Source organism: Elgaria multicarinata, chromosome 22 (assembly GCF_023053635.1).
Source record: "Elgaria multicarinata webbii isolate HBS135686 ecotype San Diego chromosome 22, rElgMul1.1.pri, whole genome shotgun sequence".
NCBI classification, from domain to species: domain Eukaryota; kingdom Metazoa; phylum Chordata; class Lepidosauria; order Squamata; family Anguidae; genus Elgaria; species Elgaria multicarinata.
The window spans coordinates 466,553-744,123 of NC_086192.1; the positions used below are offsets into that span (position 1 = coordinate 466,553).

Below are 277,571 nucleotides of genomic sequence, written 5' to 3' on the forward strand. Positions count from 1 at the left end.
CGGGCTTCTGCCCCCCACCCCGACGCACATGGCCCGTCTGACAGCAGCCGCGAGGGAAGCCGGGGAGCTTGGGGGCGCAGCGAGGTGGGGCGGAGTGCTGCCCTCCAAGGTCCAGCCTCGCTTTGCCCCTGGCAATGTTGGGCCTGGAGTCGCTGGCCAGGAGAGGGAGGGGCTTTGGGGGGCGCCCACCCCAGGAAGACCGCAGTTGTGGCCTTCGCCTGACGGCCAGGGCTGCTCTGGAGCACGCTGTGCTCGGGGCAGCCTGGCACCACCCAACCCTCCGCTACTTGCCCTCTTCTCTGCGCCTCCCCCAAGTCACCAAAGGGCCACACACACCCCAAGTTGCTCCCGCCGCCGGCGGCTCCTGTGGCACACGCGCAGGGCGACTCACCCTTCGGGCACAGGCCGAGGGCCCTCCTGGCGAGGCCCCGGCCCCTCCGGAACCCTGCGAAGCGAGCCCCCTCCCTCCATCTCTGGAAAGCCGGGCGTAGGCGGCAGCCCTTCGACTCCCATCAGACCTCCGCAGCACAGCCAAGGGCGAGGCATGATGGGAGCTGTAGACCCAAAGACCTGGCCACCAGTCGCCCGGCCCTGCGCCCCGAAGGAGCTGCCCAGCCGCCGCCTGGGAACAGCTCTGGGCCCCAAAGCCTCCGTGCTCCGCCCCCGCCCTCGAAGAAGAACCAGAGATCCGTTCCGGGGTTAAGTCAAAATAGGCCCAGCTGGGCCTTGAATCGCTCCCTGAGAGTTCTGGCTGGTCTGGCTAAAACCCAGCGGTGGGCCGCCAGCCTCCACTGGAGGAGCCCCCACCCGCCTTGGCAATGGGTGGTTAGGGCCTCGGGCCTCTGCGGGATCCGATTCTGGATGGACCACGGGCCTGAGCTCCTTGGCAAGCAGCAGCACAGCTGGACCACATCTGCCCCGCATTGCCTCCTGGCCCACCGGTGCCACCTGCAGGACAGGAGGTTTTATGCCCTTTTTAGTATATCGTATATCTTTCCCTCTGTGGGTGGGTGTTTGCGTTGGAGCACCCTGTGGGCTCGGAGCACCCTTGGTGTGTGGCCATCGGCGCCCCCTCCGGGACACAGCAAGCCCGACCACGGTTACCCCGGGACATCTCTGGCCTAGGCCCGTGCGAGGCTTTGCACAAGGCCCAGTCGAAAAAATCCCATGAAGACTGCGACGTGGGCCCGTCTCTGGCGCCCTGGCAGCAGCCCTGATCCTCCGCATCCTGATGCAAGACACCCGAGGCGCCCCCTCCTGGCCACAGCCAGCCTAGCCACCATGGTCCAAGGGGATTTCTTGCGCCTGGACGGTTGCAAAGCATCGCAGGTGGCCAGGCTCCGCTGGGTGCAAAGTGCAGCCGCCACCGCCTGTTCCTTCACTGGGACCGGGCACACGGAGCACCTCCCGCGAGTCCTTCCACAGCGAGTCCTTCCACAGGTGCTGGTTTTAGAAGCTCCAAACCTCATGGGACCAGGCCATCTAAGGGGCTTGTCTCTTATCCCCTCCCTGGACCTGACCAGGCTTTAAAACCGTGATTGGGGAGGGCCTCTCTGAGCCCACGCCCCCTTCACACGCACAAACCAGAATTAAGTCAGGCGGTGCCTGGAGAAAGGGGGAACTCCTGGCACCAGGAAAGAAAGCCTTACTCGCCCAGGCTGTTTACAGCTGCTAGTTTTGTGGTTTATACTGCATATATATCCCTGTTCCAGTTTTACTGTTGGATCGTTTCTCATTTTACTGCCTTTGTTATATTTTTATGTTTGTTTTCAACTTCTTGTAAGCTTTCCTCAGAGCTTCAGCTGAACAGCGGCTCATAAATCTCTTTAAACGAAAAAAAGAAATGTCTGGGTGGGTGTTAATATTATTATTATTATTATTATTATTATTATTATTATTATTATTATTACTACACATAACCTCTTCACTTCCTCAGGGTGGTCTCATGTAGCTTGACCACCAGAACTGGTCCCTGGACACACAGACCATTCTCTGTCAACTGACTCAAACCACTTTCCATCATGGACATCAGGAAAGGAGACCAGGCATTTTGTTTATTAAGAACATGAAGAAGCCCGACGCTACACAGGAGAGGCATGCCTCTATGAGAATTCGGAGTCCGCAGAGAGACGTCAGCCATCGGTTCCGGGGGCTCTTTTTAGCGAGGTGATGCAGGTTGCCTCTTCCGTAAACAAGGATGTCCGCTACAAACAGAGACAGTTACTCTGGGGCAAGGAGATCTGCGGGGGGGGGCATCTATGCATAGCAGCAGCAGCAGCAGCTGTGTATTAAAAATAAAAGAGAAAACAGAACCCTGCCCTAAGGCAACCCAGCTCCTGCGCAGGATTCTACGACTGAAGGAACGACGCAAACGCAGAAGAGGTGTCCTACCTGTCTGTCCATCGTAGATTCTGCTTGGGAGGAGCCAGGACTCCTGCAGGCTGCTGCTGGGGGGCTGGGGCCTGTCGCCACAGCCACAAGGGGCTGGGCCTTCTAGAGGTGGGGCAAGGGGCACCCTGCTGGGGGCTGAGACACCCCCTTGCTGGCACCCATGGGAGGGAGGGAGGGAGAGGGGTGGCCAGCTCCTTCACTGCAGCCCAGTCTCCAGCCCCAAACCCAGGCAGGAGTTCACGCAGGGGAGCCCTCTGAGCATTGAGCAGGGTGCTTGTCTCTCCAGGGTGCCTTAGGCCCCACAGCTATTCCGGAATGGCGGCCTGAGTATGTGTGTGCGTGCAGGGGGGCGGGGAGATGGGCTGCAGCAGGCGGCTCTGAGCCACCACACGGGGGCAGAGAGTGGGGTGAAGCCGCTCCTTCCCCGGATGGAGCCACAGCCTCTCCTGCAGGCACTCCCCATGCTCCTCCGTTGCTGGGGGGAGGGGCATTGCTGGGGGTGTTGTCGTTGGCTATGGGTAGCTGGACCAGCTGGAAACATTTTCATACGTGGGCTCCTGTCCCTCCTCGGAGGCAAGCCCTCCCGTTGCCGCCTCTGGCTGACTGAGACTTGGGCAGGACTCGGGGCTGCTGCTGCCGCCACTGTGCTCTCCGTCCTTCTCCTCCTCCTGCATGGGAGCTGGCAGGCCTTCCAGTAGGCCCTGGGCCTCTGCCTCCCCTGGGCCAGACTCAGGGGTCTCCAGGCCAGCCCGGTCCAGGGCCACCAGCCGCTTGCTGTCCTTCTGGGCGCCTGGCATCCTCCATGGTGGCTTCTGGAGGCCCTCTAGGCTTCTCCACTGCCAGGGCTCCTCCTTGGAGACTGGCTGGGCCCTCTGGAGGCTGCCCAGGCGGTGCAGGATGGCCTGCACGGGCCCCTCACTGCTTCCCCTTCCCGCCTTGCCCACCGTGACGTAGATGGTGGTGAGGCTGCTGGGCTGGTGGCTGTGGCCTTTGGTGGCTGCCTCCAGCACTTCCACCCTCTGGGCCACGTGCCGGGAGCTGGCCATGCGCTTCCTGCGGCCGGCGGGGGTGCTGCGTTCAAGGGCCCGGGGCCTGCCCCCCTCCTCCTCCTCCTGGGATCCAGCCTCCACATTCTCGTAGGAGCTGGCCAGTGTGTTGGGCAGGATCGACTCCTGCTCAGGGCCCAGGGTGTGCAGCTGGGGAGAGTCGCCTGCAGCTGAGCCCCGAGAGGCCTTTGGCTTCCGCGTGGGTGGGGTGAGGGCCTCTGCAGAGCTTCTGGGACTTTGGGGGCTGAACCGGGTCCCTTCTGCAAAGGACACCGAGGGCCGCTTGGTCTTGGCCATGCTGGAGGTGCGAGGGATGGCAAAGGGCTCCGGGTTCAAGGCTGACACCTCTGGCAGGAAGCCCATCTGAAGCTCTGTGTCGGGGGCTGAAAGAGAAGAGCATTGGGGGGGGGGGTTATACAGCCAGGCTCCCTGGGGTCTCCACCCCACTTTTCTATTCTAAGAAATAGGAAACAAGCCATCAACAAGTCCCAGAAAAACACTTCTAAAGCAAGGGGAGGAGGCTCCTGGTGGCCATCCAGGCCATTTGGCAGCCACCCCCCACCCCCATCAGCTCAAGGGAAGCAAAGCCTTCTAGTGCGGGGGCTTCATTTCGAGTCCTGGAGCTGATCGTCCGGCTAGCTGGGGGAGGAATTTGGGCCGCAAGGGGGCTCCGCAGGCCCTCCCCTCCCCACCTGTTAGGGGGGCAAACGGGGGGGCAGCCCTACCTTCACTGTCAGGGAGGGGGCAAGCCAGCCCCGCCTCCTCCTCCTCCTCATCCGTGTTGAAAGAGCTGTCAGAGGGCCAGGCGGCCGAAGGGGGCTCGATGAAGCTGGGGTTGAAGGGGATCTCAGCGTCGTGGTGGGAGACTGCCCGTCCCGCAGGTGGAAAAGGAAGAGGGGTCAGAATCAGAGCAATGCCGACTTCAAAGACCCCTAGCCTGGGTGGGGTGGGGGGCAATGCATGGCCCCAAGGGGTCTCCTGCCCCTCACTGTCCATCCCGCTCTCTGCTAGCCCACAGGCCTCCTGGGTGAAGAGACTAGGGTTGAGCGCATGCAACGCCTCCCCCCCCCGCTGGCCCACTCCTCACCTGTGATACCTGGGAATTTGTAGCCCCCCAAGGAGAAGCAAGGCAAGGCAGAACGGAGGTCGGCCAGTGTCCCCAACACACGGTGCTTCATCCGGGTGACTGAGTTCCCCTGCACCACAGCTGCCCTGGGGAGGCGAGAGCGAGAGGCGCCGGTCCCATGCCGGTCCCATGCAAGGCGCTCTGTGGCAGAGCAGGAGGCGGCGCAGCCCTTGCCTCCCCATCAAGCGCGTCCACTAAAGGACACAGCCCACATTTCCCTCCCAATGCCTGAGGGTGGCACCTGTCACCGGAGGCCCTGGGGGCAGTCCCCCTGCTGCTGCAGTAGCAGCAGCAGCAGCAGCAGCAGCAGCAGCCAAGGCACAGCAGGAGTAGCAGTGGGGTCAGGATGCTGGCCAGGAGGGCTTCCCGACGTGGGCTGCCTGGGGGAGACAGATATGTCAGGTGGAGCCGGGGTGGGAGGGGAAGCCCCCCTGCCCCCCCACCTCCCTCCCTCCACACTGCCTTCCCCACTCCCACCCCGGCATCTCCCAGGTGCCCAGACAAGCAACTCCTTAAACTAGCCCCAGAGCTGAGGAAGGGGGCAGCGGCAGTGGCAGCAGGATTAGCCCCAGTTCCTATAGGGGTGAGGAAGAGGGTGACTTACTCCACCGGCAGACCCCAGAGACAGGGTGGCACAGTGCCCCCATGCACCAGCAGGCCTCAGAGCAGTTGGGCCCGTGGAAACCCTCCGGGCAGGTCCGATTGCAGCTGCAAGGCAAGAGGGAGATGCAGAATGGGCCACGCTGCTGCTGCTGCCTCGTGGCCCGCCCCACCCCGTCCTGCTCCCATGGCTGCTGCACAAGTGCCCCGTACCTGGGCCCCCAGTACCCAGCTTGGCACTTGCAGGCCCCGGACGCCGGGTCGCAGCTCCCATTGAAGCAGTCCGGGCAGAGGAGTTGGCAGCCATCCCCAAAGAGCCCCGGGGGGCAGGTCAGCTCACACCTGCAGGGAAGGAAGCAGGCAAGGGTAGGGTGGGCGGGGGAATGTGCTGCATCCAAAAGGTTTGATCTCCGACATCTCCAGTCCCCCCAAAATGGGGGAGCAGCAGAGGAGAGAAGGCCCTGTGGCAGGGCAGCTTGCCAGGTTCCTATGGGGCAGGGTGGGGGTTCCTTTCAGGGGCTGGGGCCACCCCAGGTCCATGGGGCTTCCCCAGCTTTCTCAGCTGCTGGCAGGGGACCCATAGCTGCCCCCCCCCGTGTCGTCCCCACCTGGTCCCTCGGAGGCCGGCTTCACAGTCCCGGCATTCCCCGGTCTCTGGGCTACACGTCTCCCCGTGGCGGCAGCGAGGGCAGGGCTGGCTGCAGTTCTCCCCGTGGCGGCCGGGGGGGCAGGGCTGCTGGCAGTGGGTCCCACTCCAGCCTGGGGCACAGGCTGGGCAGGAGCCGTTCACTGGGGAGCAAGACGGCTGGTCCTTGCAGTGGCCGCAGCTGCATGAGCAGGGAGAGAAGAGAGGGAGGGCTGTGGGTCGCTGGGAGTAGGGCACGAGGGGGAGGCATGCAGCGCTGATGGCGACGCCTGGCCCACAAAATCTGTGGGGCAGACCCTTCTGCTGAGCCAACCAGGCACTGAAAATGAGGCAGGCTTTTTAGGGCCACAGAACTCTTCATCAGCCAGGGCTGCTCTTCAGCTCATCAGTCACAGGTTTAATAAGATGCTACAAGGAAGGGTCCCTGTTATGTCCCAAGCAACTCTCACCGAGTCCATCCATGTCAGTGGGGTGATTTGAAGGGCTGGCACTCATCCTGACCCCCAAGTGGAGTTCAAAAACTACAGACAGCTGTGTGGATCCAGTCCTAGCATTTTCCCCCTCCACCAGGAGCAGGACTTTGGTGAAGCCAATGGGACTTGCAGATCCTGGACCGCAAGGGATACCCTCTGCCACACAGCAGGGCAATGTATGGCTGCTGGGGGAAACCCATTTCTCTCCCCGCCCCCCCCCTCCCATGACTGCAAGGAGGGCAGCTCAGCTCGGAGGGGGCAGGGAAGTCAGGGGTGGGCAGCAGGGAAGCAGGTGTGATGTCAGAGTCCCTACTGATGTAAAGACTGTGCCAACGCTGCATCCCTGGGAGCCACTGACCCTAACCCAAAGGCCCGGAACGCCTAGCCTCTCTTGGGCCCTCGGTGCATTGCCCACCGCCGGCACGGAGGCAACGGTGAAGACCTAGGGGGCTTCTTGCCGTCACAGTGCCAGGGAGCCAGGTTATTGTTCTGAAGCCTCAGCCGCATGGGGGAAACCTGGAACATTGGGGCGAGGAGGGGGCTCAAAGGGGGGTGTCTTTACCTGTGTGCACAGTAAGGCCCGTACCGCCCAGCTGGGCAGGGCTCCGCGCAGCTCTCGCCTTGGTAGCCTGTGTGGCAACTGCAGCGTCCGTCCTGGGGGGCGCAGGTCCCGTGCAGGCAGCGGCAGGGGTTGTGGCAGGCCACCCCCCACAGTCCTGGCCCACACTCGCAGCGGCCGCTCTCCTGGGCACAGGGGGCACCATTGCAGCTGCAGGCAAAGGCGCAACGCTTGCCCCACCAACCGCGGTGGCAAGCGCACTGCCCCGTCCCCGGGTCGCAGCGGGAGCCAGCCAGGTTGCACAGGCACTGCCGCCGGCAGTCTGGAGCCCACCAGCCCACCCGGCAACGGCAGGCCCCAGTGAGGGGGTCACAGCTGCTGCTGCTGCTGCGGGGGTCGCATGGGCAGGCAAGCTGGCAGAGTGGCCCCCAGCGCCCGGGCAGGCAGCTGCACGCCCCGCTGGCCGGGTCACATGTCCCGTGGGGGTCGCAAAGGCACCTCTCCTTGCAGTCCGGACCCCAGAATTGGCCAGGGCAGCCTGCAAGGGAACAGAAGAATAGGGGGTGGAAGGCTGCAGGGGAGGGGGGAGGGGAGGGGGTCCCTCCCTCCTTTCCTAAAACTCCCTCAAAAGGAAACGAACCGCAGAAAGCTAAAGAGACATTGAGCCAGAAGTTAGAACGGAGCACACAGATGACCACAGGGCTCAAGAGGGGCAGTGGGTCCTGAGACACACACACACACACACCATATCCTTGAGCCACGCGATGGTGGAACACCTGCAGTTTAGCCCCCGGGCCTTTCTGCTTGTTCTGGGCCCCCACCCCCCAATGATACTCACGTCCGGTGCAATTGGCCCCAAAGAAACCCGGCTTGCAGCGGCAAATGCCAGGCCAGACACACACCTCGTCCGCACCGCAAGTGCCACCTCCCGTGCATGGCCCTGGGGGTGCAGAGACAGAAAGCAGTGAGTGGGGCCCTCCCCCCTGGGCCTCTGAGACCCCCAGAACCCCCCACCCAGCCAAGGGAAGAGCAGCCATGTCATCCCTTGTCTGCCCGGGGAGATGCAAAGCCAACCACAACCTCTACCCCAGGCAGGGGACCCAAAGACCGTGATGACCTGCACTTACCAGCTGGGTGTGCCTGGCCCTCCGGCCTCCAGCTGGAGCAACAGGGAAGGTCGGGGGGTTGACTGGCGGAGAGAGAGAGAGACCCCCACAAACACACAGTTAAGCTTGGCAGATTCCAAAGGCAGCCTGGCAGAGCCACAGTTTGAGGGCTCCATGCACCGGAGGGACACCCCCCACACACACACACCACCACCCTGTCCTGCTCTGCTGCTCACGGGAAACCGCTACCTCCCCAAGGTTTGCTTTTTGAGTCATCTCTTTTGTGGGAAGTGCCCCAAGGCATTTCACTTCTTAGCAAGAGTTTTCTGGACAAACTGATAGAGCAGCAAGGCAAACTGTGCAAGAGCTCAGCTGCAAGCTCAAAAGTAGAGGGCTCCACTGTGGCTTCACCCTTCATGTCACCAGAAAAGCAGTTTGGCTTCAGCCTCGACCAGAGCACAGGCAAGAACTGCCGCGGAGGCCAGTGTGAACAGCAGGAAGCTGAAAACACAATGCAAAGGTAGAGGCAGGGAGCACCAAAGGAGGCAGGAACAGACCCTCAAGTGTGATGCCCTCCTCGAGCGAGATCCTGCCCATCCTCAGAGCATGAATCCATCCCAGCACTGAGCGCCCCCCCGACTCATCCCCTCTGTTAGCTGGGTCACCATCACAGGCCACCCCAATGCTTCAGCCTCTTTCTTTATCCCAGTTCTCTATTTTGAAACCAAAAGGGATGGATCACCATGATCAGCTGCCATAAATACCCTCGACATTATATTCAGAAAGGGACTTAAAACAACCATAGAGCAGTCAATTCCGACCAGAAGGTGAATCATCGAACTCAGTACCATGATCCAGGAGGATAAAAAGGCAGGAGGACACCCACCGAAACCAAGGGCATGAAGTCCCATTGGCTTCAGTGAGCCTGCTTGAAGCACACCCTAACCTTTCCTTCAGGAGAGTGTTCCCGGTCAGCAGGGCCGTGGCAGAGAAGACCCCTGTCTCTTTGTGCTGTTTCGCCACCCTCGCTCCCTCCAACGGCACAGAGCAGGCGGGTGGACTCCATGACCTCCATGGTCCCTTCCAGCTCTGACGCCCTCTCCTTCTTAAGGCATCCTGCTTCCACCTTGTTTGGGGCTTTGCAGCTACCCTGGCCCAGCGGCTTTGCCTGCCGGAGGTCCCTGGTGCCATCGAAGCATCGCCAGTTAAAAAAAAAAAAAGATCCGGGAGAGGCCCTGCCTTGCCCAGGGAGAGCCCACGCTGCCGCAGACAAGCTCAGGCCAGAGGAACAAAGAGTCCAAGGCTACCGCAGGCCGCCTCTTAAAGCCGGAAATGCTTTCTCCCACAGACCCTCCACCAACCGACACGGGGACGCAGCTACCTGTTGGGCCTCCTGAGGGCCTCCGTGTCAGAGGAGCCGCGGCAGCCAAGAAGCAGCAGCAGAGGCAGGAGATCCATGGTCCCTGTGGGTCCCTGGTCAGGAGTGGCCCAGGCAGCAGCTGCCCGGCACTCTGTGGCCCGGCCTCTGGCGCTGGGCCGCCCCCGCTTCCTCCTTGGGTTTTCCTGAGGAAGTGCACAGGGACGGCAGGATGGAGGGCAGAATGCACATGGGTGAACGTGCCCCCCCAGCTATTTTTAGCCCAGGGGGGAATAGCCCCCGTGCTTCTGGGGAAGGCGTTTTGCATTGGGTGGGAAGAGGACCTGGTCCCCCCCCCTTCCTTGGGCTCATCATTCAGGCTTCCCCGGCCCACTCGCTATGCCCCCACCCCAAGCTGGCTTCTGCCCTCCCAGCTCCACGAGCAGTGGGTGGCCTCCCAACAGGGCGGGGGGGGTGCGTGCGTGTGCTGGATCCTGACTCATGCCTGGGAGCCTGGGAAAGGGTGTTTACAGTCCCTTTACGACAGGGGCCCCTCCAGATGTTTCACCCTACAACTGTCGCCAGCGGTGAGGGGTCACAGAGGCGGAGGCCAAAAGCTCTGCTCTCCCAAAGGTCTGGGGGCCACCGCCAGCTCCTGACGCCACGAACGGGCTCTGGGGCGGAGGTGAAGTGCTGCTCCTGTCGACGGAGCCTTTGAAGGAGCCACCGCCCAAAGGGAGAGGGACACCATCGTCCCCCTCAGGCTTCCTCTCTCCGCTGCTGCCGTGGGAGCTCCGCGTCAGCAAAGGCACAGGAAGTCGCTTTTTCCTGTCGGAGCGGAAGCACAATTCCAAGCATCCCTCTTGAAGGATCCGATGACGTCCAGTGAGAGCCCTTGGCCACCTTGATACCCAGCCAGCCACCCACCCACCAGGCCTTTCCAGGGGGCTCTACGCCTTGTAGCCGGGCTGGCTTTGGGTTCTGTTTCTGGGCAGTGCGTTGCTCGGGGCCTCTGGCCCCATCTCCCCAAAGCAGGGCTGTTCCCTGGCTACCTTGGGGAAACCAAGGCAGCTCAAGCAAAATAAAGCAGATGCAACTGGTGTTGCTGAACCTGGCTAGGAGGGCCACGGGTCGAGGCTCGTCAGGTGCATCCACGGCACCCGGTTCGATCTCTGGCTGGAAAAGCCCCACCTGGACCCCTGTCTGAGCCACTGCTGCCAGCCAGGACAGGCGAGAGGTAGGCTGCCGGGTTCCCCAGATATCTTGGCTTGACTCTCCCATGACCATTGGCCATGCTGGCTAGGGCTTATGGGAGTGATTGTCCAAAGCATCTAGAGGAAACCAGCTCGCCTATCCCCACAGCGCTAGTCCGATCAGCGGTCTTAATGCAGCCTAGGTTCTTCTTTGTTTCAAACAAGGAGGACTGGAACCTTACTTGATTTTCTGTGGAAGCTCAGTGGTGGAGCATGTGCTCTGCATGCAGAAGGGTCAATCCATGGGGGCAGCTCTTGTTGAAAAAAGGACCCGGCTGCAAGCCTTGGGCAACGGCTCTTTCTGTCCGAACCTCTGGTGGAGGCCACTGCCAGCTGGCCTCAGGTGGACAAATGGTCTGACCAGAGAGAAGGCTGTTCCCAGGTCCGTTGCTGGAAGCATCTGTAAGGATGGGGTTAATTCATACAAAGGCTGGCTTTTAGAATGTTAAAATGTATTTTTATTGTTATGATTTTAGGAGCAGAACAGATAAGCGCCAGCTGCATGGGGGCGTTCTGGCACATCCTGGAACCACTTGGGGCAAGGCCTATCGGCCTTGAGCGAAAATTAACATCTCTGGGAAGGTGTGAACGATCCTCGCAAGGGAGGGGGGAAGGAGCAGAACTATCTATAAAGAGTACATTTTGCAAGGGGCTTTTGTTCTGAGCTGGATGACCACATGGCTGGGTGAAGTATAGTTTGCAACTTAGTTATTTTAGTTTGCTTGGTCTGGGTGCCTACTCTGTATCTGCATGTTTTATCCATTGAATGCTAATCTTGTATTTCCTACCCTTATCCTCAATAAATTTGGGCCTAACCCTCCAGTTTTGGAGCCGTGTGTGTGTGTTCTTTGGATCTGTGCAAAATCCAGTGGGAAAGCCAGCTTTGCTGGGGCGTGCTTCCTTTACAGCATCCTCCTCTCTTACCCAAATGGGCCGAGGGCATGGCAGGTCCCGGGGCCTCTTGGGCTGCATGGAGGTCACGCAGCTTTACTTCCAGCACCACTACATCCAACACAGGGAGGATGTGGAGTGAGGCGGGGCGTTCGCGGCAGGAGAAGGTGTGCGTGAAAGGAGAACAGGCCCCAGAGGACAGGCTCTGTTTATTGCCGCCAACTGTGAGTTCTAGGGCTCCGGGCAGCTTAGAAACTCAACTTTCATTTTGTTCACAGATAAACGAAATCTCTAGTCCTCATGAAGTTGCGTCTGTGGGAAGTGTTCTGAAGGAAGTGTTTGGCCACTGATCAGAGGTGCGAAGGGGTGCGGGGTGCCGGAGGACCATGTGGTGGGCTTGTTCTCACAATGGCTGAATCGGCCCCCCGCCCCGGCCTTTGGAAGAAGCAGAAAAAAGCAAGCAGCGTTCAGCTGAACTTGGATTGATTTAATCGGCAGCTGTCTCCAAACGAAATGGATTTTATTCTATGTACAAAGCCAGAAATCAAGGGTGCATTTTACAAGCGCTTGGATCATCACCAGGACTCTCACAACACTTTGCATGACCGGAATCCACAAGTTCTTCCGCTTGGAGTCCATCCACAGGGACACCTCTCCATGCGTGTGGAGGTTCTGGGCTTCCACCAGCCGGTCAGATGCCAAGCTGCCTGTCATAAAGAGCTTCCAGTCCACTTTCAGGCATGTGGTCATCTGAAGAGACTCTTGCCCTGGGATTCTTCCCCCTCCTCTTGAGTTGCATCAGAGGCCTTGCTCTGGGTGGCAAATGTAGAGCCACTCATGGAAAACTCTCCACCCAGATACTAGCTACCATTTCAGTGCCAGGAAGTGCCACTTTTATTCTCCTGAGATATTGACAGAGTCTTCCGTCTCGCATACTTGTTTTACTTTTATTGCTGAGCTTACTGCTGTTTTAATTGCTTCTTATTTTTTAGCATTGTTTCAGTGTTAAAGGTAGGATTTTAATGTTTGGCATTTGGAGCTTCTGCAGAGAGGCAGCATGAAAGTTTCCCCTGTAAAGAGATTGCCAAAACGTGTACAATTCAATGGAGGAAGCAGCGGGCAGATTTTTATTTTTGACCATGTGCTACAGATGGAAGTCATCCGTTCACGGAGACACAAAACCCGCAGGAGATTTGGGACGATAAATCCACTTTCTTGCGTGGCCAGCCACCTGTTTAACAACCTGAGGCAAGGGCATTCAAAACGACATTTCGGTCCTCCATGCATCAAGAGCATAAAAGGGCTCAACGTAGCCCTTGAGAAATCCATCTAAGGTCATGGCTAGCAGGGCTTCTTCCAAGCCCTGCTAGCCATGGCTGGCTGGAATCCGTTCTCCGTGGTGCCCACGTCTTCTCCACATGGACAGCTGACTCTGCCACCCGCAGGACACATTCTGCAAAATTTAAAGAGGCCTCCTTTGCATCGGTTTATGTCAGGAGAATGTCCTGGCACATCCAGCATCTCCATCTGAGCCTGCTTCTAAGCGCTGGGGATCACATCCACACGCCCCCTAATAGCTCCTGTGCAGGCCGTGGCTTCAGGCGGGCACTTGACAGGATCCAGCCAATGCAGGCAAGGCGGGCCTTCAGCCTCCCCATGGGGGCTGCAGACTCCCCTGTCCAAGCCATATCGAGGAAGCCCGGGGTGAGTCAGCATGAGCTGGAGCTTTTTCTAGTAGCCAGGCGGGAAGCTTCTCCGAGAACCCTTAGCTCTGTACGGTCCGTCCAAACCGGGCTCTGTTGCCAATCCAAGCAGCAGGACCTGATTCAGGCAAGGGGTGAGGTTAAACTTGGGGGGCTAGACCCACGGGACAGTGGCCGCTCTTCCTCCTCCGGACATGTATCTTGCGGGTTAACGATCTCCCAGGCTCCAGAGTTGCCACCTGGTGAGCTGCTTTTGCTGTTTCTGCGATACCACAGGCCAAAACTAGAGAGAGATAGAGATAGAAATGGGGGTAATCACTTGTGTCAGAGGACAAGAACTTCCCCACAGAACATTTGCATGCAGAACAATTGCTCTGAAAGGCTTTTAATAGTCTTGTATTGCTGTCACAAATTATATTTTCAGCTTGCTGCTTTTAGCTTACATTGTGTGTGTTACTTGTGACAGCAATACAAGGAATACATGGGGCAGAGGCTGTGCCGCCAATAATGCGGCCAGGTTGCCCTGGGAGGTTTGGGCAAAAGGCGGGATACAAATAATAATAATAATAATAATAATAATAATAATAATAATAATAATAATAATAATAATAATAATAATAATAATAATAGGGCAGCAGCCATGGCCCATTGCCAGCCGGCAGAGAGGGGCCTGCACTTTCCCACAATGCAGAGACCCCCCCTTGACATAGAGAACCCCACCCTAAAGCGCTGCACTGCTTCTTCTGCCCCAAGGCAGGGAACCCCCCTCCCTTTCTGCATAACACAGCAACACCAGCCTGTTTAAGAGGACCTCCTTTGCTCCAGGGAGTCTCTAAGAACTGCAACAGGGGGCTCAAAACCCCATCCCTGGCCCCAGCTCCAAACGCCACTTCCCAGGTCTCCTCGTGGGAAGCCACTCCTGCAGAAGGAGCTATAAAACGCTTGAGTTTACAGCGGAGGAAAGAGGCCACCTTTAGAGCCACAGGCCTCTGGGTCCTCCTTGGCTCAGGCTGGTTAAACTGGAGGCTGGCTGCCAATCAAGCTGGTCCCTTTCTGGCTGCACAGGAAGCTCTGCCTCCCTCCTCCTCCTCCCTCTGCTGGCTTGGACCGGCTGGGTCCCGTTCCCGGTGCATGAACACACATTGCCTTTCTGAAAGGGGTGGGTTTATTCCCCCAAAGGCAGGCTGCCCTGCTCTCTGGCTCCAGGCACAGCAGCCAGCCCTCAGCACAACAGGCACCACAGACTCACAAGCTCTTGATTCGGGACTCGGGCAGGCAGCCGTCCACGCTGTCAGGGTCCCCTGTCAGCCACATCTCCTCCTCCTCCTCCTCCTCCTCCTCCTCCTCACTGGAACAAAGAAACAAGTGTCAGAAGCTGCCAGAGCAGATCAGCACCTGCGAGCAAAATGGGGTGGGTGGGGAGGAGGTTGAGCTGCCGGTGTGTGTGGACTCCATCTTGGCACGTGTGGACTCTGGCGTTGCAGCAGCAGAGTAAAACAAAAAATGTTTTCCAGTCCTTAGATTTTGCTTCAGTGTAAGGTTAGCTGCATTTGCACTCCATTTGTCTTGTGATTTTGCATGAGCGCCTGTGTTTCCACACCTTTCTCGGAGCCCTTCAATTGCTTCCCCCGCTCCAACTTATATAGGTTTACCATTTTCTTCTCTAGTTCATGGAGAATAGCGCATCAGGGCTTCTTTCAGAATGTAAAATTCTGTTTGGTGATGGAAGAGGAAAGAGGCCGGTCACTGAAGGGCCCAGGTTGTGCTGGGAAGGAGCCAGAGGTGGGATCCTGCCCCATTCTTGGCCTGAGCACCAAATGAAGCCTCCTTCACAAGAACAGTCTAACTGAACCTGTGCCCTCCGGATGTGTCAGGAGCTGCCCGTGAGTATTCAGAAGGGGCATAGAGAATTGTCTTGCGGGGTGGGGATGCTTCTGATCACGTGCAGAGTCGGGCCACTTCCTTTCCCTACTTGAAGGAGCGTGAATTTTACTTCCCCATCGTCCCACCCTCAAACGATCACAGTTCTGTTTGTGTTCTCAGCAGCAGCAGGCAGGCAGGCAGGGCTGGGGACATGAGGGTATGTGTGTGTGTCATGCGTAACGCTTGCCCCAGTCCAGATCTGGGAGGGCATGTAGAAAAGTAGCAGCTACAAAAAACCCTCCACTTTCTTTAAAAAAACAACACAACCCACAACAAGTTGGTGAGCATCTGGGGGTGGGGAGAGGTTCGTTAGTGGGTGATTTTGTAAGAATTCCTTGTAATGTTGCGTCTAAGAGACAGCTACAAATCAGAGGGTCCCAATTCAAATCTTACCTCTGTGATGGACTCAGTAAGAGCAACCTACCCACCTAACCCCACTCCAGTGCTGCGGCTGGGCTTTCTCCCAACACTGCCTCCTCCTGGGTCGGACACACACACACACACACACACACACACACACACTATTCTCAGGCCGCAAATGCTCCCACTTGACACCAACCAAGTCCCAAAGTCACTGCTGGGCGCAGAGACCTCCGGAGCCCCAGAGCCTCTGCAGACCCCCCACCCCCAATCCTGCTGGGAGCTGCTCAGGTCCCAGCTGTGATTTCCAGGCGGGCCAAAGACACCCAAGGGCCCCACCGGTCTCCTCACCTGCTCTCCGCCTCCTCCGCCGTCCCCAGCATCTTGGCCCGGATCTTCTTGCGTTGCTTCTTTATGGTGGATTTCACCGCATCAAGAAGGATTCTGGGGATCCGCTCATTGTTAAGCAGTTCCCTGGGGGGTGGCATGGAGGGGGGGAGAGAACAGCAGAATCTCGGGGGAGCACTGGAGGGAAGGAAGCCCCACCACCACCACCACAATATCTTGTGTGGCCACTCACCAGTCATCAGTCTAGGCCAGGGCTGGCCTGCCAACCTCCATTTTCATAGAATTCATAGAATAGCAGAGCTGGAAGGGGCCTACAAGGCCATCGAGTCCAACCCTCTGCTCAATGCAGGAATCTACCCTAAAGCATGCCTGACAGATGGTTGTCCAGCTGCCTCTTGAATGCCTCTAGTGTGGGAGAGTCCACAACCTCCCTAGGTAACTGATTCCATTGTCGTACTGCTCTGGCAGTCAGGAAGTTTTTCCTGATGTCCAGCTGGAATCTAGCTTCCTTTAACTTGAGCCCGTTATTCTGTGTCCTGCACTCTGGGAGGATCGAGAAGAGATCCTGGCCCTCCTCTGTGTGACAACCTTTTAAGGATTTGAAGAGTGCTATCATGTCTCCCCTCTTCTCCAGGCTCAACATGCCCAGTTCTTTCAGTCTCTCTTCATAGGGCTTTGTTTCTAGACCTCTGATCATCCTGGTTGCCCTCCTCTGAACACGCTCCAGCTTGTCTGCGTCCTTCTTGAATTGTGGAGCCCAGAACTGGACGCAATACTCTAGATGAGGCCTAACCAGGGCCAAATAGAGAGGAACAAGTACCTCACGTGATTTGGAAGCTATACTTCTATTAATGCAGCCCAAAATAGCATTTCCTTTTCTTGCAGCCATATCGCACTGTTGGCTCATATTCAGCTTGCGATCTACAACAATTCCAAGCTCCTTCTCGTTTGTAGTATTGCTGAGCCAAGTATCGCCATCTTGTAACTGTGCCTTTGGTTTCTATTTCCTAAATGTAGAACTTGGCATTTATCCCTATTAAATTTCATCCTGTTGTTTTCAGCCCAGCATTCCAGCCTATCAAGATCACCAGAGTATTAGCTATCCCACCCAATTTTGTGTCATCTGCAAATTTGATAAGTGTTCCCTGCACCTCCTCGTCCAAATCATTAATAAAAATGTTGAAGAGCACTGGGCCCAGGACTGAGCCCTGCAGTACCCCACTCATTGCCTCTCCCCAGTTTGAGAAGACTCCGTTGATAAGTACTCTTTGAGTCCAATTCTGTAGCCAACTGTGAATCCACCTAATAGTTGTTCCATCTAGCCCACTTTTAGCTAGTTAGTTAATCAGAATATCATGGGGCACTTTGTCAAAAGCTTTGCTGAAGTCAAGATATATGACGTCCACAGCATTCCCACAGTCCACAAGGGAGGTTACCCGATCAAAAAATGAGATCAAATTAGTCTGATAGGATTTGTTCCTGACAAATCCATGTTGGCTTCTAGTAATCACTGCATTGGTTTCAAGGTGTTTACAGATTGACTTCTTTATAATCTGCTCCATAATTTCCCCAGGGATGGATGTCAGACTGACTGGTCTGTAGTTCCCAGGTTCCTCCTTTTTGCCCTTTTTGAAGATAGGGACAAAGTTAGCCCTCCTCCAGTCATCCGGCACCTCAAACATCTTCCATGATTTTGCAAAGATAATAGACAAAGGTTCTGAGAGTTCTTCCGCTAGCTCCTTCATTACTCTAGGATGCAGTTCATTGGGCCCTGGAGATTTGAACTCATTCAAGGAAATTAGGTGTTCTTTGACCATTTGTTTATCAATCTCAAACTGCAATCCTGCCCCCTCAACTTCTGCTTCACTTTTTCCAAGGGGGTCATAGGGCTTTTGGGAGAAGACTGAGGCAATGTAAGAATTGAGCACTTCAGCCTTTTCTTTGTCATCTGTTATCAATTTGCCATCCTCGTTAAGCAGTTGAACCACCATTTCTTTCCTCTGTCTTTTACTACTCACATATCTGAAGAAAGCCTTTTTATTGCTTTTAGCATCCCTCACTAATCTCAGCTCATTCTGAGCTTTAGCCTTCCTGACGTCATTTCGGCACTTCTGTGCCACTCTTCTTTTGTAGCCTGGCCTTCCTTCCACTTCCTATATGTATCCCTTTTTGTTTTCAGGTCATCTCTAAGCTTTTTGTGGAGCCACATTGGTTTCTTCTGTTGTCTTCTATCTTTTCTCCTTGTTGGAATTGTTTGTAACTGTGCCTTTAAAATTTCCTTTTTAAATACTCCCACCCATCCTGCACTCCTTTTCTCATTAGGCTCACTTGCCACGGGACCTTACTTATCATAGTTCTGAGTTTATTAAAATCAGCTTTCCTAAAATCCGGAGTACGTGTATGGCTACACGCAACTTCTGTCTCCTTCATAATCAAGAATTCAAGTATGACGTGGTCACTTTCCCCCAGAGTTCCCGTAACTGCCACTTTATCCACTAAGTCATCCCTATTTTGGAGAAGCTCTGGATGCATGGGGGTGGGTGGGTTTGGCATTCCAGGGGCCAAAAATGCCGGCCTGTTTTAGCTTAAAACTCCTCCTACCAGTGACTAAGCCGGGTCCTGGTTATCAGACCCACAAGGAACCTGCGTCGCTTGGAGAAGCTGCCCAGCCTCAGCCCCAATATTTGGGAGGCCTGCTGATCACAGCTGAGGTGACCCATAGGGCGGCTGGCTCCCACCCCCCTCCACTGGGACTGACCGCTGGTAATAGGCCAGCTCCTCCTGCACCAAGAAGAGGTTGGTCTTCAGCTCGTTGCGCTCTTGCAGGACCTGCTGCAGCTCTTCCCGGGAGAAGGAGCTCCTTCCGGGCATCCTTTGGCTCAATGTGGGGGCAGCTGCCGCTGCTGCACCCTCCTGGGGAAAGGTGGGGAAAGACGAGATCTCAGGGCGGCTCTCCTATCCTGCCACTCCAAAGGCCCACACAGCCCCCAACTCCGGAGAACTCTCTAGACCGATGCGCGAGACAGGCAGAAGTTGGATCTGTGCCGGGGGAGGCCTGGTGCAGCATTCTGCAGAGTTCCTGATGGAGCACCCATCTCCCCCAGAGGGCTCATATATGCCACTGGGCCTGGCATATTTCAGGCAGGCCATGGTTGCCCACAAGGGCTAAAAACTCCTTGGCAGTTAATCAGAAAGAGAAAAGGCTTTCAGGATGCCAAGATTTGGGCAGGACAAGTAGGAGAGCTGGGGATGCCCCCCAGTCCAACCGGCCCCCGCAGGGAAGGGAGGCAAAGGACCTCACCCCCAGCCCAGCCCCTGGCCCGCCTCTCTTACCGCGACGCCCGCCTCAGAGGGCTCTGTCGCCCCCCCGGCCCTGCTCAGCCTCTCTGCCTCCTGACGGGCCTCCAGCACCAAGTTCTCCAGGTCTTCCTTCTTCTGCAGGGCGCTCCTGAGCTGCACCTGGGCAACGGCCAGCTTGCGACGGAGTTCTTCGTTCATGGACATGAAGCGGCTGAGCTGCTCCTGCAGCTGAGGAGCCAGACGCACAGCACCATGCTCAGCCGGGCAAGGCCAGGGAAGGGGCCCACACCTCTAGGGCACCCTGCCTCCTCTGCCCACCCTCCCAGCCCAGAGCCAGAGGGAGCCTCACCGCCTCCATGTCCCGGGACTTGCTGAGGATGTCGTGGGCCTGCGCACGGATCTCGTCCCGCTGCTTGTCCACCACTTCCTTGAGTCGCAGCATCAGCTCCCTCTCCTTGCACACGGTGCTGTCTGGATGCCACCAGGGAAGAGAGTGACTGAGTGAGCGTCCTTGAAGGGCAAGCTCCACCCCACGGCCTCCATGCCAACCCCCAGCAATGCATTAAAGCTTCAACGTTTAGTCGATCTTTCCGTTTGCTTAATATGTTATGGATTAAAGATGTGCTCCGAATCAAGCACTTCAAGTTTATTCATGAAAAAGTTTATGCAGTTCTCATTATCCGATTAAATGGACCTCATGATCCAACAACCAGGATTTCTTCAAAAAAGCAATGGCACTGGAGCATGTGATTTCAGTTTCTGGGAGTTTCAGTTTAATTGGTTCAGGGTTTAGCTCCGTTTCATTTCTGTTTATGGTTTTTAATTTGTGTTAGGTTTTTCCTTGGGTGGGGAGGTGGAGGGGGGGAACTCAACGGCAAAACCAAAATGTTTTATAATGTTGCAAGGCTGGAAGTGCAGAAAAGAGAGGATTAGTGGAACCGGATGTACTGCTGGCCTTAAAAGACCTGGAAAAGTTGCCAAGGCCTTTTCCTCTGCTCAGAAGATTGGCCGATTGCTTCAAATAGCCAGGGAGATACCTGAGAAGGGTCTGCCTCTCCCCAGCCCACCCCAGCCCAAGATGATGTGATCTGGGTGCCTGTGTAGAAGGAGAACAAGATGGCAGTTTGAGACTGAGGAAGACTCTGAGACAGCTGAATTGTTTTAAGCTGCCCACCCACCCGCCCTGGTTCAGCCTTTAGAACATTAAATAAATGCGGAGAGCTCTTTCCAAAGAGAAACACATCTGGGCAAGCACCTGTGGAACGTCCTATAAGGAAGGGGTTAAGTCATACATGGAATTGCTGTTTTTAAAAAGAAATGTAAAATGTCCTGTCATTGATTTTAGGAAGAGAGAGATAATCGCCAGCTGCCCGTGGGCGTTGGGCACCTCCTGGCTCCGCTTTGTCCAGGCCGAGTGTCCTTGAGAAATTAACATCCAAGAGAAGTGTGAAATACCCCACCGGGGTGTGTGTGTGTGTGTGTGTGTGTGTGTGTGTGAACCGGAGGGGGGGGGGAGAAAGAGTAGTTTAGTTACTATAAAGGGATACAAAATGCTGGGCCTTTTGTTCTGAGCTGGTGGATGTCTTGGCTGGGTAACGTATGTTAGTGAAACTATGTATTAGTTTGCTGGTGTAGGGGTTCAATGTATCTTTATGTATCAAGTTTTTAGTATGCTAATCCTGTATTGCCTTGCCTTTTTCCTGATTAATAAATCGGGCCTAAACCTCTAATTGGAGAGCTGTGTGCGTTATTCCGGGGATCTGTGCAAAATCCAGTGGAAGGCCAACTTGGCCGGGTTCTGTTTCCTTCACATGGTGGGCAGCGCTGGGATTCGACACAGATCTGGAGGAATAAAACGCTGGCAAGAGAAGGAGAGCAGGAGATAGAAATTGAACCCTAAACTAGCAAAGATTGAACCAGCCAGGATGTATCAGGATGAAGGGGTGGTATCCCCAGGTGAAGAGGAGTTTTCTCAGAGTCAAGGAGCGGAAGCTCCAGGAGTAGAAATAGTGGGGGGAAACCCTCAGGAAGGAGCAATGGGGGAGTCCAGTTCGTCCACCTTAGGGTGGGGAATGCAGGGGATACCCGGCTTCGAGGGTGGAACCCGGAGACGGTCTGCGGCGCGGCTGTGGAGACCAGAGGAGGAGGTGGAAAGAGCATGGTTCGAGAGTGAGCCCAGGATGTCTCTGCCGACGGTGTTGCTGGCGGGGGACACTCCAGGAGGGCTAGGTCCACGACGAGCAACGATGCCTCGGGAGGCAGGAGGGCCGGGTGAGGACGGCTGGAGGTTGCAGGGCCCACGGCCGCGAGGAGCTCCACCACCCCTGCCCCCTCGCCAGCCGGGTGAAGCTGGCGGAAACGGCCCAGGAACAGGGGATGGAGGAGAAACCGAGGAGCAGAGAGTCCGCCGAATGTATATGGACTGTATGGAGATGATGGCTCGACATCTGCAGCTGATGGAAAGAGGGGGAAACCCCGGGCCACGAATCCACAGGCGGGCGTTTCCAGTGTTCCAGGAGGGGGACGATGTGGGAACGTTCCTGGCCCTTTTCGAGGACATGTGTGACGAAATGGGGGTGCCGGTGGCCCAGAGAATGAGTCTGTTGCGGCCTCAAGTTACGGGGACGCTGCGAGAAATGATAGCCACCATCCCGCGGGAGCTGCGCCATAACTATCAGTACTTTAAAAACTTGGCGAAGGAACAGTTTGCCCTGACTGCCGAGCATTGTCGGCAAAAGTTCCGCCGTTTGTCCAAGAACCCAAAAGAGACTTTTGCAGCGTTCGCCACCCGGATGATGACGGCTATGGAGGCTTGGATGGATGCGGAAGGAGTGCGAGATCTGAAGGGGGCAAAAAACTTGGTGGCCAAGGAGCAGCTGTACCGGCAATTTCCAGAAAAGTTTGACGCGTGGGTGGGGGAGAAGAACCCCGGGACCGTGATGGAGGCCGCAAAGATGGCAGACCGGCTGCAGGCTTTCGAGCAGAAGGGAGCTGGAGGAGTACCAAAGACTCCGGAGAGGCGCCCCGGGGGAACAACACTAGAGAAGAAACCTGCGTGGCCAGGGAAGGAGCGGCGAGAGAAGAGCGGAGCGACTCCCGTGGGAGCCCCGGCGAGTGGAGGGTGCTTCTATTGCAAGGAGCCCGGGCACATGAAGAGAGAGTGCCCTAAGTTGGCAGCCAAGTCGCCAGCTGAGGGGGCCAAACCGCTGCGGTGGTTCGGATGGCGGCGGCTCCTGCAGCACCACCTTCTCCGGTGTCTAACTGGAGCGACGACAGTGGGGGTGAGACGGCTGACCTGGAGTGGGAGTACATGCGAGCCGAGTCGGCAGGAGTGGCCCAGGCGTCTGTGGAACCGGGGAGCCCCGGCCCGGCGAATGGGGTCCCCATGCGGCTGGTGACTCCGGCTCAGCTTCAATGGAGGCGACGGAAGTTTTGTGAGTGCATGGTGGTCAATGGGAGGATGGTTCGGGCTCAGAGGGATACCGGAGCGGATCTTAGCTCGGCCCACGTGGGATTGCTCAAACCCGGACAGAGTCTGGCGGGTCGAACCGTAAAGGTGACCCCCTACGGAGCACCTCCTTTTGAGGCCCCGCTGGCTCGAGTGAAGATTGAATATCACGTCTGGAAGGGGGAGCTAATTATCCTCACGCATACGGAAGGACCAGCCTTCCTTCTGGGCAACGACTTATGCTTTAAAGTTACCCAGTTAGGGGTGACTATCCGGGGAAGGCGGCCCGGCAGGAGAACGATCCCCGGGAGAAGGGGGATGATTTGACTCCAGGAGAAAGAGGGTTAGAAAGTAGGGAGGGGGAAGAGGAAGCTGCCCCGGAGTTCTTGAAGGAGGTGCAACAGGATCCCTCATTACAAGCGTGCCGTGAGGTGGCGGAGAACCCGGCTAAGGGAAGAGGGAAGGTGGGAAGGGCGGCGTTCGTATGGGAACGGGGAAGACTTTACCGCCGGTTCTCGCCTAAAGGAGGAGGAGGGGTGGAATGAAACAGTTGGTGGTGCCTAAGTCGGAAAGGGGAAAGGTGTTGGAATTCGCCCATGAATGGTTGTGGGGAGGACACTTGGGGATACGCCGCATGTTGGAAAGGGTAAGCCGAGATTTTTACTGGCCAGGGGTAGCCCAAGAGGTGAAGGATTTTTGTAACTCCTGCGAAACCTGTCAGCGGGTCGGGTTTCCCCGGGATCACCCCAAAGCCCCGCTGCATCCCTCCCTGATTACGGAAGTGCCCTTTGAAAAAATGGGAGTAGACATTTTGGGCCCCTTTAGTCCGGCAACTCGAGGGGGGAAGAAATATATTCTGACGCTCGTGGATTACACCACCCGGTATGTGGAGGTGGTGCCGCTTTCAGTCATTTCAGCCCCCCAAGTGGCTAAGGCCATGATGTCTATTTTTACGAGGATAGGGGTCCCCAAAACGTTGGTGCACGATCAGGGAGGGAACTTTATGTCATCCCTATTAAAGGAATTGTGGCGGTTGGCGGGGGTGCAGCAGTGCATAATGGCAGCGTATCACCATGAAGGGAATGGGCTGGTGGAACATTTTAACCAGACTTTGGGGGAAATGTTGAAGGCTTACGCAACCAAACATACGGCTGACTGGGATCAGGCCCTACCCTACCTTCTCTTTGCTGCCCGGGATGCGAAAATTGATAGCTTGGGGTTCTCAGCGAATGAGTTGGTTTTTTGAAGGGAGTTACGGGGCCCCTTAAAGCTGTTGCGGGAGGGGTGGGAAGGAAATGACCACCCTGCCCCGGTGTCGGTGACAGAGTATATGCAGAAATTACAGAACTTGCTAAGGGAAGTTGGAGAGGCCGCGCAGGAAAATTTGGAGCAGGCGCAGCAGACTCAGAAGAGGTGGTATGACAGGCAGGCTAGGCAATGGGTGTTTCAGGTGGGGGAGAAGGTTTTAGTGTTGAAGCCTATCAAGCCGGAGAAATTGGCAGTAAAATGGGAAGGACCCTTGGTGGTAGAGAAAAAGCTGAATGAAGTCAATTATTTGTTGCGGGACCTGGAGGGTCAGCGGCGGGCGAAAGTGTTCCATGTGAACATGATGAAGCCGTTCCGGGAGCGAGGAGTGCAGGTTAACCGGGGGGGGGGGGGAGGAGGCTGGACTGGATGTGTTAGCAAGCTACCGTAAAAGTGAGGGGCTGGAGGAGATTCAGGTCCCCGAGGAACTGAGTGAGTGGCAGAAAAAACAGCTGAGAGGATGTTTGCGGGAATTTAAGGAGTTCTCAGGACTGCCAGGGCAGACGTCGCTTGCTACCCATTCAGTTAACACCGGGAACCATCCTCCTATTCAATCCCCTCCTCACTGGTTAAACGGGAAGCAACTGGAGGTGGTGAATAAGGAAGTTGAGGAAATGCTGGCCATGGGCGTAATTAAAAAAAGCCAGAGCCCATGGTCTTCCCCTCTCGTGCTCGTGGCTAAAAAGAACGGATCCATACGTTTTTGCGTGGACTTTAGAAAGTTGAATAGCGTGACCACGGTGGAAGCTTACCCGATGCCGCGCACGGATGACTTGATTGAGACACTAGGGAAGGCGAAGTTTATTTCTACCTTAGATCTAACCAAGGGATATTGGCAGGTGCCATTGGATAGGGATGCAGCTGAGAAGTCAGCCTTTTCTACCCCTCGGGGGCATTACCAGTTCACAGTTCTGCCCTTCAGGCTTTCGTCAGCCCCGGGTTACTTTCAAAAACTTATGGACCGGGTTCTGGACGGTCTGGGGGCTTTTTCGTGTGTTTACTTGGATGATGTGGCCATGTTTAGTGACACGTGGGAACAGCACTTAGAACATTTAAGGCAGGTATTGGGGCGGCTGCGGGAAGCTGGCTTGACCGTGAAAGCTTCCAAGTGCCAGTTCGGGAGAGGGGAAGTGACCTACTTGGGTCATAAAGTGGGGCAGGGAGCGTTGAAGCCTATGGAGGCCAAGGTAGAGGCTATCCGACAATGGCCCGTACCCCAAACCAAGAGGCAAGTTCAGTCTTTTCTCGGATTGGCCGGCTATTACCGAAGGTTTGTCCCTAACTTTAGCCAGCTGGCCGCTCCCCTAACGGAGCTGTGCTGGAAAAGGCAGCTGGTTCGGGTGCGCTGGATGGAGGGGTGTCAGAGGGCCTTTGATGGGCTGAAGGATCGACTTAGGCAAGCCCCGGTGCTGCAGGCCCCTGACTTTGATTGCCCCTTCATAGTGCAGACCGATGCTTCTGAGGCAGGGCTGGGGGCAGTCTTGTTGCAGGAAGGTGAGGGGGGGCTGCCGCAGCCCGTAGCCTTTGTTAGTAAGAAACTGTTACCTCGGGAAAGAGCGTTGGCCACAATTGAAAAGGAATGTTTGGCTATAGTGTGGGCTGTGAGCAAGTTGAGACCCTATTTGTGGGGGAGGCCCTTTCAGCTTCAAACGGACCACTCGCCTCTCTGCTGGTTAGCGAGAGTAAAAAACACCAACCAAAAGCTGCTACGCTGGAGTCTGGCTCTCCAAGACTTTGATTTTACCATTTCCTATATTAAAGGCAAAGAGAATGTGGTGGCGGATGGATTGTCTCGAAGCTTCAGCCGAGGGGAAGAGGGGGTGCTGGGAGGGAATCAGACTGGGGGCCCACTAGGGCGCAAGACGAAAGGGGGGGTAAAAACCAAGTAATTTTAGTGGAGATGGCCTTTTCTAGAAAGGCCATCTTAATGGGGAAGGTGTAAGGAAGGGGTTAAGTCATACATGGAATTGCTGTTTTTAAAAAGAAATGTAAAATGTCCTGTCGTTGATTTTAGGAAGAGAGAGATAATCGCCAGCTGCCTGTGGGCGTTGGGCAACTCCTGGCTCCGCTTTGTCCAGGCCGAGTGTCCTTGAGAAATTAACATCTAAGAGAAGTGTGAAATACCTCACCGGGGGGGGGGGGGGGGGAACCGGAGGGTGGGGGGAGAAAGAGTAGTTTAGTTACTATAAAGGGATACAAAATGCTGGGCCTTTTGTTCTGAGCTGGCGGATGTCTTGGCTGGGTAACGTATGTTAGTGAAACTATGTATTAGTTTGCTGGTGTTGGGGTTCAATGTATCTTTATGTATCAAGTTTTTAGTATGCTAATCCTGTATTGCCTTGCCTTTTTCCTGATTAATAAATCGGGCCTAAACCTCTAATTGGAGAGCTGTGTGCATTATTCCGGGGATCTGTGCAAAATCCAGTGGAAGGCCAACTTGGCCGGGTTCTGTTTCCTTCACATGTCCCACCGCTCAAAGACGCAAGGTGAGGATGGAAAGGGAAAGTGTGGGATATAGCCTGCTCTGAAAAATTAACCTACCACCGCAGAGTCTCGTCGGGTCAACTTAGCTATGACCCATTCAATGAAATATGGTCTCCTTTTCTCAATTACATCAATGGTACAGATGTGGCATCCAACTCTGGTTTAACAGATCTTCCTCTGACCACAGTAAATTGAAGGAAACAAGCTCGGTTCGGCAACTACAGAAATCGTGTTTGTGTATTTATTAGAAACGCTGTCTGACTTGTAAGTTTTTATATATATTTTTAACTTTTTTAAAAACTGCTTTGTTAAATGGAGTTTAATAAATAAAATTAAAAAAACAAAAAAACAAACAAAAAAAAAAGACGCAAGGTGAGTGTATCAATCAGGTATTTTAAAAACAACCACAACAAAAAATCTTGTGGTTTATGCCAAAAATAAAGAAATGTGTCCGTCTTTAAGGAGGCACAAGCCTCTTTGTTGATTTTGCTGCAAGAGGCAAACACGGAGAGGCCTGGGGCAAGTATTTCTAGCAACACTTCCTCCCTGCTCAGGCAGAGCCCAAGGACATCTCCGTGCCATTCGCGACACACAGCTCACGCATGCAAGGCCTTTTCATGGGCTAGCTGGCCAACGCCCAGAGGCGTCGCGAAGGAGAAAGTGCTGCTGCCTCTGAGCTAGAAACACCACCCTCAGGGCAGTTCAGCGCCAGTTTTGCTTTCAGTTTAAGGCCTCAAGGACTTGCAAGCTCAGGGCAGGAAGGAAAGTAGCGCTCAGCCTCTCCTCTCCTTTCGAGGGGGGGAGTGTCGGGGGTCCGTCAGAAGCCATCCCAGCAGGCCTTTAGGAACGCCCTGAAAACTTTCTTATTTAATCTGCCCGTCCCCTGATGATACTTTCCTGGACTGTTCTGGCTAGTAGCTGCAAATGTGCTGCAGGCCACTACCATGTTGTTGCTGTTTTACTGTCTTATTGCTGTATTGGTCTATTTTATTGCTATAAACCACCTTGGAAAGGCTCCTGCCCTGAAATATGGTCTAGAAGTAATTTAAATAGACAACAAGCCGTCTAAAACCATGGCACAAGACAGAGCAGCTGTGTCACTCGCCAGCAATAGCTGCCCACAACCCTGGGGCAGCCACGTTCCACAAAACCCCAGTTACCTAATCAGCCAGAAAGGCGCCCGAGTGCCTGCAGCCCTCTGCTGGGGCCTCTGGATTATTTGACCTGGCCCATCTTGCTGAGAAAGGCCCTTTCAATCCAGCTCCTCAGCCCCAATTCTTTCTCCAGCTGGGCAAGCCAGACTTATGGAAGGAAGGGACAAAGCCAAAAAGAAACACAAGCCAAGCCAGAGAGTCTTGGAACTTTCCTGGGGCGGAAGGAGCAGCAGGCAGGCAGGCATGAGCCAAATCACTCCGCCTGGAGTGCCTTCACATCCTGACGAGGCAGGCGAGTGCCCACCCCAACCTGGAGATGCTGCAGGGCCTGGCAACGCCACGCAAGCCCCTCACTGGGCAGCCCAGCACAGACCCTCTCCGACCTCTCACCTTCCTGGGCCTGGCTGCTGGCCAGCCGGGCCACCAGCTCCCGATTCTCCTCTTCCAGCTGGGCCAGACAGCTCCGAAGGCGGCATTCTTGCTCCTGGACCTCAGCGAGTTGCTGCTCCAGGACCTGCAAGGAGGAGAAGAAAGAGGAGGGGATCAAACTGGGCGGGCACAAGGACCAGGCCGTGATGGTGGGGTGAGAGAAATAACTCTGGGAGGGGAGCTACAAATTCCGGGGGAAACGAGGTGGCCGGTGGGAAGAAGGAGGCAGCTTTGCCCTGCCCCCACCCCACCCCACCCCACCCCACCCCACCAGAGCAGCTGGGGCCCCTGGGGCAGCTGTAGAGGTAAAGAGAATGAGAGAAAGTTTGTAGCCCTCCCGGCTCTGAATAAAGGGCTGCTTTAAACAGAAACAGGGGCAGCTGCGCGCGCAGAGTTCCCGGCGCGCTTCTGAGCGCGTGCAGAGCGCGCGCGCTCTGGCCCTACGCTCTCTCGCACGTGCCTGATTAGCGCCTCGCGCCGGGGGCGGACCCGGCTCCCCGCCGGAGGCCGAGGCCGCCTCGGGCCGCTCCGTCCCGCCTCGGTCTCCTCTGGCCGCGGCGAGCGCTTCCAGCAATTCCAGGAGGCGCACCACCTGCGCCACCAGCCCGGCCACGGCGCCCGGCCCGAAGAGGCCCGAGAGCCGCTGCAGCTCCGAGCCCAACGTCCCCGCCAGGCGGTACACGGCCGCCGCCGCCGCCGCCGCTTCCATGAAGCCGCCTCGACGTGCGCGAAGGGAGCCGCCGCGCGCCCAGCTCGGCTCGCCCGAGCGCCTGGCAGCGCAGGCCGAGCAGGAGCAGGAGCAGGAGCCGAGGGCGCCCCGCCTCCCGCCGGCTCCTGCTCCTCCTCCTGGGCTCCGTGCCGACAGGGCGCCTGCGAGGCTGCAGCGGGCCGAGGGGCCCTTTGGACCGCGCCCCCGCGCAGAGGCCGCCGCCGCCGTCGCCGCCGCCTCCCAAGGCAGCGCCCTGCGCCTCGGGGCCCTCTTCGCGCTGAGCGGAGGCCTCGGCCCCGAGCGGCGAGGGGGGGCACGCGGGAGACCCGCCCCCCTCGGCCATGACGCCCCCGGCCGGCGGGGACCCCGGGCCGGGCCCTCACCCTGGCCGACCTCGCGGGGCTGCTGTGAGGATACCGTGGCGAGGAGGGGCGTGCAAGCCGCCTTGGGCACCTTGGAGGAAACGGCGCTGAATAACTGTCACAAGCCAGCGCCAAAGGGCCCGCGCCGCCGCGTCTCCCCCGGGGGACCTTGGACTCTCCGGGCCCTGCGCAGCCCAGGCGCTCGACCACGAAGAGGGGCAGCGAGCGAGCGGGCGGGCGGCGGCTGCACGAGGCCTCGAGAGAACGCTGCGCGCCTCCCTCGCTTTCCCCGGCAGAGGCGGCTCTGCGTTTCCTGGTGAAAGGCGCCCGCTTTCTGGCGTTCCGGCTTCTTCTTTTTAAAAAACGTTTGACAGATTCTGTTGTATAAAACCACCTGGGGCCTCTTTGCACCGAAAGGCGAGAGATAAAGGCAGCGTAAAACAAGAAAACCAATAAAATTGAATTAAGAGGGAGCAAAGATTCCCGGTTCCCCCCCCCCCCCGCAGGGAAATGCAATTAGGGGGCCCCTCTGGGCCAGCCATCAGGTTGGGGCCACGTAACCGATTGTGAAGAAACTGAGGTAAAAGCTTTAAGTGTTGTGTTTTATTTCAGCCCCTAAGGGTCCGGAGGGAGTAAAAGCAGGGTGGATAAAAATCAGTTTTTTAATTTTTTAAAAAAATAATCGGATTTTTAAAAATTTAAATTGGATTGTTTTGATTTAAATCGGATTGTTTTGATTTAAATTGATTTTTTTAATAAAATGCTTTTTGAGGAAAAATCTATCTAAAGATAGTTTTCTATTTAAGATACATTATAGTCCAAAGGTTATTCATAAGGATTAGTTTTTAATTATGTAGCATGAGGCTGTTTAAATTTTTTGGTAAATGAATTCCTTAATCCATTCACAATGTCATGCTCTTCCAGAGGTTTCTGTAAGACTATTTTTCTCCTTTCAATAAAGTACAGCAGAAAAGTTGTCCAAATATGAATGATTAACCTATTAAACTGGAGATAGTTCACCTCACAATAATTTCATAATTATCTATGATAATATAACCAAATCAGTATTTTTTTTGATATAACTGTAAAACTAATCTGAAAAGTTGCTATTCTAAAAATGAAACCATCTGGTTGTAAATATTAAGATTATACCAGCAAGAACGAGTCTTTGGTAACTCTAGTTGTGTAAAATATAGCAAGGAAGAGTGCACTTTTTGTGTGTGTGGGGGGGGAGTCACATGATTAAACTGAGTTTCTGAGAAGTGATTTAAATCAAATCCACCCTGAGTAACAATGACAGAAAAATGCCTGGTGGTCTTTACTGTCTTTTACCCTGGGGAGCATTATTTTAGATGGGGGGCGGTTGCTGGCAAGTGGGCCCTTACTGGAAAGGAAGCCAGCCGGGTTCTCTCTATTTATAGGGGAAGGGGGGATGGAAATTGGGACCATCTGACTGGGGAATAGCTGAACATTCTAAAGATGCCCATTGGCCGGAGGTTGACCAGAGAAAGGGTGGCGGCATGTTGGCCACCTTGAAGCTGATTGGCTAGAGGGTTTGGAGGGGAGTGAATATAAGCAGCTGTGGAGGAGGAGGAGAAGAAGGGTTTTCATGAGAGTCTGGGGAGCCAAGAGAAGACATCAGCCAGAAGTGTTGGGAACATGGGAGGCAGAAGCTGAAGGAGGGTGGCAAGAAGACTCAAGGAAAAGTCATCAGAGAAAAGAGCTGAGGAGCAGCTGGTGCTGGTGGAGGCTGAGTCCCCTTGGACCACACTGAACATTTCAGAAGCCTGAACTGACACCTTGTTCTGGTCTGGAGGTTGAGCTGCTGTCAGACCAAATGGAAGACTTCAAACAAAATATGGGGAACAGCACTGAAGGTGGAGCCTGAGCTGCTTACTAGACCAGACTGAAGACTTCCAGGGAAGCCTGAGGATCCAGGTGGAAGCCCAACCAAAAAGAAGACTTTCAAGCCCTTCATGTAAGGCCTGGGCACTCAGTGGGGTGGAGCGTGATATGGAAACTGGCTCAAGGATGGTTGTGGGTTGGAACTGGGGCTCTTATGAACTCCAACCAGAAAGAAGACTGCCTTTCAAGCCCTTCATGTTAGGCCTCAGAGCTCAGTGGGGTGGAGCTTGATTAGGGGCCCTGGCTCAAGGCTGGTTGGTGGCAAGAACTGGGGCTCCCAGCAACTGATTTGGTAGAAAATGTAACTGTGTAGAAACCCTGTTTTGAAAGTAACTGTGAAGGACTGTACCTTTAATTTTGCTAGGTGGTAGGATCTGTGGTCTATTGTTCAAACTGGCTGTGCCAGGCTTTGGTGGCTGCCAGCCAAGGCCAGCCCTGTCTAGAGCCAGCCCAACTCCCACCGGCACCTGGAGATTATCAGGGCGGTGGACAAACTAACAGGATTCAGCTGTGGGAAAAAGAAGTGGCTTGGCCCCCCTGGGAGGGGGGGTGGGCTATAGCCCAAAAAGGGCACTGGTTGGTCTATCTAAGTCATGGGACAGGGGGTCCCAAAAAGAGATTAAAAGCTCTAAGAAGAAGATCATCTTCCTCGAAGGTCAGGTCCATGGCAGCCATGGAGGCTGCCCGGAGTCAGAAGGTTTTTTATGTTTTAAGGTGTGTCGGTATTCTGGAGAAGGCCTGCTGACTTTCGGCTGGGTATGGGGGGGGGGTTGTATGAATGCTTCTTGGGGTAATGGCTTAGAGCTTTCCCTCACTTTCTTTCCTCACTCCTCCTTTTCCACATTCCCCCTTCCTATTTTAAAAGGGGCTGGTTTACGACCAAGGCCTTACATGTTAGTTTTAGTGATTGCAATAAAGTTGCTTTGGTCCCTAAATGTGTGTCTGTGGTTTATTCCCGTGAACATCTGGCTCGTCCAGGTTGTGGACAAGGCAAGGAGGTGGGTTACTTGGGAGTTCAGGACGTTTGGTCCAGGAGCCTACCTTGCAGGGTTGTCAGGTGGACCCTGACTTCCTTTACAGTAACAATGTCCTTATATCTTGTTTTCTTTTTAATGGAAATACTATATATCTTTACTTTTCTGTCTCATACTTAATAGGCAGTTATTTTAAGGGAAAGGGCAAAGGTTAAATAAAAGGGGTGTTGTTTAATGGTGGCAAGTGGGAGGGGAGGAAGAGTGGTGGGGCTATCATCCTCCACATTTGATGATAGGGGTGGGTTTGCCTGAGTGTACACACCCCCTCCCCCCAAAAACCCCCAGGTTTGCCACACAAGACACTACAAATCTCCCCATTTATACAAAACTTTATTCAACAGTTGTGAAGCTACTTTCTGACCATTCTGATGCAAGACACTATAATACAAACACACTTTATGTAAAAGCCTTGAAAGCGGCTCAACACGGAAGCTAAAAGGATAAAACGAAACCCAAAAAAGCCACACAAACGGGCGGAGGATGCTCCTCAGGCGGAGGCCGCAGCAGTCCCAGTGCTGCTGAATGCCCGCAGAGTCCAGTGTCTGACGGCCCACCTAGGCATAGAGGTCTTCCCGGTCAGCAGAGTACACCTCACCCTCCTGGAGGAGGGCAAAGTTGAGGAAGTGGGACGGGCGGTGGACCTCGTGGTAGAACTCTTTCGGGTTTGCCAGCTGCAGCTCGTATTTCATGTTCGGGTCATGACGCACACCTGAAATGAGGCGCAACCGGGTCAGCGCCGCCAGGAAACAGCTCCTACACCGAGCCTTCCCCAGCACCCCCCCTCCAGCTGTGTTAGATGGTCCAACACAGCGAGAGGGGGGTGCGCTGGGGAAGGCTGAACTACTGTCACTGCTAGGAACGGCTGGCAACAAATCTCATGGGTTGCAGCAGCCGATGCTCAAGCAGGAAGTAAAAATGGTTGTGTTCTTCTCCCCCACCCCCTTCCTTTTCTGAGCACCAGAATGGCCGCATCCTGCTTGGCAGGAAACAAGGGGGTGGGGAGGGGCAGGCCAGGCTCTCCTGGCATCCTCATTGCCTCTTCCAGCTCCCACCCACCCTGGGACAACATGCAAGTGACACAAAATCTTGGAGCCCCACCCCACAACACACAGGCAGGAAGGCGGGAACAGGAAATACACGAGTCTGGGCCAACACGGAGTGCTGGATCCAGACTCCATCGCAGTTACGAGCAGGCCCACTGGGATGTCAGTTCTTCACTATATTTCAATGGGACTACTTTAAGTCTGGATTTGACGCAGATTTCAATGGGAAGGCAGGCAGGCTTGACTGGAGAGAGGGCTGATGGGGAACGCCACAGGTCCATGAATCAGGGTGGGAGAGGGCTCCTGTGGGCCTAGGTGGAGGGGTGCCCTCCCCTCCCCTCCCTCCTACCACTCACCCATGAAATTGTAATTCCAGGAGCTCTGGGCCGGCACCATGAAGAAGCCCAAGAAGCGGTCGGAGAGCAGCATCTGGACCCTCTCGTAGTGGGAGGGCAGGTAGCCCTTGGGGTTGTTGCCTTTGTCCGTGTTCTGCCGGCCCCACTCGTAGCCGCTCGGGGTCAGCTTGTAGGCCGTCAAGGTGCAGGAGCCCGGGGTGAAACTGCATGAGAGGAAGAGGAAGGCGGCGGCACCACTGTGGTGAACCAAGGAGGAGACGATCACAGGCACACACACAAAGCAAAACTGTACCCCCAGCAGCCTCGTGGGTCGGAGTCCTCCCCCACAGCAGGGCTTCACAACCCCACACCAGCACCTGGACCAACCTGCAGGTAATGATGATGGTCTTCTCCCCATCCCAAGAGGGGTTCTCGGCCATGACTTTGGCGTGGGTGGTGACGTCTTGGGGAGACAGCTGCGGAGACTCATTGGGCTGCGTGTGAATCCATCCCAGGGGCTCCATTTCCTAAATTGGGGGTGGAAAGGGAGGGAAGCAGGTTACAGGCAGATCTCTCTGCAGGGCTTCCAGTGAGTTACTGTCAAGTCTGAGGCAGAGGTGGCAGAAGGGAAGAAGTGGGTGTCTCCTGGACTCAAGGAGGGCAGAAGTCCCACAACTGTGGGGTGTTGCAGAGCTTCACCCCACCACACACAAAGGGCAAGACAAGAGCTGAGCCCCATAGCTGGACGGCCCTTCTGCCCTCCCCTTCACAAAACCTAAAACAGACACCCACCCACCTGCAAAGGCTGCTTTCCTGGCGCATGTGGGGTGCCCCATGCTGACCTACCTTGAGGTACTCGTGCTGCGGCAGCTGTCCGGGGAGATGAACCGTCTGGTGGGTGCCCCACTGAGGCACCATCACAATGCAGCGGATCTCCTTCACCTGGGGGTTGTCTGGAGGGCTCACTCCGTACAGGTATCCTGCAATCTGGGGGAGGGGGGGAGAAGGCATGTCTACATCAGTGCGACACCTTGGCCGTGTGAGCCCACACCCCACAGGCGGTGCCCCCCGCTGCACATGCACACACAACGCTTTGCAAAACGAGGGACCTGAAACAGGGATAGGAGGTTGGGTTTAAGCTACATTCAGGAAGACACACGTGGTCAAAGAGATCCAAGGTGCAGCTAAGATGGGACAAAAGGCTGGAAAAAGCAGAGGGCAAAAGTTACCATTAAGAGGACAAAAAGAGGGCAAGGGAGCCTTTGCTGAACACTTTTGGAAACAATGGTGACCCTGCTGTGGGCGATCAGTTTTCAGAATGAAAATGTGCAACTGGAAGATGTGCATCAACTTTATAGCAAAGGAACAGCTCTAATTGTAATAATCTTTTGTCCTCTGATTATTTAATTGTTCTTTTTGGTCTTTATTCTACTCTGTTGTGGGCCAATTTTGTATTTTCTGTTATAGTTTTGCTCCCCAAGAATAAATCACCCAGCAATGAAGGTTTTAAAGGGTTTTTAAAACGGCAGCAGATGCAGAATGAAGGACTGGGGGGGGGGGGGGGAAATCGTGGAGGCGTGTGGAAACCAGGGTGGCCACAAGAGGTAGAGGGGGGGTCAGGGCAGGCAGCCCATCTCCCCACGCCCCGGAAGAACAGCGGCAAGCAGCACCTGAGCTCGCAGGTCTGAGATGCAGATGAACTTCTTCAGCACGTTCTTGGGGAGAATGTAGGTGTAGCCGGTCTCCTTGATGTCATCCGACGAGACGTAGATGTGGTTCGTCCGCAAGTGGAGGTTGGCAGCGGAGATGGCCCTGTGGGGGGAGGGGAGGCAAAGGGGGTAACTGGCCCTTCCAGGGGAAAGCCCTCCCTCCCCCTCCTTTCCTCCCTCCCTCCCCCCAGGCCGCTGCCCACCTGACTCGCCACTCCGTCTTGGAGGAGAAAGTCTGCGTCTCGTAGTTGCTGGTGGTGGAGGTGATGATCTCATCGCCGTGCTTGTTCACCGTCCGGGTCTGGGTGGCCGTCAGCTGCGACTGCTCCTTGGTCTGCTTCTCGATCTCGGCAATCTGCTGGCGCTGCTGCGAGGGGGCCGAGATCTCCATGCCCAGGATGATGTCGCGGATCTCCGACTGGGTCAGGGAAGCCACGTTCACGCTGGCAAGAAGGGGGTTGACAGAGAGAGAGAGAGAGAGATGTGAGGCAGAGCCGAGGGGCTGGAGGAGTCCAGGGGCATTTTCTGCCCCCAACCAGGATGGCCGCAGGACAACAGCATCTGTGGTGGGTGCCAGGAGGAGGAGGAGCAGTCCGGACATGCAGGCAGCTCCCCCCTCCCACAACTACCTACTTGTTTTTCTTGCCGTAGTCGGCCAAGATCAGGTCCTTGAGCTGCACCTCCACTTTGATCCACTCTTCGTCCGTCAGGGTGGGCCAGATGTGGTGGGGCTCCGTGATGGTGGTCTTGTCTGGCTTCAGGATGACCTTGGCCCGGTCGTTGTTCACGTGCAGGGCCCGGAGGATGAGGATCAGGCGAGAGAAGGCCTGCGGGGCGAGGGAGAGCTCTGAGCCTGGAAACCAGGCCTCCTGGCAGAAGGGGCACCCCCAAGGGGAACGGGCCTGGCTGGGGGGTGGGGGGAGGCCGCCACTCAGCCCACGGAGGGGCGGGTGGGCGGCAGGCAGCACCTCCCGAGTTCATGGGGCTGGCGTTGCTCACAGCAGGCCAAGAGGCGGAGTGGGGCCATGCCCTTACCGTGTAGGAGGAAATCGTCTTCAGCCAGTCGTCGTAAAGGTTGAAGAGGACCATCTGGGGCTCGGTGGCCTTCAGGATGAGGTCCCCGAACTTCTCCACTTTCAGGCAGGCCTGGAAGGGCAGCTGCAGCTCGGAGCCTTTGATCACGATGTTGGGGAAATCCAGCAAGTGCACCTGTGGGAAGGGGGGGAAGAGGCTGGCCTGTCAAGGTCCCCAGAGCGAGACAGCCGGCGCAGGAGCCGCTGCCCGCCTGCCCCCACCTCCCCCCAGCAGAGGGTGCTCCAGCTCCTCCTGGGCCCCAGGAAAGGCCTCGGTGCCCCCTCCTAGCCCACCTCCAGAGGGTCCAACATGCCCTTCCGGGTTACGATGATCTGCTTGGGCTGCTCCTCCACCGGCAGGGACCGGATCAGGGCTGCCACCTCCTCGGCCGTCTTCCACTTGGCCAGCTGGAGGAGACGGAGGAAGAGGTTCCGCGTGAGTGGAAAGGCCTGTCAGCCGCTCCAAGCCCCCCCCCCCCCATGCCAGGCCTGCGCCCCCCCCCTCTCAGCCCAAGCAGCAAGGGGAGCCGCTGGGCCCCTCACCTGGCCCAGCCGCTTCTGCCCCGCCCACACGGACGTGTGGATGATCTTCAGGAAGAGCTGCCCCGTCCGGGGGTTGAAGATGAAGATGGCCCCGTTGATGGGCTTCGTTGTCAAGTTCCCTTCGAACGTCTAGAACGAAAAAGAGCAGTGTTCACTGTATCACCGCCCTGCCGGTTTGGGGTGGCTGACAGCACAAGCGCACGTGAGAGAAAGGCCAGAGAGATAAACCCCCCTCGCCTGCCACGGCCCTCACCTTGTGAATGGTGACCCTGTACACGTTGGTGTCGTCCACGAACCAGATGATCTGGTTGGAGAAGAGCTCCCCGTAGTTCTGCGAGGACAGGTAGGGCTCCGTGGGCTCTGAGGAGTAGAGCTGCAGGCCCTTGCGGATCCGCTCCCGCAGCACGTACAGGGCGGGGTTGGCCTTCATGATCTTGGCCATGGCCTGCTGGATCAGCGGCTTACTCCCAGGGAACCAGTTCCCATAGGCACTGAGGAGGCAGAGAGAGGCACATCGGGCACGTGCAGCACCGGCACGGAAGTCAAGAGCCGGCCCTTGACAGCTGGACGTACACGCCCTCCTAGGCTCTTGAATAATTAACGTTGACTTTGACATATCCCCTTATCAGCTAAAATGCAGGACGTAATAATTTAAAGCAATAAGACCTGGAAGCCATAAACAATGGTAAATACATCCAAAATGGCTCCGCTAAAAAGGCCGGTGGGGGCATTCTTGAGGGAGAGGCAGCGCTTGCCACCCAGGGGACAGCCCCCGTCCGAACCAGGCCCCCACCACGACCACTATGCCCAGGGCCATGCCGCCGCATATGGCCTCCGCCTCCGGGAAGCCCCAGGCCAGCTCCCCCGCTGCCTCACCTGTGCAGGTTGTAGGCCAGGTCGATGGCGATGAGGACGCCAGTGGGCGAGGGGTAGATGCTCATGTTGTCGGTGGTGTAGTCCAGGAACTTGGCCCGGGCGTAGCGCTCAATGTCATGGGAGTCGTAGTCGCCCCAGCGCAGCTGAATGTCGATCCAGTACTTCTGGGTGGTGGTGCTGTCCATCACGTCCCTGAGAACGTTACTTTCTACTGTTAGTTTTACCCTACCCTGTGCCTGCTTACCCTACCCTGTACCTGTTTGCATTCTCTTCCCCTCCTTATTGTTTTACTATGATTTTATTAGATTGTAAGCCTATGCGGCAGGGTCTTGCTATTTACTGTTTTACTCTGTACAGCACCATGTACACTGATGGTGCTATATAAATAAATAAATAAATAAATAAATAATAATAATAATAAGCGTGCTGTAGGCAGGCAGGCAGGCGGGAAGAGGGCGGGCGCCTCGATCCTGGATCTGCTCCTTCCCTGCCCCCCACCGCCTGCACAGGAGCTGGGGGACATGGACATACTTGGAGTCAGCCAGCAGCGAGGGTCGGGACACGTTCCACTTGTAGGAGGCGAACAGGAGGATGTCCGCGCAGGAGGAGTTCATCTTGTACGACTTGCGAGGGTGGATCGTCTCCTTCTGCACCGTCTCGATCTCCAAGGCGTCCAGCTCTTGGTCAAACACCTGGGGAGAGACGGTGTAGCTGGAGCAGCGGGAGGCTGGGCGGCCCAACGGGGGGAGTATGGGGCGGCCTAAGAGCCTTTGGCAACATGGCTGGAGACAAACGGCTGGCGAGGCCCAAGCATCCCAAACGCAGCTCCTGGGCACCGGGCTCCCCCCCTCCCCCCTCCCCCCCCCCAGTGCTGCTCCAATTTCTGTCATTTTGAAACAGCAAGAGCAGCCAGCCAGCCCCCCTCCTGCTTGGGACCGTTGTCCCCTCCCTCACCTGACACAAGTCCATGACGATGCTCTCGTGGATCTTCTGCCACAAATGGGCCCGGAAGATCTGGATGAGGGAGATCTTCAGTGTGGGGATCTTGCCGTGCATGAAGATGCCTGTCAGGTCGAGCTGCACCTGGAAGCCCACGTACACCTGCACGAGGGAGGAAGGGAGGGAGGGCGGAGGGGTTAGCAGGTGCGTAGGAGGCACCAGAGAGGAAAGCAGCAGCGAAGGCACGAAGACCCTGCCAACAGTAAAGGAGCAGCTGGAGGCGGGAGGGAGGGAGGGAGGGAGGGAGGGGGACTCACGTTGGCCCTGTTGATGGTGGGAGACCACCAGAGGGTGAACCTTCGGTTGGGGATCTGGTTGAGCCCTGAGCGCTGGGCATTGGTCAGCTTCTTCCACTTCATGGACTCCTCAAAGCCACTGGCTTTTTCCCTGGAGCAGGATGACACGGGGACCGGTCAGGGCTGGAGCTGCGCGCAAGGCAAGGGTCTCCCCGCCCAGGCGCTCCATCCTTCGTACCAGAAGAGCCCTTCCCAGGTGGGGAAGTAGGTCCCCTTGAAGAGCGTGTGCTCCAGGATGCCCTCCACCCCGCCGAGTGCCTGGATCATGTCCGTGCGGTAGTTGTTCAGGTTCCACAGCTTTCCATCGTGCCGCTGGTGCGTCCACCAGAAGGGATTCTGCTTCAGGACCTGGGGGGGGGGGGGGGAAGCGAGTGAGAAGCCCTGCCGGAGGGAGGGAGGCAGTCGGGGCCGTGAGCTCCGTCCACACTGGCTGGGAAGGAAGGACGCAGACCTCCTACCTGGTACTGCTTGAAGTCCGTCCGGACTCGCCAGCCCTTGTCGTAGGCGAGGGTGTGCCGGTCCTTCTGGAAGAGGGTGTTGATGCGTGGAATCCCCCGGTCCCACGAGTCCTCCAGGTCCTCCAGGGTCAGGCGCCTATGAGGAGGAGGAGGAGGAGGGAGAGACCCGGTTGGCAGCTCCTGGCTGCACAGGCTGGGCCAGGAAGGAAGGAAGGAAGGAAGGAAGGGGTGCTTCCGCAGCCAGTGGGCCTGCCTCCCACCCTAGACGCACCTGTTCTGCGCAATGGCCTCCTGCCGCTTGAGTGCATACTCCGCCCACACGCGCTGCGAGTCGATGAACTCGCTCTCCCAGGGCTGGATGTAGCGGTACAGGTTGGGGATCAGCTGGTCCTCCTCGTGGCTCATCCCCGACCGGAAGTGCGTGATGCCCACATCTGTCTGCTTGGACCACCTGAGGGGGAAGGCACAGGGGGGTCAGGTGGAGGAGAGGCTGCCGTGGGGCGCTGGGCGTCCAGCTGGCTGCGCTCTCACCTGAGGTCGGACTGGGGGATGAGGACGTGGCCCATGGAGAGCATGCCCAACCCGCCCAGCTCCTTGGGTGTGTAGAAGACCACGGGCGGGAAGCGGCTCGGCATCTTGGAATTCAGGCCGATCTTGATGCGCGTCTGGATCTTGTTCTCGCACTTGACCAGCAGGTCCAGCAGCTCCTGGGTGTTCACCACGGCCTCCCGGAAGTAAGTCATCAGCCCGATCAGCGCCGTGTTCCACTTGTTCACGATCTGCAAGCAGAGACCAGAGAAGGAGACGCCTCAGCCGCTCCGCTCAGCTTGCCCACCGCTCTGCCCCCCATGAGCGAGTCCCAAGGGGCCAGATCCAGTCCTCGTGTGCTCCTTACCTTGGTGAAGGTGGTGGAGCCTGAGGCCATCAGGATCTGCCGGACCCGGTTGTGGAAGCGCTGCATGGACTCGTCGTCCACCCGCAGGAAACACTGGGCCGTGCGCTCCTTGGTCACCTGCAGCAGCAGCAGACGGACCGAGTCAGCCGCCCGCTCCGGTAGCCGACGCCCCCTGTCCCCCAGCCTAAGCCCTCCCCCGCACCTCATTCTGTAGGTTCCAGACGCCGTCTTTGTGGGTGAACTCCTCGTAGCTGGTGCGGCACTTGGGCAGGATGCGGCACTCAAAGCCACACATGTTGAAGAGCAGGTTGGGGTTGTCCTTGCTGTACACGGACACAAAGCTGTTCTCCCACTGCACTGTAGTGACTGAGCGGGGCAGGCGGTTCTTGATGTCCCAGAACACTGCGCGGCCCCTGGAAGAGAGAGGCGGTGGGGGGGCGTGAATCCAGCATCCCTGGGGGGCCCTGCCACCCCCCCACCGGCAGAAAGGCTGCCCCCCACCCACCCCAAGCCACTCACAAGTTGACGTCGTGCTTCATGAGGCGCATCCGCGCGTCCCGCGGCCAGCACTTCTTATTGTTGTAGCCCACAATGTTCTCGTTGTTGGGATCTGGGTGCTCCGTGAGGTAGCGCTGGATCAGGTCCCTCGCTTCATCAGCCGTGAACCTGGAGCAGTTACACAGAGAGGGAAAACTGAGCGTTTCAGGCCCCAAACGCCGCACGGAAGAATGGGAGCTCCCCAGCGGGCTCAGCCAGGTGACGGCAGGTGGGACGCACGTGCTGGTTGGATCCCGGTAAGGATTCAAGCCAGGCCAACGAGGGGGGACCTTGCCCAGCTGAGCGCCACAGGCAAAAAGCCACCAGCTTTGGGTGGCAGAATGAGCTTAAAGAGCAGGAAGCATTTCCTGAGACAAAACGAACTGAAGAAGGTGCAAAATCTTTGGAGGGGGGGGGGGAACTCTGCGGGAGACGCTCTAGTCATGGAGTTCTCAAGCAGCCCCCCCCCCCGGCTCCTCCCAGAGCCGCCTCGGCCACCCCCACCCCCCACCTGGCTTGTGGCAAAGCCCGCCCGAGGGCACCACAGCTCAGCACCTGAAGAAGATGTGGATGCGGTCAATGTATCTGCAGAAGAGGCGGATGGGGTGGGCCGCCTCTGTGGCGATGTCCTGGAAGCTGAGGAAGTCGTTGGGCATCTGCGGGGGTCCGGCCATCTCGCTGGCACGGTGGAGGCCCAGCACCAGCAGGTCCATCACCAGGCCGTAGTACTGGACGATGAAGGAGGCAAACTGCAGCCCCCGGATGATGCCGTAGGAGTTGGTGTGGTTCATGTCCTGGGGCGGGGCAGGGCAGGGCAGAGAGGGAGGGGGCAAGTCAGAGGCAGGGCCTTGAAGGAGCGCCACCATCAAGGAGCTGCCCCCCCCCATTCTGGAAGGGGCCGCCCCACGTGGATTGCACCCAGAAGGAGGCCGGCCAGGTAGGGCACCTTGTAGTTGATGACCACGTTGTTCTTGGCCGTCATATAGTCGGCGATGTTGTGGTCCACGATGAGGCGCAGCAGCCGGTTGAGCAGCGTCAGGTCAATCTTCTCGTACATCTTCTCGAAGCGCGACTCCAACATGACGTTGCACTCGCCCTCGCTGGTCTCCCACACGTCCTGCAAGTTGTTGATGCCTGGAGAGGAGAGCGCAAAGCGGCCCGGATCAGCCCCATCTCCGGCTTTCGGAGGAGAAGGAGGAGCCGGGGATCTCAGGGGCTGGTCCCTCCCACCCAACGGGAAGCAAGGAAGGGCCGGAGACCCTCTCCCAAGCAGGAAAGCCCTGCCCAGCACAGGGCCAGAGAAGGCTGCCCTCTACAGAGCCAGAGCCTTGGTCCATCCAGGCCAGTCACCTGCACTGACTGGCAGCGGCAAAGGCCAGCCAGGGTTTGGGGCAGGACCCCTTCCTTGTCCTCCCTGGAGATGCTGCCAGGGATGGAGCCAAGCAGGGGGTTGTTCTGCCCCTGAGCACGGGACGGCTGCCCAGCCTCAGCAGCAGAGAATGGCAGGAGGGAGGCTTTGCCCAGCCACGGCACAGCCCACCACCCCAGGACGCCCCACCTGCAGGCCCCTGGACCCACCTTGACACCACTTGTAAACCAGCAAGGGAGGGGGCTCCGTGTCGGCTGGCTTGATCCAGGGCGGGAAGAGGCGCCGCTTGTCCGCCTCATACCACAGGTACTGGTCCAGGTAGGCGTCCGTGATCTTCTCCAGAGGCTCCACGTCGTACACAGGCACCAGGTGGCTGTAGAGGTCCATGAACTCGATGCCCACCTGGCCAAGGAGGAGAATGCCCATGGCGGGGGTCACTCATGCTGCCGGGACCCCCACCCCTGGCTGCAAAGGCAGACCACAGCCAGAATCCTGCCAGCCCCCGGAGCCTCACCTCCTTGAAGGCTCGCTGGGTCAGCAGGTGTCGCTTGATGCGGGACAAGGCCTCGTGGGGGTTGTCGTAGGCCTGCTCGATCAGGCCCAGCTCCTCACGCTGAGACTGGTTCAGGCGGGACTTTACGCTGCAGGGAGGGAAGGACAACAGTGACAGGCAGGCCCCTCAACGGAGGAGGGTCTCCGAGCTCATCGGGGAGCGCAACGCCCCCATCCCGCCCCCCCCCCGTGCAGCCCCTCCTCGCAGGTTACCTGTAGGCCTCCTTCAGCCTCTCCAAGGCTAAGATGAGCAACTTGGTGTCATGCTTGTAGGACAGCGGTGGGAAGGGGATGGGCGAGAAGCGCCGGCTCTCCAGCCAGTGCACCGTGGTGGTGTAGACGGCCACCGCCTCCTCGGCTGTGATGTAGGGCCCGTCCTGCAGACAAGCCACAGGCCAGAGCGTCAGGTACGCTCCCCCAGGCCCAGCTGGGCCAGCCCAGGCGCACTCCCCTGGCCAGCGGACTCCCCCCACCCCCCCATGCCAGCCTCCTCACCTTCAGGTAGTTGTGCTGGCGCTCCTGCTCGGCCTTCAGGTAGAGACGGGTCAGGCGGCCTAGGTTCTTCTTGCAGACCGTCTTGTCCACCGTGGCGCCACGGCGGATGCGCTCCCGGTTGTAGTGGGCCGTGTTGGTCCACCAGTCGGCTTTCGCCTTCACGTACCTCAGGATCATGTTCTCGATGGGCGTGGGCAGCCCCGGCACCTGGCAGCAGGAAGAGGGGGAGAAGCGGGCCCGTCAGGAAGGAGGGAGGCGGCCTCCCACCCGAAGCCCTCCCTGGGACAGGGACTCGCCGGGCCTTGCCTTCCAGGGAATGTTGGCTTTCCAGCACCGCCAAGCTTCGCTGAGGTGCTGCAGGATGGTGCGGGCCTTGTTCTGCTTGATCCCCTCGGGCATCATGTCCAGGATGTCGTGCATCACAGCCGCCCGCAGCTCCAGGTCAAAGTGCGACTCTACCCGCTGCTTGGTCACCGTCTTGGCCACCCCCTTGGAGTGGCGGCCTGCGGAGGAAGCAAGGAACGGAGGACTGGTCAGTGAGGGGAGGCCACCAGAGCAGACTGCAGCTCGCCATGGGCCTTGCAGAGGGGCTGCTAATACACCCTAATGGCCTGCTCTTGAGGGCCGGGCAGCTCCTTAAATGCCAGGAGCAAGAATTCAGGGAACGTGGATGTCGAAGGCCGCTGCTGGGCCAGACCAAACACCGTTCCCATCAAGCTTAGCAGGGCCTTTTCGGTGGTAGAACCAGAACTGTGGAATGCCCCCTCGAGGGTGGTCCGCCGGGGTCCTTCCTTGGGGTTTCTGGCATCTATTGACGACGTTTACAAAACCCCCAGCAAGCTTTCAATGAGTGATAACCCGTGGCTTTAATCTGTTCAGGTTTGGTACTGCTGTTTTAGTTATTATGTATTATTTAGCTGTGTGCTGTTTCCTTGAAATTTTATTTATTGATTAATTAACGGTATTTGTCTACTACCCCAGAACCGGCCACCTCTGGGCTGCTGATCACATGTTGTTTGAAAGCCACTTTGGAAAAGCTCTCTTAGAAAAATGGGGTGCAAAGGAGTAAAGGATGAGATGTTCCCAGCTGGCCCAACGCCACAAAGGGGAAACTCCCAAGCCGACCGGCCTCCCCGCTGGTGCCGCGGAGGCAGGGCTGCTGCTAAGCCGGGAGGCTCTGCTCCTCGACACGGGCAACTGCAACGGAAGCGATGTTGGAAGGCGGAACAACAACTCCCCCTCCCCTCCCCGGCTCACCTTCGAACTGCCGGGCCAGGAGGTTGCCCAGCCAGCGCTCCAGCAGCGGCGTGATGCCCCGCATGAAGAACAGCCACACGCGCCAGCCGGCAGCCCAGAAGCCACAGCCGGGGCCTTTGCCCACCGGACCCTAGCGGGGGGGGGGGGGGAGAGAAGAACAGCCGCTCAGACCTGCCCGTCACCCACCCACCCACCCACCCTGGTCCCTGGCCTATGGCAGCTCCCTGCCGGACTCACGGTGTTGAAGCGGTAATAGATGAGATGCTTCAGGTCTTTGCACATCCGGATCTGCCTCATCAGCTTGTACTTGTACCGGTACATCCCTGTCAGCTGCCCAACATGGGCGAAGATGTACTGGAGGCCGTCGGAGAGCTGTGAGGGGGGGAGGGCCACATAGGACACCGGGTCCCTCCAAGCAACGCTCGCCCAGCCCAGCCCAGCCCGAAGTTCTGCCCACAGAGCCACGTACCTGGAAGGCATCCACATTCCCCAGCCGGTACTGGACGTGGCTGTCCACCACAAGTTTGGTCAGGCGCAGCACCTCCCGGCACAAATGAAAGGCGTTGCCGAACCGGGACTTCTTCCTCTCCTGCGAGGCAAAGGGGAGGCGCTGGGTGGAAGCCGCAGAGCAAACGAGGCGACTGCGGCCACACGGACAGGAGCCGGCGGCCAGCCCCACCCGCCCAGGACCCCCACCCCAAAGAGCATGGGGGCCACAGCACTGCCCCCCTGGCCGGCACCTGTGGCCGATCTCCACCCAGACAAGGACAGCATGTGGCCGAGGCTGCTCCTCACCTTGGTGGTGAGGGTCTTGACGGGCTTCAGGTTGAAGTTGTAGTCCAGGTGGAGGTAGTTGAGGTTCTTGCGGTGGATGAGCAGGTTGAGCATGTTGTAGCCCTGGCGGCACACCTGGAGGCCCACCTCCACCCAGTCCAGCTTGGTCGACTGGAAGAACTTGGTGGCCTTGAAGGAGCGGAAGAGGTACCTGGGGAGGGGGGCAGGGCAGGGGAGGGGGGCACTGGGTGAGCCCAGGGAGGGGGCTCTTTCTCCCTCCGCCCGTTCACCTGCCCACCCACCCTGCCAGCCCAATCTCTGTGACAGGAGCGGCCAGGGACCGATCCAGGGAGCCTTTGCAGGCGGGCGCAGGGGCTCTCTCTTGTTGAGCCATGGCCCCTCCCTGCGGAGCGAGGGGCAGGGCCTCACCTCTTCTTCTGGGCCTTTGGGGGCCTGTGCTTCAGGGCATTCAGGACGTAGTACTTGAGCAGCTTCTGGTACGAGACCCGCACTTTGACAGGCTGCCCCGCCGGGCAATGCTCTCGGTACCTGGGAGACAAGAGGGGGATGCAGGGAGCTCATCAGCATCACCATGGGGAGCAAGAGCAGATTCAAGGAGTACCCCAAACATTTGCAGCACAGGCTCCTAACGACACTTGGGAGGAGGCCAAAGGATGCTCCTCGCTCATTAAAGTGAGCGTGGAGGGGAGAGAGAGAGGGAGGCAGGCAGGCAGGGGCCTCTGCCAATTCCCAGGACACCCCAACCGCTGCCCTAGCCCAGGGTCCCTTTCCACCACTGCAAGGAACTGCAAGGAACAGTGAGAGCCCTGCTACTGGACTCCTCTGGGCCCGGATGCCCACAGCTGTTCACATCCAGCAGGGGACTGGGCACCATCAGCTCTGCCCAGGGCCTGCCCCCCCCCCACAGCTGGTTACCAGTTCTTGACGAGGGGGATGTCGAGGGCCCGGCGGGTGCGGCCCGAGCGCAGGTTGAAGGGCCGCGGTGCCCAGAGCAGGGCGATGCCATTGGCCGTGTTGTCGGTGTAGAGCGGCGTCTCCTTGAGGAAGGGCTCAACAAACTCCGGCAGCTCAAACTCCTCGTCGTCATCGGGGAGTGGCTCCTGGCTCTGGAAGGGGGCATAGGACAACATCAGCAGGGCCACCCCAGCCTCCAAAAGCAACACCCACCCACACCAAATACCTAAGGGTGACCCCATTACACCAGTTTTAAAATCTCTTCACTGGCTGCTAAATAGTTTCCGGGCAAAGTATAAAGTGTTGGTCATCACCTTTAATGCCCTACATGGTTTGGGTCCAGGCTACCTGCGGGATCGCCTTCTCTTGTACAATCTGCCCCGCACACTCAGGTCCTCTGGGAAGAATTTACTCCAGCCAACAAAAACTATTACCCAGAGGACCTTTTCTTCTGCCACTCCCAGTTTGTGGAATGGCTTGCCGGGAGAGATTCGTCAACTTAACAGTCTTCCAGAGTTTAAGAAAGCCATAAAGACTGATCTCTTCCAGCAGGCCTACCCAGCTGAATTTTAAGATGCCTTGTGCTGTTTTTAATGATGCACTGGTTTTAAACGTTTGAATTAGTGGTTTGTATTTTATGGTGGTTTTATTTGTGTTGTACCCCGCCTCGATCCAGAGGGAGAGGCGGGTAACAAATAAATATATTATTATTATTACTCTAGAGACTTCCTGAGTGGCCTCGGCTAAAAACATGAGTATGGGGGGTGGGGTTAGAGCATCTTTAGAGAGTTTTTTAAAAAAAATTCTAGCCCCCCTCTGCCAAACAGGTTATTCGCAGGATGAAATTTAATAGGGATCAATGCGAAGTTCTACTTTTAGGAAATAGAAACCAAAGGCACAGTTACAAGATGGGGGATACTTGGCTCAGCAATACTACACACGAGAAGGTGCTTGGAATTGTTGTAGACTGCAAGCTGAATAGGAGCCAACAGTGTGATATGGCTGCAAGAAAAAGAAATGCTATTTTGGGCTGCATTAATAGAAGTATAGCTTCCAAATCACGCGAGGTATTGGTTCCTCTCTATTTGGCCCTGGTTAGGCCTCATCTAGAGTATTGCATCCAGTTCTGGGCTCCACAATTCAAGAAGGACGCAGACAAGCTGGAGCGTGTTCAGAGGAGGGCAACCAGGATGATCAGGGGTCTGGAAACAAAGCCCTATGAAGAGAGACTGAAAGAACTGGGCATCTTTAGCCTGGACAAGAGAAGATTGAGGGGAGACATGATAGCACTCCTCAAATACTTGAAAGGTTGTCACACAGAGGAGGGCCAAGATCTCTTCTCGATCCTCCCAGAGTGCAGGACACGGAATAATGGGCTCAAGTTAAAGGAAGCCAGATTCCAGCTGGACATCAGGAAAAACTTCCTGGCTGTTAGAGCAGTACGACAATGGAACGCATGACCTAGGGAGGTGGTGGGCTCTCCCACACTAGAGGCCTTCAAGAGGCAGCTGGACAACCACCTGTCAGGGATGCTTTAGGGTGGATTCCTGCATTGAGCAGGGGGTTGGACTCGATGGCCTTGTAGGCCCCTTCCAACTCTGCTATTCTATGATTCTATGATCTTTTCTGGGAATTCACACTTTGTAATTAAAATCCTGTTCCATGTAATAAAAACATAAGAGCTGGATCAGACCAATGGTCTGCTTTGAATGTTAAGTTCTTGCTTCAAGACTGTTATCTTTTTGGAACAAAACCATTTATAAATAAAAAAAACCCACTGCTGCTTTGACAATACGTTACGTGATTGGTTATTCTGATTACATTCTAGGGACTTATTCTTAATGTATTTCCGTCCATTTTCATCTAGAAGCTGCCTTAGTAGTTCTTTGGAAACAAACGGTGGGATCAAAATTTTCTGAACACATCATAAAAATAAAGGCGCATCCATGAGCCTTTCAGCCAATGACCTTCACAGAGTGTCTGTGAGAAATGGGGTTGATGAGCGGGTCAAAGTAGAAAGCCGGCAGGTCCGGATCCTCAGTTTTGATGAAGACCACGTTTGGGGTGTGATACCTACAACAGAGGGCACGATGTTAAGCAGTGCTTCCCCCTCCCCTGCCATCTCCTCCATCCCAGCATCACACACACACCCCCCCCAGATTTATTATTCATTTATTTATTGCATTTCTATACCACCCAATAACTGAAGCTCTCTGGGCAGTTTACAAATCTCACCAGGTGAGGTGGACGTGGTGTGGGAGGTTGTTGTACAGGTAGGGGAAGGCAATCTTGTACTCCGTCCGGATGGGCTGCCGGATGATGATCTTGTTGATGTCGTTGAACTCGTTCCAGTCCTCGTCCCTGTTTGGGCCAGAGGGAGGAAGAGGGGGGTCAGCCGAGGGCCGGCAAGGGCCAGCCCACCCCACCCACGGAATATCTGGCAGCAGTCCCACAAGGGGCTGCTCACAGAGGCAGGAGATGCTTGCATCCCAACATGGAAGGCAGAGGACTCCTGGCTGGCCCTCTGCCCCCAAACCCCTCAATACACACTCAGAAAAGGGCCCCCCCAGGAGCCTTTAGAGAGGCCTGCCTCCCCCCAGCCTGATCTCCTGCTCATCCCTCTCGCTTACTGCAGGTTGATATCTCGGACCAGGGGCTCAAACTTGGGCCCCCCCGGGATGGCCATGTTGAGGGCTTTGGAGGTGAAGAAGGCCTTCAGGTCAAACAGATAGAAGTAGTTGTCATCCACGAGGTCTGTGAGCAGCTGGTTGGCCAGGCGGTAGAGCGTGGACATCATGGGCAGCGTGAACTGCCAGCGCTGGTAGGTGGAGCCGTTGACATACCTGCAGGCCAGGAGAGAATGGCCACTGGCTTGCAAGCAGAGTGGCAGCTGCACCAAGCCCGGAAGACAGGAGTGGGGAGGGGCCCTGGCTGCAGGCTTACTGCCTCAGGTACCCCCCCCCCTCAAACTGGTGTTTTCCGGACTTTGTGGACTCCACCTCCCATCAGCCCCAGGCAGCATGGCCAGTAAACCCGGGCCTTGTAATCCAAAAGATATGGAGGTCACCAAGTTGGGCAAGGCTGATCTCAGAATGATTTCAGGGCTGTAGACACATCCCAGGGCTGCAGCTGGAGCCCCGATCCCGGGGCACGACGGAGGGGGGCAACGTCTAGCTTCCACCCTCAGCCTTGCTCTGTATCCTGGCAGCAGGGCCTTCTCTGCGCAGGCTCTCCATGCCCTCTCCCACCCCTAAGCCCTGGGAGTGCCAGGAGGAGGCGGGCACCCACTTGCGGTTGTCTTTCAGGGGCTGGTGGTCATAGAACCAGTCCAGGACAGGAGCGTCCTCCTCGGTGTCCAGCTCCAGCTGGATGGCTTCTAAGGGCTCCACATCCAGGATGTTGTCGGCGTAGTCCAGGGGCGGCTCCTCATCGTCAAAGGGTGGGAAGCGCATGCGCTTGAAGTGCCGCCGGTCCCGCTTCTCCCGCCTCATCATGATCCACATGGACCTGGAGCCAAGCGCAGGAGGGGTCAGGTGCCGACGCCTCTCCCCTCCCTCCCAAGGCCCAAGCCCTGGGCGGCCTGGCCAGCAGCGCTCCTGTGCTTGCTCACTCACCCCCACTGAGCGATGTACACCGGCTCGATCACCCATGGGATCTCATTCACAAAGGAGATGGCGCCGGTGATGTGGTATAGGACGGGCACGTCGCGGATCTGCTCCCAGGGCATCGGCATGTTCTCCAGCAGCTTCAGGACCGCATGGGGCATGTACTTCAGGGCCCTAGAGGGGCGAGAGGAAGGAAGGCGGCCCAGTGACCGCAGGCCCCAAGGAGCTGGCCAGCCAGCCAGCCGGCCAGCGCCTCGCCCCAAGGCGGCCTTCCACTCCCCCTCCACTGGAGGAGCCTGAGCACAGGCAATGGTGGCAGCTAAGCACCAAGGCCCTTCACTCTTCCAGTGAACAGATGGTGGACTGAGAGGAAGGACTCCCAGGACTGACCCAGGCTGCAGATCCCCCAAACGTGCTTTCTCTGGCACTCACCCCAAGTAGACCCGCTTGTCGTGCCGGAACTTCCTGTTGGTCATGTCCCCGTGGTCACGGATGATCTTCCGCACGTGTTCGGGCGGCATGTCCTCCTTCTGGGCATCCACGAAGCCAAATTTCCTCTTCTCGGCGTAGCGCTTGGCCTGCAGCTGCTGCCATTTGCGGGCTGAAAGGAGACGGAGGGGCAGCCTGCATTGGAAGGCCTCTCCGGACAAGAACGAACCCCCCTTCCATCCTCCTCCTCCTCTGCCCCCCCCAATGCCCTTCTAGCACACCAGCTCCAAAGCCTCAGCAGGGAAAGAGACCTCAAGGCTCCCTGCCATGACGCAGCCATGGCTGTACCTTTCTCCTGCAGCTTTTCTTCAGACATGTAATCCGGCAGTGGGGTCAAGGGAGCAGGCATCGGGGGGCAGGGCCCCCGGAACGGGAACACACCTGCCATGGCAAAGGGTCAGGGCTGGGGAAAGAAAATCAGAGGCTGTGTGAATGAGGGGGGTCAAGCAGAGACGACAGCCAGCCTTCCAAGAGGAGGGAACCGCCCCCCCCCTTTCAGCCTCCCCACCAAAACACTTTCATCAGCGAGGGACGGAGGAAAATGAGGCACAAAAGCCACCGAAAAGCAGTTGGTGTCCATAAATGGGACATGTCTTTTGTGAACCGCCCAGAGAGCTCCGGCTATTGGGCGGTATAGAAATGTAATAAATAAATAAATGAATAAAATATTTGGCAAAAAAAGCACAGAGAAGAATCCCAGTAGTAGGATGGGATTTTGTGCCCTGTTTTGGGTCCCACGTTCTGGTTGAGACTAGTTTAAACCTAAGGATTTGAAGATGTTTTAATGTTGCATTGGTTGTACATGCTCTTTTAACAAGTTTTATGTATTATATTGTGTCTAGTGTTGCTCCCAACCTTGATCCAGAGGGAGAGGCGGGTAATAAATAAATAAACATTACACGACAGGCGAAGGTTGCACCTTTGCAGCACCTTGCAGAGAAACAGGCGGGGTGAAAATATTACATATGAACAGATGCGTCTGCGCGGCCTTTCCTTTGTGCCTAAACGGTGGGTTTTCTTTACATGTATTACACACATGCGCGCGCGCACACACACACACACACACACACGTGATGTATTTACTGGTTTTCCGACCTTTTGCAAAAGCCACCCTGAGGCTTGGGGGGCTTCAGCCTTCGGACGGTGCACAAAGACCCCCCCCAATAAACGGAAAGAAACCGCGTCCCCCCTCCGCCCTCCTGCCCCCTTCGGCGGCTTCTCACGGGGGTTGCCACGCGGTTGTCTCCACGCGAACCTTTCGCTCAGCGGAACCGAAGCGGCGCTACAGAAGGGAGCAAATTGGACGCGCTTCGTTTAACAACTGCTTCGGCGTTTGCGCCTTCGGGAACAGAGGGGGTGGGTGTCTTTTCCGCAATCCGGATCGCCGCGTGCGGACGGGTTAATCCGAATCAACCACTCCGGATTAAGGCGAAGAACCTGCCCGCCTCCTCTTCCCCCTGCCCCGTACCTGTTCCCCCCCCCCCCCAAGGCGGGAGGCGCCTGTCTCTCTCTCTCGCTCTCTGGCGCGCGCTCTCCGCTCCACTTCGCTTCCCAGGCGCGAAAGTCCCCTAATGATGGCCGCCGCCGCCACTCGGTATAAACGTCGCAGGCACTGCGCAGGCTCGGGCTCCCACTCCCACCCCGGAACCAGATGCGAAGAGGCGGGGGGAAAGGCTGCCCGCTAACCAATCAGCGGCCGGCTCCGAGGGACGGACAAGGACTGCAGCCGACTAGCGATGCCGTAAACTCACGTTCCTCCGCTGACCCGGAAGGTCTCGCAATGCTTCCGGGTATTCGCAGGAAAACAGATGGAGGGTGAATTTCCAGGTGTGGGTTGCGGCCTTTTATTAGCGTTGGCTTGTGTGGAGAGGGGCGGGGCTATGAAACCTAGACTGGACTACAACTCCCATCATCCACTAGCCAGTACAGCCGCTGCTGTTGCCATACACGTACTCTGGATTTTAGGAAAGCCGATTTTAATAAACTCAGAACCATGATAAGTAAGGTCCCATGGCAAGTGACCCTAATGAGAAAAGGAGTGCAGGATGGGTGGGAGTATTTTAAAAATGAAATTTTAAAGGCACAGTTACAAACAATTCCAATAAGGAGAAAAGACAGAAGACAACAGAAGAAACCAATGTGGCTCCACAAAAAGCTTAGAGATTACCTGAAAACAAAAAAGGATACATATAGGAAGTGGAAGGAAGGCCAGGCTACAAAAGAAGCGTACAGACAAGTGGCGCAGAAGTGCCGAAATGGCTTCAGGAAGGCTAAAGCTGAGAATGAGCTGAGATTAGCGAGGGATGCTAAAAGTAATAAAAAGGCTTTCTTCAGATATGTGAGTAGTGAAAGACAGAGGAAAAAAATGGTGGTTCAACGGCTTAATGGGGTTGGCAAATTGATAACAGATGACAAAGAAAAGGCTGAAGTGCTCAATTCCTACTTTGGCTCAGTCTTCTCCCAAAAGCGGGTCCATGACCTCCCTGGAAAAAGTGAAGCAGAAGTTGAGGAGGCAGGATTGCAGTTTGAGATTGATAAAGAAATAGTCAAGGACACCTAATTTTTTTGAATGAGTTCAAATCTCCAGGGCCCGATGAACTGCATCCTAGAGTAATGAAGGAGCTAGCAGAAGAACTCTCAGAACCACTGAGGATTAACTTTGCAAAATCATGGAAGACAGGTGAGGTGCCGGACGATTGGAGGAGGGCTAACGTTGTCCCTATCTTCAAAAAGGAGGAACCAGGGAACTACAGACCAGACCAGTCAGTCTGACATCCATCCCTGGGAAAATTCTGGAGCAGATTATAAAGAAGTCAATCTGTAAACACCTTGAAATCAATGCAGTGATTGCTAGAAGCCAACATGGATTTGTCAGGAACAAATCCTGTCAGACTAATTTGATCTCATTTTTTTGATTGGGGAGCCTCCCTTGTTGACTGTGGAAATGCTGTGGACATCATATATCTAGAATGTTGGCCTGAGTGGGTGGAGTTAGAATGTCTTGGGAGGGGGAGGAGTGATATATAAGGGAATGACTGAGGGGACTGTGAGAGACTTTTTAGGTACTCTTAGAGTCTTTAGTGCTCTCTGTGTTTAGAGTGCTTAAGTTCTTGGAAATTGGATTTTCAGTGTAGAGAGTGGTGTCTTTGGAGTGTGGTGTGCACAGAGTTGACGTATATTAATCAATACTGATAATAAAGAAAGTTCAAGAGTGATTGTGTGAGAAAAAGGAAAGCGTGTATGTGAATGAGTGAAAGGATTGTATGAAAGGTTTCAAAAAGGTTTTTAAATGGTTTATTTTAAACAAAGCTTGTGTACTTTTGGAAATTAATTTTGATTGTTTTGTTTTTAAACTACCACAAAAATCCCACATGTCTGTTTGGCATTTATCATCTAAAGTTTACTTATTTAACACCCACTCTGACAATCATTCACCTCAGCACATATAACTCAGAGTGTTTTATTTTATATATATTAAAATCCTTCTCCATTTAATCCCCTTTCTCCACATAGTTTGGAGGAAGGTGGTTTTTATCCCTTGCCTCAGGCGTATCAAGCGGTGGTGCTTGGCTTGAGCAGGGAGTAGCTGCGGCCGGGTCTGTTGTTCAGAGCCTGTGTCGTGGCAGTGCCCCATGATATTCCGATTAACAAACTAGCTAAAAGTGGGCTAGATGGAACAACTATTAGGTGGATTCAGTTGGCTACAGAATCGGACTCAAAGAGTGCTTATCAACGGTACCTTCTCAAACTGGGGGGAGGTAACGAGTGGGGTACAGCAGGGCTCAGTCCTGGGCCCAGTGCTCGTCAACATTTTTATTAATGATTTGGACGAGGAGGTGCAGAGAACGCTTATAAAATCTGCAGATGATACCAAATTGGGTGGGATAGCTAATACCCTGGAAGACAGAAACAAACTTCAAAGTGATCTTAATAGGCTGGAGTGCTGGGCTGAAAACAACAGAATTAAATTTAATAGGAATAAATGCCAAGTTCTACATCTAGGAAATAGAAACCAAATGTAGTTACAAGATGGGGGATACTTGGTTCAGCAATACAACAAACGAGAAGGATCTTGGAATTGTTGTAGATCACAAGCTGAATATGAGCCAACAGTGCGATATGGCTGCAAGAAAGGCAAATGTCCTGATGTCCATCTGTGACCAGTGGCTGGTTACCACAAGTGAGAAATGTGACTATGTTGTTTGTATGACTGAGTGTGGGTTTGAACGGTGAGTGAGTGCATAGGTGGTGTAGGTAAAGATGTTTTTGTGAAGCCGTGATGCAGGGACACATGGAGGGGGAGCCACTATTCCTGTGATTTGGGGCAGAAGGAGATATGGCAGGAGGAAGGGGTTGCAACATCAGCGTAGAACGGGTTTCAGGTGTCTTCACACTGTTCCCCTTCTACCCTCCTCCTCTAGTTCTCATGTACCTGGTAGCTCATCCACTGAGCCCTCCTTCCTTGTGGTGCTACTCTTTAATGCCAGGTCAGTCCGCAATAAGACCTCTCTTATTCATTATTTAATCCTGGATGAGAGGGCTGACCTGGCGTGCATTACTGAGACTTGGGTGGGTGAGCTGGGTGGGGTTGATCTGACTCAGCTCTGCCCATCTGGGTACTCAGTGCAGCACCAACATAGATTGGAGGGACGGGGTGGGGGAGTCGCCATGATTCATAGATGCAGCCAGGAAACCACTCCATCTTGGAGCAGGCCTTGAAGGTTTGCACCTGGTGTTGGGCCAGAGAGACAGATTAGGGATGCTGCTGGTATACCGCCCACCCTGCTGCACGGCATCCTCCCTGACTGAGCTGGCAGAGGCAGTCTCGAGTGTGGTGATGGAGGAACCCAGGACAGTGGTTCTGGGCGACTTCAACTTTCATGCTGAGGCTGTCTCTGGGGCTCCGGCTCGGGATTTTATGGCCTCCATGACAACCATGGGGCTGTCTCAGTTTGTCATTGGCCCAACACATGAAGCAGGGCATACCCTTGATTTGGTTTTTGCTCCAAGCTTTGAGATAGGCTTGATAGGCTGGAGTGCTGGGCTGAAAACAACAGGATGAAATTTAATAGGGATAAATGCCAAGTTCTACATTTAGGAAATAGAAACTAAAGGCACAGTTACAAGATGGGGGATACTTGGCTCAGCAATACTACAAACGAGAAGGAACTTGGAATTGTTGTAGATTGCAAGCTGAATATGAGCCAACAGTGCGATATGGCTGCAAGAAAGGCAAATGCTATTTTGGGCTGCATTAATAGAAGTATAGCTTCCAAATCACGTGAGGTACTGGTTCCTCTCTATTCGGCCCTGGTTAGGCCTCATCTAGAGTACTACGTGCAGTTCTGGGCTCCACAATTCAAGTAGGACGCAGACAAGCTGGAGCGTGTTCAGAGGAGGGCAACCAGGATGATCAGGGGTCTGGAAACAAAGCCCTATGAAGAGAGACTGAAAGAACTGGGCATGTTTAGCCTGGACAAGAGAAGATTGAGGGGAGACATGATAGCACTCTTCAAATACTTAAAAGGTTGTCACACAGAGGAGGGCCAGGATCTCTTCTCGATCCTCCCAGAGTGCAGGACACGGACTAACGGGCTCAAGTTAAAGGAAGCCAGATTCCAGCTGGACATCAGGAAAAACTTCCTGACTGTTAGAGCAGTGCGACAATGGAATCAGTTGCCTAGGGAGGTTGTGGGCTCTCCCACACTAGAGGCCTTCAAGAGGCAGCTGGACAAGCATCTGTCGGGGATGCTTTAGGGTGGATTCCTGCATTGAGCAGGGGGTTGGACTCGATGGCCTTGTAGGCCCCTTCCAACTCTGCTATTCTATGATTCTATGGGTAGTCTGAAGATTGTGGGGGTCCAAGTAACCCCATTGTCATGGTCGGACCATTTCTTGGTGATATTTGAACTTACGGCGTTACTACCCTCCTGCAAGGGTGAGGGACCCATTCGGATGGTCCGCCCCAGGAGACTGATGGAATCCAATGGATTTCTGAATGCTCTTGGGGATTTTCCAGTGGAGAGAGCTGGTGATCCAGCCGAGGCCCTAGCCTCACTGTGGAATGGTGAGATGCGGAGGGCCATCGACTTGATCGCACCTGAGTGCCCTCTCCAGTCCTGTAGAGCCCGCTCTGCTCCTTGGTATACGAAGGAGTTGCGGTCAATGAAACAGGCTGGACATCGGCTAGAGTGCAAATGGCACAAGGCTCGAAGTGAAGATGACCGAGCACACTGTAGAGCACATAATCGTGCCTATTGCGTGGCAGCGCGGGCAGCAAAGAAGGCTTGTTTTGCTGCCTCCATTGCATCCTCGAGTAGCCGTCCAGCGGAGCTCTTCCGGGTGGTCCGGGGGCTGCTAACAGCATCCCCAGCGAATGGGGCCCTGGCTCCGTCAAGGACCGCTGTGACCTTTTTGCATCACACTTTGAGGACAAGATCGCTTCTCTCCGCAGCGAGCTTGACGTTGTTTTTAGTGCAGCTCCAGTTGAGGTGTCCGATGCCACCATCTGCCCAATTTTGTGGGATCAGTTCATTATTGCGGCCTGATGATGTGGACAAGGTGCTTGCAGCAGTGCAACCAACCACTTGCCCTCTCGATCCCTGTCCCTCCTGGCTTATAAAAGCAAGCCGAGGGGGTCTGACTGGGTGGGTCCAGGGGGTGATAAATGCTTCTCTCTGGGAAGGGGTGGTCCCTGCTGTCCTTAAGGAGGCAGTAGTGCGACCACTCCTGAAGAAGCCCACCCTGGACCCGATGGTATTAGGCAACTACCACCCAGTTGCTAACACTCCTTTTTTAGGGAAGGTACTTGAGAGGGTTGTGGCGGAGCAACTGCAGGCGCTTTTGAAGGATACGGATTATCTAGATCCATTCCAGTCTGGGTTCCGATCTGGTTACGGGACTGAATCAGCCTTGGTCGCCCTGATGGATGACCTTTATCGAGAGAGGGACAGGGGGAATGCAACCCTGTTAATCCTGCTCGATCTCTCGGCGGCTTTTGATACCATCGACTATGGTATCCTCCTGGATCGACTCTGTGGGATGGGCATCGGAGGCACTGTTTTACAGTGGTTCCGGTCCTACCTACGGGGTCGTTTTCAGAGAGTAGCATTGGGTGACCAGTCCTCGGCCTCCTGGCAATTGAGCTATGGAGTGCCGCAGGGCACCATCTTGTCCCCAATGTTATTTAACATCTATATGAAGCCGTTGGGAGCGGTCATTAGGGGATTTGGAGCTAAATGCCATCAATACGCTGATGACACGCAGCTCTATCTACCTGTAACAACTGAATCAGGTGAGGCTGTGCAAGTCCTGGACCAGTGCCTAGACTCAGTAATGGGCTGGATGAGGGCCAATAAACTGAGACTGAATCCTGGCAAGACGGAAGCCCTGTGGGTGAGTGGTTCCCGAGTCCGGGAGACAGGCTCATTGCCTGTTCTGGATGGGGTTGCTCTGCCTCTGAAAGAACAGGTTCGTAGTTTGGGGGTACTCTTAGACCCATTTCTGTCGTTGGAGACTCAAGTAGCCGCCACGGCTCGGAGTGCCTTTTACCATCTTCGGTTGGTTTACCAACTATGACCTCTCCTGGACAGGGATAGCTTGGCCACGGGGGTACAGGCATTGGTAACCTCAAGATTGGATTACTGCAATGCGCTCTATGTGGGGCTGCCCTTGAAGCTGCTCTGGAAGCTGGAGCTAGTGCAGAATGCTGCAGCTCGGCTGTTGTCTGGAGCTGCCCCTTTCCAGCATGCAACTCCTCTGCTGAGGGAACTGCACTGGCTGCCTATTCGCTACCGGGCCAGGTTTAAGGTTCTCGTACTTGTGTACAAAGCCCTAAACAACTTGGGACCAGGATACCTGAGAGAGCGCCTTCTCCTTTACCAACCTGCCTGGTCACTGAGGTCATCTGAGGGCCTGCTCCTGGTGGTTCAGAGGAAGAGCCTTCAGCGTGGTGGCGCCCCTCCTGTGGAATTCCCTGTCTCTGGAGGTCAGACAGGCGCCAACCTTGTACTCCTTTCGGCGCCTCCTGAAAACATCTTTATTCCAAGAAGCCTTTCTTTAACATGCAGCCTTGGGTTTCTGTTTTTGCTTCTTTTTAAATTTTGTTTTAACTGTTTTATTCTGCTTTTTTTAATTTTACCTTGTACACCGCTCTGAAATTTTTCAATGGGGAGCGGTATATAAATATTCTAAATAAATAAATAAATAAATAAATGCTATTTTGGGCTGCATTAATAGAAGTATAGCTTCCAGATCATGTGAGGTACTGGTTCCTCTCTGTTCGGCCTCATCTAGAGTATTGCGTCCAGTTCTGGGCTCCACAATTCAAGAAGGACGCAGACAAGCTGGAGCGTGTTCAGAGGAGGGCAACCAGGATGATCAGGGGTCTGGAAACAAAGCCCTTTGAAGAGAGACTGAAAGAACTGGGCATGTTTAGCCTGGACAAGAGAAGATTGAGGGGAGACATGAGAGCACTCTTCAAATACTTAAAAGGTTGTCACACAGAGGAGGGCCAGGATCTCTTCTCGATCCTCCCAGAGTGCAGGACACGGACTAACGGGCTCAAGTTAAAGGAAGCCAGATTCCAGCTGGACATCAGGAAAAACTTCCTGACTGCCAGAGCAGTGCGACAATGGAATCAGTTGCCTAGGGAGGTTGTGGGCTCTCCCACACTAGAGGCCTTCAAGAGGCAGCTGGACAAGCATCTGTCGGGGATGCTTTAGGGTGGATTCCTGCATTGAGCAGGGGGTTGGACTCGATGGCCTTGTAGGCCCCTTCCAACTCTACTATTCTATGATTGGCCAGGCTAGTTGGGGATGATGGGAGTTGCGCTCCAAGACACCTAGGGAATAGCTGGCTCCACTCACTGGGTGGGCGGAAAGACCCCCCATCAGCCGTCCTGATAAAAAATATTGCCACGAAATGGCCTTTGTTATCCAGAAACATATTTTCTCCCATTCCTGGGATCCATTTTATGGGAACTGTCGCTTCGTTGGCCACATCAGATGTGTCCACCTATAAATCTGATTTGAGTCCTGGAGACTGTGGTAACTTGAACCGCATGCACCTGAGTGATACAGTGCTGTCCCAGCCTGCAGTGCTGTTTTCGGTGGTACCCTCCCACAGCACCCACATGGACGTGAAGCCCCCCTACCCGCTATATGGCAAGAGGGTCTTCCTTCCTGTCACGCCACATCAAGATAGGGCAAACCACCACCACCACCGCCATTCACTTTGCTTATTTTTATTATTGTTACTATGTGAAAACACTTCTAAGTATGTTTTGTTACAAAAACAGAGAAAATGTGTAAGTGCATTTTTCCTCCACAGCTACACAATACTGCAGGGACCCAGCTAGGCGTCAGGGAGGGCCACTTGGATCTTAGCAAGTTCAAGGCACCGTCTCTCAGCATCCAGAGCCATGGGGCTGTATGCTGTCATCAAACAGTTGTCCGGGCAGGGGGCTTAGCCCAGGGAGAGTGTTTGCTTCCAAGCAAACCCCTCTTCTGTCCGCCCGCCTGCGTACAGGAGGGGGCTCTAGGGGAGCCTGTGTGTGGGTGTCTTTCACCGTGGCAAGTTCACTGCCTAACCGGGTCCCGGAGGCAGCTTCTGAGTCCTCGCTTCCATGAGCCTGCCCAAGCACACGCAGCTCCTCTACACACACACTCACACACACGTGTGGCCGCCCAGGAAGAAATGCACCTAGAGAGTGTTAGTTACTGAAAAGTTTAGCTGAACAGCATGGAAGGCCAAACCACTGCAGGGCTCCTCAAGGAGTTGTATTCTGGAGCAAGACCAGCCAATCCTGCTTTTGAGAGCTGGCAGGAAAATGGCTGTATGGCCAGGAGAGAGCATTCATAGAATAGTAGAGTTGGAAGGGGGCTATAAGGCCATCGAGTCCATCCCCCTCGATGGCCGGGGCATCTGGGAAGAGAGCAAAAGCCCAGCTCCCTGCCGCTGGCTGAGGACTTCCTGGTCTTGTCAGGATCTAAGGGCTCCCCCATCCCTGGCCAGGGTTTGGAAGAGCGGGTGGGTCTGGCCTGAGAAAGACTCCCCTGTCTTGAGCCGTGCCGGCCAGGGCCAGAAGCAAAGGAGGTCTGTTGCGCGGAGCCCCAGGATGGCAATGAACTCCCCTCACCTCCCTCTCTGGACCTGGCTTCCTCAGAGCTGCATCCTTCAGAACTGTGGGGCCACCCTGGCATCCAGAAGGCACCGTTAGGCCGTGAGGCTCTCCAGGAAACCTGCCAGTCCTTTCCCCGGCCTCAGAGCGGCAGCTGTCTTTCCGTTACTCAGCTGGAGGGGCTAAAAGGCAGCCGCAGCTTGGAAGGGAGGCAATGCCAGCCCTGCTCCTCTCCTGCCCGGCCCTCTTCCTCCCTCCTTAGCTGCCATGAGCCAGCTCTGGGAGGCGAGCTGGGCAGCGTTACTTCGTCTTGTCATGGCGGCCGGAGGCGAGGAAGTCGCTGCAGAGCAGCCGGTAGAAGAGGATGATGTTCATGGGGGTCATAACCGCCATGCCCACCGTGCCCAAGGCGTAGGAGGCGGGTGGGATGTGCTCCCGGTTGAGCGCCAGCCAGCGGGTCATCCAGGCCAGGGTGGTGATGCGGAATACCACGTAGGTGCCCAGGTTGAGGAGGCTGGTGAGGCGGTAGGAAGCAGTGCGTGCCAAGCCGGCCATCAGCAGGATCGTCCGCAGGTGCAGGAAGATGGAGTTGATCTCCACCAGCAGAGCCACCATGGCGAAGCCCACGAAGCGGTGCACCAGGAAGGCAAAGCCGAAGCAGGCAATCACCTGGAAGAGGGGGGGCGGGGGGAAGGCATTAGCCGGGGTAGCTGGGGTGTCAGGCTGTTTGCCCAGGCAGAGAGAGCCTTCCCCCATTGTCGGCCACCTGGCCCTTTGAGCTGGAGCAGAGCAGGGCAATGGAGCCAGCAGCCGAATCGCTGAGCCCCGCAGCTGCTCCTCTCAAGTGGCCGAAAGCTGCCCTTTGAGCCCCACTGGCCAACTGACCCCTCCGCTGCTGGGCTCCTGCTCTTCCCTTGGGCAGGACTGGACCAGCCACCCCCTCTCTCTCTCCTGGGAGCACCCCAGGCCCTGCCCTGTATGCTCAACACCATTTCTCTACAACTGAGACCCCAGGAAGGGGCCTCGGACAAGGCCTGAACGTACAAGGTGAGAGTTCAGGCTGTGGCTAAGGAGGAGCGCTTGGGGTGGGTCAGGGCCCGGCCCCCAAGAAGGAGACGCACTACCTGGGGGGCTCTGAAGATCTCCAGTGGAACAGCTAAAAGGCAAGACCCAAACCTGTTGAAAAGATGCTTTTTAACATTTGCAAGCAAAACGAGTATCTCAACAGGTGCAGCTTTCCCCTTGCATGAAGTAACGACGGAGGCGGCATCACCTGTTGAATTTCAGCCTGTGCTGCAGCTGCTAAAGGCACAGGAGCCCTGCCCAAAGCCTCCACTGGCCAAGTGCCAGGAGGAGGAGGAGGAGGAGGAGGATGAAGAGGCAGGGAACTAAGCAACTGTGGTTAACTGACATCGCTGAAACCCTCTGCAGGTGCCCAAAGGAGGGGACGAAGGGCCAGCTGGCCACCAAGGCCCGTCTCTCTTCCACTGGGGACCAGGGCAGCCGTTGGGGAGGGGCGGTCTCACTCTTCCCAGTCGGCCCCGCTGCCCTCAGCTCAGACTGTAATGAGATTAGTGGCCCCCTGGGGATTAAGCTCTGGCTCTGCCAGAATTAGATGTATTATTTAAACGGCCTTTTGACCCATCTGGCAGCCATTTCTGAGGGTAGGTGGGAAGCCCACCCCTCCCTGGAGGGGCCTGGCTGGAGGCCGCTGGACATGGCCACTGGCCAGGGCGCTGCCCCCAACCCAGCCCAGGCAGGGGGCTGCTGCTGCTGCAGCTCCACCATAATCAGTGCTGAGGCAAGGGTGATTTGCATGTGCACAGAGGGACTCTTGCCTTCCTCTCCACCTTTACCTGTTGAGAGGCTGGTGCTAGGCACCGGGGCTTAGGATGGCTTGTGGCCTCCTTCCTCACCTGGCCTTCCTAGACATGCGCCATTTGGATCTCCTTCACGCTGCTTGAGAGCAGCAGGGGCAGCAACCTTGGCCAGTCACAGCAACAGGGCGGAGAGATGTGGCTGAACCCTGCCTGCTCTCCTGGCCTGTATCTAAGGCCAGGGGCCCAGGGCAAGCGGCCTGGCTTGTGGGCCACAGCTGCTTCCCCACCCTCCCCCGGCAGTGGCTGGAGAGGGGGCTTCGCCCAGAGGGCAACTGAGCTGGCAGGCGGCTGTTCCTGGAGCGGGGCCAAGCGGGGTGGAGCTGGCCCAGCCCAGGTCAGCACCTCTTTATGTAAGCTGTAAAGCCATCCTTATCAAACAGCCCCTGGGGGAAGCTCAGCCCCCCCCCCATCGTTGGGACTTGCTAGCAGCCCCCAGGAAAGGGGGAAGGGAGGCAGCTGCCTTGGCACACCTGCTCCTGCGTCCCCCCCTTTTAGCAGCAAGAGGGCTCTTGAGGTTACACACTTTGACCCACAGGACCTCCAGGCTGGCTCCCCCTTAATGCTGGATAGCCCGACCCCACTGCTACGAGGAGAGGCCCAGCAAGAACCGCAGAAGGCCACCGCCACGGTGCCCAGCAGCTGCTGCTGCTCCTCCTTCTCCCACCGCCCTTGTCTGGGCAAGTGAGCAAGCAGGTCACTGTGGGGGGCCTTCTTGGGGTGTGGCCCCATAGCCGTTGCCCCACCATGCTGACTCTCGACATCAGCCCTCCCCCTGGCCACAGGCTTCTGCCTCCTCTGGGGCCAGCCATGGAAGGGCCCCCCTTCCTTCTGCCTCGCCTCTCACCCCCAATCCCCTCTCTCCCATCAGCAACTCACCACAGAGTGATGGAAAAGCAGCTCCCAGCACTGGTGAAGCTTCTGGTGACACAGCATGTCAAAGAAGTCCTGCAGGAAATACCCTGGGGGTGGGGTGGGGGAGAAGAAGAGCAAGCACCCTTAGCAAGCACCCTTCTCCTGCCCACCCCTCTCAGCCAAACTCAAACACCCAGGTTGCACAGACGGTGGCCATGATCATTCCTGCCTCCATTTTCCAGAGCCTGGGGATCCCCCACCCGCCCAAGGCTCTCCCTTCCCGATGTGCAGTCATAAGAGCCTCCAAAGAGCCCTGGGCTGGATCAGACCGAGGGTCCCTCTAGACCAGCGCTCTGTTCACACGGGGGCAACCAGCTGCTGGCCAGGGACCCACAAGCAGGATGTGGTGCGCCAGGGGTCTCTGTCCCCAAGAGGCTTCCTCGAGAGCAGCCTGCCGGCCTGTCCGCTGCCCCCGCAGGGCCTCCCCCGCCCTCCCCTAGAAAAGCGGCCCATTCTCTCCTGGCCTCAGGCAGCAGCCCCTGACCTCCGCAGGCCAGCCTCACAGCTGAAGAGGGTTTGCAGCTTGCTTTCTAAAGAGAAAAGTCCTGGGGCTCAAGCCAGCCTGGACAGTGCACCCCTGTGGCTCAGGAGAGGCCATCTGAACATGCTCAGAGGCACCCTCTTCTGTATTACTGCTTCACATGCTGTGGTTGGGATTTCAGCTCAGAGACTTGTACGCTTCTTTTAGACCATTGTTACGCGTCTTAGTTTTTAAATTCTGCCTTTGATTTGACTTCTTTGTAAACTGCTTTGGACACTGAAGTGGGGGGGGGGGCTATAAATTCATTTAGATCAATGAAAAAGAAAGCTAAAGGAGGAATCCCAGCCCTGCTTCTGTGGGCGATGGGATATAATGTGGGAGTGATCATTTACTGGGAAGTTCTCTTCCATGAGCCTGGCTGGGGTGAATGGGAGCCACACAAGAGCAGGAGCCTCCCTGGACTTTGGTGCCAGTTCCCAGCTAGGGACAAGAACAAGAGGAAAGAGCCCAACTGAAAAGCAAGGTCCGTCTTTCTGCCAGGAGGCGGCGGTGGCGGCAGGCCAGGGTCTTTTTCCAGAGCCTCCTTCCTTTCCATCTCCCTGTGGCTTGGAGGAGAACCTTTTTACCCCTCACCTGAGCAGCCACCCTCCTGGGCTCTGCACCTCCCCGCCTGTCTCCAAGGGGTGCTTCAGAAGAGACCTGTGACATCTGGAAGGCTGACACGGCCTGCGTGGTCCCACCCCCACCCCTGAGATCATCCGACAGGCGGCACTTTGAGCCCCTTGATGCTCAGTGGGAAAAGAGGCTCAGGCACCCTCCAAATCCATCCCTAAACTAAGGGCCTCTGCCCAGTCGGCCTTTAGGACGCCACGGGGGAGGGGGGGACACTTGGTTGCCCCCCCTCCTTGCCGGCAGCTGCCTTGCTGGAGGAGCCTCTCCCAGATCAGGGCCATCCCGCAACTCTGATTTGGGGCGAAGCATTCCAGGGCGGCTGTGGGGGCAAACGGGGAGGGTCTTCTGGCGTTTGCTCCACTGGCCAGAAGCGGTGGCTCCTCAGGAGCGGGTGTGCGTGTTCTTGTGCCCTGCTCAGAAGAATCTGCTGCGGGGGACAGATAAGAATAGACCCAATTGTCTGCCCTCCCCCGGTTACGTGTTGTGCCAGGGACACGCGAGAGGCGCCGCCTGGAGATAACCCGGCACCGGCTGCCTCCTTTTCCTTCGCCCCCCCCCCCCGTGGTTTCTGCTGAGCGGGGCGCTCCTTTGGGATGGGGGGCGGTGTCTGCACAGAGTAGCCTGGCCAAGCATCCGCTTAAGGGGAGAGGGGTCCGGCCGTGCCATCCAACTGGGCCCCCTCTTTCTACCACCTCTGGCGGGTGGCCCGGCTGGGGGCCCAGGTAACCCCCTCCTTCTCCCCCGTCCCAGAGCCCCAGCCGGCCCTCGTCCCGCCTCCGGGGAAGAGCGAGGCCGCGCTGAGATCAGCCCCCGGAGCTGCTTCCCTTCCCGGTGCTCAGCCTTCAAACGCGCCAAGTGCGGGAAACGCGCCTCTGAGCACGTGCAGAGCGCCCTCCTTCCCCAGCGCCCCCTTCTCTGGACAAGGGAGCATCGGCCGAGGGAGGCAGGCGGGCGGTCCCAGGCCAAGACCTCAGGGCGTGGGCGGCCACTCACCAAGGGAGACGCCGAGCAGGCGGTGGGCGGCGGGCCAGTGCGCGCCCAGCAGGTCCTCGGCCATCCGCGGGGTGAAGCAGAACCTGCGGCGGAAGGGGGGAGGAGGAGGAGGAGGGGGCGCGGTGAGCCCCGGCGGCGGCACCCCCGACGCCCGGCCCGGCCCGGCCCGCCCCGCCCCGTCCCGCCACGCACCCGAGCAGCGCCCCGGAGCCGCTGAGCAGGCTGTGCGCGAACGAGGTCCAGATGTTGCGCCACTTCCAGCGGTTGCGCTGCGCCGAGGGCGGCGGCGGCGCCAGGCGCTCCACGCCGGCGTTGAGCAGCTGGAAGGCGCCCACCGAGCCCCCCAGCACCAGCAGGTCCATCCCGGCGCGGCCGACCTCGCCCTGCCCTGCCCCGAGCCGGCTCCCGCTGCGCGTTGCTCCAGCGAGTCGACCCCGCCGCCGCCAGGCCAGAGCGGCCCCCGGGCGCGCTCGCCATTGGCCCGCTGGTCTCCAGGGCGACGGGACGGGACACGCCCTGCGTGTGGGGAGGGGGGCGCCTCCCGCTGGGCAGCACCTTGGCCGCGCCCTGCTGCCCATCGGCCCGCGGGAGCCTCCCCGAGGCGCGGTCGTCGTCCCTGCCCTCCAAGCGCCCCCCTTACCGGAGAGCAGGGGCTGCGGGACGTGTCCTACCCCAGCCCCGGGGCAGGCAGAGGGCGCGTGACTCCCGCGTCGAGGGAAGGCGCAGGCAGTCCCCGAAAGCGGGGGGACAGTGCCCGCCTGGCGTCCACCCGCGGCGGCAGTGAACTGGGGCCCGTCCCGGGTGGCCTTCTAGCTCCTTGGGGTCTTACTCCTTCACCCCTGCAGCTGGTAGTAGCGTGGCAGTGACGCTGAGGCTGGGCGCGAACACGGGGCGAGGGGGTGGGCCAGAACCTAGGCCTTTCCCTCCCGCCCAAGCCCTGCAACTCCCAGCAGCCCCCACCCAGCCAGCGTGCCCCCAGGTGGGGAGGGTGGCTCTAAGCGCCCCCGGCCCCTGCGCCCCCTTGGGCTGGCCCAAACCCAAGCGGAGCAAGCCAAGCCACACCTACGCCATCTGGGCAGGCTAGCTGGGCCTAGCAGAGCCGGCCTGTGGGGAAGGTGGTTCGGCCCTCACCTTGTGCTCTGGGGCTGCCTCCGCTCTCCCATTCATCAGCCATGGCCCTGACCTCACGCCAGGTTCTGGCATGCCAAGGGCAGCCAGGGCTGAGCCACTTCTCTGGGTCCAGGGGTCAATTTCCCCCCAACCCACTACACATTCAGTGGTACCCAAGAAATAGGCCAGGGGGCATCCTTGTTGAGGGCTGCCCCCCCCCCCACTTGCCAAGGCGCAGAGGACTGGGCCAAGACGACCAAGGGGCAGCATGTACAGCCAGCCCCACGCTCTCCACCTCTGGGCAGCTGTGCACCGCCACGTCCCTCCTTGTGCCAAACCGCCCAGTCTTGCTCTCCTGTTTTGTTGGTTGTGACGAAACTGGCAGGCCTGGTGTCGCACCCATCCCCCAGGCCGGCCGGCTGCCTCCGTGCACCAGGGCAGACTCCGCATTGCTCAGGAGCCAGAGATCCCTTTTGGCCGCTGCTGCTTTGCTGGCCTGCTGGAGTGGGAGGAGGCAGAGTTGCCAGGAGACCAAACTGCATGCTGGGGATGTTGTACAGTGCTGGAGGCCAAGCAGAGTGGGCCTGGCTGTGCGTTGGGTGCAGGAGGTGGGGATAAACTGGTTTCCAGTTCTGCGAGGCAGGCTGGCTGGCTCACACCCACTGCTGCTGCTGGAGAGCGAGAGCGAGCTGCAGCCTCACCTGAGCAACAGGGGATCCCGGCCTGCTCCTGAGAGCTGGTGAGTGTTTGCCCTTTGTGGCCTGGCACAGCCATTGCCGTCTTTCTGTGTGCAAAGAAGGGAGCAGGTGCCCTGTTACATCTGCCTGCTTCTGGTTTTCACTGCAGAGGGGGGACACCTGAACTCAGGAGCAGAATGCCTGCACTGGCAGCAGAAGGGCCCCGGGGCTGCCCCTGAAGCACATTCCAGGCCCATCTGAAGCCGCCTCTGGTCCGTCTAGCCCGGTAGTGTTGACACGGATTGGCAGCAGCCAGGGCTCTCCAGAGTTCCAGGCAGGATCCTTTCCTAGCCCTGCCCGGAGAGGCTGCACAGGGGGCCTGAACCTGCAGCCTTCTCCATGCCAACCAGGAGCTGTAGCACTGAGTTAAGGCCCTACCCTAAATCCAGAGTCAGTGCCCAGCTGCAGGATGGGCTTTACTTGAAGGCAGAAGAGCAGAGCTGCAGATACATGCTTTGAGGTCCCTTCAGTGGCCCCAGGTTGGCACAAGGGACTCTTGATGCTCGAAGTTAAGGGCAGATTTTAAAGGAAGAAAGCAGCAGGCTGAACTCACTTTGCTCATGCTGGTCTCCTGCCTTGTGCAGCCCACCCCCACCCCACCCCTCAGTCAAAGCTATGGGTTACGTGCTAATTAAACAGCAGCCCAGGCTTGATCATCTCCCAGAGGCCTGGGAGATGAAAAAGCGTTTTGATGCCTTCATCAAATGTGAGGCAGGAGGCAGTTCAGGATCTGGGCAAATTGCAGTGGCGTCAGTTTTATCCTGCCCTTTTTGCCCAAAGGCCACCAAGACGGTGGCACAACCAATGTAAAAGGAAAGCATTTTAAATTCTCAATGAAAGCATTACCAGGGCAATCCTATGATCACCAGGAGAGTCTCCCAGGGCCCATAGGAGAGGTCAGAAGTCCTGTCTGAAGTAAGAGACTGCTCCGGTATCAGAGGAGATCCAATCACAGATCCCTCCTCCTTCTCCCCACAGAATGATCCATGCTCCTCTCACCTCTCTTGGAGAGGAGGAGGATCAGGCGTGTGTGTGCCACTCCATGTCAATTCCCAGGAAACAGGCGCAAGACTGCACACATGTGCGCCCATCAGGTTGCCCTTTAACTTTGGCAAATAGCATGGCTGGGAAAAAGTGATCTAATGGGGCACACACAGGGGGCTTCTTGAAAACAGAGTGCTTTTTTAGTAAACACACAAGGATCAAAATATACAGGAATTGCTCTATGCTTGCCCCATGATATTCTGATTAACAAACTAGCTAAAAGTGGGCTAGATGGAACAACTATTAGGTGGATTCACAGTTGGCTACAGAATCGGACTCAAAGAGTACTTATCAATGGAACCTTCTCAAACTGGGGAGAGGCAATGAGTGGGGTACCGCAGGGCTCAGTCCTGGGCCCAGTGCTCTTCAACATCTTTATTAATGATTTGGACGAGGAGGTTCAGGGAACGCTGATCAAATTTGCAGATGACACAAAATTGGGTGGGATAGCTAATACCCTGGAAGACAGAAACAAACTTCAAAGTGATCTTGATAGGCTGGAGTGCTGGGCTGAAAACAACAGAATGAAATTTAATAGGGATAAATGCCAAGTTCTACATTTAGGAAATAGAAACCAAAGGCACTGTTACAAGATGGGGGATACTTGGCTCAGCAATGCTACAAACGAGAAGGAGCTTGGAATGGTTGTAGATCGTAAGCTGAATAGGAGCCAACAGTGCGATAGGGCTGCAAGAAAGGGAAATGCTATTTTGGGCTGCATTAATAGAAATATAGCTTCCAAATCACGTGAGGTACTGGTTCCTCTCTATTCAGCCCTGGTCAGGCCTCATCTAGAGTATTGCGTCCAGTTCTGGGCTCCACAATTCAAGAAGGACGCAGACAAGCTGGAGCGTGTTCAGAGGAGGGCAACCAGGATGATCAGGGGTCTGGAAACAAAGCCCTATGAAGAGAGACTGAAAGAACTGGGTATGTTGAGCCTGGAGAAGAGAAGATTGAGGGGAGACATGATAGCACTCTTCAAATACTTAAAAGGTTGTCACACAGAGGAGGGCCAGGATCTCTTCTCGATCCTCCTAGATTGCAGGACACGGAATAATGGGCTCAAGGTAAAGGAAGCCAGATTCCAGCTGGACATCAGGAAAAACTTCCTGACTGTTAGAGCAGTACGACAATGGAATCAGTTGCCTAGGGAGGTTGTGAGCTCTCCCACGCTAGAGGCCTTCAAGAGGCATCTGGACAAGCATCTGTCGGGGATGCTTTAGGGTGGATTCCTGCATTGAGCAGGGGGTTGGACTCGATGGCCTTGTAGGACTCTTCCAGCTCTGCTATTCTATGATTCTATAAAAAGGCACCCCCATTTGCAACGTGATGATTGTGCCCAAGTCTTAATCAAAAGAATTTAATGAAATGCAGTTTGAGTTGGGTGCTTGTGCTGGATGTGGGTGTGACTTAATTCTGCTTGGCTAATCACCCCATCACGGCTCCAAGGCCCGGACCTACTCTGTCTTTGGACAGGGCGTCTTAAAGTGAAAACACCGGTGGTTGCCAAATGCTCCTGGCGGGGTTGTGCCTTGCCCTTCTGCCAAGCAGCTTGCTAAGAGTGGTGTGAACAGAGCAGGCCAGGCCTTGCACGGGGAGGAAGCCAACCCCTTCCGCTGTACCCTCAACAACGCAGGGGAGGTATCTGGACAGGCCCTGGAGCCAGGGAAGACTTGGGTGTGCTGCTTTCGTCCTGAGAGGACTTGGGAAATGCTGGAGCCCTCTGGCCCAAACGAAGGGGAGCACCTTAAACCTACAGCACCCTTGGAAATAAAATGGAAAAGCCAGGCTAACAAGCGAGGTCTCAGTGGTTGCTGTGGATAGAGAGAGAGCGCCTTCCACAGCTTGGGAGCCCCACTGGAGGAAGCCCCACTAGTGAGCAACGGGGCAGATGGAAACAGCCGGGCCGACTCATAACAAAAGCGGTGGCATGGCCAGGCCCGAAGCCCCAGGTCGGGAAGGGCTGCTGACTTGCCAGGGTTTACAAGTAGTGGCAAGTAAAGATGAACCCCGGAGGTGAGGCGGGTCCTGGAGAGGGAACAGCACCGCAAACTCTTGGCTGAGTTAATTTCTGCTGTTGGGTGGCTGATTCAGCTGACGCTCCACTCTAAGGGATGCCACTTCTGGCAGGACACTGGAGCCCTTTGGAGAGGAAGTTGCACTTGGAGAGGCACCGGGGCGACGTGCAGCTGTGCCAAAAAGTGCTCCCACGGCTGTCCCCAGCTTGCGCGGTGCTCTCAAAGGGCTGGATTGCAGGTGCCCTCTTTATTCCTAGGAAGGGCTGCATTCCACGGCTGACTTCCCCCTGACCTGCCTCACTCTGGGCCATCTGGCATAACAGGGACACGGCACCTCCCCCCACTCCATTGGCTAAGCAGATTTGGGGAGGAGATGGGCAAAGGGCTCTGGACAGCAGCGTTTGTGTCTTGCGAAGGGCTCCAAGTCTTTTTAGAAGAGGGAATTTTCCCAATTGCATCTTCTCCTGTCACAGTGCTGAGAAAAGCATCGACCCCCCTCCATAGAACAGGCCTAGTTGTTCCAGGGCCTGGGCTGCTGCCCACCCCCTTCTCTCGCCCCTTGGGCTTCAGCCTTGCCATTTCAAGGCTGAAGCCCAAGGGGACGGACGGACTGGGGCTCTTCTGGCCTTCAGAGACTTAGAGGGAGGCAAAATGGCCCTGCAGCCGAGGCCCGGCCTTGCTTGTGCTTCGGAGATGCACTCACTGGGACTCTGGGGCTGCAGAGGGCCTCACTTGAGGGCGGGGTGGAGTAGGACACCCAAGATCTCCCTCTGACCACCTGGTCTCTTCTGGGCCTCAGCCAGGAAGCATGGAAGGAGGAGACACTACTGTGACGCAGCAGGTCTGCCAGGAAGATGAGATCCGTGATGGAGAGTGAGTCCTGGGCTTGGGGGGGGGGGGGAATTTGAGGGCAGGCGTTCACCACCACCCCTGCTCCTCTGTGCGTGGGTCCAGCCCAGGATTCTGTTCCCCCAGAGGCCCAAGGGAAGCCCCTGGCCCCTGCCTGGGGGGCTGCTTGGCTTCCAGCCCTCCCCCTTCTGAGGATGAAAGCAGCCTGGCTTTGGCCAAGGGAAGTGCCCTCACTTCAGGGCTGGAGGAAGCCCCTCCTTCCCACGCCTTGGACCGACCATGCGGCTACCAGTTCGGTGTCCCTGATGGCTCCTTATCACTTTGACAAGGAAGTGGAGCCACGCACTAGCTGGATTTGTGCAAAGTGATGGGTCTGAGTTCAGCTCAACCCTTATGCAACCTTTTCCAGCCAGGACTTCTAGTGACTCAGATTTAGCACAGCTGCGCAGTTTTCTTTTTCACAAGTCCCATCTCCTTGCAAGCCAAGCAGGAGATGGCAAATAGGGCAGAAGGCAGCCACTGGGCACTTTATGACACGGCCCTGGGCTCTGAATGAACGTGAAGACAGAGGGAGCTGCTTTTATGGTGGGGTGGGGAGGGGTCTTCCAAAACTGGGTGAGGGGGCCCTAGACTTACCAGGCACCAGCTGGTCCCTTCCTGCCCCCGTGAATGTTGCATCGCCAGCCCTTCCATGGATCTCCAAGCACTGGGTTCTTTGGAGGGTGTCTGGGTGTCCTGCTGGGGAGTGGGTGCTTCTGGAGGGCCAGCTGCCTGTCTCTCTTTTTGGTTGCAGGATGCGGGAGGTGGAGGTGGCCGGCTACCCACTGCTCCTGTTGCGGGACGGCCTCCAGTTCCAAGCCGTGGGGAGTCACTGCCCGCACGCCGGAGCACCGCTCTGCAAAGGTACGGCCCTGCAATGGGCGGGCAAGGCTCACACACACCCCTGCTCCGGGCAGAGGTGAAGTCCAGTGAAGCAGGAACCACCAAAGCCCAGGGACAGGCGGTGGCCCTGGAGACCTCGGCCGAGGGCTGGTGTGTGCAAGGCCCCGGCCCCTGCAGGGGAGAGGAACGAAGCTGCCCTGAGATCCCGGTCTGAAGGCTGCCTCTGCAGCTGATCCCTTGCAAAGCAAGCTGCTCTCGGCTTCATTCCCGCCCCCTTGTAAATGGGGGCCCACAGTGATCCCTCAAGGTCTGGGGGGAGGGAGCTTCCAGGGGCCTGTAAATTCAAAAATGCCCAGGAAGGGCGTGACAAGGAGCTCGTGGAAGAAGAGCCAGCACTCGATGTGCAACCAGTGCGCTCTGTCTCCCTGCCTGTCTCCCCCCCCCCCCCCACCAACGTCCGTCTCCCCTTTGGAATCCCAGGGTATTTTGCTCGGGGCCGGCTGCGCTGCCCTTGGCATGGCGCATGCTTCAGCACCAGGACGGGAGACATTGAGGAATACCCCACACTGGACTGCCTGCCAGCGTTCGAGGTAAGCACAACCCTGGAGCTGTCCCTTCACCTCTCCGAGATACGTGCTTCCTTGCTGGAGGCCACACCCACCCACCCAGGAAAAAAGTGTCTCCTGCAGCAGCTGGGCCAATTTGGGGACCGGGTTGTGCTGGGTGGTCAAATAGTGCTGCAATTTTGTGTACCACCCAGAGAGCTTCAGCTATTGGGCGGTATAAAAATGCAATAAATAAGGGCTTGGGGCCCTGCTCCCCACCCATGCCCTCCACATGCCATTGCCTTTGATTGCCTGGACTCAAGTGTTGCCTTCTTGCAGGTGACGGTGGAAGGTGGGCAGGTGTATGTCACTGCAAAGCTGAAGGTACGGAACCCCCCACCCCACGCACACAGTTCCCCTTAGCTGCCTCTGGAGGCCTCCTATGCTGAAGGGCTCCTGTTTCTCCCCCATCTCTCATGGCAGGACCTGGAAAGCAGCCACCGTGTGGCGCCGATGAGCAAGCGCTCCCGGCTCAACCGCCAGACAGTGCTTCTCCTGGGGGCAGGTGAGTGGGTGCCCCCACCGCTTCGGGGGCCGAGCAGGAATGGGGCGGTGTGGGGGCTCACAGGCTGCCGCTTTCCCTCCTAGGCCCAGCGTCACTCACTTGTGCCGAAACCCTTCGCCAGGAGGGCTTCACAGGCCGTGTCATCATGGTCACGATGGAGAAGCACCTGCCCTACGACAAGACCAAGCTGAGCAAGGTCTGTACCAGAGGTGGGGCCCAACACCCCACTCCCGAAATCCACTGGGACTCACATGCACCCGCTGCCAAATTAGGCGCCATAATTAAAAAACACAGTGGTTTCTTGTTAAAACAAGCAAAATCTGCTCCCTGGATACCTGTTTCCAAGGGGAGTTGTGGTTGCAGGCTGCATCCAGCTCAGGGGCGTTATGTTGCTGACCTGCCTGTACATCCAATTTCTGCTGTTTGGGTAGAAGTGGCATGCCTTCGGTGGGCCTGGTGGCACCTACCCACTCACAAGGGAGGCCTCAGAAAGCTCAGGGTTTGCAGAAGTAACACCCACAGGAACTGACTGACTGAGAGGGGGATGGAATGGAGCTGCCTGGGGAAAGGGCCTGGCTGGCTGAATCGCTCAGCAGGAAGGCCAGCTTGTTAAATTATATTCCAGAGATCCCCAGGGGTTTCATGATGGCCCCCTCCCTTTGCAACTATTGGGGGTGGGGGGGCACATGACCTGGTTAATATGGGAGGGGGAGGATGCTGTGCCTTTCATTAAGAATCCTCCACCATTTACCTCCCTAGATCTGAACACGGTCTTATACTTCTCTGGTGGCAATTGCTGCTGGGCTAAAAAATCATAGGGCCCATAGCAGTTGGAAGGGACCCCAGAGATCATATAGCCCACCCCGTCCTATGCAGGCTCTCCCACACAGGATGCAGCTGTAGCCTCCTTGGGAGACACCCATCCAGCCTCTGCGCCAAGACCTCTTGGCCTGCCCTGCCTCGTTGCCGCTTTGCTCCGAGCATAACTGGTCTCCCTGGGTGTCAGGAATGCCTCTTCCTTTGCCGCTCGCAGGAGATGGATGCTGCGGCAGAGAGCCTGTACCTGCGCCCCCAGTGCTTCTTGGATGCAGTCAACATCGAAGTCTGGACACAGAAAGAGGTGTGCTGGGTCGGGGGGGGGGGCAGGAAGCCTCGCTCTTGACTGCCCAGATCTGGGGGTCATCACTCCAACCTCTGGCTTGGGGAAGGGGGGTCCCAAACCGATCAGGGGGGGCAGGCAGGACACCCCACCGTCATCTCCCTCCTCCTCTTGGCCCAAGGGCTGGAAATGAGGCCGTCCAGGGCTGATCCAGCTGTGCAGGCTGCAGCAAAAGTCCCTGGCAGGGCGGAGGTCTGGCCGTCGCCTTTCTTCCCTTCTCCCCACTGGGTGCGGGATGCACCCAGAATAGGTCCCGTCTCTGTCCCCAGGTGGTTTCAGTGAATCCTGCAGCCAAAACAGTGACCTTCCGTGATGGAACCCACCAGGCCTACGACCAGCTGCTCATTGCCACTGGCAGCTGGTAAGCAGCTCAAGAAAATGAAGGGCCCCCCCCACTTGCCCAGGAGAGGGCTGGCAGGATCCCCTCCTCAGTAAAACAGGAGCAACCCTTCCTCCACCCAGGCAGAGGATTGAGGGCCGTGGAGCAGGGGGGAGAGCTCCAGGGTGCTGGGGTCTGGCAGGATGAGGCCTTGCCTGCAAAGGACGTCTGCTGCCGGAGGCAGCCATTTTGCCTTGCCCCAAGGTCCAGAAGACCCTCCCCTCCCCAGGCCAGCCCTCAGCCCCGCCCTCCCTCTCCCCCAGTCCTCAGCAGCTCCAGTGCCCAGGGGCCAGCCTGCAGAACGTGTGCGTCCTGCTCACCCCCGAAGACGCCAACCGGATCCTGCAGCTGTCGATTGGCAAGAGGGTGGTGATTGTAGGGGCCTCCTTCATCGGTATGGAAACGAATGGCCTCTGCAAGCGGGAGGGGGGGCAGGCAGCTAAGTGCCTCCCTCCTGGCAGGAAGGTGGTGTGGGGGCTAAGCGTTGGGCACCAGGGAGGGCCTGTCTCTTGTGTGAAACCATCCCAGGGAGGGGCTGGAGTGTGTGCCAGGGGATCCCTCCCTCGGCACCTGCTCCTGGCCAGAGCTCTGCTCCTCCTGTCCCCTTCTCTCTGCACAGGCATGGAGGTGGCCGCCACCCTCTCTGACAAAGCAGCCAGCGTCCACATGGTGGAAAGGGAAGCCGTGCCATACCATTCCTCTCTGGGGGACCAGGTTGGTGGCGTGGCCATGAAGGTGAGGAGCCCAGACCTTTGAAGAGGGGCCTGGGTTGGGAAATGGATGACCCCCCATCTTGCCCAGGGACATCCCACAGACCGCGTCAGTCACACCCAGCCTTCATGCCATTGTGCAGCGCTGTGGCTTTCTCTGCTCCGCTCCTGGGGAGGGGGCATGCCCCTCCAAGGCAGGTAGGCCAGAGGAAAGAAGGGGCCCTTACTCAAACCCTTCCCACCCCCTTCCTCTCCCCAGATGCTCCAGGCTCAGGGAGTCCAGTTCCACCTGAAGATGGAGGTGGCTGAGCTGCAAGGAGATGAACACGGGAAGGTCCGTGAGTCTGTGGTGCAGAGCCCCAATTCTCTGCCTCCGTTGCTGGGCTGCTGCTGCTGCTGCTGTCCCAGCTGCATGCAGGGCAACAAGGCACTGTGCCTCTATGCCATGCAGCCTAGTGTGAACAGGGGAAACCCGTGAAAGGGGACAGGGCAGTGGAAGGGCAGCCCAGGCCTGAAGGCCCCCGCTTTCTCCTTCCAGGTTACACGGGTTGTCCTAGGCACTGGGCACCAGATCCCGGCAGACGTGGTGGTGGTGGGAATCGGTGAGCAGCTGGGCTTGGGGGGGGGGCAGCAGAGAAGACCCCCGGGGTCGAGGCGTTGCACCTTCAATGCCAGCCTCTCGTAGCTTGAAGCTCTGCCTGCCAGTAACACCGCCCTTAGAGTGGGACATCAGTCTTTTCAGAACAGGAGAAAAAATGCACCCAAGTCGTGCAAAGGGTGGGCAGCTGTTGCAGCCAGCTTTGCACCTCTGCCATGGAAGAAGGACAGCACCCCTTCACAGTCGTGTTAAGAAAAACAACATCTGTCCTAGTGCAAGCCCTTTATTTGGGCCAAGCGAAAGGTGACCCCAAAACATGCAAGCTTTCGAGTACTCCAGGCCTCTTCAGGCGGGATATTGCAAAATTGAATGGGGAGAGTAACAACCATCCACTGCTGCTCTCAGCCTGGGCAGCATTTTCCTTCCGCCTCCCCTCAGTGAACAAGGACGCCTTGTTCCCCACTGGGGCGAAAAGCCAGCATTCCCGGGTCTGGCCACGTGGGGTTGCCACTGAGCCAGGCACCAGCCACGGAAGCCTTGCAGAGCCAAAATGAGGATGACGATGCAGGACTCGCTGCTTAGGGCAGCCGTGTCCAGTCCAGTGTGCTGGATGGCGATTCATCGGGTGGTGGCCAGGCCAGGTCAGGTCATGAGCTGTACCATCACGGTGGCCAATCTGTGTCGACGAGACTGAGCAGAAGGCAGCTTCTGACCGGTCTCCTCCTCTCCCCCCCCCAGGAGTCGTCCCAAACTCCCGCTTCCTCCAGGGGAGCCCCATCACGCTGGACCGCAGTGGTGCCATCCCAGTGGACCTGGTAGGTGGCACAGTGAGGGGAGTGGCGCTGGACACCCACCCCTGTCCCCCTCTGACCGGCCTCTTTTTTCCTCCCCCAGTTCATGCGGACCAAGAGCCCCTCTGTCTTCGCTGCTGGGGATGTGGCGTCCTTTCCTGTGGCGCTGCTCGGGGGAAGGAGTGCCACCATTTGTCACTGGCAGATTGCCCAGGCCCACGGTAGCCACCGCCACCTTCGCTCTAGGCTGGGCCAAGGGTTGCTCTGTGCTCAGCACTTGGGGGAGGGTGGACTCTGCTCCACTCTGCACATGAGCAACACACTTCGGGGATCCGGAATTCGCTGTCTGGAGACATAGCAGCAGCAGCTTTTATAGTTTAGGCTGCCGTCCTCTGCATGTTCAGACAGAAGGAAGTCCAACAACTCCCAGCATTGTCCGGCCAGCCATGGCTACAATAAGTCCTACAACGCCGTGGCTGGTGGGGGCACTCCTAAAACGACTGCCCTGATGCTCATTTCCCAGAAGGCCAACAGTTGGGCAAAAAGTAACTTGCCTGAGAAGCGGGAGTCCGAGGCAGGGGTGGTGGTGTATGAGCTCCACAGTGCAGCCCCCTTCCTCAGAACCAGTCAGCTTCCCAGTTAACACTGATTGGAAAAAAAAATCTTAAGAGTACGAAATTCAGGGAATGTCAGGGAGCGAAGAGGGGTAGGCACCAGGAGGGGTGTCTGTGGACCCCTGGGTGCTGCAACGGAGACCCCAGACTCTCGGCGATCAGGGAGACGGAAAAGCCCAGCGGCCCAGGGTGCCCTGTTCCCTGCACATCAGCCGCGGCCTCTGCCACCACTGCGTGCCACCCGTGCCCTATCCCCCACCAGGTCACGCAGCTGCCTTGAACATCCTGCTGAAGCAAAAGAAACTGCACACGGTCCCGTTCTTCTGGACAAAGTTGAAAGCAAAGAGCATCCGATACGCAGGTAAGGAAGGGTCAGAGGGGATCAGGTCCTTCCAGCCCTCCCCCTGCCTCAGAGGGGCACAGGGGAAGAACTACCCAGCTCAGCGCTGCCTTCCCTGGGGGGAGGGCCAGCCGGCCGGACATCCTGGGGTGCCAACCTCCACCCCGCCCAGCCATGCTTGTTGCTGCTCCTGCACTGGAGCCTGATGTCATGCTTCCTGCTCTCGCCTCTCAGGCTGTGGCACTGGCTACACGGAAACCGTGCTGAAGGGGGATCTGGACCAGGAGAGGTTCCTCTTCTTTTACGTGAAGTGAGTCAAGGGCGTTGCTCAGGGGGCGGGGGCGCAGCCAGGCCCAGCGGTGGAGCGAGAAGCCCCTGGCACGGAGGGGGCTGCTTCTGCACAGAGCCCACGCTGCCTTGGGGGGCCAGGGGTTTGCCACAGAACAACCCCCCAGCTGTACACAATAGGACAGGGGCAGGCAGGGTGGATTGGGTCACAGAGAAGCTTAGGAGAACTGTGCATGATCAGGCCCAAGGTGGCCTCTTCAGCCCTGCCCTCTGTTCCCAGGGCAGCCAATCAGACACCACAAGGAGGACGGGCAGCCAACCCCAGCACCGCTAGCCCAACCACACGCCCAGGTTCAGCTCTAGGTCCCTGCAGCTCAAAGGGGATCGGGGGTGTGTGTGTGCCCCAGAACCTGGAGAGACGCCGATGCTCAGAATGGGCAGGATGGCCGAGGGGTCCAACCCCTGTGGTCGGCGTCCTCTGTGCCCATCACAGCACTGCAGGGCACAGCACCACGCCACCGCCCCCCCCCCCCGGTTCCACCCCCCCAACCGTCTCTCCCCCCTGCACAGGGCCGGCATGGTGACGGCAGTCGCGAGCCTGAACTTTGACCCCATGGTGTCCATGGTGGCCGAGATCCTGGACTCTGGGAGAACCATCACCAAGCAGGAGGCTGAGTAAGTCCCTCTCCCGGGGAGTGGGCTGTTGTCAGCCCCACCGAAACACCTGGGTGGTATGCTCCAGACGCGATTGCTGCTCCGTGTGTGACCCCAGCCCCATGGTTCCCTTTCAGAGCGATGGAGGTGAAAGAGCAGCAGAAGGCCTAAGCACCCACCTCCCTGCCGAGGGCACAGTGCTCACCAGAATCGCAGCTGGGGAGCAACAGGGACCACCCCCACCCCTCCACCTTGCTGAAATAAACCAGGGTGAAGCGGACTGGGCCAGGGCGTCTTCTTTTCCTGACACTGCCACAGACTTTGATGCAGAGGAGTGGAAAAGAGCAGGGATCTGCTGAACTTGCCTGGCAAGGGGGCGGGTTTACTCAGAGGCGAGGCTCTGCCCGAGGGAGGCAGCCGGCCGAGTTTCTGGGTTTGCCTCCGAGGGTGGCCTTGACTCTTCGGTGCAGGAATGCAGGTCTTAAGATCGCCTCCAAACCTTACTTCAGGGACTGCGTTGTACAAGCGAAGGCCTTCCTCTGCAGGGACAGACGAAGGGCTTGGGGAAACCCGGCCGAATTAAGGCCTCAGCTCCTGACATCTTACGCCAAAACGAAAGCAAAGATACCCGAAACTCTTGCTTGTCTGCTTCCCCCCAAATTCAGGATTTCACAAGCAAATTCTAATTTGGGAGACTTGATTCTTGTGTGTTGGCCCCCCACCCCCGCCTCCCCCTACTTTGGGCTTAGAGCACCCCCATGGAGAGGAAGGGGGGGTGGATTTTCCAGCTGTGAATCTCCACTTCTGGGACGGAGCAGAGCTGTCCCACTCTTTGCCAGCAGAGGGTGCTCTTGGCCCAGCTGTGGCTTTGTCCCTGGCTATATTCTGCTCACCTTGTGCACTTCAAGCCCCGGTTGCCTCCCTAATTTAGCAAAGGTCGCCTGGGGACAGGGCACAGAGAAAGGGCTCCGTGGACCCCCCACCCGGGCCTTCCCCCCAATGTCGTTGCTACTCCCAGGGACCAGACATGGCTCCTCCCCCTGCCAGCCACCCCAGTGCATTGGGAGTCCGGGCTGAGCCTGCCCCACATCCCCCAAGTAGGTCTGGGAACAAGCCCTGGAGAGCCTGTCAGTGCAGACAGAAGGCTGAGCTAGAAGGTCCAGGGCTACGGCTTGAATCAGAACTTGATTCAGAACGAGGAGAACCAGAAACTTGTTTTTAAGAGCAGGCCCGTAGAAGGCAGTCCCTTATGGTAAAGCTGTAATTTGTGCAATTAAACTTAGGATACCTACGGAGGAAGAGGATGTCTCTTCTGGTCATCTTTCCTCCTCCTCTGCCCCCAACTTCTGTTATCAAGGAAGGTTTGACGTAGAGTAACCGTATTAGGCTAGAGCTGACAAGAGACCTCCTCATTGGGGTGGGTGGGGGTGGGGCTCCACCAGTGGGGATCTAAAGCAGCAGCCCCAAACCTGAGGCCTTCCAGCTATGGACTACAACACCCAGCTGCCCCAGGTGGGGGTAGCACTGGGGGACAGCCATGCCGGCAAGGTCAGTCCAGGATTTGTGCCCTCCAAGCCTCAGGTGGCCTGGGGTTCATGGGAAGCAGCCTTGGCTTCAGCCCTTGGGCTTCGTAGGGCAGCAGCCATTCCCAGCTCCAGTTCAGCCATCTCCCACTCCCCCTGGGCTCACAGCCCCCTTCCTGTCCTGGTGAATGCATCCAAGGCAGGAGGCCAGACCCCTATCTGTGTGTGGGGGGGGGTCCCAAAATGTGGTGCCATTTGGATGCCCGCTTCCCACCCTCCTCACCCCAGAGCACTGCAAAGAATCCCCTAACAGATCACAAGTCCTCACCAAGACCTCTTTCCTAGGGGTGCTGCTTAAACCCACCCCAAAATGCTCCCAGGTTCATCTTGAAGGAGACAGGCGCCCCAAGAGAGCTGAAAGCCACGCCACAGACATAAGGAGGCCTACTCCGGAGGATGTGGGGTACAGCTACAGCACAAGTGGCTCTTGCAACTACGCCCAGGTAGCCTACTCCCAGGCGATGCTACAGGGGCTGGAAATGCCCCTCGACCCCAGAAGAAGTGAAACGAAGAGGTGTCCAACTTACCCGCTGCACCGAGAGTCCAGGCTGGTCCTCCGGGGGTCCGAGGGCCGCCCTCCCGGGGCAGAGAAGCAGCTACGACCAACAGTTCTTCAACTGGCAGCTTTAGCTGCTCTAGGGGACGTAAAGCATGCCACTGAAGAACTGCTGCGGGGTAGCCAAGGGCCGGGCCAGGAGCGCCACCAGCGGGCTAGGGAGAAAGGGAGGCAGCAGGGTTAGGAGCCAGCACAGCCCCACCCCAAAGCAGGCAGCCCCTTCCACACACACACATATTCCAGAGGCCTCCCCTATGGGCACGTGGCTGGCCGCCGAGGGGGAAGGCCCTCCCACCCGCCCCATCTGAGCGCCAAGGGTGGACAGGCCGGCCTGAGTCAGCTTCTGCCAGGGCGAGCCCAACGCCTGCACCCCCCACCCCACCCCTGCAAATGCTGAAGCAACTGGCAGTTTCCGACAGAGAGCGCGCCGTGAGTCATCTGGCTGGATGGCAGGAAGGCGGACTGGGGCTATGGCCTCCCCCCACAGCAGCACCGGTTGGACGCCTGCCTGACCCCGGCCCCTCAGCAGCTGCGCCCCGGCCCCTCCCTCCACACGTGCCCCGCCTCTCTGCCTTTCTCGCCCAGCCTGCAATGCCGGGTGGGGGCAGGAGCGCCTCCTCCGGGGCGGCGGCCCCCTTTTCAAATGCGGGGGAGGGTCGCGCCCCGCTCCGGTGCCTGCACTTACCCCGCCGCAGGCTGCGACGTGTAGCGCATTCCACGCGCGCCTGCTCCGGATGCTCCGCATTCCTGCCCCTCCGGCGGCGCTGAACTTCGGCCCCCAAGGGGGGGGCGGGGGGGCGGTCCGGGGCGCTCCACCCCTCGCTGCCTCCCCCCGGGACTCCCAGGCATGGCTCAGCCACAGTGGCCGGCTGCGGCCCTGACTCAGGGGGTGGGGGGGAACTGCCCTGCCCTGCCTTCCCTTGACGCTCAGCCGGGCTCCCGCAGGGCAGCCAGGCAAAACTTTCCGGGTTGGGGGGGGGGGGTTCCCAGGCCGCCGCCGGCAGTCTTCCCCGGGGGGGGAGCGTGCCAAAGTGCCTGGGAAGAGGCGGTGCGGGGGGGGCCTCCGCCGGGGAGCCAGAGCGCTTTTTGGGGCGGGGGGACGTCTCCAAGACCAGTCAACGGGCGCGAGAAGGAGGAACGAGGCAAACAGGTCCGACTCCCGGGCCAGAAGGGGGCCAGCGCGTCGACAACGCCTCCCACCCCAGGAGCTGCGTTCTTGCGGAAGCCTCTACCTCCCCCCCCGACGCCGACGCCCCCACGCACTGAGGTCGGCCGGTTGGCCAAGGGAAGGTGACCTCGGCGGGGTTGGCGGGGCGGGTGCCACCCACTTGAAACCCTATAACCGGCCTCTGGTTGCATAAGCGGCGCCGGACTCCGCTCCCCCCCGCATGGGCAGCGCCAGCGGTGGCGCCGCTTTGGCTCGGGCCCCGCGTCCCCACGGCAGAAGAGCCCCGCGTGGCACCGCTGGAAGCGGGATAGCGACTCCGCGAAGGGGTGACCCCGGGGAGGGAGGGGCGGCTGGGCACCCCACCCCCCGGGAAGACCCCCCTGGGCTGCTGCCGCCTCCCCGTGGTCAGGAGGATCCCGCCGGGTCCAGGGGAAGGAGCCCCAAGGGGCCCCTCAATTTGGGGTAGGGACCACTGGGGAGGCTTCCCCGTCTTCTCTCCCCCCGCCGCTCCTACCTACCTCCGCCTGCCGCCCTCCGAGCCGAACTCACCGGCTCCGGCTGCCTCTGATCAGCTGGCGGCCTCGCCTGCCGCCCAATCACCGCCCAGCCGCGCCGCCCTCCGATTGGCAAGGGGTCCAGCCAATCCGCCGTGCGCAGGGCCCGCCCCCTGCCTCATTCAGCGCCCTGGGCTCAGGCAAAGCCGGCGGTGATTGACAGCGAGCCCGAACCTCAATGGAGGACTCTGCCCCGCCCACGTGCAGGGGGCTGCTGGGAAGTGTAGTTCTGGGCGCCCCCCCTTCTGCGCCCTCCCGGCATGCGCAGCGCCACTGTGAGTTGGCATTTTCTTGGGAGTGAAGTCGAGGCGTGAGGAAGACCCCGGAAGGGGCTAAGGCGCCCCTACGCACGGGCGCAGGAGGCCCTCCTCCAAATAGGGGGGGCACAACCCAACACCCCCAATAAAGTCAGGCACACCCACCCATCCCTGGAAGAAAAGAGGGAGCAGATGCCATAATCCTTGCTTGCGTTGCTTCAGCGGCTCCCAGCATTCTGGATATTGTGCATTATGGGGGGTGGGGAGAGAACTCGCAAGGAAGAGACCCCCTTCCCAATTTCCTCTACGCCCTCCCGGCCCTTTGCGCGCACTGCCGCTTTAAGAGTTTCAGCTCCGTGACGCAGACAAGATTCCGAGAAGTTGCGGCGAAGTACGGGAGCCAATCGGAAGTGGACGTGGTGCTGCGCCGCGCGCCAATCCGAGCGCGCCGCGGGGGCGTGGCCAGGGGAACTCAGCTGAACCCGGTGACTTGGCATTGCTAGCCAGGCGGACGATGACTGCGCAGATTGCTTAAAGCGCCACTCACGCCCCCCGCCCGCCCCCAGAGGAGGGCGCAGGAGTGCCCAAGAGCATGTGCGGAGGGCTTGCCAGGGCAGCCGCGGCGTCTCTGTCTGTCTGTCTGTCTGTCTGCCTGCCGCCCGCCAGCCTGCCTTCCCTCCCTCCCTCGCGCCAGCCCCTCGGGAAGCCGGCGGCAGGGGCGCCCGCTCGCCCGGGGAACTCTGGGCGCGCGCCTGCAGCCCAGGAAAAAAAGGGAGATCGAGCGCGCCGCTGCAGCGGGGAGAACCTGTCTAGACGAGGCGGTGCGGCAGAGACGCTTCTGATGGGGCTTTCGGTGCGCTTCTTCCCCAGGAGCAAACAAGAGCTGGAGGGGAAATGAATAATAGTAACAGTAGTAATAATAAAGACTGAGCACTGCGTGGCGCTCCCGGGCCTCGAGTCCTGTGCCAGGGCTCGTCCTTTGGCCCCGATCCCCGCCCACGCAGCGCTCCCAGAGGGCGCACAACTGCCCGGGAAAGCACATCCCCATGGGGGGGGGGCTGCTGCCTCTTTCCTGTCCCCCCCCCGGCCCATTTCCCCCCCCCACACACCGACAAGCTTCTGTCCCTTTAAGAAAGTTTGGTTGCCCTTCGGCCCTACTCGCAGCTGATGGATGCAAAGCAGCAACAGGGCCCTCCGGGGGCCAATCAACGGTTTCCACATCCCGCCCACGTGACTCCCGAGGCGCCGCAGCAGCAGTGAGGGGGAAGGGCCCACGTGTACACGCCCCCCCCGCTCTTAAAAGAGCCGCCCCGCCAGAAAAGACCCGAGGTGGCGGGGAGGGGCGGCATGTCAAGGGCGGCGCCTGCAAAAGGCCCCAAAGCCTCACCCAATCACCAGCCCCTCGATGTAAAAAACCACACAAATAATTTAAAAAGTGTACGTTGCTTTTAAAAAGCCTGCAAGACAGGTGAATTCCCTCCCTGCATTTTGGCAGCAGCACCGCCCCCACCCCCGCGAATATTTTGGCTGGCTACGGGGCTGCAGGCAGCAGCTGATGCAGCCCCTGAAGAGCTACAGTCTGTCGGAGGAGGCAAGGCTGGATGGATGGATGGACGGACTGGGAGCCCCTTGGTGGTCGATTTTAGACAGCCACCTCGCAGACACGTTGGACTGCAAGTCTCACTGTCTATTGGTTCAGGTTGTTCTTACACACCGCCTCACCCCATCCCCAGGCCTGCCTCATCTGATAGGTTTTAGATGGAGATGATGTGGAGTGAACATGGGACGAAGTTGCCCCAAACCTGTGGAACCCAAAGGGCAGCTAGCCGTGCCTCCTCCGCCAAGGCCACACTCTCCCTCATGGTCTGTGGTAGCTGATGCACACCAGGTGCTGTACAGGAGTTTCAAGGCTGGAGCAAGGCCTGCCTCCAGGGTGGCAATCTAATTAAGAAATGTAGGGGAGCAGGTGGAGAGCAGCATTGAGAAAGGCTGGTCAGGTACGACCCAGGAAAGCTGAACAGAGAGACTTCAGCTGGAAGAGGTGCTTGCAGGGCCCAGGGGAAGAGCATGCCAGGTGGCCCACGGAGTGAGACTGGGAACCCCCCTTGCCCGCCCTCTTTGCTCGCCAAAAGGCACACTTGGGAAGCCTGGGCTGCGTTCCTTACAGCCAGGAGTGTATTTTTCAGGAGGGTGGCGCAGCCATCCATGTCCCCCTGGTGCCGGAAGACCTCCTGCTCTGGCCCGTGGTGGTGTGGCGGTTGGCCGTGTGTCCCAGCAGGAGGCCGCCTGCCTTGTAACCAGACTCCCTGGGAGAGACAAGAGGCTCTTGTGACATTTGGGGGCACTGGGGAGGGGGAGTCTTTGAAAAGGGCATGGCAAGGAAGCGGCTGGACGTGTGATGAAGCACTGACTCATCGCAGCCACGCAGGAGCGGCCAAAGTCTGCCTCCCTTGGAGGAGCCAGGCAGCAGTGGCTCATGGCCATGGCTTGCCGCCTTCTCCTCTAGAGGGAAGGGAACGCTTTGCATGCGCAGCAAACCCACAGTGCCCTTCAGCAGCAGCCTGCTCCTCCCACCACTCCATTTCCATCCGCCCCTTGGGTTGTCCCAGGACTTCAGAACGGTTCCACCAAGACCCCTCTCTGGGGCCTGCAGGGCCGAGCCAGGCACTAGAAAGCCAACCGCGCAGCCGCACATGAGCCAACGCAATTGGAATGTCAGCTATTCACTACCACCCTTCTGGCAGCGAACGGGCCTGGAAAAGCCTGCAGCATTACAAGGCCCCCCCAGCCTCCAATGAGCCAGTGAAATGCCTGCCGGGGCCACGCAGGAGAAGGGGGAGGCCCGGTCGGTCAGGAGCCGGCACTGTCGTTTGGGGGCCAGCCAGCCGGGGACAGGCAGCCCCCATGGCCAGGACAAGGTGTCCAGGAAGGCCTCTTCTAGGAAGGAACGTCTGGCTTGATGCTGGCTCAGGAAGGGCAGAGCAGAGCCTCTCTGGGCGGGCGGGCGGGGGGGGGGAGCTGGTTCTCCAGCCAGATCTGGCTGACATGCCGTCACTGTGCCAGTGCTGGTGAGAGGGCCGCCCCAGGGAGCCCGAAGGAGGGAGGCCGGCTGCAGCCCTTGCGCTCGGGCCCTCCGCCCACCAAGGACGTGCCTCGGATGCCGCCTCCTTTTCCAGACATTCCTGGATGAGTCACAGAAGGAGGAGACGGTCTGGTTTCCAGGCAGGGAAGTGCTCTGTTGCCACCAGGGCTCAGAACCAGCCCTTGGGCCTTGGCTGGCCTGAAAGCACTGAAATCCACCACCCCCTCCAACACACAGTGATTCCAGCTTGGGGAGGGGGCCGGTGAAGATCCGCTGACCAGTGATCAGAACAGGGCTCCCTGGAGAGCAGTGGCCCATACCATACAGTTGGTGAAGACGCTGCCTGACGCCTGGCCAGGAGAGGCAGGACGCCCTGGTCTGACCGGCTGGCTGGGTTTGCTGCTGCTGCTGGGGATCCGAGCCCACATCACAGGGCCAAGCAGCAGGCTTTCCCTTGAAGAGCAACTCATTTACCACCTGTGCTCTAAGCTTGGCACTCTCTCTCTTAGGGCTGTTCAGGGTTTTCAAAGGAAAAACGAGCCCTCTCCTCCTCTATGGCAAAACACACAACCCCCTCTTTGGTGCTGGCTGGGAGGCTGCTAGCACTGAGTGACGGCCAAAGGCCTCGGCAGCTTCCCTGCCCAGAACTGCTGAGCACCACCACCACCCGCCCCCGGGGAAAGGGCATCACCCAGCCGTGACCGCTCTGCCATGGTGGATGCTGGATCCCTTTAAGAGCAGCTGCCTCGTCAGCTCGGCTTTTCAGATTCCAGCCGACAGGCCCAGGTGGCTTTGACGTTGCTCTGACCTCAGCACTCTGCCAGATGAATGCAGCTCCTGTCGCTCCAGCCCTGGGGACTAGAAATAACTGGAGCCAGGCTATCTATAGGCCCCTGCTCCGGGCACTGGGCTAGGCCTTACGTAACTCACATTTGCTGCCACCAGCAAAGGCCGGGCACCCAGCCAGGCCTGCCTGCCTGACCCAAGGGGAGGCGCTGAGACTGCACCCACGAGCAGCTGCTCTCCTCCTTCAGCCGGGCACATACTGTGGGCAAAGCCCCTTCGTCCGCCTTCCACGTGCAACGCTCAGTTAAGACTGTTGCCACAACCCTATGAAGAAGGCTCCTCTTGTTCCCATTTCCCAGATTTGGAACTGAGGCTGAGTGAGCACAGCTCACTCCAGGCTACTCAAGAGGTCTGTAGCAGAGCATGGGAGCAGGCTTCTTGCCAGTTTGTTCCAACATGGTGCTTTCTCTCCCCCTTTCTCTTGCACACCTGTCCCATGCCTGTCCCATTCACAAGAGCTGTATTCATCCCTCGATACTCTTGCCTCTCCAACCAGGTCCCCAACTGACCCAAAAAAGACCCAGCTGGCCTCTTCCTGGGCATGAGCAAGACCTGGAAATGAGATGACTAGCTGCTCTATTCATCGCCAGAGCAAGCAGATCACAGAGAGAAAATGTGGGTCCTGCTGCTCCAGAGGGAAAGGACCCCAAACAAGGGGTTCAAATAACAAGAAAGGAGGTTTTGACTAAATGTGAGCAAGAACTGCGTGACGGTGGGACAGGTGGCCACGGAAGGTGGCGGGCTCTCCTTCAGCAAGACTTCTTTAAGGGGGGGCTGTTGGGCCCACCAGGGATCCTGCAGATGTAGACCCCTGCCTCTGCAGAGAGTTGGACAGGTGGCCTTTGAGGCCCTGTCCACTTCTATGGGTCTCCTGTGACAGGAACAACCAAAGGGGAGGGGGGATGCTGGAAAGCTGCTCTCGACCCTTCTGCCTCCGCCTCCGCCTCCTCCCTGTGCTGTCTGAACTTAGGAAGCTCCTCGGGACAGAGACCTTATCACATGCCACACCCATTGATGACCCTGCACAGAAGTGCTTTGATAGAAGAATCATTTTGCAAGCTATGGTTGTAATATTTGTGCACTGTCTTCTGCATGGTCAGTGGGACGAGGGTAGAAGTCTTAGAAATTAAAGCAAAACCAGATTCCTTTCTCCTCTTGAGATGGACTCAGCCGCTGCCACTGAACTCTGCATAGAAGCTACTTTCCCGATTCATCTTTATGGGGGTGCCATCTGGTGGCCACAGTTGGATGCTGCAGCACCAATGGATTTATTGTATTTATTTATTAATACTGCTTCTCATTAGCAAAACTCCCAAAGCAGTTTACAACAACACCATTAAACAAAACAATCCGATAAAAGCACAAGAATGCAATATCAGAGCGCTCAAAACAAATCATGGCTAGGGGAAATAAAATTCCTTTTATGAATAAATACATAGATTCGCGTGGGGAACGCAAGCCCCTCACATAGATAAGTCGCAAAGCCTTCTATTATTATTTATTTATTTATTTATATAGCACCATCAATGTACATGGTGCTGTACAGAGTAAAACAGTAAATAGCAAGACCCTGCCGCATAGGCTTACATTCTAATAAAATCATAATAAAACAATAAGGAGGGGAAGAGAATGCACCAAACAGGCACAGGGTAGGGTAAAACTAGCAGTATAAAGTCAGAACAAAATCAAGTTTTAAAAGCTTTAGGAAAAAGAAAAGTTTTTAGCTGAGCGTTAAAAGCTGCGATTGAACTTGTAGTTCTCAAATGTTCTGGAAGAGCGTTCCAGGCGTAAGGGGCGGCGAAAGAAAATGGACGAAGCCAAGCAAGGGAAGTAGAGACCCTTGGGCAGGCGAGAAACATGGCATCAGAGGAGCGAAGAGCACGAGCGGGGCAATAGTGTGAGATGAGAGAGGAGAGATAGGAAGGAGCTAGACAGTGAAAAGCTTTGTAGGTCAACAGGAGAAGTTTATATTGGATTCTGAAGTTAATTGGAAGCCAATGAAGAGATTTCAGAAGTGGAGTAACATGGTCAGAGCGGCGAGCCAAGAAGATGATCTTAGCAGCAGAGTGGTGAACAGAAACCAATGGACTGATGTGAGAGGAAGGAAGGCCAGTGAGAAGAAAGTCCTCGGTGGCACAAATTCAGTGCTAGAGATGTTCCACTGCAAACCTCCCATTTAGGGCTGGCCCACCATAAAGCGAACCTGGTGCTCACCAGCGCTTTTGGACTACAACTCCCGGCTTTCTTGACCATTGCCTATGTTGCCTGGGGCTGATGGGAATTGAAGTCCAACGCTCTGCCAGGAACCAGAGTGCGAAAGGCTGTAGGATGCAGTGCTTTGGATGTCTGCCTATTCGCATAACCTGGGTGTGATTCTCGGAGATGTCAGAGTCCGCTTTTGAGCAGCTGAAGCAGCGTTTTACGGCAGCCCCAATTTTGCAGCATCCAGATCCGCGTAAACCTTTTGTGGTGGAGACTGATGCTTCAGATGTCGCCGTGGGTGCAGTTCTTCTGCAGGCAAGTACAGCAGGCTCTTTTGGGTTGCCTTGTGCTTTTTTTCCCAGGCAGCTTACTCCTCCAGAGCGGAACTACACTATCTGGGAAAAGGAACTCTTGGCAGTGAAGGCGGCCTTCGAGGTTTGGCGACATCTGTTGGAGGGGGCGGCTTATCCTGTGGAAGTTCGTACCGATCATTGGAACCTGGAACACCTGCAGACGGCCCGGAAGCTGACACAACGGCAGAAGCGTTGGTCTTTGTTTTTTGGGCGCTTCAACTTTCAGTTGAAGTACATTCCTCGTGCTCAAAATCGCCAGGCAGACGCCTTGTCCTGCAAGCCTGAGTATGCAGCGCAGACAGAGGGGGAGGTTCTTTCAACAATTCTGTGACCTGAACATTTTGCTGCGGCGCAGGTGTCCCCGACGTTGCGGGAGCAGATTCGCCAGTTGCAGGGGCAGGACGCTTTTGTGCGGGACCACGCAGCAGAGGAGGCAACTTCACCTTTCCGCATGAGAGAGGGGCTCCTATATCACCGTGGCCGGTTGTATGTGCCAGCAGGTGTATGTAGGGACTCTGTGTTACAGCTGTGCCATGACAGCCGGCCAGCCGGACATTTTGGCCTGTACAAGACTTTGCACCTGCTTTCTAGAGACTTTTGGTGGCCTAGGGTACAAGCGGATGTTGCTCGGTACGTCCAGAGCTGTCCGGTGTGCCACCGGGCAAAGGATACAAGGTTTGCTGCATCCGTTGCCTACTCCTGATGGACCGTGGCGGGTGATTTCGATGGACTTTATTATGGATTTGCCACTTTCTGTAGGACACACCACTATATTTGTGGTGGTAGATCTTTTCTCTAAGATGGCACATTTTGTCCCGTGTCCAGGTTTGCCTACTGCTCAGGAGACTGCTCATTTGTTTGTAAATAATGTATTTCGTTTGCATGGACGGCCTGAGGGGATTGTTTCTGATAGGGGAGCACAGTTTACGGCACGTTTTTGGAAGGCTGTGATGCAGGTTTTGGATATCAAGGCACACGTCTTCAGCCTTTCATCCGCAGACAGATGGCCAGACAGAGCGGACAAATGGCACGCTGGAGCAATACCTGTGCTGCTACTCTAATTACCAACAGGACAATTGGGCGGGGTTGCTTCCCTTGGCGGAGTTCGCCTATAATAACTCGGTGCACGCCTCGACACAGCGAACACCTTTCTTTGCAACCAGTGGTTTCCATCCACGTTGGTTCCCTGCAGTGGTGCCCTCCACCAAAGTTCCTGTGGCAGACCAGTGGTTGCAGGAATTACAAGCGGTGCAATCTATTGTGCAGGAGCAGCTGCAGGTTGCCAAGGAAGCCTACATGGTGGGGGCAGATCGGAAAAGGCAGGAGGGTCCGGCAATCGCGGTTGGTGATCGGGTGTGGTTGTCGACAAGGAATCTTCCACGGCATCGACCTTGCAGGAAGTTGGACGCCTGCTTCATCGGGCCTTTTTTAGTGACAGCACAGGTCAATCCAGTGGCTTTCCGGTTGCAGCTGCCTCGGACTTTCCGTATTCACCCAGTGTTTCATCGCTCCCTATTGGTCCCAGCAGCAGGGGTGAGGCCGGATGCTGGCTCAAAGGCTCCTCCAGTCCCAGTTTTAGTGGATAGGGAGGAGGAGTATGAAGTTGCACAGGTCCTAGACTCTTGGAGACATCAGGGGCGGTTGCAGTATTTGATAGACTGGCTGGGGTATGGGCCGGAGGAGCGCTCCTGGGAGAATGCTGGGGATGTTCATGCTCCTCTCTTGGTGCAGGACTTTCACAACAACTACCCTTCAAAGCCTGGCCCGGCTAGGGCGGCAGGAGGGGATTATGGAGAGGGGAGTAGTGTTAGAAACTGTGAGGTATCTGATAATGAGGAGTCTGGGGATGAAGAGCCGCAGGCTGGACCTAGTACCAGCATGGCTGGGCAGCAGCCAGCAGAGGCTCCCTCCAGCTCAGCCTTAGAGGAAGAGCAAACAAACGTCTTACCGGTGCGTCTTACCGGTGCCATCGTTCAAACAACAAAGGGCGGAGAAGGAGGCGTTACGCAGATCCAAGCGCATTGCTACTAAACGCCAGATAAACAGGGAACAGCTGTGATTCTGGGCTTGGGTATTTAAGTAACAGTGCGCAGGCCAGGATCTTGTCAGACTTAATCTGGTTTGCCTGAGAAAGCTCTGGACCTTGAAACCTTGGCCTTGTCGTGTTTCTGCTATACCGGTTGGACTACGGACTTCTTGGACTCTGTGACTCTCTCCTGCCCTTTGGAACGCGGACTGGCTTTGTGGACTTTCGTGACCCTCTCTCCCGGACCCTTTATGACAACTGGATGGATTTATGGACTGGCTTTGACTTCGGCGTAAGCACAGAAAGACTGTTCTGTTTCTTTATGTTTTGAACTGTGTGAGAAATACAAATTAAGCGTTATCTCTTCATTTGGTGTGTTTGCTGGTACCTGGCGGTCTTCCCAGTCTGGGCACACAGCCCATGTAGATAAGTTAAAAAGTGGCTGGTTGCAAAGCCGCTTCCTCAGGACAGAGCCCTTCACCTAGGTCTGCCACCACAGAGCTGAGGGATTGGGTCTTGTGGGGGCGGGGGCATCATAAGTGCCTCACCAGAGGAAGGAGTGGAGCCAGCAACTCAGAAAGAGGCTGTGGTGAAGAAGCCATTGCTGGACTCAAGTACCCTTAACCACAGCCGCCCTAATTCAAATCCAGATCCTGGCGCAAAGGGTAGGGAATGGATTGTTGCAGCACTTTTCAATCTAGGACAAGGGAGATCCAGATTCAAACCCTCTCTCACCCATGAAGCTTGCTAGGAGCACACTCCTATGCCTGTTTAGACAGAAATAGATCCTACAACTCCCAGCATGCCCCAGTCAGCTATGCCAGCTAGGGAATGCTGGGAGTTGTAGGACTTATTTCTGTCTAAATAGGTATAGCTGGCTGGGTCATGCTGGGAGATGTAGGCCTTTTTTCTGCCTAAACTGCCATAGATTGCACCTTATGGCCAGTCTAGCCTACTTCACAGGTTTGTTGTGAGAATAAATGGGGGTAGGGGAAGACATGCACGCTGCCTTGAACTCCTTGGAAGAATGGCGAGGAAATAACAACAATATACTGCAGCACAGCTAAGGCAAGAGGGCTGTGCCACCTCACAAGACGTGGAGTCATGGCAGCTGCAGCCATTGGCTCTACAGCTTGAGGCACCTGGTGCCCACAGCAGTCCAGGTCCAGTGAGGGGCATGCCCCCTCCCCTTCTACTGGGGTCGTAACCCACACTTTGAGACCACCAGGCTAGTCTTCGTCAACCCGATGCCCTCCAGAATTACTGGACGAAACAGTGAAGACGGCAACAGGCAACGCGCCCCCCCCCCCCACATGACGAAGGTGGAATTCTTGCAGCCACCACCAGGGGGCAGCCAAGACACACGGCTTACGTGGGGTTTGGGAGAGAAAGGAAGGGCCTTTGCTGCTGTTTAGGTATAGGAGTGTTTGGGGGGGGGAGGGGAAGGGATGTGTTATTCCTCGCTCACCTTCCAAACTCCCGCAAGTAAAAGAACTGGTTTAGCAAAGAGAAAAATTCTACCCCAGTTCCTTCCCCGCTTCTGTGCTAGGTGTCTACTTGCAATGAGGCGGATTGTTGTTGTTTTACGCATTAAAAATCCGCTTCAAAAACCCGTTATGTTAATCACAACAATCCCCACTTCCTACGGCCCCTCCCAATCCTTTTGCAAAGAATCGCTCGGCTATATCGCGTGCGTATTTCTTCCTGTTTTAACTCGCATCCTCCGGTGACGCTAGATGCATATTTGTCTCAAAACTGGATGCGGTGGTGCAGCTGAGAAATTTTAGATCCTGTTCAAAGGGTGCCCATCCTGTGCATGTCTAGACAGAAGAAAAAAGGGTCTTACATCTCCCAGCATGGCTGGCTGGGGCATGCCGGAAGTTGTAGGGCTCCCCCCACCCCGTGTCTAAACATGCATAGGATTCTGCCTGCACCCACTTAAATCGTAGCACCATCAGGGATCCACCGGAGTTGCTTCCGCTGCCCTCGTTCCCTACCCCCCCCCAGTTCCCCGGGGCCTGAACTTTAGCCCCCAGCTCCTGCTCTGGCTGCACCCCCTGACTGGATGTGATCGTTCTATTATTATTATTATTATTATTATTATTATTATTATTATTAATAATAATAATAATATAGCACCATCAATGGTGCTGTACAGAGTAAAACAATAAATAGCAAGACCCTGCCGCATAGGCTTACATTCTATTAAAATCATAATAAAACAATAAGGAGTGGAAGAGAATGCACCAAACAGGCAGTATAAAACAAAATCAAGTTTTAAAAGCTTTAGGAAAAAGAACAGTTTTTAGCTGAGCTTTAAAAGCTGCGATTGAACTTGTAGTTCTCAAATGTTCTGGAAGAGCGTTCCAGGCGTAAGGGGCAGCCGAAGAAAATGGACGAAGTTATTGAGATTGATTCGTTGTTGTTAGGTTTTTTGATTCGTTGTTGTTAGGTTTTTTGATTCGTTGTTGTTAGGTTTTTTTGGGGGGGGTATTTATTCTGTACAGCACCATGAAAATTGATGGCTCTATATAAATAAATACTAATAATTATAATTTACCTTTTGAATCCTATCGCTGTCTCAAAATTATTATGGAATTGAAGGAGGAATCCACACACACACCTGCAGTGGTACAGCCCCCTCTAGCACCGCAGGACTCCTCCACCTCATTCTCCCGCGTGCGTCAGTCAGGGAGGGGGACCAGAAGCCCTGAGCTTCCTCCCCCCCTCCGCCCCACCACTGCGCGTGCACGTGGCTCTCTCCCTTCCGCGGGCCACGTGGAGTTTGTGTCTTTCTCCGGTAGCGGCGCCACGTGACCCCAGCATCAGCTGACCCAACATGGCTGTGGGTAGGCGAGCGAGAGCGGCCGCGGAAGAAGCCTTCGCCCGCTCCGCATGAGCGGGGACTGCGCCCTTCTTGCGCCCTTCTTGCGCCCAGGTGAAGGCCGGCGCGTCGCGTCGGGTCGGGTCGGGTCGGGGGGTCTCAGTCTGTTCCCTGCCTCCTCCTCTTCGCAGCCCCTGGGGCCGAGACAGCCTCTGAGCGCCTGCAGAGTGCTTTCATTTGAGGAGGGAGGGGGCTCGCGTGCAGCCTTCAGCCCCGGCAGAGCGAGGGAAAGTAGCCCCCAGCCCCGGCAGTCCAGGGCCAGCAGCGCTCTGGAGAAGCCCCCGAGTGCGGGATTCCCCCTGGAGCCCCCAGGCGCTCAGACCTGGCCCTGCCGCAGGGGGGAGGGGGAGGGGGAGGGGGGGAGCTACAACCCCCCATCCCCGCTCCGTCGCCAGCTCTGATCCGTTGCTGGTTTCCCGCCAAGAAGCCAGGTCGCCCGAGCATGTACAGAGTGGTTTTGCCCCCTAGTAGAGCGCCCCCCCATCTGCTATTGGGAGAGAGGGAATTCCTAGCTGGTGAAGCACGTGACTCTCAGGCGGCCTCCATTTCTGGCACCTCCCAATCTAGAACTGAAGCCCCTTGTAGCCTGGGCAGAGTCTCGTGGGAATAGCTGTTAATAGCAGCCCTGGTGAAGAAAGATGTGCCCTGATCATGTTTTTGCAGCGTTTGCTGCCTCCCATTCATCTGCCTTTGCTAATGTGGGGCCCCGGAGCCCCCCACCCCACCCCTGCGTCACCTCTTTAACTGCTCGAGATGTGGCTTCTGAGATATGGGTGGCCGTTCTTTGCACGCTGCTGCGAAGCAGCAAGAATTAGAAGATGGTTTGGTGTAAAAATGAAAGCCAAGAGCCTCCGGGAAACAATTTTGGGGGCCCTTTTGGACGTGCTCCTGTTCTGGCACAGGGCCAAAGGGACTTCGCTCCCTGGTAGACAGAGCAGGTGTTTTGAGTCAGGTCCCAGGTCCTCCAAATAGGGCAGGGAAAGACTCCCATCCAGCACCTTGGGGAGCCCTGGCTGCCAGTCAATGTAGAAAAACCGGGCCTAGAGGGATTGCCCATGAGTGCCCAGATTTTATTAGAGGGCATGAGGGGCAGTGAGCAGGACGGAGCCTTAGTGAAAGCAGTTTGGCGGTGGCATGCAGTTAGGACTGCTCGGTGGTGGTGGTGGCCCTGCCTGTGTCGTGTTTTAGGTGTTAATTGAAAATGTACCTTTTTTTACTTTGGCTTGTCTTCGAACTGGTCTCTAATACAGTTGTCTTTCTTGTATTCTTTAGTTAACTGCTTTGGGATTTGTGCAAAGGAGAAATGGCATGGAAACACGGCCACTCGTGATAACGGATAACCTGGAAAGCCCCGTGCTCTGTGGTGCCTTTGCACTGCTGCTCTGACTTTCCCCCAAATCATTCCTGGCTCTTTGTGTTACCTGCAGGGAGCGTCTACCATGGCCGCCCCCGCCAAGATGGAGCCTCTCCTGCAGCAGGTAGAGAGAGACTTGGGCATCGGCCGGACGCAGCTGGCATCTGCCCCAGGGTCCTCCCACATCATCGCCCTGGTGCCGGTCAAGTGGCTGGTGGGCTTGAAGGAGCGGGGCCTGTTGCCCAGCATGTGCCCACACCCTGAAGGCCTCAGCGAGGTGGAGGTGCGCACATGCCTGCAGCACTCTGTGCAGAAGCTGCCCACTGGCTGGACCCGGGTTGAAGTCCACGGCCTGCGGAAAGAGCGGCTGTACTATCAGGTGGCTGTGAGCCCCGGTGCTCACAGTGAGGCCAAGGAAGGCCCAGAGACACTCCATGGGTTCATGCGCAACGTGGCCTCCCAGAACTACCGGAATCTATGGAAGCAGGCGCACCACCGGTACGTCCGGCCGTACTGCCACGCCCATGCGCCACCCACTGCCCCTGCCTTGGACCTGCTCCGCTGTGCCCTCCAGAGGCTCTACGGCTGCCCCTTCGTTCCAGTGGGGCTGAGCACTTCCTGTACCTCTCCTGCCAAAGAGGGGGGCTCATTCACCAAGGGCCACACCCACTGCCCTAGCATCCTTCAGGCAGACGCGCTACTGGATTCGCCGGAGATGTTCTACGTCATCTTCCCCTACGTGCAGTACTGCCTCCATGACATTGTCACCTTCAGCCCGGCCAAGCTGACCAACAGCCACGCTAAGCTCCTCTTCATCCTCTTCCAGGTCCTGCAGGCCATGCAGGCGTCCCACCGGGCAGGACTGGCATGCGGCGCTTTCTCGTTGCACGAAGTGGTGGTGGACGAGAAACTATGTGCCCAGCTCAGGGTTCGGCTTCAAGACTATGAGCAGATGCCGCCAGAGGAGGAGGCGGCAGCGTCAGAAGCAGCCCCCAGGGATCCTGGCCGGGACACTGCAGTAGTGGGAGGCGCCGGTGTAGCGACACTGGCAGCAAGGAAGGAGGCCCGGGCAGGTCTTGGGGACCTTGTCCTGGACTGGGTGCAGGGCCGCCTCAGCAACTTTGACTATCTCATGCACTTGAACCGTCTGGCTGGGCGGCGGGTGGGTGACCCCAACTACCACCCTGTGCTTCCATGGGTGATGGATTTCACCACCCGCAACGGCCGGTTCCGGGACTTGCGTAAGTCCAAGTTCCGCCTCAACAAAGGGGACAAGCAGCTAGACTTCACCTACGAGATGACCAAGCAGGCCTTTGTGGCCGGAGGAGGCCTGAGCGGGGAGCAGCCCCATGTGCCCCACCACATCTCAGACGTCCTCTCCGACATCACCTACTACGTTTACACGGCCCGGCGGACCCCTAAGGCCGTACTCTGCTCCCACGTCCGGTCTCAGTGGGAGCCCAACGAGTACCCGGCCAACATGGAGCGCATGCAGGGCTGGACCCCGGACGAGTGCATCCCGGAGTTCTACTCTGACCCCAACATCTTCAAGTCCATCCACCCCGACATGCCTGACTTGGAGGTGCCGCCTTGGTACGGCTCCTGCGAGGAGTTTGTGGCAGCCCACCGGGCCTTGCTGGAGAGCTGGGAGGTGTCTCAGGACCTCCACCACTGGATCGACCTCACCTTTGGCTACAAGCTGCTGGGCAAGGAGGCCGTCAAGGAGAAGAACGTCTGCCTCCACCTGGTGGACAACCACACCAACCTCACCAGCTACGGGGTGGTGCAGCTCTTTGACCAGCCCCACCCTAGGCGCTTGGCGGGGGCGGCGCTCCTCCCTGCTGAAGCCCTACTCGTCGCGAGGCCTCTGATCCCAACCGTCCAGGAGACGAGAGTCCTGGAGGACTCCAAGGCCCAGGTGGCCAACGGAACCGGTGGCCTGGTTGCGGAGGCGATGGCTTGCGAAGGCAGATTTGGGGTGATCCTAGAAGAGGAGGTGGAGCAGGGGGCTGAGGCCCTGGAGTCCATCCCTGCAGCAGGCAGAGGCGTGGAGCTGCCATGCTCTTCTGTGCCGGCCCCTGGGATCCCCGCCGAGGGAAAGCATCTCATCCGGAGGGCCAAGGCCACGGTTGGTGTGACCCACGGGGATGGGCTGGAGGCGAAGATCGTGGTCCCCGAGAGCTGCAACCTGCTGCAGGCCTTGGAGGAGCTGGAGAAGCTGGATGCCTTCTTGCTGAAAGGGTTGCAGCAGGGCATGCTGGGCCAGCTGGAGCAGCCCCAGCCAAGGAGCCCTGTGGTGCTTTCTGACCTTTTCCAGAGGGACATGCAGACGCTGGGCGTCCTGGTGACCGAGATCGTCTTTGCGGCCAAGTTGCGCACCTTGAGGCCAGGTGCAGCGCTGCCAGAGCGCTTCTGGGCTGCGCGGGGGCTTTGCCAGTCTCACCCCAAGGAGATCCCGGCTCCTCTCCAGCACCTCCTGGAGACCTTGCTGCAGCTGCGAGTCCCGGATGCCCAGCTTTCGAGGGCCGGCTTGGGCCGGCGGGCTCAGCTGTTCAGCTATATGCCCATCTGGCAAGGGCTACCGCCGCCCTGCCCCTCTCAGCTGCTGAGCCCTTTCAGTGCGGTGCTGCCCTTCCCGACATACTTCCCAGCTCTGCACAAGTTCATCTTCACCTACCTGTCCGGGAAGGCCGAAGACCCTGCGGGCCAAGGCCGGGAGCTGGTCTTCCAGCTGTGGCAGCAGCTGGAGGGAGTGCTGGCCGACATCACTCCCGAGGGCTTGGAGATCTTGCTGCCGTTTGTCCTGGCGCTGATGTCGGAAGAGCAGACAGCTGTCCATGCTGCCTGGTACCTCTTTGAGCCCATCGCCAAGGCCCTGGGCCCCAAGAACACCAACAAGTACCTGCTGAAGCTCCTGATCGGGGCTTATGAGAGCCCCCGCTGCCTGCACGGCCGCTTCTACCTCTACACGGACTGCTTCGTGGCTCAGCTGATGACTCGCCTGGGGCTGCAGCAGTTCCTCGCCAACCTCCTGCCCCACATCCTGCAGATCTTGGTGGGGGTGGAGGGCTCCGCCCCAGAGGAGAACAAGGCCCTGCTGCTCTTGGGCACGGCGGAGGACGACGAGAGCGGTGGGAGCAGCCCCGGGTCCTGCTCCTTTGGGGAAGAGATCAAGGCAGAGGTGGACCGGGTCGGCTCGGCAGCCCTGGAGCTGCTGGACTACATGTCTGGTGTCAGCCTGCATGACCAGGCCTACCTGCCAGAGAGCGAGGACTTCCAGAATGGCCTCTACCTGGCTGAGACCCTGCAGGAGCCGGAGGAGGGCCTGGGCCACCTGAGTGACAAGAGCAGCGCCAGCGAAATCTCTCTGGGTGAGGACCAGAAGGACAAGGCCAGCCTGAAATCCCTGGACAGCAGTCAAGACCTAAAGCACAGCGAGGAGGAGGAGGAAGACAATGATGATGACGAAGAAGAAGAGAGACAGGAGGAGGCCAATCGGGAGGAGGAGGAGGAGGAAGAGTGTGATGACACCACCACTGTGGGCACGGAGGAGCTGGCGCTATCGGTGGCCGTCAGTGTGGAAGCCAGCCTGGCTGAAGATGACGGGGTGCCCGAGGAAGAAGGGGGCAGGCAGGACTTGCCTGACAGGGATGGAGACAAGGAGCAGACCATCCTGCTGGGTGAGCCCCCCCCCCCCCAAACCCTCATGGAAAAGAAGCATTTCCCTGTGGCTGAAACCCCCAACAACTTGCAACAGCGCCAAATATTCACTTTTCAAAATTGGGGGGGGGGGGCTGTTATGAGCCTAATTAAAGGCTGCAATTTACCTGGGAGTAAGCTCCATCGAATTCACTGGGACAGCTTCTGAGTAAAAACGTTTAGAATTGCCATCTGTGCCATTCTGCTGCTCCTCAGTTAATTTCACATTCAAATTGTGGGATCTACATAAGTGTAATACTTTTATTAGGCCAACTCAAAGATCACCCAAAAAATGTGTAAGCTTTCGAAATCTCCAGATTTTACTTTATTTCAAAATAAAGTTAATGAAACAAAGGCAACGGAAGGGACGTAATAATAAATCAAGATCACTAAACAAAGTCTATAGCTGATATGTTTATGGAACATCTACAATAAAACGGCCTGAGCTCAATACGTAACAAAAGAGTAGAAAATACAATTGATTCAACATATAAAAGGAGGCGTGTTGCGTTTGTGTGTTATTTTGCACGTATTAGAAAAAAACAATATAGGAAACTGTACTTGGCTGGAAATTGATCCGAAGTTTGAAGAGCTCTAGTGTAGGGAACCTGTGGAAACCAGGGTTCCAGAATACCTTTCTTAAAGTTAGGGTTCTCCTTGCTTGTTGCACTTTGCTGAGTAGGTTTTATACATAGTCACAGTCTCCCAAACATTATGAACCAACTGCTCTTTAGTGGGTTGCTTTGGAGACTTCCAGTTCTTCCAGTTACATGCTATACGTGACTTTTCAGCTGTGCACAGTGGACTTAAGAAGTTCTTCAGACAGGAATCCAGGATGTTTAGGTTGAAGAAGGAGAAGGAGAAGAGTAGTAGTAGTGGTGGTGGTGGTGGTGTACTTGAGGCGTTACCAGTGGTCTAACAAGAAGACCTTTCTGACAGGAATCCGCAACCGCGTCCCAAAAGTCCCGCAGACCTTTCTGACAGGAATCCGCAACCGCGTCCCAAAAGTCCCGCAGACCTTTCTGACAGGAATCCGCAACCGCGTCCCAAAAGTCCCGCAGACCTTTCTGACAGGAATCCGCAAACGCGTCCCAAAGTCCTGCAGACCTTTCTGACAGGAATCCGCAACCGCGTCCCAAAAGTCCCGCAGACCTTTCTGACAGGAATCCGCAACCGCGTCCCAAAGTCCTGCAGACCTTTCTGACAGGAATCCGCAACCACGTCCCAAAAGTCCCGCAGACCTTTCTGACAGGAATCCGCAACCGCGTCCCAAAAGTCCCGCAGACCTTTCTGACAGGAATCCGCAACCGCGTCCCAAAGTCCTGCAGACCTTTCTGACAGGAATCCGCAACCACGTCCCAAAAGTCCCGCAGACCTTTCTGACAGGAATCTGCAACCGCGTCCCAAAAGTCCCGCAGACCTTTCTGACAGGAATCCGCAACCGCGTCCCAAAGTCCTGCAGACCTTTCTGACAGGAATCCGCAACCGCGTCCCAAAAGTCCCGCAGACCTTTCTGACAGGAATCCGCAACCGCGTCCCAAAGTCCCGCAGACCTTTCTGACAGGAATCCGCAACCGCGTCCCAAAAGTCCCGCAGACCTTTCTGACAGGAATCCGCAACCGCGTCCCAAAAGTCCCGCAGACCTTTCTGACAGGAATCCGCAACCGCGTCCCAAAGTCCTGCAGACCTTTCTGACAGGAATCCGCAACCACGTCCCAAAAGTCCCGCAGACCTTTCTGACAGGAATCTGCAACCGCGTCCCAAAAGTCCCGCAGAACCCTCCCACCAAAGATGAAAGTATGAGCCAGTCTGACCACCCCCCTTCCAACCATATTGACGACATGTGTTAGGGTGAAGCCTCGCTCTGGAATCATGTGCCACTTGCGAGATGAAGAGATCGGGATGTCTTGAAAAGGTGCAAGATTGGAAGGACCTTTGAGTTGGTTTATTAAAGGTATTGCACTGTATGGATTTCAGAACTTTTCTTATGGCCACCGACACGGCTGCCTTGGGGTTTTTTTTGTATGACATTCAAATTGGTCGCCTGCGTCTAAAATCTTTAGGGCCTATTTTAGTGACACGACCCAGACAATCCCCTTTCATTGCGTGTGGGGCTCCAGCTGGGGATTGACCAGTGGAACTTCTTGCAGCAGGAGGTAGCATAGGGGAAAAAATGGGCGATCCGGGGCCTGCGTCTCAGACTGGCAGTGAGTTCCACAGGGCAGGGCTTTCCGTGGCCGTTGGCCTGCCGGTTTGCAGGGGGCGGCAATGCCAGCTCTGACCCTGACTCTCCACAGGGTGGGGCTCAGAAGAACGCAGTGAGGAAGGGCTCCTTCTCCTCGGGGTGGGGCCTGAGTGCCTGCTTATCTCGGCCTCTCTTGCCTCCCAGACACGGCGTGCAAGATGGTGCGGTGGCTCTCGGCCAAGCTGGGCCCCACCACCACGTCCCGCTACGTCGCCAGGAACCTGCTCCGGCTGCTTACGTCTTGCTACATTGGTAATGCCTGTCTCTTGGGAGGGGGGAGGAGGAGGAGGCCCCTGGGGTTGCTGGGCCCGTCCCCTCGCCCACCCTGTTCTCTCTCACCCTCACCTGTGCTGATTCTCTGGCAGGTTCCAGCAGGCAGCAGTTCGTGGCTGGCACAGAAGTGATCAGCCCTCTGAGCTCCGGGAACATTTACCAGAAGCGGCTGGTGCTGGGGGATGTGGTGTCTGAGCCGGTGCTGGCTTCCCTCATCCATATCGCGCACCTGTATGGGGAGCCGGTCCTTACCTACCTGTACTTGCCCTACATCAGCTATCTGGTTGGTGTCTGAGCTGCCCTGAATGGGAGAGGTGCTGTAGGAGCTGGGAGGGAGGGCAGCTTCCCCTCCCCCCTCCCCCCCCCCCCCCTGTTCAGCTTTTTCCCCTAGGATTGTTGAAGCCTCTCATTCCTCGTCCCCTTGCCTTGCTCTCCTGCTCCTCCAGCACCATTCTCAGGTGATGCAACAAACCCGCCATCCCAAGTTTCTAGGCCTCATGGCTGCTGGGAGATGCTCACAGGCATGTGGGTGCTGTCTGGCCAAGACTCAGAAGCCTGCAGGAGGGCCGAGCCGGGGAGGGTTCTGCAGGAACAGAATAAGCAGCTCTACGCCAGCTGAAACCCACAAGCCTTGGCTTCTGTGAGCGTGTAATTCAGATCGGATGGCTTGGGCTTGCTGATTTGTTTTAAAAAGAATGTGCCTGACAGTGCCGCAGGGCTCAAACGCTTCCAAGAGGAGCTGCTCAGAGATGGCTGGGCCTCCTTTCCTTTGCACTTCCATGTTACTCGAGGGCCAGGCACCTTGAATGCTGGTCGCTGCTCTCCTCCTGAGCTTTGAAAGCAGCCAGCCAGTTCCTCCCTCTTCTCCCCCTGCTCCAAATCCAAGGATCCCATTGCCCCAGTGGCCAAGCAAATGTGCTGGCCCTCCCACCCCACTGGGAAGGGCAGTGGGGGAAGAAAGGGCCGCAGTGGCCGGCTGGCCCAGTGGCCCCTGCCCTGCCGGTGGGGAGAGAGTGTGAGCTGGCACCTGCCTGGCTGCAGCAGCTAGATGGGGAATTTCGTGTCCTCCTGTGGACGCTTCCCGGGAGGGTGAGGCTGGCTCAGCGCTTGGTGCTGGAGGCTCTGCATGGAGGGCTCCTTGCCTTCTGCTCGGGGCACAGACTTTCGGCATCAGGGCACGGTTCCCCATTTTTAACATGTTGTTTTCTCCTAGCAAGGAGGAGCCTGTTAAGTGAGGCGAGAGGAGGAAGTGGTGCTTCTCTCGGTGGGAGAGTGAGGCGTGCTAGGAAGGGCTTGAGAGAGTCAGGCTGCGGTGAAGCTCAGACGGGACTAAACAGGGGCTGGCGCTCCCCTTTACATGCTCCTCCGCCCCTGGCTTGATCCCCTGCCCTAAAAAGTGCATCAGAGGCTTGTTAAATCGAGTGGACGGTGTGAACAGCAGTTGGCAGCAGCTCCTCTCCAGGGTTCCAGGCAGGGGCTGTACCTGGAGATGGCGCTGGGGGTGGGACTGGGAGCCTTGGGTGTGCAGCGCATGGGTTCCGCCCCGAGCCACGGCCCTCTTCTCCTTTCACTCCAGGTCGCTCCCAGCAGCGGGGCAGCAGCTGGCCGGCTCAACAGCCGCAAGGAAGCCGGCCTCTTGGGTGCCGTGACGCTGACCCGGAAGATGGTTGTTTACCTCTCAGACACCACCCTCATGGACATCCTGCCCAAAATCAGCCAGGAGGTCCTGCTGCCTGTTCTGGGCTTCCTCACTTCTCCCACCATCAGGTGAATTTGCGGTGGGGGTGGGGTTCCCTGTGTGCCCTCCTGCCTTTGACTTGCACTCTCTGAATGCGGCCCAGCGAGAGAGCCGCTGAGCTGCGTCCTGCCTCGGCCCAGAGACGCTGGCAAGGAGGAGCTCCCTGCTTGGGGCTGCAGAGGGTGGGGGCGAGCCGTGCCCACGCCATGGCGATTCCGGTCCAGGCAGAGCAGCGTGGGTGATGCTGACGTCCACCCTGCAGTTTTCCCAGCGGGACCCAGGCCCGGGGCGTCTTGTGCCTCAAGACCATCAGCCTTGTGGCGCTGGTTTGCTTACGGATCGGGGCAGAGATGGTACAGCAGCACCTGAGTGACACTCTCCGGATGTTCTTTGAGACGTTCTCGTTGTCGCTGTTGGAGCAGATGAGCCGGCAGGAGGTGAGAGGAAGGGGCTCTTTGCCTCAGCTGCCTGGGAGGCTCCAATCCATGCTGGCGCAGGGAGAGAGACAGGCTGCCCCCCGGCTTCTACGTGGCATCTGGCCAACTCAAGATACATGGCTTGCGCAAAGATTTTTCCTTCCTTTGCAGGGCTAAAGGCAGCCGAGTCTTATTGGGTCCACACATGTCCCTCTGTGGGAGCTCTGGGGGCAGCGGCAGAGGTGGCTGGGGAGGCATTAGCCAGGGCTTGCAAACACCCGCGTCGTGCGAGCCCCTCACCCTTCTAAGTGAAGCGTTTCAAGAGGTTTAGCTGGTTCAGAAACAGGCAAAGCTGCGTCTTCTGGAATTCTCTTTGGTGCACAATTGTCGCACTGGAGGTGGATGTCAGCGCGGCTGCGTAGCAGAGGGTCCTATGTCATCAGCTTCCTTCCTCCTTTCCTTCCTACGCAGGGCGTGATGTTGGAACCGCCTGCCCTCCGGACGAGGTCGCTGCCCCCAGACCCCTCCGCTCTTCTGGAACTGCAGAAGGTTTTCAACCCGGAGATGGCGTACATCACCTTCATCCCCTTCTCTTGTTTGTTAGGTATAAGATGCGGCTGCCTCTTCCCGCTTGCTTCCAACCCCCCCTCCTCTTCCCCAATGCCGCCTCACGTGCTCTGGGCTGTATGTGGGCACCTTCTTAGGTAACTCTTTCCAGGCAAGTAGGAGCTGCGTGAGCCCCCATCACAGCCAAAACAACAGGTTCTGACTGTGGCAGTGTCTTTCCCGGACCAGAGTCCGCTGCATCAGCTGCGTGGAGGGTTATCCTCAGCGGACAAGCAACAGGGTAGACTTAGCATAGAGGGGAAAGTTGCAGACAGTGAGGTAAGTTAGATTTCTTACTGCCAGGAACTGGCATAGTACTTATTCTGAATACATAAGCTTAGATGTAATTGTTACAGTTTGCATGTATGTATGTAGGGCTGTCAGCTGAGCTTGACCCTCCATGCAGAAAGCACATGCTGCGATAAATGCATCTATGTTTGAATTGTGGCCTGTGTCTATTGTGAAGTTGTAGTTATTGTTATACCTCTATATATAATATTGTGACTATTGAACTATTGATGAAAAATAAAGTGGATTATTGGGATAAAGTAGCCAATATGGACAGAGTAATATATAAAGTATTGAAATATTATTGTGGTTCAATTTTTGATTGTGGTTGGAGGGAGGATACCCTAGTGGTGTTTGTTATTCATCCAACCATTGCCTCTAATTAGTCTAGTTCACTAGTAACCACAAAAAGATGCTTTCAAAAGAAGGTATTTTCACATTCTTGGGCCAGCATGAAGATCCCGAAGTGGCATCCATTTTGACCTGGTTCGCATAACACGGCAAGCCGGAGTACGGGTTGAGTGTGGCTTGTTATGGGATCATGGGTTGTTGTGCTGCGTGAACCCAGCCATGGTTTGTTAACCACAAATAACCCACAGTTCAGAACCCCACAACAAACCATGGGTTCTCTTCCTGGGTTGTTCATGGTTAGTGTCACAACAATAACCCATGGTTCAGTGGCAACCCCCACTCAGGCTTGTTGTGTGGTGTGAATCGAGCCAATGTCTTTTGTACTCTGTTATATTTGCCATCACCTTTGTGGAGATGCTTGTCCAAGGAAGTTGGGGGAAAGCAAAGGTTTGTCTTCTGGAGAAAGGTGACACCATTTCATAGGTGGGGTAGGGCTGGCTTCTCTGGTGTGCTTCTTGCAGTGAGGTGAGGAAAGCCCAAGACGCGGCCTGTGGCCTCTGCAGTCACTGGCTTCCACAGTGAAGAGCCCTGACACCGAGTCAGGCCAAAGGTCCCTCCGGTCCATCCTCCAGTTCCCACAGCAGCCATCTGACTTCCCTGAATGCCCAGGTGCCACAGAGGCATTGTGGCTGACGTGTCAGCTGACGATTCGGTGGGGCACAGCCCTTCTCCGTGGAGGGAGCCCTACTAGACATGCCCTTCCCAGAGAGGCTTCCCTGGCACTTAACCTTGATGTCTCTTTGACATCTTCCTGTTTTCCCAGATGTGCAGTCAGCTCTGGGTCTGACATTTCTGTCTTTGCCACTTGTTCTGCTGCTGTTCTTGTTTTGTGTGCTTGTGTTTAATTGGCTTCTTTTCCTTGTGAGCTTTCCCAAGAGCAGGGCGGCAGGGCGGTGCCTTAAACAAACAGACTCCTCCTCCTCCTCCGATTTGTTTAATCCCCTCTGAAGGCCAACAAAGCTTGTGGCGGTTGCCACGTCGTGTGGCGGTTGCCACGTTGTGTGGCAACAAGTCCCCTAAATGAATGGTGTCTGTGGTGAAGAAATCCTTCCTTTTTTGTCTGTCCTGAGTCTTCTGCTAATTTGGTCCTGAGCGTTAATATAATCCGGAGGGGGGGACGGGACAGGACATCTCTCTGTCTACTCCCTCCGGGTGGGTTGGGGGCACCGCCCATGCATGCTTTTAGGAATCTCTGTCACAGTGCCCCATCCCTTCGACATCTCTTTTGGTAAACTCTCGATGCACTAGATCTTCTAGCCTTACTGGCTCCTTGACTCTTGTGCTTGGGAAGGAGAGAACTCTTGAGCTTCAGTTCCTCAAATGGCGGCTCTTTCCCTTCCCTGCAGGCGACATGATCCACGCCATTGTCCCAAATCACACCTTGGTTGGGCAGCTGGCAAATCTCTACCTGGACAGCACGGACCCCAGAGGCCTGGCCTCCCACAGCCGAGATGCAGCCGGGCCGGGCCCAGCTCCCTCGGAGCAAGACAGCCCTGAGACGGATGCTGCCTCGGGCCTGGGCGAGGACTCTCACTCGGGCACTTTTGGGAGTGTGCTGGTGGGCAACCGCATCCAGGTCCCAGTGGAGGCCTGGCAGGAGGCTTCGGGCAGCCCCAGTGGCTTCTGCCGTGCCTCGGGCAGCCAGGAGGAGAACACGCTGAGGCAGGAGCTGCGGCGTAGCACCCGCCTCCTCTGCGGCAACTGGCTGGCCTACTGGCAATACGAGATCGGGGTGAGCCAGCACGAGCCCCGCTTCCACTTCCACCAGATCAAGCTGCAGACCTTTGTGGGTCACGTGGGTGCCATCAAGTGCGTGGCCCCCCTCAGTGGAGAGGACTTCTTCCTGAGCGGCAGCAAGGACAAGACCGTCCGCCTCTGGCCCCTCTACAACCGTGGCGACGGCACCCACGAGACGGAGCCGCGCCTGACCTATGCCCAGCACAAGAAGTCGGTCTTCTACGTCGGCACTCTGGAAGCGCCACAACACGTGGTCAGTTGTGACGGCGCCGTCCACATTTGGGACCCCTTCACGGGTAAGGTTGCCGAGGGGAGGCGGGTGCTGGGGGGGGGAGGGAGGAGGAGCCGTGGGGGAGGAGGAAGAGGTTCTAAGGTGGGGCCTTTTGAATGCTTCCTTAAGAGACATGCGCAGATAGGCTTGACGCACGTAGCTTGCCTGGGTCCTAAAATCAGGAGGCTCTTCCCTGACCTGGTGCCCTCCATACACTTTGGAGTACTACTCCCATCAGCCCAAGGCAGCCTGGCCAATGGTCAGGGGTGATGGGAGTTGTAATCCAAAGCATGTGGAGGGCATGAGGCTGGAGGAAACTGTTCTACATTGTGTTACGCATTGCCATCTAGGCTGGCAGCCACCTCACCTTCTGGCCATGCTGACCCAGCAGTGGGAGGCTGACCAGAGTGCATGAGTAGGGTGGGTTCCCCTCCGCTTGGAGGCACAGCCTTGGCGCTTCAGCGGGAGGGGTGAGAGCTGGACAGAGGCAGGGGCTGCACAGCCAGAGGCGAGCCGCAACAGCCTCCCTTGAATGGATTGGCCCTTCTTCTTGGCAGGCAAAGTGGTACGCACATTTGAGGCGCTAGACTACAAAGTGCCCATCACAGCTGTGAGTGCCATGCCAGCCCCGTACGGCAGCATCAGCATGGCCAGCGCTGACTCCGTGCTGCGCTTCATCGACCACCGGAAACCAGGGCTGCAGGTACTGGGCATGAGGGTGGCTTCTTGGGATCCCTGAAGTTTGGCCTGCGTGTGGTCAGCGCTTGGTGGGTGGGTGGGCACTTGGCAAGCTCCCTTTTCGTGCTGTGGCGGGGGGCTGTAGCACTTGCTTTGCATGCAGAAGGCCCCAGGTTTGATCCTCAACAGCTCCAGGTAGGGCTGAAAATCCTGCTGCCTGAAACCCTGCTGCCAGTCTGTGTTGGCAGTACTGGGAAAGCTTCTCTCTCTGGTGGAGAACTGTTGACAGTGAAAAGAAACAAGAGGAAACTTCTCCCAGGACCCTCAACCTCCAGCCTCGTCTCTCCCTGTGTCCACAGCATGAATTCCGGCTGGCCAGCGGGCCAAACGCTGGCCTCATCCGTTGCCTGGCTGTCAGTCCTAGTGGGCGAAGCGTGGTGGCTGGCTTCTCCTCTGGCTTCATGGTCCTGCTAGATACCAGGACTGGCTTGGTCCTGCGAGGGTGGCCAGCGCACGAGGGAGACATCTTACAGATCAAGGTAAGGAGCATGTTTGGATGTCTGCCGCCGGCTCCTCTCGAAGGCTTTAAGGAAAATTGGTTTTAATGGACTTGAAATGGGTGCCATCATCGAAAAGGCCCTGCTCACCTTAGAGCTCAGATAAGAGTTCTGGGTGGGTCTCTCTGCACCTCCTTCTGCCTGCAGCTGCTCTTATAGTTTAATTCACACAATCTCTGGCATTGGAAGCTGGACCTGAAGGTGGTCTTTGCAGAAGTTGTCAGAAGTTAAAGGAAGCTGGGATGTTTTTTCCGGACTCTGGTGAATGAGGTTACCTTGTCCACCATAGCCTGTCCGTACACCCCTCCAGTTTCTCTCAGTCAGAGGCTGGCATCCTCCTTCTGATCCTCTTCACCCTAATGTATTGTGAACTGCAGAATGATGCCATTCTCCAGGACGGTGATGGTATTCAACATTTTGAGTGACCTGTATTCCTGGGAACTGGGCCTCGACCCCATTGCTACAGTGGGGGGAATGCGTGGGGTGGGAATGGAACTGGGCATAAAGGCTGAGGCCTGCTCTCCGTGATGGAGAACGTGTGTAGGTATATTTCAAAAGGGTGGGCTTTACAGAGGATGGGTCCCTGCCCCAAAGGGCTTACCACCACCTTCCTCACCTTGGTGCGCTCCAGATGTGTTGGACTGCAATGCCCATTGGCCTTGCTGTCTGGGAGCAATGGGACCTGCAGTCCAACCTATCTGGGGACCACATGTTGGGTAAGGGCTGGCTTACAATCTAAATCGTGACACAGAGAAATAACACTTCCGCAGCCAGCCTGTGTGTGCGGTCAGTGCAAACGTGGCTGCACCGGACAAGCTGGGAAATCTCGTATTGCAAAACTTAGTATCCTGAAAACCTTCCATTCAAAAACAACCCAAAAGTTTTCTAGTCCTCATGATGTCGGACAGAAGGTTGGTAGCACAGGAGCAATACCTTGTGTGTTCCAAGAAGCATGTTCTGTCGTTGACTGGCCTGCTGTGCGTGGGTGGCTCTGGGGGGATGGTGTGTTGTTCCCCTTTGTGATGCCTTCCTGGGGAGGATTTGCACTGTAAATCAGGGAGGGAGGGAGGACAAAGGTCTGTGTGTTGGCAGGGGGAACCGGACGTGTGCGCATTGCACTCTGCTATTCCTGATTGGTGCTGGCATGCTGACCCCTGGGCCCTGTCCTAATGAGTAACCCGTGCCCTTCTTTTGCTTGTCCCCGACAGCAGTGGCGGGCTGCTGTGTCCTTCACCCAGCGCTGCTGACACTTCCTCTGCTAACAGGAAGCCCTTGGCCACAGATGAAGGCCCAACTAGCAGGCTCCACTCCTGCCTAAATTGCCAGCTGTGGAAGTGGTGGCTGGGGCAAACTCCTGCTTTCTGTGCCTCTGTGGCTTAATGGGGGTTGAGGATGCCACTTGCCTTGGGGTGGACAGGAGGGCAAGGAGGTCCTGATCCCTTCCAGGGGATTCCGTGCTGGCCTTGAAGGAGGCTGCTCCTTCTCATGCTGTAGAAGCCTGCCGACAGCTCTGTCTGTGCCGCTCCTGCTGGGGAGCCCACCAAGGGCAGTGGGAAAGATGGGAGCCGCGGGTAAAATGTGGCGCCTGAATGCTCCGTGTGTTAGCGCTTGGCTAGTGTTCCGGCTTTATATGAGACAGGGCGCATCCCTGGTTCTTCGCCCAGGGGCACGTGAAGGGACTAATAGAGAAGAGGGCTTTGGGCTTGGGCCACGCGTCTCTTCCCCACCACCGAGTAGCCGTTCTTCGTATGCAGGCGCACACGTGCAGGTGATTTGGTGGTGGGTGCACCTGCCACGCAGGTTGAACTGCCAGCACCTTTAGTTAAGGAATCGCTGCCCCCCAGGCACGCACAGACCTCGATTCCTGCGTGCGGCGGTGGTGGGGTGAACGCCTGGGGCAGGATGGGGAACACTCAAGACCCTTGGAGCTCGCATGCATCCCCCTCTCCCCCGCAGGCTACGGACGGCAACGTGCTCATCAGCTCCTCCTCCGACCACTCGCTGACCGTCTGGAAGGAGTTGGAGCAGAAGCCACTGCAGACCTACAAGTCGGCCTCGGAGCCTATCCACGCCTTCGACCTCTACGGCAACGAGGTGGTGGCTGGCACGGTGGCCAACAAGATCAGTGTCTACGCCCTGCAGGAGCTGCTGACCCCCGGCGTCACCAAGTTGAGCTCGGAGAACTTCCGCGGGACCCTCACCAGCCTGGCCGTGCTTCCGACCAAGTGCCACCTGCTCCTGGGCTCCGACAACAGCACCATCCGGCTCCTGGCGTAGCTGCTGCCTCCGGATGCAATGCGCTGGCTTCCAGGGATGGTGGCCAAGAGCCCCTTTTGCTGCCGGGGGAGGGGGGGAGCAGGTGTGGGCAGGGACCAAGGGAGGGAGGAGGGGACCTCACTGCGCCCTCCCTCCTGGGCCTCGCTCCCCAAACAGGCTGCTGGGCAGCCAGAGGCCTGGACCTCCTGTCACCTTATGTGCCTGACTCTCTTTGGGAAAGGGGGGGGTGTTTCCCAAAGAAATCCAGAGGGGAGAGGTGCCATCCTCTCCCCACCCCCAATATGGCATTCCTGTTCTTCAACCTTTGGGGAGGGAGGTCCCTCCCTCCCTCCCTGGATGTTTCTCCGCCGTTGGCCCTTCGCTTTCGTGTTTGTGCCGCTCCGCACTTCCTTCTCCCTCCCTTTACTTACCGTTCACCCCGCCTTCTGCCGCTTTTACTCCCCCATGGAAGTATGTGCACCAGGAAGAGCTGAACGCCCTGTAAGGAGGGAGTAGGCCCCGCCTGCCTGGGAAGGCTTTGCACCTGGAAGGTGACGTCCCAGCCAGGAGGGCCGTTTCCCTCTGTTCTTGCCCAGGAGCTTGTCTTGCCCTGTGGAGAACCATCTTTTAGGTGCTGCCTTGGCATGGGAAGCATCCCTCCTCCTCCTCCTCCTCCAGGATGGGCCTGGTTCCACCCCTTCCATGGCTGACCAGTTGTGCCACCAGAGATGCTCTTGGCATCCTGTTTTCCAGCTCATGGTGGCGGAGCCTTTGATCCAGGACATGGGGAGGGCCTCTCCCACTGCCCCCCCCACCCTCTGCTCTGTCATCCCAAGCATTGTGGGGTTCAAGCCAGGCCTACTTTGTTGCTGGGGAAAGGCCAGGTTGAGTTCTGGCAAGCTCTTAGTCACCCTCCTGGACGGTGGGTTTTGTGGGGATGCAGGTTATGGGCAAATTCCTGCTTTGGGCTCCTCCAAGGTGGTGAGTACTGGGGCAGTACAGCAATGTAAGCACTTACATCTACTTTTGATGGTGGTGGGGAGGAAGGGGGCAAAGAGAAGACCCTCCCTCCCGATTAACTGATTGCAATAGATGATACCTGTCTATCTATCCATGTCCTAATAAACACTCTGGAGCTCATAAAGGCCTTTTCTCTGGGTGTGTGGAAGGAAACTCCTGGGGGGAAGAGTCTGGGCAGGTTTTGTGCGGTCTGTGTGCACATGGAACCAGTCAGTGTGACGTGGCAGGGGCTGTGTGGTCTGTGGGCTTGTTCACAGGAATGGAAGAAGGAGCGTGTGACAAGGCTGACGTAGAGCCCTTTTATTCAACACAGCCTAAATAAGGACTTAGTCAAAAAAAGGTTAAAAGAGAGAATCTCTAGCTAATGAGGAACGCTAAACGGACTTTAATGGACTGAAATCTACCGAGGCTACTGATTAATCCCCATGGTGAAGCTATTCCTGTTTTACAGCAGCATCACACTAGAAGCTCACCTTTCTTCTAAAAGTCTCTACTTTAGTTTTGTTTTAACTATTTCTATCCTGCCTCTGGTCCCTAAAGTGGCTTACAAGTTAGATTCTTTGGAAGGGCAGGGACACACATTCCAACGATAAGAATGCGGCGTACCTGAGAGGTCCCTTGCCCTCACGAAGGGGGGTGACGGACCGCAACGTCTAGCCCAGCAGCCGGCCAAATGGAGCCAGCGGAAGGACTTCTCACATTCCTCCAAGGGGCAGGATTGGAGCTGAGGGGTGGAAATGGCAGGGGAGAGGATTTTGGCTAACACGAGCTGTTGCGGAACAGCGGAACAGACCGCCTCAGGAGTGCTTCAGCAGAGGCTGAGCAGCTGAGGGTCGGGAAGCTGTAGCTGCGAGAGGCCTGCGTTGAGCAGAGGGCTTGACTAGGCTTCTGAGGAGCCTTCCGACTTGGGCAGCGTATAAACAATCTCCTTTGGTTCTCCGCCTGCCTCAGCTGTGAGGCTATGAAACTGCCTGCTCCTGAGACAGAACGTGGCTCCCTCCAGTGCAGATGGATCCAGCAGTGCCAGCAATGCGGAGCCCTTTTTTCTCAAGGGGTTGCAATTACATGGGGCCAAAGCCTGGGCACTGCCTGCTTCTGCTGTCCACCTCCCCAAAGCCCACGTTTTGGCCAGGATCTAGTGAGTTAGGTGTGTGTGTGATCCTAGCTGGGCTGGGTGTTCTGGCCTTGTGACTTGCTTCCCCCCTGTGCTGGGACCCAAAGTGAAACCCCACACTGGCCCTTTCCCCATTTCAGAGAGAGAGAGGAAGGGGGTCTTTTTGGAAAGCGGAGGAAGCGGTTTGGATGCTTAGATTTCCTCCTGCCCTGACAAGTTCTGGAGAAATGTTTAACTGCACACAGAAAGTCAATATTTGCCTGCGGAGGGGAAGAATTACACAAATAGGCGTTGCTGCTGGTTCTTGGCAACGCTTGGGGCCACTTCTGTCCCCCCCCCCCCTCCATGGAGCCAGAGTGGGTGGTAGTGGCAGCACCAGAGGCACAAGGAAGAGCCACTCCGAGGACCAAGGTGAAGGGTGGGGGAGCCTGGGGGTCCGTGGAATGGGGTTGGGGGCTGCAGGCGTCAGGGGGCCTTGAGGTGATTGATGAAGAGGCAGCTGCTGCTCTTTGTGGGGGGAGGGAAGGAAGAGGGGCTGCCCCACTTCACAACCGTTTGGGAGACTCCTATGAAGGGGCTTCACGTGCCAGGCAAGCTGAGGGGTGTGTGACATCCAGGGAGGAGGGAACCCTGCTTCCTTGTAATGCGCTGTGAAAGGAAGGGCTCACCCCACCCCAGGGCTCACTATTCTGTAATTAGGAACTAAGGCTCCAGAGTGGCTAAGCGTTCGCAGGGGGACCATTCTCACACAGACTGTATCCCCCCCCCCTCACTGGAACTGGCACCAAAGCAGCAACTGACGCTGGAAAGGTTGTAATTGGGGTGGGTGGGGTGAAAGACCTTCCTAACAACAAACCACTTCCCCCCACACACAACCCACCTCCAAAATACAAAGGACGGAACCTCTTATTTTTGCAACCCTCAATCTGGAGAGTGAAGATCACTGGGTGTCTTGCAACAGAGCAAGGAGGGAGTGGCACGCACACACGCCCTGTCGTGTCCAAAGGCAATGCTGATGGAAGCTTTCTTGGGGGTGGGGACAAAGACCACAGGTTGGGGGTGAGCTTCATGGAGGGCTCCAGCAGCCTAATCATGAGGGTGGGAAGGCTGTGCATCCTGCCCACGGCCTCCCGTTTCCTCCCCCGGCCTCCCCTGGGGCTGCAGTGTGGAGTGTGGCACTGGAGGGGTCTCCAACCGTGGCTTTCTTCCTCTCCAGCAACAGCAGGAGCAGCACTCCCCCACCCCTTCTGACCATTCAGCGATGGCTGCTCTGCCCTGGACTCTGCTGTTCGCCTGCCTGTTTCCTCTGCACACCACGCACCGTGGGGTAAGTTGCAAATGGGCCTCATGGGCCATACTCAATGGAGCCCTTTGCCCCAGGGCGGGCTGGCAAAGCACAGGTAAAGGCATGGGTGTCAAGCCCGGCCGGACTAGGAGCGTCCCTTTCAGCAACTTGACCAGGATGGATTGCTTCAACGGGGGCAGAGCACCAAAGCCAGATGGGGAGAAGGATGTTTGTGCTCTTTACGGTGTCAGGCTGGGCTACTGAACTGGGTTTGATCAGTCCCCAGGGCTGACCGTGATGAGGCTCACGGAGTCTCACTGGGAAAAAGCCGGTCCAAGTGGCCGTCTCCCTGGTGTATTACGAGTCCTGCAAGTGGGTGGAAAGGTGAAGTCCGCTTTCCCTCCTGTGGGTTTTTAAGGTGGCGCTTCCCCCACCCCGCAACAAAGTGACTCTCAGTGTGAGGATTGGCACTGTGGGGAGAGGGAGGTTTCTCCGGATTCCAATGTCCAGTTTTAAGCCCATCCTCTGTCTGCTTCCAGCACACTCAGCCACGCATATGGTGGGGCCTGGAGCCATCAGAGGGGACACCAAAACCACAAGGAGCCCTTGGCAAGGGTGGGGCTGCCCTAGAGAGCTCACTCTGGCTGCTTCTCTCCTAGGCTCCTCTTGTGTGCGCCCTAGATTCAGGGGAAGAAATTCCTCAGAGGAACATCCTCCAAGTAAGAAGAGCCAAACCATGTGGATTTTCGTTTTAAAGATTAAAAAAAAAGGGGGGGGCAAATGCTATTTGAAGCTGTAACAATAGAAAAGTTACGTTCAAGACGGGGAATGGTGGTGGTGGTGACTCTCCTAGCCCTTGTTGCCCACATAATGATGGTCGGCACCAAGAATGTGGGGGAACGTAATCAGTCCCGAAAGCCAAATTTAGATTGCCAGGTGGGAAGTTGAAATCTAGAACCTCTTTGGGAGTTTTCTCTGAAACACTATTAGAGAATGATGGAAAATGGAAGCCTTGCCCAAACAATGAGAACAAAAAGGAATACGAACTTGAGCAAAGGGAAATGCAAGCTATATGTATATATGTTGAGGCGCATGCCACTGCATTGGATGCAGAAAACTAGCTGGGGAGGAGGTTGGGTTGTCGGATGCTGATGGGGTGAAGGACACGCAGGCTGCAGAGACGCTGAATGAATTCTTTGCATCTGTCTCCTCTGCTGGCATTTTAAAAAAGGGGCCTCTGGCTGGCTACCATGGGAGACAGGCAGCTTGGACTAGGGAAGCCTTTAGTCTCATCCAGCAGGGCTGTTCTTATATTCATCATCATCATCATCATCATCATCATCAACATCATTATTATTATTCTATTAAAATCACATACAATAAAATAAAATAGACAAACTTTCACAAAACAAACCACAAACAAAAAAAGAAAAGGAAAGGCATAGACAAGAAAAAAGTATATCTTAAACAATTTGCTATATATAATTAGTCTTCCCTTAAATATATAATATAAAAAGAAAAGGAATAAAATCCAACATGTAACATCCTGTCATCCAAAATTGATATGATTCTGTTGGAGGTTTATACCCTTCTTTTTAAAAAACACAGTCTACCAATGTCTTCTACTCATCTACAAATTCACTTCCCTTCCCTAAACCTTCTTTTATTCTTAGGCTACAAGTCAATTTATCATTAATAGCAATCTCCCAGACTTCCTTATACCATTCCTCTAATTCATATTTTTTTGCTCTCTTCCATTTCCTTGCTATTATTAACCTTGCAGCCGATAAAAAATTTGTAATACAATATAGTTTGATATTGGGGAGACCCAGTCTTCCCTTTTTTTGAGATCTGTACCACCTTTTTTATTTATTCTGGTTTTCCTATCTCCATTACAATAATTATTCAATACTCTTTGCCAATCCCTTAATACTCCCTCTGAAATTTTAACTGGTAACATCCTAAACAAGAAATTAATCTTAGGCAGTATCTTCATTTTAACTAATGCAATTCTTCCAAACCATGATAATTTAATTTTTCTATATTCATCTAATTTTATACTTATCTCCTTTTTAAGTCTTTTTAAGTCTCCTGATTACTCTCCTCCAATTTCTCTAAATTCTTCGTTATAATTATGGCCAAATAACTAATAGAGTCTTTTATTCTAATATCAATTTTCTTCTTTTTCATAAAATCCCGCTCCTCATTCTTATCATAGTTGAACAATATTACCTCTGACTTAGACGAATTAATTTGTAATCCTGTCTACTCTCCAAATCCCCCCAGATGGTTTACTACTCTATCCAATACCTTCAAGGGTTTTTTCTATTATTAAAAGGGTATCATCTGCAAACAAGATAATTTTATTACTATCCTTCTTACCAATTCCTTTTATCTTCTCATCTTCTCTAACTACTTCTGCAAATAATTCAATTACAATGGCAAACAAAATCGGAGAGAGAGGGCAGCCCTGCCTGGTACCACGGGTCAACTGAATCTGTTCTGTTACTCCATCATTTACCACCACTGACGCTGTATTGTAAGAGTATAATTGATCTATCAATCCTTTAAATCTCCTCCCGAATCCAAATAAATCCAAAATCTTTTTTAATGCTGGCCATTCCACAGAATCAAAGGCTTTAAATATATCTAGGGCTAATATTCCTGCTTCCACCTTGTTTGCATTAATATCATCTATTTTATTTAATACTCTACCAATTAACTTCCACATCTGCCTTCCTGCTATGAAACCACATTGATCCTTTTTAATATACTTGTATATAAATTTATTCCATTATAGCTGTTAAAATCTTGGCAAACTGATTTATTAATGATATAGGTCTGTAGGATCCTGGATCCGTTAGGTCTTTGCCCACCTTTGGCATTAATATTATTAACGATTGTTCCCATGACTTTGGTATCCTATCCCCTTCTAGTATTTCATTATATAATACCTTTAATTTAAGTATTAACATTTTTTTTAATGTTTTATAATATTCTTTTCCCAACCCATCTGTCCCTGGGGCTTTCCGTCCTTTCAATCTATCTCCTTTATCTCCATCTCTGAAATTGATTTTTTCCATTATCTCCCTATCCTCTTCCTGTAATTTGACTTCCCAATGTCTTTCAATATATTTCTGAATTTCCTCCCGTGGTTTATTTCCTGCTGTATATAATTCTTGAGAGAATTCTTGGAATATTTTGATTTTTCCCTTCGTTAGGTTACAAGCCTTACCTTTTTTGTCTTTAATTACTCCTATCATATTTCTCTCTTTTTTTAATTGCGTGGATCTTGCCAACATTTTAGAATTTCTGTTACTATATTCAAAAAATTCCCTCTTCAAATATAATAAATCCCTCTGTACCTTTTCTATTTCTTTTTTATCTCTTTCACTCTTTTTAGCTTGTAGGTGTGCAAAAGTTACTTTATTTCTAGTTTTTAAGTATTCCTCCTCCAATTTGCTAATCTCTTCTTCCACTTCTCGAACTTTGGCTTCTTGTTGTTTCCCTAAATAAGACATTTCGCTAACGCAAATTCCTCTTGTTACTGCTTTCATTGTATCCCATAATACCGCTTGCGAGCCCCCCCCGCCCCCCGGTTCATTAATTTGCCATAAGTCTTGCCATTCCTTCTTTAACTTGTTTCTAACATTTAGATAATTAAAAATTCTGGTGTCTAACCTCCATCTTTTCACCTCCTTATAATCTTTCTTTATCTTGATATCCATACTAACTATTGCATGATCCGTTCCCCTAATAGCATCTATAAAAACATCATCTACTCTCGACATCAAATTCTTTGAAATGAAAATATAATCTATTCTTGAGTAATTCTTATGCACCCATGAATAAAATGTAAACTTCTTTTCGTCTCCCTTCAAATATCTCCAAATATCTACTAACTTGTTTTCATTTATTATTTTACTTAAGACCGTAGTATTTTCCCATTTTTCTGCACCAGTAATATTGAGCTTATCTTTACATTTATCCATCACCATATTGAAATCTCCTGCTATCACCAAAAAACTTTGTTGTATAGCCCAAACTTTTTTCAATATTTTCTTATAAAATTCTCCCTGATTATCATTAGGGGCATATAAATTCACCAACATATATTTTTCTCCCCCCATCATTCCATAAATTAATATATACCTCCCCCTTCATCTTTCTTTATTTTTAAAACATTAAATCCACATTTTTTTGATATTATAATCACCATGCCCCTCGATTTTGAAGTTCCAAAGGCCTTCTCATAAATTGAGGTACATCTTAGTTTAAGCTCGTTAACCCCTTCTTTACTCTGGTGCGTTTCCTGCAGGAAGATCACATGGGCTTTGTTCTTGTTCAACAACGTTTCTATCCTTCTCCTTTTTGTAACGGATTCCAACCCTTTGACATTCAATGTCATAAATCTTAATTTGTCCGCCATGACAGTCGATTCTCCCTTGTTTCTTGGCCCTGTAAGTGAGACATTTATATACCCAACATTTACCCTCCCTCGTCCCTCTCCCCCTCCCCTCCCCAACATATACACACAAAATGCAGGTTGCTTACCTGTAACCATAGTTCTTTGAGTGGTCATCTGTGCAGTCACACATATGGGCTCCACGCAGGCGCAGAGCCCATATGTGTGATGCACAGAGACCACGAAGAAGAACTCCCCTGGCATCACTTCTAGAACCTTCTTCTTGAAGGGCTCCCTTGAGCCTCCAGGCGAGGGGGAAAGGCATTTCCCGTCTCTGGATCAGCAGCTAGCCCAGTCTCCCGATTTACTTTAATGTTCTCTGCTGTCTACTACACCAAGTCCCCGGCCATAACTCCTAACTCTTCTTCTGATTGTTGTTGCTCAGCTCTTGCAGCGCCTCCCTCTCTCTCCTGATGTCGTTGATCTCCTGCAGTCTCTTCCACTTTATATAGACTAAGCTTCACAAGAAGATCCATGCTCTGTTGGAAGTGAAGTAATCTTCTGCCATTTGCCACTGTGTTGAAACTTCAACAACACCGGATACCCCCAGCTATACTTAACTCCTTTCTCCTTTAAGACCGTTGTGCATAGCTTGATGCTTCTTCTCCATGCCAGGGTTTCTGGACACAAGTAATTATATATTTCCACCGGGTCGCCTTTATATTTTGGAACCCCTGTAGCTTGTCTTGCACTTCTGATCAGCTGATCATTCTTGTAATAATTGGAGAATCTTACTACAATGTCTCTTGGGGCCGGGTGTTGTTTTCTTAAATGAAATTCTGTGTATCCACTCAAAATCTGCATCCACCCAGGAGGCATCAGGGGCTAACTCCTTAAACTGTCCAATAACTACTTCTCTCAACTTTTTAGAGTTTTCACCTGAGCTCTCTGGAATTTTTTTAATGCGCATGTTGGCACAGCGTTCCCTGTCTTGTAGATCAATTAATCGCAATTCCTGCTGTTTCATAGTGATGAGTTGCTGTTGTATCTCGCTATGATGTCCTTCTGCCGTCTGCTGGAGATCATCAGTAACCTTCTTTAATCCAGTAACTTCTTTCCTTAAAATCATAACATTTTATGAGGGAGGAAGCAGCAGCCAGGCACCTCTCCACCGTGCCTGGGTCCAGCTCCAGCTCAGAGCCCCCTCCCTCCTGCTGTCACCTGTAACTGCTGAACTTTCCAACTAAGATTGTAGTGCCTGAATTTGCTTTCTTTTTCCCCCTCCTCCTCCTCCCTCCCAATCCCCTTTCCTTTTGTGTCATGTTTTTTAGATTGTAAGCCTGTGGGCAGGGACTGTCAAGAAATACTTTTGTAAGCCGCTGTGAGAGCCTTTTTTGGCTGAATGGCGGCATAAAAATCCTTAAATAAATAAATAAATAAAATAAATAACATTCTCTCTGACCTCTTGAAAGGGTGACCTCTGACCTCTCTCAATCCTCTTCAGTCACTGAAGAGATCACCTCAGATACAATCTGAGATTTCAAGATTTGATTGTTCTCTTCTATCAGCTCCTTCAGATCTTGATTGTTACATTTTAAAGCCTCAAAAAAGATTTTTTTTAGCTCTGAAAAGCTTTCCGTTTCGGGTGGGTTCTTTCTCTCTCTCCCTTTCTTCTCTTCTGGTCTCTCTGCCTCTGAGTCTGAGCTACTGGTGTTTCCATCGCCATTTTATTTTTGGCAACTCCAACCTGACTTTACTTCTGGTGCCCAGCTTATCCAATTGAGACATTTCCAACTCTGCCCTGACCCTCCTTAATCTCTTCACACTAAGATCTGACAGGTGGCTTCTAGACCTAACCCAGGAAGGGATTGTTTGCTGTTTCAATTTCAGTCGGCTGGGTCGCTTCATTCACTTATCAGGTAAGTCCTGGACACCAATGCCGCTTGCAAGATTTATGGCTTCCTCCCTTCTAACTCGCCCGAAAGTCAGTTAACTCATCCTAATAAGTTGCTGATAGTTTCCCACCGCATTCCCTTCAATTAACTCACGATCATAAATCTGTTGATGGAGACGTCATTTCATTTTCATTTCTCTGGCACGGGAGGTTTTGCTGCTCAGTCCATGGGCCAGAAGTATCGCCCCCCCCCCTTCTTATATTCTTAAGCTGCCATATATTGGGACAAACTCGCAGATGGTCTCCAGGTGGTCCCGGGCAGGGAAGGGACTTTCCCCTCGCCTGCTACCTGGTTCTTTTTTAACTGAAAATGCTGAGGATAGAACCTGGGACCTTCTGCACATGCACCATATGTTCCGATATGAGAGCAGCCTTTTCTTGAGCTCAGTCACCGGTCCATCTAGCCCAGCTTGTCCTACTGTGACTGGCAGCAGCTCTAAAGGATGAGCAGAGATCTCGCCAACCTGGGGTCACACAAGGTGCTTTTAACTGGAGAACGAACCCAGGACCTTTAGGCACACAAAGCAGGAGCTCAGCTATTCCGCTTTCCCCAAAGGCTCTGCTTCTTCGCCCAGCTTTATCTGCCCGTATCTTTGCAGGGCCCCGACGGGAATGGATCTACAGAAGCCGCCCTGCTGCTGGATCTTGCTCTGCCCGAGGCAACCACTGCTGTGCCCCTGGCTGCCACCCTGCTGCCTTACAGGCTCCCCAATGAAGTGTCACAGCCAGAGGGCGAGGGCTCAGCTGAGAAGGTCATAGAAGAGCACCAAAGCTCTTCTGAGGAGGAGGAGGGGGACCACGGACAAGGCTGCAGGAAGGGCCTCTCTCCAAAGAATATGTCCGAGATCACTCACGCTATGATGATGTTTGCCACTGACCTCCTGCGCGAGATGGAGAGGGAGAACGGCGAGGACAACATCTTCTTCTCTCCTCTCAGTGTCAGCCTGGCGCTTGCCCACTTGGCTCTAGGTCAGTACTCCCAAATCTCCTGGGGGCTCAGGAGGGATCTCTCCCCCCCCCCGCCCCCGTCAAGTCACAGCACTTTGTGGCTACCGCCACCGCTTTGCTTTTAGAGTGTGGAAGGGGGAGGTCTGCCCTTACTCAGGGGAGCTGGTTTCCTTGTGCACTGCTGAGTGAGGCAGCCCCAGGACAAACGATTCACACAGAAGTTCAACAGGCAGCTTCCTCTGAGGCCAGGCAATTCTCTTGTATCTCTGAACGATCCGTTTGCAGCCAGTGCAGAGACAGCTGGGGAAATGCCTGCTCCCAGCAGAGGCCCGTTGAAAGGAGGCAAGGCCAAAGTACTGAATCAGATGCAACGGTCAGCCTCCCAGCCAGTGGGTGTTCTGAGTTCCTGGGGGCCTTTAATGAACTCTTGCTGCACAGCACACGAGCAGCCTTGTGGGTGGCGCTCAGGAAATTCTATAACTTGGATGGGAGTGGTCCCAAGGATGCTGTCACCCCGTTCTTCGGAGGCATAAATGCAGTTTGCTTACCTGTAACCGTAGTTCCTCGAGTGGTCATCTCTGCATTCACACACATGGGCTCTGCGCCTGCATGGAGCTCGTTTAGGAAAACATTTTTGGCGGGAACCCCTCCCCCACCATCCACTGTTGCTGGGGTCCCGCTCTTCTCAGTTCCTTGAGATCAAATTGCTGGCCTCTTAACTAGGAGAGAAACCACTTGGTATCGACAGCACATTGATATCAACACCAAAGTGGGGATGGTGGGTGGGTTGTGTGAATGCAGATGACCACTCAAAGAACTACGGTTACAGGTAAGCGACCTGCCTTTCTTCTTCGTGGTCTCTGTGCATCACACATATGGGTGATTAACAAGCTTACTCCCTGGTGAAGGGTAGCTGCAGATCAATGTGCCGTCTCAAGATGGATGACAGAACTGCTTGCCCAAAATTGCAGTTTGTCCTGGTACAAACATCCAGACAGTAGTGTGTAATGAAGGTAGAGGGCTTATACCAAGTAGCCGCTCTGCATAAGTCCAGGATCGACAGTCACCTGCCTCAGGCTGTCGACCTTGAGGCAGTACACACCAAATGAGGTGTTACAGGATGATTGAGTTATAAGCCCTCCAACTCGTAGGGCAGTTTAATAGCATTCACAATCCACACCACAAATGTTTGTGACAATAGTGATTGCCCTCATTTAAGGACAACGTAACAGGCAAATGATATTTTAGTCTTACAAAATTTTCCAATGCAACAAAACAAGAGCTTGCCTTACATCAGGTGAGTTTAATGCGACTTCCACTGGAGTAGAAGGAAACGGACAGAAGGTAGTAATTGAAAAAGAACCTTCCAAAAATTTAACCTGAAATCCAAGGTTGCCATTGGCTCAGATGGATTTGATGTCCAGAGAGTGTAGCAAGATGGATAAACTGCATGCTGCTTCTTTTTTTTTGTAAACCACCCAGAGAGCTTCGGCTATGTAGCTTCGGCTACATTTATAAATGTACTAAATAAATAAATAATGCTGGAATGAAGCTCAGGCTCAGATAAAGCATCCAAATACAGACATATTGATGACTATTTCAGCCCTAGCATACAAGGAGTGTAAAGGTAAGTACGTCCTTCAGGGAGGCTGAATGAGGTTGGAAGTCCCGAAGATCCGAGTATTTAGGGGGAAAAAATCCATTTCATGGTATATGATTTTTCTGTTGCCAGCTTACAGTCTGGATGTAATATGGAATCAACCTCATGTCAAAATTAGTCAAGGTATCAAGATTCATCATGCGATGAGTCTGAGCATTTGTAGATCGAGTTGTTGGACTCTGTCTCGATGCCAGGAAAAGAGGCTTGGTACTGATGGGAGTTGGAGGACCCTACTCTGTGATATCTTCAGAAGTAGAGTGAGCCATGCTTGTGTCGGCCACTGAGGGGTGACTATGATGTAGCCTGTGTGGACCAGATGAATTTTTTAAAAAAATAGAAATTTATTTTTAATGGTACTCATGAAATGAGAGGGAAAACAAGGGAAACAGGTAAATAGAGACCTGGTCCACTCAATCTGGAATGCATCTCCTAGGGATCTTTTCTGATCCCTGCTCTTGAACAAAACAGGAGATTAATCGCATTGTGAGGTGTCACCAGAAATCTACCTCTGGAATCCCATATTCCTGAGAAAACCCGAGATAGAACCAACAGATTTGACTGCCACCTGTGTGGGTCCTTCTGAAGTCTGTTGAGTGATTCTTCTATACACTTGCCTCGTTCAGCCATGTGTAGGACCGAAGCGAGATTTCTCTGCCGATGGTCCCATCGGAATCTTCATTACCATTAGAGTAGACCCAGAAAAGTGGGTTACTCCTTCCTTGTTTATATACCACAACATGCTGTGTTGTCTGTAAGAACTCACACTCTGAGGCCAGTGAGGTAGGTCTCAAAAGACTACCGCTGTGAGTTCAAGAATGTTGACATGATGCATTCTGTTTCTCCCTTGCTTCATTCTTTGGGATCAAAGAGAGCCACAATGAGCTCCCCAGCCGAACAGCAAAGCGTCTGTTATGAACACGCAAGATAGAGGAGGAAATACAAGGGGCATGCCCCATAGCAACTAAGATGCTACTAGAAGCCAGTCATCTAAATACGGGTAGATTTTCACCCCATGCAGGCAAATGAACTGCCATATATTTTGCAGATATTCTGGGGGCTGTGCTTAGGTCAAATGGAAGCACCCAAATTGGAACATATCTGTACCTGTGATAAACCCAAGGTACCTCTGGTGAGTATTCCAAATGGCTAAATGGAAGTATGCATACTTTAAGTCTATAGAGGCAAAACATACTCCCTTCTGAGGAGCAGCATTAACAAGAACCGTGTGTCATTTCTAATTTGCTGGTTCTGATGTAAGTATTAAGCTGTCTCAAAACCAGAATAGGTCGCAGAAATCTGGAGAGGAGCAGATCAAATATAGTAGGGTAAGTAAACTGAGGAAGACAATGGCTAAGTAAAAATCACCACTAGGGTCCCTGGTCTGATTTCTGATGAGACTGCTTGAAGTGCATGTGTTGTTGTCTTGTTGCCACTGTTGCAGGAAACGAGATGAGTGATGGGATTGTGGTAACATACTCATCTTTCTAGCCATTGTTTTTGGGCGTCTGGATTGCATCCCTCGCCTCATGCATTTTTACATTGAACAACCTTTCGCCATTGAATGGCAGGTCCTCAATCTAGCTTACAGAGTGAGACCTGCTAATCATAGGTATGCATGCGAAGCACCAGAGCGCCCACCATTGCTCTCGACTCACAGTCAGTGAGGCGATGGGTCATGTTAAGTTGCTGATGAGAGGAAAAGCTGTTATCTGGACATCATAACTAGATAGCGTATGACTCTGAGGCCCAAAGCAAATGAATATGTTCGGTGGCCTGGTAGGTCCAACTATGTTCTGAAAACTCCCCTTGGGAATAACTGGACTAATATAGACTTGGGACATGGGTGCATAAAGAAAAAAAACAATGTCCATTACTGGACCTTATGTAAAGATTCTGCCCTTTCCGATGTCAGAGCCATCAAAGAAGGGGCCTTCCAAGAATTTTTAATAATAATAATAATAATAATAATAATAATAATAATAATAATTTCTTGCCTGCCTCTCCATTTTGATGGACTTTTCTTTTTCCTAAAGCTTTTAAAACTTGATTTTGTTCTGACTTTATATTGCTAGTTTTACCCTACCCTGTGCCTGTTTGGTGCATTCTCTTCCCCTCATTGTTTTATTATGATTTTATTAGAATGTAAGCCTATGCGGCAGGGTCTTGCTATTTACTGTTTTACTCTGTACAGCACCATGTACATTGATGGTGCTATATAAATAAATAATAATAATAATGATCAAGGCAGGGAACAATAAACGATAAAATACATGATAATTAAAACATAATATACATTGTTAAAATCATCCTAAAAAACATCCTAAAAACATCTTAAAATTCCACTGGATTTTAACTGTTAAAAGCAGTGTTGGAAGGAAAAGTATCGACACTGGAGTCAGCTTCCCAGTACATACAGCGTGAGATGCAAAATCCTGCACTTTATTTACAGGGTTATGTGTCTTGATACCGAGCCTGGTCATCCTCAGTGACCGGGAAGTGGTATAAGTCCTCCGACGGAGGTTCTGCCCTGTGTAGGCTCTACATCATGAGGTGATGCAGAAGAGAGCAATGTTGAGACCGACTGACAGTCCTCAAAGGACTGAGGGGAATCAGGTCTATTCTTATGCTCCAACTCATCCTCCCCAAGTTGATCTCGTGATGCCCCATGAAGTGGGGGTGGAATAGGGAAGAGCAAAGTAATTGTACTGACGCATTGTGGCAGTAAAAGCTGAGCCCTGTGTATCGGTCGCAATGACAGCGATCTCAGTTGTACGTGTCCCCATCACGGTACTGATGTCAGTATCCATTCTTGCATGTTATTCTCTGGAGACGTGGCCTCTTTGACATTGTGTCCCCTCCTCTCACAAGGGGGGGGGGAGCAAGAATGATGATGTCAGACATCATGGTAATAAAACTCTCTCCATTGAAAGCAGAGCACTCAGAGCGTAGAGACTCTGGAGGGAGACCCTGAATTTGGCGGTTAGCCTGCAAGGGATATGCTGTCTGACGTAGTGGAGAGATGTCCATTTGCTTTGAAGAGAATAGATATCAGATCTCACCCTCTGACATTGAAGCTACACACAAGATGCCAGTCTCGGTATCAAGAGTTCCAGCCTTGGTACTGAAGAAGCCAGTTATGTTCTTCATCGTGGTCTCTGTGCTATCACCTGCGCGGGAGCCAGGATTGGGAACTTCAATAGCTGAGGAAGTATTTTTGGTGGGAACCCCACCTACCATCCTACTATGCATGCCCCGGGGGTCCTGCCTTGCTCTTCAGTTCTCTTTCGACCACGCTGCTGCCAGCACATCAGGAGCTTCTTCTCTGAAAGAGAAAGAGAAACAAACTTAGAAAGCTGAGGATTTCTTCTTCTTACCTTTTCTGTGTCCCTCAAATTTCATCATCTTCTTCTCCCTCTTCCTTTTCTTTAAAAAAGAAAAAAAAAGAATATATACTATTATCTTCCTTCTACTTTTCGCTATCACCTATGTCCGACGCACAGAGAGCCCCTTTAAGAAGTGCTCTAGATGCAACGGAAAAGTTCCATTATCCAATGGACATTCCCTGTGCCTCATCTGCCTTGGAGAAACACACATCGTCGAGACCTGCGCGCATTGTATGAAACTATTGCTCCAGGCACACCGAAATAGAGCTGATTGCCATAAGGCGATACTCTGGAAAAAGGCCCTTGAAGCAGTTGATGAGTCCGTGCTGCAGGCCTCGACTTTGACTAGCCAACCAGCGTCTTCCACTATGGGGCAGACTGACCCCGCTCATGGCGCCAAGTCCCGTACCCTTGTAGCAGCAAAGAAGCTGGCTTGGGACCACAATACCTCTCCCGACATGAACCTACCCGTACACTGCGCTCAACATCTAAGGTCCTCCTCCGAGTGCCTACTCCGAGGGAAGCTTGGAGGATGGCAACAAGGGAGAGGGCCTTTTCGGTGGTGGCCCCCTGACTGTGGAATGATCTCCCCGATGAGGCTTGCCTGGCGCCAACACTGTTATCTTTTAGGCGCCAGGTCAAGACTTTTCTCTTCTCCCAGGCATTTAACACCATTTAACAATGCAAAGTTTGTTTTTTAACGGATCCCCAGAAATGTTGTTTTTAAATGGATACTGTTGTTTTTATACTGTCATTTTTATGTTTTTAAATTTTGTATACTTTTAATGTTTACTGTTTTTAACTTCTGTAAACCGCCCAGAGAGCTTCGGCTGTATAAATGTAACAAATAAATAAATAAATAAATATAAAAGGGCAAGAGATCATAAGACAGCCGGGAACAATGGAAAGAAGAAAAAGAAATCTAAAAGGGATAAGGAGGTGCAGCCACAACCGTGTCCCCCTACCCCCCAACACCAGCTGGATCCGCCGGGACCATCACCCCCTCTGGTACCAAGTCCGCTACCAATTCTCTCGGTCCCGCCAACTGCAACTTCCATCTCTGAGGGTGTAATTCGTGACTCGCCAGCGTTGAGGGAATATATCCCGCCGGCGCAACCCACGACTCACTATACCGAGCCGCTGTGTCACGACCTTCCACATCAGTCAGAACTGATATACCCTCAACCAACTTACAAACATCAGAGATTCCATGGCACAACGTCCAGAGAGACCTTCCAGCATAGATCCCAGTCACCACATCGTGAGTGGGACAGAGACTCCAACTGGTTGATGCCTAGGTTGTACACTCCTGACTGACGCCGACACCAACATTTCAGGGATGAACAATACCCGTCCCCCATCTTGCCCCGCTACCGAAGCCTCCGATCTCCAGCCTCATCTCATTCACCACCGCCTCCACCGGTGCCACCCAGGTTCTCCTCTCTCTGCTACCCATTGCCTACCAAACAACACCCATCCAGACCACAGCCTTGAAACCAGTCTCCTTCCCAACCTGAGGACGACTACCAATCCGATTCATCATCCATCCTCTCAGCCCCGCACTCTGCTCCATCTCCGGATGACATAGTGGGAGCCCCTGACACTAGCCATTTTGTGGAACAAATCCTACGCATGGCTCAGTCGCTCGATATTGATGCCCAACAGCTGTCCGAACAAGTCTTGGAACCGGTCTTCAATACCATCTATATCGACAACACGCCCCCAATATCGATCCCATTTCTCCCTATGCTACTGCATAAAGCACGCTAATCTTGGAAAACTCCATCTGCGGTAGGCCCTACGTCCAGACGCCTTGAAAGCCTTTATAGAGTTCAGGAGAAGGATGCATCCTTTCTATTCACTCACCCCAAACCGAACTCCGTGATAGTGAAGTCATCCCAAGGCTGCTCTAACAAGACTCACACGACCCCGGCCAACAAAGAAGGGCGCCAACTTGACATGAATGGCAGGCGGATTTACTCCTCAGCCGCACTTATGCTGAGACTGGCCAACTACCTCGCCATGATGGCACGTTACCAAATTTTCCTTTGGGAAAAAATGTCCTCTCTTATAGCTCATCTGCATGATGACCAGCGTGAGGTGGCTCAGATGTTCCAAGCCAAAGCAGCTAAACTCTCCAAACTCCAACTCAACTCTTCTCGCCACTTAACAGACTGCGCATCCAAATCTATGATCAGCTCCATAGCCCTCCGTCGCCACACCTGGCTCCGCTCCACGGGCCTAGCAACTGAGGCTCGATCGTGTATAGAGGACCTCCCCTTTGATGGCGAGGGCCTCTTCAATTTTTCAACGGATGATGCTATGGACGTCATTCAGAAAGGACGCTCAATGGTGAAAAAGATGGGGATATCCCAACCAGCCCAATATCCCTTTTACAAGAGATGCTGGTACCAACCCCAGCCCTCCTTTAAAACCAAACATCAGCAACACGACAGGCCTGGCCACTACCAGCAGCCATACCAACAGCCCAAGTGACAACTGTCATCACCTCGCTTCAGACAGCCACACCCCAAACCGGACACCTTTCCTAAGCGGCGAGTTTGACAATTACCACCGTCCGCCCGAATCGCCTCTCTTCGGCTCCATCCTAAAACAATTTTACAAGATATTTATTTAAGCATTTTTATCCCACCATTCAGCCAAAAAAGGCTCTCACGGCAGCTTACAAAAATATTTCTTGACAGTCCCTGCCCACAGGCTTTCAACCTAAAAAACATGACACAAAAGGAAAGGGGATTGGGAGGGAGGGGGAGGGGGGAAAGAAAAGCAAATTCAGGCACTATATTCTTAGTTACAAAGTTCAGCAGTGACAGTTGACAGTTGGTAGCAGGAGGGAGGGGGCTCTCAGCTTGAGCTGGACCCAGGCATGATGGAGAGGTGCCTGGCTGCTGCTTCCTTCCTCACTGGTGGCCTCTGCAGAGACAGTTGGTAGCAGGAGGGAGGGGGCTCTCAGCTGGAGCTGGACTCAGGCACGATGGAGAGGTGCCTAGCTGCTGCTTCATCCCTCACCAATGGCCTCTGTGCATCACACACTATGGGCGATTAACAAGCTAACTTACCGGAGGTGGACATGGACAGCTATCACTACCGATGCCTGAATCCTTACTATTGTCCGTGAAGGTTACTCACTAGAATTCCACACACACCCTCCTCTTGGCCCCATGCAAATCACAGCACCATCCAAGGCCCTCGTAGACGAGTCAAGCCTCCTCCTAAGCAAGGGAGCTATCCAACCCGTAACAACACACATCCATCAGGGTTTTTTCTCCTGCTACTTTGTGGTTCCGAAACAGGATGGGGGGCTCCACCCCATCCTCAACCTCAGAGACCTAAACACTTACATCACACCAAAGAAGTTCAGAATGGTCACCCTAGCCACAATCCTACCGCTCCTCCAATGCGACCAATGGTTCACATCCATCGATCTCAAGGACACGTATTTCCACATTGCCATCCACCCTGCTCATCACAATTTTTTTCACTTTGCTATTGGCTCTGAGGTCTACCAATTCACAGTTCTTCCCTCCGGGCTCTTCTCTGCCTTGAGGGTCTTTACAAAGTGCATGGCGGCTATTTGTGCACTCCTTCGAACCCAAAACATAGAAATTGTCCTCTATCTCGACAACTGGCTACTCGTAGCCCCTTCAGTCACCACAGCAATCCGCAACACTGCACACACACGCGACTTTCTAGGTCTCTGTATCAACACAGACAAATCACACTTTATCCCATCTCAATGCATCGCGTTCATTGGAGTCGACATCGATTTCCAAACGTCCCGAGCCTACTTACCACAAAAAAGGGTGGACACTCTAATCTCTCTCACCAACACTATTTGGCAACACCATTCAGCCACTGTCTGGACAATTCAATGTCTACTCGGCTCATGGCTGCCATGGTGCATGTAGTTTAATGGGCTTGCCTCGCCTTCAAATGCGCCCCTTATAGTCCTACCTTTTACGGGCATACAATACTGATGCCGACCCATATCGAACTCACCTCCTCATACCACCGAGCATTTGCTCTTCACTCCGAGGGTGGACGCACCTGCCCAATCTTCTCCAAGGCATGCCTTTGCGCCAACCAGAACCTTCCATGACAATCACAACGGATGCAATGGACTTAGGATGGGGCGCTCATACCAACCACCTCAAAACGCAAGGCCTATGGTCACCCTCCGAGCGCCCACTCCACATCAACACCCTAGAACTGCTGGCAGTTCGCAAGACACTAATTTCATTCGAACCCGAGATCCAGAACAGACACATCTTAATATTACACATTACCCTTGCCATCTTCGACTGGGCCATACCATGGGGCATTTCGTTGACTGCACTGCATATCGCAGGGAAGACCAACCACACTGCAGATGCGTTAATCCGCAACTATTCAGCAACTCACGAATGGGAGCTCTCACAAACCTTTCTCGCCAAACTCTTCAAACAATGGCACACATCCGTCATAGACCTCTTTGCATCTCAAACCAACGCAGTATGTGGACAGTTCTGCTGGAGAGCAGGTCACGGCAGATCCTCCCTGGGAGAAGCCTTCCAAACGCAATGGGCACACACCTTTGCTCACATGTTCCCACCCTTTGGCCTCCTCAGCCAGGTTATTGCCAGACTCAGGACCGAACCAACGGAAACGATCCTCATCGTGCCGTGGTGGCCTCGCCAACCTTGGTTCACCTCCCTCGTATCCATCTCGAACAAGTGATGAGGTCTGATTCCAGACCTCATTACAATGAACCATGGTCAGGTTCATCACCCTGACCTCGAAACATTGCACCTAACAGTGTGGAAGATCAACACTCACCAGTAACCCTACTGCCCGAGATCATAGAGATCCTCCAAGCGGCAAGGAAGCCCTCCACTAGAAAAGCATATAATAACAAACAATTGAGGTTCACCTCCTTTGCCAAGGATCATGGCTTTGATCCTCATAAAGCCTCCCTCAAAGACATACTTCTGTTCTTGAAGTCTCTCCTCAATGCTGGCCTCCAATACTCCTCCATTTGAGTCTACCTCGCGGCCATATCTGTGAACAACCCACAGATTCAGGGTCATTCCGTTTTTACTCACCCACTCGTCAAACAATTCCTCAATGGGGCCAAAAACTTGCCCCCCCTCCAACTAAACCAATAGCTCCACAATGGAACCTCTCCATAGTGCTTAAAGTACTAACGGCAAAACCATTCAAGCCGCTTGTATCCACAAGCCTTCACCTTCTCTCCATGAAGGTTGCCTTTCTTGTTGCAATCACATCTTCGCATCGATCATCCAAACTCTCCGTGCTTCGAGTCAACCCTCTGTACCTATCCTTCCATGCCGATAAGGTCACTCTCTGTCCCGATATGGCATTCCTTCCCAAGGTGGTCAGTGCTTTCCATCTTAACCAGGATATTGTTCTCCCCACTTTTTTCAAAGAACCATTCTCTCCACTAGAAACCACACTTCACTTTCCGGACGTACATAGAACACTAGCCTTTTACAAGGCACACACCAAACCGTTCAGAAAATCACCTCGCCTCTTCCTATGTTATGGTGAGCCTAAGAAAGGGACTACAGTCTCCTCTCAAAGACTCTCAATATGGGTTGCACAAATGATCCGACTCACATACCAACTTCAAGGTTTACCCCTTTCAGAGCCTATCAAAGCTCATTCTACTTGCAATACGTCTACTTCTATAGCTTTCTCCAGAGGAGTTTCCATTCCGGAACTCTGCAGAACAGCCACCTGGTCAAAACCATCTACTTTCACCAGGCACTACAGGCTAGACGTTAGAGCTAGAGCCGACTCCAACTTCGGCAGAACTGTACTGTTGTCTCTCCTCTAACCTCATCCATGCACCAGCGAGACTACCCACCTCTGGTAAGTCAGCTTGTTAATCGCCCATAGTGTGTGATGCACAGAGACCACGATGAAGAAATGCAGGTTGCTTACCTGTAACTGTAGTTCTTCGAGTGGTCATCTGTGCATTCACACAACCCACCCACCATCCCCTCTTGGTCTCGCTCCATGACGATGCCGAGAGGTCTCTTGCGCAAAAATAAAATAAATACCTCTCAGTTCCGAGCCATCTGCAGTCTCAAGGAACTGAAGAGCAAGGCGGGACCCCAGAGGTATGCGCAGTAGGATGGTGGGCGGGGTTCCTGCCAAAAATACTTCCTCAGCTATTGAAGTTCCCGATACTGGCTCCCGCGCAGGCGCAGAAGCCCATAGTATGTGAATGCACAGATGACCACCCAAAGAACTATAGTTACAGGTAAGCAACCTGCATTTATTGCCAGTCTTGGTATCAAGAGTTCCAGCCTCATAGAATCATAGAATAGCAGAGTTGGAAGGGGCCTACAAGGCCATCGAGTCCAACCCCCTGCTCAATGCAGGAATCCACCCTAAAGCATCCTTGACAGATGGTTGTCCAGCTGCCTCTTGAAGGCCTCTAGTGTGGGAGAGCCCACAACCTCCCTAGGTAACTGATTCCATTGTCGTACTGCTCTAACAGTCAGGAATTTTTTCCTGATGTCCTGCTGGAATCTGGTTTCCTTTAACTTGAGCCCATTATTCCGTGTCTTGCACTCTGGGAGGATCAAGAAGAGATCCTCGCCCTCCTCTGTGTGACAAGCTTTTAAGTATTTGAAGAGTGCTATCATGTACTTAAAAGGTTGTCACACAGAGGCGGGCCAGGATCTCTTCTCGATACCTCAGTACCAAAGAAGCCAGTTATGCCATTGTCAGTCTTGGTATCAAGAGTTCCAGTTTCAGTACCGAAGAAGCTAGTTATGCTATTGACAGTCTCGGTATCAAGAGTTCCAGCCTCGGTACCGAAGAAAACAGTTATGTTATTGCCAGTCTTGGTATCAAGAGTTCCAGCCTCAGTACCGAAGAAGCCAGTTATGCTATTGCCAGTCTCGGTATCAAGTGTTCCAGCCTCGGTACCGAAGAAAACAGTTATGTTATTGCTGCCGAGGGAGCCACTTGTGGGGAGTCTAACAGTAGTGGTTAGATCTGGCTTCGATACAGTAGCCTCGGCATGAGACTTTTGTTGTTGTTGATGTATGTCCCAAAGGCTTAAGTGACCTGGCATTCCTACATATCTCTTTTGCTGCAAAGAGCATCCAGATTTCTGGAAGATTGGCACAACCCATGGATAGAGTCGGGGTCTGAGGACGCTGAGGGGACATAAGGGGCTTCTGCCATGATCAGCTGCATCAAGCACTTCAGAGAATCCATGGCTTCTAGAGCTTTTCTCCGCAGAATCGCCCCAAGCAGTCAGTCCCAGAAGGCTTAAATGATCCGGCCTTCTTAGATATCTCTTTTGCTGCAGATACAGCTAGAGAGAGTCCAGTGTTTGAAGATCGGAATGACCCAAGGTTAGAGTCAGGATCTGAGGATGCTAAGGAGACATAAGTTGAGGAACCTCTGCCATGAGTGGCTGCATCGATTGCTTTGGAGAATCTATAGCTTCTAGAGCATTTCTCCTCAGAATCACCATTATGTGATTAGCCCTCAGAAGGCTTAAGTGTCATACAGTGGTGACAGGTCTTGATGATGCCTCTCCCAAACAAATCAGAGAGAATATCTGTCTGTTGGGGAAACTAGATTCCGTCTGTTGGGGAACAACAGACAGATCTGTCTGTTGGGGAACAGATTCCCCAATCTGTCTGTTGGGGAAACTAGATTCAACACATTTTCTGGAAAAAAAGGCCTTAACGGCTGTGTGCTGATGTGATCCCATATCGCTGGTGGGTAAAATAGCGAAAAATACTAACAATAATAAATAAAGACTTAACAAACACTGAAAACAAACTAAAAAGAACTAAAAACCTCAGCACTCTAAAGCTTTCTCCTCATGAGAAAGACAGAAGTTCCCAACGAGACATCCTTTCAGCAAGGCAGTCGAAAGAGAACTGAGAAGGGCAGGAACCCAGAGTCAGTGGATGGTGGGGGAGGGGTTCCTGCCAAAAACATTTGCCTCAGCTATAGAAGTTTCCGAAACGAGCTCCACGCAGGCGCACAGCCCATATGTGTGATACACAGAGACCACAAAGAAGAACTGAGGCTTCTCTCTCCAACGTGCTTGGCCCCTCCTGCTACCAACGGATGTAAGCGAGGTGGTGTTATATTTGGGGCAAATGGGGGCAGAGACCCCCTGCCTGTCCTCCATCTGCTTGTGGCAGAGAGGTCCTCCTACAATCAGGTGTGCATGCTCTACTGCTTCCAAGTTCCACACACTTCTCTGACAGTCTGTGGCATATGGAGCCCCGCTGGCAAGCAGTTAGCCTGGATTCAAGTAAGAGAACTTTTCCTCTTGCACCTGTGGTGAAGGGCTCGGCACGGCCACTGCCAAAAGCGCATGTTTCCACCTTTTCCCATCGGGAGCATTAACTGTGTCACAAAGTATGGATGCAATGTTCACCCCCCCCCCCCATCTCTTCCAGGAGCAGCTAATCAGACAGAGAAACAGCTGCTGGAGGCCCTGCGGGTGGAGCTCATGCCTTGCATTCACCAGGCCCTGCATGGTATGTCCCAGCACCTGAGCAAGACGGCGCTCAGCATAGCTGCCCGTATTTACCTGGAAAAAGGTGAGAGGGCTGATCAGGGGCAGGGTATGAATACAGCTTTATCTTTTTGCAATTAGCAGCAACAGCTGGGGTGGGCGGGAGGGGAACTATAGAAAGGTTTAAAACCTATAGAATTTCCCCTATGCAGACTGGCACCCCAGATGATACTTGCACCAGTAGAAGCATGATATGTGCATGGTGAACATCAGAGCTGCCGGGGGTGGGGTTGTATGTGTGTTAAGATTAACCTCCCACACTCTGATTTGCATTAAAAGCCCCCAGTACTGGCACTGGCGAGATCTGAGAGAGCCAGAGATGCCTTCACACATTTCAAAACCCTTAAAGTTCCTCTCTCGCTGTTTAACATCCTGAGTGTTGGCTGGAAGAGAAAGCAGAGGGCCGTTTTGTAATGCAGCAGAGGTCCTGGGGCCTGTACAGGTTTTATACCTGCAGCCCTGCAAACCCAGCAGAAGCGAGAACCAATTTCAGAAAAACTTCCTGTAAGAGCAGTACGACAATGGAACCAGTTACCTAGGGAGGCTGTGGGCTCTCCCACACTAGAGGCCTTCAAGAGGCAGCTGGACAACCATCTGTCAGGGATGCTTTAGGGTGGATTCCTGCATTGAGCAGGGGGTTGGACTCGATGGCCTTGTAGGCCCCTTCCAACTCTGCTATTCTATGATTCTATGATTCTAAGTAACAGTGGGATATGGGGCACAGGTCACAAGCTCCAACCCCACTTTCAAGCTAGTTCTCTGGAGAATAAACCCCTCTTCTGCATTTAAAACCTCTAGCCCTTAAAACCACCAAACTGTTTTTGGCTAGTCATGGTCTGAATTTAGTGCCTCTCTGATTAGAAGATATATCTCCATAAAAAGGGCCATTTTCATTGAGCGCTTTTCCTTCTGAGCGTTGCTCCTCTTTTGGGTCACATAGAAAAAATCCCTCTGTTATTAATAAATGAGCTTCACGGAATAAGGATAAACTCAACATATTCCAGCAAGAGACTGAGAGGAAGGAGGGAGAGAGAGAGAGAAATGGTAGAGAGATGAACTATTTAAAGAGAGAGAGAAGATAAAGTGGTATCTTGACCACAAGGATATAAAATGATTTAAATCATTTAAATAAGATAATCTGATGTAGCCTGGCCCCTATAAATGTAACTCTTAGAAGACAACGTCCTATTTCCCTTGAAAAAGTCGTTTTATTGTTGCTACCCTGAGAAAATTTTACACACACACACATGTAAATATTCTAAAATAAGTAAAATAAACAGGCCCACAAAAGAGGACAGGGGAGGGGGCAATGTTGGCGGGTGGGGGGCTGCTACAGAGCAGGTTTTGCCAGTCTGGTGCCCTTCAGATATTTTGGACTACAATTCCCAGCATTCCTGGCCATTGGCCATGCCCCCTGTTAGGAGTTTCCTCCTAATGTTTAGCCAAAATCCACTTCCCTGAAACTGCCATGGAGCGTGGGATCCAGCAGTCTGGAGTAATCCAGCATCTCCTCCTGAAACAGGGCGGGGTGGGTGGGGATTCCTACCAGCAAGCTAGGAGTTGACTCACGCACACCCCAACCGGATCTTATTGGGGTGGGGCTCAGTCCAGCCATGTCCTGCCTCACTTGCTAAAACCCTTGACTCTTGACTCTTCTCAGGATTCCTTGTGAAAGAGAAATTCCTGGAAGACTCGGAGAGGTTCTACGGGGCCAAGCCAGCCAGCTTGTCAGGAAACAATGAGGCAGACCTGGCAGCCATCAACAACTGGGTGAAAGAAGCAACCAACGGGCAGATCTCCACCATGCTGTCCGACCTGCCGGCCAACACCGTAATGCTCCTGCTCAACGCAGTCCATTTTCAAGGTGGGCTCTGCTGCTCTTCCCCTACCCTCATGGAGGTTGCACACTGGCCACGCTCGGTTTGGGAACTTTCGGGAGAGCCAGGGGTGACTGTGTGCTTCCTCTACAAAAGGTCTTGAGAGAGAGAGAGAGAAGGGAGGTAAAGTGCAGTAGGGGTCTAATAAATGTGAAGTAACCTGGGCTGAGCCGCTAAATCAATTACGTCAGGAAATTTCTAACCAACCCCAAATGTGCTCCTAATAGATCAAGGAGTAAATGAAAGTTCATATTACTTTAATACATGTCATTGCAAAAACTGAAGAAGGTGACCTTCCATCCTAAGGAGGCCATTCTCTTTTAGGATCATGGAATCATAGAATCATAGAATAGCAGAGTTGGAAGGGGCCTACAAGGCCATCGAGTCCAACCCCCTGCTCAATGCAGGAATCCACCCTAAAGCATCCCTGACAGATGCTTGTCCAGCTGCCTCTTGAAGGCCTCTAGTGTGGGAGAGCCCACCACCTCCCTAGGTAACTGATTCCATTGTCACACTGCTCTAACAGTCAGGAAGTTTTTCCTGATGTCCAGCTGGAATCTGGCTTCCTTTAACTTGAGTCCATTATTCCGTGTCCTGCACTCTGGGAGGATCGATGTCTCTTCTAAGACCATTTGCATGATGACAGATGTGCGCATCATCTAAAAAGAAATAAAGCAGGTTTCTCACTTCAGTAAATTTAAGAAGGGGCAACCTCCCAAAGTCTTGTCCTCTGAGTGACAGCTCCTCTCTCTCTCTCTCTCTCATTCTCTCTGATGGATTCTTCCTTTGCTTTTCGGCAGGATTTTGGGAGACCAAATTTGACCCTAACCTGACTGAGCCTAGAATGTTCCATCTGGATGATGAGTTCACAGTCTCCGTGGAGATGATGAAGGCACAGATGCTACTTAGCTGGTTTTCAGTAGAGTCCCTGGATATTCAGGCAAGCATTAACTGTGGGGTTGGGGTAGGTGGGTGAGGGGGATAATAATCCAGGGCTCTCGTCTTAAGCCTGCAAAAGATCATCACTCACATTAGACGAATGTCTGGGCCTGGGAAGACGCTCCCTCTATTGTCCTCCTGGGGGGGGGGTGTTCACAAGAAAGGAAAGACGCCTTTAAGGCTCCACTCTGCTGCATTGGTGCCCTTTCATCCTGATAGTTCACTTCAGTGTCCCAATAATTGGTGGGTTAGAGCCCCTGCTTTGCAGGCAGAAGGTCCCTGGTTCGATTCTTGGCATCTCCTGCCTGAAACTCGGAAGAGCCACTGCTGCCAGTCAGTGTCGACAATACTGGGCTAGAGCAGCAGTCTTCAAAGGTGGATCAGGAGATGAGTCCAGGTGGGCTGTGGCAAAGCTGCTGACACCACGTTGGGCAATTGTGAAAAGTTGGAAGTGGGAGTCCCACATTGCAAGCTGAGAATCTGAGATGGCTCTCTGGTCCAGACCACTGGGCTAGAGGGACCAACTGCCCCACTTGGTCTAAAGCAGCAGCGGCTTCCCACGCTCCTGGCCCAGGGTTCCCTCTCCTGCTGCTCCATGTTGTCCACCCTTCTTCTGATCCTCACTGTGGTTCTTCCAGGTTGCCAGGTTCCCCTTCAAAGGCAACACGACCCTCGTGGTCCTTCTCCCCAACCACGTTGAGAGGAACTTCTCTCGGCTGCTGCCTGAGTTCCACAAAGTCAATGGCCAAACTGCCTTCCCCAAGGAGAGGCCCACCAGCGTGATGATGCCTAAGCTGCACTTGCAATACCACCTGGACCTCAACCAAGCTCTCAGCCACTTAGGTGAGGGGGGGGAGGGGTTGGCCCAGAGGGTGTGTTGGGGGTGCCACCTCTTCTGCTAAACAGATCTCTGAGGATATTCAAAGCATATTGTAAAAGTACTGCAGCACGTTAAACCAAATGAAAGTCAGCAGCAAAGCAGAACAGTGCTAAGCGTTTCACAGTGCTAAAAACAGCGCTGGAAATGCTCGGAAAAATAAAACGGTCTTCATCTGGCACTGAGCGAACGTAGCATTAGGCACCTGGTGAGGCTCACTGGAGAAGGCATTCCATAGATGAGGGGCCACCACTGAGGGGCTTCTCTCTTTTAGGATATTTTACACCCACATTCTGTTCTCGAATGGAGAAGGATGTGATCTAATATTTCATTGGCAATAGTGTGGCAAAGACAGAGAGCTTGCCGGGCCTGACCAGGCCTTCTGCCTTCTCTTCTTGGAGTCATTTGCCTATTTTGGGGGATCAGGTGTAGATCATCCTCATTCTTTATGAGAAAGAGATCCTAATATGTGCTAGGCCCTGTACAAAAATATAAATAGTTGTCTCGTGTTTTCACCTCCTTCCATGTTGACTCTTCCTTGCCTTTTCCCAACTCAACTTCAGCCTATGTTCTGTTGGCAAAGGCCCCTTCAGCTGGGGTTTTAGAAATTGCAGATTTGGAGTAGGGAAGGGAGCTCCCCACCCCACAAACAGGCCCAGCCCTGAGAATAGCCTTGCACAAACCATGATCTTGTTTTCTGTGTCTGCGATGTGCCCCTACTGTGAGTCGCTTCCTCTGTGTTTGGGTTGCCATCTTGACTGTGATTCCACTCCTTTCCCCATAGGTCTTGGCGAGTTGTTTTCTTCCCCAAATCTCCGTCCCATCGCAGAGGGACCTCTCTTTGTCTCCAGCATCCAGCACCGAGCTGCCTTAGAGCTTTCAGAGGCCGGGGTAGAGGCGTCGGCCGCGACCAGTGTGGCCATGTCTCGTTCCCGCTCTGATTTCCACCTTAACCGGCCTTTCCTCTTCATTATCAAGGACTTCACAGGCATCCCCCTCTTCCTTGGTAGCATCCGGAACCCCGAACCCAGTGCTCCAAAGCAGGGGAAAACAAAGGATTGTGTACCAATAAGTGATGGAGAATCATCGCTGGTCTGTGCAAAAGACCCCGAGAAGCTCTGAATGGCCGTTGGTATGCATTAAAGCCAGGGCAACTGTGTCATAGTCAATCAGAGCTTTTCAGGGACCATGCCCAAGCGGCCGCACATGCACACACAAATTTGACCTTCCAACTGGCCATTGATAGAAAGGGTGGCGATTCTGCAACCAATCCTAAAAGCTTCAAAATATAGCCCTATAAATATATCTGCCTCCAAAGCCTATTGAAATGCATTGGGATGGGTGGTGGTCCTGCACTCTGACCTGGTGCAAGACTCTGCCTCACTTGGAATAAAGGTAAATAACAGGCTTGTTCATTGGTTGTATCCTCTGCGTAAACATCAGCTAAAGCTTCTGCATGGCAACAGGAATGCAATGAGATGTCTGCTGAGGCAGAATGAACGAAAAGGAAAGAGCAGGAGCCCACAGACTCACAAAGGGACCCCCATGCCCCCCCCACAAATCCTGGGAAGCTTACAACCCCACCTCTACTACCCCTCCCCCATCACCATTTGGTACTATTTGTTATATATTATCTCAAACATCCTTACAACAACCCTGCAAGTATTGCAGCTTTGAAATAAACCCACCCCAAAAGCCTGTCCTTCCAAATGGACACAGAAATGCATGGGGAGAGGTTGAGTCCCTTGCGAAATTATGCAGCAAGATGTGGCGCCAGGAATTGTTAGGAAAAGCACCAAAAACAAACCTGCCGCTATTGTAATGCCTTCGTGCAAATCTGTTGTGCGGCTGCGTTTAGACTACAGGGTGTGCAGTTCTGGCTGTGCACCTGAAAAGGGGTATTGAAGGGGCTAGGAAAGGGTGCAGAGAATGACTGAGGGGGCAGAGCAGCTTCCTTCCCAAGAAAGGGAGTAGCAGTTGGGATTTCTTAGTTTAGGTGGAGAAGTGGAGGATGATAACAGGCTTGTAAAACCTTATGTGGTGTGGATACAGCAGCCTTTTCCGGCTTGGCACTCTTGAGGTGTGTTTGACTGCTGGGAGTTGTAGTCCAACACTGGCTGGGACAGAGAGATGGGGTTTCTCCTTCGCTTACAGTGCTAGAACTTGGAAATAGCAGGGGCTGGAAGGAGGGGCACTGGATTGGTGGGAGATCTGGGAGATACAGAAGAGACCGGTGACTTCACACCAGGCACAATCCTATGAATGTTTGGTGCTAAACAGAATTTCCATCTCCAGAGGCAGTCTATCCCGGAGTATATCAGTTCATGCCCTTTGGCTGAATTTGGCAAGGGCTCTTCTTGCCTGCAGGTCTTCAATGGAGGCACCTGAAACTGAGTCCAGTGTGTTGCTGTGGCAAAGAAGAAGAAGGTTTTTGCCCGGGGCCATACAGCAAAACCGGTCAAAATGGCCACCTGGCAGCCAGTGAAAGTGGCTGTGTGACAGATGTGATCCAGTCCATTTCCAAGTCAGGCTGACGATGGAGCTCTCTACAAGGGGAACTGAAGAGATCCGCAGAGCACTAAAGACCCTGAGCCAATGCTTCCGAGATGTTTGGGGGAGCAGGGATTGTGGGTGTACTGGAGTCGCAGCTTGAAGCATCCTTCTTCTGATTACCACTGGGGGATTCCTTGTCTTTGCATCCCCTTTTGCGGAAATGAAATTGAGGTTCTGGGTGGGCATTCGTCTGTATGACAACTTCTGACTTCATTGTCTTAATGTGGGTTGACGGTTTTTAATGGAATTGTTTTATATGTGAATGTAAAGCACCACGATACCAGAAATGGTGAGATGGCGCTATAAAAATGCTTTAAATAAAAAAATAAATCAAAGGCACAAACACAGAATGAAGGAAACCTGGCTTGGAAGCATCACAAATTAAAAAGAGAAGAAAAAAAAGGGACTTGGGTATCTTAGTAGCTCTCAAGCTGAATATGAGCTGGGAGTGTGATGTGGCTGCGAAAAAGGCAAATGCAATCTTGGGCTGCATTAAGAAAGCATAGCGTCTAGGTCATGGGAAGTCAGAGTTTTGCTATATTCTACACTGGTAAGACCATAGCTGGAGTACTGCATCCACTTCTGGGACATTGGCAAATAGGAGCCTGTCCAGAGCAGAGCAGCCAGGAAAGTGAGGGGTCTGGAAACCAAATCCAGTGAGGAACTGTTGAAAGAACCAGGTATGGTTCTGGAGAAGAGAAAATTAAGGAGGGACGTGATAGCACTCGTCAAATAACTGAAGGGCTCTCATGCAGAAGGTGGTTACAGACTTGCTCTCTTGCTTCAAGGACCAGGAATAGAAGCAATGGCTGGAAGAACTTGTAGGGGCAGATTTTGTAACCAGGAGAAAGGCGTGAACACAGAGGGCTGCATGGCAGTGAAGCAGACGGCCTGGGGAAGTGTGGTGGGTTCTCCTTCACTGGAGATATTTAAGCAAAGAGCCGGATGGTCATCTGTCAGGGGATGCTGTGGCTGCATCCTGCATTGCAGAGCCTGCGCAGAACACGGGGTTGAGCTAGGTGACCTCCAAATCCCTTGCAACTCTGAGACTACACTTAGGTTTGCACTACAAAACAATCTGAGGCAAAAGCAAGGAAATGAGCAGAGCCCTGGAGCCCCTTGTTCACTGGAACTCCCACTGAGGCCTGCTTTGACTTCCTCGGGTTTTGTCCATATGCTTTCCAAGCCAGCCTATCTGTTTGAACGTGTGTCTGTGCAAAGAGACGGGTAGGGGCTGAAGACCCCCCTCTTCCCGCTCCTGCTTTTGTCAGGCTCCAGCAGTGCCCCCTCTTCTCTGTCTAGGGCTGGCATTTGCTCAGGAGGCTTCAAGGATGGTTCCATACAGTGTCAAAAACAGGCAGAGGCTGCTTTAAGAGCATCCTCCTCCTCCTGTGGGGAAGCTGTAACTTGAAGCCTGCCGACAGTTGGGCTGGGATGGCCTGTTGGCTGGCAGGCGGAAGCAGCACAAGCAGCTGTGGCCCTGTTATAAGTTCCACACTGCCCTTGCTCTCTCCCACACTGCCTGCTCACGGAGAACTGCGCTGAAGGAGGAGGACAGCAGCAGACTGAGGTGAGGAGGAGCTTTTCTAGAGGCATCACTCTGGTGGCCAAAGGCAGGAGGGCAAGCAGAGGAGCGCAGGCAGCGGTGTGGGAGGGTACGGCCCATACGAGGACCCCTTGGGGAATGCTGCTGTGGGCAAGTGGCCCCAGGGGGCTCCGTAGGGACGGGGCTGTGCTTCCTCCTCCCGGAGGAGGCGTGGAAGAGTGCTGTTCTTGTTTTTTATCTTCTACCAAATTGTTTAATTTGAAGTATCTTCCTTACAACAGGAATGGATAAAAAGTGTCCAAGTGGAAATGCTAAGGAGCTCGAAGGCACAGCATCAATTACAGACATGCAACTTCTACACTTTGCACAGGGAGCAGGAGTCCTAATTGGAGATTTGTAGCAACAGAGGGCTGTAGGTCCACTGTGTAATCAGGGGGGATTCTTAACAGTTCGCAAAGTTTCACCGTTGTCAAAGAGAATCCAGGTCTATCTTTCAGAAATGCTTGATTCCGATCTTTCAGATGACAAAAGATCCTCCAGCACTTCGCCCAGCAGCTCAGTTCCTTGCTTGCTAAGGAGTTTTGCTCTTCAGCATCGTCTCTTGGGGTGTGGATGTCTTCAGAACTCAGGCTCCTTCTCCTTTATAGAAACAAGAAAAATACCGTCTCCTGGGCACCACCCAATTCTGGCTAGAGTAGAGGTCCTTCCTATTTTCTCTTTTGGCCGTGTGCTTCAAGAGCTGTGCTAACAGAATCCAGATGTTTAAGCATACTCAAGCACAGCAGGGTTTCAAGAGTTTCTTGGCAAATATGGGGATTCTGAGCCTGGTGCTGATGAAACCCGAACCCGATTATCTGCTTTCTGAGGCCTCCTCCCCAGACTGAAAACATGGCTGGGACTAGAACAGCCTTCCCCAACCTGGTGCCCTCAACGTGTCTTGGACTGCTACTCCAAGCATCCCCCAGCCAGGAGTAGAGCATGACAGCAAGCTTTGGCAGTGGAATTAGACCTAACAGAAACCCATTCCTTGTCAGTTCTACTCCCCACCCTGAACAATTCTTGCAAACATACTGTAGGTCACCATGGGGCAGGCCCCCTATAGTCTATTTTGCAGGATTTCTACTTGGCTCTCCTAGGGGACTTCCCACAGCCAGCGACTGTGTTCCCCAACTACTGTATGTGTTCCCATCCACTTTAAGTATTAGAAGATAAAAGCAGAAGCAGGCTCCTGGTGCCCCACAGAGCATATTCTTTAAATTACAGCCACTGGAGAGAGCAAAGAGGAAAGTAAAACACAAACTAAAGAAAGTGAAAGAAAGAGGAGGCAAAGGTAGTTTAAGGTGGAATGAATATGATCAAATAAAGCCAGGTCTAAGCCAAAGGCTTCATGGGAAATATGGGATTTGAAGGAAGTGAGGTGGTGATACACAGGTGGCTCATTTCTGCTGTGTGGAGCAATCTAGAACAGGCCACAGCAACGTCTTTCATATGCAGGGGGATTTTCTCTGGCCATGAAGCTTTTGTGTGTTTGCCCTGTTGTCATCTGACACATTCACTTTAAGGCTGCGTTAATCCAAAATACGTGTGCCAACTTGCTGATTTAGCTGCTCCAAGGAATGCCTTCCCTTTAATTGACGGTTTTTAAGGACAAAACTATTACTTCCACACAGCCCTCCTGGCGCCAGCTTTCGGAGCATGATTTTGTGTTTGCTGGGACTACCCTTTGGACTGGATGGGGCATGATCCAAGTTTGTTCTCTGCAAACACCAATGAGGAGTTAATGCCAGAAATGTGCTCTGCCTTCTTTCTCCCAAGGGCCTCATCCTAATCTCATCCAGGTTCAAGCTCATAGTGCCCGAAATATGTCAAAATACTAGATTGTGAATTCAGAGCTATCCGAAGGATCTTTGTAGCATTAGGCAAGGATGAGAGAATGCAACACACACACACAAATCCAAATCCTGCAACACCACAAATCAAATCCTATAACCTTCATAATGGTGCATAGTTCATTGAAATAATATATATGCAATGCTGTTGCATTTAATTTATTCATTTTGATATTTTATGCCACCTTTCAGGGCAGTAAGTAACAAAACCAATTCAAAAACATTAAACAGATAAAATATGAAAACTAAAACGGCTCTATGCTTTTATACTGAGTCTGACCCTTGGTCCCTCTAGCCCAGTATGGTTGACCCTGACTGGTTTCAGGCAGGATTCTTTCCTACCTTTACCTGAAGGTGCTGCCAGGGATTGAACCCAGGACATTCTGCATGCAAAGCAGCTGCTCTACCACCGTGCCATGGCCCCTCAGGGCATAAAACAACTCAAGCCTGGACAGCAAGCCACAGAAAACAGAATACAAAACAAGCAGAGGCAGTTTAAAAACCACCTGAATCATTAATTAAAAACAGACTGAAACAAACAAGACATATTTTAAGGCCAGTTTCAAAAACAGCTGAATGGAGGGCGTTCCACAAAGCCAGGGCCACCACTGCAAAGGCTGTGTTTCTTGTGCCAACCAATCTGACTGACTTCCACAGCGGGCTGAACTGCATACTTTCTAAGTTATAAAATTATTGTACGTTGCATGAAATCCTTCCCTGAGCAATGCCCCGCTTTGTAGGTTTCCAGGGGGGAAGTTAACACTCTGGAAGGTCCTCCTTGCCTGGTGAACTGATTGGAGGTTCTGGTTCTGTTTTGGATTTTATAGGCCATGTCCGGTATTGGACTTGTGAGCTGTAATGGTCTTGTTCTTTTATTGTTTGCTGCTTCAAATATTTACAAGGGGAAAAGCAGTAAATTACCGCTCTGGGGTGGTGAGGATCTCTGCAAAGCACTGGAGCCTATTCTTCTCTTTGCTGCAATGAAGATGAGAGATTTGCTTCTTCTAAACTCCCCCACCCACAGGAAAAGTCAAGTCCTGGGACGAGGAGTCCTTTGCTTCTTGCAACTCTAGCTCTATGGCAAGTGCTGAAGTGGGTAGTTATGCTTGTCCATTCCTCCTCTCCAGGCCCTGCCATGCAAAACCTGGTGGCTGTTCTGTGGCTGGCACTGCTTGCCGTCTCCTGCAAAAGCCAGGACGTGGGGACTGGGACCAGCCTGCAGGTTAGTCTTGGGGGGCGCAGCAATTTCCTGACAATGCTGACTACAATTCTGAAGCATTCGGAGGGCCATCTCTGGCTTTGAAACAGCTAGGGGGAGCTAGCGAGAAGGGATTGGGAACTGGCTGGATGACCCAGCCTGTGGGAAACACGGCTCCTCCTCCTCCTCAGCTGCCACACTTTCACAGCTAGAGAATTCCCTAGGGTTGCCTTATGGCATTCCAACCAAGCGGGGAGTCTTAGAAAGGTAATTCCCCTCCTGCTGTCATTGCATCTCTTGGAACAGGACAGTTATAAGCGAACCAATTTTGTCTCTCAAAGGATCCTGAGGCTGACGGCGCAGAGGAGGAAGACCCCTTCTACAAAGTCCCCCTGAACAAGCTGGCAACTGCGGTCTCCAACTTTGGCTATGACTTGTACCGCCAGCAATCCAGCCAGATGCCCACCGCCAACATCCTTCTGTCGCCCTTCAGCATAGCCACTGCTCTCTCGGGCCTTTCCCTCGGTGAGCCTCTGTCCCTTCCTGCTCCGTCACCACCAATGCGGGAGAGGAAACTTCACAGGCTTTTCTTTGTGGTTGGCAGGTGCGGGAAACCACCAGACGGAAGATGCCATATCTCGCGCGCTCTTCTATGACACGCTCAACAAGGCTGAGATCCACAGCACGTACAAGGAGCTCCTGGCCAGCCTCACGGCGCCCGCCAAAGGCCTGAAGAGCACCTCCCGCCTCATCATGGAAAGAAGTAAGCCTTGGGCCTGTGTCCGGGAGCTCAGTGGGGAGCAAGGACACAAAGTGGCACAAAGAACCTAGGGGCGGGCGGGCAGGCTGCTGGGGGTCTGTTCCAGCAAGTAGCATTTCCTGGCCCACAGGTCAAACCATTTATACGTAAGCTACCAGAAAAGGGGATGGGGGAACTACCCCCTTGAGAATGGCTGTCTTGATACACAGACAGATGATGATGATGACCTAGCTGCACAAAAGGCCATTCAACTTCCTGAGCCATTGAGCCCAGGCCATTGGTAGCAAGTGAGCACAATCCTTGCCGCAAAACAAGACCTTCAGGCAGAAATTACTTATAGCACTAGTTGCACTTTGCCTTTTGCTTTATCTTCTCAGCAAACCCTATGCAGACGTTGTTCTTAGCCCCTTCTGTGAAATCATTCCTGCTGATCTTTAAAAAAATGTATTTAATTATGTATACCCAAACTTACTAATTTCACTCAACAGTTTCCCTTCAAATTATTATTTAACTAATAAGCAGGCAAATTGCAAGCCCTGCAGATAGCCCTATCACCATCACCCCATGTAGACAGACAGAGAGGAGTGTCTTTCTTAGAGAGCTTCGGCTATTGGGCGGTATAAAAATGTAATAAATAAATAAATAAATACCGAAAAGGCAAATTCCTTATTAGGCATAATTAAGAAAAGGAATTGAGGCGAAAGCTGCACATATTATACTGGCCTGATACAAATCTATGTTGCCACCACACTTAGAATACGGAGTACATTTCTAAAAGAAAAGAAATTGTACAGTTGGGAAAAGTGCAGAAAAGGGCAACTAAAATGATTAAGGGGCTGGAGCATCTCCCTTATGAGGAAAAGTTACAACAGCAGTGATTGTTTAGTTTGGAGAAAAGCTGAGTAAGGGGAAGACATGATAGAGGTGTACAAAATTATGCATGGTGTGGAGAAAGTGGATAGGGAAATGTTTTCATCCCTCTCTCGTAATACTAGACCCCAACAGGGTCATATCCCATGAAGCTGATGGGTGGGAGATTCAGGTGAAAGGAAAGACTTCGTCACACAGCGCAGATTTAACTACGGAGCTTGGTACCACAAGACATAGCAATGGCCATCAATTTTACCTGGGCAAGCTTGTTGGCCGCTGTGTGAACAGAATGCTGGACTTTATGGACCACTGGTCTGATCCAGCCTCCGGGCTCTTCGTAGGTTCTCTCTGCAGCTCTCCTGTTCTCTACTTGGGGAATGCTGCGGCCTGGATTGGGTTGGCCAGCCTTGCTGCCAGCCCACAAAATCAGTTTTTATTGGCTTCCAACTGTAGGATTCCATGACTAGAGACTTCACCTCAAAGTACTTGGCGTCAGGAAGGCTAAAGCTAATGAGCTGAGATTAGCGAGGGATGCTAAAAGCAATAAAAAGGCTTTTTTCAGATACATGAATAGTAAAAGACAGAGGAAAGAAATGGTGGTTCAACTGCTTAACGAGGATGGCAAATTGATAACAGATGACAAATAGAAGGCCAAAGTGCTCAATTCCTACTTTGGCTCAGTCTTCTCCCAAAAGCGGGTCTCTGACCACCCTGGAAAAAGTGAAGCACAAGTTGAGGGGGCAGGACTGCAGTTTGAGATTGATAAACAAATGGTCAGGGAACACCTAATTTCTTTGAATGAGTTCAAATCTCCAGGGCCCGATGAACAGCATCCTAGAGTAATGAAGGAGCTAGCGAAGGAACTCTCAGAACCACTATTAACTTTGCGAAATCATGGAAGACGGGTGAGGTGCCGGATGACTGGAGGAGAGCTAACTCTTCACGAAGGGCAAAAAGGAGGAACATGGGAACAACAGACCAGTCAGTCTGACATCCATCCCTGGGAAATTTTTGGAGCAAATGATAAAGAAGTCAATCTGTAAGCACCTTGAAAACAATGCAGTGACTACTAGAAGCCAACATGGATTTGTCAAGAACAAAACCTGTCAGACTAATCTGATCTCATTTTTTGATAGGGTAACCTCCCTTGTTATGCTGTGGACGTAATATATCTTAACTTCAGCAAAGCTTTTGACAAAGTGCCCCATGATATTCTGATTAACAAACTAGCTAAAACAGGGCTAGATGGAACAACTCTTAGGTGGATACATAGTTGGCTACAGAATTGGACTCAAAGAGTGCTTATCAACGGTGCCTTCTCAAACTGGGGGGAGGTAATGAGTGGGGTACAAGGTCAGCCTTGTTTTTGTTGACTGCAGTAAATTTTTCCCAGAGGACCTGAGTGAGTGGGGCGGATTGTACGGGAGAAGGCGATCCCGCAGGCAGCCTGCACCCAAACCATGTAGGGCTTTAAAAAGTGATGACCAACACTTTATACTTTGCCCGGAAAGTAAATGGCAGCCAGTGAAGAGATTTTAAAACTGGTGTAAAAAACTGGTCAACCCTACGTGTACCAGTGACCAGCCTGACTGCCATATTTTGAACATTCTTCAACATTTTTATTAATGATTTGGACGAGGAGGTGCAGGGAATGCTTATCAAGTTTGCAGATGACACCAAATTGGGTGGGATAGCTAATACCCTGGAAGACAGAAACAAACTTCAAAGCGATCTTAATAGGCTGGAGTGCTGGGCTGAAAACAATAGAATGAAATTTAATAGGAATAAATGCCAAGTTCTACATATAGGAAAAATAAACCAAATGCACAGTTACAAGATGGGGGATACTTGGCTCAGCAAAACTACAAACGAGAAGGATCTTCGAATTGTAGATTACAGGCTGAGTATGAGCCAACAACATGATGTGGCTGCAAAAAAAGCAAATGCTATTTTGGGCTGCATTAATAGAAGTATAGATTTCAAATCACGCGAGGTACTGGTTCCCCTCTATACGGCACTGGTTATGCCTCATCTAGAGTACTGCATCCAGTTTTGGGCATCACACTTCAAGAAGGATGCAGACAAGCTGGAGCGGGTTCAGAGGAGGGCAACCAGGATGATCAGGGGTCTGGAAACAAAGCCTTATGAGGAGAGACTGAAAGAACTGGGCATGTTTAGCCTGGAGAAGAGAAGATTGAGGGGAGACATGATAGCACTCTTCAAATACTTAAAAGGTTGTCACACAGAGGAGGGCCAGGATCTCTTCTCGATCCTCCCAGAGTGCAGGACACGGAATAATGGGCTCAAGTAAAAGGAAGCCAGATTCCGGCTGGACATTAGGAAAAACTTCCTAACTGTTAGAGCAGTGCGACGGTGGAATCAGTTACCTAGGGAGGTGGTGGGCTCTCCCACACTAGAGGCATTCAAGAGGCAGCTGGACAACCATCTGTCAGGGATGCTTTAGGGTGGATTCCTGCATTGAGCAGGGGGTTGGACTCGATGGCCTTGTAGGCCCCTCCCAACTCTACTATTCTATTATTTTACTTCTGTGTATGATGGGATCTTTCTGGTCTCCCCTCAGGACTGAGAATGAAAATTGCATTTGTGAACGAACTAGAGAAGACCTACAGAGTTCGTCCCAGAGTGCTGACTGGAAACGCCCAGGTGGACCTGAAAGAGGCCAACAACTGGGTGCAGCAGAGGACTGGCGGGAAGGTCACCCGGTTCCTTGCAGAGATCCCCAGTGGAGTCAGCATCCTCCTCATTGGTGCAGCGTATTTCAAGGGTGAGGGAAGACTCCTCTTGTGAGGGGAGCTGGGGAGAGAAGACCCAACGATCAACAGAACACCCTTCCTCATCTTGGTGCCCCTCTCCTGATGTGGAGGACTGCAATTCCCATCACTCCCCAAGCTAGCTGGGAATGATGGGCATTGCAGTCCAATGCCTCAGAAGGGCTGCCCTGGAGTGGCAGGTGGCATTTCTACTCCCTCAGTGTTAGTATCGAAGAGAAAGACAGAGACTGGCAGATGTCTCCTGCTTCTCCACCGCAGGAGGGTCATCACTCCAGCAGCTTCTGGAAGAGGACAGCAGGAGCACTAACTTCCCCCTTCCTCTCTTAATAACAGGGCAGTGGGAGACCAGATTTGACCCCAAGCTGACTAGGCTGCAGGACTTCCACCTAGATGAGGAGAGGACAGTGCGAGTGCCCATGATGTCAGCCCCCAATGCCATCCTGAAATACGGCTTCGACTCGGAGCTCAATTGCAAGGTCAGCGCGACGGGGAGCGGGTGGAGGAGACCTCGCACAGCAGGGGTCCTGCCTAGCAGGGAGTGGTGGCCTCTCTCCTTCACAGGCCACTTTCCCCCAATCTCTGCGGAATCAGGGGCAAACAGCATAAAACTCATGCTGGTCAATGTGAATGTGATGTGCGTGCTTTTAGCACGCACTATACATCGGCCCTGATCCCCTATCTTTCCAAGAACCCCTTTCAAGACATTCATCCGTATTTCCTGAGGAGCAGCCAGAGCCTGGTCGTCTGCCCCAGGTCATCCATGCACCTCGGGCATGCATTTGAACTCGGCACCTTCCTGAATGGTGACTCTCTTCACATGGGTTACCTTTGAAAAATCAGGTGGAGCGCCTTCTCCCTGCTGAGCTAAAACTGGCCAGGAAATTCCCTCTAATTATTACCAGGTGGGCAATGATTATGAGTAGTGGACACTTCAGGGGCATCCAAGGCCCAAGTCACTCTGAGTCTTCTGGAAATACTGCAAGATCTTCTCTGTTTATGATACTGACAGCCAACCATGAAAATTATTTAATTTATATCCCGCCTTTCTGCCAAAAAATGGGTGATCAAGGCAGCTAACAGTAATTGACTTGATTTTTATTTTTATAAAAGGATCTCATTTTCTCTGTGAGGCTCACAAGCTAATTTAGCAAGGGACGAGCAAGGCTACACAACTTTCCCCAAAGGAATGCTAAAGCCAGCATTTGTTATCTGCAGCAACACAGTGATCAGAACACAGCTTTGTTTCAGAAGTGTCTCCTCCCCTTCTATTGATAGTCAAACCTGATCCTCCTTTTGACCATCTCAGGCACCCAATTCTCCAGCTGCCTGTAGCCACAGTTGCCCCTAGCTGGGCAGCAAACCCAAGCAGTCACCTCCACAAGCCGACATGCCCTTCTGGCATGTGCACGCTTCTCTCCACAGGCTGGGAACAGGAGGGAGGCCCCTGCTCCTAACCCACATTTTCCATGTCATTTACGCTTTGGAGGGAGATGGATAGAGGAGCACAGGGAATGATTCAAACAGCAGGGAATTCTTCTGGGTGAGAGCGGGTGGGTGGGAGGCTCAAAGCCCCACAACGAGTACAGAAGGAAAACTCCCGTGGAACCTCAGTGCCTCATTTTTGGCTTTCTCCCATTCCCACTCCAGATTGCTCAGCTGCCCCTGACAGGAAGCGTCAGCATCATGTTCTTCCTGCCCGAAAGCGTGACCCAGAACATGACGCTGATTGAGGAGAGCCTCACCTCCGAGTTCATGCACGACATCGACAAGCAGCTGAAGAACGTCCACGCGGTACTGAGCGTGCCCCGGCTCAAGCTGACTTCCGAGACTGGCCTGGCTGGCACGCTCCAGGAAATGCGTATGTACACCACGTAGTTCTCAAATCCTGTCAGTCGGGCAGAGGGCCAATGCTGCCCAGCTAGGGGCACGCCTAGAAGCTCACAAGCAGGACTGGGGAGGCATTTCCAATGGCTAAGCCTCTGGGTGCCCCACCCCACCTCCCTCTCCCCGAGTCTGGTGCTAGCCGCCATGTTTTTGGTATCCAGTAATCAGAAGCAGACAAGCCCCTGAACTTGGAGGGCCCTTCCTAGCTGCTGCAACTCATAGCTACGGAGACATGGATGGGTCTAAACATTTGAGGGAGTAATGAATGCCAGTGGCCGCACCACATCCTGGGGCCAGGCCCTCTGGAACGCCACCCCCAAAGTGCTTCCGTAGGTCCATCCTGGACAGGCTGCTGCCAGTTCCACTGGATGACCAGAGGCCTCATTTCCCCATGTAACGTCCAAGGTCATTCCAGCGAAGAGCCTTACTGGCTCTCCCGAAACGCTGCCTGGCTCCAACCACTGGTCAACTCTCCCCAGCTGAAGAGGCACCCTCCCTCCTTCTTTTCTCACAGGGCTCCAAGCGCTCTTTTTGACACCCGACTTCAGCAAGATCGCCATGAAGCCCATCAAGCTCTCCCACGTGCAGCACAAGGTTGTCCTGGACCTCAGTGAGGACGGAGCCAGCTCCACATTCACCCCCGACACAGAGGCCGCACGCCTGAACTTCCCCATCGCCTACAACCTGGACAGGCCCTTCTTATTTGCGCTCCGGGACAATGGGACGGGAGCGCTCCTCTTCATTGGGAAAATCCTGGACCCTCGGAGCTCTTAGATCCCTCGCCAACCACCAGGGCAGCCTGTGGTCTGCTCAGAAGTGCATGCCGGGGGGAAGGGGGTGTCATGTGTGACAACTGTTATGGTTATGTGCTGCAATAAAAGTGCTTCTGCCTTAAACATGCCTCAAGGACAACTCTTGCGCTGGGTCAAAGCAATCTTATAGCAAGGCCAATATCTTGTGGCAGACAGAGGAAGTGTGCAAAAAGAGGTTGCAGTGGAGGGGGAGCAGAGAAGAGAAATGGCACCCCTCTTCCTTGCCTTTCCTTCCATTTAGGGAGCCTCTCAGGAGAGGCAACGCGATGTTCTCACAACCAAGTGGCAATGTGGTCCCCTCAGAAGGGAGTGGTGGAGCAGTCAGACAGTGTCCTAGAGAAGCCTGCGTGCGTGTTTTGTGACAATTTCCCTTGCCAGCAACAGCCATCCCTTGCTCCACACATGGCACTGTTCTGGAGGGTCCCTGAAATATGCGCATACAGTTGTGATTTGCACATGTTTACCAGTGTCTCTGGATCCCAGCTTAGAGAATCAATAGGAAGCGTCCAGTCCTGCCTCTTCCTCAGAGAGAGGAAGGGACCATTTTATGCTGCCACGAGAGGAAAGGATCTGAGAAGGCCCTGAGTCCTACTGCACCACCATACACAGTGTTTTGGATCCTCACCGATTCCATAAGTAGGATGGATCCCCTTCTTTCACCAACCCCCCCCCCCCACACACACGGGGCTCTTCCCTCAGCTTCAGGTCCCAATCATCATCATCATCATCATCTCAGATGAGGACGTTCCACAGTGCTTCCTGTTAGAGACACCAACAGTGGGCCTGATGGACAGATAGTCTAACCTGGTTATCAGGATGCTTCCAATGCCCTGAGAACCAGGAAACAGAGGTGGGAGTGTCCTTTCAGGCCTACAGGGAAGATCACAACGATTTAATGAAGGGAGCCGAATGTCACATGGATTGCTTTCTTAGGACTTCCAGAGGCAACAAACGGGGGGAGGGCGGTGTGTGCTCCATCATTCAGGTTTCATGCTGAGCAGCAGCCTAGCCGGGTGGTGTGTGCGAGTTCCACTTACGCCGCCATCTTGGCTGTTGCTGCAACAGAGGCTCCAAGCCACTCCTCCAGGCAGGCTTTCATTTCTTGCAGCTCTTGGACCTGTGAGCTCCGGGCCCCCAAGTGCATGGACAAAACTTCCTCTGCCTTCTGAATGGTGAGCAGGGCTTCCGACACAGCACGCCTGGCCACAAAAGGAGACCGCCGAAGTCAGAGAATGTCTTGCAAAGAAACCCCCAGGAGGGATTCGAACTTAATCTCAGCCATCTCTTCACTGGGCCAAGATGCTAAAAGGGTCTAGCAGGAGAGGATGAAGGCACTATTTCAGAGAGAGGGCATTTAAAAGGACTTCAGGTAGAAGGGAAGAGAGGGAGAACTAGGGCTTTGGCAGATCTCCACCAGGAAGAAGGTCTTAGCAACTGAGGGCCAAACTAGATGTGAAGTCAATTGTGTCCACTTATGGTTTTGTTATGTAAATAGCAGCTGAGGGGAAGCTGGATCAGCCTCTGGAGGGACCAGGGGCTGTAGCTCAGTGGCAGAAGGCCCCAGGTTCGATCCCCGGCATCGCCAAGTAGGGCAGGAAAAAGCTCCTGTGCAGCTCCCAGCAAGTGTCGACAGTTCAGGGCTAAGATGAACCAAGGGTCTGACTCAGAACAAGACAGCTTTCTAGGTTCCTATGACTGTGTGTGTTTGTGGGGTGGTGGTAATGGGGGGGGCAATACTTCCTGCTTCCCTTTCAAAGCACACACACTTCTGGGCCTCTGGAGGGAAGGAGCGCTTACCCATTAAAGCGGACTTGTGCCAGTTTGAAGAGCTCCTGGCCCACTTCTATGCTGGAGGGCCCATAATGGGCTTCTACAGCCTGTATGCTACTGCACAGATGTCCCGCTGCTTCATGCCACCTCCCTGTGAAAGAAGAAGAAAGCATCAACATCTGTGAATCAGTCTAATGGGGGTAGAAGGGTGTTATGTATCCCCCCTCCCCCGCCCCAGCTAACATATCATGCTTTCATGACCTTAAATACTGTGATCTATTTATGTTGTGGCAGCAATGATGCTTGCATGTATGATCCCCCTGACCTCCACCCCCTAATCACCCCAGAAGTACTTTAAAAAAAAGAAAGAAAAGATAATGTATTTTTAAAACCTGCACCTTGCAAAGAAATAATTTATACATACTTAACAAAATATATGAAAGTGTATAAGTGTAACTAGTAAAATATTAAACAAGAGCTATGTTGATTCTCTTTCGGCAAGTCATGACGGAGATATATACAACTATGATGAATGGTGTGGAGAAAGCAAATAGGGATATATGTAGCCCTGGAGTTTGGGCCAACCAGTGGACTTGGGGAAGACAAAAGAAAGTCCTTCTTCATACAGTTTGCTGCCTTGAAGAGGGATTACGATAGATTCGTGGAAAGGTGTCTCTCTACCCCCCACCCCCCACCCCCCACAAGAAGATTCTAGGGACAAGCGAGAGGGGAGGGCAATCAGTACCTTCCTGCCATGAGTCTGCTGTTGGGCTTCCCAGAGACATTTGTCTGGCCACTGTTGAGAACAGTGTACTGGGTTCAATGCACCCACTTTAGTCTTATGCTCCTAATCTAAAGAATTTATCCTTCACAGTCACAGGGGTGGGTGAGGATGGGAGGCGGAATACCCAGGCTTTATTTACAATGACATCTTACCCATGGTCGCATATGCCTGCGCCAGGTGATCCTCAATCTCACCCACGGTCAGGTGCACCGGAGAGAGAAAGTTCTTAGCATCCAACCTGCATTTCTGCAGCAGCTCCACCGACCGGCCTGAGAATGCAAAAGGGGCATGAGACCAGCACAAGCGTGTCATGGGCGTCATCATCATCTCAGCCATCTTTACCACGGTGCCAGTAAGGAAAGTCAATATTAACATCTCCATGGCGGAGATGCACCCAGAAGGGCCGGGGGCTGCTAAGACAGAGATAACAATACCCTTGTGAAGCCCTGAGTGCCCCATATTGAGGCAGAAAGGCAGGACAGAAGTGTTTTAATTAATTAAACAAACCCAGGGCTTCCTGGTTCGTACCTTAGGTATTATGCTACACTAGCTACCTGCACATAGGCCCTGTCCTTGCTGTTGCTTTTGAAAGACTCACACACTTCCCTGACCCCACCCCCTTTTGCATTTCCTGGAGGGCTTTTCCTCAGAGTGAAGTTGAGTCTTCAGGGAGGACAGCTTGGTGGTAGGACGAGCAGCATCCCTGGGTAGTTGCTGCCACCGTGTGGTCAGAATCACACCATCCCTGTGAAGACTACTTGTATCAAGCTGTCAGTGGACATGGCAGCAAGATGCTCATTTGTTTTATTTATATTTAGCATTCTGCCATCTTTCTGCCACCAAAGTGGTGTATGACATGTCAAAGACAACAACAACATCATAAAGCCATTTAAACCATCACTAAAAACAATAAAAACCCACCAAATTAAAAACGAATGAACAGGCCAACTGAAGGAGGGGTGCAGTGCATACCCGGCTCTCCATGCTCCAGAGGCTCCAAGGCTGTCTCGGTCAGCTGCTGGAGTTCCCGTAGCTGGCACTGGAAGTGGTCCTCAGGTAGGAGCGCTTTGCAGGCCCCGCTGGAACAACGGAGCATACCTCTTTCCCCCTAGGAAAGCTGCCTTGTAATCGCTTCTACACACACACAGAGCTTGCAACAGACTTGTCCCCGAGGCACGTGGCGGGGGCACTGTGGGAAGCAAAGGGGCGAGGCTAGAGGGACCCCCCCCCTTTGATCAGGCTGAGCAAGGGGGCTGCAGTCATGTTCTTACGGTCATGAGCAGAAGACACCAAGCCCACTGGTTCGAGGGCTTTCTCATCACAGCCTAGGATGTGCTACCCCCTCTGTCAGGCTCAGCGCTGCCAAAGGCCCTGTGCTACAGCCTTACCTGCATGGGCATCTGGCAGTCGGGGCAACAGAAGAGGCGGTCTTCGGAACAGGACGCCCTCTTTCTGGCACTGGGCTGCAGCTCCTCTGAGCAGGCCTGACAGCGGCACTCAAAGAAATACTGAGAAAGAAGCCGCTCACGTCTTCTGGCAGCCCCCATTCTGCACCTGTGAGGCCCTGCCAAGAGAAGATTGGAAGTCGTCAACCGACACAGCCAGGAAGGGGAAACCATCCAGAGCATGGCAGGATGCTTACACAGCACATCAAAACAGCCGCTGCCATGGGTTTTCTTCCCCAGCTTCCTCCTGCCTTGGCTTCAACAGAAATAGGCATACTTGCCAGCAAATCCAATGTTATTTTAGTTCTCCATCTTGGCCCAACCCTTAAAATAAAAAGTTAGGACACCATATCTTCCTTCTTTCAATTTAACATTTTAACATTCATTTTATGCCCTTAAAGAGCAATAAGAAATCATAACCATTTTCCTTAAATGTTGCAAAACTGCTTTGGGCAGGCGAGAGTGTGATGTCACCACAGCCCAAAGTGCACACAGCCGGCTTCTATGGCAAACCCGCAGCATCGCCCTGAAGAGGAACAGTTATCTCCAGCCAGAGTGTGTCAGCCTATTTCCAGAGCATGGCACTGACTGGTTTTATGCGTCTTCATTCGCAACTTTCATTTGGACTGGCTCTCTCCTGCAGCTGGAAAAATTCCCCATGCTTGGTCACCCAGAAATGCAACGCTGACGACTATTTAACCATTTTTATCTCACTGATCAGCTGGCTGAGCTCTCAAATTCTCACAATCCCAGGCACAGTAACTGAAACCAACATTATAAAACCACAGAACTCAGACACAATTCATATAAAATAAGCATGTTCAAATGCCAGAAAACCTGAGAAATAGTTTCCAAATGCTTGTGTGCCAATGTCAGAGCTTAAGCTGCCACACCAGGAATTTGGAGATAGCTTCCCGGTACGCTCCAAGGCCCATTATAGAAATGAATGGGTCTGAGGTTCTGCAGACACGTGCCCCCCTGTTCAGTGAAAGAGAAGGAAAACGAGGGAAACCAGTGGCCAAGACCGACCCTGCTGCGACATTCCGGTTTCCCTTGAGATGACTGAGCTTGCTAGCATCGGGGGACCTGGCTCCCTCCTCGGCAGTTACTCACCATAACAGTGGAGAATCTCCTGCCCTCTTGGGATTGGCTCTAGGGCCCTGACCTCGGCGGTACGGCCACCAAAAGTCACACTGGTGTTCGGGTCACAGGAATGGTTCAGGAGACTGACCACCGGGAAGAGCGCTGTGGCCAGGCGCACCTGCTCACGGCTAGCAATCGGCCTGTCTTCAAAGCCTGAGTGGAAGGGACGACAAGGGCTTTTAGGGGCAAGGGCGATCCAGGGGAGCCTGGGCACTGTCGAACAACCTTCTCTAACCTGGAGCCCTCCAGAAGGGCTGGGCCACTACTTTCGGCCTTCCCAGCCTTCCCAGTCATGGGAGGTGCAGTCCGGAACCCCTGGAGAAGGCTGCCTTTGAAAGTTCTGAAGCTCCCTCCTTTTGCAGCACAAACTGCACTCAGGTAGTCCAGGGAATCCACATGACCCAGCCATCTCCACTCACCTGTGGCGCGTAGAGCGGTCACTGCTTGAGCATTGCACTGCAGCTGCAACATGTGCCTCAGCATGGCCTCCCCCAAGACTTCCAAGCCAGGAGATGCCATGGCAGCGCTCGGTTCTTCCTGGTTCTCAGACGTATTCTTCCCTGGGATCGAGGCCTCTGGACCAGCATCTCTGAGTCCCTTGCACAAGGCGGAGACACTCAGGCCACAGAGGAACCTGAACTCAGGACTGTGCTCTTCAGCGTGTGGCAAAAGGCTGAAGGCAGCTCGGTAGGAGCTGCGGTACTGCCCATCAGCATCGCAGCCGGGAATGGAGGCAGAGGCTGTCTCAGTAGCAGCCCTGGAAGCCAGAGCCTCAGCGCCAGGCTCCACTATGCCCTCCCTGTGTGACTGCTCTACTAAAGTGTTGACCTCTGCAAAGTCAGCCACCAGAACTGCTCTGAAGGAGACATGGCAGAAGATTCCCAGCGTAAGGAGCAGGCCCCCGAGGGAACACTCTCTCCTGTGGTAGCTCTCCCATGCCCGCCAGGAACACTCGTGGCTGCAGTACTTGGCGTAGCTACACCCTTGGCAGGGAACAGGAGCCAGCAGTTGCCTCAAGCAATGGTGGCAGTGAAGATCTTCATTTGCCAGCTGCCCACTTAACATGGCCACAGCACTGCCTCGCAGCAAGAAGCTTTCTCCCGGATGTAGCACGCTCACAAAAGCCTCTTCCCTCACTAAGATTTCACCGGGAAGGATATCTTTGGAAGCAACTAAATGGCGCCCTTTGCAAGTGGAAAACTCCAAGCTGACCGATGATGAGGCACACGAAATCCTGCTGTTTTCCTCCCAGGACTCCAAGTCCTCCTGGGCCCAGTCAGGCACGGTGGGCTGACAGACTACACTGCTGTCTTCCTTACAGGCTTTGACTTTCAGCTGACTGAACTTATGAAGCAGCATCTGATAGCTGGTGGCTTTCACACTCTGGTCTGCAGACATTTTGTTCTCCACACAGCTGAGAGCTTCCGCCACTTCCTCTAATCTCCCTAGAGAAAGGAGACATTCAGCTTTCCGCAGCAAAATCTTGAGGTACAACCTGTCTGGGTAGCCCTCTTCCTCCGACCTCCTAATGTCTTCTAAAGAAACCTGAAAAGAACAGAAGAGTAAGGCCTCCTCAATGTTCGAAAAGGCATTTGTGGTGCCTGAATGCTGCAGTGTTCTAGGCCCTGGCTGGTCCATCGCCCAGCTATGCTTAAATTTATAGCTAAGAACTGGCATTCAGCCAGGCCCCACGATTTGCCGCTTGACACATATGGTGTGTCAGGCTCTCTCTACATCTGAGGCCTTGTAAAGAGCCACCCAAATGGGGTACAGGAGAGCTTATTGGGTAATGTCATTTCCCCGTTGGGAGAAATGCAAAGTTGTGAGCTTCATTCTGCAATCTGGAGATTTCCTGGGATGAAAATCCTGCTAAATTTAATCCAATTTAACTCCCCCAAAACCCACGCTCAGAGCTCAGGTGTCAGAGCCTAGAACTCAAAGTCACGCCTAGAATTCTAGGGACATAGGAAGCTGCCATAGGCCAAGTCTTCATCTAGCTCAGAATGGTCTGCTCAGCCTCTGACTGGAGGCAGCTTTCCAGAGACAGAGAAAGGTCGTTCCAAGCACCCGCGGCTCAATTCTTAAGCGTGGTGGAGGAGGATTGAACCTGGGACTATGTGCAAGCAAAGCATGTTCTCCCTGCCGAGCTAGGCTCACATTTAAGGCTCCATCAACCAGTTACAGCACAATCCTGTACATGGACTAGCTTATCTGGTGTGATGGCATGGGATGCTGCAACCTTGATAAAGCTAAGCGGGTCTAGGTCTGGTCAGTTTCTGGAAGGGCGACTACCAAGGAACCCCATGTACATTGATTCCTGCATTGAGCAGGGGGTTGGACTCGATGGCCTTGTTAGGCCCCTTCCAACTCTATGATTCTATGTCTACAAAGAAGTAGGTGAATGTGTACAAGAACCACAGCTTTAAGGAGCATGTCTACACAGAAACGAAGGCCTACAACTCCCAGCATAACTAAGCCATGCTGAGAGTTGGTGGCCCTTTTTTCTGTCTAAACATGCCAAAGATTGTGCCATTAAAGACTGTTTTAAAGAGCAAGATTTGATTTGAGCCTCATCCATGGATGTAAGGAACCACATGAATTATGGGCATTGCACTAGTCTACCTTACAGGACTGTTGTAAAGATTACTGAGACAAAACTTCTTAGAGATTTTATTATATTTACGGTGTATATCAATCACAAATAAATAAATGTATGCAAAGACCTACAAACGCTTCAAAACGTGGCACAGAGAATGCCTAATCCCACAGCAGAGCACTTCACTCTGCAGCGAACCCCCACGGTGCAAGACAAACTGCAAAAGCTCTTTTGCAGTGCTGACAATGCACATCCCAGCCACAACAAAAGCAAATAGTTCTGCTTCCAGAGGTACAGGACTTCCTAAACGCAATGTTTCTGACAGGAAAAAGACTCCTGGTTTTGGATGATGCTTAAATTCATTGTACTCAAACTCACCTCAAACTGACCCAGATGAAAAAAGGCCGCAGAGCGGTTGGCATAACACACAGCCATTTCTGGACTGCCGGCCTCTGCATGGGACAAGGCCTGCAGAGATCAAAGAAAGAGCTGGAGAAATCGTAGTGGCTAAAGGGTAAGAGCTGGCAAGTTTCTGGTTCAAAGCTTGGGAAAGCACCCAGACTCCCTGCGGAACTCCCTGCCCTGTGAGACTCGCCAGTCCTCTTCATTCAGAGGTTTTCAATGCCAAGTTCACCCTTTTTGGGGGGGCTTGTCTTCCGTTTCATGGCTTTTAGTCTCTATTATATTGTTTTTGTTTTGCCATGGCTTAATTTCATTTGTGATTTTAATGTTTGCTTTGAACGTTCTCTAAATGGAAAGATAGTGGGTTAAAATATTTTTTAAAAATTATGATTTAAGGGCACAATTCTATGCATGTTTAGACAGAAAAAAGTCCTACATCTCCCAGTGTTCCTCAGCCAGCATATTTTTTTCAGTCTAAGCATGTATAGGATTGTGCCCTAAATGAATAGGTTTGGAGTTCCCTCACCCCCAGATCTTTACCCTGGAATATAGCACTGCTGCAATTCTGTACTCCTTTTTCCGAAACCTGTTGTTCCCTTCCTCCTTGCAGGACAGCACCATGCTAGGATCTTTTTTCACACAATAGTATCTGGACAGACTAAACAAATATTCTTCATCTTCAGGACTGTGAGGGAGGAAAGGGGCAAGAGAGAGAAAGAGAGCACATTCAATCTAGTGGGCAGAAGATTCAACACATACGCGTCTCAGCAAAATATCCGCACGCACATCAGCTGCACTTGTCAAGTTACTTACTGGAAGAGAGTTAAGGACTGAAGGAAGCTGTCCCTGATTGACATGGGATGACACAGCTTCTCCTTCAACAATGGCTCCAATAAAGTCAATTTCTGGCTAACGTAAACTTTCCATTTTTCCACAGGCAGGTCCATGCTAACCTACAGCGAAAAACAAATTAGCATTGAGAGGCTAAAACAATTCATCCAAAATCTGATCTGGCAGCCCATATGTGTCACTTTACCCTCTGGAACTCTGTGCGCGCCCGATTGCCTTCTTTCTCCTGTGGCCTGCTTTTTTGTCTTTATAACTCAGGCTAAACCTGCGAAACATAAGAATGGCAGCTTACAATCTAAAAACTTAAAACCTTTCCCAACCTAGTGCCCCCAAGGTGTACTGGAATACAACTCCCAGCATGGAGATGGTGGGAATTGTAGTCGAACACATCTGGAGCACACCATGTTGGGTTACAACCAAACGGTTCATAACAACGTAAGGTCTATCTAGTCCCACATTCTGTTCATGCAGCTGCCAACTAGCTGCCCCAATGGGAAGTCCACCAGGAGGACAAGAATGCAATAGCACACTCCTGCTTGTGTTCCCCAGCATACTGCCTCTGATACTGGAGGTAGCATAAAGCCATGAGGACTAGTAAACATTGACGGACTTATCTATCTCATTAATTTATCGAATCCTCTTTTAAAGCCATCCAAATTGGTGGCCATCACTGCATCTCATGGTAGTGAGTTCCATAGTTCAACTTCATTAGGTTATAGTATTATGAAAGAGAGAATAAATGTATCCATGCGTACTTTCTATACCCCCCCATGCCCCAGGTTCAAATCTCCACAGCCTACAAGCTTCTCACTGGGCAACTGTCCGCCTTCTCCCCACATAACTGCCTTGCAGGGCCGTTGTGACAATTACAAGGTGGGTGGTGGGGAGACGAAAGAGAACCAACTGTGCTGCCTTGAGCAACTTGGAAGGAGAGTGGGATAAAATAACACCTGGCCTACCTCATGGGGTTGTTGTGAGAACTAGAGTGAAAAATGTACATTGATGGTGCTATATAAATAAATAAATAAATAATAATAATAATAAAATAGCAGCTCTTATTTTTAACATAAAAATGTGATAATACCATGAAAGAAAATGAATCCCCTCAGAGTACAGCTGCTTTTGCGTGCTAATGAGAGCGATGGGAAGCCATTATTAATATTAAGGGTGTAATCCTATGCATGTTTAGACCTAAAAAACAAGTCCTAGAAGCCCCGACATTATAGGACCTTTTTTTAGGTCTAAACATGCATAGGATTATGGCCTTAATGTTATTATTATTATTATTATTATTAGTAGTAGTAGTAGTAGTATTGTTGTTATTACATTTATATGCCACCTTTTCCCTCCTTGCAAGGAACCAAGGCGGCTTACATGGTCCTCCTCCCCGTCATTTTACCCTCACAACAACCCTTCGATGTAGGCCAGGCGGGGAACCAGTTAATTCAGCGTCTGCGTCGCTTCCCACCGCACACAGCCGTCTGAAAGCGACTTAGATCCCAGCGGAGCAGCCCTCGAGGAGAAGGTGGCCGCCGCCGCCGCCGCTTTTTCCTGGGCGGGAACGACTTCTACCTCAGGAGCGAGAAAAAGCGCGAAAAGCCGAGCAGGGCCCAAGGGGCGGTGGTGGTAGTGAAGCCGGGATGGGGCTTCGCAAGCGGCACTTCCGCCCATACGCGCCGCGCTCGGCCAATGGGGCCTTTGCAGGCGCGGCACGTGACGCGGGGCAGGGGCGGGGCCGCGGGTCGGGTCGGGTCGGGTCGGCGTGCGTGTGGCCGGCCCGCTAGTCCGTCAGTGGCGCCTGGAGTGTCGTCGTTGTCGTCTCTTCAGAGGGCTTTTGGCGTGTGTGAGGCCGACCAGGATGGCAGCTCGACTGAGCGAAGGGGCCATCGCGGTGAGGCGCCGGGCCGGGGGCTCGAAAGCGCGGTCGCTTTTGGGGGGTGGGCTGAGAACAGCCCAGGGGGGTGCACTCTGCACATGCTCGCGCGCACTCCCTCCTCCATTAGTTCTCCAGTCTAAGGGCAGGGGGTGCCCTGTGTGTATTTAGTCTTTTAATGACTTTTTACTGAAAGCTCACATTTGTGTTACACACGCACACGATAGCGTCCAGTGTTAGACCTACGTAGAGTAGCCCCATTGAAATGAATGGGACTGAAGTTAGTTGTAAGTAGCCTGACATTGGATATTACACACATGCTGTATCTCTTTGTATGCGTGTGTATATAAATATAGTATGTGTAATGTATTTGTATATATATGTATTATGTATGCAATCAATTTTCTTTTTCTCTAGGTACAGTTATACACACGCACAGAGTGTAAGAACAGAGGAATTCCCTGTCGTTGTCCCCACCCCCAAGCATCCCTATATACAAACATATGCACCTACACTATGGGGTGTATCCAGTGTTAGCCCTACTTAGAGTAGACCCACTGAAATGAATGGGACTCAGGTTGGATTAACGTCGGATGCCACCCACTGTGTGTGTGTACACATACATATATGTGTGCACAGAAACTGCGTATATCAAACACTTTATCGTACACAGAAATATATAAATCCATAGTGATAGCCATGTTAGTTTATTACAGTAAAAACAAAAGAGTCTTTTGACAATTAATTCCAGCATAAGCTTTCCGCATCTCATGAAGTGGGTTATGCATTGAGCAGGGGGTTGGACTCGATGGCCTTAGAGGCCCCTTCCAACTCTACTAATCTATGATTCTGTGAAAGCTTGTGCCAAAATAAATGTGCTAGCCTTCAAGGTGCTACAATTATTACACACACGCTTTGTAAGAACATGGCAATTCCCTCCCAACCATCACGCCATCCTCTCCTTGTCTGTTCATTGCCAGTTATTCACACACTACTAAAAAAACCTGCCTTTCCCTGTGTACGTATAAAGCTCCCAAACCCCTCTATTTAACAAGTGGACAGGGAGCAGCCCTTAGTGCTTGGGGTAGTTTTCTGGATTGGTTGTTTATGTTGTGGTTATGTATGGGTGTTTTGTTTTGTTTTTTGTTTACTTTCATATTTAACTTTATTTGGCCTCTTTTATCTCCCCTCTTCTCCAATCATTTGATTGCATTAGCTTGTGACAGAACTATTAGCATTTAGGAAAGCCACTCTGAGCCCATGGAACAGAGCCGGGACATGAATCCCATGTATAGCTTTATTCGACCAGGCAGAACTACACCCTCCTCACCTCACTGCCCTCAACGTTGCACACAACAGGCATAAAATCATTTGCAGTGGGCGAGTGCCAAGTGTCCAGCTTTGCTTCATGGGATTTGTTGATTCAGACTGTGATGTTGCAGCCAGGTTGAGACAGGGCAAATGCCCAGCCCAGCCCAGCCCCTGCCTTCCCTGCCAAATTCATCCAGGTATCAGGAGAGAGAAAGCTAAGGAATGAAAAAAGAACAAGATGAAGTGCTTAGAAAATGTTAGCTTCAGGAGAGGCAGCCATGTGAGCCTTTGCAGCAAAAAGCAACCTTATTGTTGTGGCATCTTAAAGACTAGCAGTTTTCTTGTGGCTGAAGTTTTTGTGGTCTAGCATCCACTTGATCAGGTGCAGGGAGGCTCATCAGTGACCTAGGGAGGTGGTGGGCTCTCCCACCCTAGAGGCCTTCAAGAGGCAGCTGGACAACCATCTGTCAGGGAGGCTTTAGGGTGGATTCCTGCATTGAGCGGGGGGCTGGACTCGATGGCCTTATAGGCCCCTTCCAACTCTTGTTTTTCTATGATTCTATGATCCTCAGTTGACATGTATAGATACAAACAGCTGGAGTCAGAAGGATATACAGAAATGTGAGGCTGATCTTTTTGGATTTCATGTTATTGGGACCCTGCTGTTCACATTTTTTGTCTATGTTTGTGCTATATCCAGAAGGACCAAAGCTCAGTGGTATGGCACATGCTTTGCATTCAGAAAGTTTAATCCTCAGCATCTCTAGTTTAAACAAAGTATTAGGTAGCAGAGATGGGAATGACCCCCTCTCTACCTGAGACCCTGGAAAAAGTAGATAATACTGGGCTGGAGGGACATATAGTATCACCTGATATAAGGCTATTTTCATTGACTCCACTTTAAATTTATCTCACTGTGCTTTGGCTCAGACATGTGGAAAACATTGCCTTCGGGTGATAGGACAGCACTTGGTGTCATTCCCCCCTCCCCCCAAATGCAGGCCTGCCCTTTCCTCCTGTGAATACATGTTTTTGACAGTTGGGCCAGGCTGAAATTGCCTCAGTTGTTGTACATTCTGAAAATGCGTTGATCTCTGCTCCACAAAAAAAAGAATAAGAGTGACCTTATTAAGACCCAGAAAACCTTTATGCTGACCACCACCTTCTGCTTAAAGGGGCCAACACCTCCCCATCCTCTCTCTCTTTTTGCACAGGCCATAATGCAAGGAGAGAATGTTACCAAGCCTGTTCTTCAAGTCATCGTGAGTATTTATTATTTATGATTAATATTTATATACCGCCTTATCTTCTAAAAAGCTTTCAAAGCAGCACACAGCAATTTAAACCAATAAAAATAAGAACTTAAAATAGTAAAACAGAACATTAAAATTACATAATTTAAAAGGCTAAATTAAAATGTCACGTCCTTTCTAAGAGCCAAGAGAGTGGGGGTCGATCATAGTTCTTAAGGGGAGAGCATTCCACGGTTTGGGAGTGACACAGGAGAAAGGCCTTTCGTGCCTGTTGGACAAATTGGCCTCTGTGAGTAATGGTGTCCTCAAAAGGGCCTCTCCTGCAGATCTTGCTACATGGAAAGACTCATAACAGGACAGGCGGTCCCTTTGATAGCCAGGTCCTAGGGCATTTAGGGCTCTAAAGGTTAAAAACAACGCCTTGAATTGACCCTGGAGAGCAATCTGCAACCAGCGCAGGTCTTTCAAAAGAGGTGTGATGTGATCTCTATTCCTTGCACCTGTCAGCAGCCTATATGCCACATGTTGCGCCAATTGTAACTTCTGAATGCTCTTCAAGGGTGGACCCACGTAGAGTGCTTTGCAACAGTCTAAACATGGTTTAACTAAGGTATGGATCAGTATTGTCAAGTCAGACAGGAAACTGGTGCACCCCATGTAATTGTGCAAATGCCATCTCTGCTGCCACCTGAAGATCCAAGGCAAGAGTCGGAGGAAGGAATGCTCCCAAGCTTCAAACCTGAACCTTCACAGGGAGTTCAATCCATTCCAGAACAGGTTGAATCCTGATCCCTGAGTCAGTTTTTCTATTAAGCAACAACACCTTTGTCTTGCTGGGCTTAAACTCAGCTTGTTCGCTCTCATACAACCCATTGCTGAATCCAGGCAACATTCAGGAGTTTTGACTACTTCCTTTGTGTTAGGTGCCGAAAAGAAATAAAGCTGGGCGTCATCAAGCGTATTGATGTCACCCTACTCCAGTGCTCTGAATGACCTCTTGCTCTTTTTAAATGACAAATAGCAGGGCAGTTATGCATCCACCATAAGGGACAACTTTTACAATCTTAACTTGGATGGCAAAGTGGTGGGAATATTGTGTGTGAGCAGAGCAGCCTCCCAAGATTTTAAAGGCATTTATTCTTCCACTTTGTATTGCTGCTTTCCCTGCTGCATTTCTCTTAAGTTGACTCTCCTCACTAGACACATCCCTGTTGCGTGACCATGGCTAAGTGCTTCTGTTTTCTACCTAGAGCATCCGTCCCATCTCGACCGGAAATGGCCCGCCCCGCTACCGATTGCTGATGAGTGATGGCGTGAAGATGCATTCCTGTAAGCATCTGGGCGCAGAGAGTCTTGATTGCAGGAATGTTGATGCAAGATACTTCTAGCTGGAGGCTATGTAACTGAATGGCAGAGCCCATGCTTCACATGCCAAAGAGTCCAGGTCCAGCCCTTGGCATTTGCTCTTCTAAAAAAGCATCTTGGGTGGCTATGCTCAGAAAGACCTTTGGCTGACGCTCTAGTCCAGCATTACGTCCACACAGTGGCCATCCAGACGCCTGTGGGAAACAAACATGTGGGACATGAGAGCAGCAGCAGCCTCCTGCTCTTGTTCTCCAGCGTACTGCCTCCGATACTGGAGTTTATATAGGCATCAGGACTAGTAGCCGATGATAGCCTTACCTTCTTCCATGGATTTGTCTAATCCCCTTTTGAAGCCTTCCAAATTGGTGGCCATCTGTATACCTTGTGGCAGCGAATTCCAAAGTTTAATAGTGCGCTGTTTAAAAAAGGGCTTCTTTTTGTCTGTCCTAAATCTCCTGCCAATCAGCTTCATGAGATGATCCCTATGCGCGTTCTAGTACTATGAGAGAGGGAGGAAGATGTCACTCTGTCCACTCCCTGTCTACTAATGATATGACTTAGTATAAGGCAGCTTGCTGCCATGGAGTGTTCAAGCTGTGGGGAAGCACAGCTACATTTTAAATGCTTGAAAACTAGCTTAAATGCCATCTTTCCTCCCATGAAGTTACTCACCTGAGGCTTGCTTTCCTTTCACCTTGGCTGCATTGCAGCTGGGGAGGAAGAGAGGAAGGAACAGAGGCCCTTTCCCCAATTCCCTGCTTCCATTTCACCAGAAAAAAAGGGGAGAGGTTTGATTTGATAGGAAGGACTGGAAGCCTTCCTTTGTTAGCTCCCTCAGGTTGGGCCTCAGCAGGGTTGACCCACTGAGTCTGAGCGCTCTTGTGTAATTTCATAGAATCATAGAATAGTAGAGTTGGAAGGGGCCTAAAAGGCCATCGAGTCCAACCCTCTGCTCAATGCAGGAATCCACCCAAAAGCATACCTGACATGGTTGTCCAGCTGCCTCTTGAATGCCTCTAGTGTGGGAGAGCCCACAACCTCCCTAGGTAACTGGTTCCATTGTCGTACTGCTCTAACAGTCAAGAAGTTTTTCCTGATGTCCAGCCGGAATCTGACTTTCTGTAACTTGAGCCCATTATTCCGTGTCCTGCACTCTGGGAGGATCGAGAAGAGATTCTGGCCCTCCTCTGTGTGAAAGCTTTTAAGTATTTGAAGAGTGCTATCATGTCTCCCCTCAATCTTCTCTTCTCCAGGCTCAACATGCCCAGTTCTTTCAGTCTCTCTTCATAGGGCTTTGTTTCCAGACCCCTGATCATCCTGGTTGCCCTCCTGTGAACACGCTCCAGTTTGTCTGCGTCCTTCTTGAAGTGTGGTGCCCAGAACTGGATGCAATACTCTAGACGAGGCCTAACAGGGCCGAATAGTGAGGAACCAGTACCTCACGTGATTTGGAAGCTATACTTCTATTAATGAAGCCCAAAATAGCATTTGCCTTTCTTGCAGCCCGATCGCACTGTTGGCTCATATTCAGCTTGTGATCTACAACAATTCCAAGCTCCTTCTCATTTGTAGTATTGCTGAGCCAAGTATCCCCCATCTTGTACCTGTGCCTTTGGTTTCTATTTCCTAGATGTAGAACTTGGCATTTATCCCTATTAAATTTCATTCTGTTGTTTTCAGCCCAGCACTCCAGCCTATCAAGATCACTTTGAAGTTTATTTCTGTCTCCCAGGGTATTAGCTATCCCACCCAGTTTTGTGTCATCTGCAAATTTGATAAGCATTCCCTGCACCTCCTCGTCCAAATCATTAATAAAAATGTTGAAGAGCCCTGAGCCCTGCCGTACCCCACTTGTTACCTCCCCCCAGTTTGAGAAGTACCGTTGATAAGCACTCTTTGAGTCCGATTCTGTAGCCAGCTGTGAATCCACCTAATAGTTGTTCCATCTAGTCCACTTTTAGCTAGTTTGTTAATAAGAATATCATGGGGCACTTTGTCAAAAGCTTTGCTGAAGTCAAAATATATGACGTCCACAGTCCACAAGGGAAGTTACCCGATCAAAAAATGAGATCAAATTAATCTGACAGGATTTGTTCCTGACAAATCCATGTTGGCTTCTAGTAATAACTGCATTGTTTTCAAGGTGTTTACAGATTGACTTCTTTATGATCTGCTCCAAAAATTTCCCAGGGCTGGATGTCAGACTGACTAGTCTGTAGTTCCCTGGTTCCTCCTTTTTGCCCTTTTTGAAGATAGGGACAACGTTAGTCCTCCAGTTGTCCGGCACCTCACCCGTCTTCCATGATTTCGCAAAGACAATCGACAGAGGTTCTGAGAGTTCTTCCGGTAGCTCCTTCATTACTCTAGATTTGTCTGGATGCAGACAGAAGCTGCATCCAATTTGTCTGGATGCAGCTTCAGTTTGGGGGCTTTGAGGGAGGCAGGAGCCGGGCAGTTGAATATTGCTCTGGTACTGGGGCAGGTGGGCTTGTCAATTTCCCCCCTGTGTCTCCCTGCCTGTAATGGCAATATTTTAGGACCAATCCCGAAGTGCTTGTTAAGACAAAATAGGGTAAAGATTTCACAAGAAATGATCCGCAATGATTTCCCATGGTGTTTCACTTTGATGAGTCTAGTTGCTAGGAATAACGTGAACTGTCCAGAGAACAATGCTATTGGGCAGCTTAATACAAATATAGTCAATAAATAATAACCAACAACATTGCACTGGCAATTATGTAGTCAAATATGTCCTTTGGAAATGAAAGGTTGGTTTGCATGCCAACCATATCCATTACCCTGGTGCTCCTTGATTAAATGCAACAAAGAGGTGATAACCTTAACCTAACACAGTATAAATGAAAACAAGGAAGTTAAGGAAACAGGTAAAAAATGCAATTTTATATACTAAAATATAATGTTAAAAATAACATACACAGAGCATTTCACAAGTACAATAATACAAGACAATCAGAATGCTAGATAGAAAATGCTCAGTAAACTTGATCCATTTGGCCAGACGCATTTCGACCCTTGGTCTTCCTCAATGGCCTGTTTGCCAAGCTGATTAGTACCGTGGGCTATTTTCTCTCGGGGCTGACTTAAAAGTTCCAAAAATTAAACGAAATCAGATGTCACTCCCCGAGCAGTGGCTGTTTGGAATACTTTCCATAGGCTTCCTTTGAATATTTGGACACATACCGTATATTGTGGGGAGTGACATCTGATTTCGTTTAATTTTGGAACTTTTACGTCAGCCCCGAGAGAAAATAGCCCACGGTACTAATCAGCTTGGCAAACTGGCCATTGAGGAAGACCAAGGGTCAAAACACATCTGGCCAAATGGATCAAGTTTACTGAGCATTTTCATAGAATAGCAGAGTTGGAAGGGGCCTACAAGGCCATCGAGTCCAACCCCCTGCTCAATGCAGGAATCTAGCGTTCTGTCTAGCATTCTGATTGTCTTGTTGTATTATTGTACTTGTGAAATGCTCTGCGTATGATATTAACATTATATTTTAGTATATAAAATTGCGTTTTTTACCTGTTTCCTTAACTTCCTTGTTTTCATTTGCTCCTTGATTAAAGTCAGCAGTTTCTAGACATCTGAGCATTAATCATGTGCTGCCCCTTCCACCTCAGGAAGGCTATTTTGCATAGCTTTTTCACCCTCTTCTGCTTTTGTTACCTAGCTTTCATGCTGGCGACGCAACTGAACACTATGATTGACGACCAGCACTTGTCTGCAAATGCCATCTGCCAGATTAACCGATTCATCGTCAATACCCTGAAGGATGGAAGGTAATGGTTCGATGTGCGATAAAGGTGATAAAACCATATGATGCTGTATTGTAACCTTCCCCCCCAATCAGTATGGCCTTAGGGACTGGGAATGGTGCTTGTCCCTCTGACAATGGCCTTACATCTTAATCTGTTCCTCGGGGGCTGCTCCAGCATCCTGGAAAGTCTATTGCCAAATTGACTTGCCCACATTCTTAATAGCTTTATCTGTCCGCTCGTACCTATGTTGTCACTTGTGGCACATTCCAGGTTTGAAATGGGGAAAAGAACCAGCTCTCTTCAACTTTGTTGTTTGGTATGGTCTAGGGTTTGAGCTTGGCTACGTTAGCACTAAACTGTAAGGGAATTCTGGCTTATCGATAACAAGCAAGTGTATGGTACGCACCACCTCATTGCTGCTGTTGGGGCCCTCCTGCAAACGACAGCAGCTTAAGAAACCAGGAAACAAACAGTGATAGAAACCTTAGCATGATGTTCTAACTCAAACTTCTGGCTTGTTTCTCCTCTAGCGAGCCAGAGTTTGAAGCCAGGATTTGGCTTCCAAATCCTGGCTTGTTAGAGGAGTGACAAGGTCCTTATTACTTTAGCTCAGAGACAGGCAACCTTTTGAAGGTGTTTGGGCGCATCTGGAAATTTGAGAAACTGTCCTGGGCACCACCAAATGGCTGCCATGGGGTGTGTGGCTAGTCACAAAGGACAATAACCTGCCCAGAAGACTAAGGCAGATGTGAGACTGAGCTGCAGCACACAAAACAACTCCTTTGATAACATTTATTTATTTATTGCATTTTTATACCGCCCAATAGCTGAAGCTCTCTGGGCAGTTCATAGTTTACTTGCAGATGCCGCCACCTTCATTTCCTAAGAGAGACTTCTCTGAGTCTCACCCGTGGCCCGGAGGCACTCATAGGAAATTAAGATGGCAGCCGCTAAGGGCTCTCCCTTCACTTTGAAGCAACCCTAGCTGCTGTTATGCAAGCATTTTTTAGAAATAAAATTTTTGACTAGAATCATAGAATAGTAGAGTTGGAAGGGGCCTATGAGGCCATCAAGTCCAACCCCCTGCTCAATGTAGGGTGCCTCGGAAGGAGGGCACCAAGCAAAATGTCTGGCGGCACATTAGTGTCTCCCCTGACTTTAGCTGCTCCTGCTTGCAGGAAAAGTCAAGGTGGGGGGATCGGGTATTTATTTATTTATTTATTACATTTTTATACCGCCCAATAGCTGAAGCTCTCTGGCCGGTAGCATGCCCCATAAGTCTTGTTTGCTACCAATAAAAAGAGCAAACTTGGGTGCTGGATAGATCAGAAACTAACTTCATGACTCAACTCTTGGAACATTGTTGTCATCAACAGGGACTTAGAATTCACAAAGAATTGGGCATATGTTCAGACCTTCAAGGTTGTGTCAAAATATGGTGTGCTATCTTGAGCAAATGTTCTCAGAATTTAATGATTTAACTCATCAAGACTTCTTTCAAGGCTAATGAGATATTACAGAGAGCAGACCACTTCTTTGAAGACAGTTCGTAATTCAGGGGACAAGGACCTCGGAAATTTCATGAGGAACAAAGAATTAAAACATAAAAACTTAATTAGAGATGAAGAAGATTTCATCAACAATTGTGTATAACCTTGGCTTTTTGTATCCATGATGAAAGTCACTTTTGCACGATCAACAGAAGTATTCATCCTTCCATTGATTGTTCAGACTGGGATTCTTCTATAGGAGAAAATAGTGGTTTCTCAGATAGGGTGGGTGGGTGGGCGGGCAACATATGGCCCTCCAGGTGTTTTGGCCTACAATTTCCATCGGCCCTAGCCAGCATAGCCAATGGTGAGAGATGGTGGGAGTTGTAGGCCAAAATATCTGCACTAGGAGGAGGAGCCAAGCGGGAGAGAACAGGCTGCATTGCAGCTGCACACAGTTTGTTCATGGTAAGCTAGGAGTTGCCGGAATCCTGGCCTACTGTTCCACCTGAACACATGGTCTCTTGCTAGTAAAGCGGGTCCCAAGAGTCAAAGTGTGGCTTTGTCTTTGTAGGAAAGTGGTTATCTTGATGGATTTAGATGTCCTGAGAGCTGCCGATGCAACGGCCGCTAAGATCGGCAATCCGGTCCAGTACACCGAAGGTAAGACGCTTTCCCCAGAGAGCAGCTTCGCGGTTTGCCCAAGAGCTTGAGCTGCTGTGCCGCCTTTTCAGTCATGTGCTTTCTGTTTCAGAGAGAAACGGGGGTGGGGTGGGGTGGGTTTCAAGGGCTCTGGTTGTATAGATCTGAATTAATGACTTCTCCTTTTGTAATGGAATCTGTGATCACTTCTAACTTTCGCACCACTTCCGCTTTGGTGGATAGCCCTTTTGCCTTTGGGAAATCTTCCCTCTTTTAGATTGGAGGCAGGTGACAACGATGGGATGGAGGCCTTGGTGCCCAGTAGGAAGTGCACATCCTAGGCCCTGGATTAAACTCACTGGGTCTGAGGAAAGTGGCAAGTGTTTAGGGAGAACTCAGTTTTAAGAATGCTAGGGCTCTATTTTTGGGAGCCAGGAAATTTGCCTGTCCCTGTAAAGAGGAGCCACATGAGTTTGGTGGATTTTGCAGTTCCCACACTAATGTTGCCATGACAGTAGAGTTGGCATGTTAGTCAATTGACTTCCTATTATTTGATAGAGGCCAAATGTTCTGTGTAGAGAAGAATGCCACAATGTAGGTGGCAGCTTACTTTTTAAGAAGGTTTCATTTTTATGCCATCTGTTAACAAGGGCAGGAGGGCTGAGGGCTGCTCTACTCCACCATCTCCCCCCAGCTGTGCAGCAGTCAGAGGGGAACTTAGCAGCATGCAAAGATTTGCCTGCTCTTAACTCTCGGTGTCTCAAGAGAGACGCGCAAGCAGGCGGCAGCAGAGGTTGCTGCCCTAAGACTCCACCAGTGACTCCCTCTTGCCTCCTGAGGCAGCAAGGGGAGACCCTCCCTCCAAGCTGAAGGTGGGATTCCATAAAACGGCCTTCCCCGACCTGTTGGCCTCCAGAAGTGTTGAACTGCAATTCCCATCTTCCCCATGTGGGCTGGGAATGATGGGAGTTGTGGAGGAAGGCTGTGCTATAGAATTTGGCTTCTACCTACTTAGCACAACTACCTTTAGGAACTTCCTTTTGCATTTTACATTTAGTTTTGTTTTTGTTTTATTATTGTTGTTGTTGGGGTGGGGAAATAAATTATAACTCGTAACCCTGGTGTTTTAGGAGGAAAGCCATAAAGAACTTCTTCATGAAGCATTCACCTTTACTGATGGCTTACCTCATTATGAAGTCACAAAGAGTCGGAAACGACTGAACGAATAAACAACAAAATAATAATCCATCTTGTTTGTTTTTTTAAAAAATAAAAGACTTCATTGTTCCGCAAGAACAGTTAGTAGAAGTATGTAAACGGTTAATGCTTTAAAAATACTTGACCATTATTTGACTTCTGTCTGGTTTGATCATCACGACTTCCTAAGGTGGTGGTTGTTTTTAAAACCCTGGGTAGTTGTGAACTGAGTGGGAACGAGTGCGCATGTGCGCTGGCTCCTGCTACAAGACATGGGGGAGGCGAAATAACAATACAAAGCAAGATGCCTACATTTTGTGCCTGCACATCACAGTCCTGAGACTTTTTTTTTTTTTTTTTTTGCAATGATGTGGTCATTTCTGACCCATTAAAAACAGTAGTGTTCAGAAAACAGAGCCGGTATGGCATAGCGGTTAGAGTGTTCGATTAGGACTTGGGAGACCCAGGTTCTAGTCCCCACTCGACCATGAAGCTCAATGTGAATGTCTTTGGGCCAGTCACGGACTCGCAGCCTAACCTACCTCACTGGGTTGTTGTGAGGATGAAATGGGGAGTGGAAGGGGATCATGGAAACTGCCTTGGGCTCCTTGCAAGAGGGAAAAGGGCAAGATGTAAATGTAGTAACGAATAAACTAAATGCACTATTGCAACGGGTTGGTGTATAATGGCTCTTCCTAGCTGTCTGTCCCATAAGAGACCTCAAGAGGGCCTTGCAACATCTTGCTCCTAGGTAGGGTGCCAGCCAGCCGAGGAGACTCCATTCCATTCCCCCCACTTCTCTGTTTTATTCCGGGATATTCTTCCTTCTGTAGCTCTGTCCCTCTGGTCTGTCTTGGGGGCTTTTGGCCCACTTAGGTTTCCCCCCTAAAGTCCCCCCTTCCCGCCCCCCCCCCCCGGTACTTCTGCAAAAGCTAGGGGGTTCTCCTGAGCATGCTGATACCTCCCTGTTGCTTCTGTTTTGGCTTCAGTCCTGTTGGCACTTGCCAGCCAAGTTTGCTGTTAGAGGAAGTGATACTTCTAGTTAGCGATAGGTGTCAGTTTCAGCACTGTCGTTACATACTGTTGTGAATGGCAGATGGTGATTTGGAATATTTCAAGACGGCTCTTTGGGTAGACAGATGATCATTCAGAGTTTTGATAAATATTCCACTTCAAGCATTCTTTGCCGCCTGGTTTCCACCCCTTCCTCTTCCTCCAGCTTGGAGCTCTGTCTTGTAACCCCTGCCTGGTGCTGCTTCTCCTTCTTCCTTCAGAGCCCTCCTCAAAACTCACACTTCCCTTCACCTTCTGTCCCTGGCCTTGGCAAAAATGTTGTTTTTGTGTGTCTTCAATAGTGTATAGCTCTTCTGTCTTAAAAAGAAAATCCAGCCAGTGCCACACAAATAACTCAAAATCTAAAGAATTTAGTAGGTTTTGCTTCTGAATAACGGAAGAGCAAATAAGCTAAACAGACCCCATGAGTCAGCCTAGAGAGTTCAGTCTTGCTCAGCAGCCTTCACAGTGGCTGTGGCTGTGGTGGGCAGGAAGGCCCAGAGAATGAGAGCATCCCCCTGCCTCCTTGAAAGCCCAGAAATTTCCTTTCTTTCTGACTTTTGCAGTCAGTGGTTGGGTTCATCTACATGTAGGCTCTGTATTGTTTTGATTGTCAGTGGGTGGTTGCAAGAATATCTTCCCAAAGTGCAAAGTTAAACTCTCGTTCAGCTTTCCCCGACCTTGTGCTCCGTATTTGTTGGACTGCAACTCCCAGCATCCCCTAGCCAACACAGCTGGAGGGCACCTGGTCAGGGAAGGCTGCTCTAATTGCTTTAATTGCCAAGCCATACCTCTGAAATGCCTTCTTTTTCTTCTTCCTCCTTGAATTGCCAGGAGCTGGGCAAGGGGGGAACCAGCCACAGGCCTCCGGTTCAGCAGCCAACCAAACCCTGAGCAAGCCCCTCCAGCAGAACGGGAGCCGAGGCGTTGGTAAGGAACCTGGCGTCGGAGAGGGGCGGTGTGTGGCTTGAGCAGAGTGCCTCTCCTGCGTGCATTTGCTTCCCTCGCGTGTGAGGCGAAGGTGTCTCTCATCACGCTGGCCTGGTTCTCACCAGGTTAGCCAAGAATTCTAGGACCCAGTCCTCCAGGAAGTTCTCCCGCAGAAGCTCCCTCAAGGTGAATGGCAGTTGTGCCAGAGAAAGGAGAACTTCCGAAGGATTGCGTTCCTAGACTTAAAATGGGGAGATGTAGAACAGCCTTCTCCAACCTGTTGCCCTCCAGAGGTGTTGGACTGCAACTCCCATCATTCCCAGCCAGCATGGTAAATGGGAGTCCAACACAGACAAGCTGGAGCGTGTTCAGAGGAGGGCAACCAGGATGATCAGGGGTCTGGAAACAGCTCTATGAAGAGAGACTGAAAGAATTGGGCATGTTTAGCCTGGAGAAGAGAAGATTGAGGGGAGACATGAGAGCACTCTTCAAATACTTAAAAGGTTGTCACACAGAGGAGGGCCAGGATCTCTTCTCGATCTTCCCAGAGTGCAGGACACGGAATAACGGGCTCAAGTTAAAGGAAGCCAGATTCCAGCTGGATATCAGGAAAAACTTCCTGACTGTTAGAGCAGTATGACAATGGAATCAGCTACCTAGGGAGGCTGTGGGCTCTCCCACACTAGAGGCCTTCAAGAGGCAGCTGGACAAGCATCTGTCAGGGATGCTTTAGGGTGGATTCCTGCATTGAGCAGGGGGTTGGACTCGATGGCCTTGTAGGCCCCTTCTAACTCTGCTATTCTATGATTCTATGACCTGAGGACACCAGTTTGCAGAAGGCTGTCATAACAGTTGGGTTGGCAGGGTGGGAAGTGTGTCGAAGAAGACGTGAAATGATCAGGGTGGGGCACGCACACGTGTGTGTGCATGTGGCACTGGGTTGACTGCCAGGAGTCTCCCCTGACACGCCACCTGTCTCTGAGCGCTGTTAGTTTGGATCCTGGCCGTTGGCTTATTGGCAATAAGCACTTATAATTAAAGTGCCTTTTGTTTCCATCGGCTGAGTGGCGCTACTGGTGACGTACAGTTGGAAATCAATTTTTTCAATGGGGAGCGGTATATAAATATTCTAAATAAATAAATAATAAATAAATTGAAAAGGGAAGCTGACAGGGAATTGGAACTGGAAAGTAATTTTTAGGCCCCATCAGGTTAGAGAGAGGAGCTTCATTAATAATGATAGATCCAGTCGGTTTTTGTAGCTTGCAGAAAATTATTGCAAACACACACAGTAATAGTTACCTAAATGAGGAGACGGAGCTTTGGGCTGGCAGGTTACTTCTTTTTTAAACAAATAAATTGGTGGGGTGGGGAGTTCAACTTTTTATTAAGGCTTTATTTCACAACAATAAGACAAACTGCTGTACAACGTAAATTATTCAGTATAAAGGGAAAGAAATCTGTTCTGTATAAAAGGAATGTACATATTTGCACAACTTTTATATATTGCTAGTATTGCAAACCTCCTCAGACACGTTAGTCTGTTCAAGCCAAAAACACCAAGAGTCTTGCAGCACCTTAAAGACGTAACAACTTTATTATGACACAAGCTTTTGTGGACTAGAATCCACTTCAGCAGGCCCAAAGTTGATGCTGCTATAAATTAATTGGTCTTCAAGGTACTAAAAGGCTCTTTGTTGTTCTTAATATTATTAAAAACCCAGATTTAAAAATTGGCTTATTAGGTAGAGAGCCTCTTTCTTCTGTATAAGACAAAAAGGATAAGCACACTTCCTAACGATCTGCTCTGGTTAGTGTGTGTGTGTAGGTGTGCACTTCATGTGACAAGTCTCATGGTTAGAAGGTTAGCAAACAGCCCTGAAGCCAGGTTTGCTTCCCTGACCCCTTGCAATACTGATCTTTGCTGGTGGGGGCAGGGTTTGCACATGCCATGCGTGCTGCAGAAGAGCGCAAGAGGACACCTGCCTCTCCAGTGCGACTGTGAACTGGCACAGAATGCCAGCTGAGTGTTGCTGTCGTGGGTCCCCTTGGGCAGAGAAAGATGCTGCTGCCCGTGAAGGCTAAATGCTCCAGTACCTGGAGAAGTGTGCAGTTGTAGCAGCAGCTGTGCACTTGCTCTTGCCCTGTGTCAGACGCATAAGATGGGCAGAGGAGCCTGGCGGCGCCAGACCAACCTGCTTTGGGTTTTGGTCCATGCCTTCTGCTCTTGCTGCATCTTGGATCTCTCTTCCCTTTAGGATCTGCGGCGAAATACAGCGGCCCTTCAAAGTCACCTGGGAAAGTGGGTGGCTCCAGCTTCCTGAACACTCCTGGGGGCTCTCAGACCAAAGTTGTGCCCATTGCCAGCTTGAACCCATACCAATCCAAGTAAGTGGGGCAGCTTGAGAGCCTGCCACAGCCTTAGCACCCTCCCAACCCCACTCTGCTATGTTCCTTAATGTGAGGCTTCGGCTCCACGCTTCCGCCTTGTGGTTCTCCTGTGCAATGCTGCGGCTGCCACCACCACTCTTAATTGCTTATACCAGCAGCTGTGGGATTAACCTCTTGAGGTTGGGCTATGGATTAATTTTTGAGAAGCTGATTACAAAGTCCACAGGCATTCTTGTTTTGGGCAGTGGCGTCATCGTCGTGAAAGTCTGAAAAAATCCGCCACAAGCTGCGCTGTGTGTCTTTTGATTTCTTTGTCTTGCCAGCAAAACAGAGTGTCCTCTTCAGCTGCGCGTTCCCTCCTAGCGTGTGGTTTGGGCATGGCAGGCTTCCACTGTAAATGTTTGCCGCCCCATGTTCTTAGCGTTCCGAGTTCTTCCGACGCGTTGTGCTTCACAAAGCTCTTGGGGGCAGTCGTGGGCATAAGGGTGGGTGACGAATAGGGGGATTACTCCGGCAGTGGCAGAGCCATGGGGCTTTTGTGCTGTGAGTTGGATGCCACTGGTTCTGTAAGTACACCTGGTGCGGTAGGCTGCTGTGGACGGAAGTTCGCACCAAACAAACCCTTTTGTTGCTACCTTGGCCTGCTTTGTGAGCCAAAGCCATGCGGTGCAGGAGAGATGGTTAGCAGGTGGGGTGGTCCGTCGCCATGCTCTAAGGGCCTGCAGCATTTCTGGGATTATTCTCCCTTAGTTTTCACATTTTCAGGTTGACAAAAAAGAGGTGCTGGGCAAGACTTTGTGCAGCGTGTTGCTCGATGAGGTTCCTATTCTTGCTGTGTGTTTCCAGGTGGACCATCTGCGCCCGGGTAACTCAGAAAGGCCAGATCCGCACCTGGAGCAACTCGCGTGGGGAAGGAAAGCTGTTCTCCATTGAGATGGTGGACGAAAGTGTAAGTGAGGAGGGTGTTGAGGGATTGGATTGTGCCCCAGGGAATGCCCAAGTGCATAGAGCAGCCTCAGGGGCCTAGAAGAAAAGTACTGAATGATCTGCCAACAATGGCTTTTAAGTAAGGGAATAGCAAACTCACAAAAGGTCCTTTGGAGGAGATGTCGTCCATCAGTGACCGCTAGTCCTCTGGAGGGGCTGTGGCTTAGTGCCGGAGCCCCTGCTCTGCATCCCAGGTTCAGTCCCCAGCAGCACCTCCAGGTAGGGTGAGGAAGGACTCCTGCTCTCTGGAGAGCCGCTGCTGCAATACTGGCCTAGATGGAATAGTACTTGGCAGCCTCCTGTGTTCCTAAGTCCTGATGGCAATAGGTTACCCCTCGTATCGGAGGAACATGAGCGGCAGTGGGCTGCAGCGCTCTCGCCCCTCCCCATAGGCATCCAGTTGGCCACTGTGGGAACAGTGTGAAACTACATAGGCCTTGGGCACAGCCCAGCAGTGCTAGCGGTCTTAAATGCCCTTTGTTCGACTCAACTGCCACTCCTCTCCTCTCCTCCCTGTCTTGAAAGGAGATGTGCTTTTGGTCAGGCGCGGAGCTATCCTCTCACTGCCACTGGGACTGATCCTTGTCATCCATCTCCTTGCTGTTGCTCCTTGTCTGTCTGGTGGCCCAGGCTTGCTTCACCACCTGCCACATCGGGTGGAGCTTCACCTGTGCTCTGCAGCCGAGCCTTCCTGAGCGGAAAGAGAGTCTGGTTCTGATATGAAATAGCCAGCTGCCGTGGGCCCAGCACACAGGAGTTGGATGAGATGGAGCCCACCTTTCCCCTTGTGATAAGTGAGAAGGAAAACAGTGAAGCGACATCAGGTTCCAGAGAGAGATATGTTGGTTTCTCAGCCCTTCTTCCTCCCGGTCTTTTCACAGTTCCTCTTTATTTATCTGGCACCTCTCCCTAAATTTAGAAGCGAGCTTTATCTGGGCCGCCTACAGGCTCTTTTTGACAGCAGGGTTCACCAAAACCTTGTATCTGCATGGGTGAACTATAAAGAGAGAGAGAGAGAGAGAGAGAGAACATCATCTCCTGATTTGTGTTGCTGCGCCCCTTTATTGGACAGTTGGCTCTGCTGCTGCAGTGTGGATTGCAAGTTCCCTTGTTGAAGTAGAGGAGGGTAAGGAGCATAAACGATGAGTATCTCCAAATAGAACATCCCTTTAATTAGAAAAATAAATATGTAACTTGAGGAAAACGTCTGCCTCCAGTTTATCTTGTTGGGAGTAAAGCTTGATTAGTCAAGCCCCTGTACTTGCGTTTTGTGATTCAAAGCCCTTGATCAAACTGCAGCCATGAGGTGCAGGGAGGCTTGTTGCTAATTCGTATGTGGGAATATTTTTAGAGCTGAAAGGTGTGGCTCTGAACGGCTGGCACATCCTCATCAGCTGCTGACTTTGATTCTCCTCTCTGTTCTGTCAGGTTTTTGACTGACGGTTTTTATTACAATTTTAATACTCCTCTCGCATAAACATCTTAGCTGGTGGTGCTCCAGCTCTGCTTTTAATTATCACTTTGGGAAGGGCCTGTCACAACACTCTAGGTGCTGCTGTTACATGTGTGATGTCATCCACTAATTTGTAGATCTAGAAGCAGGTATTAGTGCGTTCATATCCTGACACGGTGGAGGCCGCCTGTCCCAGGCTGGGTGCGGGCAGGAGGTGCTCGTGGCTATGTGGGCCCTACTCTGTAATTCCTTTCAAAGAAGTACAGTGAGAGGCTTCTACAAACTGGTAGCTGGCTGAGGGATTCTGGGAATTGTAGTCCAGCATGTCCGGAGGGCTCCAGATTGGGGAAGGGAGCGTGGAGTGACCTGAGCATGGGCATTTATTAGGGTTGTTAACTGAAATTATTTAATCAACTGCTTTTTAGTCAATTGATTGATTTGAGTTCAAATTTATTTGCACATTACCAAAACCTTTCTTTTTGAGACCATGAAGGAATTCTGTGATAATTTGCAATTCATTAACCAAAAGCTACAAGAGCTCATGGTCAGAAGAGAAGGCCGCCTTTACTCCCTCCCCTTTCTCTGTTGTAGTAACAGGTTGGACCCAGGATGACGTAGCTGAGCAGCTGCACCCGGGAGCCACTTTTGACTGGTCTTTCTTGCCTTCTTCCTTCAGGGTGAGATCAGAGCGACCGCCTTCAATGACCAAGTGGACAAGTTTTTCCCTCTCATTGAGTTGAACAAGGTACTGTGCTGACCGTTGTTGGCTGGCTCAGATCTCTGGATGGCCTCTCCCAGCACCTTTGCGTAGATCAGCCTTCCCCAGTGTGGTGTCTTCCAGCGGTATTAGACTGCAGCTCCCGGCATGCTAGCTGGAGGATGGTTGGCATTGTAGTCCAACACATCTGGAAGGCTGATGTAGATGGTTAAACAGTATGGGAGAAAGAATAGAACCTAACTTCTCAAGCAGGCATCTCCCAGCATTGCCACCTTCTTGAAATGGAGCAGACCCGTCCCCTAGCAGTGCCTCCCTTGGTCAACCTGGGCAGCCTGTCCAAAAGGATGCCAGGGTCTGTGACATCAAAAGCCACTGAGAGGTCCGGGAAAAAGGCCATCCCACAGGGCAGCTAGGGCAGTTCCTGCCCCCAAGGCTGATTGAAACGGACTTGGGTTGTTGGTTTCATCCATGAGTGACTGGACTTTGCCCGGGCGCCATTCTCCCTCCCTTTGCCAAGGAAGGGCATGTTAACCATGGTCATCCACCCCACATCTTGGCTGCAGGGCATTGGAGTTCCCCTAGATGGGCAGAGGGGGCTGGGGGCTTGAGGGAGGGAGGGAGGGAGGGAGGGAGGGAAGCTGCAGATGGCTGCGTGGGAGTGCTGCTGTGTGCCAGGCTTCAACCCCTTTTCTCTGCCTCAGGTCTATTACTTCTCCAAGGGCAACCTCAAGACGGCCAACAAGCAGTACACGGCCGTGAAGAATGACTATGAGATCACGTTCACGAACGACACTTCCGTCATCCCTTGTGAGGATGCGCAGCATCTCCCCTCAGTCCAGTTTGACTTCGTTTCCATTGGCGACTTGGAGACTGTGAACAAAGACTCCATTGTGGGTGAGTCAAGCAGCCAGAGCAGGGCCTTTAAAGGTTTTGGGGTGGATGGAAATACCTGCCTTGGCACTGGAAGTGCAAGCTCGCTCTCGTTATTATTGTTCTCTCTCTCTCTCTCTCTCTCTCTCTCTCTCTCTGTGTGTGTGTGTGTGTGTGTGTGTGTGTGTTACTTGGAACGCTGCATTGACAAATTCTTAGTTCTGCTTTTTGTTGCCAAGAAACCAGCCGCCTCACATTCGCAGGCCGACCCACAAGCAGCGTACAGTGCAGATTGTGTTTTCGCAAGAAGAGAAGCGTAGGACCACCCCTTTGGCCCAGGTGTGCCATTTTGCTCTTGACTCATCACTCTCTTGGCTTTCTTTCTTTTGGGCTTGTATTCCTCACTAGGAATTTCAAACTTCCCTTGGTGAATCCCAGCTTTCGTAGCAGCAGGGGCTTGTGTGAAAGGTCCATGGCTGTGCTGATGCTCTACAAATGCAGCTGTTCAGGCTTGCTTTTAGGGCTTCAAGAATTTGCAAGGTTTCAAAGCCAGACAGCTTTGAGGCAGAAGCAAAGGCAGGAAGTAGCCTTGGGGCCAGGAAACCTCCTCTGGTCCCGTACTTAGACTTAACAAATCAGCCAAGGCTTTGTGTCTTGCATTGACCTGGTTTTCCCACCACAGAATGCTCCTGTTCATAAAATGGACACCGAGTGGTATAGCAGACAGCAGGCAAAGAACCAAAGAATTTTGTGCTTAATAGGTGGCAGGAGGGCTGCCTAAGCATGTCTGGGCTCCTCTGGGACAATTGACAGCCTTGTACACGTTGAAAATGTCTGGAGGCATCTGCAAGTGAAGCAGGGGCCTGTGCAAAGCCCAGTTAATGTTGATTCTTTTGATTTAAAACAGCCTCCTTACCCCCTGCCCCCAAAGACGTTGTTACTCAGGCTGCAGATCTAGCTGAATAACAGCTAGAGCAATTGTCAGGAGCACCTGATGACTTGCAAGAACTAACTTTGCCAGACACTCTCTCCTCTCTTAGGTGGAGTTTATTGGTTGTGAGCGGACTGCAAGTGCTGGATCAGAGGAGGAAGAGCCCGGGTGCCCCTTCTTTTTTGGCAAAGGCAGAAGCCCAAGTGCCTCACCTTTCTGCCTGGAGTGCTGTGCTGATCAAGCTATTTTAACGAATTCCCTGCTTGCCTTTCAGATGTAATTGGGATCTGCAAGAGCTATGAGGATGCTGCAAAAATTACAATAAAGTCTTCCAACCGCGAGGTGTTCAAAAGGGACATGCACTTGATGGACATGTCTGGCAAGATGGTGAACGTCACTCTGTGGGGAGCGGAAGTAAGTCATCGCTCGAGATGGCTGGCTGGGGAATGCTGGGAATTGTAGTCTACCACCTCCGGAGGGCACCAGGTTGGGGAAGGATGAGCCGTTGTTGAGGTGTGGGGCCATTTCTCGGCCGCAGGGAGACCATTAAGGGCGTGTCTGTCCTCAGTCCTACTCCAGTGTTGATTGGCTTCCTTCCCCCCTCCTTGGGGCAGGGGGCAGTGGGATAGGTCAGGATCAGGGCATGGGCAGCGCCTAGGCTCTTCCTGCCTTAGGCAAGGGAGCAGATTGGGTAGGAGCTGTGGTTCAGTGCCAGAGCATGCTGAAGTGGAGGCGATGGGGACGACCCTTTTCTCTGCCTCTGGAACCCTGGAGAGTCACTGCCAGTCCAGGCAGGCCCGGCTGGGTTCAGTGGGCAAAGGTCCAATGACCAGGCACGTTCCAGATTTTTCCCATTCACCCCCAATTTCAAGCCAGGGTCCCTCATTTTCTAATTCAAGGCCTCTCCCCACACCCCTGGTTTAAGATGGGAGTCATGACAGTTTGGGTTCAGTTGCCTCACGCTCAGTGTCAGGGAAGGAGGGAGTCCTAAGCGACTTCCACGGTTACCCAGCAGTTCTCTAGGTCCACGGTGCAAACTTTGTGCCAGCTGAAGGGGAGGGGGCTGTGCTCTCCTCACCATTTTGGAGCATTGGATTTGCTCCCCGCCACAGACAGTCATGCTCGGCAAAGCCCATGAGCCCCTGTTTGCCTGCTACACAGGCGGGGACCAGCGGATGGAGTCCTTCTCTGGGCTTCTGCCAAGTCCCTACCTCAGAAGGGTTCCTCTTAAGCCCTTGTGAAGTGAGTGGCCCTGCCTCTTGGTCTATTTTTTCAGGCTGAAAAATTTGATGGTTCTCGACAACCTGTGGTAGCCATCAAAGGGGCTCGGGTCTCGGATTTTGGTGGCCGGAGTCTATCTGTCATCACGTCCAGCACCATCATCGTAAACCCTGACAGCCCAGAGTCCTTCAAGTTGCGCGGATGGTAGGTTCGCTTCTCTTGTGACCTCAATGGGTGGAGTGGGGGGTGGCGTTTTTAAACGTTGGCTCAGGGGTAGAGAGTTTCCTTCTGTCTTTTCTTTCCCCCCTCCCCTGAGTATCGTGCTTGCAAGCCAAGGTTGAGGGATCCGGGATGGAGAGGCATCAGGCCCTCTTGAGAGATGCTTCTGATGCACCCGTAATCCTGTCACAAACCTTGAAGAATCAACTGTTGAAACAGTCAGATTTGGGGTTCTTGCTGACCCAAATCTGCGCAAGGTAGCATGAAATGGGATTCCGTTGTGGAAGCCGAGGCGTGAGGCAGCCAGTTCGGGTGGCGGATTCCAGGTGCTGTGAAGGGCAGCAGAGTGCAAGGCAGACCTGGCTGGTGGGACACTGTCCAGCGGGAGTTTCCTCCTGCCAGAGCTCTGGCATGGCCCCTCTTCTGTTTCACTTAGGCTTGCATGCTAGACTTGCCCAGTGGGCTGTTCAGCGTGAGGGAGTTGTCCTCTGGGTTCTCAGCCTTTGGGCCAGCCAGCCGGCCAGTGCTCTCTCCGGGCCTGCCTCTCCTGCAGCACTCGGCTAACCCAATGCCTAGGAGGCAGAGGCAGGGTTCTGCTTGGTCATCCTGAGAAAGAGGGGCTCCGTCTGGTGATGACTTTGCCCAGCTTCTGTGCTTAGTGTGGTGCCTGACATCACGCCAAAAGAGAGTTTAGTTGTTGGCAACACGGAGCACTTAGTTTCGAGACTCGCACTGCTGGAGTTCAGTGTCTGTAGGGTGGGGGAGCTGCTCCCGGCCTACCAGGTGCCTCACAGTTGCTCCGTGCGTGGAAGCCGCATGTTTAGCGAGTTTGTCCTCATTCCCAAATTAGCCACAATAGCGTTTGGGAAAAGCCCTTGACCCTTGGTCCCAGTCTTAGAAATGGGGGCGCACACAATTCCTCTGCCTTGTGTGTTGCGGAGGACAAGAATCCATTAGCGGTGGAGGCTCTTTAATGCATTCAGTTTCAGACTTCGCATTGTTCCTCTTAAGTGCTCTTGGCACACTCAAGGCTGTGCCAGAGACAGGAGATGCGGCCGCTGCAGCAGCCCATCTTCCCTGGCGGAATGTTTTTGTCAGAACGGCTAGCCTGTCTGAAAAGCGAGGGGCACGGGGTGGTGCGGCGGGTCCCTGGCTCTGAGCATCGGCTGTGCTCTTGGAGGGCTGGTGGTGTGTGGGCTGGTGTTCGCTCTTGCGAGGCTTAAAGAGGGCTCTGAAAATAATTGAAACCTGCCTCGTTGGCGAGAGGGTCGCCGGAGGAAGTGAGCACATGCGGGTGAGAAGTGCAGTGGGGTGGGCAAAGGAGGAAGGCATAACGGGAGACGCAGTGGTGGGATGAGGGGACCCCCTCGGAAAGAGCCTTAGAGCACCTGGAACAGCTTTCCCCAAGTCTGAACTTGGGCCTGCCTTGGACCACATCATTCCTAGGAATGATGGAAGCTGTAGTCCAGCACTTCTGTGGAGGGCACCAGATCTGGGAGGGCTGGCCTCAAAGCACTTGGGGCCCTTCTGAAGTGGCACATCGGGACTGGGGGCCGTTCCAAGCAGCAGGTCTCAGATTCTGCACTGCGCCATCCCAAGCTGGGCTGCCGCTGCGGACCTTACAGGTGCGACGACTGGCCTCCCCTTCCAGGTCGGAGCCCCCATCCCCCCTTGCTTTCCAGGCCCAGTGCTCAGATTGGCCACCCCCTTCTCCCACCCCCTTCCTACCTCAAAGCAAGCAGACCTGGAAGGGCACTTGCCCCCCAAGCCCCCACCCTCACTCTGAAGGCCCAGCGCCTCCACAGGAGTTCAGCTCTGCTGTCTTCTGGGCAACGTCAGTGTTGGCGTTGACAGCCGTTGCCTCTTTTTCAGAGGTGGAGGTGGCTGGCTGTGTCAGTAATTGAGGCTGCCAGAGGGCCCAGCACTGCTTTCACTGTGTGCGAGAGAGAGAGAGAGAGAGAGAGAGAGAGAGAGAGAAGCCAGGGGCCAAAGAGGAAAGTGACCACTGGAACTGCAGCTCAGGGCAGAAACCTTCCCACCTGGGCTGTACATTGATGGTGCTATATAAATAATAATAATAATAATAATAATAATAATAATAATAATAATAATAATAATAATAACAACAACAACAACAACAACAACAGGGATGCCCTTCATCCCAGGGAAGCTTGGTGGAGATGGGCCAGAGGGCGCAGGAGGGACGAACTCGGCGCATGAGTAGCGTGGGCTTTTCCCCTGCGCTGCTGCTTCGCTTCTCGCTCTCCCAATTTCCCATTTCTTTCCTAACAGCCGGCAACCGCTTCTTCCTGGGAGCCTTTGCTCCAGCCCGTGTGTGTTTCCACTTTGTATTGAGGGGGTGCCGCAGGCTCCTTCAGAAGCCAGCCGTGTCTGCAAGCGCAAAAGCATGTTCAGCCCTCCTTCCCACGGCGTGGTCAAATCGAAGGCTGTTTTTTGGAGGGGGTGGGGAAACAAAGAGCTTCGGAAGTGCAGCACGTCTCCACCTTTCCTCCCCAACCCGGCTGCATTTGCTCCTGCGCACTGCCCTGCTTCTTCACTGCCGCCGCCGCCGCTGTTTCTGCCGCCAGCAGTACCTGATAGGATGTTGCTGAGTGCTCCCCACCCCCACCCCCACCCCTGTGTGAGCAGCTATCTCTTGCTCGTTAGCCATGCCTGATGGGCCTGATGAAACAAAGCCAGCAGTTGACTAAAACAAATCAAATTGCAATGCTGCTTTGTTGGTGCAGAGGTGGTAGCACCGGCTTATCTGGTAGACAAAGGGTTGGCTGCTGCTCCTCACTTCAGACATGAAATCTATTAAGCTCCGTCTGCATTTCTCTTCAAGCTTCTTCAAAGATAATGGTAGCATGTAATTTAACTCACCATGCAAATGTCCTGATGCCCTTAACTCCTCCAAGCAGCTGCAGTGCTGGGCTGCGGCCGCCAGCTGGCGTGGAAGCAAAGCTGAGCATGTCCCCGTTTCCTCAGATTATAAAATACTGTACTAATTAAAATGGAATATTAGCTTATCCTGAAATGTTATTTTAGTGAGTATACACAACTTGCTGTAATTGTTTCTTGTGCAAGCCATTGATAAAAATCCCTCTTGCAAGAGGCTAAAAATAAATCCCCCCCCCCATGCTTCTGCTTCCTGGTGTTAGATAAATGTTCTTTGCCCTAGGGACATTTCCAATCAGCCCCTAAGCTGACTGGGAGAGGACCCTTTTTGTTTCCAGGTTTGACTCCGAAGGGCAGCTCCTGGAGTCCACCTCCATCTCTAACACCCGGGGTGGGGCAGCAGGAGGAGGAAATGCCAACTGGAAGACTCTGTCTGAGGCTAAATTGGAGAACCTGGGTCAAGGAGAGAAGGTAAAATGGGGAGGGGCCAGGGCTGCCCCTGCCCTGGTTTGTGTGTGTGCGCGCATAGTCCCTCAGGGTGGAGGCAGGGAAATGGAGCTGAATATTCTGGGCTGTTTGGAGGAGGACCGGCCAGCACTGGAGGGATTGTTTCATGTTCACCTTCCACGAAGGCTTGTTGGCATAGCCTTGGGCAAATTGCCCCTTAGCTCCATTTTCCCTTCTCTAAAATGAGGTTAGCGACGATCTACCTTGCAGAGATGTGTTCAAGACCAAAAGAAATGGTTTAGAAGTTGCACGTTTACCTTTCTGTATTTCATTTTAAAATGAGTTAGTCAGACTTACCAAAAACTTTCAGTGAACAACCAGTAAAAAGTAACAGCACAACAAAACCACATACAATATCTAGAAATAACATTATTCCAATGGAGCAGAAAGATGAAAGACACATTTGTAGCCTAAACATTAGTCTTAACGGTTATTTCTTTTTTAAGAAAAGAAAAAGAATGAACAACAGTAACCCTTCTGTCTCATAATGTTTGGGTGTTAATAAAGCAAGAGCCATGGCCTCTCACATGCAGCACAGGGAAGCGTCTATGCTGGCACCAGTCAGGTTCGTCCGCTAGCTCAATTAGTTCATTCTCTAAATGGCTGTTCCATTAATCAGTCAATTAAAACACAGAGACTCGCTCTACAATATCTCAATTCAGGTAATGTGTTGAGGATATCTAATGAATGCAGTTCTTTATCTTGACTCCTAAATAACGCAGACGCATCACTTAACGCACTGTTGGGAGTTTGTGTAGTTATGCAAAGGAATGACTCGCATGTGAGCCTTTTTGAGACGAGGCATGTGCAAGTGCCGACGGAGAACAAGGGTCATGGGGAGGGGAGGCTCATTTAACACAATGGGATGGGAGAGTAGGGTTGGAGCTGCTGTCGTTTGTTACCCCGGGGGCTCTGTGGTCTTAGAGACCTGGCTGTGTCGATGCTTCATCCTTGGGCAATTTGCGAAACAAAAAGCGTAACTGCCCAGGTTTTATGTCTTGATACTTGCCATCTTTCCCCTTAGGCTGACTATTACAGCTGCGTGGGCACGGTGGTGTATCTGCGCAAAGAGAACTGCATGTACCAAGCCTGCCCGTCCCAGGACTGCAATAAGAAAGTGATTGACGAACAGAACGGGCTGTATCGCTGTGAAAAATGTGACCGGGAGTTCCCCAACTTCAAGTATCGTATGATCCTCTCGGTGAGTCCCAGGGAAGTGAGGAACAGTTTCGTCTACCTTCATGGTCAGACCTTTGATGGCTTGAGAGGAGCGCTCTGTGTGGGAGTGTGTGTGTGTGTTTGTGTGTTCGTTCATATACGCACCAGTCTGCTTTTCCTATGTGGAAAGATGAGCACCAAAGATCTTCTTCCATGCTCAAATGACTGAGGAAGTTTCTGCTGAGCCAGTTGGCGTTTTCAGGGGCCCTTTCCAGGCCAAACGAGGATACGCTCAGGTTTTATTCCGAAGAGCGCCCCTCCTCTCTGGAGGAGCAGGAGGGACCACCCCTTGCTCAGTGGGCTGAGTGCCTCTTCTGTAGGCAGAATGTCCTCAGTTCAGCCCCTGGCCTCTCCCAGTTGAGGTCCCCACCTGAGCCCCCAGGAGTCATCGTCGTCCATCGAGCTGGCTGGACCGACGGGCTGACTCTGTAAGGCAGCTGCCTAAGTTCCTGAGGCGCGCTGAGTCCTCTGGGCGTGGGAATGGTGCACCGCTCGTGTGCCTCGCAGAGGGGCCGAGCCGCCCTTTCCCCTGAACCTCCTCACAGCCCTTTAAAAGTGGAGCATTGCAACAGCAATGGCTATTTTAATTAATTGGAGTGCTTCAGTGAGCTTATCTGCTCTGAAACAAAAACTTTTTTTATTACCCTGGTATGCTCCCAATCAAATCGTATTCCTAAGCACGAAGAATAATGCTGAGCATGTAGGAAGTTATTTGTGGCTCTTGCTGCTAATAATAATAATAATAATAATAATAATAATAATAATAATAATAATAAATTTCTTACCCACCTCTGTTTAGATCGAGGCGGGGAACAACAATAGGTATTAATACATAAAATTGATTAAAAACATAGTACACATTATTAAAACATCCTAAAATTCCACTGGGTAGGCCTGCTGGAAGAGTCTTAATAGCTTTCTTAAATGCGAAAAGACTTTTAAGTTGACAAATCTCCTCCAGCAGGCCATTCCAACAGTCTGGGAGCAGCAGAAGAGAAGGTCCTCTAGGTAATATCTGTCAGCCTAATTTTGGCTGGCTGAAGGAAATTCTTCCCAGACGACCTGAGTGTGCGGGGCGGATTGTACAAGAGAAGGTGATCCCGCAGGTAGCCTGAACCCAAACCATGAAGGGCTTTAAAGGTAATAACCAACACTTTATACTTCGCCCGGAAACTAATTGGCAGCCAGTGAAGAGATTTTAAAACTGGTGTAATGTGGTCACCCCTAGGTTTACCGGTGACCAACCTGGCTGCCATATTTTGCACTAGTTGAACTTTCCGGACTAGGCACAAAGGTAGCCCTATGTAGAGCGCATTGCAGAAGTTGAGCCTCGAAGTTACCAGCACATGCACGACCGTCTTTAGGTCTTCCGACTCTAGGAAGGGGCGCAGCTGGCGTATCAGCCAAAGCTGATAGTAGGCCGTCTCATCTATCTGAGCTGTCATTTGGAGCAACAGATCCAGAAGCACCCCCAAGCTGCAAACACAGTCTTTCAGGGGGAGTGTAACCCCATCCAGAACTGGTTGACACAGGTTGTGGCCTTTGACAACAAGCACCTCCGTCTTGTCTGGATTCAGCTTCAGTTTGTTTTTCCTCATCCAGCCCATTACCACCTCCAAGCATTCATTCAGAGGAGACACACTATCCTTAGCTGACGCTGTTGTTGAAGGCATAGAGAAATATATTTGGGTGTCATCAGCATACTGATAGCACCCCGCCCCATGCCTCCGGATGATCTCTCCCAGCTGTTTCATGTAAATATTAAATAGCATTGGGGAAAGGATGGCACCTTGTGGTACCCCACACAGCAGCTCCTTCTTTGAGGAGCAGCTATCCCCAAGCATCACCATCTGGAACCTGCCTGAGAGGTAGGACCGGAATCACTGAAGCACAGTGCCCCCGATTCCCAATCCCCTGAGGTGTTCCAGAAGGATACCATGGTTGATGGTATCGAAAGCCGTTGAGAGGTCCAAAAGTACGAGCAGGGACACACTCCTCCCTGTTGATACTGAGCATAGTGGTCTCAACTCCGTATCCTGCTCTAAAGCTGGTTTGAAATGGGTCTAGGCAATCTGTGTCATCCAAAACTGCTTGGACTTGGAGGCCTCCCTCTTTTCTGTCTTGGTTTGTACAAAGCCAGCTAGACTTTTGAAAGCCCGATGTGGCCTCCGTGAGTGGACTTGCCACCTCTTACTGCGCTGTGTGTCAGCTTCAGTTCAGAATGCATATAAAATGCCCCTTTCTTGCTACGTTTTTTACGTAGCATTGCCTACTTATCATGTTTCTCTTTTCCCCCCAAATGGCTGTTTTTGCCATTGTGTGGTGCTGTACGGCCTGGATGGTGCTGTGCCATTAGACCTGCCTTCCTTCCCCTGCCGAGCTCGGTACTGGCGGATGAAAATCCCCTACGTGGTCTCATCAGCACTTTCTGTGTGTTTGAGTGTTTTCCAGATGTCCAGCGAAGGAAGTGAAATGAATCCTTTGCTCCGCCTGCTGGACGGAGGCCCACTGGGTGGCTGCACCCAAGTGGATGGAGGCCCCCCACTCTGGGGCTCTGAGCCTGGGCTTTCGAGGCCTTGGCTTCTGCTAAAGTGCCTCTCATCCAATGGCGGTTACTTTGCAAGCCTGGCTGCTGATGCAGAAGCTTTCTTGGGCCCCGTTTCTTTGTTAGGAAGATAAGCTAATGCAGAATGGCATTTCTGGAGAGTGGTAATTGCACTTATTCAGCCGCTCCCTATATTTAGTTCACTCTTTTGTGGCTAATGTTCTGTGTCTCCTGCATTAACGGAACCTGCTTCAGAGCCGCGTGTCTTGAGGGCTGCCATTGTGACGCCTGCTCACACCGCCGGCGCACGCAGCTGCTTTTCCACCCTTCGGCTGGCAAAAGTGCCCCGAAATTAGGGCCCTCTGACTTGCCTTTAGAAGCTACTATGCGGGGAGCCTGCTAAGGGGAGGTTGAGCTGCCGCTGGAGGCTTCGGCTCGGCTAATAGAGCGGCTAAATGAACAGCCTCTCCAAATAGATGGCCTCACCTTATTAGAATGTTTGAGAATGTAAAAACTGTCCCCCTGGGGAAAGGATTTATTGTGTGGAATGGAGTGGTGGGGTTGGGGTGTGGGGAGAAGGAGAAGCAGGAGAAGTGGCTATGAATTATGGGCCACTCAAATTTTCCTCCTTCGTTTTTTCTGCCAGGCTGTGCAGCGGCAAGAGGTTTCACCTAATGATAATGGGAGCCATTTAATCCCTTCTCTACCCCCACAAATGGTGGGAACTATGAGGGGGGCGGGGCGGGGGAGAAACTGTGCAGGCAGCAGTTTGGCAGTGACGCCCCAGGCAAGGGGCGGGTTGTGCAGGCCATTCGTGTCGCCACCGCGGCTGTTGTGACAGAATTTGAACAAGCTGCTTCCACCGAGCAGGTCCAGCGCAAAAGCTGTTGTTCAGCCGAGAGGCCTTCCTTGCGTGCACCTGCAAATGTATTTGGGCAGGTTCTCCTTCAATAGCTTGGCACACTCAGCGCTCTGCTAAAAGGTTTATATGCATAATGCTGTCAGAGTGGGGGTGGGGAGTGTGTCTTCATTTATTGCAGAGAGAGAGAAGAAGGGGCTTTGCTGGGAGTTCACCTTCTCCACCTAGGAGGAGGCAGATTCTCCTTGAATTGCTTGGCACATCCAGGTTGGAAACCAGACAAAGGGAAGCTGAACTGCTCTGCTCCTGGAGTGGCTCCTTTGCACCAGAGTTTGCCCTGGTCGCTGTCAGGAGGGCCCAGCACACTTTCAGGAGGGATCTGCTGAGAACGAGGCCGTTGCCAGTTCCACGTTCGATTGCTCTGCCTCCTAGCCCCACTCTTGTTATCCTGTTGGGCACCTCCAGCCACTACGCAATGAAACCCCGGGTCCATTCCTGTTGTTTATTTACATTTCTGCCCCACTTGCCAACCATAATCTGCACTCCTGAAATATCTTTGAGTCAAAGATGTTGAAGCAGATTTCCCCCATCCTCCCTTGTGCTTTTAAGAACCTCCTCTCTGGGCTCTGATTGGCTCCCTGCTCAGCCTTCTGATATTGGGGTCCCTGGGCAAGCTCTTCCCCGATGGAGGACATGCCGGCTGCACCCAGCTGCCAGGACGTCCTTGCCCAGACTTCCTGGATCTGTGGACTCCCATCCCACCTCTGGCCTTGGCCATGGCCACAGCTTGTCTCCCTCATGGCAACTGGCCCTGACTCCAGCCTTGTGTGACATTTGGCATCACTTGCTTCACCCCTTCACTGAGGGAGGTGATGAATGATATTGGCCTGGCCCAGCTGCAGGCGTGTGTCCAGCTGGGTTTCGACCTGTTGCCCAGAGGCTGCAGCACCTATTTTTTAAACAAGCAAATTTCCCCAAAGGCCCCTGAGCTCCTTTGTGATGTTTCTGTGACATTTTCGAATAATTGCTGTGCACACCAAACCGGATTAAATGGAAGATTTAAAGATGCAGGTTTGAAATTTTATTTATTTATTTATTTATTACATTTCTATACCGCCCAATAGCCGGAGCTCTCTGGGCCCGGTGCAAAAGTTGCACCGGGCCCAATGTTTTATTTACCTTGCTGCTTCCCAAGCCCTCCTTTAGGCCTTCAGACACACATCACCTGTGCTGCCAGATTGTAAGTCCCTCTCCAAGACGGCTGCCCAGTTGTGTGAGGAACGCGTTTCTCCTGGCGCACTCTGGGCTCTAGTTCTGGGGCAGTCCCCTGACCCTAGTGGTGGCAGCTGCCTGCCTGGTCTCTGTGTTTGCTCATGAAAATACAGTGCGCTTCTCCCAGGGGTGCCAGCATCTATTATTATTATTATTATTATTTATTTATATAGCACCATCAATATACATGGTGCTGTACATCTGCCAGCAGTAGAGGAAAAGGGGCCCAGGCAGTGGGCCCAGTTGCAGGAGCTCGGGGCTCCCACCGTGGACCACATGCTGCTGCCCTTTAGTTACAGAATGTGGCTTTGCTCTCACTCTTTGGCGTCCATAACTGTGGTGGAACATTTGCCTTCTCCCCTCCAGGTAAACATTGCAGACTTTCAGGACAATCAGTGGCTCACTTGTTTCCAGGAGTCAGCGGAGACCATCCTTGGACAAAACACAGCTTACCTGGGTGAACTGAAGGAAAAGGTCAGTTGACTGCTGTTGCTTCTTTGTTCAAGGAACAGGCGGCAGCCTCAGGGGTTTCTCTCTCCTTATTCACCTGGATGCGGAAGACGCTGGCAGTGGTGGAGGCTCTGGTATTATTACTGGCTTTTCAAAGGCCTCTCGGGCAGCTTGACAAGAAAGCGCTCCCTTGGGGGATGGAATTGTACACTTGCCATGGGAGGACCTCCTGCCATTAAACGCGGCTGACGTGGAAAGTTATTCAGCTGGTGGGGGGAGGTATAGTTGAAAGTGCTTCTGTCACTGCTTTGTCTTAAAATGGGCAGTGGGGGGACGACTCAGGGGAATAGCCTCCTTGATCATGAGGCTCCCCTCATGGGAGGAAAAAGTCTAAAATTCTGAGTCACTTTTTTCGGGAGTGTGACGGTTGGGATTTTTTAGTGCCCATGATTAGCAGGTGGCCTATATTGCCTTTTCCTAGGCTACATTGCCTACTTCACCCTTCAATCATAATAACCATTACAAGTAGTCGTAATACAGCCCCTGAAAGAAATCCTCACGTTCGCACACAGCCCGGCAGCCCTCCCTCCTCCGCCTGACGATGGAGCCGGAGCACGTCTCTGGAGTGTTCTTTTGGGGTTGTGGGGAAGCAAGCAAGGTCCCTGCAGCTGCTCCTTCTTTGCCTGATGGACGGGGCCAGGCTGGTCTTCCCGGGAGCAAGGGTGCAGCCCCACCTAGTAGCCTTTGGTCCCCTGCTTGATGTGTTGGGGACCGTATCAGGCTGTGTCAGAGCTCCTTTCAGCTGTATGTAAAGAAAGCAAGAAAATAAGGTCTTCTATGGGAATGATCTGGGAAAGCGTTCCTTACATTGTCCTTTACACCTTTTAAGTAAGAGTACAATTCTCTCCCTTTGAGCCATGGGTGGTAGGACCGTGACTTTCAAAGTGCTCTGGTTTTCTGCCAAGCAGATACCACCCACCACCACCCAGTGTGGTGGGCAGAGGAGCTGTGGGGAAGGCTGGAATAGATCCTGTTTAGCAAAGGCATTGCAGGGTTATTCAGGATGATAAAAACAACACAAAGGACATTGGTTGCGCAGGGCTCCAAAGGGGCCTCCCCAGGTTGGGCATCTAAACAGCAAATCTGGTTTAATGGGAGTCAGTGAAAAGTGAGGCCCAGTGGGCTGGGAAATCCTCACTCCATTGATGTGGGGGGAGATCAGCTGAGCTGGTGGTGACTGGCTAGGAAAGGGGTCGGGGTGGGGGGCAGGTGGGTAGTTGCATGAAAACATTGGCCCAGTGGGCCACAGCTGTGAAAAAAGGTGAGTTCCATGCCAATGATCACGGAAAGGGATTGAAAATAAAATTGCCAGTAGACAAGTTTATGGTGACACTTGGAATACTGTGCACAGTTCTGGTCTCCGCACCTTAAAAGGGGGAGGGGTGATATTGTAGAGCTGGCAAAAGGTGTGTTTCAAAGGAAGTTGTCTTGCTCCGTAAGACTAGAACACAACGGGGTCATCCCCCGAAGCTGAATGGTAGGAGATTCAGGACAAACAAAAGTCCTTCTTCCCGCAGCAGGTACTTAAAAGTATGGTTATTTGCTACTGTGGGATGTGGGAATTGCCACCACATAGATGGCTCTGAAAAGGGTTGGGGTTAGTCAAATGCAGGCATTGAGCAGTGGAATGCCAATTGAATGCCAGCGGGAGGGTGCTCTTGTCCTCTTGCTCTGCTCACAGGCTTCCCATCAGGGCCTCTGGTTGGCCACTGTGGGGACAAAATGCTGAACGAGGCAGGCCGTGGGTCTGGCCCAGCTGCTGGACTCGCCCGATGTTCGTAGGATTGCCTAAACGCTGTGCTTCAACACTGCCGAGGCTTTCAGGAAGGCCAGTCCTTGGTGCCCCAAAGAACGCACACCCGTTTAAACGGGCAGCTTCTGTGGTTTCACTTTGGTGGAGCGGAGTCTGCCTTCGCATTAGCCATTCAGCGGCTGGCATGAACTAAAAGAGGGCTTCCAACTGGCAGAGTTAAAGTTCCCTGCGTGTGGTTCAGCATCTAGGCAGAGAGACTTCTCTTCTAGGGCAGACTGATGAGAGCGAAGGATTTGCTGCGCTGCTGCATTCTTTGGGAACAAAGATGTTGTCGCTCTCCGTTGGGGTAGATGGGCAGCAGCGTTTTTGCTGAGGCGTCTGACCGTGTCGTTATCAAAGCTGCCGTTTTGGCAAGGCGAAGCCAAGCTGTGCATTTAGCACAACAAGATAATGGCGTTTCCCTGTTTCTCTGCAGGCCACTTTCTTGGGAAGTCAGTGTTCAATTGTTAACCTGAGACTCTGAGCTTGTGTTAGCCTAGATAAGATGGGGGGAGCACATGAGCGCCGCTTCAAAAGCTGTAGTGATCCTCTGTGAGTTGGGGGTGAAGATGCCAATCGGGGCACAGGGACATGGGGCAGCTAAGAGCTGCCCCAATTGGATTTGGGGCAGGCAGAACCTCTGATTGCGGAGAAATGGACCGGCTCCCGCGAGCTTGATTTGGGGCACTTCTCTGTAAGCACTGAAGCCTGCTGCTCCCTGGCTGGAGTTCAGGAGACCCAAAGAGCCTTCCGCACCTGTTCCCCCTTTAATAGAACTGGAGCTTCAGGATGTGGCTTGCGAGATAAGCAGGAAAGCTGACTGCCACTGATAAGGCTCCTGGCAACAACTTGACTGTCCACGTCTGTCTTTGCAGGGCTCCTAATTACGTGTCTCCTTCAATCACAGCCATACCCCTCCTGCCGATATGGCCTTCGTTTTATTTATTTATTTATTTAGATAATTTGTATCCCGCCCTATATCATTAAGATCTCAGGGCAGCGTACAAATAAAAGCATTCAGTATAAAACAAATATTCACAGCTAAAAACAAATTAAACCATGAATTAAGTTAAAACAATATAATTTAAAAGCAGTAAAAACAATTAAAACAGTTAAAACAATGTGCCATCTTAGTGAATTTAACCATTAAAGGCTTTGCTAAAAAGCCATGTTTTCACTTGGCACCAGAATAAAATCCACGTTGGCACCAGTCAGGCCTCCAAGGGGAGGGCATTCCATAGTCGGGGTGCCACAACAGAGAAAGCCCTCTCCCTTGTCCAATCATAGCATATGTGTTGTCATGGTGGGATGCGGAGAAGGGCTTCTCCAACAGATCTCAAGTCTCGGGCAGGCATATACAGTATAAGGAGAGGCGCTCCCTGAAGTATCAAGGTCCCAAGCCATTTAGGGCTTTAAACGTCATTACTAACACCTTGAATTCGTAGCCAGTGCAATTCCTTTAAGACCAGTGTTATGTGGTCTCTGTAAGATGTACCTGCCAGCAGTCTAGCTGCTGCATTTTGCACTAGCTGCAACTTCCAAGTCTTCAAGGGCAGCCCCACATAGAGTGCATTGCAGTAGTCTAATCGGGAAGTTACCAGTGCATGCACTACTGTGGCTAGGTTGTTCCTGTCCAGGAAAGGCTGTAGCTGGTGGATCAGCCAAAGCTGACCCCAAGTACTCCATGCCACGGAGTCCACCTGGGCCTCCAGTGACAATGATGGATCTAGGAGTACTCCCAAGCTATGCACCTGCTCCTTAAGAGAGAGCGCCACCTCATCCAGAACTGGTCGCTTACCCAATTCCCGGACTCGGGAACCACCAATCCACAGAGCTTCCATCTTATCAGGATTCAGCTTCAGTTTATTGGCCCTCATTCGTTTTGCCGCCTGCCTGTTCCTGGGCTGGGAAGGGCTTGCAGTGGCAAGGCTTCTTCACTTCCTTTGCACCGGCAGCTCTGGCTACGGAGAAGAGTCATATGTACCTGCCAAAGGTCATCCTCAGGGGTCCTTCTCTGTGAGCCCCTGCCAAATGAAGTGAGGCAGGTGGCTACCAGGAGGGGGGGCTTCTCTGCTGTGGCACCCTGGCTGTGGAATGAGCTCCCTAAGGAGGTTTGCCTGGCACCTACACTATATTCTTTTAGATGCCAAGTGAAGACTTTTTTATTCTCCCAGTATTTTAACAGTGTATAAATTAATTTTAACTTTGCTGTTTTAAATTTGTATTTCTGCACTGCTGCTGATTTTATCCTGGTTGTGCTTTTATATTGTATTTTATATTATGGTTTTATACTGTTGTTTTATACTTTGAATGGTCTTAATTTTTGTGAACTGCCCAGAGAGCTTTGGCTATTGGGCAGTATAGAACTGCAATAATAAAAAAAAGAGACCCACCCAGGATGGGCGGGCCTGAGGGCGTAGCTCCGCCCCTTTTTGTCTTCTTCCATGTCTCCACTTTTCCAACTAGGGCCGCCTCAGGACGGATGAGACCATTGATGCCTGTCTGTCTTGTTCTTCCACAGAACGAGCACGCCTTCGACGAAGTGATCCAGAACGCCAACTTCACCACCTATGAATTCCGGATCAGAGTCAAGCTGGAGACTTTCAATGTAAGCACATATAAGCGCACACACCTGGGTGCCTCTCACCATGAGGCTTCAGCTGTGGCTTATTATATCTTGGTTGGTTTCCCTGGGTTTGGGTTCTCCCGGGAATTCTACCATTTTGGCAAAGCTCAAAGGACCTTGGTTATAAATAGCTGAAAAAACAGGGTTCATCCAACAGTCCAGTCAAACTGGAGGCGGCTCAGTAGAACTTCTTCCCAACAAAGTAAAAGAAGGGTTTTAAAAGATACAGGGAATGCCCTGTGGCAGTCACTAATCTACATGAGTTCAAACAAAGTTTGGACGAATTCCCCTCAGGCATGGGATTTCTTGTACTTTTGAGGGTGTGGCAAAAGGTTTTGCTGACACTAGAAAATGAGATTGATAGGAAGCAGCTTCCACTTCTGTGGTTTTCTTCGAAGGGAGGGATCCCGGGTCTTCTGCCAGTCATATGAGAAGACTGAGATTGCTCGCCCTTTCAGAGCACAGCAGGTTCCCCCCGGGATCTCCCCCCAAAAGTCAGGACAGTTGAGCTGGTCTGAAACCAGTTTCCAGTTGTATACCCTCAGTGAAAGGCCCTCCAAATTCACTGAGCTGGCTGTCTAAATCCATTGCTGTTTGTCGAAGGCTGATGTGTTCCAAAGCCCCAGAGAGAACTATGTTATTGCCTCCCCCGCCCCCAGAAAAGCTGCCGGTTGCTTTTTTAAGGAGAGAGGTTACTTCGATGAAAGCCAGTATTACCTCCCCGGAGTTGGGCTGAGAAAGGCTTGCCTGTGGCCACTTTGTGAGTTTGAGCCAGCTCATAACGCCTGCTCTTAACCCCCGTGCTAGCACCTCCGATCTTTCCGAGGGCTCCTCCCTGCGCATAGTGCAGAACGAAGCGCTTCCCCAGAGCATGAGCCTTCGAGAATCTGGCCTTCCCAATCCCTGCTGGTTGTGCTTTCAGTGCTGGGAACTGAGGCCGCATCAGGCGCTTGCCGGCGATGCCCAGCCCAGCTTCTGATCTTTGTCCTCACCTGAAGCTTTCTCTCTCTCTCTTCCAAGGACGAGTCACGCCTGAAGGCTACAGCGATGGATGTGAAACCTGTCAACCACAAGGAGTACAGCAAGAGGCTGATCATGAACATCCGGAAGAATGCCGCACACCTGGGGTGAGGAGGAGGAGCTGCTTCGAGGCAGAACCAGGCCTTCTTCTCTGTAGAACAACTGAGGACGAAGGTTTAAATTGGCTTCTCCCCACCCCACGCAGCGGTCCCTTTTGGTGCAAATTCCAGGATGCTTTGCAGCCTCCTCTTCTTGATCCACTCGGTTGTTCTCCTGTATTTTCTGTGGTGTGGCTGACATGAAGGAAATGCCTGTAGCATATCGTGGGCTGAGCAGGAGCCTGTCTAGGGAACAGCTGCAGGCGATGTGTCTGTGGGGCAGGAATCCATTTCACCAAGGCCAGGGTGGACATACAAGGTGAAACATCTTCTCCTTCCCTTCCTCAGCCCCCAAAACTCCAGAAAAGCGTGGACATTTGGGTCCCGAGCCGGGCAGGAGGGCTGGAGCTGCAGTACAGCTGTCCTTGTAGGAATGGCTCTCTTCACACAGCCGAGGTGTCCCTCTGCTGCCCCTCTGCCCCCTTTTCTTCACATTCAAAGTCTTCCTTCCTTCTACAGGTGCCAGACAGTTGTTAATGCTTCGAATGGCAATATGGCAGAATTATTAATCAAAGACGTATCTCTTATATCTGAAGAATATCCTTCCTTCAGGGTTTAATAGACTGAGTCAGATGGGCCTGATATTAATCAAAATTGTCTCTTCTGAGAGAGGCTGATAAGCGTTGACTCTTCATCCCCCTGGGAAATCTAGGCAACTACAAAGCAGTGCTTTAGTTTTTCACTTCAATTAATATTGCATTTTGGGGGGGGTGCCTGTGCTTGCTACCTGCCTGTATTTTTTCCATTTGTATGTGAACCATTCTAGATTTGTTTATCACGAAGGGAAAGCCAGCCTTCAAATTGGGGTGGGGGTGGGGCTGTGTTTCTTTTCTTACTCAATAAAACCATGTTTTGTTCTTGTGTTTTGTGGGTTCTGCTTTCTGCAAATGCCAGCAGTTTCTCATGACTGGAAAGCAATTAATTAGTTTTCATAATACATTTTCGCTGGTTGGGGGAGACGGTACCTTATTACTGGCGCTAAAGTTGGCTCAGTTGGGGAGCGGAGATTTCCCAGCCTTGCGTTGGCAGGCACTGATACGTGATCATTTTGTTGGTGAAGGTGGATGATCTGGCATTAATGTTTACACAGCAGCCTAAAGCTAACCAGGCTTTGAGATCTGCACACACACACAAAAGCTAGAACTGATATCAGGAACAGAAGCTGCGCTGTTGGGCTCTCTACTTAGCAGAGCAGGAGAGAGCTCCATGGGCCTCTGATCGCATTAATTATGCATTCTTTGGCTGCAGCAAAGTGTTGGCTGCATGGCGCTCAGCAGCCGGGCAGTGTTGCAGTTTTCCTGTGGTGGTGAATTGGATGGTTACTCTGGAGCAAACGGTGCTTTTCCCAGGCCCTGTGGAGCTGCGCTGCCTCCTCGGTGTTGAATTGTGTCCTTTCTCTCTGGTGTTGGCAGCAAGAGGGCTTCCCATGACCCCTTGGTCCTTTCCCCCCAGCTCTGGGCAGAGAGCCCTCGTTGGGTCTCCCTGAGAGTTAACCCCCCCAGGCACTTGTGCATCTGCTGCGTGTTATGGGAGGTGTTTGTTCCCTCTGACCTTGCATATGAAGTGTTGGCTGGGAAATTATGGTCTTCCACCCACTTCGCGATTGACAAATTGCAGGCTTGGAGTGATCATTTTTCTTTCTGCTCTGCTAACCTGTCTTTTGCTTCTCCTGCCTCCCATTCACTTTTCCCTCCCCTCAAATTGGGAAAGCTGGAGAAGAGGCAGGAAGGTGGAGCTTTCAGGACACAGAGGGTCCACCAGGCTAATGATTGAACTGGGGGGGGGGGGGCACTTCTCCTGCAGGGCACTGGTGGGCATCCAGCAGTCCTTGCAGAAGGGAAGTGACCAGGGTCCTCTTCCCAGAGATATGTCCTGATTAGATGCAGCCATGGAGTCTTGTTCTGTTTCATAGAAGCAGAGCAACCATGGGCAGCAATTTAGCAACTTTCATTTAACTCTTTGGGAGTGGTGGGTGGAGAATTGCATTTCCTCTGGTATTGTGTCTAAGCCGTGTGGCGGGCGGTGGAGGAGAGAAGAGATGAGAAGGGAACCGAAACATTCCACTTCCAGTTCTTAAACGTTCCTTGAATTCCCCGGTGTGTCGTCATTCAAGGGACTGAAAAACAGATAGCAATGATCTGATTCCTGTCTATTTCCAATGCTTTATGATTCCCATTAAAGCCCTAGATGGTCTCTAGTGGGTTTCACTAACATTTAGAGTTCTGTAGGTCCAAAATACCCCATTCCCCTCTGCCTTCCAATGCCCCCTACTTAAGACTTATCTCCGAATGGTAGAAATATTATTGATCTGGGTATTTAATACACTAATGAAACAGACAGATATCGACTGCGTAATTAATACACTCCCTAAAAGTGAAGTTTGGCAGCGCAGATAGAGAGCCGTATTGATGGCTGCCGTTCTGGCAGTGTGCCGGCTTCGGCGGTCTTATTTATAGCCGAGGGAGCCGGTTCCTCCGTATCATGAGTCAGGACCGCTTGCCGTACGCTGGAGAGCTGCTTTTCCTCTTACCTGCTTGAAGCTTTCCATTTATCTGCGGGGGTGCGAAAATTCTCCAGCAGTTAGCTTTTCCACCTATTGTACTATTTCTTAGCGCAGTAGTGTGCGTGTGTGTGTGTGTGTTAATGGCTCCATTTAATGGAGCCGCTCTTGAAGCAGGTTCTCTTGTGAGTCTGATGTGTGGACTTCAGGCCCTCCTTCACGAGGAGGGTGCCTCCCGCGTCTTCCGGCAGGCACAGGCCTCTCCCTCCTTGGTTGCTCTTGTGCTGTTACCAGGCCTTGCCGGAGATACCCCACTTGACTCCTTCTCATGGCATCAAGAATGTCCAAGGTGAAGAGAAGGAGGCTGCCTATTAATTTTTATGTTTATTTGAAGCATTTCTATGCTACTCTTCAGCCATACAAACCATCAGACAGTCTCTGCCTGCAGGCTTACGATCTAAAAAGACACGATGCATGAGGAAAGGGGGGGCGTGAATTTTCCCCGCGGGGCTGATGGGATGGCCCTCCTCTCCCTCCCATCTCCCTGATTGTGCTGCTGGGACGCTTGCGCACACATACACATGGTCTTCCCAGGGATCCCCCCGACCGTCGGCCCTCAAGCCAGCCTTCCTTGTGTTGCCATAGTAACAATAGATACGACCAAGATCAAAAGCTTGCACCCAACCAGCCCACTGGTCCATGGCGCTCAGTACCCTATGCTCTGACTGGCAGCATTTCCCCAGAGTTTCAGGCAGAGAGGAGTCTTTCCCACCTCTAGCAGAAGATGCCAGAGATTCATCGGGGGATGCCTCTGCCATGCAGCTTTGTTCCTTCCCCTCACAATAAGATTCCAGTCCTCATGGTCTGAAGGCAGGGCTAATTTAAAGCTTATACTGAGTCAGACCCTTGGCCCGGTGTTCTCTACCCTGACTGGCAGCAGCCATGGCTCTCCTGGGTTGGGTGTAGGCAGGGGGTCCAAGCTGGGACCTTCTGCATGCAGGTGGGGGCTCCGGCACTGAGTGATGCTCCCTCCCCTGGATGGCAACCACAAACTTAATTCTGAATGCCGGCAGGGGAAGGTGCTGAGGATCACCACTGCAGGAGTTATGGCAACCGATGCTCCATTTGCGGATGGTGATGATGATGAACCAGTCTACCCCCACCCACCCTCCTCGGTTGAATGTTAAATTGATGCTGAAGAGCCTTCTTAGCTGTCAGGGTTGCCATATCCAGAAACTGAGGTGTTCGTTTCATTTTTTTATATTCTTACACTGCCCCATAGCTGAAGCTCTCTGGGCACTTCACACAAATTAAAAACCATTAAAATACCTTATACAAAGTATAAACCCATTCATGTAAGGACATGAAACAGGTAGCACACACACAACGACATGTACTTAAAACCATTTTAAAATGTTGGATTGTGCCCTCGAGTAGGATTTTGCTCGAGGTTTGTCTGCTTCCCTTATGGATGCTGGCAAGGGATTTGAATCCCAAATTAGACTAAGTGGAGGGGGGGGAGGCGAGGCCTATTCTGCCTCTGGCTTGTGCTGCTAGTTCCTGTTCCTTGTTCAGGGCATGGAGTGATCTGTAATGGGAGGAATGCAAGAGTGGGTCTGGAGTGGTGGACCTGGCAGAGGACTAGGCTAGCTGGCCTTTGGGGCCTTACAGGAATGCTAAAGTTCCATGCCAGGTGTAGGGCACACACTTTGGATATCAGAGGCCCCCACGTTCAATCCCCTGGAAGCATCTCCACTTTGAAAGGCTCTCAGGTGGCCACTGCTGTTCCAGGGCTTCCCCCACACCCTTTTTCTGAGACTGCAAAGCTAGAGGAGACTGTGCTGAGTTAGATGGACCCACAATCTGACTTGGTCTGAGGTTGCGTGTTGGGCAGCAACGCTGATTCCACGTTCGCAGCCCTTGATCGCTTGCTCTCTCAGCCAGCGGTGGCTGGGGGATGTTTTGAGCTGACTCTCTTCGCGCCCCAGTTGCTCCTTGCAGGTGGCCGCTCTGACTTCCTCTCTGCTTTCCCTGCTAGTCTTCCACACCAGCTCTGCTTCCAGTCCAAAGCCATTTGCCTGACAGGCTTCGTAATGAGGTCCGGTTGGGCTGCAGCGTAGCTGAGCCTAAACTATGGAAGCAGCCAGAGAAATAGTTGAGTGTCTTAAGACCAGGTGGAGCTATTTACGTCTAATTCAGAAGCTGGTGTAGTGATGCTTCTCTCTCTCTCCTTCTCCCAGTTTCAAGCAACTTGGTGGGGGTGAATAAAACCTTCCAACTCCCAAGTGTATTGGTTTTCTGGTAATTGGAGCTTGTGCTGTCATTAAAAATGACAGCTTTCTCTGGATAATATTCCTACCTAGCACTTGTAAAAATGCAGCGAATATAACCTATATTTAACTTGCAGTGTCTTGAGTTCTCGCCGCCGCGGCTGCCTCCAGAATCCTAGGCTGATGAACAGATGAAGCAGCCTTGTACTGAGTGAAACCGTTAGCCCGTCAGGCCTAGCCTTGTCTCCTCTGATTGCCTGAGACTCAAGAGAGACGTTCCAGAGAGAGTTTCTGGGGATTGATTGAACGTCGGGGCCTTCCGCGGCCTTGGCCAGAGCTACTTTCATGAAAGCCCTTGACTGGGGACCGACGCCCACATCTTGCTGACCCTAAGATTCCTCATACTGTCTGTTTTCTTGAGGTTTCTGCCATTTGCATTTTGCACCAAGAAATGGTGACTGGTGCAGCTGGCTGAACATTGAGGGACTCGATTCTCATCCAACCCAGAGCGTCCTAGTTCAAGGCTCAGCCTGCCTTGGATTGCAAAGTCCCCGGAAAGGAGACTGCAGTGTATCCAGACAGTATTATTAATCTTTCACCTGCTGCTTCTACATTTGTGAAGTATATCCTGAGCCTCTTGCTCCCTGTCTTACCCTCCGTGGGTGTGGTGAACCCTGGACTGCCCCTGCCCGCGCTCCCATTTCTGTCTGAACATATCTACTGGGATACTTGTCACCTCGCTTCTCCTTTCCCTTCTAAGCCATTTTTTCCTTTCCTCTCCTGGCTGAGTGTGTCCATGTAGATCTCTTCTAGATCTTTGTTTCGCAATTTGTCGCCGTTCCCCCTTGAGCAGAGTTTTGGGCATCTGCTTCTGCATTCCAAGTAGAGCATTGCTCTAACTTTGCACAACTTGATGATGTTCCTCCTGCTGATACAAGTAGCCCATGAGAGTGTTTATGCACTCTGACCTTGGCCGTTAGTGTGGAGGGTGAACTTCTTCCACCTTTCTTGAAAGGAGTGGGCACGGCCCTTTTGTCAGCTCAGCAAATGTGTTCCACACTGGATGTGTTCAGGGGCTGCCCCATAATTGAGCCATTGCTTTATCACCGTCTGCTTCCACTCCTCTGCCTGGAACCATTCCACCCATAACCCACTAATTAATCAGGAAAATGGCTTGTAATGTGCAACTGCCTCACTGAACAAACTTCCTTCGGAGGATGCCAGAACTCTCTCTGCAGCCATTTTAAGCGTCTCCTCCTGAGTAGAAGGAGGAGGGTTCTTTGCAGTGGGAGATTCCCTGCTTTGCACGCAGAAGGTCCCGGGTTCAATCCCCAGTGGCATCTCCAGGTAGAGCTAGGAGACCTTGCCTGGAACCTTGGAGAGCCATTGCTGCTGCCAATCAGTGTTGTCAACACTGAGCTAGATGGACCAAGGGTCTGGCTCGGCATAAGGCAGCTTTTGCTGTTTATTCTGCACTTAGAACAATGCTCTGGGGGTAGTGGGGGGAGGGGCGGATCCAGACAGTCTAGATTATTACCAGGTGAAATTGGCTTTTTCCCTTCCTCCCATCCTTCTTCCCCGGCCTGCTGCCAGACTTCAGCTAGTAAGTCGGGGCTTAGAGGTATTCTCTCGGCCTAAGAGGCCTCTTGCTACTAGTTAGAGCAGCACCAGCTTGGCCGTTCGCTGAATTGCAGGCAGCTGTTATTTAGTGCCTTCATTATCCCACTGCCTTCAGGCGTTGGAATTAGAAGCCTTGTACTTCAGCCCTTGTGGGTCGGTGTTCTTTCTTTGGGATGGTGGGGGAGGTTGACACTTAATTTTGCTTCCTTCCTCCCCCCCCCCCCCCCGGTTAACTGCAGATGGGCTGAGCATGCAGGGGCGGCCGGTGCCCTTCACTCGGTTCATCTAAGGGTCCTTGTGGGCTTCTCATTTGGACATGGACCGTCTCTTTCCTCCTGCCATATGGGCTCTCGCAGGACAGCTTCAGTGGGAGGGAGATGACAAATGCATTCCTCGCTCAATTTCTAACTGGGAAAATGCTCCAGGTTTGCACTGCTAAATGCTGCGAGCCCCAACAGCTCCCCATCTTCAAAACGGTGGTTAATGGAAGACTGAGCTGACTCCCGTCACTGCTGCGGAGTGTATATAACTCAAATGCTAATTGGTCCTCCCGTTGACTCATAAAGAAGAATTCTCAGGCTCTTCCACGCCGGATCCTGGTAGCTGAGATTAATCCATTCAGATCAGTTGGGGAAGTTCAAATTTATAATTGGGAGAGGCGATGCCTGTTTGTCTGTCCTGTCTTCGGCCATTTCCGTTGCAGGTTTCTTGGCTTAAGTCTCATCCGGGAGGTGTTCGGATACTTTGGGCAGCAGCGGCAGAGTGTGTCCTATTTATATAGAAGGGTGGAAGTCGGATATGGGTGCTACGCTGATTATGCCTCTCAGAAACGAATCACTTCCCCCCCTTGACCTAACCCCCTGTCCCTTTTAGAGCTTTCGTTCAGTTCCTCTTATTTTTTGTTTGACAACATCACACAGTGACAGCATGAAGTTAAGGCATGAACTGGCCGGGGCATTCTGGAAGCTGCAGTCCGACACCTCTGAAGGGTGGGCAGCAGGTAGATTTCCAAATGTTTCAGATGTCTCCCAGAAGCCGAAGGCCAGGAATGCTGGGAGTTGAAACTCAAAACTTCTGGAGATCCACTTTTTGCCCACCTCTGCCTTAAGTGACTTGCGACAAGTTGCTTCCTTTTCAGCTGCATCTGTGCCTTTTGCCACCATGTACAGGATGGAGATAAGAACGCTGACCTAACTTTACAGGACGCCGTAAGAATGGTTGAGATGAAATTATGTTTATTGAGCAGCCGGAAAACCATGGTAAATGCTAAGGCTGATTTGAACAAAGGGTCCAACGGATGCCTCAGCGCAATGTCCCCTCACTTCATAATGGGGAACTGGGAGTCCCTGCGTCAGCGCATAGAGTGATGGCACCTTTCTCCCTCCTCAGCGCTACCTCTGCCATGAACAACTTAGGGAAAACCCATGTGCAGTTGGTTTAAAAAATGATCGGTGCTAGTATGTATTCCCAGGTCTTCCCCATCCCAAACCAAACCCCTCATTCCAAAGATGAAGGTGCCCTTGGACACTTCAACTGTGGTGAAGGCTGTTCATCTCAGCCCTCAGTAAATGAGATGGTGCTCCATCTCCCTCAACCTTACCCAGTTCATCTCCAAACAATCCAGTAGGATCCCGAGTCTTGCCTCTGGACATTAATATCCTGTCAGGGCAGCATACATGGTGACTATCCCACCTGTTTTTCACAATAGCCCTGCCAGGTAGATTAGGCAGGGAGAAACAGAGAGCCTGGTCCAGGGTCACCCAGCGAGCTTCATGTCTTGAGTGTGAATTTGAACCTAGGTCTCTAGCTACCAAGGCTCTCCCATGAGCCACTGCACTGGATTTCACCAAAGGGATAGGATCTTAGACATGCATTTTGGGGTTCTGGTTGCCAAGTGAAGTTAACTGCACTGGGCTGGATCAGGATGTGGTCTCTCAGCATCTGAGGCTCAGCCTGGAATGTTCCCCCAAGCAGTGGTGAAGCATCCTGCTCCCCCGTTGGAGGCCTCTTCAGCAGATGCTCCCCTTCCTTTAACTTCTGTCCCCTGTTTCCTTCTTCAGTAAGGCTTGGAGGGTTATAGCCTCTGCCATGGAAACATCGCAGGTTAAACTGAAAAGAGAGGAGAAAGACGCAGCCCTGCATGGCAAAGGTCTGGGTATGTGCAAAGACCCCTGGCTGGAAGGGGCACTGCCTTGACTTTTGGAAAACCGGGGGAGTGGGGAGGAACCAGAGCCTGCTCAGCCTGCTCTTCTGTGGGGAGGCTGAGCTTGGCAGATACCAGCTGGAAGTGAAATGCATTGAAGCAGTTTATAGAAACACTCAAGAGTAAGCAGAGAGGTGCAGCCAATAGGCAGGTTCCAGCAATGAGGGCATAAATGTTCCGAATGTGCTTGGGGTAATTAGTTTTGAATTACCATGTGCATATTTTAAATATCTCAAGATCATCCGAGGACTCTATAAACAGCTTTCCTGCAGCTTTGTGTGAGAGTTGCTCTCCTTTTTCTTTCTGTCGAGCACTTAGTGCTCCAGTCTGGCAGCCTGGAAAGCATGAAAGCACCTCAGCTTTGCCAGCAGGAGGACCAGAGTCTGGAATAGCTCTCCCGGCTGTGCTGCGGAGCGCAAGAGTTTCCTCCATCAGCGAGGCGAGTGGCAGGAGGCACACGAAGCCCATGCGAGATGGGCTCTGGCTGCAGATGGCAAGCCTGATCAGGGCATGGAGGATGCGTTGTGTTCAAAGCACTTTGGAGACATCACCCCAGTGGGCCCAAGACATTTGGGCCCATTTATTTAAGATCTTTCTACTCTGCCTTTCAAAGGAATTCCCAAGATAGCTTACAGGACAAAATTAAAGCAATCCTCAGATGTTCACCAGTCTCCTAATGGTGGATCTCAAAGACATGAGAAGGTTAGGAAGGAGTAGCCTTAGACTAGGTCAGCCTGCAGGTCTAGCCCAGAATGGACTGCTCCGACCAGCACGGGCTCCTCAATGTCTCGGGCAGGGGTCCTCAGGGCTATGGCTTCTCCCAGGATCTCTGACGGGTCTTCCCCATCACAGGGTCTTTTGCGGGAGCCCTTCTGGATCCGGATCCTGGTTTGGGGGCTGCTCTGCCAGGAGCCCATGGCCCCTTCCCATTGAAGTCCCCTTTCCATTGGAGTCTGCTTATTTCGGGTAGCTCAAGAAGAGAACAGTCGGTTCTGGTCTCCTGGAGGTTCCCTTCGCAGGAATGATATAAAAACTAGAATGTCCATTTCCCCTGACTGACACTGACACACACACACACACACACACACACACACGTACGCACCCCCTCTAGGACACCCCACCAAGAGCCCACCTGGAAAAGGTGAATGGGCGCATAAGCTGGGGAGGGGGGTTAGCCAGTTGTCCCTCAGTAGAAACTCCATTTACCCCCGTGCAAGTGGCACGTAGGCGACTTCCAAGCCCCTTTCTTGCCAGACGATATTGATTGAGTTAATCCTGCCGAATTCGCTTCACTGACTAACTGCCCAGGCATTGCTTAGGTGCACTTTAACGCCATAGGTCAGTTTCAAACGACACTGACCAGTTAAACTCAGCCAAGTCCTTAGGACTGCCCCCTAGCCATGTTACCAATAGGGGAAGGGCTACAGGCGCAAAGCACACCTGGGAAAACCCATGGTGATGGCGGCCAAGTAATCTCAGTTGCAATTCCCCTTCTGGCCACTGCATGGAAGTATATAAGCTATTGTCTTGCCTCATCGCCGTGTAACTCTGATTTAGCAGTATGAGTGCCAAGAAGTCACCTTATTCTTGAGAATAAATGTTTGGAGCCCAATGCCTTGCCTGTGATCTTTCACGAGTGTCTCAATATTGGATTTGAACACACTCGGATTAGCATAATTTATGCAACAGGAATGGAAAGCAGCGTGTCTTGGTACAGAGGGCCAATGTTACTGCCAAAGCACCTGTCTACTGCCAGGAGGGCACAAGTACACCTTCCCTTGGGCAGAAAAACAGTCATGGAACACCTTCGCAGGGAACAGAGAACCCATGCAGTCTTGTTCAGAGGACAGCATCTCAGCTGGGGCAAAAAGGCCTTCTGCTACAAGGCCTTCTGTTAGGATAACTCAAGAGGTGAGAGACATCAGTTCGTATCTGAGGCAAGTGCTGAAAGGGAGTAATTCTACAACACTGAGAGTCCCAAGGGGCGGGGCGGGGCGGGGGGTGGGGGCGACAGTTTTGCAGAAACAGCACTTGGGTGTATTAGAGGACTAGACCACCTGTTCATTCCTATCAGCTGCAAGGGGTATAAGACACTGGACAAGGAGATGCAATTGGCTGACCTTTCGTTTCAGGTGGACTTTTTGGGACAACAGCTTCACCAGTTCTCGGCAGCAGTGCTCACCTGGAAGACCTCTGGGACAGCCACGTGGCCTTCCCTCTCTACATGCTTGGCACTTTTTTCTCAGGCAATTCAGACAGAGGGCGTTTCAGCAGTTCTCTACGTTTTTTTTTCTTTTGCTTTGGGAAAGTTGGACTTGCCATGGAAGCCCATTATGCAGAGCTAGTCAGGAGGAGAAGTTAATTCTTCCTTGCCAGCTGTACAGAAGGGTCTTTTGTGGGAAGGTCCTGCTTCTCTCTCAGCCCCTCCCAACACCATGTGGCATTATTCCTGGATCCATACATGCAGGATACAGGAACAAGGATTGGGATGAAACCTCTTTAAGGCATGACTACGCAAGTAGTAGAGCAGTCTCCAGGTTCCCTCTGATCTGAGGCTCCAGAGGCCCTCAGGCCCTATCAACAGACTGCCAAGTCCTAATTACTCTTGGCTGGTGATCTTGCAGAGGAGGAGGCAGGTGAAGGAAAGCATCGAGCCAGCCCTGCTTCTCACTGAGTTTGGGAGTTGTCCCTTTTGCTGTATACACACGTGTACACACCCCAAAACCAAATTCAGAGGCTCTAAACCAGCCCTCCCCAACCTGTCCCCTGATCTCTTAGACCACAACTCCCAGCATTCCTGACCATTGGACGTACTGCCTGGGGCTGGTGGGTGTTGATGTCCCAAGCATCTTGGAAGGGCAGTAGGTGGGGAAAGCTGACCCATTCCCCCATGTGTAGGAACGTTTCCCTTCTATTTGGGATTTTTTGTTTTTAGTTCAGTATTTTAACATTCTGTTTTTCGGCAGGCTGTAAGGCCTTTAACAGAACTGCTGTATTTTATGGTTGCAGCCTCTAGATTGGGACAGAAATAGCATCGATAAGGGAATGTGTCTCAATCATGCTTGCCATCTCCACAAGCCATTCTCTGTCCACGCCATAAGTATCCCTTCCAAACCTAAAGTGGCTGGGTTTCTGCGTCCATCCTGGGTCCAGAGTTCCTTCTCTCTGGGTTTAGGGGTGCTCACCTGTTGGTGTTCTGCCCATGAACTTGTTAGAAACTTCTTAGCCTCCATGTTTTGGCAGCGGTATTGTATCATGGGATCCCTCCAGCAAAAGATTGTTGTAATCCAATGAACATAGCTGCAAATATTAATTGTTCATGGCCACAGGTCCTGTCTGAAGAATGAAAAGGGCCACTCATGTCACTCACTGCACCGTTTGGCCTCTGGCCTGTTGGGGTACAGAGTTGGAAAGGCAGGTATAAGTGGGGACCCATCTCTTTGCTATCACTCAGCCTGCTGCTGAGCCTCAAAAGCCAGGCGCCTGCTTTAGCGTTGCTTTTGTGGGCCAGCTGTGCTTTAATTTCCATCGCCTGCTTTGTTCTCTTTAGAGCAGGGTTGCAGAATCCCAGGCCCAAGGGCCAGATACGGTCCTATGCCACCCCCCACCACCCCCAGTTTCTCTGGTCCCACCCCCTTTCTCCAGACCACCAATCATGTAGTTGTTTCCTGGCTTTGTGCAGTTTTAAAAAATTGTGATGCTTCTGCTAAGACTTAGGGCGTGGCAGTGAGTGTGCGGCTTATGTGGGCCACCCCTGGAATGCGCCCCCGGGGAGCTTTCTGAAATGGAACTGAAAGAGGTTGTGCACCCCTAATCTAGAGCCAAGGCACCCATTGTAATACACGCCCACGCTGCCCCTCCAACGCTGCCCTTTGCTGCCTGGCTGAGGAATTGTTGGCCGTCCCACCACGCCTAGACACCCCGTGTTGGGGAAGGCTGGTCTAACCTTTCCTGTTGCCTTTTACCTCTTTAACGTTCTACTTTATGTGCTCAGGCAAGAGCTGTGCATGTGGCGTTCTGATATTCCCGGAGACCCTAAAAGAGTCGCAGCCTCCCTCGCTTCTGCGCTGCCTTCTCCCCGCTCCTCCACTAGGATTTCCCCAGCAAACCAGCAGGGGGTGCTGTGAGGATAAGAAACCACACCGCAAAGATGGCCCCCTCCACCCCTCCCTCTCTCCTGGAGACCATTGGGTGCGCATGGGGAGGGGGTGGACCCTTATCTCTAAAGCGATCCTGATAGAATAAAAATGGCTCATTATGCAAACTGCCTGCTCTTGGTTCGAGCCCCAAGGCACGAACCTCGAGTATAGCAGCTCCTCTGCTCAGATTAAGACGGAGGAGGAGCAGCTTTGATGCAATCTTACAACAAAGTTTAATGGAAATTTTATTTCTTCTGAACTCCACTGCCACTCCGTATCACCCCTCTCGCACGGCCCTGTTAATCCAGGACGAGCGGAATGAGGAACAAGCCTCGTCTTCACACCCAGCCCCTGGCCCCAATTCTCACCCTCCTTTCTCCAGTGGCCAAGGCCTTTTCATTCAAATCCTCACGCCGCTACGTCACATTACAATGCATTTAATCTTGTTTCTCTCCCCGCCCCCGCCCAACCCTCTTTTGTGGCTATTTATCATTTTAATAGGGTGCCATGAAAATATTGCATAATGCAATGTGCAAAAAAATTGATAAATTACAATAGGGCAGTATTGCTGGGATATTTTAACGGTATTAGGGTTTAGTAGATGTATTTTCTCATTAGCAGACTAAGGCTGGGCAGGCAGCGTGAGGCTGGAATGCTAAAGGATTTGGGGATAAGCTGTATTTATGTCCTGTTTGAGTAATTAAGGCGCAACTTTATTGTAAAGTTTTTCCCAGACGTTGTTTAGCAGAGTACAGAGAATAATAATTGTAAGGAGTCCAGCCATCACTGCCTTCCATGCCAGTTGCCATAACTACTGAGCCTTCCCTTGAGCCAGGTTGGGGGATGCTGAGAGTTGTAGTCCAAATGATCTGGAGGACACCAGGTAGGGGAAGGGCTGAAGACACTTCACTAGGCATCCTCATTTTGGCTCCTAAAAACATTGTATCTTTAGGAGTTGTTTTAGAAAAGTTCCTTATGAGGAGAAGTGGTTAGAGAGCCTTCTATTCAGTGTATTGTTGGGGGTGGGGCAGGAGAGTCACTCTACCTATCTCTCTTCCCCCCCCCCCCACAAAAAACCCAGCCAGGCAGGAAATGACTGTCTCCTTCCAGGTGCAGCAGTCAAGGGTCAAGGCGCATCTTCATAAGAACTTCTTTCCGGGTTGCAAGCGGCTTGCGCCTGGATGGAAGCTGAAGAATGGGCAGGCAGCCTGATGGGCAGCCTTTGAACTTGAGCGGGCTGGCCCGCGGGCCGGAGGTTTCCTACCCCTGCTTTAAAGGGACGGGGAGGGCTTCCTTTTTCTCTGGGGCCAAGGCCGCCGCCTGCACTCGGCGCCCTCTGCCCTCTCCCGGCGCACGTGGCACAGGCTGCCTTGGCTTCGCAGCTTTGTTCGGGTGCGATCCTTCCCTCTCTCCCTCCGCCGCTGCCAGGCGAATCTGTCCGGGTGAGCGGAGATGACGGGAAAGGGCAGGCCTTGCCGCAAAAGATGAATCACTTCCCTGCGCGTTTGCTCCTGATCTTGGTAACGTTCTTCTTCCGGACTTTGGTTATTTATATGAATGTCATGGGCAATTCCGTCAGAATTACAATGGAATCTGGGTGGGGGCAAGAGATGGATTAATGGCCGCCGCTGCTTGGTTAGGAAGCTGCTGGCAGGAGAGAGAGAAGGAGGTCGGGTCACTGCTCTCGCCTCCCCTCTCTCGCACGAGCGAGCCCAAAGTGGCTGTAACTTGCGGCCAGCCCTGGGCTGGATGAGGGCGGCATTGGCGTTATTTATGGGCGCAAAGGGCCGCTGGAGATGTCACTGCTCCCACGAGCCGGAAGGTTCCTGAGAGGGCTCCGCTAACTTGGAACCCCCCAACCTAGAACCTTTTCCAAACATATGCCAAAGTTTTGTGCTAGTTTTGTGCCGCAAACCTCGAGTTTTGGGCCACCACCAACAGCTGTGTATTGATACTTCAAGTGGGGGTTCGTAGTTAACACAACAAAAAATGAACTTTGTCATAGAACCTCCAAACTGGTGCCAAAGTTTTGTGCTAGTTTTGTGCCGCCCCAAGAAGCTGGGAAACGACATACCCTTAGGTGTGGTCTGGTGGATGAGAAAATTTTCACATTCTCAGATCCACTCCAAACTGGTGCCAAAGTTTTGTGCTAGTTTTGTGCTGTAAACCCCGAGTTTTGTGCCGTCCCAGGAAGCCCGGAAATGACATACCCTTAGGTGTGGTCTGGTGAATGAGAAAAATGTCATGTTCTCAGATCATGCCAAAGTTTTGTGCTAGTTTTGTACCAGTCTGGAGTGGATCTGAGAACGTGACATTTTTCTCATTCACCTGACCACACCTAAGGGTATGTTGTTTCCAGGCTTCCTGGGGCGGCACAAAACTCGGGGTTTGCAGCACAAAACTTTGGCACCAGTTTGGTGGTTCTATGACAAAGTTGATTTTTTCGGTGTGTTAACTACGAACCCCCGCTTTAAGTATCAATACACAGCTGTCGGTGGCGGCTCGGGGTTTGCAGCACAAAACTTTGGCATATGTTTGGAAAAGATTCTAGGTTGGGGGGGAGGGGTTCCAAGTTAACGGAGCCTCCCGAGGGCGCGGCGAGCGCTCCTCCATCCTTCATCGACGCCGCAGAGAAGCATCTGGACGCCTGGGCGCCCCCTGGCCAGGGCTCGCTTCTAAGGCTGGCTGCGCTTTATCCGTCGCCCGGCCCGTCTAACGTGCCGCGCCAGGGCTGCCTGCGCTTCAGATCTCCTGCCCAGGCAGCGCTCCCAGCGGCCCTCTTACTCCGCGGAGGGAGGGGTGCCCCTCGCTGCTCTTCGGTGCTGGGCGGAACACCCAAAAAGTTGTAGGCGGACTTTGGAAATTTCTTCCTGCACGGAAAGGCATAAGGCGGGGGGGGGGGGGCGTTTGCCTGGCTGGACAGGGGCAGCAGGCCGCCTGGATTCTTCCTCCATCTGGCCGGAGGGGGCTAAGCTTGCCGTCGGTTGCAGAAGCAACTACGACTCTTCAGCCGCGTGCTTGGCGGGGAGGGGGCAAGCGCTCCTCCGCCTCCCCCTCAGTTCCCCACGTTGCTAAGCGTCGCTTGCGCGGAGCCCCGCCCCTCCCGTGCCCCGTGCATGTTTCCGCGAACGGAGGGGAGGGGGAGCCTTTCGCGCTCGGCTTGATTTCGCCAAGAAGGAAGTGCGCGCGCGCGCCTTTACAAGGGCTTTTCTGTTTTGCCGGTTGGCCGCGAGCGCTGCAAGAAAAGCGCGCCGGGCGGGGGAGAGAGCCGGTCGCGGGCCTGACTCTTCGTTGCGGGGCGGGGCGGGGGAGGAAAGCGCGAGTCAGCCGTGGCTCTTGGGAGAAGCGCCCTGCCTGCTCCGGGGCGCGTCCAGCAACCAGCCAGGGGCGCTGGATGGGCGCCTCGGCAGCGCCAGGCCCTCTCTGGTGGCCAGCCCCCGAGGCGCCGCGGCAGGGTTACCAAGGCGCGCGTGTTTGCAGGAAGCACCTGGCTGCAGGCGGCTCCCCGAAGACCAGAAGCCTGCCCGGGCTGCCTTTCCCAGCGCTCCGGGTGGCGGCGGGCCTCGATCCCTTTTCTCCCCGGCCACCTGCCAGGCTTTGGCTGCCGGCTCCTTCTCTGCGCCACCGCACCTGCTCTAGAAGTCCGGGGTGGGGGCGGCTTCCTGGGCTACGCCCAGCCCTCCCCTGGCCCTCCTTACTCCACGTAAAAGAGAAGGAAGCCTGGCTCGGAGGGGGGCGAGTTGGACCCAAATAGGCCTCCTCACGCACGCCCTCCATCACTGAGACTTTGCACCACTGCGAGCAGCCCCGGGAAGAAGGGCGTGGGGGGGAGGGTCTCCGCAGGCCCTCCCCCTTCCCCGGGCTGCTGGAATCCTACCCTTCCCAGCAACCCAGGAAAGTAGGTCACTCGCTGCTTGGTTCCCGCCCGGCCCGCTGCGCACCCTCGCTGCTTCGCCAGCGACGCGTGCCCGGCCTAGCGTTGGACTGCAGCAACGCGGAGAGCCCCCCCCCCCCAGTCCAGAAGCCGACAAGGGGTCCGGGCGGTCCCTGTCGCTGGGGCCGCTGCCGCGCGACTCCACAGGCTCTGATGCCATTCCGTGGGCGAGCGAGGGGAGGGTCCCGTCGCTGTCTCTCTCTCTGTAGCCTGCTGAGGAGGAGGGGTCCCTCGGTCCCATGACTTCCCAGCTTCCTCCCCCGCAGTTGTGCGCCTCTCACCCTGCCAGGGCAACTGTTCTCCAGAGGGCACTGGTGGGTGATGGGGATGCGGAACCATGGAGAGCGAGGCGGAGGCTTGCTGTGAGCGGCCGGCCGGCTGCCCTTTCCTGCCTTGGGGAAAGCAAGCTAGGCACCAGGGGCCTGGCTGGTAGGGCAGGAGGCTGAAACCCAGTGGGTTTGGGGCCAGGTTTGTGCTTGCTGCTGCTGCTTGCTTTGCCTCTCCAAGGGAGGAGGGCGGATCAGGACTGGGGGTGAGTCCGATGACGTGCCTGTGACTCAGGCGGGCCAGGGGCCTCCTTGCTGCCTTCTCCACAGCAAAGACATCAAGTGATACTCGCCCCACCCCAGCCTGGTTCCCTTTCCACATGGCCTAGAAAACCACTCACTCCATAATCCCGCTTTATGTGGAGCAAAGATGCTGTGGGTCGCATTCATGCATACGCGGTACTCCTGGGAGCGCACCAGACAGGCCTGCACATTGCCGCAAACCCACCTCCTGGAAATAGATGCAAAGCATCTACAAGGGGAGGGGGGCGGAAGAGAGAATGTGGTGAGATTTGCGGAGCATCAACCCCCCCCACCCCCACCCCCAAGAAACAAGTTTCCAAGGTAGAGGGAGGCAAGTGACTTTGCTGAGGAAATCAAGGACAAAGAGGCTCTACTCCCCACTCCCATAACGAGGAGCTCTGTGGAAGCCAAAAACATGCACCTTTGGATTCCAGGCCAAGCTGTTCCAACACCTGCTGGAGCTGCAAGCCCTGGTGCACTGAGTAAACATGCATCAGATTGGGCTGCAGGTGTGTCTGCCTTGTCCTTTGGGATCCAGGCACTGCACCTCCTCAAAGGTTGCCCCACCCCAGCAGCACTGTCCAAGCGGAGCTGCCGTTTCAGTTCCTGCTGCATCACCAGCCCTCCACATCTCCCCGCTCTCCGTGTTTCGTTTAGGGCTTTGTTCTCTCTGGAAGCCTTCCCGTGAGCTATCAAGACGGTGTAAAGAAACCAATTCCAGAGGGGAATTCCTGTTGACTCTCTTGGCGGGGGAGAAAATAGCCATAAATACATGTTGTCTTCAAGGGGCCACAGGAATCTCCCTTGTGGATGTGTAAAGTAAGGGGTGAGGCTCCACAGAAGCCATCCCCAACCAGGCACCATCCAGATGGCTCTTCCGGTCGCACAACCTGCAGTACCTCTACCTGCAGGACAACCACATTGACTACCATCATCCACAGCCACCAGGGCCATTGCAGAGTCTGGGGAGTCCCATTACAAAACCGTCTACAGCCTCGTGCATGATACCAGACTCCACGCTCGGAGGGAGAACGCAGCCACTTTGCATGCAGGAGGACCCTGTCTCCAGCCCTGGCATTCCCAAGGAGGACTGGTGTTTTGGACTACAACCCCCAGCATTGCTGACCATTCTCCATGCTGGCTGGGGCTGATGGGAGTTGGCCCAAAATATCCGGCAGGCACCTGGTTGGGGATGGCTGGACTGTGGGTGATGGAACTCGAGGGAATTTGCTATTAGTCAGCTCCTGATATTCTGAATCAAACCAACTCTTAAAAAATCAGAATGAGGGCTGGAAGCCTCAGTTTATTCCTGTCAGATTCTGTGCACCCTGAGCATCTTCCGATAGGGCTATGCAAGGCCCGTGTCTGAAACCCTGCAGCTGCACTGCCAGTCACTACTATGGCAAGTGGACTGAGGGCACAGCTGGCGTTTTGCAGGCAGAAGGCCCCCACTTTGAACCCCCCCCCCCTCAGCAGCTCTCCAAGTAGGGCTAGGAAGGAAACCCTGGTGAGCCATGGCTGCTGCCAGTCAGTGTGGACAATACTGGGCTGGGTGCACCCAGGGCCTGGATCTGCTGGCCGCTGCCTCCTGTGTCCATCAGCTCTTTTGCATCGGCCCGTGGGTGAGAAGCGTGGTTGGTTGATGCTAGTTCCTGCGGGGCAAGCAGCAAGCAGATGGACTGGCAGGCTTTTGGGTGCCTTCCAGCTTTGCTTCACGGTGTTGTTTTTCAGCATTGTTTTCCGCGGCTGGCTGTATGCTGGGCCCGTGACGTTCAGGTGAGTCTGCTGGCTCCAGAACTGCATTTTTGTTATGTAAACAGGACACCCAAGAGCATCCACCACCACCGCGAGTGAATCCAATTGCACAGGGGCTCCTTTCAGGGGGTCAGAGCCAACTGGGCCGGTGTGCGCATGTGCGTTTTCCCTTCCCACCCTTGGGGGTTGCAGTATGAACAGGAACCATGCCCCCCCCCCCCATATTTTCAACTCACATAGGTCCTTCTAAATCGCTCCAGTGCCTCTGAGGTCCCAGATAGAGGAGCCCAGAGCAGGGAGGATGGGGCTGTCTCCTCTTTGCCGAAAGGAGCTGGGAATGTTCCGGAGGTCTGGTGAGTCAGCGCATCCTTGCCCGACCCGGCTGCTGATATACATGCTGGTGAACACGTGCCTTTTCCCAGAGCTACTCCCAAGGTTGGGGAGATGCATGGGATGGAGAATGAGAGAGAGAGAGAGAGAGACCAGAGCTGGTTTCCATATGGTTGCTTTATTTCCCTCTCTGGGCTGTCCATCCCTCTCTGTTGGGGCGCCTCTCCCCAGAGGGTGATCTGACCTGGAACGGCCAGGGGTTTGGAAGGGACCCCTTTGGCCCCAGTGTTTGAATTACAGGAGAGAAGGGGTGGGGGTTTGAGGGATTCCAGAAGCCCTCCCCTGGCACCCTTCCATTTTAGCCAAAGCGTGGCCTGCCTTGCAGCCTTCTAAAATCAGTGTCACTAGGGAGCAGACCCCCACCCACCCACCAGCATCCCTGTAACTCAAGCACTGCTTGCCCCTTTGCCCACCCAAAAAACTTTACAAAAAAATCCACCCTGTTTCTCTCCCCCCTCCTTTTTTTGTTTTAAAAACCAAGGACAAACGTCCCAAACACTATATTCCTCACCACTCAGCTGGCTCCACCTCACACTCCCCAACCCCCCCCCCCCACGATCCCTGCCCTTTCAGAGCTGTCAGGGCGACCTCTCCCCCATGACACTAGCCAGACCTTAGCCCATCTACAAAGGTTCTTGCAGGACTAACACTGTCCGAAAGGCCTACCAAGCACTTCCCCTCCTCCTCCCTTCCAGGGTATTGACTATGCTGGCATGGGTCTAGGCTTCCCAAATTAAGATGCTGTCCCTCCCTGATGGACACACATTTTGCTTGTAAGGGTGGGAGCATCGGCTGTCCAGCATGGTTTCTCTCGTTTGCTTTGCACACTGATAAATAAAACCAAAGATTTGTGCTCTTAAGTTTCTAAGAACGTTGGTCCTTGCTGGTTCCCCTGGTCACCCTCCGTCCCTCCCGCAAGCACCTACCAAACTGGAGGGATTATCGAGGCACTAACCCCACTCCCAAAACACCTTTCTGTTCTCTTGCTCTCAATTCATCTGAACAGTCCTTTGCTCTGAAGACCTGGGGCTCCTGCACGTTGGTTGTCTCTGATATAGCTTATAAACATCATATAGGACATACATTTGGGTAACTAAAGGGCTGGGGGAACCTGTGCATTCGTTTTATTTTATATGTGACCACAGACGTTACCAAAAAAATGACGCACCTCTGTTTGAAAAGTTTGTTAAAGTTTCCGCCTCTAGTTCTCCCTGCCTGCCTGCCTGCCTGCCTGCCTGCCTGCTCATCCTTCCTTTGATGGTGGCTGCTCCGAGCCCAGGAATTCAGCCCTGTCCTGCTAAGGTGTGAAAAGTTCCTGAGAGATTCAGGAATTGCAGAGGTTGTCTTCCAAGAGACTCGCAGGCTGCTTTGGCCCGGAACCAAAAAGTGCCCTGCGTCTTTGGCTGGGCCCAGGCTGGTGTCCTTTGACTCGGTTCATGTAGGTGTCACTGGTGATGTCTTTACAGCAGTTCTGGTTCCCCTTTGTAATCCCAGGGTCTCCCTCTCTCTCTCAACAGGATTTTACAGGGAGCAGAGTCCAGTTGTGACTAACCGAGGATGACCCCCCCCCGTCCCTTTTATCCTGGTTGTGGGGTGGGGGAGGGATTCCTTTTTGTAAGTGCTCAGTTGGGGCTGTTTGGTGATGCGCAGGTGTGATATTGCTTGTAATCCCATCCCTGCCACGCACAGTGCATTCCATGCAGTCCATGTTTGTGTCATCCCCTCGCTGGCCACGGACGGGGCCAGGAAAAGGCCCGGGTTGTGTGGCTGCCTCCACAAGGCCAAATCCTTGACACAGAGGAGGAGGAGAAGAAGAAGAAGAAACAACGCTGGGACTCCAGAGGCCGGCGGTGGTTCAGTGTGGCTCCGATCAGGCCGGTCAGCGGATGATCACCACCAAGGCCAGCAACATCCAGCCCAGGAGAGCCATCTGGGTGGCCCTGGAAGCAGCCCTCGCCCCTATGCTCCGTGTCCCTCCCGCCGCCTGCTGAACCCCGCTGGGGGGCAGCACGGGTGTCCGTGGGCACTTGCCCTTCTGCTTGGGCAGCAAGCCAAGGTTGGACTTGTGCTCGTAGTCCTTCATCTCCACATCCTTCCAGGGCCCCAGGGCCCCCAGCTTGGTGGTCCGGTTACGGCTTTTGGTGCAGTTCTTGCTGGGCTTCCTGTAACCGGGGCGCTGGCCGGGCTGGAGGCTGTGCTCCCCCACTTTCCCCTTCTCCGTGGAGGAGTGGAGTGGGGGGTGGTCCCTGGGGGGTGCCCTGTCGGCTGAGGGCAACCTGGGGCTGTTGATCTGATGGAGGGACTCTGAGCCGGAGCAGTGCTGGAAGTCCTCAGCTGGGAGCTCTTTCAGGTCCTTGCCGTGGACGCGTGGCGGGAACTCACAGACAACACTGGAGCTGGAGCCCCGGAAGCGGCGCAGCCAGTCCCAGAGGGAGCGGGAGCGGCAGTCGCAGTGCCACGGGTTCCCGTTCAGGCGCAGGTACTCCAGGGCCCCCAGGTGCGCCAGGGACTCCCCCTGCAGCTCGGAGAGGCTGTTGTTGAACAGGAAGAGCAGGGTGAGGCGCCGGAGGTCGTGGAAAGACCGCCGGTGGATGTTCTGGAGTTGGTTCTGGTGCAGCAGCAAGCGGTCCAGGTTGACCAGACCCCGAAAGGTGTTCTGGTGGAGGCTCCAGAGCTTGTTCCCATGCAGGAACAGGTGGCTCAGGTTGACGAGGTCGACAAAGAGGTCCTCATGCAGGTAGTCAATGTGGTTGTCCTGCAGGTAGAGGTACTGCAGGTTGTGCAGGCCCCGGAAGAGCCCGCTGGGCAGAGCGCTGAGCCCGCACTTGTACAGGTGCAAGGCGTGGAGCCGGACCAGGCCGTGGAAGGTCTCGGCAGCCAGCTCCCGCAGGTTGCGATTGTCGCCCAGGTCCAGCTCCTCCAGGTGGACGAAGCCGTCGAAGGCGTTTGGGTCGATGAAGGTGATGTTGTTGGAGTAGACCCAAAGGGTTACCAGCGCAGGGCTGAAGTGGCCCCGCAGCAGCAGGGAGATCTGGTTGTTCTGCAGGAAGATGCGCTCGCTCTCCTCAGGGATGCCCTCTGGGATGGTAAGGAAATTGTGGGACTGGCAGCTGACAGTCATGGGCGATGGGTAGCAGACACAGTCCACGGGACAGCTGCCACTAACATGGATCTCCAGCAGCAGCAGAGCAAGGAGGAGCTCCAGGAATCCCCCTGCAGACAGGGAGGGAGAGAGAGGTTAGGGGGCTTTGCAAATAGGCCCCTGGGTATAGCCATGTCCCACAGCACCCACGGGGCAGGCCCACCGCATCCGGTCATCAGCCACACCACACCCGGCTCCTCTGTGTCCCCATGGGCACCTGAGCCTCCGGCTCTGCCATTCTTTGGCCCTTTGCAGCTCCTCCCACAGGACATGGGAACATGTCTTATACCAAGCCAGACCCCAGGACCATCCAGCCCAGTATTGTCGACACTGACTGGCAGCAGCAGCAGCAACACTCCAGCATTTCCCACAGGGCAGGCCAATCAAATGCCCCAGCGGGAAGCCCACCCACGGGGTCAGGAAGGCCAAAGCCCTTCTGAACACAGGAGCCTGTTTAGCCACCATGCCAACTGGTAGCTCAGTCCTCTCTGACTGCCTTCTTTGAAGGCCTCTAAGTTAGTGGCCGTGGCCGTGGCCATGTCTTGCAGCCCATGTTGTGTGGAGGAGTCCCTTCTGCTCCGCTGTGCTGGCAAGGAGTGAGACGCCCCCATTAGCCGGGCTTCGTGCTCACCCCTCTGCTCTGTGGCCCGGCCTCCCAAGGCCCCTCTCTGGCTGCCCACACGCTGTCCCAGCTGCTCTCCCAGGCATAATATTCCCGAATCTTGCTGGCGCATGGGATCAAGGCCAGAACCCCTCTGCTGTCATTTATTATGTATTCTCTAAAATATTAATGCCCTGCCCTTTGCCAAGCGGCACCAAGGTTGCTATAGCATCCGACTGCTAAAGATGCTTCCGTGCTCTTTTAATTGCCATGTGGAGGTTGTTGTTTTAATCCACCCCACCCCTTGATTTAAAAATATCCACTTAAGATACAAAAAGCCTTCTGGGAATGTTCCTGGGGCCACACACAGGAGGACCCGGCCAGTGGGGCAGGGGCACGCTGGGCTTCCCCTGGCCTTCCAAACTCCCCAAAGCCAACAGCACCTCTTGTTTGTCTGGTGCCAGTGGGTTGGAGAGCTACACAGCCCTGCTGGCCATGAAGTCTCCCCGTGATGGAAGGCTTTGGGGTCAGCAGAGCTCCTGGCATTGGGACCACAGACTCTGGCTTAGAGGTGGCTTCAGGCTCTGCCTCTGCATGTGCCAAATTTACACTTTGTGGCCAAGAGCAGCTTAAAGTCCAAAGCAGGGGGAGGGGCTGGATGGGGGGCTCTTCAGTGAGGGAATCCCAGCTTCAGTCACTCCTGGTCATAGAAGGAAGGAGAAGGAGAGAGAGAGAGAGAGAGGTTGCAGCACCTCAAAAAGCTCATAGCCGTTTCTTCAGTGGCAACGACTCTGGCATTTGCCAATCAGTCCTGGAAAAGGGCAAAATGCCCCTTTCAGCCTACCTTGGCTCAGCGGGTGGTGGACATGAGAAGGAAGGGAGGGAAGCTGCCATCTCCTCCCTACCCCCCATTTTTGAGCAGCCCTGCAAGATGCATCAGCGTATTCATATTCTTCAGAGAATTGGTGTGTATTTGAATCTTGCCTCTGTTCGATGGCCTTAGGCGAGCCGCTCTCTCTGAGCCCCTCCCCCTGCCTATATGCGATCTGAGAGAGAATAATACTGACTGACCTTACAGGCTCATTAAAAGGGACAGATATTGCCTGTGACACCCTTTGAAATACTTGAAAGGGCTATGCAAATGAGACGACTTATTCTTAAACACGCTTGTGGCACTCTCAGACTGCACTGCGTGACAACCTCGCGACAACCTTGTGAAGTAGCCCTTCACACCCCGGTGGGGCTCCCCTCCCCAGGAGGCACGTTTGGGGCACCGTGGGGCCTCCGTTGCTGCTGACTTGCCTGCGTGTTCCTCGAGGTGGGCTGAGCAATTCCCAGCACTCTCAGCAGCCCCAGCCGAGGCCTCCCGTGTGACGCGCTCAGGGGGAAGCCGTCCTTCCCTGTCAGCTGGAGTTCCCAGCTCCAGCGCAGGCAGGCACAAAGAGCGACCTTTGGCGTGTGCAGCTACAGCCCTTGCAGGCAGCACATGGATCTGCAAAGCGATCTCCAGCTTGGGGTGGGGAGTGAGACTCTCCCTCGGCTGCGCCAGCCCCCTCCGAAGGCCCAGGCCTCCTGCGGGACACCAGGTCCCTCCCCTTCCCCGTCTCTCAACCCAAGGTGGCATATATGACGCAGGACTTAGAAAAACACATGTTCTCTGCCAAGAAGAGCAAATCCAGGCTGAGTTATGCAAAGTAGGCCTCAGTGCATCACTGATGCGCTTCTTCGACATAAATGATTCTGGGACCCTGTTTTCTCTTCTCAGCGCTGCTGCTTGCCACCATGAGGGCTAGGAGCTTACCTTCCAAAAAAATAAGGAAGCCAGCAAAGATTCTCAAGGCACTGCCAGCCATTACTTGGGGAACAACATTTCCTGGCACTGAGCAGCCTCTGTCTCTGTGCACCCGGTGGGATTCCTTGCACCTAAGCTAAGCAGTTGCCACGGGCTGGCCAGTTGCTGGCCCATCATGCTGAGGTGACTAGCCCAGGATGGCTTCATTTCTTTATTAAATGTCTTCTACATTGCCCAATAGCTGGCGCTGTATTTCCTTGGCTGTCCTGGCTGGCAGCGGCCCACCGGGGCTTCAGACCCTACCTAGAGAAGCTGCCAGGGACCTTCTGTGTACAAAGCCAGGGCTCTACCACTGGCCCTAGTGGCCTTTCCCCTAAAAATAAAGGGAGGTCCCAGTCCTCATGATTCTGAATAAAGGACTGATTTAAACAGGAAGGCTTTCCACTGAGCCCTGGGTCCTTCTGAAAGCCTCTCTCTCTCTGGGCACAGCTGCAGCGGTCCAGATGTCCACTCGTGCAGCCGTCTGGCCTCCCACCACCAAGGACTGCTGAAAACTAGTTGGCAAAAGAGGAAAACGCCACATCCCATCAAGCCCAAGCGATTTGCCATTGATCCCATGGCTGGCTTTCCCTGTCGCCTGCAATATCTTGCCTTCTTTTCGCCAGAAGTGCTGGGGATTGAACCTGCGAGCTTCTGACAGTGTGCAAAGCAGCTGCCCTGCGCATGGATCTCTTCTCCCGCTCCTCCGGTCCCTCCCAGCAGGATCCTCTGCCTGTTTACTCTGAAGTAAGCCCTATTCTATCCAGTGGCGCTTACCCTTTTGGTGCAGGCACATAGGATCGTAACCTAATGATGCCACGCACACACCTGGCTTCCACATGCCCCCTCCCACACACGCGCACACGCCACCTCTGTTTTCCCTGCTTGCTCTGGGCTGCCTCACAGGCCTGTCCGAATGACTGTTCTAATTGGGCGCTAATTAGGCATTGCTTAATGGACACTTGGAATAATTTATCTCCGGCACTGTCCAGCCCACAGGAGCGCCTCCCTCGTTAGGAGCTCTGCCGTGTGCTTATAAATGGCCTTCATTTCCTCACTCATTCCAGGCTGGCTGTGAGGAGGAGGAGGAGGTGGAGGAGGGTGGGCAGGATTGGGGCTGGGGGGAGGTGCTGGGAGAAGGCACTGTGCTTTTGGTGGGGGGATGGGGAGAGCATCTTTACCAGCCTTCACCACCCTGGGGCCCTCCAGATGTGTCGGACTGCAGCTCCCAGAATCCTCCAGCCAGCTCCATCTGCCCTGCCCCCCTTGTTGCCTGCCGCCAGTTCTATTTCTGCTGCGGCCCTTGCTCTGCTCTTACCCCTTGGAGAGGCTGTTCCTCCCTCCCTCCTTCCCTCTCCCAGCCAGCGTCTAGCAATGGCCTCCCCGGGGCTTGGCCACCAGAGGCCCGGCAGTGTTGTTTACCATACAGCTCCAAGGGCTCCCCGGGGCCCCTCCTTGCCACGCCAGGCCGGACTGAGCTCTAGAGAGAGTGCCAACTGATTGTTTTCCATGTCAGGCCTGGAGCAACTGCTTAGAAATGGAGCAGAGGAGCGGCTTTCCGCTGAGACAGACCCTAACTGATGAAAAAGGTGCCCCCATCAATTGGGGAGCAGAGTTCCTTTTAAAAGTGTTGTGTGCCATACTTTACGCTTCTAGAGACTGCGGTGCGCAGGAGGCTGCCATTCCCTAAAAGGCCTGCTCCTCACCTCTCGTGCACAGGAAAGAGGGCCGCCTCTCCTGCGGCCATCCCTGTAGTCCCAACACATCTGGAGCGCACCAGGCCGGGGAATCCTAGAAGCCAAGAAAGGATCCTCCTTGTTTCAGAAAGGCTGCTCTCCTATGGGCCTGGATACAAATTCATGCAAATGGAGCTGAGAGATGAATTGTACGACGCACGGATGACAACTTCTCTAACCAACTTGCAGCCCTGCAAGGGAGATTTTCAAAACACATTTGGGGGCTCCTTGTCGGACCCCTCCAGCCCTGAGGATCCCCTTGTCCGAGCAGACCCCTCAACTTCGCTTGGGCCCCGAGCAGCGCGCGCTGCCTCCTCGGGACAGGCCCGGCACTGGCACAGAGCTACAGCAACCTGCCTCCCGCGCGGCACGCAGCGTCATAAATAACTGACAGATCCCAGCTGTTTAGAATTATAGTTTCTGATAGAGTGACAGCTGTTTCCAATCCCCCAGTAATCGCCCCGGCAGTTCTGGAACATAAAAATCATGAGAGATAATTTCATCTTTGCATAATTTGGTTAGGCAAGCTGCAGCTTACTAGCGATTATGACCTTAGAGGCTGGGCTCTGGGGCCACCAGCCGACGGACACGGTTGCCAGAGGGAAACACCAAGGCAATCCAGCGGGGAGCTGGAGGGGAGCCCGTCTGCCAAGCATGCACCAGCTGGAATAGCAATGGGAGGTCAAGACCCCTTTTCCCCAGGACAGGTGACTTTGGCTTTGAATGGGGGGGGGGGCTGTGAAAAGCCCCCTTCCTTTCCCTTCACCAGTACTGAAAGTGGCCAGGAAGCTCTGGGGCAATGGGGGTGAAGAACGCTCACTCTGGGCCCACACGAGAGGCAGTGTGGCATAGTGGTTAGTGTGTTGGATCCGGGTTTGAGTCCCCACTCGGCCATGAGGCTCAATGGCTGATTTTGGGAAAGTCACTGATTGTCTGCCTGGCCCACCTCACGGGGTTGTTGTGAGGATAATAAAGCATGCAGAAGGGTGCAGGCAGGTGTCACAGATCACACCACTTTTCATAAGGAGGCTCTCTCTAGAAGGATGGAGTCAGACCGTTGGTCCATCTAGCACAGTATTGTCAACACTGACTGGCAGCAGCCACAGCTCTCCAGGATTTGGGACCCTTTCAGAGCCCTGCCTGGAGATGCTGGGGACTTGAACCTGGGACCTTCTGTATGCCAGGCATCTGCTGTATCATGGAGTTTCAGCACTTCCTGTGGCAGAAGCTCGCGTACCAGCAGCAGCAGCAGCAGCAGCCAGCATGTAAGGCGCAGGGCGTCCCTGGGCACCAGTCAGGTGTAGAATCGTAGCCCCCTCCTCACCAGTGGTGGTGATTCGGCGGCTTCCCTGTCCTGCTGCCATCGTGAGGTGCTGAGCGGGGAGCCCTCTTCAAGGTCATTTAGGCGTCCTTCCAGCCCCCCCAGCCCCCGCCGCTCAGTTGGGCACTTATTGCAGTTTTAAAGCCAACCATAAATTCCGCCCTGTAATAACAGGGAAAATCAATACTGCAGGCTGGAACTCCCGCTTTATCTTGCCTCGCAGCCGGGCCCGGGACCTCCCCACGGGGCCCTTCCTCCTGAACCAGACAAATGAACGCCAGGCGGGTGGGCAGGCAGGACCCCCCCCCCATGCCAGGTGCTTGCCCTGCTGGAGCGGAGCAAGGGAGGGAGGGGGCCATCAGTTAACTGAGGCCATTTCTTCCTCTGGTTTTCCCACCCTGATCTTCCTTGCAATAAAACTCAAGGACGATGTTGCTAAAGAGGCACTTCCAGAGGAAAGGGTCTCTCTCCCCACCCCACCCCGATGCTCTCTCCTGGCTTCTGGGCATCTGGCACCAGCCAAGGGATGCACTTGAGTCCAGGGGATCTGGAGGGCTCCGCGGTGGCCTGCTCTGGGAGCATCTTTGGCCTTCCACCTGCAGAAAGGCCTTGGACATTGGCTGGCTTCAAGGAGGCAACAGACAGCCTGCGGCCCTCCTGTGCGCGTCAGCTCGGCGCGTGTGTGGGATCGCACCCAGACTTCACACCATCCACACCCAGCCACCCACTCACACCCAGCCTGCCTGTGTCTAAACACGTCTAGAGAACTCCACGGCTGAGCCGGCCAAAGCCACCCTCTCTGATCGGGGCTTCTGACAAGCTGAAACTCCTGTAGCAACTGAGGCCCCGCTCCACCAAGAGCTTCCTTTCCCTGACAGAGATGCTCCACTTGACTCCCAGAATGGAGGAAGCGGCCTAACACAGGAGTGCAACCCAGGGTCCATCTACAGAGGCGCCACTACGGTTTGACAACAGGACGCAGGTCAGGGCAACCAGCCCTGGAGGACCCCAACAGGTGGCGCCAGGCAGTGCTGTGGGTGGCAGCAGCAGCTCCCCCACCCCCATGCTGCTAAACGGAAGCATTGTGCAGTACTTGTTTACTGACTTTGAGTAGCAGTGCGCTGAGCCAGTCCAATGCTGCCTTTGGGCAGGCATGGCCAATGAGGGGCGGAACGTGAGGGGGCCATGGATCCAGAGCCTCAGGCCACCGCTGGCCCTGCTTCTGGGACCGGCGCGGGGGCGCTGGGGCCAAGCCTGGGCCCTTGGGCACGCAGAGCAGTTGTGCTGCCACTGAGCCCCTCTCTAGGAACCACAGGCAACAGGCTGGCACTGCTGGGCATGAGCACCCACAGCCTTAACTCCATGTTAAGGAGCTGAGGCAGGGAGCCGTCAGCCTCCGACGCTGTGGGCAAAAGGAAACCAGGCCACGTGCCAGAAAGCCTTGTGTGTGCATTGACTCCCAGGCTGGGGGTGGAGGCGGGGCGCTCCTTTATATCTCCTTGTGCCTTGAAATCCGCCCCGAAAGGCAAGATTGTCTTCTGCATGTCGGGAGGATGTGTGCTCCTCAAAAACAAATTAGCACCGATTCGCTTCTCTGTCAAAACCAGCCATCAGGGAATGGTCCCTGAATGCGCAGCCAAGGAGAGTAATAATACTTCCAGCAGGCTAATCCATTTGCAGGGCAGCTCCTGGGCCCACAGCTGAGGCTGCAGTCTGCCCGGGAAAGGGATTGGCGCCCACCGAAGCTGGAGGGCGGAGTGTGGGGCTGCTGGGGCTGGGAGGGACAGAAAGGCCAGCCGCCCAGCTGCAGGGCCCGTTCTCTTCCGTCCCTTGCTCTGCCTTGCCCTGCTCCCAACCCTCCATCACCTGCCTTCTCTGCCCCACTCCTCATTCCCCTGCCCCCAAATCTTCCTGCTGGAACGGCCCCCCTACACTGCAGCCGGGCTCTGTGAGTGGCACAGTCCAGCTGGCCAGTCCATGGTGGCCCTCCCAGGCCCACAGTTGACAGCTGCCTGGTTCCTGCTGCTCAACTCCAGTTTTCTGAAAGTTTAAGGGCATTAAGAGGTGTTGAAAGGAAAGCCAGGGAGGGATATGCTTTGGCAGGGAGAGAACGGAGAGGCGCTGCTAATTAAAAGCAGAGGGGCCGCGTGGTCCAGGCAGCCGCGCACACTTGCCTGTCTCCAGAGGTGCAGGAGCCTTTGAAAGGCCTTGTCAGGAGATCCTTTCATCCCACCTGATGCCGGTTGATGGAGGGCCCTGGCCAGCACCGCCTGGAAGGGGGGGAAGTGGCAATGGCAGCGGCGGTGGCCCAAACAACTTCTCACTCGCCATCTGATGGCTGCTGATAGTGTTTATCCTCACAGCAGCATCTGTGGCTTTCATGGCGCTGGTCCCTCTGAAGTGCGGCTCACCTTTGTTCAGCCCCTTTCAAGGGCCTTTTATCACTCCAGTCACCACCGAAAAGGCGTTCGTGCAGAGCCACGAATGAACAGGCGCCGGACCAGGGAGGCTGGGAGGGCGATGCTCCAGAGTGCCACTGCTGCCAGCGCACGGAGAGGCTAAACACAGCCATGGCGGTGGCTGCAGAGGGGCTGCCCTGCCTCCGCCACACCCGTCTTCCCTGCATGGCACATTCCTGCGACCTTCAGCAGCCTGAGAAGCATCTCATACCTGAAGGAGCTAGTCCATATGACTGTAATGATAGAAGAAAGTTCATGCCCCATCCAAGACGTTTTACTTCAGCTCAGGGAAGTTAGATAGCTTTCAAGCAGGACTGAAAATGACCAGATAAACTCCGGGGGGCGGGGGGAGAGAAGCATTACTGGGCTGGAACTCCTGACATGCTCTAAAAAGCCCTCCCCCCATACATCTGGGGGAAGAGAAGAAAAGAAAAATTGCTGAAGTGACCGGTCTTTCTGCTGTGCCAGGGCACTTTGTTGATTTGGTCACCGTGATTTTAAAGTAATTTGCAAAAGGAGCAAGTTTATGGGAATGACAAGGAGCCTGAACAGTCATGGGGAAATTTGAGGGGGGGGGCAATTAAGAGGCCTTGTGGGATCTGCCCTGGGGAAAGCCCCCAGTCCCACTGTGGAGTCCTTGGAAGGAAGCCCCTCTGCGTTGAATGGGGCTTACCCCCAGGAAAAGGACGCGGGGACTTGTAGCCGTGGGGGTGGGGGGCTGCTTTCCAGCCAGCCCATCCCTTGACATGTCCCCCCGTCCCCCGTCTCACATCTCATCTCCTTGGCAAGGGGAGCTGTGCTGCTGCTTATTGGAATAACCTTTCAGGTTTCATTTAGAGCCTCTCTCTTCCCACTGAGCAGCCTCATCCGTGAACACTTTACTAATTGCAACTTTTAATATGCTGGATGGGAAGACCACGAGATCAAAGCCAGCAACTGCCAGAGCGGCGCAGGCTGTCATGAAAAGACAGCTCAGGGGGGTGAGGCAGGTAGTGGTAGGAGAACAGGGAGGAGACGGGCAGCCAGGGGAGAAAGGAGGCACGGTGTGGGCTTGTCTGTATGGGGAAAGAGAAAAGGAACAGATTGGCTCTGGGAGCAAACCCACAACGCTGCATCTCCTGCAGCTCTACGGCTACGAAAGGACAAAGGTGGACCCCAAAATGGAGGAAGGGGAGTCCAGGCATCAGCAGAGGGCTTCTTCTGAACCCGAGACTGAATGTGAAGCAAGCAACGTCAGGCTGCAGCAAAAAAGCCCAAGGCCATGCACTGCCTCGCCACCACTGGCACTTCCCAGGCTCAAAGCGTTCCAGCTCTGCACTACTAACAAGCCCGACTTCAGAGGCACCCTGATTCCCCTCCACCAAGTCACAGCTGTTCGAGATGGCTCATGGCGAGTTGGGAAAGAGAGGAGGAGACCCACGAAGCTGAGCCGACAAGCCGCCTGAGGAAAGGCTTCGAGGAACTAGCTTTTTTAGAGCAAGGGAAGGAGATGTTCACGGATGTCTGTCGGCAGTCTTCAGAGACTGGGAAGGATCTCAGAAGAGGAAGAGCGTTGGTTGCTCAGCCTGTAGTGTGAGGCCTGGACACGGTGGCTGAAAGCCGCAGGGAGGGAGATGCAAATGAAACATTCGGAGCCCTTTCCTGAATGACAGAGCAGCCTGTCTGCATGTGTGGGGCAGCTGCCTCCCCCCCACCCCTGGAAGGGGTGAACAGAGGGGAAGGAGGCAGGGCACACAGGAGCAGGGGGTGGCCCTGAAGCAGCTGGCCCATGAGTCCATCCAGTCCCTCTAGCTGGCAGCCGTGCGCCTCCAGGGCCTTGGGCAGGACAGGGTTTTCCCCTTCCCCTGCTCCCAAGCTGTTTCTTTCAAGTGGGGAGGACGGGGATCAGAGCAGGCCCTCCGGCATGCACGTACTGCGGAGCTGGGATTGCTCCCCATGAGAACGTAAGAAGCTGCCTTCTGCCCAGCCCACGATTACATCCACCAGCCTTCCCCAACCTTGAGCCAGATGCCTTCGGCTTGCCACGCAGGGGCTCTGCCGCTGAACTGCGGTTCACGTCTGACGGCGCTTTCCCGCCTGCCAGAGCCTAGCCGTGCCCAACGCTTGGGAGTCCTACGCCAAGCTGAGCGGTCCAAGTGGCTCCAGGCCCTTCGCCCTTGACTGTGCCCAAGGCCTTTGCCGGGAGGCACCGCATGGTGGTCCATCACAGGAGCTTGACCCAGGGTGCAAGAGCTGCCCTGCCTGGAAACCTCCCCTGCCCCCACACCCCCGACAGAAGGGCTGCCCAAGGCACTTGGAGCCACAATGGGAGTCTCTGAGAGCCAAACCGTGGGGCAAGCAAGAGGGCGTTGCCCCTGGCAAGCCTTCCTCCACACATGTGCACAAAGCCAGGCTTCTCCTTCTGTTCACTTGGTCCCTCACTCCCCAGCAGAGCCCTCCGGCCTTCTGCCCATGGTCCAGCCTTGCGTTCACCCATCATCAGCGTAGGAGAGCTCTCCCTCCCTCCCTTCCTCCCTCCCTCCCTCCTGCCCGCTGCTGATTCAATTACAGGCAGGCGCTTCGGCCCTGACAGCTCCACTCCGCGTGGTCCCACCTTGCAGCAGCGCCTCCACCAAGGCAGGCAGGGAGGCCCATTAGCAGCCTCTAATCCGATCACCGAGAGCCGGACAGTGAGAACAACAACAGCCACCCGCAGCCTAGGGAAGCCGCTCTGCCGATCAATTTGCCCCATCCAGACTGTCTGATTCATGCTTAATGGAGCCAAGCGCACGGGGGATGCTCCATCAGCACAACCCCAGGGAGCAGCAGCCAACACTGTCCCTCTGCAAAGAGGGAGAGATGGACGTCCCACTCCTAAGTGGCGTGGCTGGTGGCCCAGAGAGTTCCTTCCAGGCCCAGTCAACGCGGGCGCCTCCTCTCCTGATGGGAGGGGTGAGTTTCCCAAGGGAGGCATCTTTTGCTGCCTGGCTTTGGCTCCTGGGATGGCTCTCCCCACAGCAGGAGGAGGAGGGAGCAGGCATCAGGCTGGGGGCACAGTAATGTCTAGGGTGCCATGGGGATAGTCCTTGCCTCAAGGACAAAGCACAGGGCCTTGTGTGGCAGGGGGACTTGTCGCCCTCCAAATCTTTTGACCTACAACTCCCATTGTCCTTCACTATTGGCTGGCTAGGGCTGATGGAAGTTGAGGGCAAAACTACCTGGAGGGCCACATGTCCCCCACCCAAGCAGGGAAGCTGAGGAAAGGAGCCAGACAGGTGACAAACTTTCAGGCATGGGGAGGTGAGGATTCAGAGGGGTCGGAAGTGGGAGACTTTGGGAAATGGGCCCCCCAGCTTTAACCACTTGGTGCTGGACTCTGACGGCTTGGGAGGCGAGAGCATTCTCCCCTGCACAAACAAGGGGTGTTGTGGAAAGACCCTTGAAGGCATCCCAATGTGCAACACACACACCAAGTAGGACAGGAGAAAGGACCTTGGGCCTGGGCTGGGGGTGGCTGGTGGCTTTGGAGAGCCTTTGGCGCATCCCACCATTCCTGCGTGCACCCCAGGAGCCCATGGAGTGAGCCATGCAAGGAACAAGCAGCCGTGGTTGCGTGCGCCTGGCAGAAGAGGGCCCGGGCGCCATGGAGTGGAATTTGGGCCCTTGTCATCCTGTCAGGTGCCTCGATGCTATGGTGACGAGCAGCGTGGAAAACTTCAACAGCTACTTGGAGAGCTTTGTACAGTGGCGGCGAGGAGGAGAACGCTGCTCTTTGGGACTATATATACATACGTGTGCGCCCACAATGCCGGCAATTGTGCTGGCTGCAATGAAAGGGTTCTGCTGGGAGAAGATGAAGAGGTAGCACAGAGGAGGGACATGGAATGGCCCTTTGTTGTCAGGGGCTGCTGGGAGGGGAAGGTGCGGGAGCTGGCAGGAAGCCCCAACTGAGGTCTGCCAGTGCCCATCACCCACCCCCAGGAAACACTGCAAGGGGGCAGGGGGTGCTGGCCCAGCCCGTGAGACAATTATGGCAAATGCAGGGATCGAGCCTGTTTTGGAAAGGCTGTACGAGCTGGGGCTGATGGGAGTTGAAGTCCAAGACACCTAGAGAGTAACAGGTTGGGGAAGACTTTTCCAGGACCTGGAGATTCAGGGGATCTAACGTGCCCCCACAACCATCCCAAGGCCATCACAACGAGAGGCAGCAAGGAGGCCAAGCCACACTGGGACCCATTGGAACACAGGGCCGGCATAGCAGCTTCTGCGTAGCCCAATGTTATTGATACTGGCTGGCAGCAGCTCTTGGGGGTTCAGGCAACCAGAAGAGCTGGCAATCCCCAGCTCTACCTGGAGATGCTGCTGGGGACCGAATCTGGCACAGCCGGCATGCACTGCTACTGAGCTACAGCCCCTCCACAAACAGCACAGCAGTAGCTTGGCGGCAGAGGCATCCTATTTAAAAGTCCTACTCAGGAGGAGGAACCTGTGACCATGCGGACATCCAAGCTCAGGACCCTATAAAGTGCTCTGGGAAATGTGGGTCAGCCAGGCTGCTTCTAGGAGCTCTTGCTTGCTCGCCTCCGCAGAGCTGCTCTTTGTTCTGCTTCCTTCTGGACACATCCTCTCCCACTCAGCGCTTGGCTCCTGGACAGCTCCCTCCACTGCTCGGGGGGAGTCTATGCTCACAGGCTCAGCTCAGCTCGCTCCCTTGTCTTGCCCCGAAAGGCCTGAGCCCAGGAGTTCTCCTTCCCTTCGATTTCCTACCTGAAGAAGACTTCTGTGCAACTTGGAGGCTTGCTGCATTGACCTACCAGCTCAGTTGTCCAAATAAGGAACCATTTTGCACCCTTCCTTCCTTCCTTCCTTCCAGATCAGCCTGGCCTCTGCACTTGGCTTTACTTGATGTGAAAGGCAGACCTTGGCCTATACAATAGAAGGAGCCCAGCCCATCTGAGGCTAGCATCACTTTCCCACCTGTCCCATGGGCTGCCCCATAGAGGAGGGCCGGGGGGGGGGGGAGGAGTCCTCTCTTCTTGGGACACAATTCTGCACAAGCTCCACTGGAGCGAAGGAGAAGATGCCTGCAGAAGACGTTTCAGGTGGGTCGGGGCCATGGATGCACCCTACTCAGGAGTTCCTGCCCTGTTCCAGAGCAGGGAAGGGGCTGAGTTTGAGCAGGCACATCTGGCGAGGCTCCCCTCCCCCAGCTCCAGCTCCTGGGCCAATTGGGGGAGGCCGGCTGTCTTCATGAATCAAGTCCTGGCACCATCTGCACGGCAGCAGCTCCTCTTCTTCTCAGCAGGAGAGAGAGAGAACACAAGGCAGGAGACCAGATCCAACCCCCCCCCCCCAGCCCGTCACACTGCTGCAGCAGCCATTAGCCTGACTCTGTTCTTGCGTGCTGCACATTTCTCTCAACCTGCCGGGTGCCCTCTCTGGCCACATCGTAAAGGGATTTGGTGTTCCCCATGGCGGCGCATCACCACACAGCCATGGTGTTTGGCTGTGGAGAGCCAGCCCAGCACCTGACCCCAGTGGGCTTCAGAGCCAGCCTGAACCAGCCAAGCAGAGCAGACTTAACTGCTGCAGCTGGGAAACAGAAACAGCAGCAGCAGCAGCAGCAGCAGCAGCAGCAGCAGCAGCAGGCTCCTTCAAGGAGGAAGCCAATTAGCCAGCTGCTACCATGGCCCTCACACCACAGTGCAGGCAGTGGGCTCAGAAGAGCGGCCGGGCAGCTTCCACCTTGCCCTTGCCCAAGCAGAATGGTATTCAGCCTCAGATGGAAAACGGCTTTCCAGGAGGCCTGGTGTTCACAAAAGGGCTTTGGCAGGCCGGCTGGCCAGGCGTACTGGCCCCGAAAGGCCAGAGCCCAGTGGTCTCCCAACTGAGCGGCCCTGGGATGCCGAGACCGACTCTGACCCTCGAGGTCCAGGAGTTGTTGCAGCAGGCTGGACTTGACATAGCTACCCTTCCCTGCCCCAGGACACATTTCTTCCAGGGGGTGCCAGGGAGGGGGGGCAGTGGCAGCCATGGGTCCTGCTTGTAGCTCAGCTTGGAGTCTGTCTCCGCTTCCCTGCCTCCCACCGGGTCCCTCTTCCTTGCCTCTCTCTCTCTTTATGTTCTGCTAAGTGCAAAATCAAAGGCTTTTACATTTCTTAATTCAGGCAGACTGAGAAAGCTGCCGACGAGCTCCTAGCTCTCCACTTGAAAGTTCCCTTGAAAGCAAAGTTGGCGCTGGCTCTCGGGGAAAGGAGATGGGGCACAAAAGATGGCTAGATGGAGCCCTGCGTTCTCGGCCAGTGGGCCCTGGGGCTCGCATGAAAGGCCACGGAGAGCCCAGGGACTCTCAAACAGAAAGTTAAGCGAGGTGACCGGCTGGAAACGGAGCTGCTGTAGGGGGCTCCTGCTTTGTGCAATCCTGCAGAACTCCCTGCCGTAGTAGAATGATGTCGACGGGGTACTGGAAACCCAGCATCCATGGTTGGGCAATACCTTTATTGGGACCAAAGACGTGGGTAGAGCCAAGTGAGGGCAAGTGACCGCACCCAGGGCTCCTTGCGAACCTGGCAGCAGGGACCGCAGTGCTTGTCACCATTGTGCCCCATAAATGCCGGAAAGCAGAAGCAGCAGAAAGTGCATCTGCGTGCACCGTTCCTCTGAAGTGCCTGCAGGAGAAGGAGCTGGGAGGCCGGCTGGTCCTGAAAGGAGTATCTATCTGCTAGAGCCCCTGGATAAATCGTATCCCCACAGGATCGCTGACAGGCAGAGATCAGCCTGCTTTGGAGCTCCCTGCCCCCTGCCCCCGGCCGCCTGCCAATCCTTTCTGGGAAGAAATTCAAACAAGGCCTGTCACCGCCACCCCTGTTCCCCTCCCTTCATCTCTCTGTTTTCGGGTTTATTAAACCAAGAGCCATTTTTTGACACCATTTCTCTCAAGGAGCTCCACCTTGCAGGTGTGTGGAGTTTATTCAAGATAAAGAAAAGCCATTACGGAGCGGCAGCAATATTCAAAGCCCACCTCTGAGACTGAGGAGAAATAAAAACAGTGGCCGACGCAAATTCACAATTAGGTTTCCAAATACTTGTGCTGGGTGGAAGAGGCCATCCCTGCAGAGAGCCAGCCTGGAAGGCAATTTCCCAGCCCTATTCAGCCTCGCTGGGAATGCTTTTTAAAAATAACATGATTTTTCCCTCCCTCCCTCTCTCTCCTTCTCCCTCTTCCTTCCTCCCTCCCTCGCTCTCCTCCTCCATTCTCCTAGGTATGGCGGAGACGCTCCGGAGCGAGAAATGCAACCTCTTATTTGGCCAGAGATGATAGACTGCGCTTCCAAGGGGAAAGGCAATCAAGAGCTCAGCCCTCGCCACGCGCCCTGGCGCAAATCTGAGCCTAGTCCAACGGGGGGGGGGGGGGAGAGGGAACCTCCCACTGGCTTTGTCGGCAGAACCGCCTGAGCTCCTCGTTCCCCAGCTAAGCACCGACCGAATCCAGCTCTCTTTTCTCTCCTCATGAATTAGCAACAGACACCAAAGCAGCAGGAGGTGTTTTTCTGTTTTTGTTTTTTTACACAAACATGTTTGCTACTTGGCACACAGCTTGTGCCAACTGAGGTTTGCCGGTGCAGCGGCTGGTTGCGTGCCTTTTGCAGGGCCTGCTGCGCAGGGAGGAGGGGGAGGAGGCCTCGCTGGGGAACGGGGCTGAAAAAAGCCACTGAGGGCAATGGCAGCCAGATGAGAGGCAACAGCTCCCGTGGGCACGGAAGGAGGCGAGATGCAGCGCACCCAGGCCAAGGAAACAGGGGGGGAGGGAGAGTTGGCCCGCGGTGGGCCCCGCAGCAGCCTCCCTCCCTCCCTCCAGTGCGCGCCAGATGCATTGGACTACAGTGCCCATCATTCCCAGCCAGCGTGGCCAATGGCTGGGAGCTGTGGTCCAACAACAAGCGCACCAGGCTGGGGAAGGTGGCCGTAGGAGCCCAAACTTTGTACATGAAAGTAAACGCAGGTCTTTGAAGAAAAAAGCAGCAGCCTCTAAAGAGAAACCCAGGGCTCTCTTCAGCTCTCAACAGGCAACAGCATTAAAGCCAGGGTCTCGCAGAGGAAGGTTCTGTTTCCTGTCCAAGGAGGGGGCTGACCTCTGGGCAGCTGCATGGCCTGTTCCGGAGCAAGCAGAAAACCCCTGCAAGGGTGCTAGCCAGAGGGCAGGCGGGCAGGCACCTCAGCGACCCCCCCCCCACTCCCTGGTCCCAGCCCCGGTGGATTCCAACACACCCATCTCTGCTGGGCTCACCAGACAGCATGAACTGACGAGAGGCCACCAAGAGAGGCCAGCGCAGCACAGTTGACGGGAAAGCCTAGAGGACGAGGTCTGGGTGGGTGGGAAGAAAGATCTTTCCCAACCCCCACCCGGGGGGGGGGGGCAGGAGACCTTGGCTATTGGGTCTGAGCCAGATCAGGAAGAGGAGAAGAGTACGCTGAGCACGGATGGAGCATGCCAGGCCCAGCCTGTTGCTGTGCCGGACTGTGACCCACAGCCCTCAGCATTTGGAGCAGGCCATGGTGGCCGTACATGCCCATGTGGTGATGGAGATAGGAGGCTGGTGCCTGCCTGCCTGCCTCTGCCAAGCCATTAGCACATTTCAGAGAAAGCTCCAAGTTTCACAAGAGGCTGAAATATGCAGTGTGGTTCTCTCCACGCCCCCTTCCCACGCCTCTCTTCCTCCCCCTTCCCACGCCTCTCCCTCGGATCACGATGCACTCGGTCTCGAGGAGGGAGGGGGGAGGCAAGGTCTGTGAATAAGCGGGCTCAGGGGGAGGAGGAGGAGCTCCTGCTGGTCCCTGGATGAGGGAGATTTACTTTGCAGGCCGGCTTTGCTGAGGGGAGGCCGCCCTTTGACACGCTGCTGCTGCTGCCATGCTGGTGGAGGTGTCTGTGTCAGGAGGGGAGCATGGGGGGGGGCACTCTTTGCCTGATTCCCCACACAGCCCTCGTTTTGTTCGTTGGCTCCGTCCTCCCCCAGCCCGAAAGCTGCACAGATGGCTGGCGTGCCCGTGCCACACAGACTGGCAGAAGTGTCTGCTCAGCACTTTCTCCCTGTATCTGGGCCATGGCAGACCGGGAGCAGAAAAGAAGCCCAAATCCTTATTTGCATAAACCTCCCAAGCGCCTGCGAGATGCGGCAGCCATGGCCTGATGGATCTCAGTGGGGGCCCAGAGGCTGCGCAGACTCTGCATGCGAACAGGTGCGCACATCAGCTTTCAGGCTGCACAGAAGTCTTCTTCCAGGTTCAAATGAGAAAGTGGTGTTGATGTTGGGGCAGGATGGAAGTTGGGGTTCCCGGCCTGTGAAGGGGTGCTCATGCTTGCATTTGGGACCAATGGCATGATAACAGAAGGAGAAGAAATTCTTCCCTGCCACACCAGCCTCATGTGACCAGCCTCCATCGGGCCTCCTCACTTTGTAGGCCTATATGTGCCTAGAAGCGCCCTGTAACCCAGCCCAGGGACAGCCTGGTCCAAGGAGGGGCGCGTTCCCAGCCCTTGCAGCTGCAGAGGTCCATTTGCAGAGGCCAGGCCCAGTGACTCCTCCAGTGCAGGAGTGTGTGTGTGGGGGGGGGTAGAGGCCTGGGGCCCAGCCAGAGAGATCCTGAGCTCTGCCCTTACCGCATGCCTCCCGGCAGGAGCTATATAGTCCTGACCTGCTTAATCGGGTCCCAGGATGTGGCTCTCTTCTTCTGGCCATGGAACGGGGGAAGGTCCTCGTTTAACGCAGTGGGGGGCGGGGGGGCCATTGCCAAATTGCAATCGGCTGTGGGGTTGGGGGGAATAGGGCAGATACTTGGGCTGTCCTTGAGCTATTGACTCACCCTCTCGCAGCCAAAATTGCCTCCCAGGGCGCTTGAGAGGATATAAAACAGGATGCTCCCATGCATGGTGCCAAGAAAGCGAGAAAGAAAATGCAGAGGGCCTTCGCAGAGATGCTCGGCTGGGCCCTCACATGACGCCCGCCTGGTCCTGGCCATGAAAACGCACACACAGGCCCCACGTAAACCACCTTACAACCAGCAGGAGGCCGGCGTTACTTCTTTCGACAGTTCCTTATTTGGCACAGAGGGGCAAAAGCTGCTAGAAGTTCTGGGGGATGGGAAGCGTGCGAACGCCCATTCCTTAATCAGGGCAGCCAAATCCTGCTCACACAGCCGGTCCGGCCGCCGCAATGGCCAAGTGAGATTGGGAATAGGAAGCCCAATAGCACGGCTGAAGGGTCTTCACAGAGGCTCCATCCTGCTCCCCTGCCCTTGCCGCCTTCCCACCTGGCCTTGCCACTCCTTTGCCCTTCTACACTTGTGGGGGTGAGTGGAAGCAACTGCTTCTGCCGCCTGCCAGGACCCCCTCCCCCTGCCCAGCGCTGAGCCTCGCCCCCACCCCGCCCGTCACCACCTCCCTCCCAATTGCACGCGAGCGCCTCTGCCCCCATCTCGCGTTCCACTCTTAAAAGGCCAGATTAATCGCCTTGTGCTGGTTCTGTCACATGCAGAGAGATATATTCTCCTTGGAATTTACAAGTAGTTCCATCTGAGAAATAAACAACCAGAGATAAAAATTACATTGTCACAGTGCAGGTGTGATAGATGTACGAGACAAGCTGCACCATTCTCCCAGGAGGTGCGTGGCGCACAGGATCCACGGAATGAGGCCTGTGGGGGCCAGGTACAAGCGCCAGGGGGTGGAGCAGTTGAGAGCAGGGGCCCGGAGAGCCGCTTACACTTCACCGGCCTAAACTGTGCAGCTGAGCTGGAATCCTCACAGTAGCTGGGGTGGGAGGGGAGGAGGATGGGCTTTCTCAGTGACAAGACATTGGTCCCTGTTGAGGTGCAACCTCTGATGGAGATGGAAACGGTAGAGCTGGATCCGCACGGCTGCCTGCATCCAGGGGCTCTTCGGAGAGGGGGGGCTGTGTGGAAATTCACCATGGACACCCTTCCTCTCAAGCAAGCACCACCCCACAGCTGATGGGAACAAGCAGCAAAGTTCTCCCCAGGGGGAAGGGGGCGAGCACAGCTGGCTAGGGGCCCTCTGGGGCCCTCCTGCACCCGCTCTTGTCACTGGCACCCCAGGACCGGATGCCCAGCTCAAAGTGCCCTTGCAGGTGCCAAGGAAGGGTCTTCTCGAGCTCCACTCCTCAACAGCTTCCCTGCTGGTGCTCCTGAGGGATCCTTAGGAGCTGCAGGCAGGCAGCTTTTAGCAACCCTGATCTGCTGGACTTGACAGCATCCTGCAGCAGGGAGTTCCATCGGTCGATGTGTCACGTGGAATCAAAAATTCACTGGCAGCAGCAGCAGCAGCATTTTACATTTTTAGGAAGAGGCCTGAGATTATATTTTCAGCTCTGGATGAGCCAGATAACCTTGGCTGCCTCATAGGAAGCTGCCTTCTGGGCCAGGATTGTGTGCTCTGACTGGCAGCAGGGTGGCCAGATGGAAGAGAGAAGGGGGTTCCTGTGCCGGCTGGAATGCCCTCTTCTGTGCAATGATGAAAGGGACATGGGGCAGTCCTCTTTTCTACCTGGCTCTCCCAGGTCTTGGGCAGAGAAGGGGGGATTTTTCTCTTCAGCTGCTCCCTGGAGATGCCAGGGATCAAACTGGGGGCCTTCTGCATGCCAGGCAGGAGCTTTCCCCACTGAACTACACTCCCTCTGTCTGCTCTGCTGCTTCTGTGGAACCAACACTGCTACCGAGGCTGCCATCCTGAGCACACTTGCTTGGCCGTCAGAGCCACAGAATGTACTTCTCGGCACTGCCCGGAGTCTCAAGCGTTCCTATGCCAAACCACGGTCCCTCCCTCCGCGTGAGCCCTGGCCCCACCCACCGCGATTCAGGGAGCAAGCCAGTGTGTGTGTGTGTGTGTGTGTGTGTGTGTGTGTGTGTGTGTGTAATCTCGTTCACCGTGAGGGCCAGATCACGCTCCAGAGAAGCTGTTGGGGACCATGCCCCAGTGGTGGGCAGGACCAAATGAAGAAGGGGGCAGGCCCCCAAAGACCAGCATGTTTTCATTTAAAGCTCTTCATGCCAGGAACGAAGCCTCAGGAGAGGCATTTTGGTCTTTGGGGGCAAAAACAGCACGAAATCTGGGGAACCACCCAAGGCCTGGCTTTTCACACTGTCGGACGGACATCATGCCTCGTGTGTTGTGTAAGAGTGGTAAGAGGCCCCCCAGGCAGTGAGCTGGCAGGTACAACCAGGCTGCTGCAACGTTTGGGAGCAATCCCTGCTGTGGCTCTGACAGTAGCCACCTCCAGTGCAAAAACAGCCCTAAGAAGGTGGGCCAGCTCCCCTCATAGCCCCACAACTTTCCCCCCTCCAGCGCCTGAAGAATGGGCCGGGGGCATCCACAGCGCTCTGTGCCCCTTCTTCATACCTAAGCCAGGGGACCGATGTCAGCAGAGAAGCCCCCCACCCCCTTAAACACTCTTGCCCATTAATAGGGCCGGGGTCCCGAGAGCCTTGCTGGGCTGGTTCAGCCACATTGCCCAGCCCTTATCGGCCCCACATTTCACGAGTGCTTAAATTCCCCAGGAAAAGGGAAACGTGCAATCAGATCGAAATGCAGGTTCTGTTTGCTGTTTTCTCCAATGAAATGGCTCTTGGTAAACAGCAGGCGCCTTTGACGAAATCCCAGCTGGCTTAAACAATAAAGCTGGTTACAAACTCAATCTGGCGAAGATATCAGATCTGAAATTGTTTCAAAAAACATGTCAACTGTTCCCCCACCCCACCCCACCCCCGCACGCACACCAATGCAGCTGCAAAGCTGTCACACTGCGGGCCTGCAGCTGGGGTGCACATTTGGGGGTGCTGCTGAAGCACCCCAGCATCTCCCCAGGCCTCCTGGAAACAAGTCTGATGGTATCTGAAGAGAAGCTTGTGCGGGGTGGGAGAGAAGGGAGAACCCCCCACCCTTCTCTGCCTGCTCCTCCAGCCAAATTCTCCAACGCTGCCAGATTCAGCTGGATGCATCCAACCTCATTCTTACATCCCAGGGATGTGAACGCCCATCCCTTCCCCCACCCACCCACCCCGCTCTGTACCAGCCCACCTCTTGACCAACATCCCTTGTGCAGCCTTTGGAACCAGCAGCCCCCGCTGTAGGAATTGGAAATCAGGCAAAGTCCTGCTGTGGTTGAGAAGGAAAGATGGTGCCTGGGATCATGACCCAGACCCCAAGCAGCAGCAGCAGCAGCAGCAGCAGCAGCAGCCAGGGCTCCACAGCAGGGCAGAAGAAAGTCCTCTGCTGGATGGGAAGCACCAGTGGCAAGAGACCCAGAGGTGCTGAATGCAGCCCCATAGACTGAGAAGAACCCTGTGGGCCAAGAAGAGCCAAACAGGGACCCCAAAGACTGCATTCTCCGAGCCAGGTTCTCCAGGGGGTCTGCCTCCCACCCACCCCCCATTTGCACCAGGAACCCCCACTTCCCAGCACAAGTGCCGTACGAGGCAGGAGCTGATGGAGAGGTGACAGGAGGGCCTGGCTCTGAGCCAGAGGACTAAAAAAAAAATGGGGGGATGAATTACAGCCATAGGAGAGAGAAAAACAGACAAAAAGGGCATCTGCACAGGTGGATACAGTTCCCACCATGTCTGCCAGGCCCTCTGGACTCCTGCTCAGGGTCCCAGAACGTACAGGAAGAAGGAGGCCAAGCTGGAGGCAAACCCACAGACACCTTGAGATACATGCCGATGAGAGGCCAGTCCGAAGCAGCGACAGATGGTCTAGCACTCTGCCTCCTGGGGTCAATATGGACCCTGCAGACCCAGCACTGTAGAAGCCCCACCCCCAAGGCCCTGATTGGCTAGATGAAGCTTACTCCTCTTTGGACCAGAAGTCTTTATAAGCGTCCTGCTCCAAGCCCTGGTGGAGTTTCTTCCATAGCTGAGGGCTGCGCTTCCTCCTCTCCATCCAGTATTCTGACCAGGCCAGCATCCCTGGCCAACTTGCTCCTTACCTATCCCATCATGGCATTTGGCTTCACCTCACCTACTAGCCAGCTTGCCCAAAATCCCAGAAGCCATGCTGGGGAATGTGAGTCCTTGGGCACAACCCATAAACCATCCTCCCCACCCCTTCATATAGAGGGTGCCGGTGATGTGTTCATCTCAAGACAAGTTTCTTCCCTCTCTGCCATTCCCATAATGCTGAGAGAGAGCCTCAAAGCTGGTTCAGACAAAAGAGGCCCATCAGCATTTCCCACAGTGGCCAACCCGATGCCTCACACACAGTATGTCATGACCCCTAGTCCTCAGACCTCCCAAAGTGCAGGAGAGGATTCTGGTGAGCACGAGGCACAGGCTATTTCCTAAAGTGTAGGGAAAGGCCCGCTGTCTTCCTTTGGCTCAGAGGATGAGTCACCAGCAGAACCTCCATCTCCCTTGCAGAAGTCTCAGTCTATAAATCAGAGAAGGTCCCTTTAACGACCTAGTCAGTTCCTCCAAGAAGGCTGAAGCTGACTGCATGACAGTTCTTGTCAGTCTACATGAGGCTTCAGCTCCCTGCTGAGACAACATCCTCCTATTGTAGCAGAAGAGAGTTCTGGGCACCAGGACTCACTCGGGGCTATCCAAGGCCCTGTTTCCTTCATGCCTCGCTCTGCCTGCCTGCCTGCCTGCCTGCCTGCCTGCCTGCCTGCCTGCCATCGAATGTTAACACTATCCCCAGGGAGCCTGGAGGGATCACAGCATGGGACAAATGGCAGACCCAGAGGCAGGGCCTGAAGGCAACCCTCCTCCTGCTGGGCTTTGAGCCTTGCTACCATGTCAATTCTGATGCTGTGTTTACATACATGCCTGCTACAGCCAAGGAGCAGAGGACGGTGTGGAGACCTGTGGCATAAAGCCAGGGTGGTGTCCAGCCCGCAGAAGCATTCGTGCGTGACCTCCGAAGGCCTAAGTTGGACTTGCTTTGACACCACCACTTCCCCCCACCCCATTATGGGCATCCAAGGTTGTGTTGGGTGCAGCTCACTTAAGGCGCAGAGAGGAGGACCAAGAGGGCAGGATCTCGCCATAGGATGGAGGGACACCCAGGTTGGCCCAGGGAGCACAGAGCAGGATGGGCAGGCAGGCTTAGTGTGGGACCCGGTTGCCAACCCACCCTGAAAGCACCTCCTGCTTTCAGCAGAGCTCCTGCTGTGCTTCAGTTAATGGCGGCGACACCAGAAGGTCAGAGTGGCATCGCTTCACTCGCGGCGGCAGCGGTGGCTTTTAGCTGGAGGAAGAGTCCCTGGAGCCCCAGAGGCCATTTGCATGGCTCGGTTCTGGCCCCGGCATTTGCGTGCTGCACAGAGGAGCAAATGCTGGGCAAGGAGCTGGCGGTGTGGGGTGGGGAAAGGGCTGGCTGGGGCTGTGCAAGAAGCAGGGGACAGAAGAGGGAGGAGGGGGCTGCTGGGGGCGGCGGAGGCGGCCATGGTTGGGGGCAGAGGAAACCCCCATGAAGGCCAAAGGGTCTGCCACCTCTGGGGAGCACCAGATGTGTCTCTGTGGTGCAGAGGAGTCGCTGCAAGTGGCTGCTGGAGGAGGCAGGCAGGGGGATGGGGAGGGAGGGAGGGAGGGAGCCCTCCCTGGATCCTATGAAATATTCACCTTGTTTTGTTCTGCTGCTTCCCTGCTCTATCGATCAGCTGAGCGCAGGCAAGGAGAGGGCTGCGGGCCAGGGCAGGCAGGTGAGCCAGGCCTAGATGCACAACCCTTCGGTGGGGAGCCCGGCGGCACCTGCTCTGGGGTGTGTGTGTGTCTTTTGACCACTGCTCTGCTCTTGGGCCAGTCCCTGGCTTGGGCGGGGGGGGGCGCCTCCCTCACAACCTCCCGTCCTTTCCTGCATCACCCACTCATGAACGCACTCTCCTCCACCCACAGTACAGAAACGGGTCCTGGGGTTTTTCGGCATGTGACATCATAGAATCATAGAATAGTAGAGTTGGAAGGGGCCTGTAAGGCCATTAAGTCCAACCCCCTGCTCAATGCAGGAATCCACCCTAAAGGATACCTGACAGACGGTTTCCTAAAGCATACCTGTCATAGTTTTCCTTGGGTGGGGTGGAAGGCATCAAGGGAAAGCTGCAGCCCTTCCTGGGACATGCGTAAAGAGCACTTGGTGCAACCGAATGGCCCCTTGGTACTGTGCCCATGCCGCCATTCTGCCCACTCAAGGCCCATAAAGGCCAACAGGGTCCCATCTGCCTTCGGCGCTGGCCATGTGGAGCTGCAGTCCAACAACACCTGGAGATCCAGATGTTCCTTGTCCCTGAGCTAGCGCATCCCCCCAACATGTGGCTCTGCCCAGCCCCTCTGCGTCAAGACCTCTGGCGAAGGAGAGCAGGAGTGGGAGACGTAAACCTCGAGGCAACAAGGGATGAAGGCCAAGGCACCACAGTACAGAGAACAGCACCAATAATGCCCCAAAATAGTGTCCGCAACAATGTAGGAACAAAGCCAGACTATAAAACACATGGTCTTCGATGTCTATATACTAATGCCCAGAGCATGGGAAACAAACAGAACGAACTTGAACTCTTATTACATGAAGGCAAATACAACTTGATAGGTATAACTGAAACTTGATGGGATGACTCCCATGACTGGAATATAGCAATTGAAGGATATAACTTGTCCAAAAAGAACAGAAGAAATAGAAAGGGAGGTGGAGTTGCACTATATGTTAAAAATACCTATCCCTGCACAGAAATACAGGCGGATCAGACTGGGAGCCCCATCGAGAGCATCTGGATTAAAATAAATGGGGCAAGGAATAAAAAGAACATGATAATTGGAGTCTACTACTGACCACCCAATCAAGGAGAAGACGAGGATGAAACTTTTGAGAAACAAATTGCCAATGTTTCAAGGAAGTGTGATGTAGTAGTGATGGGGGACTTCAATTACCCTGATATCTGTTGGGAGACCAATACTGCCCAAAGCAGCCCTTCCAAGAAATTCCTGACATGTGTGGGTGATAACTTTCTCCTACAGAAAGTGGAGGAAGGAACTAGAGGATCGGAAATCCTTGACTTGATATTGACCAATAGGGATGACTTAGTGGATAAAGTGGCAGTTACGGGAACTCTGGGGGAAAGTGACCACATCATACTTGAATTCTTGATTATGAAGGAGACAAAAGTTGAGCATAGCCATACATGTACTCTGGATTTTAGGAAAGCTGATTTTAATAAACTCAGAACTATGATAAATAAGGTCCCATGGCAAATGAACCTAATGCGAAAAGGAGTGCAGGACAGGTGGGAGTATTTAAAAAAGGAAATTTTAAAGGCACAGTTACAAACAATTCCAACAAGGAGAAAAGATAGAAGACAACAGAGGAAACCAATGTGGCTCCACAAAAAGCTTAGAGATGACCTGAAAACAAAAAGGGATACATATAGGAAGTGGAAGGAAGGCCAGGCTACAAAAGAAGAGTACAGACAAGTGGCGCAGAAGTGCCGAAATGGCGTCAGGAAGGCTAAAGCTCAGAATGAGCTTAGATTAGTGAGGGATGCTAAAAGCAATAAAAAGGCTTTCTTCAGATATGTGAGTAGTAAAAGACAGAGGAAAGAAATGGTGGTTCAACTGCTTAATGAGGATGGCAAATTGATAACAGATGACAAAGAAAAGGCTGAAGTCCTCAATTCCTACTTTGCCTCAGGCTTCTCCCAAAAGCAGGTCTATGACCCCCCTGGAAAAAGTGAAGCAGAAGTTGAGGGGGCAGGATTGCAGTTTGAGATTGATAAACAAATGGTCAAAGAACACCTAATTTCCTTGAATGAGTTCAAATCTCCAGGGCCCGATGAACTGCATCCGAGAGTAATGAAGGAGCTAGCGGAAGAACTCTCAGAACCTTTGTCTATTATCTTTGCAAAATCATGGAAGACGGGTGAGGTGCCGGACGACTGGAGGAGGGCTAACGTTGTCCCTATCTTCAAAAAGGGCAAAAAGGAGGAACCTGGGAACTACAGACCAGTCAGTCTGACATCCATCTCTGGGAAAATTCTGGAGCAGATTATAAAGAAGTCAGTCTGTAAACACCTTGAAATCAATGCGGTGATCACTAGAAGCCAACATGGATTTGTCAAGAACAAGTCCTGTCAGACAAATTTGATCTCATTTTTTGATAAGGTAACCTCCCTTATGGACCGTGGGAATGCTGTGGATGTCATATATCTTGACTTCAGCAAAGCTTTTGATGAAGTACCACATTACATTCTAATTAACAAACTAGCTAAAAGTGGGCTAGATGGAACAACTATTAGGTGGATTCACAGTTGGCTACAGAATCGGACTCAAAGAGTACTTATCAATGGAACCTTCTCAAACTGGGGAGAGGCAACGAGTGGGGTGCCGCAGGGCTCAGTCCTGGGCCCAGTGCTCTTCAACATTTTTATTAATGATTTGGACGAGGAGGTGCAGGGAACGCTGATCAAATTTGCAGATGACACAAAATTGGGTGGGATAGCTAATACCCTGGAAGACAGAAACAAACTTCAAAGTGATCTTGATAGGCTGGAGTTCTGGGCTGAAAACAACAGGATGAAATTTAATAGGGATCAATGCCAAGTTCTACATTTAGGAAATAGAAACCAAAGGCACAGTTACAAGATGGGGGATACTTGGCTCAGCAATACTACAAACGAGAAGGATCTTGGAATTGTTGTAGACTGCAAGCTGAATATGAGCCAACAGTACGATATGACTGCAAGAAAGGCAAATGCTATTTTGGGCTGCATTAATAGAAGTATAGCTTCCAAATCACGTGAGGTACTGGTTCCTCTCTATTCGGCCCTGATTAGGCCTCATCTAGAGTATTGCGTCCAGTTCTGGGCTCCACGATTCAAGAAGGACGCAGACAAGCTGGAGCGTGTTCAGAGGAGGGCGACCAGGATGATCAGGGGTCTGGAAACAAAGCCCTATGAAGAGAGACTGAAAGAACTGGGCATTTTGAGCCTGGAGAAGAGAAGATTGAGGGGAGACATGAGAGCACTCTTCAAATACTTAAAAGGTTGTCACACAGAGGAGGGCCAGGATCTCTTCTCGATCCTACCAGAGTGCAGGACACGGAATAACGGGCTCAAGTTAAAGGAAGCCAGATTCCAGCTGGACATCAGGAAAAACTTCCTGACTGTTAGAGCAGTAAAACAATGGAATCAGTTACCTAGGGAACTCTCCCACACGAGAGGCCTTCAAGAGGCAGCTGGACAAGCATCTGTCAGGGATGCTTTAGGGTGGATTCCTGCATTGAGCAGGGGGTTGGACTCGATGGCCTTGTAGGCCCCTTCCAACTCTGCTATTCTATGATTCTATGATTCTGTCGGGCCCATTGCCCAACTGTAGGGTGACCATATTTTGGAAACCAAAAAGAAGGACAACATGGTCAGCCCCCAAGGGGGCGTGTCCAGCACCAAGGGGGCGTGCCCACCCAAACTTAGCCTTGGTCACATGTCTGATTTTACAGCACACATTTAAGACAAATCTGTTCTACATAACATCTTAATGTTAAAATCACTGAAATAAAGAACAAGTGAGAGATTCAATGTATCTGAATTTAACTTCACTCACTCCTACTTTTGTAGGTTTTGCTGTACTTCAAAGCTTTTGCTATACTCTGGGTGTAACATTCTCCCCTTCCCTCAAATATTTTTTCTGACTGTATCTTCACTCATTGCAAGCTGCTGTTGTTGTTAACAGGGTTGGCTACTGGCCGGCCAGATAGCTGGGTTTTTAAAATTTCAATTCTTTTAAAAAGCTTGTGTATAATTGTCACAAGTTTCTCTACTCTAACGTTAGGGTGGGTGTTGTGGCAGTGAACACTACTTTGCCCATTCACACTTCTCACTTACATACATTAGCTTCTCAAGGCTTGTGTGTTGGCACCACTTCGCAAATCCAGACTTTGGACTCCTGTCTACTTCCTGCACAAACATGCGACTCTGAGACCCTCTTCCTAATGCCCTGCGTTCATGCCAGCACCATGGGACTAAGTTACAATAGATGTCTCTGGGTTGTCTGTGCAGCCTCTGTTGTCTCTCACTCTAAGTCACTGCAGACATACCAAAGCCTCCAGCCTCAAACAATCTCTCTCTCTCTCTCTCTCTCTCTCTCTCCCCCACCCCAAAGTAGGCTGCACACTTGTGGCTTGGGATATTGCTTATTGCAGGTTATTGCTTGGTCATGTCTGATGACTCTATCATCATCATCATCATTATCATCATCATATCCCGCCTTTTGCCCAATACTTTAAAAACCTCTGCCACCAGCCGCCTCCACCTCCTCTCCTCCTGCACATCTTCAATGCACTCTTAAAACACTCTGTGTGGCAAGCCAGCCTCAGGGCCAAGCTACAGGTGCATCTGGGTTGCCTTCAGCCTCTCTCTGCCTTATGCCAGCCTGCAAACATTTCCAGCCTCAAATAATCCCCCACCCCACACTCTCTGCCAAAGTCTCCCAACAGTCCAGCCAGGTTGTGCACTTGTACCCTGTGGCTGCGGGTAGGGCAACAGCTTATGGCTTGGTTGCATCCGGTGACTCTTGTTTTTTTAAAAAAACTCCACCGCCAGCCGCCTCTGCCTGCACCAAAACTGGACTCTGAGACACTCTTAAAAAGGCTCTGTGTGGTACAGCAGCCTCTCAGGGCTCAGCTACAGCCATCTCTGAGTTGTGTCTTCAGTCTAACTCTGTGTCTAAGAGATATGCCAGCCAGCCAAAGCCACAAATCTATCTATTTTTCTCTGGTATGCACTTCAAATGTTCTGCATTGCATCCCAGCAGTGCAGTCAGAGCCTAGCTCACAAGTGTACAAAGTGAAGTGGAAGGGAAGTGGTAGCGAAGCAAAGCAATGATATGCCAGGTTCCAACATTTGCAGCAACAGGGCATCCGCAAAGAAGAGAGCCTCTCTCTCGACTGGCACCCTACTGTTGGTCGTGAGAGTTTTTCTCTAAAGATGACCCTTCATTGCCCATGATGTGGAAATTTGAGAAAAAGGCCTCCGGCCCATTCTGTTTTGCCTTGTGGGCTGCTTTGACTGACCTCTCCTTTCCCACACTTTGATTTGTGGATGCCTTGCCTCTGCTGAGCTCCAGGTACCCGACTGCACACCAAATCTGCAACAGGAAAGGTGCCATGCTTGCCCAGGACTTCTTACCTAAAGACTGGAGATCCCCTTAATGCCAAGGGCTGAAACTGCTCAATGCGTAACACCCCAAAGAGGAGGTTTGACAACCTGAGTTTGAAGGATATAGCTCCATCAGTTTTAAAAAACAATAATCTTAAAACTTTAAACTTTTAAAGAAATCCTAAAAAAAAATGAATGAACAGATCTGTTTCAAATTTGGTATGGCTAAAGCTTTACCTAAAACCTATCATGATGCCAAGTTTAATCTCTTTATCTTTAAAAATGACGATTTTAAAAATAATAATTTAAAAACTTCAATTTTAAAAAAAATCCTAAAAAATCAATGGATGAACGGATCTGTTTCAAATTTGGTATGACTAAAGCCCTTCATAAGAGCTACCATCATGCCAAGTTTCATGTCTTTATCTTTAAAAATGATGGAGTTATAAGCATTTTGTTAATTCCCATTAGAGCTGCTCTTTGGCTTGGGAAGGTTGGAAAAATCCAGATTTCCCTTCCCCCTCCCGGATTTGTCACCAAAACTCCGGACAAATCCAGGCAAATCCGGTCATATGGTCACCCTACCCCTCAAAGCATTTCTCCTAATGTCCAGCCAAAATCTCAAAAAAAAAACAAAAAAACCTCGTGACTGAAGCCCAACCAATCTGGTCCTGCCCCCCTAACATATCCACTTTTTTTCAACAAAGAGTCTTGTGGCGTCTTAGAAGGCCTTTTTGGTGGGTGAACGTCATTTGCTACGTCACAGGATCACCGAAATCTGCTTTCTCCGGAGACTGGCCCTGGGTCCATCCAGCCCAGTATTGTCAACACCACCTGGCAGCAGCAACGGCTCTCCAAGGGCTCTCCCTCCTCGCCCTCGCTGGAGAGGCTGCCAAGGATTGAACCTGGGAGCTTCTGCAGGCAAAGCTGGGGTCCCACCCCTGAGCTAGGGTCCCTCCTCTTCTGGGCTATCCTTCACCCACGTTCCAGGCTAACTAATCCAGAATACAACGGGGGCAGCCTGGCCAAACAAGGCACTGGACAGTTGGGCAGGTTCTTGGACAAGGCTAGTCCGATGGTGAGTGGCGCTGGGCTGGGCAAAAGAAGAGGGGCTATAAATAGCCCACTCCCCTCCCTGGCATATGGGCTCAGATGAGCTGACGCTGGCCTCTCCAGGGAGACACTGAACCCGCTCCAAGGGTGGGCAGGCGGGCGGGCGGACAGACTGCTTGGTGCCTGGCGACACCAGGGGGGGGCGAGGCCTAGCCGGGGCAGCAGCAGCAGCAGCAGTGGCACCCAGGAGTGCTGATGTGTCTGGGAGGATCCATCAATACCAGGTGGAGACAGACGTAGCAACAGCAGAGAGGGACCCTGCTCTCATTCAAATATCTCTTGGCACGAAGGACAGTTGCTGCTGGATTTGCCCCCTTAGCAGAATTGAGGCAGCACGGCTGGTGCAGGGAAGTGAGCGCTGACCCCCCCCACCCCCAGGGCCCTCCTATTCCCCGGGGGAGTCGGCTGCAGTGGGAAGACCAAGCCACCCTTGCCATCCACCTTGCCCCTGGAGCGCTGTGCCACGCGTGCCGGATCCCCCTCCCAGCCCCTTCCGAAGGCACTAGCACACGAGTTCCAAAATTGGCTACCTCCGCACTTATTTATAAGCCACGTTCTCTGCCAAATGGCACACGGAGTTCTGTACAACGAAACCAAACCAAACTCAAGAACAACAGAAATCTTCATAAACGATTTAAGCCTAAAAGCAACCTTGAAGGCAAACAGGCCGCGGCCTCGATCCAAATGGAAACAGGCTGGATTCTGAAAGCGCCTCCAGCCCCTCGGCCTGATGGAAGTGCCTTTCAAAAGCAGCCTGGTTTTGCCAGGAGGGATGCCAGGCAGGGCCCGCTGGGGAAGTGATTTCCGTCAAGCGGGTGCCACCCCGGAGAAATCCCTCCGGCTCGTCCGCATGGTCTTCCAAAGAGCTGCTTTGCAGGATCAGGCCAGAGGCAATGGAGCCACAGCCGACCAGATGCTTTGCGATCATGGCCAGAAGCCCAAACGTGGGAGGGCTTGCCCGTCTCCGCCCCACCATTGTGACTCATTGGCAGATGCCCACAAAATGCGACATCCCCCAAGGGCCGTCTTGACCAATAGCAACGTCCCCCTCTTTGCTCTGGCCCCTGGGCACGGGCCTGCCCAGCCAAAGAAAGACAGCTGGGGGAGGCATCCTAGGCACCCCCTCCCCTCCCCTGGGATCTTGTTCCTCGTTACCCAAGGGCACCAGAACAAAAGGGCTTCTCCGGAAGAGCAGGCCTGGCCTGGGGGAGGGGGAGGGGGACCCTGGAAGGAGGCTCTCGCCTGTCCTGTGGTGCCTCCCTTCTGAGGCTGGGAAGGCACAGTGGTGACGCGTCCCTTTCCCAGAGGTCCATCCTGTCTTGGAAGGGCTGCCAGGTCCAGTTCTGGCTTAGAGCTAAGGAACCATCACGGGAGCCGTCACTGTGACCCAACACCAGGCAGGCAGGTGAATGTGCGGCTACACCTATGAATCAGCATATGTCTGTATGCAAATGTGTGCCCTCCTTTTTTGGGAGGGTGATGCATTTCCCTTGGGGGGGCAATTCATGAGTGCCCACCACCACCACCAATGGAGGCGCCTGGGAGCATTGCATACAAGCTGGGGGCAGAGAGAATTTGCACAGTGGACTCTGTCCCTCTGCCCCCTGCCCCCTCCATGCACGTGCACATGCACACACAAACCACAAACACCGTGAGCCCCTTCCTCCCCAGTGCCCCACAGCCTCTCCTCCCCACCCCACCTCACCTTCGCCACACTTTCCCCATCCTAAGAGGGCGGCTCCTTGCAGAAAGGAGCCAGCTGAAGTCTCCAGTAAGAGACCTAGTTTCTAGCTTTAATCCTTTTTGCTTAAAGGATTTTTTTCTCGCTCTCAAGGAAGATGCCGCCTGATCAGAGGAGAAATGCAGGGAGCTGACAAGCTGCAGAGGGTGGAAAAAGGGAGAAAAGAATACATATTTATTACCCTCAATTATTTAAAAAATAGGGAGCGTGCACAAGCCTCGGCCTGTGCAGCCAATGGCACGAGGATGGTATTTTTATTTTAGGTTGGCTGTTGAAATCAGAATTGGCTGGGTGTGTTAGCAAAGACGCCCTCAGAGCTGATCGGGGCTTTAGAGGGCTCAGGGATCCCTCCTGCCCCTCCGGACACCTGCAACCAGCTGGAGAAGGGAGACGCTGCTGCCATTGAGTCAAGGAAAGCACAGGATTAAAAAAACACCCAGTTTTCGGGAGGGGGCAGCTGTGCACGTCTGTCGCAGCACAGATCGCTTTCGTGGACTGGAGTCCACTTCTTCTGAAGCGTGAAGCATGGTCCTTCCTCAGCCGGGGTGGGTGGGGAGGCCAAATGGCCATGAAGTGCAGAAAGGGAAGCCTGGGCCCATTTTCAGGAAAGCTGAAATTTAGGCAAGCTCCTTGGCGATTCCCAAAATCCCTGTGGCACCTTTCCGTTGGGCTGCAACTCCTATCATTGGATGGGAATTGCAATCCAACACATTGGGATTGGTGAAAGCTTTTCTGTTCTTTGGGGAGGAGCAGCAACTCAGCTCCTCAGGAGTGTGAGGACAGTGAAAATTGCACCTTCAGCCCCCTGCACCCGAAAACTACACAGCCTTTTGCACCTGGTGCAATTCAGTCAGGCAGTACTTCATTTGGGGCTCACGGAGGGGCGGATGAGGTGGGCCCCGTGGCTTCCATTGGATGCCTCCTCTAGAGATGCCAGCAGCGCCACCTGCTGCGCCAGCCCTGCTTGGGGGGGATGGGGCTCCCTTGGTCGGACCACCAGCCCCAGCGGCCACGTGACCTGCAGGTTACAGTCCCCTAAGGTGGTGGGCAGGTCTTGTTCATAATTAAACCCTTTTTAAGCCTGAATGTTGAGGGTTGTAGGCACTCTCACAACATGGCTGCCATGGGAAGCTTGCCTGTTCCTAAAATGGCTGCTATGTTGAAGGCGTCGCCAATCACAAAACATAATAATAATGGGGAAATTGTCAGAAATGCAATTAAAATCAGGAGGGTCAGGGAGCCTGGTGGTTGTGGAGAGAGAGGTACCTGCCGGGCGTCCCACATTGGAGCCACCAGCTTTCAAGGGAACGAGGCCGGCTTGAGGGTGGAGAAATTAATTCCCTTTGCAAGTTGCCTTGCAAGCTCCTTCTTGTTTCATCGAAGGAAATCCTACCTACTCAGGTGGCGAAGGAGGGGCTGTGGCTGAGTGGTAGAGGCCCTGCCAGGCACGCCAAAGGCCCCAGGTTCAGTCCCCGGCTTCTCTAGGGAGGCCTAGGAAGGAATCCTGCCCAAAGCCCTGGAGAGCCATGGCTGCTGCCAGCCAGTGTCGACAATCCTGGGCTGGATGGCCTGATGGCCTGACTTTGTAGAAGGCAGTTTCTTATACGCACACACACACACACACACACACACCCTGAAGCTTCTCCTGCAATGGCAACACACATACCCGACACACACGCCTCTGGCCAGGCAAAAGCCAGGAGGCAGCTCCTGGAGCCCAATGGAGTCATCTTGGGCCTGCAGCCCTTCTCTCTGTCTCTTGCCCTTGGGGGGGGGGGCTTCTTTCCTGCTCGGGGTCCCCTCAGTGAGTGAGTAGTTCACACACTCACACACACACACACACCCTCACCCATGTGTTTTCTGCCCCCTTGGTTTGTTGTGTTGTCAGCAAATTGGATCAGTGTTAAATTCACACCAGAGTGAAGCCAGTTAAAAGGAGAGGCTCATTAACGGGCATCAAAGCCAGCTCAGCAACCCGAGCAGGCAGGCGGGCAAACAGCGGCGGGGAGGGGGAGCGAAGGGAGGCTGGCAGGCAAGGAGCTTGGTGAGGCTGGGTGGGGGGAGACGAGCAGCGCTGTCACGGCTGGGAGGAAGACACAGATGGAGCGCTCCCTTTGTTTATGAAATCCGTGCCGGCCTTGGTCTGGCCTTGGAGGCTGAAGTCCAAAGTGTGGAAGGGGGTGGAAGGGAGAGGGGGGGTCTCCTTCAGGACCATCTCACCCAGTATTGTCTACACAGATTGGCAGCACCTCTCCAGGGTTTCAGGCAGCTTTTCTGTCCTAGCCCTACCTGGAGATGCCGGGTAACCTGGGATCTTCTGCCTATAAAGAAGGCAGCTAGAACTGAGCTATGGTCCTTTTAAAAAAACAAAGTAAGATCCCAGTCCTCATTGTTCTGAATAAAAGGCTGATCTAAACAGGAACACTGGAAGCTACCTTGTGGGTGAGTCGGACCCTGGGTCCATCTAGCCCTGGATTGTTGACACCAGCTGGCTGGCAGCAGCCATGGCTCTCCAGGGTTTCCGGCGGGATTCCTTCCTTGCTCTGCCTGGAGAAGCCGGCCTTGAACCTGGCACCTTCTGCATGCCAAGCAGGGTCTCTGTCACTGAGCCTAAAGCAGCCCTTCCCTCCCCCACCTTCAAGCAGTTCTTAGACACCCCAAAGTCCACCGGTGAGTTGTTTCATTTTCCATCACTAGCTTTACATCACAAAATAAGATCACTGCCATTTGCATGCTTACATTTTCCATCCAAACGTCGCAGGTGAGCATCCCATGACTGCTCACCAAACAAGCCTCACATTCAAATTGCCCTAAACAAAGCGGAGTTGATGGCTAAAGCCAACATCACAGTTCATAGAATCGTAGAATCATAGAACAGCAGAGTTGGAAGGGGCCTACAAGGCCATCGAGTCCAACCCCCCGCTCAATGCAGGAATCCACCCTAAAGCATCCCTGACAGATGGTTGTCCAGCTGCCTCTTGAAGGCCTCTCGTGTGGGAGAGCCCACAACCTCCCTAGGTAACTGGTTCCATTGTTGTACTGCTCTGACAGTCAGGAAGTTTTTCCTGATGTCCAGCTGGAATCTGGCTTCCTTTAACTTGAGCCCGTTATTCCGTGTCCTGCACTCTGGGAGGATCGAGAAGAGATCCTGGCCCTCCTCTGTGTGACAACTTTTTAAGTATTTGAAGAGTGCTCTCATGTCTCCCCTCAATCTTCTCTTCTCCAGGCTCAACATGCCCAGTTCTTTCAGTCTCTCCTCATAAGGCTTTGTTTCCAGACCCCTGATCTTCCTCACTGCCCTCCTCTGAACACGCTCCAGCTTGTCTGCATCCTTCTTGAATTGTGGAGCCCAGAACTGGACGCAATACTCTAGATGAGGCCTAACCAGGGCCGAATAGAGAGGAACCAGTACCTCACGTGATTTGGAAGCTATACTTCTATTAATGCAGCCCAAAATAGCATTTGCCTTTCATGTGGTACTTTGTCAAAAGCTTTGCTGAAGTCAAGATATATGACATCCACAGCATTCCCACAGTCCACGAGGGAGGTTACCCTATCAAAAAATGAGATCAAATTAGTCTGACAGGACTTGTTCTTGACAAATCCATGTTGGCTTCCAGTGATCACAGCATTGATTTCAAGGTGTTTACAGATTGACTTCTTTATAATCTGCTCCAGAATTTTCTCAGGGATGGATGTCAGACTGACTGGTTTGTAGTTCCCTGGTTCCTCCTTTTTGCCCTTTTTGAAGATAGGGACAACGTTAGCCCTCCTCCAGTCATCCGGCACCTCACCCGTCTTCCATGATTTTGCAAAGATAATAGACAAAGGTTCTGAGAGTTCTTCCGCTAGCTCCTTCATTACTCTAGGATGCAGTTCATCGGGCCCTGGAGATTTGAACTCATTCAAGGAAATTAGGTGTTCTTTGACCATTTGTTTATCAATCTCAAACTGCAATCCTGCCCCCTCAACTTCTGCTTCACTTTTTCCAGGGGGGTCATAGACCCGCTTTTGGGAGAAGACTGAGGCAAAGTAGGAATTGAGCACTTCAGCCTTTTCTTTGTCATCTGTTATCAATTTGCCATCCTCATTAAGCAGTTGAACCACCATTTCTTTCCTCTGTCTTTTACTACTCACATATCTGAAGAAAGCCTTTTTATTGCTTTTAGCATCCCTCGCTAATCTCAGCTCATTCTCAGCTTTAGCCTTCCTGATGTCATTTCGGCACTTCTGTGCCACCTGTCTGTACTCTTCTTTTGTAGCCTGGCCTTCCTTCCACTTCCTATATGTATCCCTTTTTGTTTTCAGGTCATCTCTAAGCTTTTTGTGGAGCCACATTGGTTTTCTCTGTTGTCTTCTATCTTTTCTCCTTGTTGGAATTGTTTGTAATTGTGCCTTTAAAATTTCCTTTTTTAAATACTCCCAAACATCGTGCACTCCTTTTCATGGGACTCCTTGCCATGGGACCTTACTTATCATAGTTCTGAGTTTATTAAAATCAGCTTTCCAAAAATCCAGTTTAGTGCACACCACGACCTCACAACCCCACGGATGGACATCACAGAGTTACTCACTCCAAAGGGCCCCCTAGTTTCAAGTCTTGATTCCCACTTTTTTTGCTGCTGCTGCTGCTGCCAGATCCTTATTCCTCCAGCACCCATCCAGACCTCCCCCATCTGCCTGCCTTTGGTCTCCGTTGCTTCCCTGCAGGCCAACAGTATTCCTGGGGCTCGCAAACCCCCAGCCCTGGCCACCTTTGACCCCGGCCCATGAGCATAGCCTGCCAAGATGGTTTTTGAGCAGTGTGGTGCACTTTCCCCAAAGCTCTGTGGCCTGAACCAACTCATGGCCCTGAATTTGCATGTCAAGCAACAGCGGGGACAAAAAAAACCTCCTTTCACACACACCCCACCCAGTCTCTTCCTCTGCCCCCAACCTCTCATCTGCTTAGAGCAAGCTGTTCATTTTGGGGCCAGAGTCATCGCAGTACTAGTCTGGATATGGCCACTTGACGCTCCCTTTGGCTGTGTCAGTCCAATGGGCAGGAGTGACCAAATAAAACCTCAAAACAGCCCAAGATAAAAACGAGCTTGTAAAAGGCCCATAAGGAGGCCCATAAAATTCCAGAGCTGGCTACAAACAAAACCTAAAAACGTTCTTCTGCACTTGATTCACTTCATAAAATTCTTCCAGGCCAGGCCAGGCCATTCCCTCCACTGATTAGTCTAATAATGCCACGAGGTTGAAGGCCACAGGTGTGGGGAGGGAAAGCAGGGCTGAGTGGGTAGAGCCCCGTCTTTGCACACAGGAAGTCCCAAGTTCAAGACCCGGCGTCTCTGGTTCAAAGATGTCAGGTAGGCAGGGATGAGGAAAACCCCTCTCCACAGCAGAAGGCAATCCATGGGGAAGGTGCCTGGGACCAGAAATACACCTCCATACCTACTATTTAGCTATCATTTACTATTAGCGTATTAGTCAGTTTACTAAACCAAATTACTCAAAACAGCGTACAAACAAACCATCCACAACAAGGTACACTAAACATAGAAACAATGAAGTTGCTAAACAAACCAAGAATAAAGACCAACACGCAAAGCCATCATTCAAATCCAGCACCAGAGAAACAGCACTTAAAATAACACCATAATTGCCATGCTGGGAGTAAAAATAAAGAGCTCAGCTTCACGTTGGGAGTTTGGGGATGGAGGGCGCCGAACAAATCTCCAAACTGGGAGAGCGCTGCGCACGATTGGGGCCAGGGTGGGTGGTGGATGGGGAACGTTGCTTTGCTGCTGGGGCCGGGAAGCCTGGCTCAGACTGCAAACCCACAACCATGAGTGAAAAACTGAGGCTAAACTGAGGCAGGTCATGCTCAGTCTGAGTCAGATCTTCCTTTGGTCCTTCTAGCCCAGTATTGTCGACACTGGCCGGCAGAGGCAGCTCTGCAAGGTTTCAGGCAGGAGTTCTTCCAGCCTTACCTGGAGATGCTGTTCAAGAGGCAGCTGGACAGCCATCTGTCAGGGATGCTTTAGGGTGGATTCCTGCATTGAGCAGGGGGTTGGACTCGATGGCCTTGTAGGCCCCTTCCAACTCTGCTATTCTATGAATTGAACCTGGAGCTACGGACCTTTTGCTGTGTCTTGTGGGCTGTCCAGATCTTGCACGATGTGCTGGACCCAGATGAGAAGCAATGTTAGAACTGAAAAGTGATTATGTAGAGCAGCGAGTTGCTGCCTTAAGTGTCGCAAGGAGAGGGAGAGAGAATGGTGCAGTAGCACAAGGGAGTGTTTATTATTATTATTATTATTATTATTATTATTTATTTATTTATTTATTTATTTATTTATTTATGCAGTCTGAGAGGCAGAGAGAATTTTCCCTCTGTGCAACCTGCTTTCTCAAGGGCTAAAGGCAGGAGGAGCCACGCCGGGGAGGCCTTCACTGCTGCTGGGTAGGGGTTACAGCCCCCCCCCCCGCCCGATGGGGAGTGAAGGAGTCAGGCCTCCAGAGGGCGAAGAAGAACAGGCGCTAGATCCTGCACACAGCGCCTAAAGGGCATTGGCCCCACATGCCCCCCATGGCCTGAGGAGACGCACCTGCGCTGTTGCTATCTCTGGCCGTAAGTACTAATTGGAGAGGTTAAAAAACAAAGGGAACTAAAAGAGACAAAAGGACATGGGTCAATCCCCCCCCCATTGTCCAGAACAGGCGAGGCCTTTGGGGGGCGGGGGGGGGTTTAGAAGGTTGTACCAGGCCCAGATAAATTATGCTCAGAGACTGACTTGGGGGCCGCTGCCGTCAAAGCCCTGCTCCTCTCCCTGGCTGATTGGCTGACAGAAAGGAGCAAGGAGGCATTGGGTGGCCATTGGGGGGGGGGGGGGGGCAGGCGGCTAAGAGTGGGTACTTGGGGTGTCTGGCAGGATGATGACCCTGCAATACAGATGGAGGAAACAAGGGTCCAGGCTCCTGGGCGTGGAAGGGAAAACTCTACCACCCCATGGAGAAGCTGCACTTGGCTTCTCTCCCTCTGGAGAGTCACTTGGGTATTGTTTGCCGGCTGATCTGTTCTTCTGGCCCCCCCTCCCCCCCTTCACGAGTGGCTCCCTCCGAGAGCTCGGGTGGAGCACTTGTGCCCTTGGCCCCAGGGCAAGAAGGGGACACGTTCCTGTCAAGGGATGGCTTTTCAGCCAGAGCTGCCTGGGAGGCCTCTGGAAGTCCCTCCGGAGAGCCCTGGAGCCGAGGGGGCCATGTCGCTCCACCACCACCCCCGCTCATGTTCCTCTGAACCTGGCGCAGCATTGAGCCACAAGGCAGTCAGCCTGTGTGCACCAGTTGCTGGGGAACATGGGCGGGAGGGTGCTGTTGCACCCTGTCCTGCTTGTTCATCCCTGGCCGATGGCTGGTTGGCCACTGTGTGAACAGAGTGCTGGACTAGATGGACCCTTGGTCTGATCCAGCCTCAGGGCTCTTCTTCTGTTCTTAACTGGCCGCCCTTGATAGCCTGGTCCTCCAGGAGTTGGTCTCCTCCCTCCTTCAAGCGGTCTACATTGGTGGCCAACACCAGACTGTGCAGTGGATCACAGCAGGAAAGGGTTGTGTCTCAGCAATGGGGCCCCTGCTTTGCCGGCAGAAGGTTTTGGGTTCGATCTCCGACAGCATCTCCAGGCAGGGTCAGAAGTAGTCCTGGCTGAAACCCCGGAGAGCTGCGACTGCTGGTCAGAGCAGACAGGACTGGGCTGGGGTCTGATTCTGCGCAGGGCTGTTCCCTGTGTCCCTAAGCTTCCAAGTACTATGACATCTGTGAAAGCTCTTGCCCTAACAAATCTGTAATTCATTGCGGTGCCACAAAGCTTTGGGTTGGGTCGGATGACTCGCTTTCACTCCTCGGCGGGATCTACACTGCCACTTTAAAATGGTTTATAACAGTAGTGACAATGGTTGACAATGGCCCAGGACCCAACGCTCCATAGGCAGTGTCAAGCTGTTTTCAAAGTGGTGTGTCCTGGCTCTCAACCACAGGAGGGGCCTTGTCTCAGTGAGGCAAGACCCTGATCTGCACGCAGAAGGGCCCCACTTCAACTCCCAGCTGCCTCAAGGTTTTTTTAATGTGCAGTTGGAGACAAAATGTGCAGTTGGAAATCTGATAATGTGCAGTTGAAAAAAGTGGTGAAAAAAATAAGACACGTGTTATGTGTATGTGTTTATTAAGAACTTAACAATAGGCAAAGTCAGGGATGGCATGTAACACACATTATATAAGGATGCAGATGAAAGAGCCCCTGATCATGTGACTGATGTTGTTGGGTCCTGTGACAGTGTTGCCTGACTAGATGTGGGGGCAGAGTTGGCACTTGGGTCTATTGCATGGCCTGGTCCTTCTGTCTGTGTCTCTGTCCTGTGTACTGTTGCTGGTTAGCATCTGCTTCAGGTTGGGAGGTGGTCTGTAGGCCAGGACCGCTCTGCCTCCCAAGGCTTGCAAGAGAGAAGCAACTGTTCACTGATGATCCGTTGCTGTGGTTTCAATTGGGGGCTGTAGGTGACAACCAGTGGTGTCCTTCTCTTGGTCTGTCATCCTTCCTGGGTATCCGTACGGCCCTGTCAATCTGTCTTTCAGTTTAAGGTGCTCCTAGTGTTTCTGATAATCTGTCCGTTTGTGAAAGAGAAATAATGTGTTTGGCTTGGGCGGGGTGGGTGGGAGGTGTCTGACAGGGCATCTGTGCAGTTGGAAAATTTGCTTTAAAAAACCCTGGGCTGCCTCTCCAGGTAGGGCTAGGAAGAATCCCTGCAGAGCCGTGGCTGCTGCCAGTCAGTGTCGACAGCACTGGGCTAGAAGGCAGCTTCCCATGTTCTGGTCATTCAACCAGCATGGGTTTTTTTGCGCCACACCCTCCCTGTTGTTATTTGTCTACAACACCGCTTGGCTCTTCTCCTGGCCTCCAAGCTCTTCTGGGCGTAACCCTCAATTTCCCCCCTTCCCTTTCCTGACTGCCCTCAAGGGGAAATGCCCCCCCTGCATTTTTTGCCTGGGGCAGCACCTGGCTCCTGGCAATTTGGGGGCACTCTGCTGGGCATCCCCCGCCCCACCTGCTTCCCTCCGCTGCCCAGCTAGAGGAGGCCAGATCATAGAATCATAGAATAGCAGAGTTGGACGGGGCCTACAAGGCCATCGAGTACAACCCCCTGCTCAATGCAGGAATCCACCCTAAAGCAGCCCTGACAGAGGGTTGTCCAGTGGTTGATCCAGTGCCTTCAGCTGCCTCCACCCACCGGCCGCTCCTTCTCCCCTCCTGGCCCTCCCCTCCTCGGCCGCCTTCTCCAAAGAGCCCAGCACTCTCTCCCGCCTCTCCATCCTGCCAGCCCATAAATCACCCTTCTTAGGCAGAGAGAGCCTTTTTCCTTATGGGCACTTTAAGCTCTTCAGGGTCAGAAAGAAAATGGGATGGGTTTGCTCTCCAGTTCCTTCGGCCAACAGGCGCCTTCGCTGCAATTCAAAAGTGGTCAATAAATGGGAAGCCAGGGAGGGTTTATGGGGGTTGGGGTTGGGGTGTGGGTTTCGATGGAAGCTGGTATGCCTTGCTCCACTTTGCTGGCCACGGCCTCCCATCCAAGGGCAGGCCTGATCCTCACCCCTTTCAGATGGAAAATGCTGCTGTACAGCAGCCTCCATCGGCTTCAGCACCATGCCCTGGAATGTGCGACGGAATAACAAGAGGGTGCCCCTGAGCACGTGCAGAGAGCTTTTTGCTCAGCACCAAGGTGGGGAGCTGACTTCGGAGGGGTTCTCAGCCCTCCGCTTCTAGCAGCAAATGGGTGCCTGCAGCCCAGCCCACAACCTCCTCTGCCAGCCCCATTTGCCGGGAAGGCTGCCTTTAGCGGCCAGGTTCGGCAGGCCAGCCAGGACCCTGCAGCTCCTGCCTCCCCCACCGTGACTGCCGTGACTTCCAGGGCAGTGGGAGGGGAAGGGCTTAGTAGTGGTTTGTGTGGTGGGGGATAAATTCTTCAAAGCCCCTGAACCTCCTGCTTCTCATCCCCTCCCCCTCCCCCTCCCCCTCTGGCTCCGCTCCCGGGCTGCCTTCCATACATTAGCAGAGAAACTCCAATAACTTAATTTCATTCTGTCGCCCTGCTGGCCCAGCATCTTCCCAGTGGGGCTGGAGGGCAGCTGAGGTGGGCCTCAGAGGGCTCGGACTGGGCTCCTGGCCCTCCCCCCCCCAGTTCCTGGCCCTCCCCTCACCATCTTCGTTGACCTTGAAGCAACCTTCTCTAGGCAGGGCTCCCAGGGCTGCTCCTGCGTAGCGCTCCAATCCCCCGGCCCGCCCTCCGCTCACTTCCCATGCCCAGATACTCCAAGGGGGCTGGGGAAAGCACCCCCCACCCCACCCACAGCAGCAGCAGCAAACACTGACCGAATCCTCCCCCCAGGCGTTGGCCACATAACAGAAGTGGCCCCTCTCTGCACAAGGGAGTTAATCTGGATTAACTCACCATGTGAACAGGATTACACATCTCGCAGACATCTCTTTAACTCAGAACTTGCTCTTGATTTCCGAACCCCTTAATCTGGATTACAGGCAGTGGCTAACTAGCTTTCCTTTGGGCTTGTGTGTGTGCACAGGAGGGGGGGAGGGAAGATGGATTATATCAAGCACCCACAATCCACTTTGAACAGGGGGAAACAAAACCCAGGAAAAAGTTGGTGCCTCCCCACCTCTCAAGTCCTGGGTGTTTGCCCAAAGTCTCAGTTTGAGGCACCAGACAGATAAGGTGTCCTTTCATCAAGGCTGAATGGGGCGGCAGCGGCAGTAGTGGGGTTAAGCAAAACCCTGTGGCTTCTTCCCCTTTCTCACGCATGCCCCCCCCCCCCATCCATCCCACCATCTGGAAGTCCTTGCAAACTGAATCCTACTAGCCAATGGGCCAAGATCACTCTGGCCTGCAAAGTTGCATCAATGGGGGCAGAGTGGGGGGACACACACACACACCAGCATTTGCAGGGGAAGGACCCTTAAGGCTGGTTCGTGCATGACCTGCATCATCAGTGGTCTGCTACCCCGCAAAAGAAGCTTCCAGATCACCCCGTCTTTCCCCAAAAGCTGGTTCAAAGATTCAGCCATGAGCCCATCGAGTCCAGGTCCTTCACTGGAATATATCATAGAATCATAGAATAGCAGAGTTGGAAGGGGCCTACAAGGCCATCGAGTCCAACCCCCTGCTCAATGCAGGAATCCAACCTAAAGCATCCCTGACAGATGCTTGTCCAGCTGCCTCTTGAAGGCCTCTAGTGTGGGAGAGCTCCCTAGGTAACTGATTCCATTGTTGTACTGCTCTAACAGTCAGGAAGTTTTTCCTGATGTCCAGCTGGAATCTGGCTTCCTTTAACTTGAGCCCGTTATTCCGTGTCCTGCACTCCGGGAGGATCGAGAAGAGATCCTGGCCCTCCTCTGGGTGACAACCTTTTAAGTATTTGAAGAGTGCTCTCATGTCTCCCCTCAATCTTCTCTTCTCCAGGCTCAACATGCCCAGTTCCTTCAGTCTCTCTTCATAGGGCTTTGTTTCCAGACCCCTGATCATCCTGGTCGCCCTCCTCTGAACACGCTCCAGCTTGTCTGCGTCCTTCTTGAATCGTGGAGCCCAGAACTGGACGCAATACTCTAGATGAGGCCTAATCAGGGCCGAATAGAGAGGAACCAGTACCTCACGTGATTTGGAAGCTATATTTCTATTAATGCAGCCCAAAATAGCATTTGCCTTTCTTGCAGCCATATCGCACTGTTGACTCATATTCAGCTTGCAGTCTACAACAATTCCAAGATCCTTCTCGTTTGTAGTATTGCTGAGCCAAGTATCCCCCATCTTGTAACTGTGCCTTTGGTTTCTATTTCCTAAATGTAGAACTTGGCATTGATCCCTATTAAATCTCATCCTGTGGTTTTCAGCCCAGCACTCCAGCCTATCAAGATCACTTTGAAGTTTGTTTCTGTCTTCCAGGGTATTAGCTATCCCACCCAATTTTGTGTCATCTGCAAATTTGATCAGCGTTTCCAGCACCTCCTCGTCCAAATCATTAATAAAAATGTTGAAGAGCACTGGGCCCAGGACTGAGCCCTGCGGCACCCCACTCGTTGCCTCTCCCCAGTTTGAGAAGGTTCCATTGATAAGTACTCTTTGAGTCCGATTCTGTAGCCAACTGTGAATCCACCTAATAGTTGTTCCATCTAGCCCACTTTTAGCTAGTTTGTTAATTAGAATGTAATGTGGTACTTCATCAAAAGCTTTGCTGAAGTCAAGATATATGACGTCCACAGCGTTCCCATGGTCCACAAGGGAGGTTACCTTATCAAAAAATGAGATCAAATTTGTCTGACAGGACTTGTTCTTGACAAATCCATGTTGGCTTCTAGTGATCACCGCATTGATTTCAAGGTGTTTACAGACTGACTTCTTTATAATCTGCTCCAGAATTTTCCCAGGGATGGATGTCAGACTGACTGGTCTGTAGTTCCCAGGTTCCTCCTTTTTGCCCTTTTTGAAGATAGGGACAACGTTAGCCCTCCTCCAGCACCTCACCCGTCTTCCATGATTTTGCAAAGATAATAGACAAAGGTTCTGAGAGTTCTTCCGCTAGCTCCTTCATTACTCTCGGATGCAGTTCATCGGGCCCTGGAGATTTGAACTCATTCAAGGAAATTAGGTGTTCTTTGACCATTTGTTTATCAATCTCAAACTGCAATCCTGCCCCCTCAGCTTCTGCTTCACTTTTTCCAGGGGAGTCATAGACCTGCTTTTGGGAGAAGACTGAGGCAAAGTAGGAATTGAGCACTTCAGCCTTTTCTTTGTCATCTGTTATCAATTTGTCATCCTCATTAAGCAGTTGAACCACCATTTCTTTCCTCTGTCTTTTACTACTCACATATCTGAAGAAAGCCTTTCTAGGAGGAGGGCTTTCTCCGCTGTGGCACCCCGGTTGTGGAACGAGCTCCCCAGAGAGGTCCGCTTGGCGCCTACACTGTACTGCTTTCATCGCCAGCTGAAGACCTTTTTATTCACTCAGTATTTTAACACTTAATTTTAACTTAAATTTAAATTTTACTGTTTTAACTCTGTATTTTAATCCTATATCAACTTTGCTATGTGGTTTTATCCTGGTTGCGTTTTTTATACTGTATTTCGTAATTGTGTTTTAAACTGTTGGGTGTTTTACTGTGGTTTTAATTTTTGTGAACCGCCCAGAGAGCTTCGGCTATTGAGCGGTATAAAAATGTAATAAATAAATAAATAAATAAATATTGCTTTTAGCATCCCTCACTAATCTCAGCTCATTCTGAGCTTTAGCCTTCTTGACGCCATTTCGGCACTTCTGCGCCACTTGTCTGTACTCTTCTTTTGTAGACTGGCCCTCCTTCCACTTCCTATATGTATCCCTTTTTGTTTTCAGGTCATCTCTAAGCTTTTTGTAGAGCCACATGGGTTTTCTCTGTTGTCTTCTATCTTTTCTCCTTGTTGGAATTGTTTGTAACTGTGCCTTTAAAATTTCCTTTTTTAAATACTCCCACCTGTCCTGCACTCCTTTTCTCATTAGGCTCATTTGCCATGGGACCTTACTTATCATAGTTCTGAGTTTATTAAAATCAGCTTTCCTAAAATCCAGAGTACATTCAAGTATGATGTGGTCACTTTCCCCCAGAGTTCCCGTAACTGCCACTTTATCCACTAAGTCATCCCTATTGGTCAATATCAAGTCAAGGATTGCCGATCCTCTAGTTCCTTCCTCCACTTTCTGTAGAAGAAAGTTATCACCCACACATGTCAGGAATTTCTTGGAAGGGCCGCTTTGGGCAGTATTGGTCTCCCAACAGATATCAAGGTAATTGAAGTCCCCCATCACTACTACATCACACTTCCTTGAAACATTGGCAATTTGTTTCTCAAAAGTTTCATCCTCGTCTTCTCCTTGATTGGGTGGTCAGTAGTAGACTCCAATTATCATGTTTTTTTTATTCCTTGCCCCATTTATTTTAATCCAGATGCTCTCGATGGGGCTCCCAGTCTGATCCGCCTGTATTTCTGTGCAGGGATAGGTATTTTTAACATATAGTGCAACTCCACCTCCCTTTCTATTTCTTCTGTTCTTTTTGAACAAGTTATATCCTTCAATTGCTATATTCCAGTCATGGGAGTCATCCCATCAAGTTTCAGTTATACCTATCAAGTCGTATTTGCCTTCATGTAATAAGAGTTCAAGTTCGTTCTGTTTGTTTCCCATGCTCTGGGCATTAGTATATAGACATCGAAGACCATGTGTTTTATAGTCTGGCTTTGTTCCTACATTGTTGCGGACACTATTTTGGGGCACTATTGGAGCTGTTCTCTGTACTGTGGTGCCTTGGCCTTCATCCCTTGTTGCCTCGAGGTTTACGTCTCCCGCCCCCATAAGATATATTGGAACACCTACCCTGCCGTTCCTCCCATGCCAAATGGAGCACTCAAGGCAACTTAAATCTTATGCACAATCACAATAAAAATCAATCAGAATGTCACCGTAGCCACAACCCAAGAAACTGACAATGAACAGACCAAACTGCCAGAGAGGGAGACCAAGTACCAAAGCCAGGGCAAAGTCCTGAACCAAAAAGATATTTGAATGGCAGCAGGAGGCCTTTAAAGAAAGGATGAAGGTGGATCTCTCCAGGCAGAGAGTTCCACAGCCTGGGGGCCACCACAGAGGAGGCCTTGAACCCACCTAGTGCACCAAATTCCAGCTCCAAAAGCCATTGATAGTTGTGCCAGAAACAAGCGGTTAGCCCAAGGGCTGGCTACAGGTATGTGGGGGGGGGGGGCAGATCCAACTCTCTAGCCAAAACCCTCCTTCCTGGGAATTTGACTCCATCCCATCCCATTAAGAATCTCGGCCTAAGAAGCCATCCTTGCACCTGACACCAGCTTCTTCTGACATCACTAGATAAACCTTCCTATTGGCCATGCTGACTGGGGATGATGGGAGTTGCAGTCCAACCTAGTTCCTCTCTATTCGGCCCTGGTTAGGCCTCATCTAGAGTATTGCGTCCAATTCTGGGCTCCAAAATTCAAGAAGGATGCAGACAAGCTGGAGGGGGTTCAGAGGAGGGCAACCAGGATGATCAGGGGTCTGGAAACAAAGCCCTATGAAGAGAGACTGAAAGAACTGGGCATGTTTAGCCTGGAGAAGAGAAGATTGAGGGGAGACATGATAGCAGTCTTCAAATACTTAAAAGGTTGTCACACAGAGGAGGGCCAGGATGTCTTCTCAATCCTCCCAGAGTGCAGGACACGGAATAACGGGCTCAAGTTAAAGGAAGCCAGATTCCAACTGGACATCAGGAAAAGCTTCCTGACTGTTAGAGCAGTACGACAATGGAATCAGTTACCTAGCGAGGTTGTGGGCTCTCCCACACTAGAGGCCTTCAAGAGGCAGCTGGTCAACCATCTGTCAGGGATGCTTTAGGGTGGATTCCTCCACTGAGCAGAGGGTTGGACTCGATGGCCTTGTAGGCCCCTTCCAACTCAGCTATTCTATGAGTCTATCTGCAGGGCACCAGGCTGGGGAGGTGGCACCAGCCTCACAGCCCACTCACTACCTATCCCCTAGTCCTGGAGCTGCACAGGAGAGACAGTTGGTTATTTGGGAACTCAAAAGAAATGTGTGTGAGTGTCCTACAAAGGGAAACTGAAAGAGAACTGAGACGGCATTGTCCCCCCACCCCCGAACCTATCTATCCCACTCCCCACTACATACAACTTGACTCCCTTGCTCAAATCATCTGGAACTACTTGCTCAACATATTATTATTATTATTATTATTATTATTATTATTATTATTATTTTCTTACTCACCTCTCTCCCTGGATCAAGGCGGGGAACAACATTAAATGCAAATACCATAAAATACTGATTAATAAACATATAAAACTGATAAAATAACAGCCAAACATCTTAAACACATTGAATGCATGTCCCAGGTTTGTTCCTCCTTTTTAGGAACATGTGGAACTGAGTCAGGCCCCCGGGTCTGTCTAGCCCAGTACTGCTGAGGTGGACTGGCAGCAGCAAGAATCTTTCCTTGCCTGCGATGTTCTGCATGCAAAACAGGGGCCGGACCACGGAGCCATGCGCCTGCCTCACATGATCCTAGTTTACATGTTGGGTGAGGGGAGCTGTCCACGGGTATAATCCTGCCCTGGCAGGCGGAATGGTGCTGTGATTCTACCTCGGTGCCATCTGAGGCAAGCGCTCTGTTTCATTTGTTTGTTTTTAGACGAAGGATTCAAATGACTTTTATTTAATTATTACATTTCTGTATCTTTCAACTAGGGTTGAAATTGTTTTGGATTGGATTGGACCTCCAGATTTAAGGTTGTATCAGTCCAGCCGCAGCCCTCTCACAGAGGCAGGTTAGCTTGCCCTGATGGAGGGGGGACGCCGCAGAGGGTCTTTGCCAGCGCTGTTGGAGGCCCACCGCCAGCTCAGAGCTCTGCACACCTCCCCACCCCACCCCATCCCCCTGCTTCCTGGGCTGGCTGTGTGAGAACTTCTTTCTCCCTTTTGGAATAGCAAAACACCCACGTATTTTAGCTTGGAGGTCTTCCTGCCAGCAATGTGGCCTTCAGAGAGGGATTTGAATCTTTCAAAATTGGAGGGTGGTGGTGAACAACAGCTGGAAAACTAGCAAGGGGCGTGGCCAAGGCAAAGAGGTGGGACCAAGGGAAGGAGGTGTGGCCCACTCCTAACCCTGGTCTCTGGCTAGTTACTTCCTTCTTGGTCGCTGTAGGGATCCCTCTTGTTTGTGGCGCGGAAGGTGACAAGGCTGCTGTTCCTCTCTTGGGGCTGGCTCTGCCCCATCCAGCTCCAAGCCTGCTCAGCCCCAAGGCTGAGGGGTCTCCAGAGCCGGCTCCATTGGAAGGCCAAGGTGCCTGTGCTGGCAGCCCTGCCAGGGAAGAGGCCCTGCGAGGAGCTGCCCATCTAGCGGGCGGCTGGAAGGGGAGCCGGACGGGTCCCGAGGCTCCCTCGCCTTGCCCGGGCCGGGCAGCCTGCCTTCGGCTGGCAGCCTGCTGCATTATTCAGGCCAGGCATTAACTCGGGCGGAGGAGGGGCTGCTGGGGCGGATTGCTGTGGTGGGTGTAGAGATAAATCCTCATGAAAGGCAGCGACCAGATTTTCAATAATTAATCAAGGTGCCACTTAACCAAAGCTTGCTTGGCGCTGGCTGGCGTGCTCTTGCCTGGCTTAGCAAGGGCGAAAAACTTTTGGGGCCTCGGGATGTGCATCTCCTCTCAGGAGGGGCGGAGGTTGCGCCCCTGCAACGCTGCAGCCCTCCCTCCGCACCCCAGAGGCTCAAGCCAGCCTTAGGGTGCCCTTCTGACCCGGGAGCCCCGCAAATTCAGAGGCTTCTGGGGGCTGGCAGTTGGAGGGAATGAAAAGGTGCTCTACGTATGCTCAGAGGCCGATATCACATACTCTGATGTTAAAAATAGGTTCTGGGGCTGTGCCCAGTCCCAGGAAGAGGGAGCCAGCCAGGCAATTTAATCTCTGGAAACGGGGTCGGGGGGGGGGGGAGGAGCGGTTGCCTTTCAGGGGGCCCTTTGGCAGCAAGTGCCAGATGTTGCAGGGACAACAGCTGCAAGCTCCGGGTCTGCCCCCTCCCCCGCCTTGGCCTGCCTTCCAGGCCCTCCCTGCCTTTGATCCTCACCCCGCCCGCCCCAGCATAAGCCTCGCCGCTCCCCGCCGCCGAAAGAGGAGCGATGCTGGTCGCGAAGACCCCCGCTTCGCCCAGAGCGCCCTCGGCGGGAGAGCCCCCCTCCCCCCGCCCCAGAGAGCGGGCAGCCCAAGGAGGGCGCCCCCCGCCGTCCACACCGCGCCGGAGAGAGCTCCGTCCCGCCCGGCCGAGAATACCGACAGCGGGAGCAGCGACTGCGGACCCCAGAGCCAAAAGACCGCGCTCCGGCCCGAAAGTGAGCGCCGGGGTTGGCAACGCGGACCCCGGGAGCCACCACTCCCACCGCCGCCGCCACCTGGGCGAGGAGGGCGCCGAGGCTCAGCGCCAAAGCCCCGCACGCGCCAGGCCCGACCCGCGAGTGGGCGAAGTTGCCGGACCCTCGGCGCCCCTCGCGCCTGGGCTGAGCGGGCAGCGGAGGAGCGGGCTTGCCGCCGGGCGCACGCAGAGCTGGCGGAGAACCCCGCCCTGCGCCCCCCCCCGACCGCCGGGGACCCTCGTCGGCCTCGCGCGCAGGCGGGGAGAGGCGCGTGCGCCCCGGCCAGCCCTCCGCGCCCCGGGTCAGCCAGAGGCGCTCCGGCGCGCAGCCCAAGTTCGGGGCGAAGGGGCTGCTTGTCCGCGCCCCGGGCAGCCTCCCCTCCCGTCGGGGGAGCGCCTTCCCCGCAGCGCCGCCCAAGCCCAGGGGGCCACGCCGAGCGGCGGCAGCGACTCCAGCTCGCCTCTGCTGGCTGTCCAGCCTCGACGCCCAGCCCCGGCCGGATGCCGGGAGAAGCCGCGGCTCCGCTCCGGCCCCGTCGAGGAGGCGCCGCGAAGCCCCGGGCATGACACCACCGCCGCCCTTGGCTCCCTGTCGGTGCCGGCGGCCGGGGGGATGGAGCGGGACGGAGGCGCCGGCGCTGCCCCTCCCGGGCTCCGGGGAGTCGCGCTGCCCGCTCTGTCGCTGCCGCTCGGCGCCTGCCTGCTCCCTGGGGACGCCGGACCGTGGACCGGCAGGTCCCGCCGCCCCGCTCCCGCTCGCCCGACGGAGCCGCTGACACACACACACACACGCACCCGACGCTCCCTGTCCCCGGAGGGCGCCGGAAAGTTTGCCATGCGCTGCCTGCCCCGCTGCGCCGTCCGGCAGCCCGGCCGGGCAAAGTTTGGCGCGTCCGTCCGCCCCCCCCCCCCCCGGTCCCTGGGCGCGGGCACTGCGGACTCACCTTTGCGGGGCATCTTGGAGGCGCTGCGGCCGGTCCGGAGCAGCGCTCACAGCGGGCGGAGCCGGCGGCTAATCCGAGAGGGGCTCGCCGGAGCTCGGGGCAGCCGCATCGCGCGGCCGGCGGCGGCGCGGCTCGGCTCGGCGCGGCGCTGAGCTCGGCGCCCGGCTGGCGGCTGGCGGCTGGCGGGGCTCGGCGGCGCTTTTAGGGGGGAGCCGCCCCCTCCGGGCTGGCCGCCTCCGCCCGCTCGGCCGCGCCTGCGAAGGGCGTCGTGCTGCGCCCCGGCTCTCGCCTCGCCCGCCTCGGCCAGCAGCAGCAACGGCGGCGGCAGCGACGGCGGGGCTGGGCTGGGCTCGGGCTGGGCAGGGCCAGGGCCAGCCCCCGCCGGAGAGGCGCGCCTCCGCCCCCTGCGCTCCGCCCCGCCCCGCCCCGCCCTCCCCCCTCCGCCGCCGCCGCCGCCGCTGCTGCTGCTGCTGCTTGCCAGAGAACATTGAGGAGCGCTCGGCCAGAGACGCTTGGAGCGCCGCCGCCGCCGCCACTGCTCCGGACAGCTCCCCGCGGGGCGAGGCCGGCCTCGGTGAGGCGACCTCCTCCTACCCGGCCAGGGAGCCGCGCCCCTCTCCGCGCCCGCCCGGAGCCCCGACAGCAGCGCAGCCTGGACGGGGCGGCGGCGGCGGCGAGGGACGGGACACCGCGCTGGGCGCTCTGCACCCGGGGGACCGAGAGCGCGCCCCGCGCTGGGCGCGGGGGAGGGAGAGAAGGCCCTTTCCCTTGAGCCGCCCCCGCGCCCTTCGCATGGGAGGGCCCGAGGCCGGGGCAGGGGCGCAGAGGGGGCCCCTCCCCACCAGCCCCGTCCCAGCCCTCCTCGCACCAGCGAGGGGTCGGTCGGGGAGCAGATACTGCACGCGAAAGCCTTGACAGAGCCCTGGTCGCCATGGCAACGCGACGGCGAGCCCCTCTCCCTTCTTATTGCCGTGGAAACCAACCTGAGCGGGCGGCCCCTCCCTCCCCCCCACCGGGAGCTGCGCCGCTCCCTCCGCCGCCACGTGGATGTGGATGGTGGGGAGGGGCCCCGACCCAGCAGCGCTCAAGCGGGTCGGGGGCGCTTGGAGGGGGGGAGGGGGGAAAGCATCGCCGGACAGGGCCTGGCGGGCAACCCCTCGAGGTGGGCCGGCCTGCCTGAGAGGTCCAGCCGGCCGCCCTCTCGACCTAACCTTAACCCTAACCCTAACTGCCCCGCCCACCCCGTCAGAGCGGCTCCATGGGCAGGGGCGACCCCTGTAGAGGAATGGCGCATTGATGCAAGAGCCCCGTCCAAAGCGGCTCCCCTACTTATTATTATTATTATTATTTATTTATATAGCACCATCAGTGTACATGGTGCTGTACATGGTGCTGTACATGGTGCTGTACATGGTGCTGTACAGAGTAAAACAGAGTAAAACAGTAAATAGCAAGACCCTGCCGCATAGGCTTACAATCTAATAATTGTACAACAATTGTACAACAACAGCCCTGTTGTGTAGGACAGTCATGTGCCCCCCTCAAATTACAGATAGGGCAACTGACTAACGGAGAAGCTTTTGCCTTTGGCGGCTCGGGGAATGGAGGGGTGGGGGCAGGCGGGAGGGAGGGAAACTCTCTGCTTGGCCTCTGAGCCAGGGCAGGCCGCGGTGTCTGCCTCAACCCCTGAGATGAAACACGGCTGCCGTTTTTGTTCTGCTCACGGGGCCTGGCAGGGCTTTCATGGCCTGGCTCAGCCCCCCAAGCCACGCCTTGCCCCCCGTTACCCACAGGGGCTCCTCCCCCGCCCCCGCCTCTTCTCTGCCCTCCTCCCGAAGCTGCCTCACGCAAATTGCGTTTCCTCGCTCAGAATCGCTGCCTTGGAACCGGCGGCCAGGCCCACCCTCTGCCCTGAGCCAGATCCCGCAATGCATTTAATTGAATCACACGCTAACTTCTCCACCCCTGCAACACACGCGCGCGCACACACACACGCATGCACACGCACACTTCGTTTAGACAAAGGAGGTGTGAACAAGGGAATGCAGGCAGGCACACAATGCAGGAGGAGCTGCAGGCTCCAAGAATATTACAGTAACTTAAAAAAATTAAGACTGGAAGCTCCTTGAGGCCAGAGACTTGAGTGTGCCTTTGGCAGTGAAACCAATGATCTCTTGGAAATTATTCTCAGCCGCCCCAGCAACAGGAGCAGACGTTGCACAAGAGAAGGCTGGGGTGTGTGTGCAATAAATAGCGTGATGGTTCTCCAATCAGCTTTCTGGGAGTAGAGAGCCCCTGGTGTGGGTTATCCCAAGGCCAGCACCTGGGACTTGACAAAGGAGTATTGGAAGGCCTTCCTGTTCGAGTGACTCCCAAGTCCATATGAATGCAGTGACTTTATTAATACCTCTATTGGGCCAACTAAAAGATTACCCTAATGTGCAAGCTGTTCAGGCGACGTGTCTCCGCAGGTGTTAAAATAGTTCAAGGTGATGGCCCAAAGAGAGGAGACCCCGTATCCCCCCACAAGTCAGGGGGAGCTGGCCAGCTAGGCCTTTGTGTGGAAAGAGACCAAGGACAAAGCAGCACTCGGAGTCAGAGACTGAGGGGTCCCGCGAGAGCGGAGCCTGGCCACTGTAGGCTGACTGCGCTCTGGGAGGGTTGCCTCTCCTAGGAGCTGTATTTGTTTGTTTACTGCACTTTGAAACAACCCGAAATAATCCCTGTTCTCTAGGTGGTGTACAATATATTAAAAACATAAAATACACTCAAACAATGAATAAAAACAGCACATAAAAAAGACAACTCAAAGCCGGCAGCACATGAAAGCAGCTGCCAAATAAAAGTGCTGCTCTGAAAGGACTAAAACGGGGCTTCAAGATGCCTGGGAGGGGAAAAAGCTCTTCACCTGGTGCGGAAGGAACCACAAGGTAGGCGCCAAGCAAGCGCCTCTGGGGAGGCATTCCACAGATGGAGGGGCACCACTGAAGAGGCGCGGGGGCAGCAGACCCTGGCTGTTTGCTGGAGTCTTTAGGGCTTTGCCCCCACCTCTGCCCACTCCGATACCTTTGGGCATCATGACCACCCCCATTCCAACGCGGCACGAGGCCTCCAGCAATCTCCTTCCCTGGGTCATCGCTGCATCTGTGGAACGTCTCTTGCGAAAGCGTAA

General features: G+C 53.5%; 11 protein-coding genes and 1 long non-coding RNA gene across 14 annotated transcripts; 5 read left to right on the forward strand and 7 right to left on the reverse strand.

Moving 5' to 3' along the window:
- Nucleotides 1-2,871: 2,871 nt before the first annotated feature.
- Nucleotides 2,872-12,198, reverse strand: SCARF1 (scavenger receptor class F member 1). Its single transcript, XM_063146767.1, has 12 exons — nt 12,010-12,198; nt 9,329-9,510; nt 7,969-8,000; nt 7,680-7,781; nt 6,845-7,379; nt 5,772-5,990; nt 5,377-5,505; nt 5,173-5,271; nt 4,812-4,943; nt 4,525-4,649; nt 4,163-4,303; nt 2,872-3,820 (listed from the first exon to the last, which is right to left on the reverse strand). The coding sequence occupies exons 1-12, from the start codon at nt 12,196-12,198 to the stop codon at nt 2,904-2,906; spliced, it is 2,802 nt and encodes a 933-aa protein (XP_063002837.1). The 3' UTR covers nt 2,872-2,903.
- A 567-nt stretch (nt 12,199-12,765) lies between these two features.
- RILP (Rab interacting lysosomal protein) lies at nt 12,766-28,611 on the reverse strand. The gene is made up of 8 exons (XM_063146768.1): nt 28,363-28,611; nt 27,864-28,071; nt 19,432-19,553; nt 19,116-19,310; nt 18,541-18,695; nt 15,786-15,908; nt 14,401-14,499; nt 12,766-13,434 (listed from the first exon to the last, which is right to left on the reverse strand). The coding sequence occupies exons 1-8, from the start codon at nt 28,609-28,611 to the stop codon at nt 13,275-13,277; spliced, it is 1,311 nt and encodes a 436-aa protein (XP_063002838.1). The 3' UTR covers nt 12,766-13,274.
- A 3,614-nt stretch (nt 28,612-32,225) lies between these two features.
- On the reverse strand, nt 32,226-50,595 carry PRPF8 (pre-mRNA processing factor 8). The gene is made up of 42 exons (XM_063146679.1): nt 50,481-50,595; nt 50,136-50,304; nt 49,713-49,877; nt 49,387-49,605; nt 48,729-48,941; nt 48,334-48,459; nt 48,066-48,171; nt 46,060-46,250; nt 45,553-45,672; nt 45,145-45,334; nt 44,819-44,938; nt 44,587-44,721; nt 44,350-44,479; nt 43,399-43,595; nt 43,093-43,299; nt 42,811-42,974; nt 42,560-42,686; nt 42,255-42,447; nt 41,623-41,810; nt 41,232-41,470; nt 40,659-40,805; nt 40,342-40,552; nt 40,140-40,256; nt 39,776-40,023; nt 39,516-39,695; nt 39,245-39,380; nt 38,965-39,134; nt 38,748-38,877; nt 38,446-38,592; nt 38,023-38,183; nt 37,492-37,683; nt 36,869-37,106; nt 36,616-36,744; nt 36,367-36,480; nt 36,035-36,208; nt 35,633-35,826; nt 35,203-35,442; nt 34,961-35,102; nt 34,137-34,277; nt 33,678-33,817; nt 33,312-33,514; nt 32,226-32,621 (listed from the first exon to the last, which is right to left on the reverse strand). Exons 1-42 carry the CDS (start codon nt 50,578-50,580, stop codon nt 32,467-32,469), a joined length of 7,008 nt encoding a protein of 2,335 aa, XP_063002749.1. The 5' UTR covers nt 50,581-50,595; the 3' UTR covers nt 32,226-32,466.
- A 10,015-nt stretch (nt 50,596-60,610) lies between these two features.
- On the reverse strand, nt 60,611-65,617 carry TLCD2 (TLC domain containing 2). The gene is made up of 4 exons (XM_063146576.1): nt 65,443-65,617; nt 65,251-65,333; nt 63,069-63,151; nt 60,611-60,981 (listed from the first exon to the last, which is right to left on the reverse strand). The coding sequence occupies exons 1-4, from the start codon at nt 65,610-65,612 to the stop codon at nt 60,613-60,615; spliced, it is 705 nt and encodes a 234-aa protein (XP_063002646.1). The 5' UTR covers nt 65,613-65,617; the 3' UTR covers nt 60,611-60,612.
- A 1,401-nt stretch (nt 65,618-67,018) lies between these two features.
- LOC134412571 (apoptosis-inducing factor 3-like) lies at nt 67,019-78,761 on the forward strand. Of its 2 annotated transcripts, XM_063146497.1 has the most exons (19): nt 67,019-67,099; nt 70,959-71,032; nt 71,802-71,911; nt 72,371-72,480; nt 72,775-72,819; nt 72,919-73,000; nt 73,084-73,196; nt 74,034-74,120; nt 74,429-74,520; nt 74,802-74,932; nt 75,158-75,273; nt 75,508-75,582; nt 75,787-75,850; nt 76,585-76,661; nt 76,741-76,858; nt 77,514-77,612; nt 77,826-77,901; nt 78,450-78,554; nt 78,671-78,761. In XM_063146497.1, exons 2-19 carry the CDS (start codon nt 70,968-70,970, stop codon nt 78,702-78,704), a joined length of 1,599 nt encoding a protein of 532 aa, XP_063002567.1. In that variant the 5' UTR covers nt 67,019-67,099; nt 70,959-70,967; the 3' UTR covers nt 78,705-78,761. The 2 variants fall into 2 exon arrangements, with proteins under 2 accessions (XP_063002567.1, XP_063002568.1); XM_063146498.1 differs by lacking the exon at nt 67,019-67,099 and having other exon boundaries at nt 69,736-71,032.
- LOC134412573 (uncharacterized) lies at nt 76,114-81,419 on the reverse strand. The gene is made up of 3 exons (XR_010026426.1): nt 81,358-81,419; nt 80,644-80,827; nt 76,114-76,803 (listed from the first exon to the last, which is right to left on the reverse strand). It is a non-coding gene; the product is annotated as an uncharacterized LOC134412573 (long non-coding RNA).
- A 12,598-nt stretch (nt 81,420-94,017) lies between these two features.
- WDR81 (WD repeat domain 81) lies at nt 94,018-111,170 on the forward strand. Its single transcript, XM_063146734.1, has 11 exons — nt 94,018-94,098; nt 95,317-99,078; nt 101,487-101,594; nt 101,708-101,898; nt 103,192-103,382; nt 103,616-103,790; nt 104,241-104,373; nt 106,421-107,107; nt 107,640-107,785; nt 108,120-108,299; nt 110,274-111,170. The coding sequence occupies exons 2-11, from the start codon at nt 95,484-95,486 to the stop codon at nt 110,592-110,594; spliced, it is 5,727 nt and encodes a 1,908-aa protein (XP_063002804.1). The 5' UTR covers nt 94,018-94,098; nt 95,317-95,483; the 3' UTR covers nt 110,595-111,170.
- A 1,837-nt stretch (nt 111,171-113,007) lies between these two features.
- SERPINF2 (serpin family F member 2) lies at nt 113,008-140,029 on the forward strand. 2 transcript variants are annotated; one of them, XM_063146458.1, is made up of 9 exons: nt 113,008-113,118; nt 113,924-114,034; nt 114,652-114,711; nt 120,951-121,320; nt 134,805-134,948; nt 136,584-136,787; nt 137,601-137,740; nt 138,378-138,582; nt 139,401-140,029. In XM_063146458.1, the coding sequence occupies exons 1-9, from the start codon at nt 113,053-113,055 to the stop codon at nt 139,736-139,738; spliced, it is 1,638 nt and encodes a 545-aa protein (XP_063002528.1). In that variant the 5' UTR covers nt 113,008-113,052; the 3' UTR covers nt 139,739-140,029. The 2 variants fall into 2 exon arrangements, with proteins under 2 accessions (XP_063002528.1, XP_063002529.1); XM_063146459.1 differs by lacking the exon at nt 114,652-114,711.
- A 2,591-nt stretch (nt 140,030-142,620) lies between these two features.
- SERPINF1 (serpin family F member 1) lies at nt 142,621-153,004 on the forward strand. Its single transcript, XM_063146756.1, has 8 exons — nt 142,621-142,739; nt 145,732-145,826; nt 146,144-146,327; nt 146,407-146,565; nt 150,014-150,217; nt 150,558-150,700; nt 151,872-152,082; nt 152,623-153,004. Exons 2-8 carry the CDS (start codon nt 145,740-145,742, stop codon nt 152,880-152,882), a joined length of 1,248 nt encoding a protein of 415 aa, XP_063002826.1. The 5' UTR covers nt 142,621-142,739; nt 145,732-145,739; the 3' UTR covers nt 152,883-153,004.
- Nucleotides 153,005-153,055: 51 nt separating this feature from the next.
- SMYD4 (SET and MYND domain containing 4) lies at nt 153,056-163,571 on the reverse strand. Its single transcript, XM_063146755.1, has 11 exons — nt 163,482-163,571; nt 161,874-162,008; nt 161,601-161,745; nt 161,037-161,126; nt 158,482-159,607; nt 158,033-158,215; nt 156,863-157,038; nt 156,447-156,582; nt 155,627-155,743; nt 154,718-154,841; nt 153,056-154,119 (listed from the first exon to the last, which is right to left on the reverse strand). The coding sequence occupies exons 2-11, from the start codon at nt 162,005-162,007 to the stop codon at nt 153,954-153,956; spliced, it is 2,397 nt and encodes a 798-aa protein (XP_063002825.1). The 5' UTR covers nt 162,008; nt 163,482-163,571; the 3' UTR covers nt 153,056-153,953.
- A 114-nt stretch (nt 163,572-163,685) lies between these two features.
- RPA1 (replication protein A1) lies at nt 163,686-201,861 on the forward strand. The gene is made up of 17 exons (XM_063146632.1): nt 163,686-163,800; nt 166,308-166,355; nt 167,597-167,675; nt 171,404-171,512; nt 173,556-173,644; nt 176,708-176,803; nt 179,062-179,191; nt 180,041-180,143; nt 182,311-182,379; nt 183,054-183,246; nt 184,428-184,567; nt 185,430-185,578; nt 188,830-188,962; nt 190,023-190,199; nt 195,259-195,366; nt 199,716-199,802; nt 200,841-201,861. The coding sequence occupies exons 1-17, from the start codon at nt 163,768-163,770 to the stop codon at nt 200,949-200,951; spliced, it is 1,854 nt and encodes a 617-aa protein (XP_063002702.1). The 5' UTR covers nt 163,686-163,767; the 3' UTR covers nt 200,952-201,861.
- A 20,291-nt stretch (nt 201,862-222,152) lies between these two features.
- On the reverse strand, nt 222,153-223,607 carry RTN4RL1 (reticulon 4 receptor like 1; the record flags this gene model as incomplete). The annotated part of the gene is made up of 1 exon (XM_063146769.1): nt 222,153-223,607. A coding segment is annotated over one exon (1,350 nt), but the record flags the coding sequence as incomplete, so codon positions are not given.
- Nucleotides 223,608-277,571: the final 53,964 nt, after the last annotated feature.

Coding starts and splice junctions, on each gene's coding strand:
- SCARF1 (XM_063146767.1), bottom strand. CDS start 12,198: ATGACCACATGCCTGAAAGTGGACTGGAAGCTCTTTATGACAGGCAGC. Junction 7,782..7,968: donor GGGCCAGGCACACCCAGCTG/GTAAGTGCAGGT, acceptor CTGCACCCCCAG/GGCCATGCACGGGAGGTGGC. Junction 4,650..4,811: donor GACTGCCCCCAGGGCCTCCG/GTGACAGGTGCC, acceptor TCGCCTCCCCAG/GGCAGCTGTGGTGCAGGGGA.
- RILP (XM_063146768.1), bottom strand. CDS start 28,611: ATGGAAGCGGCGGCGGCGGCGGCGGCCGTGTACCGCCTGGCGGGGACG. Junction 19,311..19,431: donor AGTCCCGGGACATGGAGGCG/GTGAGGCTCCCT, acceptor CTGGCTCCTCAG/CTGCAGGAGCAGCTCAGCCG. Junction 15,909..18,540: donor GAGCTGGCCTATTACCAGCG/GTCAGTCCCAGT, acceptor GCCACCCCCCAG/GGAACTGCTTAACAATGAGC.
- PRPF8 (XM_063146679.1), bottom strand. CDS start 50,580: ATGGCAGGTGTGTTCCCGTTCCGGGGGCCCTGCCCCCCGATGCCTGCT. Junction 43,300..43,398: donor AAGCCAACATTCCCTGGAAG/GCAAGGCCCGGC, acceptor TCCTGCTGCCAG/GTGCCGGGGCTGCCCACGCC. Junction 42,687..42,810: donor AGGCTGAAGGAGGCCTACAG/GTAACCTGCGAG, acceptor CCCTCCCTGCAG/CGTAAAGTCCCGCCTGAACC.
- TLCD2 (XM_063146576.1), bottom strand. CDS start 65,612: ATGGACCTGCTGGTGCTGGGGGGCTCGGTGGGCGCCTTCCAGCTGCTC. Junction 65,334..65,442: donor GGCTCCGGGGCGCTGCTCGG/GTGCGTGGCGGG, acceptor CTTCCGCCGCAG/GTTCTGCTTCACCCCGCGGA. Junction 60,982..63,068: donor TGCTTTTCCATCACTCTGTG/GTGAGTTGCTGA, acceptor CCCCTCTTCCAG/GTGATTGCCTGCTTCGGCTT.
- LOC134412571 (XM_063146497.1), top strand. CDS start 70,968: ATGGAAGGAGGAGACACTACTGTGACGCAGCAGGTCTGCCAGGAAGAT. Junction 71,912..72,370: donor CGGAGCACCGCTCTGCAAAG/GTACGGCCCTGC, acceptor TTGGAATCCCAG/GGTATTTTGCTCGGGGCCGG. Junction 77,613..77,825: donor AAAGAGCATCCGATACGCAG/GTAAGGAAGGGT, acceptor CTCGCCTCTCAG/GCTGTGGCACTGGCTACACG.
- WDR81 (XM_063146734.1), top strand. CDS start 95,484: ATGGCCGCCCCCGCCAAGATGGAGCCTCTCCTGCAGCAGGTAGAGAGA. Junction 101,899..103,191: donor TGCCCTACATCAGCTATCTG/GTTGGTGTCTGA, acceptor CTTTCACTCCAG/GTCGCTCCCAGCAGCGGGGC. Junction 107,786..108,119: donor ACCGGAAACCAGGGCTGCAG/GTACTGGGCATG, acceptor CTGTGTCCACAG/CATGAATTCCGGCTGGCCAG.
- SERPINF2 (XM_063146458.1), top strand. CDS start 113,053: ATGGAGCCAGAGTGGGTGGTAGTGGCAGCACCAGAGGCACAAGGAAGA. Junction 136,788..137,600: donor CAACGCAGTCCATTTTCAAG/GTGGGCTCTGCT, acceptor GCTTTTCGGCAG/GATTTTGGGAGACCAAATTT. Junction 138,583..139,400: donor CCAAGCTCTCAGCCACTTAG/GTGAGGGGGGGG, acceptor CTTTCCCCATAG/GTCTTGGCGAGTTGTTTTCT.
- SERPINF1 (XM_063146756.1), top strand. CDS start 145,740: ATGCAAAACCTGGTGGCTGTTCTGTGGCTGGCACTGCTTGCCGTCTCC. Junction 150,218..150,557: donor TGGTGCAGCGTATTTCAAGG/GTGAGGGAAGAC, acceptor TCTTAATAACAG/GGCAGTGGGAGACCAGATTT. Junction 150,701..151,871: donor ACTCGGAGCTCAATTGCAAG/GTCAGCGCGACG, acceptor TTCCCACTCCAG/ATTGCTCAGCTGCCCCTGAC.
- SMYD4 (XM_063146755.1), bottom strand. CDS start 162,007: ATGGACCTGCCTGTGGAAAAATGGAAAGTTTACGTTAGCCAGAAATTG. Junction 159,608..161,036: donor TTCATCTGGGTCAGTTTGAG/GTGAGTTTGAGT, acceptor TGTTCTTTTCAG/GTTTCTTTAGAAGACATTAG. Junction 156,583..156,862: donor ACTGCCAGATGCCCATGCAG/GTAAGGCTGTAG, acceptor CAGCTTTCCTAG/GGGGAAAGAGGTATGCTCCG.
- RPA1 (XM_063146632.1), top strand. CDS start 163,768: ATGGCAGCTCGACTGAGCGAAGGGGCCATCGCG. Junction 183,247..184,427: donor GAACAAAGACTCCATTGTGG/GTGAGTCAAGCA, acceptor CTTGCCTTTCAG/ATGTAATTGGGATCTGCAAG. Junction 185,579..188,829: donor TCCTTCAAGTTGCGCGGATG/GTAGGTTCGCTT, acceptor TTTTGTTTCCAG/GTTTGACTCCGAAGGGCAGC.